This window comes from Embiotoca jacksoni, unplaced genomic scaffold, assembly GCF_022577435.1.
Source record: "Embiotoca jacksoni isolate LCO1_2020_lvr unplaced genomic scaffold, fEmbJac1.0.p SCAF_47, whole genome shotgun sequence".
In the NCBI taxonomy this organism is placed as follows: Eukaryota; Metazoa; Chordata; class Actinopteri; family Embiotocidae; genus Embiotoca; species Embiotoca jacksoni.
This window is the reverse complement of record NW_027185400.1, coordinates 155,090-412,891: the sequence shown is the minus strand read 5'-3', so window position 1 is coordinate 412,891 and position 257,802 is coordinate 155,090. Positions and strand designations below refer to the sequence as shown.

Below are 257,802 nucleotides of genomic sequence, written 5' to 3'. Positions count from 1 at the left end.
GGCCAACACTTTTTCACACAGGGCCATGTGGGTTTGGATTTTTTTTCTCCCTTAATAATAAAAACCTTCATTTAAAAACTGAGTTTTGTGTTTTCTTGTTATCTTTGACTAATATTTAAATTTGTTTGATGATCTGAAACATTTCAGTGTAACAAACATGCAAAAAAAATAAGAAATCAGGAAGGGGGCAAACACTTTTTCACACCACTGTATTTAATAATAAGTTAGTGAATAATTCACTCTGCAGGGGGGCCACCGGTCAGAGTCGAGAGATCCATCTGATCCGCTGACCAAACAGCCCCACCAGCTCATGTCAGGAGTAACTTTTATAATGTGAAAATGTGTTCGTAATGATTAAAATCCTGCCACGTTATCATTTGCTGCCATACAGTCGGAACCAGAGTGAAGAACGATTGCTGTTTGATCAATCACATGAACAACTTGCTCGCCCAACTCGTTTAGGTTTAATGTCACCATTTATCAGTTGTTGCCGTTAGTCTGCAGAACTGTAAGATCATCTTATGAAGGTAATGTTACTTTACTGGTGAATCTGAAGGGCTGGAAACAGTTCTCGATAGTATTCATGCTCCAAGACAAGAAGTTCTACAGAAAGTCCACAGAAAGTGCTATTTTTTTTTTCTTTTACACGAAACTTAGTCTTTGTGCAAACTAGATAAAAAAAAAATGTTCAATATTGTACAGAAGTATTTGGCTCTTTAAATTCTCATCCATCACACAATACTTTATGGAGACATCAGACTTGGTACAAATTCATTCGGCAGCATGAAAACTAAGTTTAGAGACGAGAAGAACAAGGAGTCCTGCAACAGATTAAAAGCCCCCTCTTGATCTCAACATCACGTAAGTCTCCAGTAAGTGGTAAATAGGGAATCTAACTCTCAATAAACTCTGTCTGGTTGGAAACGATACATTTAAAGGCCTGATAGAAAGTTGAAAGGTCTCGTGTGACGTCACCACAAACAGGCGCCATAGCACAAGAAAATGGCGACACAAAAGTGAATTTCAATTTATTTATTTTTTCTAAAACCTCGTGGATCAGTCAGTTTAGTGCACTTAATATATTATGGACCTTTTTGCTTCTCTCAAACTTACCAGTGCATCCGATCAGCCTACTGACCTCAATAGTGTAGAAGAGCCTTTCTAACTCGTGTCTATGTAGATGATGATTTAAGCCAGTTGCTGCCTGGTTATTACGCGGTGTTGCAATATACTATCTTATTAATAAATGTGTATGAGGGTCAATGACTGTGAGAACACCTTCAATACCTGTTTCATGAACAGCCTTTATGAATATTACATCAGAAATCGTACATTTGTATGATTCATTTGACAGGAAGTAAAGTTTTTTTATTCAATTATTACAATTATGTTAACACCAAACTTGTTTAATTCGACTGTTTTGAAATTTCCCCTCGGGGATTAATAAAGTGTATAAAATAAAAAAATAAAAATAAAAATAAATAATCGTTGGCTGTTGTAAGTCATTTTTCAAGCAGAAACAAAATATTCACTTTTCGTGCCACAACATATGAAAGTTTGGTGCTTTTCTTCGTTTATTATGTCAGCAAATTAAATATATATATCTGGATTGCTTGGAAAATAAGCAATCAGTCATTTTAGGTTATAAGAAATTGGGCTATAATTTAGCTATTTCCTGTGAGTTTATAAACCATTAACCAGAATATTGTTATATAAATGGGCATATTAAAAAACATACTCTGTCTGCGTGTTAACATTTAAAAACATTCATAATCAGCTGCATTAATGATGCAGTAAACATTTATGAAATAGGGCTCCCGTCTGACCAAATCCTCTTAGTCTGCCTTGTAAAATTCGACTGCTGGAAATTTACTGGTTCAATTAGCTGTTGACCCCCCCCCCCCCCCCCCCCCCACACACACACACACAGTCATCGCTCATATTAACTGAACCACAATTCTTCTCCATTGAATTTCAAGAAGCAGTGTGACGCATGACTGGAGACACACGGACACATGACATGGATTTTTGTCCTCTCTCATTTATTGCATCTGTAACAGACAACAGATGCGACGTGCCGGTAGAGTCAAGTCAAATTCACGTCAGTTTTCAGGGGCAGCGGCTGCAGCGACTGTCAACACGTCTTCATCAGATTTTCTGATCCAGGAGGACACTCAGATGTTACACTATTCATTTAAAAGTGTAACATCTGAAATTAGATTCAGGTATGTGCTTCATGGTTCCAGGAAAAAGTGCAAACCATGTTGGTGTTTGAAGGAAGCGTCCTTTATTTTTTTGTCACTTTGATTGTCGTCTGGAAACCCCGTTCACACCAAGGTTCGCTCAGCCACCTAGAAGGCCGGACTAATCTGCGACCAGTTGGGGGTCTAAAGTTGATGATGTTGAAGTTAAGCCTTGTTTCTAAATGTAGGTGCGGTGGCAGTGGTAGAGCCAATACTGGCAAATATCAAAGAATACTAGTACCGTCCACCCTGTATCTCCAATGGCTATGTATTATTTTTTCTTTTTTGTGTCTTTTCAGAAACCTCTAAATTGCACCTTAAGGAAAAACAGTAGTATTGGGAAATTACTAAAATGGCATAAAAGTTCAAACACAAGCTCTGATACACACACACAACTACTACACATATTTGAATTGACTTACTTCCTCCGGCAGAGAGATATTCCTCACCACCACCATCTCCCCGAGGAAGCGGACTTTTACTTATTTATCTCTGATGTCAAATATTATTCTAGTTTATAAAGAGCATCAATAATTTAGAGCTGACTATGAGTACATTGTGCCATGTTTCAGTAATGAACCCAGTCATAATGATCAACGAGCTGCCTGCCTAGCAGCCCATAAAACTAATAAGCAGCGAGCAATTTAATGCATCATTGCAGTGTATTCAGCGTTGCTCTGTACTTTGATGGGTGTTTAATGAGACTAGTGGCAATATGGGTCACTGATGGTCCAGAATAACATTGATGCCTTGTTCCCAACTGTTGCTTGTTCCAAGAGAAGTCCCAAACTTTCCCAGCATTAACTCTTGTTTCATGGTGAACTCCATTTCATGTTGGGTGCCGGCCTGACCGGATCCGGTGATCTGGTAATCTGGTAATAACTGGTTGGGTGATTGGCGTTTTGGTGAAACTTTGTAGGGAATTTGCACCATTAACAACATAGTTCTTGCATTATTACTTTCGGGTTATTTATCATATTTGTTCTCCTTTTTTTTAATGACGTATTGGCCCTTTTGCAACTATTAGAATATTGGGATGTGTATACACTACTTTTTGGCTTTAGTTTTTTCATTGCACAACAACAAAAGTTGTGTTAGATTTGATTAACATAAAATAACCTGACTTTTTCGATAAAAAATGATCACATTCTCAGCTTTCCGTGTTGTTTCGTGACCACCAGATCTTGTACGAGACAGCATTATTCATTTTAGCAAACCTAAACAAAACATTACCATTTGAACTGATACTAACTGTAGCATATCTTGTGCCACTAATACACTCGTATGTGTCATATCAGCAGGTAGGGGCTTATGAGATCTATGAGGTTGACTTGTTGATTTAAAATAGAGAAGTTGCCGTTTGGTAGAGAGTGTTGGCTGTTAGGGATTAACATTCAATGTCGAGCTTTTCTGAGTCATAAAACCCTAAATGGCTCGTGATGTATGTGGGAAAAATCTAAATTATTCACTCAACTAATGCACAGCTGCAATGATTAGCTGGTGAAGCAATTAGTTGACTGATAGGAAATGAATTAGCGACTTTTTGATAAACAACCAGTCGTTTGTCATTTATGCTTTAAATAAAGTTCAGTTACATGACAGCAAACTGAGTATTGTTGCCTGTTGGACTGTTTGTCTGATTAAACAAGACATGAAGCCACAGTGGAGTCGAGAATATTGACATGCTAACTTTTCATTTATTTACTAATGTTTTATAAATCGCCATGTAGTCTGAATTTAATGGTACTTTAGAGGTGACGGGATACATATGTAAACAGTAGAATGTGTGCCGCAACAGCAGGGCCCCTACTGACCTTCTCCTTCTGCACACTCCTGGGCCTTGTAACAGGTTATCTGAGCATGAGTCTGATTCAGAAAGTTTGGGAATAGTCCGGCACTCAGGTGAAGCTGTGGTCAGGATGTGCAGGTCCGAATGAGTCACCTGCAGATTCTGGTCGCATCTTGCAAGCAAATAGTAGTGCTTTTATAGAGGCTGAAAGTCCTGATATATACTTATGTTGGAGATTGTGGGAAGTCAGGAGCTTTCTGAACAAACTACGTATGTCAGAGTGGACTCTGGGAAGATTGTGAAGAGAAGAGCACCTTTATTTTGTCGTCACTGCACTAAATAGAGTTTCCGAACCCAGCAGAGAATTACGGTGGAATACAACTCAAATTTTCAGCTGTAATGTTAGATCGCTAACATATAGTAGATCGCTCACATAATCTATCCACTTTTTTGAAGCATTTCAGCTGGTTCTCTGCTTCATTGTGATTCTTGACATAACAAACATGTTCTTTTTTTTTCTTCCTTTTATGAGCTTTTTTTTTTATATATATATATAAATAGAAAATGCGAATAGCTCCCAATTTTCTATCATGTGATTCTGGCGAGGCTCTTTGGCTGCACAGAACGAGCCGTGCCCTCATTAGTAGTGTCATCTTTATGGATTCGTGTCTGATTTAGAGAAGTGGCAGCCTGTAAGTGCCCCGCTTAGTGCAGCTCTGTGCTCTCTCAAACAATGTCAGTCACGAAGTCTCTCAAGATGGATAACTTCACAGAAAGCATTCATCCATCATGCCACCAAGGTTGACGTTAGACACCAATCTCGTGAACTGATTTTATTTCAAGCACAAAACAGGCTAATGAGAATGAGAGCATGCGGGCACTCGAGCAGAAATGCAGGAGATGAACTTCACGTGTCCTGTGAAATTTTAAGAGACAGTTTGAGCAGATAACAGAACGCTGTTAAAGCCGCAGGAACAAATACTATTCAGACTTATGTGCAATTAGTTTTCACAAGGCCAAGAGTCATATTCAGTGTTATTAATCCTGTCATTAATCCCAATGCTCCTCTATGTTCAAGTATGTTTACTGCACTGTGATACTCTGAAGTCTTTTCAGATTACTAAACTCAGACAAAATGAGCAGCTCACAGTCATGAGATGTAGCCCATGATCTGAGTTGGTTTGGATCAGTTTGAGCCTGTCTCCCTCTCAGCCTTCGCTAAAACTGTTGATCAACTGAAACTCACAAAGTGCAGCTCAGACATCATTCCCTTTGGTCTTTTTCAAGAGGTTATTGGTCTAATTTGGAAGGTGAAGCCAATCTAATATAATAATATATAAAGTTTTAAAGTGCAATACAGCTGATGGCCACTAGGGGTTAGCTCCAAACATCCTCTGACTCCAATAGACTCTCATTCAAAAAGCGAGTTATTAATTTTGTCCTTCACTGAATTCCCTCCTTTCTGATCAGTGTTCTGTTGGTCCTTCTGAAAATACTTCCATAATTTATTAGATATTAGGCCTCGAAGAGAGGTCTGTTTGGGGGCATTTCTGGTTTGACTGACAGGCCTGGGATGCAGTCAGGTTTCCGGTATAGGTGGGCGGGGCATAGTGTCCTCGGGTCCTCAGTCAGATCTGACCCTCGCTCCTCCCAAGCTCATCCAAACGTGGTCACTTCTGGCTCCCAAAAAAACAAGATGGCGACAGGCAAAATGCTTGGCAGTTCACAAACCGATCACGTCATCCATGGCCACTTGTTCCTCTCGTAAATTTAAGACCCATTTTCTATTTACACGGCATGATAATGAAGATAGTCTTCCAGCAACTGCAGTCTTGTATAGATCAAATTTTATCTTCAGTGTTCAATCTGGTTTAAGAAACGTCACAGTACTGAATCTACCCTTTTAAGAGTTTTCAATCATGTTTTACTTGGTGCTGATGCCGGTGATCCTGCCGTCCTTGATTTCACTGCTGTGTTGGAATATCAATGATGTGTACTTTCTGCGTTGCCCTGTGCTGAAATGTAAAGCAAAGAATTGAGTGAAATATGTTTGGTTAGATTATTTGATTTGCATGAATCAAATAAATCATTCACTTTGTGAATGAGTCAATGCTTTTTTTAAATTTTTTATTTTATTTGTCTAATATGTTCATACAAAACACTTAATCAGGGAAATGCGTATCACATTGGATCCTCGCCGCTTTGTTATGGTAAATGTCATCATATTTGTTCAAGGACTAGCATGCAAATGAAATGTCAATAGCTTTCTTGTTTAGATGCCCATTAGCTAACAGATGTTTATGCTCACGATTTCCTCCCATTGTTTTGAAGTGCCAAGCTTCAAGCCAGCTGAGAGTTGATCAATTTATTCATGAGTTTTTTTTTTTTCTTTCTTAATTTCTTTTCTATTTTCTTTGTTTTGTTCGTGTGGTTATTCAAAAGATTAAGCCGGCCGTAATTATGTGCGTGTTACGCATGTCTTTCCTAATTCAATCAAACAGATACAAAATGTCCTTTTCGCAGAGTGACTCATGATGTGTGCGTAACAGAGTAAATGTAGGAGCTTCGGGGACCCCTCGGGCGTCAGTGTTCGGCAGCGACACGACACTTTCATGTACCCTTTCTGTATTTTCTCCATAATTCTCTCTATATCACATGTTCCTAATTAGAACCAACACTGATGCCTCACTGACCCTCAGCACGAGTGATATTTGCAAATCAGATTTGCAAGTATCTGCTCTGGTTAAGTGTCTTTGCGCAAGACTGACCTCACTGCAGACAGTGATGCTAATGGAGATTTTATAAATTATTTCATGACTATGCTTTGGGGGATTGATAAATCCTTGCATTATAGTTTATTTGTCAACTTAAATATACAAACACAGCAGCATGTAGGCTAAAGCCAGACACTTTTTTAATTTTTCTTCCACCTTGGTATTTTTCTATTAAATCATAACACGATGAATAAATGATCAGGTGTAGACGGACACTTACCAGATGCCGTGTCTGCTTCGCCGTCATGACCTTCGGAAACGTTCACGTCCGTCATCCTAAGCTGCGCACAGCATGACACCCGAGGATGAGAGGTGCTTGTTGAATAACTGCCTTTGTGACAGAGTAAGCGAAGAGAATGACAATGTGTATTATTTACAGCATATAAAAAAACAACAACAATCAACTCAAGTCACTTATTGTTGTGACCTAAAATCCACTTTGCCAAACAATAAAGATTTTGCTCCGGTGCAAATTAGTTAATTTAGTTCATTTGTTGTTACTTTCTTGTTTCAAGACACATACAAAAAAATTCTTACAGCTGTACTAATCAATATTTGTTTTATTGTTGATGGATCGAATGACTATATATATATAATGTGAAATGTGTCACATCTACAGAGAAAGTTATCACTCCAACCTTCAGCTCATTATCTTGATTTTCATTCGTGCAACTTTATTTGACATCCTGTAACTGCTCTCATAAATCGACTGTATTCTGCCTACCCAGCACCAAACGGCAAACAATACAGAAGATTTAGCAGCCCAATAAGACCAAAACACAACAGAAATTAGTTTGTCAAATTGCCAGAAACATGACTGCAAACGGAAGTTAATGTTGCTGCTCGATGTATAAATAGGCAACTGTTGGATTACTCACCATGCGCTCTACTCCAATTAAAATCAATTAATAAAGAATTAATATTAAGAACCTGAACAAATGACCTTAATAATGCTCAATTTGAACACACCAGTAACCCGGAGTCTTGCTTATAAATAATCACTTTAATAGCCTGTTTTCTGCCCTCAGCTTCATAATTCATCATACGTGTGTCCCCATTAATTTCTGCTGGCAAGCAGAAAAGTCATTAAAGAGGGACGGCGTTTAAAATCCACTCTGTGTTTACTATGCGAAATAGATATGAACCCCGGTGAGAGTCTGATCTGTGGACAGTCTGGACACGAGGCCGACGTTTGTGAAATCCAACTACAGAATTATGGACCAATAACCGTAAACCTAGACTGGACTTCCAGTTCTTGCGGCATCAAAGCACCTCATCATTTCAATCCACTGGGCATGAAATGAGATCTAAAAAATATTATAATCCCTGAACGTCATCATTAGATTATCTACAAGTATGGTAAAGTGAACGAAATGGAGATGGTGCGAGTGCAGTTCAGCGTGTGGTCAGATGGTTTCTAGACGCCTCATTAACATCAATTATCTGAAAAACAGCAACAGGCGGTGGTGGTGATGGAGGAGATATATTTCAATAAATACATATTAAAGTGTTGTAATTTGAAGACAGATGTTGTCTGGATATCTTTTGTGCTTTTTACAAAAAACATGATTTTAGGTGTATTTACTCGAGGTTGACCGTAGGTAAGTCTGCAGTTTTCTCAATTTATCATTAAGGGAAAAAAAAGTAAGTGTTTTACTGTCATATTTTTTAGCAACCGTGTGTAGTTAAAGCAACAATAGGCCTGTAAAGATCACCTGCAATCACAGCTCTTCTCTCTGATTAAGTCCACCAGTAGATTCCAGCACCGCACACACACAATGAAGATGAAGTCACTACACAGCACACTGGGTTTTCCCTGCAGCCCACAGCAGATAACAGATTAATATTAATGCACTTGTCTGTGATTATGGTCTGACTGCTTCAAACGCTCTGCTCACAGGCTTCGGAGGATGAGGTTTGTCAGCAGTTTAGGAGAAGAACTGTATCGGCAAAAAGAGACATGAACAGTTTTCAAAAGACAAAACACGACCCCGTGGTGAAGGTTCATGTTGCTGTTATTGTTTACTGAAAGAGAACATTGAAGTAAAAAGAAAAGGGATGTAATTTGGAAGGCTTCCTTTTAATGCCTACAAATTATTTATATCTGAAGAGTTCCACTGAAGAGACCTTACAGGAGGTTTTTCAACATTATTTACACATCTGAGCTTTTACAACAAAGCTGTTTGTTCAAGAAAGTCGCTTTTCTCTTTAAAGTCTTAAACTCTTCTGGCTTTCAGAGTCCTTAAGTTTTCATGACAGGGAAAGGGTTATGTTTTCTGAAGAAACAATAGGACAATTTTCATAAAGTCATTGAGGATTTTGTGGAAGGGGAGAGGAGGGGAGGGGAAGGGGTGCCGGTGGTGTACTATGCACTCTTTCCTCTGCAGCCAGGAACAGAGGCTAATGCAAACAAGGCTGACGGCTTTGTAGCACCACTTATCAGTTCATTGAGCTGTGAGCGGCTCAGCCAGACCATACGTCAGTGAATCTCCTGAACCATCTGTGCAAATAATGTCTGGCTGCGTGAAAATGAAATATTGAACCGCTGCAATCCCTCTGATGTCTCACAACTCCGTCCGCTCACTCGCAGTAAGCCGCTTTCTTGAATCACTTCAGCGCATGTGCGGACCGACGTGCTCCCCATCGCCGTTCCTGAAAGGCATCGGAGTCGCTCCACAAATTGAGTTGGCCATGCAACAATAGCTCACTCCGGTAATAACGAAACGCTCAGAAAGTGAAGGCTAATGGATCTTTGACGCGGTTGCCTGGTGCCTGCATTAGTAACGCTGCTCCTTTGCGCTAGCAGGATAAGGCCTAAATTAAACGTTGATTGCTGTTGCGTCACTAAAAAATGTGCCAGTGCAGATTGGATTAAAATGTCTCTTAATTGTCTGCAGAAGGCCAATAAATTCATGATTAGGGCCATCGAGACCTGCCATGAATCATATTTATTGGTAATCACATCAGCAACCATTTAAGAAGGAAAAACCAACATGAAGGCAGCAAATATAGGACCCTGGCTTTCAAATCAGACAAACATCAGTTTTGTCTTCCCTGAAGTCAGTGCATAAGTCATCTATTCAGTCACTTGTTCTATAGCTTTATTCCATAGGTTTTGTTGTGTGTTACGGCCCTTTAGCTAAACTCAAAAAAGGAAGGACGGGAAAGAAGAAAAAAAACCCACAAGGTGCAGAAAGGTAGGTAGGTAGGTAGGTAGGTATATATATACTTTATTAATCCCCGAGGGGAAATTTTTTTCGCCACAGCAGCATACATACAGAAGCAATAATAGAAACAATAGAATAAGATAATAGAATAGAATAATATAATAGAAAAGCAATAAAATAAAATAGCAGTAATAGCAGTAAAAAATATAAATATAAAATATAAAATGCACAGCATATACAGTATATATACAGTACATTATATATCTATATATATTATATACAACAAACCAATAAACACAGTCAACATATATATATATATGTATATATATACATAGAAAATCACTAATTAGAGTCTAGATGGCCCTGGACTATCAACCTGTACAGTGGAAAAAAAATTGTATCAACAAAAGTAATTTGCGTCACAGAATATATATTTTAATAAAACGTGTTGTGCTGCTTTGAGCTTAATGCTAACGTCACCATGCTGACATGCACAGTGACAAATGTTCCCATGGTAAAGTTACGCAGGCATGATGTTTGACCTCAGTTAAACATTTTAGCATCCAAGTACATCTAAAGCTGATGGGAATGTCATTACTTTATCATGCATTGGGGAAAAAAATAAGATCGAGAAAAGCCTTTGGGATTCATCATCTGGGGATAATGAATGTTTGTACAAAATGAAATGAAATGGTGAACCATATAGTTGATTGAGATTGCTCAGTCTGGCCTGACTAATGCTTCAGGCCCTAGAGCTGCATGTCTGCGGGTACAAATACTATTTTAGTCTGCTGATAGTTTTCTTTGTATCGATTTAATAGCAAATTGCAGCCACATCAGTGTCATGTGGGATATGACAGTTAGATCATACCACAAAGAACTGCAACCTCAGAGTTGTGTATCAGTAAATATTGGTCAATTTACTGTCCATTTTTCTACTCATCATCCAACCACTGCATTTAACTAAACTATCTATAGGATCGATAGCATCTAAATGTACAACCAGATATTTAGGATATTGCATTTGTGTGTTCATGTTGGTGAACATTGTTTCCTCCTGTACTTTTACATATTGCTCATTCAAAAAGCCCTTACTGTAGAAAGTAAGCTGTGAGAAATGGGCTGATGTCTTTTCCATCTTTCCATAAAAACTCCTTGATAGAAAATTTATTCCAAATGCCGCAGGACTGATAAGAGAGAAACACTCTGTTGATTATTAGTTGATTAGGCCTGTTATGAATCATCACACATTGTGCACAGAATACATTTCATCTCCGAATTTAATTAAAATCAAACACACTGATGAGTTTCGATATGAAATTCTGTATACATCATTTCCAACCTTTGCTTTTTGCTGCACACAGTGTTTTGTGAGTCCCTTATTAGTGTTGTACGCTCCGCTGGATTTGCCCAAACAACATGTAGCTGCGTGTTAAAGGCTGCTCATGTCGGTAGAAATGCCATGAATTCAAAATTAGTGCCCTTTGTGAAGCCACGCAAGATGCTTTAAAGCCTTCGAGCGCTTTCGAGGCGGCCCTCTGGGCAGCCCCTAATTGAAAGAGACAAGGAGAACAAGGGATAGGTAACGAGAGCATAAGAGTACTTCCTCTCCTTCAACCAATAGGATGTGGGATAAATGTCAAGCCGTGGAAAGGCCAGGTTCAGAAATGAAGTCGCTGTTGACTTCCTGAAATGTCAGCGAATATTTGAACTATATATATATATATTTAAAGAATACACGAGGAAGACTCCAGTAAACGCAAATAAATACGTACGACTGTACATAATCTACTGTAGTTCAGTCTGTTGGAGTTTTTCAGGAAATAAATATTCCTACTTTTCTCCTACTTTTTACATCACAAAATCTAAATTGCTTTCAACTCGCCTCTTCGAGAAACGGACTTTCTTACTTTGTCAGACATACAGGAGGCGATGAACGGATGAAAGTTCCCCGTGCAGCACAACAAGCTCACGCTGGAAATGAAATCCAGGCGGTTTCACGTGGCGTTGCTACAGTAACACCGCTGCCTTGTTGTTGGTACTATCTGCAGTGGGAAACAAAATTCAGAAACCAAAAGCTAATAGTTTTGAGTGGAGCCGGTTCCAGTTAGTTAAGTTAATTTATTTCAACCAAACCATGTCGTCAAAGTTAAAAACATTTATTATTGTTCCTATTATGGAAAAAAATCCATTACACCTGTTGCTGCTTCTCCACTGTAACATACAGCATGCAGATGACCAGTATTTAATAGTTTGGTAAATAAGCTATTCTGTCGTTCAGGTTTCAGGATGTGTGTGTCCTACGGAGGATGCCGCAAACGTTTTGTGTCCATTGGAAAATAGACCTTTTATATTGTTTGCGTTTGAGAACGTGTTTTTCCTCCGACAGCTTCAAATGGTGAGAACCAACAGGTCTCACCAGTCGAACACTTTTATGCAGCAGGAAATGTTTGGTGAACATTAGCTGTAGCATAATACAGCTTAATAAAGAAAAAAAGGAAATAAACAGTGAGGCCCCCTTCAATGTCACACAATACAAACAGTAGCACAGATTACTGGGATATATGTTTTCCTGTGAATCCCTATCATGCATACGAAGGCGTTTTAAATCCAGCACTAGGATGGTAGAGAGGTTGGTAGTGTGACAGTTTCTGTAAAATGACCCTGGAGCTGCCTGCTGATCGTTCTTATAGAAACACATTGAGGCATTTGAGCCAGCATTTCATTTTAAACACCCAACTCACGATCTAAAATCTGTTTTTCTGTCACTGCTTCACCCTGTGAGAAAGATAGATTTAGCTTCATGTGTTATTTCCCTTTGAATATTCTGTAAACCCTCCCCAGTCCAAACAGTAGTTAGATTTTAGTGCTAAATCATGTCTGGCCAGTGATAAGTCACACCACTAAGTCTGAGAACCAGCAGTCGAGAGCTTTTGTTGCTCTCCTGCAGAAGTGTCCATCTGCTCTTCGCTGGCTTTGGGTGGAGTCGCCACTTTTTCTCCAAAGATTAAAAACATCAAAGGTTTTCACAGACGACCGCAATATTTTCGAGAACTTTTCGCATTTGCTGTAAGCTCACCCATGCTAAATATTTAGTCCATTATATACAGGCATATATACAGTGTCTATTTTGCATATAAATGAATATCTCTCAGGGTTGGAGCCACTGAATGCCCAGCATGCAAATATTCTCTCTTTCTAACACTACTGCGACTTCCTAATAAGTTTCAGATTTTCGCTCACTTGAGAATTATACCGAATCTTTCCGAGCTGCAGCAGATACAGATCTCTCCGTGATGTCCCTTGTCTTGACTCGGCTGCTTTGTTTTGCCTCAAGGACTCTTGAGAGACGGGTCGGGATGAAAAGGGGGTCGGGGGTCATTCATTGCAGAGCCGGTACATCTGCGCCCGTCAACAGACGCTCCTCCAACCTGCCACGCTGATTTGTTGTCTTGAAGGCTCTCCTGCTGTTTCATGCTCATATCGCTACCTGCTAAACAAAGGACAAGCAGAGGATACATCATTTGCATCCTGAACACACGGGAATCTCCATGCACTGAAGTACTACTAATTTCTATCATGTGGCCAGTGTATACATTTAAAAAAGGGCAAACCAGCTTGTTGCGAGCTACCGGTTTCCCTCACAGCAAATTCACATAATATCCTTGCTTTCTTCCTGATATGCGCCCTCTTAACAGTTGTGGGTTTTTTTTATAAAGTGGAAAAGCAGAGTTCAGATAAAGTCAGAGGAAAACAAATGAATTGTCTCTAATTTAATGAGACTGTACATATTTACTCCGCAGTATTTAGCTAAATAAAAAATATTCATCCTCTTGAGATAAAAAAAAGTCTTAGTCGGCATTCGTAGTTTTGAAAATGACCCATGAATTATTTAACTCGTGAAACAGTTTTACCTGATAATTAGTTTAAAAAAATGTGCTGAGAGGAAAAGGAAAAGAAACACTGAATGAGGTTTTTATCTGTACATTATACACAATGAAGGACTAATGAAAGTAAATTAAGATGAAGTGGTTGGTGTAATTTATGTCGCAAAGACAATTAACACAAAATCTGTGCAGGAGCGCTTTATTTTAATTGTTGCTTTCAACGGAGCTTAAAGGTTCGCGGTTGGAATTTATTTCCCGAACACAAGGCACTTTGCATCCTTCCTCAGATATAGAAAAAGGCTGAGCTTATAGTATGATGCGTTCTGATGTTTTTGACCGCTACGCCAACGTTGGCCTGTCATAGTCACGGCTGCGACACAGTTGGCAGCAGGTGTGACGGCGGCTGCAGGTTGTGCATGGCCGCGCTGGCTGAGTGTTTGCACAATATTCCCAAACTCCTCGTGTTTTGGTAACACGTCTGTCATCGATGATGAAAGAACAGTTGGGTTCAGACCTCGTGTGTTTCTCGCGACGCTCGCCGCGAGTCACAGCGTCTAGTCTGAGCAGTGATGGTGTCCAGCCATCACAGCAGAGCGGCTGCAGCTGTGCTCACAGCCAGCGACTGTGCACTGTTTGAGTAATGAGCAATGAATGCACCCTCTCTCCTTTCTGTAGTATCTGCAGAGCGTTTTTTTTTTTTTTCCCTAAACGTGGTGGTGTGTCATATCTGGCCCGGACTAACACGGCAACTGTTCGTGGATGAGGGACGTTGTAAAAATACAATGAGGGAACACAAAAGAAGAAAAACTGACCCCTCGTGGGCGCTAATATTAATCTATTTTTCTGTGAGTATTCAATAATTTGCCGTAGAAAATAAAAATTAAGAATAAATATCTGTTTCTCCTTTTGAGGCCTTTGTGCTTTTCTGCACATTTTCAGTTTATACAGCAAGTTTTGCTAATTGTGTGTACACATATCTTTGAATTAGCCTTGCTAGAAGCACCATTTAAAGTGTTATCTGTTGCGTGGAGAGCAGAGGAGATGCTGGGGCGAAACAATCTGCATCAGCAGAGAAAAAAAACAATGTCAAAATGTTCTATTGTTCCATTGATTTCCAGTTACAAAGTTGAGTGGAACGGAGACGGGACCCCTGGTCAGATGTTACACGGCATTTTGCAAAAATGGAAAAAGATTTACGTCCCACTGTTTCTCACTGTTGCAAATGGCTGCTGATTGATGTTGACAGATTGCTTGCATCCGTCTAGCGTCGGTGTTTCTGGGAGGAGCGTTCTCGTTGAGCTACTGTCTGCTCTCCAGTGATGGTTTCCCGGCCCAGAGTGGGGATAGCCGTATCGATTCTTCGTCAAACCATTATCAAGCCTCTATCAAGACAGCCAGGAAGCCTGCGGTTATCTGATTTTCCATTTTATAAGCAGATTGCAAAATAGCTCCCAATCTTTGCAATTATAATGTCACACACACACACACACACACACACACACACACACACACACACCTGTGGGCTGGGATTGTTCTCGTATTGTTGCAGAGCAGTACTCCTACACCTGCAGCCTTGAGTCTTAATTACCTTGAAAAATCTAATAATTACTTTATAATGACTTTTCTTTGCCTTTCCTTTCTTTGTAGTCGTGTTTTTCTGACGCGGCACTTTTCATAGCTCGGCGTGTCTCACTGAGTCTGACTGAGACTGCTAACTGTAGCTTCTTGGAAAGCATTTGTTATTTGGGGGGCTGCTTTGTTCCCAGAAAAAAAAAAAAAAAAACTATTAAAATGGATATTCTTACAGTTAAAGGAGGAGTACAAAATATTATGAAATGTACTTATTTTGCATTGTCCTTGAGACAATGGACAACTTTTAGTCTGGCTGTCTCCACAGTTAAAAAAAAAACGCTGATAACATCTATAAAGCTGCCAAATTAACGTGTATTGTTTTTGTTTAATCTGTACACAAACAAGAAATGTAAAAATATCCATTTGAAGTTCAAGGGGGCGTTAGACAAATTGATTTCTCAGGTGTAATTCTGCTAGTATGTTTGCGATCAACTTTATTACTCACTTCATCAACTTGTATTTTTTCCCTTTATCAGGTCCTTCTGCCCGTCTTTGTTTGGACGCCTCATATATTACAGACTTCAAGAATACATGAGTAAAATAGTAAAACAGAAATCATAAAAACGATAAACATCCCAAAACAATTTCCAAATCAAGGAAGCACATTTAAAGAAACACATAATCCAATATGAGAGTTTCCATCACCTACAAAATTGTATAAAGCGTTAAGCGTATACTGCGTTAAGTTGATTCAGACCTCTGGTTGTGAGACACTGCAGAGTTAAATATAAAAACGTTCTCTTTGGAGTAGGCAAATATTTAAATCGCCTCTTCTCTGAGATCTAACGTGTTCAATGCTCGTGTATATAGATATAGTGCCTCTTGCACCCACCCAAACACAGGAAAATCAATGAAAGTATGTAGTACACTTATGTCTAAAACGGCCTCATGTACCACTGTGACATTATATAGGTTGGAAAAAACACTCTCACATACGTACACACTTGTGTATCCTAATTTATAAGCTTTGCAATGCTGTCGTTAAAACAATGCCATGAGATGTGGATCCAATGTGACATATCAGCTGATACTTGTGTTTTTTTTAATTTTTTTTATAAGATATATTCACTATCTCCCTCATGGTTCATCAGATCTGCGAGTCTGCACTGATAGCTAATCAATGTGGAATATGACTGCGGTTTCTGCCTGTCTTTTTTCTTTTCACTATCACCCCTCATCAATATGCCCAACGTAACTAAACACCCATTATCCCTAATCAACGAGCCATGTCCATTTCCCTTCGTGAAGCCCTGCATCAAAGTATATTTGTTCTAATTATTCAGAGGAGCGCTCGTTCCAGACTGCGAGAGGTGCCATCTCGTTGCGTAGGTCCGGCGTGCAAATTGTCTGAGGTGGCATGCTGCGACAACTCCCACTCATCCTCGTGTGTGCAAATGAAAACAAAATGGAGAAAAGTAGAGATCTGATCTCAGCGGCTTTCAAAACACTGCAGTTGGGAAAAGACCCTGCAATTTAGATAAACACAAAACTAAGCTGCTATGTGTCACGCTACACTAAACAATGGCCCTGTGATTGTGAGAAGTGACGATGGGTTTTACACTGTGTTAGTGTGTTACTGTATCTTCTCCTACTTTACCTCCATTCACGCTCACTCGTGCTTTCTTCATTTTTCAGCTAAAGAAACCGTATATTTCAGGTTTCTCTTTCTATTAAGCTACCGAAGCCATTAAAGGAGCCAGCAATTCTTAAAAGAAGATGTTAAATATCTCTATCACAGGCCATTAACTTGTCCATTATTTTCCAAATTTGATAGGTAATGGTGCACTTTCTTATAATGCATCTCCGATGTGTCTTATTGAAAGGATTGAAATAGAAGCAATACCGAGACTGAAATGACTTTACCTTGAGCACCTAACTGCATTCTTGATTTTTATAACTGCGTTAATAGCATTTTTTAATCAAGGCTTTTCAATGTCAAGAAAAAGCCGTTTGTCTTAACAACAGTAAGCGTAAAGTAGTGACGTCTGATGTTATGTAGCGAAGTTTATTTATATACCAACACAATGAAGTCCTCTGAATGAATATGAAACGCTATTCTTCAGCAGCTTTGCTTATTTTCATGAATGTCTGGCTGCATTTTCTGAAAGGTTTCAAATGATGCCATTTTTTGTACATATGTCATAGACTGTATATAAACGTGAACGTAGCTTTTGGGTCTAAAAAATGGTGCAGTCAGATTCCACCATTAATGGGTGGTGGTGGGGGGGGGGGGGGCATAGTGTCCAATCAGATTGTGTCAGATTAACCTCAGACATCTCGGGAAAACTATGGTGACTAAGTTGTGAGGAAATAAAAGCAGTGCCCAGGAACCGGAGACGTATGAGATCAAAAACACGCTGAGTTAATGTTCTACAGTTAGTTCAGCTTTGGTAAATGTAACTGCTGAACAGAGCAGCAGAGCAACTACCGAATGAGATGAGTGAACCTGTCTTGCATGTTAAACAGACAATAGTGCAATAAGACTGTGGGTCTGCGTTAAAGCTTCCCTCCTGGATTACAGGTGTCATCACAACATTGTCAGATTTGCACGAGGGCTTTAAAGTATCTGCACACTGTTCACCGAGTGTGCGGCAGATAATCTTACGGACATTTTGCTGAGCAATGGTTTTCTCCGTTCACAGCCGACATCACTGAAACCTTGTGACTCATTTCCAAAATGTCAAGTCTCTCTGGGTGTGTGATGAGTGTTTCATTTTGTTCTGCCTTGAAGAGCTGAAGAGCTAATCAAAGGCCACGTTTTTCCTCCACAGAGTTGTGCTGGGATCCCTTTCGGTTTAACGGGGAGAAAGAAGAAATTAACCTAAAGGGCTCCCCTGCAAAAAGGTTTTCTCAACTTTTAATCTCATTCACCCCTGTACTTTAGAGTAGCATGAATAAAATAACTACTGTAGCTCTCTCTGTATATATGAATAGTGATATCGGCTAATAATCAGATAATCAGGCATGCCAAAAAGAAGCTTAACTACAGCTGGGGCTATGAAGTTATGATCAGAAAAGCAGAGACTAATTATTATTAGTCTCTGCTTTATACTATGCAATACTATGCAGAGATAATTTAACCATAAAAGCTCAGAAGGGGGCTCCCGGCCTGCCTGGAAAGACGGATGATAGCGTGTTTTCCCGCGTCAGTAAGTGTCAGACATAATGTAGCACCACGATGGGGCCTCCGCTCGGATCCCACTCCTAATGGTGCTGTATAGCATTTTCTGTCACCTCATCGGGCTGTATCTGTCGATGATTACACATATCAGACGGACCAACTGCAGCCAACTCATTTCATGGTGTCAGGGCCTATAAACTCCAGAGGGCACTAAGTACTTCAGTGACCATTACAACATGTCCCACTTTGTAGCAAAAACATTTTCATGTGATCCATTTGGACTAATTATAATGTAATTACAATACCGCTGACATATTACTTTGCAACATATGGGACTAAAGGGATTTCAGGGTGAACGTGCATTTTGTACACAAACTAAACGTTGTTGTCTGTAATAATGTAGTTGTTTGAATTTCCAGGACAATAAACTATAAAGTGACACAAATGAAGTACAAATCGTACTGTTTTCCTAAATAGTCAAAAAGATTTCCATTTCCAACTCAAATGTGTTATTCTTAAGCTCGTGGAAAGTGTAATTTTATGGCAGGAGTCGAGGGTTAAGCCCTTTACACACCGAGAGAGCGTATGCAAAATTACTAAATCCTCACTGGCGAATATTTCGCATTAAAACCTTTTTATACTTGGCTGGGGCCTTTCTGTGCAGAGTGTCCATGTTCTCCACGTGGCTGCGTGGGTTCTCTCCAGATACTCCGGCTTCCTCCCGCCGTCCAATGACATGCATGTCAGGTTAACTGGTGATTCTAAATTGCTCGTAGGTGTGAAAGTGAGCGTGAATTTTGTGTTTCAGTCTGTCCTTCTGTGTTGGTCCTGTGATGGACTGACCTGTCCAGGGTGTTTCCCGCCTTCGCCCAAAGTCAGCTGGGATAGGTTCCAGCACCCCCGTGACTCTGTTCAGGATAAAACGGGTATAGATGACGATGGACGGCTCGACCTTTTTGTACCGGCTGCGATGCAAATCTGCAATAGCTGCTCAAGACATGGTTTAATTAGATTGCCATCTGCTCATTCTTCAGAAAAAATGATGGATTTAACATCATCCAGTGATAATGATCTTGTTTTGATCTTTCTCACTCAACAAATGATGAGATTTTGGTTCGCCAGCAAAATTTGCTGTGACACGGTTGCCTGGTTACAACCAAGTCTACTACGTCCAAGAGTAAACTACATAAACTCCTCACTATCCTGACAGCCGCGTTGGTCAGCGATGTGGTTCCATACGTTGTCTTTGTAATTTCTGTGCTCTTTGTCATATAAGACCTGGGTGGCTGGAGACACAAACAATCGACATTGTCGTTCGAAGTTGTGATTGGTTGATGTCTTTACTTACAAAAGCTCAGAAAAATCCACCTCCCTTTGCTTCCTTGCCACGTAATATTCTGTGAGAAAGTACTCATGAAAAAAAAAACTGTATGAAACATATTGGCTTATACAAAACGTTAGATTATTCTTTAAAAACATGGTTTTCTTTAGTGTTGTCTGCTAATTCCTGTATCAAACGGCTTCAAATGCTTTTGAAGTTTGTTTATCCAAATGATAGGAAGCAACTCGAAATAAAAAGGGAATCCAAAGAAATGTCAATCAGCAGATAAAGCAAAGCCACAGGACCGAAGAAGGAAGAAGGAATTAGATATTGCGCACAACCTTCATCACTTTTCTGAGTTGGGTACAGCATCTTCCTCTTTTTTGAATAAGTTATAACTTTCCTAAAATCAGCAAGTCATCGAAAAGCTAATTTGACTGCTGGGCTGAGTCACACTGTCACACAGCTACGACTGTGATAATGAATCTGCATCTCAAACAACTTTTCAGAAACATTTCTGTCACCCACAAAAACCCGGAGTCGACTGAGGAGAAGTAATATTATGTGTACAGCCGGCTTCCTTAGACAGCAGCTCAGCATCAGGACCATTACATCTCGCCCTCAGACTGGATGGAAATCAATACATGAAACAAAGGTGAACAAAAACTAAAGATGTACTTCAGTGCTGAGGAAATTATGTCACTAAGTGGATTGTTGTTTTTCTCTGAGCCATTCGACCCTTTTTGTTGTTTTCTCTCTTCTTAGGAACAGTCATCGGATGAGCATCAATTTGTTAGGCTCATGTGTTTCTGCTCGCCTCGGCGTTCATCGTTGTTAGCGGCTGACATAAATAACAGTCCTCCATTTGGCCCATTACGTAACTCACACCCAAACAAAGCGTACTACAGACACACAGCTCACTGAATGAGAGGTCAGAAATGGAGAGATTTTACGAAAGTATTTTCCAAATTTCTTTTGCACATAGCAAAGATGCAGCAGCTGTTGGTTAAGCTCCGCACGACTCGCAGTGTTATCACGAAGTTTAAAAGCTCAAATATGTGACATAGAATGTGAGTGTATAATAAGTGGCACCATGACCATCGCTCCTAAAGCTATAAGGGAGTGATTCATGGCCACTAATTTGAATTGCAGCCTGCGGACGATTAACTGATGATGTGAGATTGAGAAATCAGAGATCAGATTGGTTGGCTGGAGTGGTTACATCATACAAATGTGCTTTATGTTGCAGCGTTATCAGAACATTTAGCCCCTAGAAAATCTTCCCATACACCGTTACTATCTGCTATTTATTCATTTCTACTGGTCTATCTGTGTGGGCTTAAGGAGGGGTAGTTGGTTGAAAAAAACTTTTAAATGAACCTTTATCAAGATTTAACTGACCTATCCACTTTTAGACAAACTGATCCTTTCATGTTGCGGAGACAGTTAAAAATAGAAACTTGAACACTCGGTACTCAGTAAGAAGAGAAATACTAATCGTGGTGCGTGAATAAACACAACAGCAGAGCTACTGTACCATCACTGATGTAGGGTTCGGCGTGTATGCATGTGTGTGAGTGTGTGTCTGCAGTCTACACAGTGTTCGGCAGCAAGGTCCTGCGGCGATAGTGATGACGTTTCTATCCTTAGCTGCCCTTAAACCAAGCTGAACGCCTGGACTATTACAGTGTTATTAAACAATAATGTAATTATTTGCAATTATCACGCACTACTAATCAGCATATGAGCTCATTTAAAGGTGAAGACAAATAACGAAGTCATGAAAGCAACAAAACAGCTGCAGTTCAATGAGAATAAAGGCTGCATAGGGAGGGAGTGAAAAAAACTGATTAAGGCATTTTCTCTAGAGATGCCTCGTGGGCAGTGACTGCGAGAGGTTCTTTGTGTGTTTGTGTGAGACATTAGGGGTCATAATTGAGTTGGGCTGAACAAGTCCAATGACCAGGCCCAATGACCAGAGCAAAAAGGTCAGTGGATGGAGTTTATTGGGTTGGCGTTTGGAAATGCTACAAAACCCTGGAGGGTTTGACCATTTGCAACAAATCACTTCCGACAGATAAACCGATCAGCTGCTATTTGTGGATGCATAACATTTACTTAAAAGCTATGAGGTTGTAGGTTCAGACATCAGTGCATTATGAGTTTAGAGACCGTAGTTCAACACTTTGTGGAGCCACGCTCAACACTTTGCGATTCCAGAAACGGAAAACAAGTACTTTGGGGTTTTTCTCAATCTCAAGGGTGTGTCTTAAGTAGGATTTGATGACTTGGCATCCTGGGAATGCAGCCAAACAAGGACCGTTCTGATGTCGGGGATCCTTGACTGGGTGAATGAGTCCTTTGTTTAGAGAAGCATCAGGTGTATCCTCGGTGTCCTCAAAGCACCCACAATCCCATGCGCTTGTACAATATAATAATAGAAGGACTCTATAACAAAGCAATAGGTGGCGACAAGGCTCTGCCTAGTTGAAATTCACCATGAAACGAAGAAAAATAATAGAGCACACCTGCTCGACTGTCCCATTACGTGTTCCCCGAATGATAGGAAGGAGTTTTGCCTTTCTTCTGAAGGACCTGACTTGGGGGGACCCGTCCTACCAAGGACACATCCTTAAGATTAAGAAACACCCATTGTCTGACCTGTGTGAACAATATTCAAGATTGGATAGGCCGTTTTTCTTTCTGCATCATTGGGCAACTTTCCAAAATAATGTTTCAGCATGTTGTATTTCAAGTGGTCTGGGAGAACACTTGGCTCTGTATTCAGGCTTTAGGAAATTAAATTTCTTTAAATCAGGGCAATCATGGGTCATTTCAGAAAGGGTATTTCTAGCGGGTGTTCAAGAAACACATCCATTCAGATATCAAGCCTGAATCAGAAAAATCTGGAAGAAAAAAATTACTATTCTCGCATTGGCAACAACTGCCTACACTGAAGAGCAACCCGAAAAAACGAAGACAAACTTATCAAAAACGAAACTCTGACAGCAATTGCAAGCAGTGGTGTGCTGGGAAGAAATGAAGGTGTGAACTCATTAGCCAGGACCGAACCGCCTGCAACACACTCTCATGCCAGCCACACCAAAAGGGCCATAAAAACGTAATGGATTATTTTGGGTGCGGTGGCCCACCAGGCATTTCCAATAGTCAGTGGAACCCTGAACGCACTACAATGCGCGTCAATACTGGCGAAGCGTTTTAGACATTGAGAACTAAGCAATTGAAGTGTGTGTATGTGTCTGTACTCGTCTGGTGGGAGGTGTTTAGAAAAGAGAGGGGAGGGGGGGGGGTAAGGCTTCTAACATGCTCTGCTCTGACCTTTATTATATTAGTACAGTGTATGTCAAGGTAAATAGTCATTTGACCTGCCAATGAGTAATTTCAGTGTTATTTATGGTCTGCTAGACACCACCTAAAGTACATGTGTGCTCTAATCTAATCTGCACACTACACAGAATGAGAATTGATTGCAACACGAGGGGAAAGAAAGAACACGAATAACAATAATGTAGCTGGAAGGACAATTAGCAGGTCGACGGTCAGAGAGAAATAATGTTTGTCCTAACAGGGATGCTGATAGTTTGAACAAACACAAGTTAGAAAAATTAAATGAACCTTTTTGGTCAGAAAACAATGCTGCAGCAGAACATTCTTGAATTATCGGTGGTGTTGTGGTTGTTGGAATTATGTGCATGACCGGAGTCACATTACTTTAGTTCAACCAGTCATGTTCAAATTGACTGATTTATATTTCATTTGACGTTTTAGCGCTGTAGGGACTCAGTCATCTTTGAATTATTCAACTTTTATTTGAGGACCCCATCCCCAACCACCACACGCACACACAAACACACAAAAAAAGAAACGCAGACTCACTCAAGCCATAAACTCAGGCTCAGAAAATGCCTTCACACTTCCAAAACTCTCGCCTTTGACACAGCTGATGTCTACAGCTAACATCTTCGAGATGAGGGCCGTTGTTTTTTCTTCACGTCCAACATCCAACTTTTGTGGTGACAAAGTTGACCATTGATTGTTAATCTGTGAATTCACCGTCGGCTCAGTATTTTCGCCCTCAAATGACTGCGTATAATTGTGGTCGATTTCTGATATGATAGCTTTACTTGTCAGAGTTTGCACCGTATCTCTTTTTTGTTTATTTTTGAAGGAGTTTCGCGCAGAACTTTTTGACGACTGTTGTACTCTTTGTATGTTTCTGCTCTTTGTACCGTAGCACTTAATCCTACAGTGCAACACACATTTTACCGACACCAGGTAGCAATGTGTTCTTCTTTTCCCCCGTTGTTGTTTAAATACAGTTGGCAAACAGCTTTTAGGCGAATTACCGCCACCGTCTGGCAGTAGTGAGGCATTACTACCAGGCGCTGGTAAAAACAAGGGAAATGACACATGCATAATTCGTCTGGCTTTAAGTAACACAGTACCACTCTGAATACATTAAGATATAGTTTTTCAAGATGGATTTTGTTTTCCCCTATGACATAAAACCTCTCTCATTGACTCTTACAGAAATAAACTAATTTTCCCTCTGTTTGGAATTGAGAAACTGGTTGTTGTGAGTTGTGCCTTTAGACTTGTCTGTGGCTGCAAAAGTTGCACATTTTTGACCAAAGGTGTTTTTACTCTTCAAACTATAAAAACTGTATTTATTTGTCTGAGTGATGTGTAACCAAGGTTTACTGTGGGCGTGAAGTAAAAGATCAAATCATGGTAATTTGACATCAGACGCTGCTCGGTGGACTGGCTGAGGCTCAAGAGTTACTTTTATCTGAACGAGCAATAATGTATTTAATGTTCTTGAAAAATTATTAATGCACTTTGAGGCAGGAATTTCTTATCTGGCCTAAAGGTGCTGTTGCCTGAAACTAACCCTTTCTCACGGACCCTGCATAATTTATGAAATTTAGTCTTTATTACTTCTGAGTCCTGTGAAAGGAGAAGCGACATCAGTGATCAAGTACCAAAAAGAAGAGAGGGAAAAATGACCCTGCATGAATAATTAAACAGACTGAGTCACATGAATTTGTTTTCTGACAAGTAAGTATAAGATTGACAAAACAAAGCAGACAGTTTGATTTGCAAGTACAATTGACTTATTCAGCAGATGTAATTTTCCTCGAGGCGGAGAAGGAGTTTTCAGATAATTAAACCAGTCCAAACAATGTATGCATATAGAGCCTTTGTTCTTTGAACCCAGTGTACAGATTGTACAGACACACATTTGCATGAAGGTGCTGTTTTTTTTTTTGCTTCTTGTACAGTAGGATCCTGAACAGACTGACAGCGTAGAGTCTTTTAATTAAAGTGTTTTGGAGAAGGCTATTTGCTAGGTCAGGACACAGCTGTAACACACGAGAAGGTCCATAGAGAAAAACAAACAAAAGACAGACAAAATAAAACCATTACAAGTCATCATCAAGTCATCACTTTTATATGTAGACACCCTTTATTGCAGAGGCCTCAAAGTTTAGGCCACATGTGGCGAAGCAAGGTCTGCGTGCAGTTGTCTTTTGTTGATATTTTTACCAGGTCAAGACTTGAATATTCTTTCAAGTTTCAAGGGAAGTCTTTCAGGAGGAAAGTCCTAAGTAATTCAAGTCTTCATTTTTATGACTTAAGTGTGACTCTCGGGTCTCCAGTTCTGGCAGACTGATGGAAGTCCTGGGTTAGGCCTCTGGTGTATTCACTGATTGTGGGCACAGTGGGAGAGATTAAAAGTGCGGTTTCTTCCTTGAAAGCAGTCGTTGCAATTTCACACAAGCTGTCTGTAGATTTGCATAGTTCGTTAGACCACTGCCACAAGTTCCTCAATGGCATTAACATTAATTTATTTATATCAATATTTGACCACAGAGACCGTTAATGAATTGGTCCCTCCAGCAGAATTTAATGAGTAAAGGAATTTCCAAGAAACACTTCACTGCACCGTATGGTTTCGTTCCAGGTCAGTGAAGTTAATGTCCATGGTGTGTCAAGTCAAGTTGGATAATGTCGTTCTGAGAGCTGACAGATTATACATCACCACCTTGAAAATATATGGAACAGGAACAATCCCTATTAATAATCCTTCTGTGTGGAAGCTTTCAATTTGGAACTATCGGCAGTGAAAATAATGTGCAAAACCAATTGTTTCTCTTCCAGGGTTTTGGCGCTGCCAAGATGGAGATCCGGCAAAGATGTTTTCACTGCAGATAAAAAGAGAGTCTCTGCTGACCAGCATACAGACACTGCAGCACAGGCACAAACACTGTGAGCAATTTTGTTTCCATCATAGTGTTATTCAAAAGTTGTCAGCAATGATAAGCCTAAATTAAAATGTGTGTTTGATTGTACAGGTTCTCTTGATATGTCCAAATCCTGTGTGCAACAAAGGGGAAGGAACATTTCTGCTGTATCGTAAGTTTTCCTGATAATTCTGCATTACACATAAAGTGCAATACCAATAAGGATTGCTAGGTGTTGGCTTAAATTTAAAAAAAAAAAAAACTACAATAGACATTTAAAAAGCACAAACTTCTCTGATGAAATACCACATCATTATGATGCAGCTTCCGGGTCTGAAAAATGAGGCCAATGCGGAACTGCCATACCACCGAGTGCCACCGGGGGGTTGGCTCCAAAAAGGCTCAGGCTCCATAGACTCCCATTGAACTTCTCTCATCAAATACAAAGTCAGTACATTTATTCCTAGTCACTTGTTCTAATGATTTTTCTGGTGGTACATCTGAAAATAATCCTAATGATAATTAGATATTAGGCCTCAGAAAGCGGCAATGTTTGATTAACAGGCCTGTTTTGCAGTCAGCTTTTTGCTTTTGGTTGGCCAGGTACAGTGTCCTCGGGTTACCATTAAGATTGAGTCATATCCACTGCTCGCTTCTTCCCCATGCTCGTCCACGACCTGGTAACTTCTGCCGATGGTCAAAATCTGAACTCGAGGCTTCAGAAGTGGCGACGTCATTGTTGTTTGCTGCTTTATCATTGACTAAATTCACTCCTTCTGATCAGTGTGGTGGTGGTAATTTTGAAAAAAATGTCATAGTCACGTAGATGTTGGCGCAGTTTATGGCAGGTTAAACCCAATTATAGCAGGTGTTGCAACTTGCAATCGAACAGGAGAAAACTTGATGCGATAGCGCTCAAGGTTTTTATACCGTTTCCCGTGTTAGGAAAGGAGCATCATGGAGTTACCATTTCAGTCCCGAACCAAAAAAATCATTTGGTTTAATGGTCTAGCTCCACAATTCAGTACAACATGGGTTTCAGTCTTTTCCCGGTTTCAGTACCTACTTTATTGTGTTTAGAAGCAAATCTTTGAAGTCATTTTCCATAGAGTTTAAAGAAAAGTATGTTTTTATTCAGTTGTGATATAGTTGCTATTTTGTTGTAATTTGTCAGTGGAGAAGGCAATGCACTTCACATGGACACTTTTCTGTGGGCTTGTTTTAATCAGTTTTTAGTTCCTGTTTTTTAGTTAATTGAACTAACAGATCCTAAAGGGATACCCAGTTCTTGTCGAAGTAGATGTTTATTTTCCTAAAAATGTCCAATTATAATGCGTTTTGTGTGCCATTTTAATAGTGTGTGAACAATGCACCTTCCCCGTTAGCTATGAGCCCTTATCAGGTTTCAAGTGTCGCTCCCATGCTCCCCCCGCTTCATGTATTGATTGAAAACAGACACATCAATGATAAGGCTACTTTATGTAATATTGTACCAAACTGGTTGACAACTGTACATGAGGAAAAAAGGCCCATATAAGATCTATTGTAGTTCTAAAAAAAACACATCAAAGCGGTAATTATAATTATAAATAATTTACAAGAAAAACAGTATGACATGAAAAATTTGTGCCTTAGGAAGCAGGCACTGTCCTTGAACTATTTCCATACATCTCAACTGTACATCCTCACATGTATATTTTATGACAATCCACTTCACCGAAATAGGAATAAAATATATTTACAACAAAGTGGAATAATCCGTGACGAATGAGACAAAAACAATACTGTACCTACTAAGAAGGGTAAGTCTACAAAATACAAACCATTTTTTTTTTATAATTCCAGTAAAATTACACACAATAAGGAATAATAGTAAAATTTCTATTTAACACCATCAGTAAGTCGAACAGGGGAAAAAAAAAAAATTTCAAACATCTTTTTCAAGATATAATGTTGCCAAGAGTGATTTTTTTTTTTTTTAAAGCCCATGAATTTCAGAGAAGGTTTTTCTCAGCTTGGCATTATTTATAAAGACTCTTCTAGGCCAGGCAAACAAAAGTCACTGTGCACAATGTGAAGGTATTATTCAGAACCATTACTTATCCTGCTTTTAAACGTAATTCCTGTCTTATTTTCTAACACGGTGAGCTTGTCTGAATTTTGCAGTATTCTGAGCCAGACTTAATAGAAAGTTACTCCAAATTTGATGACACTGAAAATAGTTTTGTGCAGCTACATGTGGAATTACTGCTCACAGAGGAATAAATGAGAATAAAAACCATCTCTGCTTCCTCTCCTGCCTCCGTCCTACCTCGTGCCACCAAACAAGGACAAAGAAAAAAGGATCTTGCGTGTTATTAGGGATGGCCCGAATGAGCTGTGAAATGCCGCTGCTCTGGGGGTTTATCAGGGCCGGTGACTCAGCTCCGGACTGGCACATCTTCCTCCAAGTCCGCCTGAGGCTCCAGAACTGACATAATGCCATTTAATGGGATGCCCGAGTTTACAAAAGAGGCCATGATTGAAAACCTGCTCCTGATCCGGTGCCAAACCTCTCTGAGGGAGCTCCATCTTCCAGCTGCTTTGTGATTCCGGAGGCGAGTGTCAATCTAAGAAAGTGGCCATGGAAAAGATTTTCTGGGTATTTCTGCTGAAGCAGAAATCTGTATTTAAAAGAGTAAGCAGCACAGAGAAGGAACCCTCCAGTCAGTCCCTCGGAGCCACATCTCTTGCAGACTTTCCATTCTCATGTAGTAGGCCGGTGTTGGACAAAAAACATCCTCCTGCGATCGACATTTCAGCGACAAGTCAATGTGGCGTCCCCTTTCTTCTCAGCTCCAGAGTGTGCAGGCCTTCCTGACGACCCAGGGCGTGCTGCGTGCCGACTTTGTGGGCCGTCTCTGTGGCAGTGATGTCAATCTGGGCGTACTTGGTGGAGCTCTTCCCTGTCAAGACACAGCAGAAGAACCTCATTTAACACTCGAATGCTTCACACCGTCTCTTTTGGCTTGCTACAACAAAACTACAGAATAATCGGCCACCAAAAATTCAAAGAAAAGCTTGTTTGATTGTTTGTCAAGGGTAAGAAGAGACATTTAGTACCACTTTTATGTCGATAACATGAGTAAATATGAAGCTACCACCAGCCTGATTAGCCTAGCTTAGCACAAAAACTGGAAATGGCGGGAAGCAGCAAACCTGACTCTTCTGAGGTAACAAAATCTGCCTACTCGCCCCTCTAAAACTCACTGATTAACATCTTGTTTGTCTTTGTGCTAAGCTAAGCTAACTGATGAAATTATTTTCAGATGGACCACCATAGCTCTGATGAGACGGAGTGAATTTAGTGAATGACAGCAGAATGACTTATAGAAAAAATGTATTGTCTTGGAATTTCATCAGAAGTTGAAGGGAGTCTATGGAGCCGGATCCTTTTTGGAGCCAGCACCTAGTGGCTCTCAGTGGTATTTAAGGCACTTCTGCGCTGGCCTCACTTTTCAGAGCCAGAAGCTTCGTCCACTTTTATATACAGATATACATATCATCTTTAGTTGCAGCAGATTCTGCAAATTCAAAGACATTTCAAAGGTCACAACAAAAACACTGCTGAATCCTCTTTTAGATAAAAATAAATGCAGAAGTTCGAAAAGTGATGAAAACGTCCAAACAAGCATGACACCAGAGTTCACAGTGAAGTGAATCTCTGCCCTTACTGCCAATTTGATTGCTTAAACTATGTGTCTGAGTGTGACAGCTCCAGCCAGAAAAATATGCAAATGATTCAGCTAGAGCCTTTATAATTCCCCTCATGCACTGTCTTCCATATGCACATTATTGACATTACCATAATTTGGTGCCCTTTGTTGTGTGAAAATCCAAAAAGCAAGATGTCAGGCAGGGTCTAATCACAGCCTCGTGCATGACTATCACTAAAATGTATATCGCTGTCTCCTGCTCGAGTTCTGTATTTTACAGTTTCATAAAGTCATGGGACTCCAAATCATTTTCTAACAACTCATCAATAGTCCCAGGAGGAGGATCCCATTAGGTGAATCCACAGCTGTGATCTGAATACCCTGTGACCCCCTTTCAGTGGTGAGATGGGACCCCCTCCTCCCAGGTGACAGATTAATGAGGCCGCATGCCGGGATATAAACTGTATTGCTGACATCAGACATTAACCTCGGTCATGTCAGCGCTCCAGTGGCCATTGTATTCCTGAAGGTAATGATTCTAATAGTCGACTTGTCTGTCAATTACGGCTCGCTGCCACGTCTCCAATGACACAGACTCAACTGAGACGAGAGCGAATCATCTCAATCGTTCAGGATTCCTGTAACTCTGATGAGGTGAAATAGAATTAGACGAATCGTGTACCTACAATGAATTTTCGTCTTCGCTTGAGATTGAAACACCGACTCATTGTAAGTTCTTATGTCTGTCTGCAGGATTTGAACAGAAAGTGTTTTTTCTTTTTAAAATTGCTTTTACACAATGCTGTGCGAATCTGAACATGAGCATAAAATAAGAAAGACTTGTACCCTGAACAAAAACAAGAACATAAGGGCACCACTGAGGTCATTTTACTTGCATTTTAATCAATTCAGGATGTGGGTTTTCTTTCAAATTGAGACTTTTGCATTAAAAATCTGCTGACATCTGATCCCACTTAAAATCCCCAAAAGAAAATCCCATGAACTCCTAATTTGATTAAGCAGTGAAAGGCATTTATGATTTTGTAGTTTACGATGATGGGTAGTTACAGCATGTCCATTTGGTCGGTGCGCGAGTTCACAGATTTATAATTAAAATGTATCTGTGTTTTCTTCCTGTTGTGCACAAATGGAGCGTATAGGGAGCAGAGGGAAGGTCTAACTTCATTGGTGAGTTTTCCAAGTTATGTTGCTTGATCAACATCAGCACCTGTTTTTTTTTTAACCATGAACTTGAGCAATTACCGCACATCACATTTTGTGTTAAATTAAGGAAATCTGCAACAGAGGCCCTTGCAATGTTTCAGAAACCCTACAGCTATGAAGCAATGAGCCAATGAGGTGTTTCTGATTGTACACACAAAATTGTACACAAACTCTGACGTACACTCTCTGGTTTCCGGTGCTGTGCGCCTGAACCAGCTCTCACAAAACACGTCTAACTCGGGTGCTGATGTTGATCAAGCGATGTAACTTGGAATACTTACTCATGAAGGTTATAGCTTCCTTCTACTCCGTGAGCATTACTGTCCTGGAATCCTGGAACTTATTGATTGCACCTCGTACATAAAGAGCAGAACATCGATGCTTTAGACAAACTGTCTGGAGATCGGCCTTTTTACTTATCAGGGGTGATTTAAAGGGCATCCTTACTCTGAGCCGGCAGATGTGTGGCAGTCCCTCTGGCGCCATGCCCTGGTTCCTGCAGCTCCAGCTCCATGTAGTTGAGCTGCTTCTTGGATGTGGGACTAACAGGAATATTCACATATGTCACACCTTCACTCCGAGCTCTTTCAGGAAGTGGCACCTCTGGAGGGAATACGAACACCGGCCCTGAAAATACAAGGATGAGTTATGCTTGAGGGTGATTTATTCATTGGTGAGGTGCTCTTTTTTTCCAAGGTGTAGCTTTTATCAAAATCCCTTGAAAAAAAAACCAAATCAGCAAGTAATTATTCCTGCTGTCAAGATTTGTCTGTGCAGCTGCAGCCTGATAGCTTTTACTACATCTCCATACCTCCATTGTCATCCGAAAACCCTGTTTAAACTCATAAAAGAGACAAGCAATTACATTTGGGTTCTTTACAATGAACGTGGCTGAGTATTTCTGCTTTTTCTTTATTATAGTCACCTCTGTTGTGGTTGTATTTCTTGTAATGAGAAATGTCATCCTTAATACACCCGCGTGACTCATTTTTAAAAGATTTCAGATGACAAGGGAGTTCTATGGCACTGAGAAATAAGCTCTACCAGGCTGTGGCTGCACAGACAAAACACAGCATCAATTAAATAATTCTTGGATTTGTTGTTAATAATGAAAAGAGGAAATAACACTTTGACGTGTCTTTGAAAAAGGCTGTGTTTGTCATTATGACCTTAATTATAAGATCGTGATCAATAGGTCGAGGAGAAGACTGGTGTTATTTCAAACACTTTGTCATTATAATTTCAATGAAAAGCTAGATATCCACTCCAGGCTGAGCCGCTCTGGAGGCTACAGCATGTATCTAATGTTAAGTAGATTAATCCAAAAACAAACATCCACAGTGAAGTGACATACGGTTTTCAGCAGAAAGCACCAATGCAGCAATCTAATGGATTAGCCCCTTTCCTCCGTAGTTAGCCAAGAGGCCCCAGAGATAAATTATGGAGTACATTATTGACGTTTTGTGCTTTGAGAGAGTACACATTTATTGTCACTGTAATTCCACCATCAAACTTTTTTGGCAGAACTGTCATGCGGCTGTATGAGGTGCAATCAAAGAGTTCAGAGACTGTTCCTGTTGTGCATCGACAGAGTACAGCACAGTAATGTGCATGGAGTCGGGGGAAGCAAAAACCCTCCAAGTCCAAAGTATTCCAAGTTATGTTGCTTGATTCCCGTCACCACTTGAGTTACAAACGTTTTTGAGACTACTGGTGCACGATTGCGATGTAACCATGGACCTGAAACTTGAGCACAAAGCGCTACTAACTAGATTTGTCTCTGTCGGACTTCAATGTAGCTCAAGCTGATGGGCCTCCATCTTGACAATGTGGAAGAGATCCAGTGCAAATTGCAGCTGGGGACTATTTTGAAGGGGATGGCAAGCAGCTTTAAATCAGGTACGGTTTTGTTTGTTAAAGACACATTCTCATTTTTCTTCAGCAAAAACCCCTGTTAAATGAAAATGTAATTCACTCTTGTAATAAAGGGTGAACAGGAGCACCCACATCTAAAAACATTTTCGACTGCAAACTTGATAAAGATCAGCTTTAATGAATACTTAAAGTAAATGCAGTTGATCAAACAGTGCAGTCAGCAGAAGAAATGGGGTTAAATAAGACTAACAGGAAATGTCCCCTCAACCCATTTCAGTTGAATAGCCTTTCCTGTCAAACTCACAAATTATAGCCACAATCTTGCCTGAAGTGTTTTGTTCTTGTAATTTATTACGCTCGGTAGATGGTGTTCAATGACAAGAAGCACCTCACGCCACAATCTATCATCAACCTAAAGGCTATGCAGAATAAAGAAGTGCAGAGCCAAGTTCATTGTTGGCTGCAGAAATGCTGTATCGCTCAATGTCCTATTGATACATTTTCCGAACCCACCACATAAAATATGTGCATATTTCAGCTCTGATACATATCATCCAATGTATCTGCAATACTGCGAAGATAACTACAGCCTTCAAAAATGAAGCAAAGCACACTCAAGGATTTCGTGACGTTTTCAAGACTAAAATACTGATGTTCTCTTCTGTGAACAGACACCAGTAAGAAACAAAATAGACTCAATTTCTTTTGAATAGTGAGATATCGAAATGTTCATAATGTGCTACTTTTGGGGAAAGAGACAATTTCACCTGCTATTGACTTCCTGAATGGCAGCAGGCAGTGGCCATTACCCACAGCTCAGAAGCACCAACCCCGAGAGACTCTCATACAATCAGTGAGAAGCCATTAGACGCCAACAGAGTCTCGGGGGGGGGCACAGCCTTTGGCAACATCTAACCTAATGGATGAAACACCAAATAGCTCTTGCCTACGTGTGGTGTTTTATAATGGTTGCCAGTACAACCGTGGGTTTTGCCCACAGCTCTAAGGCTGGGGGGGACTTTTTGATAATACACTTAGCCAAGCCTCCAGGGGAGGTGTTAGAGGCAATGCTTGGTGTAGCCTGGTGACCCAAACTCACAAAGTCAACTGCTTTTGACAGAAAACACAGTTTTAATGACAGCTTCAGGGTGAGCAGGTCTTTCGCCTCTCAGGTTACTGTAGCAGGCAGACATTCAGCTGTTGTATGAAGATGAAAACAGATCTAACTGCAAAAGGGGTAAAGCCTTTAGTCAAAACATTTGAGACAAAAATCACTTACACGAAGCACCTTTAAGTTGGATCCTTTGGGAATGCCAAAATACAATGCTTGTTTTCCCTCTCTTTCTCCTCAGTTTCACCCACCAACCAGGACAATCGTCTTCAGGATCCCACCCTCTCTGCAGGTCCCCGGCCCAAACGGCAACAAAAGCCAGACTCCTTTATTGGTTCCCCACCTGCCACCTTCCCACCTGGTACCCCTCCCTCGGACTGATCCCAGGTCTCTGCGGTAAGAGGTGAGTGTCTTGTTCCCGATCTCCAAATGTTGACTTTTTAAAGATAAATGATAATTTTCTAACCAACAAGTGAGACATTCAGTACAAGACCAATTTCTGAGTGCACCAAAACAAATGAGAAAACTTCCAGACTGAATCAGGCTGATGGGACTAAAGCTTGGAGGTCGATGTGTGACTGAAACAAATTAGTTGAACACGAAGTGTTGTCTGACTCAATCGAAAGGCAAAAACCTCTGTAGCTGTTTCAACAGACTCGGTGGCAGCGTGAAAAGCCGGCTGATGAGTTGTACAAATGCGGATAACTGCTCTGACTTACGGACAATCGGTCCACGAAGGTATTCAACTCGATATTGTACTTGTGTAAAAGAAAAGACAGATTTGGAGAGAAGTTCAAACTCTACCGCACTTTCTTACCTCGTAAAACAGCGGGCGGTAGTTGGAGTGTTATTTTCAGAAGAGTTACATAACCTGGCGGACATAATAATAATTAATCCCTACCTGAACAGGTCCTCTATCACAGGCGTACAAAGAACCATGATAGAAAGACGGACCCTAATAAAAACCAGCCCCCCTTCTAAAAGTGATCCCAAATCAAAGCACATTATGTTTGGTCTTCATTAAAGGTCCATTTTTAGAACATAACAGGATAACACAGCTGACGATGCAAAAATATTGTTTAAACTTCACACAAAACACAGTTTGACTTACAGATGGAAAATCCGCATTTTGAATTTCTCACCTGATCGGAACTGAAACTATCTGTCCGTTACTGCAGTGGCTGTAAATGTTACTAAAGTGAACACTCCTCAAACAGCATCATAAGATATGAAACTGTCAGCCTGTGTATTTAAAGATCTGTCATTCATTTCGAAGCAGGTGCCAATGTTGTTTAGATTTAAATTAGACTCAACTGTTTTTCGGAACTTTCAGAAGAAATATCACCTCATTCCTAGACTTCAATCAGTTTCTCTGTTTTCCTTCTCCTCTTTAAATGTTTAAAGATTGGCACCTTTACTTTCTTCTTTCTTTCGATGTCTCAGTTTGACGCTTCGCCCCAATCAAAGAGGCTCCTGCAACCGTTTACAGTCTGTCTGCTCGGCGCCTGCTGCAGCACAAAGGTTGCATTTGTTTTGTGTTCCGCGTGGGAGTGGGTGGTGGGTTGGTAGTCGTTTTATGTTAATGAGGTATATTGGTGCTGATGTGGAGATCCAATGTTTCAGGGGAAAACAGAGCAAACAATACGAGGATTTGTAGAAGAAACTGAGACACGGAGTCTAGTGTGCGAGAGTTTAGTGAATTAGTCGTCAGGTTTTAGTCATAAAAGTCTGCATAAAAGCTGAGGGGAGGGGGCTTAAATGATACTTCAGAGGTGTGTTTACAGTTTGTAATCTACACTGTCCCCGTTAGACGCAGTTCGGTAATATAACATGTGCTTCGTGTTAAGCATACTGATGCCTTCAATGTTTTTATGTACTGTACAGTTTTGGGATGTCCCAGAATTCACTGAGAAACGTCCACCGATGGCCAATTCATTTACGACTAAATTCTATTACGTGCTATTATGACCCATTTCTACAAACCAACCAATTAGAGTGTGGCGTGAAATGGCCAACACAATACTGCAGGTGCAACAGCCAAAGCACGTTTTGATACAGTGATGCAGTTAATGATGCGAGTTGACGTGTCCCTGCTTGAAATTTATTTTCGTGCAATACATGGTGTTGTGATTTGTTTTAAAATCCGACATGCCTTTCAACTGATATTGTTCAGTCTTGCACAGATTGTGAGCACGATTTTTTTTCATGAACACTTTTCATTCTTCATTTCGGTTTCTGCTGGACTCGGCCCCATCCTGCCAGCCCCAGTCCATTAATTGCCTGCTGAAGCACGATGATGAAACGGGAGCTGAGTCTTGTGTGGAGGTGCATGATTATGACTGATGGGTTTGGTGCCACATTGTGACATCTGCTGGGACTTTGTAGAGCAGGTGTGCATTAGACTGAGGGCATGTTTCTGGGTGTGGGATGCTTTAGTGGCCAAAAATCCCGTGACAACTGTCCTCTCACCTCGCATCAGGGCAGGTAGCCTATCACACATCGCTGCACTCTGTTTGGTTGCACATCTGTGTGTTTTCTCGAGACATAATTGTCTTATGTAACTCAAGTTTAAAGCGTTACATAAAATGCAGATGAAGAAATAAATGGTCACGCTGCAGCAGAGAGCCCTCCGGTAAAAGATGAAACAGAGAGGTTGCTCAACTTAGGATGTGACTCATACCTGTATCGGCTTCAAATGTGATTCATCTACAACAATCACAAATTAATTCCATCGCAAGTTAAAACTATGTTTAGCTGCAGTTTGTGCCTTTTGTGCAAAGGCAGTTCATTTACAAGAACTTTCTTTCAAGAAATGCTTAATTTAAACCCCGGTAAATACAAGGTGCGATGAGTAAGGTCATATTTTCAAAAACAATACACGTCATATATCAGTGAGTGTTTCTGAGTTTTATTTCAGCAGCATCATTGCTATGCGAGGGTGGATCAGGAGTTCTGAGACTGCCCCTGTTGGGCGTGAACAGTAAGTAGTAGCATGATGAGCACGGAGCAGATGGAAGCTATATTCGTCTTGAGTAATCACTCTAGTTTTGTAGTTTAATCTTCATGTGGACCTGAGTTACAAATGCCTTTCCCATTGTTATGTTGGAGAACCAAACTCTGTGTCGACAGTCTGACCCTGGGGAACAAATTCCCCGTGCACGACCCGGCAAATGTCAAAGAAAACCCACCTCTTAGCACTCATAACCTGATGCTCCTTTTTTTTGTTTTAATTTGTGGCTCTTCTGAAGAGTCTCTTTTGCAGATACCTCTGCTCATGTGAAGGTGAAATCGTCGTGTGTAACTTAGGTGCTGATGACGATCGAGCAGAACACTTACTCATGAAAGTTAAAGCTTCCGTGTACTTCTTGCTGTTCACAGGTAGTCTCTGAACTCTTTGATTGGTCTTTATATCGAGTCCTAACAAAGTTCATTTCAATAAAGTAGTTAAATACAGGATACCAATATTTGGGTGAAATGTTTTTTACTTACACTTCACTGTAACAACACAATAGTCACCTTTTCATAAATTACTTATTTCTTTACCCCAAAATGAAGTTAAACTTTTTGATCACAGCTCCTATTAAACACTTAGATTATATCACACATCTGCAAACTCCATGTTAACTTCTTTACTCATAATTCCGATAATGTTGGTAATGTTGTAGCAGGCTAGTTTTGCACAACAGTTACATCTGGCACTCAACAAGTGTAAATATTCAAAAATATGTTTCTACACGAGAACTAGTTTGTACGGTGCAACCAGATGTGCAAATTTACACAGTTCTGACTAGGCTAACAGCTAGTGCATTATGAAACTTAATGCTGCACTGTGTGTTCTCATTAAAAGTAACTCTTCCATGAAAAAAAGCCCTAAATGAAGTCAAGTAAATTACTAAATTACTAATCATCCCTGTGGATGTTATGCCAGGTGCCAGTCTACCTTATTTTATTTATTCATTCGGCTTCATGCACACCAAGCAACAGGTGATGGTTTACAGCGATGCTGATTCAGGTGCATGACTCATTGGTTTAATTCACTTCCTGTAAGTGGCTCCTGGTTATTCTAAGAAACCTGGGTAATGCACAACTAAGTGTTCACAGCACTTACGAAAACTAAAATGGTCCATTGAGGAAAAGAAAATGGAATCCATTTACAGACCTTAGAATCTGCTTAATTATGACTGGCTTGGTAGAGATACTAAACTAAATTCAAAACAACCAGGTTCTGTTGATGACTTGTCAGCCTCACTCACCTTCAGTCTCGTGAAGAAACCTCTGCTGACCACAGCTGCCCATTAGCTCATACTTGCTTTTTTCTTCTGCCTGCAACACACACAGACAGTAAGCACTGCTGGTTAGAATTTGCCGTCAGTGACTATACCGACGCATAAGTTTATTACATAAGAAGTGGGATGATGACTTTCTCCTCAAAAGCTCAGCGGACACATCAGTGATAGTTTTTACACAGAGGCTGATATTCAGGGTTTAGTGAGAACTCAGGGCTCCTTCTTACATGTGGAAACCCTGTCTGCGATGCCTCATATTTATGAAAGGTTAACCATTACTTTCAGATTGCTGCTCCTGCATCTCTGATTCCAGACAGCAACTGTGGTGTGAAAATTGGTAGTAGAGTACAGCCATATTGATTTCAGTCTCAAAAAAAGCCAGTGGCTGCACAGAGCTCTCAGAGGCATTTACTTGATGGGACCATCATCGCAATGAGAAATAAAGTACATAAAAAATTAACATATGGAGTGGACTTACAATATTTCATTTTCCAACACTTGAATTGCAAATGTCTAGCAACAATTTCTTCTTTAATGCTGTAGAATAAAATGTGTCTTGTATTCACGGTTAAATGATACTGTTAGTTTCAAGTTTTAGAGGTACAAGTAGCTAAAGTAGTGTAATCCAATAGATCTAAAACCCCACAATAAGTCGTACTTTCATGAGGAAACCAGTTTTTGGTTTCTAACCTCGAGAACAACAATTTAACATCACAACAAAAAGATGCCTCTGAGTTGAATCAGTACATCTTCAACAACAACTGGCAACTGGGTGTATTTTTGAGGCCATATTGTCCAAGCCTCCTGCAATACTACTCGACTTCCCATTTCTTCTAGATGAACACCTACCTCTGAGAACAATTTGTCGAAACACAAGCAAAACCTACGGTTATGCTTAGCATACCAACCAAAACCATAATACAAGTGTCATCTTATATATTGTCGTCCGAAATGGCATGAAAATGTAACACGAGAGCATTTGGTCAGAAATGGCATTAAAATAGCGTGTGGTTAAAAATGTCATAAAAGTGTCATAGTGTAGCATATGGTCATGAAACAACAGCATGTCGTCTAAAATATGACCAAAAGGTCATACTATAGCATGTCGTCTAAAATATGACCAAAAAGTCATACTATAGCATGTCGTCTAAAATATGACCAAAAAGTCATACTATAGCATGTCGTCTAAAATATGATAAAAAAAAAGTCATACTATAGCATATCTAAAATATGATTAAAAAAAAAAGTCATACTATAGCATGTCGTCCAAAATATGATAAAAAAAAGTCATACTATAGCATGTCGTCTAAAATATGATAAAAAAAAAGTCATACTATAGCATGTCGTCCAAAATATGATTAAAAAAAAGTCATACTATAGCATGTCGTCCAAAATATGATAAAAAAAGTCATACTATAGCATGTCGTCTAAAATATGACAAAAAAGTCATACTATGGCATGTCGTCTAAAATATGACCAAAAAGTCATACTATAGCATGTCGTCTAAAATATGATAAAAAAGTCATACTATAGCATGTCGTCCAAAATATGATAAAAAAAAGTCAGACTATAGCATGTCGTCTATAATATGATAAAAAGTCATACTATAGCATGTCGTCTAAAATATGACCAAAAAGTCATACTATAGCATGTCGTCTAAAATATGATAAAAAAAAAAGTCATACTATAGTATGTCGTCTAAAATATGATAAAAAAGTCATACTATAGCATGTCGTCTAAAATATGACCAAAAAGTCATACTATAGCATGTCGTCTAAAATATCACAAAAAGTCATACTGTAGCATGTCGTCTAAAATATGACCAAAAAGTCATACTATAGTATGTCGTTCAAAATATGATGTCATACTTTGGACGACATGCTATAGTATGACTTTTTATCACATTTTGGACGACATTAAAGAAATATGATATATGTGCTATTTCTGACGACATGCTATAAGTTTGACTTTCGTTAAAGTTATGGTAGCCAGCAGAGTGGTGCAGCTGTCAGCGTTGTTGTCTCAGTCCGAAGGTCATTGTTTCAATTCCGGCCTCTGACAGTCTATGTTGAATTTGCATCTTTCTGCAAAACTAATAACTTAAAAGTCAAGTTTATCGTCCATAACATGGATGACTAATTTATGCATGTAGTCCATAATGTAAAGCATTTCATTCAACAAGAATCCTCCACACACAAAGTTCCAGGCCCCCTGTCAGCGCTGGCTTGGAACTGCACCATTTTGCTGCCTTTATTGTATGCTTGTCTGACTTATATGACTTTTAAACATGTGAGGGAAGAGCGATCAACAGTGCAGTGGTTGGCATTGTTGCCTCCGAGTCAGAAGGTTCCAGGTTCGAGACTCGCTCTGGAAAGGATGACATTAACATCCTAAGTGACAAGTCACGTCAAGGGCAAGAATCGAACCTGGAACCTTCTGACTGGAAGGTAACAAAACAAACCACTACACCACAGTACCTTCTTCCATAAAATGTTTAAAAGTCATATAAGTTATGGAAGTCAGACAAACATGCAATAAAGGCACCACAACCTTGCAGTTGCAAGTGCTGTCATCTCACAGTCAGGAAGTACTGGGTTCGATCAGGGGCTTGGAACTCTGTCTGTGGAGGATTGCATGTTCTTGCCTGGAGTGTGACTTTGTCACATTTACGACTACATGATGTTTGTTTTACATCATGGACTATATGCATGATAACATGCATAAGTTAGTCGTCCATGTTTTGGTCGACATATTTTACTTTAACATTATTACTTATGCAGGAACATGCAAATTCCACATAGAAAGTCCCAGGCGGGGATCGAACCACGGACCTTTAGACTGTGAGACGACGACACTGACAACTGCACCATTGTGTTGCCGAACATATTTTCAACGGAAGTCATACTTGTAGCATGTCGTCCAAAATATGACCAAAAAGTCATACTATAGCATGTCGTCTGAAATATGACCAAAAAGTCATACTATAGCATGTCGTCTAAAATATGACCAAAAAGTCATACTATAGCATGTCGTCTAAAATATGATAAAAAAAAAAAGTCATACTATAGCATGTCGTTTAAAATATGACCAAAAAGTCATACTATAACATGTCGTCTAAAATATGACCAAAAAGTCAAACTATAACATGTCGTCTAAAATATGACCAAAAAGTCATACTATAGCATGTCGTCTAAAATATGATAAAAAAAAAAGTCATACTATAGCATGTCTTCTAAAATATAATCAAAAAGTCATACTATAGCATGTCGTCCAAAATATGATAAAAAAAAGTCATACTATAGCATGTCGTCTAAAATATGACCAAAAAGTCATACTATAGCATGTCGTCCAAAATATGACCAAAAAGTCATACTATAGTATGTCGTCTGAAATATGACCAAAAAGTCATACTATAGCATGTCGTCTAAAATATGACCAAAAAGTCATACTATAGCATGTCGTCTAAAATATGACCAAAAAGTCATACGATAGCATGTCGTCCAAAATATGATAAAAAAAAAGTCATACTATAGCATGTCGTCTAAAATATGACCAAAAAGTCATACTATACTATGTCGTCTAAAATATGACCAAAAAGTCATACTATAGTATGTCGTCTAAAATATGACCAAAAAGTCATACTATAGCATGTCGTCTAAAATATGACCAAAAAGTCATACTATAGCATGTCGTCCAAAATATGATCAAAAAGTCATATTATAGCATGTCGTCTAAAATATGACCAAAAAGTCATACTATAGCATGTCGTCTAAAATATGACCAAAAAGTCATACTATAGCATGTCGTCCAAAATATGATCAAAAAGTCATATTATAGCATGTCGTCTAAAATATGACCAAAAAGTCATACTATAACATGTCGTCTAAAATATGACCAAAAAGTCATACTATAGCATGTCGTCTAAAATATGATCAAAAAGTCATACTATAGCATGTCGTCTAAAATATGACCAAAAAGTCATATTATAGCATGTCGTCCAAAATATGGTAAAAAAAAAGTCATACTATAACATGTCGTCTAAAATATGACCAAAAAGTCATACTATAGCATGTCGTCTAAAATATGACCAAAAAGTCATACTATAGCATGTCGTCTAAAATATGATAAAAAAAAAAGTCATACTATAGCATGTCGTCTAAAATATGACCAAAAAGTCATACTATAGCATGTCGTCTAAAATATGATCAAAAAGTCATACTATAGCATGTCGTCTAAAATATGACCAAAAAGTCATACTATAGCATGTCGTCTAAAATATGATAAAAAAAAAAGTCATACTATAGGTGTCGTCTAAAATATGACCAAAAAGTCATACTATAGCATGTCGTCTAAAATATGATCAAAAAGTCATACTATAACATGTCGTCTAAAATATGACCAAAAAGTCATACTATAGCATGTCGTCTAAAATATGATAAAAAAGTCATACTATAGCATGTCGTCTAAAATATGATCAAAAAGTCATACTATAGCATGTCGTCTAAAATATGATAAAAAAGTCATACTATAGCATGTCGTCTAAAATATGACCAAAAAGTCATACTATAGCATGTCGTCTAAAATATGACCAAAAAGTCATACTATAGCATGTCGTCTAAAATATGATCAAAAAGTCATACTATAGCATGTCGTCTAAAATATGACCAAAAAGTCATACTATAGCATGTCGTCTAAAATATGATCAAAAAGTCATACTATAGCATGTCGTCTAAAATATGACCAAAAAGTCATACTATAGCATGTCGTCTAAAATATGATCAAAAAGTCATACTATAGCATGTCGTCTAAAATATGATTAAAAAGTCATACTATAACATGTCGTCTAAAATATGACCAAAAAGTCATACTATAACATGTCGTCTAAAATATGACCAAAAAGTCATACTATAGCATGTCGTCTAAAATATGACCAAAAAGTCATACTATAGCATGTCGTCTGAAATATGACCAAAAAGTCATACTATAGCATGTCGTCTAAAATATGACTAAAAAGTCATACTATAACATGTCGTCTAAAATATGATCAAAAAGTCATACTATACTATGTCGTCTAAAATATGACCAAAAAGTCATACTATAGCATGTCGTCTAAAATATGATAAAAAAAGTCATACTATAGCATGTCGTCTAAAATATGACCAAAAAGTCATACTATAGCATGTCGTCTAAAATATGACCAAAAAGTCATACTATAGTATGTCGTCTAAAATATGACCAAAAAGTCATACTATAGCATGTCGTCTAAAATATGATCAAAAAGTCATACTATAGCATGTCGTCTAAAATATGACCAAAAAGTCATACTATAGCATGTCGTCTAAAATATGATCAAAAAGTCATACTATAGCATGTCGTCTAAAATATGATTAAAAAGTCATACTATAACATGTCGTCTAAAATATGACCAAAAAGTCATACTATAACATGTCGTCTAAAATATGACCAAAAAGTCATACTATAGCATGTCGTCTAAAATATGATCAAAAAGTCATACTATAGCATGTCGTCTAAAATATGACCAAAAAGTCATACTATAGCATGTCGTCTAAAATATGACTAAAAAGTCATACTATAACATGTCGTCTAAAATATGACCAAAAACTCATACTATAGCATGTCGTCCAAAATATGATAAAAAAGTCATACTATAGCATGTCGTCTAAAATATGACCAAAAAGTCATACTATAGCATGTCGTCTAAAATATGACCAAAAAGTCATACTATAGCATGTCGTCTGAAATATGACCAAAAAGTCATACTATAGCATGTCGTCTAAAATATGATCAAAAAGTCATACTATAGCATGTCGTCTAAAATATGATCAAAAAGTCATACTATAGCATGTCGTCTAAAATATGACCAAAAAGTCATACTATAACATGTCGTCTAAAATATGACCAAAAAGTCATACTATAGCATGTCGTCTAAAATATGACCAAAAAGTCATACTATAACATGTCGTCTAAAATATGATCAAAAAGTCATACTATAGCATGTCGTCTAAAATATGACCAAAAAGTCATACTATAACATGTCGTCTAAAATATGACCAAAAAGTCATACTATAACATGTCGTCTAAAATATGACCAAAAAGTCATACTATAACATGTCGTCTAAAATATGATCAAAAAGTCATACTATAGCATGTCGTCTAAAATATGATCAAAAAGTCATACTATAGCATGTCGTCTAAAATATGATCAAAAAGTCATACTATAGCATGTCGTCTAAAATATGACCAAAAAGTCATACTATAGCATGTCGTCTAAAATATGACCAAAAAGTCATACTATAGCATGTCGTCTAAAATATGACCAAAAAGTCATACTATAGCATGTCGTCTAAAATATGACCAAAAAGTCATACTATAGCATGTCGTCTAAAATATGATCAAAAAGTCATACTATAGCATGTCGTCTAAAATATGACCAAAAAGTCATACTATAACATGTCGTCTAAAATATGACCAAAAAGTCATACTATAGTATGTCGTCTGAAATATGACCAAAAAGTCATACTATAACATGTCGTCTAAAATATGACCAAAAAGTCATACTATAACATGTCGTCTAAAATATGACCAAAAAGTCATACTATAACATGTCGTCTAAAATATGACCAAAAAGTCATACTATAGCATGTCGTCTAAAATAAGACCAAAAAGTCATACTATAGCATGTCGTCTAAAATATGACCAAAAAGTCATACTATAACATGTCGTCTAAAATAAGACCAAAAGGTCATACTATAACATGTCGTCTAAAATATGACCAAAAAGTCATACGATAGCATGTCGTCCAAAATATGATAAAAAAAAGTCATACTATAGCATGTCGTCTAAAATATGACCAAAAAGTCATACTATAGCATGTCGTCTAAAATATGACCAAAAAGTCATACTATAACATGTCGTCTAAAATAAGACCAAAAGGTCATACTATAACATGTCGTCTAAAATATGACCAAAAAGTCATACTATAACATGTCGTCTAAAATATGACCAAAAAGTCATACTATAGCATGTCGTCTAAAATATGACCAAAAAGTCATACTATAGCATGTCGTCTAAAATAAGACCAAAAAGTCATACTATAACATGTCGTCTAAAATATGACCAAAAAGTCATACTATAGCATGTCGTCTAAAATATGACCAAAAAGTCATACTATAACATGTCGTCTAAAATATGACCAAAAAGTCATACTATAGCATGTCGTCTAAAATATGATCAAAAAGTCATACTATAGCATGTCGTCCAAAATATGATAAAAAAGTCATACTATAGCATGTCGTCTAAAATATGACCAAAAAGTCATACTATAACATGTCGTCTAAAATATGACCAAAAAGTCATACTATAACATGTCGTCTAAAATATGACCAAAAAGTCATACTATAGCATGTCGTCTAAAATATGACCAAAAAGTCATACTATAGCATGTCGTCTAAAATATGATCAAAAAGTCATACTATAGCATGTCGTCTAAAATATGACCAAAAAGTCATACTATAACATGTCGTCTAAAATATGACCAAAAAGTCATACTATAGCATGTCGTCTAAAATATGACCAAAAAGTCATACTATAACATGTCGTCTAAAATATGATCAAAAAGTCATACTATAGCATGTCGTCTAAAATATGACCAAAAAGTCATACTATAACATGTCGTCTAAAATATGACCAAAAAGTCATACTATAACATGTCGTCTAAAATATGACCAAAAAGTCATACTATAACATGTCGTCTAAAATATGATCAAAAAGTCATACTATAGCATGTCGTCTAAAATATGATCAAAAAGTCATACTATAGCATGTCGTCTAAAATATGATCAAAAAGTCATACTATAGCATGTCGTCTAAAATATGACCAAAAAGTCATACTATAGCATGTCGTCTAAAATATGACCAAAAAGTCATACTATAGCATGTCGTCTAAAATATGACCAAAAAGTCATACTATAGCATGTCGTCTAAAATATGACCAAAAAGTCATACTATAGCATGTCGTCTAAAATATGACCAAAAAGTCATACTATAGCATGTCGTCTAAAATATGACCAAAAAGTCATACTATAACATGTCGTCTAAAATATGACCAAAAAGTCATACTATAGCATGTCGTCTAAAATATGATCAAAAAGTCATACTATAGCATGTCGTCTAAAATATGACCAAAAAGTCATACTATAACATGTCGTCTAAAATATGACCAAAAAGTCATACTATAGTATGTCGTCTGAAATATGACCAAAAAGTCATACTATAACATGTCGTCTAAAATATGACCAAAAAGTCATACTATAACATGTCGTCTAAAATATGACCAAAAAGTCATACTATAACATGTCGTCTAAAATATGACCAAAAAGTCATACTATAGCATGTCGTCTAAAATAAGACCAAAAAGTCATACTATAACATGTCGTCTAAAATATGACCAAAAAGTCATACGATAGCATGTCGTCCAAAATATGATAAAAAAAAGTCATACTATAGCATGTCGTCTAAAATATGACCAAAAAGTCATACTATAGCATGTCGTCTAAAATATGACCAAAAAGTCATACTATAACATGTCGTCTAAAATAAGACCAAAAGGTCATACTATAACATGTCGTCTAAAATATGACCAAAAAGTCATACTATAACATGTCGTCTAAAATATGACCAAAAAGTCATACTATAGCATGTCGTCTAAAATATGACCAAAAAGTCATACTATAGCATGTCGTCTAAAATATGACCAAAAAGTCATACTATAGCATGTCGTCTAAAATAAGACCAAAAAGTCATACTATAACATGTCGTCTAAAATATGACCAAAAAGTCATACTATAGCATGTCGTCTAAAATATGACCAAAAAGTCATACTATAACATGTCGTCTAAAATATGACCAAAAAGTCATACTATAACATGTCGTCTAAAATATGACCAAAAAGTCATACTATAGCATGTCGTCTAAAATATGACCAAAAAGTCATACTATAGCATGTCGTCTAAAATATGACCAAAAAGTCATACTATAGTATGTCGTCTAAAATATGACCAAAAAGTCATACTATAGCATGTCGTCTAAAATATGACCAAAAAGTCATACTATAACATGTCGTCTAAAATATGACCAAAAAGTCATACTATAGCATGTCGTCTAAAATATGACCAAAAAGTCATACTATAACATGTCGTCTAAAATATGATCAAAAAGTCATACTATAGCATGTCGTCTAAAATATGATCAAAAAGTCATACTATAGCATGTCGTCTAAAATATGACCAAAAAGTCATACTATAGCATGTCGTCTAAAATATGACAAAAAAGTCATACTATAACATGTCGTCTAAAATATGACCAAAAAGTCATACTATAGCATGTCGTCTAAAATATAATAAAAAAGTCATACTATAGCATGTCGTCTAAAATATGATCAAAAAGTCATACTATAGCATGTCGTCTAAAATATGACCAAAAAGTCATACTATAGCATGTCGTCTAAAATATGACAAAAAAGTCATACTATAGCATGTCGTCTAAAATATGATCAAAAAGTCATACTATAGCATGTCGTCTAAAATATAATAAAAAAGTCATACTATAGCATGTCGTCTAAAATATGATCAAAAAGTCATACTATAGCATGTCGTCTAAAATATGACCAAAAAGTCATACTATAACATGTCGTCTAAAATATAATAAAAAAGTCATACTATAGCATGTCGTCTAAAATATGATCAAAAAGTCATACTATAGCATGTCGTCTAAAATATGACCAAAAAGTCATACTATAGCATGTCGTCTAAAATATGACAAAAAAGTCATACTATAACATGTCGTCTAAAATATGACCAAAAAGTCATACTATAGCATGTCGTCTAAAATATGATCAAAAAGTCATACTATAGCATGTCGTCTAAAATATAACAAAAAAGTCATACTATAGCATGTCGTCTAAAATATGACCAAAAAGTCATGCTATAACATGTCGTCTAAAATATAATAAAAAAGTCATACTATAGCATGTCGTCTAAAATATGATCAAAAAGTCATACTATAGCATGTCGTCTAAAATATGATCAAAAAGTCATACTATAGCATGTCGTCTAAAATATGACAAAAAAGTCATACTATAGCATGTCGTCTAAAATATAATCAAAAAGTCATACTATAGCATGTCGTCTAAAATATGACAAAAAAGTCATACTATAGCATGTCGTCTAAAATATGATCAAAAAGTCATACTATAGCATGTCGTCTAAAATATGATCAAAAAGTCATACTATAACATGTCGTCTAAAATATGATAAAAAAGTCATACTATAGCATGTCGTCTAAAATATGACAAAAAAGTCATACTATAGCATGTCGTCTAAAATATGACCAAAAAGTCATACTATAGCATGTCGTCTAAAATATGACAAAAAAGTCATACTATAGCATGTCGTCTAAAATATAATCAAAAAGTCATACTATAGCATGTCGTCTAAAATATGACCAAAAAGTCATACTATAGCATGTCGTCTAAAATATAATCAAAAAGTCATACTATAGCATGTCGTCTAAAATATGACAAAAAAGTCATACTATAGCATGTCGTCTAAAATATGACCAAAAAGTCATACTATAGCATGTCGTCTAAAATATGACAAAAAAGTCATACTATAGCATGTCGTCTAAAATATGACAAAAAAGTCATACTATAACATGTCGTCTAAAATATAATAAAAAAGTCATACTATAGCATGTCGTCTAAAATATGACCAAAAAGTCATACTATAGTATGTCGTCTAAAATATGATCAAAAAGTCATGCTATAGCATGTCGTCTAAAATATGACCAAAAAGTCATACTATAGCATGTCGTCTAAAATATGACCAAAAAGTCATGCTATAGCATGTCGTCTAAAATATGACCAAAAAGTCATACTATAGCATGTCGTCTAAAATGACATCAAAATCTCAATATATTATGGGGTCGAAAACGGAATAAGAGGTTAATAGTTTTTACAGATCTATTTCATGGTAAAATGATACTGTCATTTTACGGTTTCAGAGGTGCAACTAACTAAAATTAATGCAGTCTAATCTAACAGCCCTCCAGTTGTGCAATAAATTTGACTATTATGAGGAAACCACACAGTTGAGTGTAATCAGTGCATGTTTAAGTGTATGTCCAAAGATTCTGTGACGCTGCTTGACTTCCCCTTTTTTCTGGGTCAACGCCTACTTCTGAGAACGATGCGCCTCAACACACAAGCACACTGAGGTTGAAAACAGGTTATGCTCAAGAGACTGCACACACAGGAAGTACAACACTTCACTGCTTTAATTCCAGTTCATCACGTAGTCTGAGAACATCACAGAAACAATCCCCACTCATCAATATATATATATATATTTTTTCTTTCTAATCCACACTAAATAGACAATAAATTCAAAACCGCAAAATGCTGACTGGACCCTTTTTAATGTGCAATTTCAGATATACTACCCAAGCCTCTTTTTATTACATCCTCTAACCGCTGCCATTTCCTCTTTTTAATCCTAATCAATTGCTATTCCCATGATATCAGACATTTTTCCCCCCGAAATGTTGAGCTGAGCTCTGTGCACAATGATTTACACATTTAAAATGTGGGAGCCGTTGATAGCATAAAGCGGATTAGAGTTTTGGATTGGCTTACCTCCGAGTTCCTCTCCGGCAACCGACTCTCCATGATCTCATAAGCGGGATCAGCTCTGCGTCTTTCCTCTTTACTGGTAAGCCTTTTGTCTGGTGGAAGACAAAAATATACAGCGTATTTTAAATATAAGAAACAAAGCAGCTACGTTTTATGGCAGTAGCAAGGGCAGAAAATAATCCCCCATTTTTCCTGTTGTTTTTTTTTTTAATCAATTTTATGAACCAAAACAGACAAAGTGTTCTTTGGGTGTTAAATACAGGAATTCTTGCAGATCCATTGGTGCGAACAAATAACAGCGGAATAATCCATCATCTCACAATACCTTTTGCTTCCTGGAGAAAATAAAAATAAATGAATTGATAATATGCAAAAGACACACATCACACCTGCATGCTGGTGAAGAGAATCAAGATGTAGCAGACAGTTTAGTGTAATTTCCTGTCCTGTTCAAACTTAATATTTATCACTGTCAGTTTCATGATGTAAAAAGCCTTGATGTTACATCTGGATTATTTACGCTTTAAGATGATATATTGCTGATGACGGTAGTTCTGTCGCTGTTACACAGTTTTAACTGAAGATTGGCTTGTTATTTAACAATTTATTTTTTACCAATTAATTTGAAGGAATCCCCTCAAAAATGCATTAAATTTGCATTCATTTCAGTGATGGGTTTTAAAGAAATAAATCATCATTTTCCTGTACAACAGTCTGTTAGAGTTCCTTTCTAAAGAATTAAAACATTTTTGACTAATCCCATTAATAATAGGAATAAAATGCATTTTTAGATTTGAGATCCAACTCTGGTTGTTAAAATAGTGTTGCAGATGGTAATCCAATTATAATTGGTAATTTGTTGGTAACTGGCTTCTGGTCAAGATCCTCAGTACAGTTTTCTACAGCTAACTTCATTTGGTTCAATCAATTAGTGGGCGCTTTTTAGGACTTAGAGATAATATGTCTACAGCAAAGCTTATTAAATGGTTCATTAAATATTATTCAAGCCATTGCCTACAACTTATGAACCCCCTGTAAAATATGCCGTATTAGAAAGTGCTCCCATTTTTTTTCAGCCTTACAGACCATCTCGTCATGCCTTTATATTATTTCAGATTTTTTTAAACGTTTTAGTAACTTTAGTTCAAACAAGGAAACACATCAAAAGGAAACAACACAGAGTGCAGAGATAACTATGGGCCAAAATACGTGTTACTCAACTGAAGTTGAATTATTTATATTTCAATTTTAACCTGAATAATTGCATTAAAAAAAACTGAATTTTAATCACATAATTTGAATTTGTACTATTTGAATAACTGCATTGAAAATGGTCTAAAACAGAGATAGTCTGTCTTCAGGGCGACATTCACACTGTGAATCTGCCTCAAAGAACCACATGTGAGAAACTGAAATTTAATTTCAAGACATGAATTTGAAGCGCGAGAACTGAATGTGGACTCTGAAGTTTCTGTGAGAGTTTCTGGAGAGCTGAAGTATCTGTGAGGATCAAATACAGTTTAAGAGCATACGAATGCAATTTCATAATATTACATTCACTTTCAAGTTAACTGAAATTCAGTTCACACAAACAATTTTTTAATTTAATTTTATTCACTTTATTAATCCCCGAGGGGAAATTTCTTCACTACAGCAGGGGGGGCTCTCAGGGGGGAGCTGCTCCAGCAGGCTGCCACTAGCGCGGCGCCAGGTAACCTGACCTGAGGTCATGTTTTTGGATGATGGGAGGAAGACGGAGAACCCGGAGAGAACCCACGCAAGCACAGGGAGAACATGCAAACTCCGCACAGAAAGGCCCAGGACCGGATTCGAACCCGGAACCTTTTTGCTGTGAGGCGACAGTGCTAACCACTGCACCACCGTGCCTCCCAAGATAAATTACATTTTAAATTATGTTCTTTATGTTTCTCAATGCAATTATTCAAGTTAAATATCATCAATTCAAATTATGAGATTTTTTAATGCAATTATTAAAGCTGGTTCATTCACATTCAAATATAAATGATATGAAATGTAGTCTCTAGTGACACATATTTCTGCCCATACATAACAAGTGCTCAATTAAACGAAACAAGTCAGGAGAAAAGTGCATTTTATTGAGTAAAAAACTGGAAGAAAATGTCAGAAACAAAGAGAAGATCCCCTTCAAAGGACCAGAAGAGAAAAAAAAAAAAAAAAAAAAGACCACCAGAGTGTGACCTGAAGATCAGTTGAAGAGGAAACTGTTGAAGAGGCCTCTTACCTTCACCGGTCACTGTCCGACCATTCATCCCTTCAGACAGACCTGCTCCCTGCGATCCATCCCTGAGAGCTCGATAGAGCAGCTCCTCTTTCGCAGCACGTTCTTGTTCCGCGCTTCTCTTCAGGTGCGGCCCGGTCGGGACATTCCTGTCGCGGTACATTTTAGCAGGTACAACCCGCGGTGGAGGGCGGCAGTGCTCGTTCTGGCACTTCAAACAGTTTTCATAAATGACAGCTCGTTTGTCTCGCTGCGAATCTTGCGATGGTACAGTTGGTGCCAAATTGAGCTCATTTCCAAAAGCAGGGCTCATTGACTCATACAGGTTCAATCTGCGTATGTTTGCTGGCTGCCTGTCTGCGCTTGGAAAGCCGAGCGGATCAACCGAGAGGCAGGCTAATTTCTCTCTTCCTTTTTTGGGCAACTCCTCACTCATCTTTGCTGTGCTGTGGATGCTTGGGGAGCCGGCCCAAGATTTCTCCAGAATTTTCTTCACTGCAACAGCGTATTCATCGGTGCTGGCTCTGCATGGTGATTTGTCAACACTTTGATCTGCTGGATTGAAAATACGATGTTCTGGAGGCAAAAAAAACCCTTCAACAACTCTGATTTTCCTTCCCAGAATCAAATAAGCGAGCTGCGGCTGCTGCATCGGTGGCTCCCCGCCCCCCATCAACATGCTTCAAATCTGTTCATGCATGCAACAGAAGACGCATGCAGTGTGCAAACAAGATTTCAGCTGATTATTCTTACCTGGTATGGCAGGTATCCCTGAAGAATTTGAAGGGGTATACGGTGTCCCCTGTGAAATAATAAAGATAAATATAAATGGGATCACTGGTACTTCAACTGTTCAGAAACAAAAGGAAGCAAAAAGCCTGCTCTGATATTGAAATAATAGACATTTATAAGGACGAGTCGGGCAAAGATCGGTGCTGTGGTTTAGAGCAAATGATACTCAAAAATGCAGTAAATATTTGCATTTGTTGGGGGCTATTATCAATTGTTAGGATGTGCTGGCTGCGAATGCTGTAAATATTAACACACGTACTCCTCTGAGAATCCAGTCAGACCAAACCTGTTGAAGTCTCGTGCCATCTGTGTGACTTCAGTCACAGTGGTTGTGGTTTGAAGTATTCTTCTGAACTATTCCTTTAACTGTGAACCAATAAATACCACAGGGGAGGTTGTGTTGCTCAGGCTGAAGGTGATAAGTGGACTCCCGCAGCATTCAGGCCTGATCCATCAGCTTCTGGCCAATAACTCATGTTTAATTTAAATCACTGTGGACCCACTGGAGGAAAACATAAAGAGCTGATATTTTTATCCAGACACTCATACACAGGTAATCAAAGACTATTTGAATTCTGAAGTTAATGCACTACCAGCAGGTGGAGATCCATATTTAGAGTGAAAAGACCAGTAAAATTATTTTTACTAATTTTGTACCTCAATGTTCAAATAACAAGTTTTCGAAAGATATTTAAATTATATCTCAAACTCAGCACTTGTTCAATTAAATGCAACAGAATCAGGATATTTGATCATTCTCAGCACACTTCTACAGAAAACCATGATGTGACACCACAATGTTTCGCAGCCAATCTAAAAGGCAACGTACTCATCAGCTTGAGCAATTTGTTGAGAAGTTGATGAGTTGTCGGGCAATTGACCTGCAACTTTCTTTTAAAAACACATTCACCATAGAAGTTTCTTTTTTTAAATGGAAAACAGCCAAACATTCTCCATTTCTAGCTTTGGACCAAACTGTGACGGTCATTTAAAAAAAAAAAAAAGAATTCTGCAACAGAAAGGACCAAATAACAAAAAAACAAGTGTAATCGATAAAGAAATCCACATCCACATAGGGTGGCACGGTGGTGCAGTGGTTAGCATTGTCGCCTCACAGCAAAAAGGTTCCGGGTTCGAATCCGGTCCTGGGCCTTTCTGTGCGGAGTTTGCATGTTCTCAGTTTAAGAGTCAGCAGAAAACCTAAAAATGCATGAAATATTAAGAAAAGTGATGCATTTTATCGCACGTGTGCATTAAACAGACGTACACAGAAAACTGCAAGTCACTCCCAACACACAAGGTTTAAATCTGCTGTGTTCAAAGACAGCGTTAACCTCAACTGGGTGCTGAGATGCTAACTTGTTCGACAGATGGGCCGTGGGACTGTTACTTGTTCTGACACTCAGCCGGCACGATACCACAAAGGTCATATTGACAGCGAGCCACAGAACAGATGATACGCTGACGATGAGGCCTGTGCGTGCAAGCTGCCACTGCACCACGGTGAGTTACACAACAGAGCACGCTCACGCGACCATTTGAACGGGAATGATGACATTATTTCTCAGAAAAACAGAAGACTGACAAGGATAGAGCTACATTTGTTTAACCCAAGCTTCAACATAACCTTTTGCCAGACATTTAAAAAAAAAAAAAAAACAAGTAACACAGAGAAAAGAAAGTTCCTACTTACCTTAAATCCACCGCACACTGAGCAGATGGTCACAATGGCTTTGGAGGAAGACGTGAGAGAGCTGCAGATATTGTAGGAGTCACTAGAGGGCGCCACCTTGGTTTTCTTGCTCTCCTCTGAGGGGCCTTGTGTGTGTTCACTGACTGACTGTCTGTCAGTATCTTCCGAGGTTGAGGCACTGCTCGTGTCCCCTTTTCCTGACTCTGTTGGGAGGCCTGACGGGCCAGCATTGTCTTTGTTTGAGGTGGAGGGTTCATTGTCTTTGGGACACCCACCTGCTTCCTGGAGCACACTCCTGGGACTGTCATAGAGATACCTCACTGAAGTTGGCACCTGATACTGGTGTCCAGGAACGGTGGGGCACGAGCAAGGGCTCAGGTCTTGAGCCAAGTGGGGGGGTAGGCTGAAAACAGACCCAAAGTCCTCTCCGGGGGTGATATCCAGGCTGCCCGTGTAGGAGGAGAAGCTGCCCGAGTACGAGGAATGGCTACCGGTGGCGATGCCGCTGTCAGACGAACTCTGACGGCCGATTTCCTGAAGCTGCCGGGGCAGCTTGGCTGCAGGCCGGTTTCCAGCCGCCTGGCCGGCGGAAAGCTTCTCCACGATCTGTAGCGCCACTTTCGCGCCCGCGTGGCTGACATTTTCGGTCGCTTTGGAATCGGGTTCGGTCCAAATGGCCAGCCGGCTGCCAATGCTGCAGTCTGAGTGACTGGTGTCCGAGGTGTCAGAGGAACCGGATATGCTGCGGTCGTCCCCGCCAGCAGACGGGCAGTATGTTGACGAGACTGCAGAGAAGAACAGAACGTTATTAAATCTTAAATAAATCTAATCAACATTGCTTTCATCAATAAAGCATATTAAAGCATCATAATGTAATTATGCACGCACGTCCTCAGCCCTGGTATTCACCACATAATAGGAACAATAAATCACCCGGTGAGTAATGTCAAATCTGCAAATTAAATCCAAGTACAACATTATTAAAAGCCAACGTATCCATTTCACTGTTTTGAGAGGAAGAGGCTTCACTGCACTTTAATAATGGTTTTAGGTACTTTGAAATTTACATATCCCATTTTGAGCATAAGGACAAATGATTTGTACCTGTGCTGCTCCCATGAGAGAGCATGCTCAGTCGCTTCTCCAGCTCTCGGGCCTCATGGTTGAGCTTCTCCTCCGAATTTGTCTGGCTGGTACTGGGGTCTGTAAAAAAAAACAGCATCTGAAACACTAACTTCAGACGTGAACGCTCGTCAATGAGATATGGGATCAAATGTGACGCAGCTGAGCGTTTTTGTGCGACGGTCGCACGGGGCACAGTTGTGAAAACACATCCAACTACTCCAGAGAAAGAAGAAGGGACCCTTTAAACCACATGGGCCTCGCTAGATTTTCTATGGCATCAAGCAAATAGCGTCAAGGTGAAAAGAATAACAGCTAAACAACAAACACCTCGGCCGAAGGGGCGTGCGCTATCATCTGATCTGCGAGAGTGACAGGCGACGGGACGGGGAGAGAAAAAGGGTCACACAGGGGAACACCTTGCAGTATTTGTGCAACACTACAGGGTTTATTAATAGCGCTGCCATGTTGCTCTGTTGGTACGCGCCCTGCTGGCTAAAGATTCTTGGTGCTGTGCGGGGATCTAATGTACCTTGGACCACCAAGGTCAGCTCTAACACTGGATCGATTTTTTTTTTTTTTTTTTTTCTTTTAAACCATCCGATCCAGCACCAGTAATGTGGTAAATGTGCCAGATCTTTGCAAATGGTTTACGCCGCTTCCTACATGTAGCGTATCGACTGTCTGGGTACAGCAGTGTCTTCAAAAGTGAAGAGAAAAAGTACCTGGAGACAAAACCTGCAGGGAGTCGTAGATTCCTTGTGATGATTATGAACTCCTGCATGGAACACAGGTCTGTTCACATATAATTACACATTATTTACCTAATATTTACATTTTGTGTCTCCACATTGTATTTATTATTATCCCTTATGTTTGCTCTGTATGTCAGCCCCACCTTGGAATCTTGGGTTCGCGATAATTAATGCAATATTTGAGGGAGCTTGCAATATTTCCAAAATTTCTAGCACTTTCTCCACAATAAAAAATACCTCATAGAAGGTCTGCTGAAGGAATTACTGCACAAATTAAGCCCTTTCAAATAAAACGCTGCTTTATCAACAAAGATACCTCCTCAATTACGGCCAGCAAAGGTCTTCGACCAATTATCTAAACATCAAAACAAATCACATGCCAGTTGACCGGAAAAAAACTGCAACACCAGAAGTGATGGGGTTTATCGTCTTATCACAAGGTTATCAATTGTCACACTTCTCTGCCTCAGTCTGATTGTGCAGAATATGTTAAATTGCATTAGTTTTATACACCATTCGAGGTGTGAGATTGCACTTAATTTTATGCATACGGTACGTGTTAAATTATTATAATTTACAAAGTATTTAAAGCACTTTTTACAGAAGATGTAGCCTGTGTCACTTTAATGACTCAGGATTTTTTTTTTTTTTTTTTAACTTTCAGTCCCATTGACCTTTAAGTTTAGAAAATAAAAAATAAATATGAGAAGTTATTTCTGTGATGTGCAAATAAAAGATTTTCAAACCCCCCCCCCCCCCCCAAGTTGCATTTGTTTGCCAATTTCAGCAATTTTACTCCCACAAAAAGAATCATATAAAACTCTGCAAATTGCTTGACAAGTTTGGACAGAGGCCGCATTAACATTAAGCATTTTTGATCACAACAATCACAGAAAAAAACTGGATTTAGCAGTGATGACGCTGCTGTTGGTAGAAGTTGCTGATTTAAATCAGACGGCTCATTTAAATAAAGCAGAAATCATGTGTACCTGGCTCCAACCATTAGCGTGCCGGTCTGGTTTGAGAGCACACTTAAGGTGAAGAGTCGTGGGCCATGTTTGCTTGACTGGCAGGCATCTGGGCCAATCAGAGTCAGCAATATTTTTACGGTTTGAAACTAAGAAGCTGGCAAAGATGGCAGCGAGCTGTAAACAGGCTTCAAAAATGTCCTCGCTGCATTTCACTCATACTTATGGCTATGACACAAGGAATCAAAAGTCTATAAATTAAAAATGGTAAATAGAGATGATGAAACGGCACTTGACAAAATGCTTTTGGAAGTTTACGGTAAACTGACAGCATAAACAGACTGTGATATATAGGCAATCATAAAATCAATATTTATAAATGTCTAATACTGGTTTTAAACTAATGGATTGTTCCTCATATGTATGTAGGTAAAGCTTCCTAGATGTCACCTCAAGCATTATCATCAAGTGGTTGTCATGTCCTGTATTTACTGCTTTAAAAAAAAATGTATGTCCTTTATGTTTTATTCATGTTGTCACTACAGACAAAACATCTCAGTGATTAAAAGTAAAACTGTGAATATAGTTCATGTTGAGACTAAACAGAAAGCAGGGAAGTAAAAAGCAGAGAGAGGTGGAAACACGGCACAGAAGGGTGACAAACAGACAAACGAGCCTTGGGACATAAAAGCGATTGATCAAAACAAAGGCCAACAGAGAGATTTAGTGAGAAGCTGCAGACAAGGACTGTGAGGTGAAACCCAAGTGAGAGACTCAGTTCAGAGCTGAGGGGAGGAATAAGAGCAGAACATTAGAAAAAGGGGAGGGGCGAGTCGAGCGCCGGGTGACCGAGAATCATGAGGGGAGGTAGGAGTGGAATCCTGTGGATGAGGTTACATACATGCCCGGAGTGATTAGGAGGCTTTGGCTGCTCTCCTTGCGTGAACTATGACTTTGACCCCGCGACATCCTCCCTGCTATTTATTCTACTACGCACCACAATAATAGGAGTATGAGCTCAACCTGAGATTGGGCGGCAAGATGTGTGAAAACCAGAATATCCCAGAGCCCCCTTCAGCTGCCCGCTGTACATTTCTTGTTAAGTTGCACAGTGAGGTGGGAATTTTTTTTTAGAACTGCCAGCGTGGAAAATCAAAGGTGTTGAAGTGGACAGCAGGGGAGCAGAAAATGTTTAACGGCTTTATAAATATTAGCTCTAACGTCCAAATGTGTTAAAACAAAAACGAGAAATACGAAAAATCGAATATATATATACAGGGGAAAGAGGATGTTCTCTAATGATTTGTCTGTATTCAAGACCATTTATACTATTTTGAACAGTAATGTAGACAGAGATGGGAAACACTTAAAAAAAAAAAAATTACTGTTTGAACATGAATGCTGACTCATGATGGTGACATTGTTACAATTCATTGTTTATCTCAAATTTAAACCTGCATTTAACTTGATCTTTTGACCACCAGGGGGCAGTAAACAAGATGTAAACGACATCAACTCAATAAAAAGTGGTTTGGTGAACAGTCATCATTGTATGTAACAGGCACGGAGCGACCTTCGCAATCATTCAGACTCATGTTTGGGAAATACAAATCCAATATTCGCTCTTCCTTGCAGCTCGGTTTTTCGTCTCCAGCATCCCCTGAGGGAAATGTATTTATTTTCAAGTGTTAACTACTCTGTTCATCAGGTAGTTGCCAATTGTGGCTTCATCACATCTCTGGCTGAACAAGGCTGATAAACCAAACCTCAACAGAGAAGTTGCAGAAAATGAAACCAAAACAACCAGCTGAAAGAGGCTAAAACACTGTGTAGAGCTGCAGGGTGATTCCTCTCTGTGGATTTGTCACTTCATTAAATCCCTGCTACATTACACAGCTATTTGACTACAGGAAAAAGTTCATTCTTAAATAGGGCTAAATCTAATACCTCATCATTATTGATTAATTTGTTAATATCGAGATACCTGGTGAGAATATAAACTAGTAGAAATATATTCTCCCACACTGATATCTTCAAATTGTCTCTTTCTCTGTCTGATCAAGTTCAAACCCCGAAGGTATTTAATTGAAATCACAAAAGACAACTACAAGATACAAATCCCCACAATTGAGAAACTGGAACCAGAAACCGTTTGCAATTTTTGCTCAAGAAACTACTTGTGATTAACCGATCATAAAAAAACTTGAGTATGAATTTTCTTCTGATCCACTTTCAGCACTGAAATAAACAATAGTGATATTGTTTAACAAGAACAAACTCTGCACGGGAAAATATTGAAAGCAAAGAAACTGAGCAGATCCTGTAAAATGGATATGATGGGTGGAAGAACAGCAGGAGAACAGTAGCTCAACCGTGTAGGTATTAAAATAACTTATACAAGCTTATTATTATTACTAACTAATGTGCTCGGCATCTTTGACAAATTGAAATCTTGCCATACAACCTTGTAATAATAGCTGAAAAAAAAAAAAGTGCTATTTGGAACTGGGCTCATCTCCCAGCTCACCAATCAGTAGCCCAACAGCCTCAACTATACATAGACAAGACAAATTGGATTTGATGCCATAATCAGAGTTAGTACAATAGTTATCCTCTTATTGATGTTTAAGGTGACCTGAAGCTTTCCATCCACCACAGTACACTTAAGTCAGGGGTTGGGACGTTTGACTAAAATTATAAATTGCTGCCGAGGATTACCCAATTACATAAAAAACAGCTGTCAGTCATAATTTAGTCAGATCAAAGCAGATCCATCTCCAGAGGAATCCTCTGGCTCATTCTGCTAAAACTGGTTTGGTTGCAGGAAGGCAGCACGCCCCACAGCTATGGTGACTCACTGCCAGCAACAGGGAGGAGATGAGCAGGGTTTGCTACAATTATGATGGTAAATCTTGACATAAGTGCTCATACTTGGCAACGGTGCATATTTTCATTATCCAAATAAGAACAGTTTTTATCCGCAGGTCGTCACTCTGTCAAACACTTAACATGTTCAATATGACTGGACCTTTTTGCACTACACCCAACTCCATCAGCATCATTGGCACTCGGTGCAATTGCACCGTTGTTTTAGGTGTACATGTGTATATACTTCTTTCTTTCTTCTTTTTTTTTTTTAGCTGTATATACGTCTGTTTATGTTTTATATCTGTCTGTTTTTTTGCACACCGAGAGCTCAAGCTACAACCGGAGTCAAATTCCCTGTATGTGTTAACATACCTGGCCAATAAAGCTGATTGTGACTCTGATCCTGATAAGCATCACACTGACACCCATCCTCTTTCTGAAACAAAATCGTTCTTGCTGCTAAACTTTCCCAGTCTGTGTAATTTTCGGAGATGTAGTTGCCTCGCTAGTCCTTTACAGCGAGCTAAGCAGCATGAAAGACCTACTGACCTGGCAAAACGGGCCGCAGTCCAAACGGGCCTCTGGTGGGAGATATGCCTCTGACGATGCAGTCGAATAGAAAGCTGATCTGCTCGCTCTCAGCGGCCGCGAGCAGAAAAACACCGGCCCCTGCAGAAAATAGACTTCATTAGTATAACACTGCTTAACGTAGCACTGAAATATCCACTGCAAGGTCAAGGAGGCTGTGAATTAATTGAATTTTGGTTTACATTTCGTAATTATGAAGAAAAATGTCCGTTTATACGTTTTGTCTGATCAACAGTCCAAAACTCAAACCCACCCCCCACAGGTTTGGATTTAGGACTCAAAGACCATTTACTACCACACACGACAAAGGAAAAACATGTATCTTTTAAATAAGAAAGTCTCGCTTTGTTAGCAGCTCCATGAGGCTGTATTTAGGCAGTCAAATTCACTGCATGAATATATGGGTCTTGATGCAAATTGTTTCCAGTCGTTGCGTCCTAATGGGCATTAGTTGGGTTACTAGTCAAACTACTGCAGCAGCTTTTAACCAATTGGCATTGACCACATGATGAAAAAAAATGCTCGACTTTAACGGCAATCGCACTGAGCCACCCCCCACTGTTCGGTGATTGGTCCACCCACAATTCATCCTGAGGGGACCAGAAATTCGTGTGCTAAAATTCATAACAATTGATATTTGTTTATCAAGTCATTAAAAAAATTTTTTTTTTTAAATTCCTGTTTATGGCTCCCAATCTGTCTCCTTTCAGATCAATTCATAGTCTCATCAAAGAGAGCATATTGATTTAGAGGTCAGGGGTCATACTCTCCAGATGTCCTTTGACCTTCCTCTGATGATACAACTGCTTATCCATTACAAGGTGTCGACAATACAGGGTCCTTGAATTGCCCTGTCCCTCAGACCACCCATGTCAAGACTGGCCTCGATCACATTCCCAACACTTGCCTGGCTGTTAGCGGGGTCAAAGGTCAGCTGTAAAGTCTTCTCAAATGTCTGCAGACATATTGCTTGCTTAGTGAAATATGGATATGATCTGATTAAGTGTCTCATCCAGAGAAGCACCTTCACTACTTCTGCTGGACTCTGAGGCTGAATTGAATCACCTCATACCTTTTCGTTTTGTGAGGACGTCTAACTACACATGCCATCCTTTTCATAGCAGGTGACTGAACATCAGGTGCACTGCCAAATGGTGGAGTACTTAAAAAAAAACACAAAGACAAGCAAAGAACAGGTGGCAGAGCTTATTTAGTTTACTTCATTCTGTGTAGGAACAGAATCAACTGAAGAGGACCCGTCTGCTCCAAGAAGTGATAAAACACAGTGTCCGTACAAAGTAACACAACTTATTAAAATCATCTTCAGTAAGTGGGAAGTGTAAATTAGTTTGAATGTTCATAGGTGCTGAGAGCCAGGCCAGGCATTTTTGTTTTTAGTGCAGCAAAGTCATTGAAGCAGTCAAACATTACAGGGTTTGTTTTTGGCAATCTGAACTCTTGTATTTATGAGATAGCTGTAAATATTCATTGAATGAGGGAAGCAACAATGACTAAGGCATTAAATTACATCATCTTGATTGTGAAATTAGCCACTATTTAAACAACATGCAGTTTAGCAACCCGAGAAAAAACAAGACAAAGGAAACGGACACAGGAAGTCGTGGCTTTCGGCTGACCAGTGGCATCGTTTCATCACTCAGTCCTTCACTCATTTATTCAGTGACAAACATTCGCGAAAGTAAAACTGAAGTACACCTAAAGTATGAGCAACAATAAAAAGAGCACCAAGTTCTGAGAAGTCATTGCAACTTGTTGGCAACTGCGTGGTAGAAGAAGTTGTAAACATAATGCCGACATAATACTGTTACCATACCACCACCAACAATTCCTGAGAAATATATCTGTTTTGTACAAAACCAAAAAGTACTCCATTTACAAAGATGTAAAATCAAGAAAACGGCAAAGTTACACTATAAATATTTGCATTTTTACTTGATAAATGATGAATCATTATTCTGGTCTGAATCTAGTTTTTTTGCTAGTTAAGATTTTAGTTTTCTTCATTCAATTTTCTGAGTGTCCTTGTGTTTTTGTTTTTTTTCTATTTTGTGATTTATGAGTGATTTGACTGCTTTAACAGTACAATTTCTCATTGGGCTTAATAAAATATCAATTGGTTTTCCAGCTTCTTGTTGATTAAATCTTCCGTCGGTCATTTTCCACCTGTCGTGGTAGTGTTTCACAACTCAAATGCTCCACAGAGCCTCCAGACATTTTGGCAACTTGGCTAAAATCTTCCGGGGGAAAAAGCTACCAAGCGAGATGTGAACAAAAACGCAGCTTGCAGTTTTACAGCTGCTGACCAAAAGTCAGAGATGAAACCGAGTCGCAGCTCTTCTCGCTGTGCTGCGGATAAACTGTGCCGAGAGATTCCACGTGACAGGAATGCACGACCTTCAGCGCGCACAAACATCGAGAAGCAGCAGTTCCACACGCGCCTCCTTTTTTTTGTACATGAAAGCAAAAGTGACGTCCGACCTTCTTTATATTGTGTCAGATGCACTGCTGAAGGTTTAGTGGAGCTAAAAAGAAAAAGAAAATCACTCATCGCATTCTTGAGTGTCGTGTTTCCAGCGGGGTCATCGTGCGTCTTTAACGCTCCGATGACCGCGCCGTTCACCTCGTGTCTGTCTGTCCCCTCCAGGTGATGACACGCAGTCCTCTCCACTTTAATGGTTTCGTGTCTATTCCAAGATGTAAACTCTGTTTAGCTCTTCACAGCGACACACCCAGCGACAAGGATAACTCGTGTCTCCTAAAAACACGGTGCACGGTGCTTGTTCACAGCGGGGGGGGATTCTGCACAGACGGATTCATTTCCTCTGGCAAGTCTCTTGTTGTTATGAAGCAGATGCTTTTCTAAAGCTCTGTTTACTGAGTCAGAGAGGGCAAAACACAACAAAGAAAAGTGAGATAATGTTCTGCTTTTCGCATTGTATATTTTCGATTGCACATCTAAACAATCCAATAATAGCTTATTATTGGTATTTTGTGAGAAATATTTGGAATACATGTTATTCATGTGCTGCTTAAACACCCTCCGCTGTGACACCTCGAATCACACCTGTCAATCAACAACCACAGAGCAGACATCAAAGCCTTCTATGAGCCCTCAAAACGTATTAACGCAGCAATAATTTCCAAAATGACCAAAAGAATTCTTTTTTTAAAAGGGCCCAAACTTAACAATTTAAATCAAAATGACTTGGAAAAAAATTAAAAACACTGGCTCAGTATTTCTGGAGAGAAAGTGAAGCTTTTTCAATGGGGGATAAATCGATGTTTAGGTCCCACATCGAGAAGCCACTGGTGGCTTAAAGTAGCCGTCACACATACGCTACGCAGGCAGTGTGTCCCGGGCTTTAGTGACGCCGTTTCATCACCCGGCAGTGGTCGTGCCACCAGATAGAGCAGGCGGAGCGATTGCAACAGGCTCACTGTGAAACTGACATCTAACTAATGTCCCACGGGGGAACACTGTTTGGATCTCTGGGAAGTGCAGTCCAAAAACACATCTGCAGTTCTCTAACTTTTAATATAGAATATATATACGTAAATATAGTTTCCGTTTGGGTTACGTGTCTTCATATACTACGAGCAACTAAGGGAAAAAGTAATTTCAACTTCATATTTTGAAGAGGGGGGAAAAAAATCCAGCAAAATATTACAAAAACTAGAATTGGTGCCTGCCGGTTGTACGCCTCTGCTAACCACTCGAGTTGTAGAGTACATGCACTTCATGGACATGCATGTCTGAGATTTCCTGTGAACTCATAGTGACCTTTGACCACCGCGATCTTATCAGTTCATCCTCGAGTTAAATTGAACAATTTCACATTCCTGAGCGTGGGCCGATTTGATGGGACAGTGACCTTTGACCTTTAACCACCAGAATCAGTTCATCGTTGGTACCAAGAGAATGTTTTTGCCAAGTTTGAAGAAATTCCCTCAAAGCGTTCTTGAGATATCGGACGGACGGACAACCCAAAAACATAATGTCTTCTGCTCGGGCCGTCGCCAGCGACGAGGTATAACAAACACTACGTACGCGTTACAATTATCTTCTATTGTATGACAGCTCCGTCGTTGTACGCGGCAGCATGAAGATATCACTGATGAGTTTAACCCAAATCACAAAATGAATCGCAAGCGTAGCAACACAACAAACTGTGGATATAGGATGTCCACATACTTTTGACGATGTAGGGTTGGAAGTCTTCTATGGCAAAATCAGGGAAATGAGAGCAGGAAACTCAAAATGGATCCAATTTTAGTGAGTAGAACGCTTCCTAAACTCTGAATTGAAATCCAATATTCCAGTACAACAGTACCAATAAAACAGCTGCAGAAGAAGAACTGAGTCACAGGCCATAAGCTGTCTGATAAAAGTTAATATCTCGAGCCCTTTCAGATATAAAAGCAGAGACATGAGGATCTATTGAAATCCTCCAGTTTCTAATGACGACATCTGCACATGTAGAAGCTACGCAACCTTCTGGCAGCGATAAAACACATTTGAAGGCTCCGTTTAGGTTTTTTTTGTTTCATAAAACTCCATTGAGCATCTTTCCTAATGTGTCCGCCTGAGGGAGGCCAGATGTACGAGAAAAGAGAGGGAGAACACTACAGGGACTGAGTTCAGCCCACGAATCCCAATGTTGACGCTGCAGAGAGATGGAAGCTTCAAATGGGAGCATCACACCGGAATCAGCATCAAATCAAATGTACCAAGGAATGCAGTCACTCATAAGAAACTACAGGTAAATAAGCTTAATATGTATACATAGCTCGAGGACATTTGTCCACATTGTGCAACAATCCTCAACTTAAATACAGGGCCTGCAGGTACAAGCACAATTATCCATTTTCTCTGGACTACCGCACCAAAACAATATTTCGGACTACTTACTGTTGCCGTGACGACATTGGTTTATGACCCGTCGTTTCTATTTCCCACAAACCACATTTACAAAAGCAACACTAAACCTCATCAATCATCACTAATAAAGACCCAAACTTTGATTCCCCTGAAAACATGTCGTTTACGAGTTGCCATCGTTGTACCGAGAAGGAGCACTTCAAACAAACTGTTGAATAAAAGCAACAAATGAATGAAATCAGTTTTAGAGAGACTAACAGAAAACACAGCTCACATTAAATCATGATTTAATGAGCTGTTAGCCTCCGATGATGCAACCCAGTTTTACACAAGAGATACTTTTATTAGAAGATGATGAAGATGTTTGATGTGGTTGCACTGAGACTTTAGCAGTCTTTTCTTAAAAGCAAATTGTATAAGATTTTCATCCTCTTGATTTTTGTGCTCTTTTATTCTAACATTGTTTATTAGACTGTCCTCGTTTTGCTGTTGATATTCTGTTTTATATTCCTCCTAGTTTGTCCGGCAGTAACTGATTTGCTTTGGGCAAAACGTACTTGAGGTCCTTTGCACTTTTGTGTGCAGCCAAACAACCAATTATGGCAACGCTGAAGAGAACAACCCGCTAAGTATAAAATACGTGTTATTGTAATTGCTCATTTGTTTTAACTGAGCACATCCAAATGTAGCATGAAAATGGCATTGTACAAGCAGCAATAATAAACTCACAGTAACCACATCTCGTTCCTCCCTCGAACACAAATCCGTTGGGTACAGGTCCATATCTGCGCAGGTCCGGAAGGTTCCAGTGGCCGATGATGACAGGAGGGACGTCCCGGGCCAGAACCAGCAAGTTGTTGCACAAATGAAGAGTTGCAGGTCCGATCTCCAACTTGGTCCCTGGTAAGACTCCAACACTGAATCTGTGAACTGAGCAAACAGAGAAACTAGTAGAACAGTGAAGACGGGGGGAGTGGAGGGGGGGGGTGGACCAAGTGGCAACCGACAGCGACGTCAACCGTTGGTTTGAGAACTGACGATGCGAAGCATCGAGTTCAGATTGTGAGCGTCGCCATCGTGCTATTTTGGGTGACCGTATTTGGACGAGCTGGGGAGGAGCGAGCGGTGGATCTGACTTGAACTGATTGGAAATCCAAAGGGATTATGTCCCGCCCACTGATAGCGAAAACCTTGACTGCGCCACGGGGCTGTCAATCAAACAGACACGCCGCCAAAAACAAAACATCCTTTTGAGGCCTTTTTTCTGATTAATGATGGAATTTCTTTCAGATTGACCACCAGAAAACTAATAAGGAGGGACTTGAGTTAATAACACCATAAGAACTTAATTAATTACGAAATTAATTGGCAGTGTATTTTATGAGAAGTTGAATGGGAGTTTATGCAGCCACACCAGTTTATGGCACTTATGCATTGGTCTCATTTTTCAGACCCAGAAGCTACGTCTACTTGTATATAATCTATGGAAAATAAGCATGTACAAACCAAAATTAAATTGGAATTATTAAACTGTCTGACTGACAACAATAGCACCCCAGTGGACCAATAAAGTCTGCAAAAGATCACTGCGAATCATGTCTTCAACGCTCTTCTGACATTCACGCTGATGCGATGTCCAGGAATGAAAATCAAAGTTTAAAAGATGTGAGAGCAATTGTTAACGTGGTACTGTATCCTGGAAATAGCTGAAGTAACGTGGGAGAGAGAATACAGTCCTCGCACAATGATTACTTCAGCGTGGATTTGATTTCATTCACAAATAAAAAGCAGAAACAGCTGCACACGGAGTGAAATCAGCGAGCCGAGCTCTGAACACAACGGGCTCAGATCTAAAGCCCAACGCAATCAATCAAAGCACATCACAAACATCTGTGTGAGCGAGTTAGTGGGCTCTCGGTAATGAGAAAAACCTGGAAAAAGGAACGCTCGGCGTGAAACGAGAGCGACGAGTGATTTGCGTTGATGCCTGCGAGCTTGTGGCACTTGAAACGAAGCCGCGCGTGGATTTCTGAACCGTCGACTTTTACCGCACGGAACAAACTTCGCCCGGTGAGAGCGATGGAGGCGACGCAGAGGAAACGCTGGCGAGCCGCGTCACTTCATCGCTCAGGTTACGAAGGATTCATACGGCGTCACACAAGACAACAAAAGCTGAGCGCACGGTGGCCCTCGGCCCAGAGGCTGGCAGGTGACATTTCTGCCTGCTTGGACGCCCTCCACTCTGTGGCATTAAGCATTTAGGCCACACACTTTTATCAAGTCTCTCTCTCTCTCTACACGCAGGCGAGCCTGAGCAGACATCCGTACGAGCGCTCGTATATTTTAACATAAATACATGCCAAATTGGAGGGAACAACGGGAATGCAATTTGTCTTGAGGCCCTTTCACTCAATCACGTCCCCGAACACTTTCATTAGTTACTGCTTTAAAATTCAGCGGCCACCTGCTGAACAGTCCAACGCTATTAATAGATCCTATTTGTTCACCACTCATATAACTTATATAATAGATCCACACAGCAGACCGCATACATGTCAGTAATTCTGGTCGGCTGGTACTACGAAATTTAGAAATCAAATCGACATGAACTAAAGTGAATAATCCGTCCCAACAACAAGAAATGTGCAAATAGTTTTAAGTTTTGAAATTTACATCATTGGCAATAAAAATTTTTTTTAAAAAGATCTTTATGCTTAGAGCTTTACCGTCTTTACTCAAATTGATTTGTCTTCATTTAGGAAGGTAAATCAAAAAGAAAAGTTTTTTAGGTGACCACTAATGTGTCAATACTGTAAATTTTTAAATGATTGCACATTTTGATTAAATCAAAGTTAGAAAGTTGGGATAAACACCCCGGCGCCTTATTTTAGAACTACTGTGGGCCTATTAATGTATTTTGTTTCAGATATTTGAAAGACAGATGAAGGTTGTTTTTTTTTATACAATCCCGTTTCCGAAAAAGTTGGGACGCTGTGTAAATGTAAATAAAAACAGAACACAATGATTTGAAAATCCCATAAACCAATATTTAATTGCAAATAGACCAAAGACAACAAATCAAATGCTGAAATGGTGAAATTGTATTCTTTTATGAAAAAAGTATTCTTATTTTGAATTTGATGCCAGTTGTTTACCACTGTTTTGCATCACTTCTTACTTTTACAACACTCTGTAAAAGGTTGGGAGGTGGAGTTTTTCTATTAAAATGGTGTCCCATTCTCGCCTTATGTACGATTTCAGCTGCTCAACAGTTCAGGGTCTCCTTTTGTCGTATTCTTAATCTAATGATTGACAGGTCTGGACTGCAGACCACCCGGACTCTCCTACTACGGAGCCATGCTGTTGGAATATGTGCAGAATGTGGTTTGACATTGTTTTGCTGAAATAAACAAGACCTTCCTAGAAAGAGACGTTGTCTGGATGCCAGCATATGTTGTGATTGGTTTAGGGGAATATAAACCAGATTTGGCAGCCAGAACATTGTCCATCACTGACACAGTTTAGAGGAGATAGTTATGGCCAATGCAAAAGGAGAAAAACCTCGAAGGCCAACAGCATGACGGTACATGAGTCTTAAACAACACTGCATCTTATATCTTATTCTGGTTTGTCCACCTTAAACCATTTCTAAATTACACTTTTGTCTGCCTCACGTTGAGCTACATTAGCATGGTTTAAATTATTCAGCCACCAGGAGCTTTTCCAAAGTGCAGCAGCAAATCTCGTCGTGTGCTCTGCCTCTATTTCACTTGGCTGCAGGTGAAACAGGAGCCAACTAAATATTTTGCTGATCAGCAGTAAGATTTGATTCATGAACCCCTTACTCCTCGAGCAGTAACTCAAAAATGAAGGCTTGAGAGATTTGCTGCTGTTTCAATAGGCATTAGGTCATTCATCAATTTCTGCAGTTTGTACAGGAAATATCTCTGCTGTTGAGGTTTGGTAAATGCCCGTTTTTTGCTTTTATGTAGTTGTGACCTCCTCTACACAGGTGCAAACTCACTTTTCTTAGATTGCAGTGAATTTCAAACACTGCAACCTGCCAGAGGATAAACTAATGCAAAACAGCAGCACAGTGAGGGCAAATGTGATATTATTTTGTCGTATTTAAAGTCCTCGGCACGTCTTGAAAAGTTCTGAGCACGAAGCACCTGAATGTGAAAACTTGTGAGAGCGAAACACAGAAAACGAAGTTCCTCTGATTCTGCTCACCTTCTCCGAGGCTGTATCGGAGCCGGGCGTCCCACGCCTGCAGGACCTCCCTGCTGTCGAAGCCGAGGAAAGCAGCCTGATTTAGGCAGAGGATGGCCAGAGTAAAAGCCACACCCTCATACCACTGTCCGACTTCCAGGCCGCAGATCTCCTCCAAGGTGACACTCGCCCTCTCCTTGTTGCCCTGGGCTTTGTCTGACTTGTCTTTAAAAACCAACAGCACGAGGCAATCTGGAGGAGGCAGACGGGAAGTATGAGAGGCGACAAAGACAGAAAAGCACTTTTTCTTGTGTCTAAGAGCAAGTCTGTCTTAAGTAAACTAAAGTCAACATAATCCACTGGTCATTTTTTTTTTTTTAGATGTAGTAGTTCTCTAAAAATGACTGGAAAGAGTTCAAATCCATAATTATTTCCCCGAGTTACACTGTCAGTCACTAATAAGATATGTTTTGACCCACGGTAGCTGCTGTAGTGTCCTCTAGTTTGTTGGCACCTTTCAAACAATCGGCGTCAACTGACAAAACAAGACTGTGTGTGTGTGTGTGTGTGTGTGTGTGTGTGTGTGTGTGTGTGCGCATCTCTCTCCTTCACACATAACTTAGGCATGAGCGCAGACAGCTGTGACAACACTGTCATCACAGATCTGAGGAGGAGGAGGAGCGGCGCTCAACCTCCGTCCAACCTGGGGGACCATGTTAAGCTGCGTAGCACCAAAATGTCCAAAGACCCTTTTCAGAGGCTAAAATGTAATGCAGAGCGGGCCACGAGATCGATCTCAATGCAGATTATTACTCATAAAATACAAAAAGAAGCAACTTATTATCTGTAAACGTGACTTTTCACACTCGGTGCATCTAAAAATACAGCGAGGATCAGACTATTCGTCTTTAACACGTTAGTTTTGATGATGGGGTCAAATTAAGGTCAATTAGATTTTGAGAAATAATTTGAAAACCCGTCGTTGTGTATTAGCGTTCGTGCTGTTGGAAAAAAATTTAAAAATTGTGCAGAAATCATATTTAACGGTGGAACTGCACAAAGAGAGAAGCGCTTTTGTGAACATCAAACTACAGATTTAAAGCAGGAAGATGAAAATCAGAGCTCCTCCACATTTTGGCAAAATTACAGCTGAAATAAGTAATACAATTTGCACTTGAACGCAACTTCATCAAAATGTACTTCTAATTTGTTTTCCGTCTGTCAGCTCTTCCTCACAACCTCCGTGTAACCCTCACTGTTGATACTCTGCACTGCAGCTGGGCCACATGGACAAAGTCAAATCACAAAACTTTGACCAAATACCAATCCGATGACTGTAGGTGTTTTCACAAAATATTTACACCGTGTTATCTTTGCTAGAGAATGATAATAATCAGTAATGTGGATATAATTATGAAGTTAGTGAAGGGAAATAACAGAACAGTCTTTTTGGAAATGGCATAATTTTACTGCAACAGTTATGCCATATAAGGATATTACCACACTTAGTTCTTATCACAATATCAACATTGATATCAATAAATTGCGTTTTATTTAGACATTTTTAACTTTTTTTTTTTTTTAAAAAGGCAGAACTGTATCCCAGGTTTAAATGGTGACAAAGAGCCGCATTGTTTTAATTTATTTCTGCGCATTATTACACGAGCTGTACGTGTTTTTGTCCCTAATTGGACCCCGCAGGCCGGAGTGAAAACACAAACAAACAAACACCGGGCCCTTCTAAATTGCGTATGCAGCTGCAGAACACATGCAGGGTGGCACCTGATGAATTCAACTTTACTCTCCTCTGCTGTGGCGCAGCTAACCGGGTTTTTATTTTATTTTATTATCTTTTTTTTTTAATTTTTTTTTTATTTATCCACTGCAAAGCTTCAGTTGGATAAAAAAAAATTTTAAAAAAAATGCGCGACCGTGACCAGTAAAACATCGATGTTTCTTTTACCTGCTACAGGCGACGGCTTGCGGAGGACGAGCCACCTAGTTTTCCACTGTGGAACAAAACAAACTTTTAGTAAGCACAGAGAGAAAGAGGGTGGAGGTACTTCTGACTTATCCGGCGGCGAATTAAAGTCAAAATAAGCACCTTTTTCCCGTCTCGGAGTCTGGCATATCCCTCCACGACAACAGAATCCGTCATCTTCAGTCATGGTTCCTGACAGCTGCAGAGTCGCTGCCTGAATGAGGGGTCACTTTCAAAATAGCTGCGCCCTCCGCTTGTGGGGCGCAAACTCGCCCCCCGGCAAGGAAGGCACATGGAAAATGGCATGACCACTGTCTGTCTGTGTGTCTGTGTGTCTGCTACCACCTGGGCTGAGCTACACCACCTGCTGCTGCAGGGAAAACCGCACGAAGAAACTCTCACATGCTCGACATACCACAGACATTTCATTAAGACTTCTGAAGCATTCAAGAAACACCAACAAAGAAAATCATTAAAAAAAAACTAAAAAAAAAAACATTAGCTGGTTGAAACATCTGACATCGTTTATTGTGGCCTATATGTGGAGTCAAAAAGGTAAAAGTTGGCGCAATCCTCATGCACAAAGGCTTAAAGGGCAAAACAAGAGGTGTTACCCTGCTGGTTATTATGACAAAGTAAGTTTATTCAATCCATCCAACTCTCTTTACAGACTTTTATTCAATATATTCATTCCTTAACTGGTATGCACACATTATATCTTCTCCTCTTTGTTATTTTATTTTAGGAATGTTTTTTTTTTTTTGTGGTGAATTTGGTTTCGGTGATTTCATTTTTTTTAAGTACCTGTGAATACACCTGGGAAGTGAATACAAAAGAAAAAAGATAAACTGTGAAACTGGTTTGTGCTAAACTGCACTAAAAATCCAAATAAAAGTCGGGAAAAGTTGGAATTGGAAGTGGCACATCAAATCTGTAAAATCTCCGCATATAATCACAAGTATATGAGAAATATGTATTTATATATATTGGTGTGCAAATGCAGGTTTTCTATTTTAAGCGTCAGCATTAAATTCTTCATTTAACAAGTGAGGGACGGAGACTCTTCATAAAGACAGCATGATGTGAAAAAAAAAAAACTCCTAAAAAAGATTTTAAAAAGCGAACCTTCAGTTGGGTATTTTTTGTCCGACTTCTACGTGCAGGGTCAAAATGAACTTTGATGCCCAATTAAAAAGAGAAAAAAAAGCCCAAGTATGAAATTCGACCATCTTCATGATAACTGAGTAAAGTCCATCTGCAGCTAAAGAGCATGGCATTTAGCTGAATGCTCCTGAAAAAAGCCAGTAAGTTGACCTTGAGCTGGGGTCTTTCTATCAAAGTACTTTAACTGTCTGAAGCTCCTTAATTGGTCTCAAAGACACTCAAAAAGTTTTATCAAGTCAGTAAAGGTTTATTCAGTCACAAAATATTTCACAGTTAGAAAGATAACCAATAAACTTCAACAAACATTACAATAATAAAATAATAAAACAGTTACAAAATAATATTGTGCAACATCTCACATGCTAAACATAATGTACATTCATGAAGCCTTGGGTTGGCGTCCGAGCACTGAATCGATCCAGTCCATATAATTCACCACTTTTGTGTAAACTCCAGGTTTCCCAGAGCGGCCGCAGCCCTCTCCCCAGCTGATGATCCCGTACAGGAAGCTGACATCATTCCTCCCGCAAGCCAGCGGGCCCCCGGAGTCACCCTGGGGGGGGGAAACACATACGGTCCACACGCATAAACATACAAGCACGGATCAAAGTGGAGGCGCACAAACAGCTGACTCACACACTTGAAACCTAATATATTACTAAAAATTGCACTCTGCCCGCGGAGTAAACAGTACAACTGTGACATTTAATCTAAGAGGAAGGAGCTCAAATATTCTACACATCCTGGTCGAGTAGGTAGTCTGGCGCTGCTGATGTCTCTGAAGCTCACCCTCACCAACTTCCCCCCCCACTCAGGAGACCCCCTGCTGCCATGTGAAGGGCTCTTCCATTAGTCCGATACCTCGAGTCGGCCGAGGTAACGGCGGTGTGGGCTCTGAGTTCGTTCTGCACAGAACACTTGTTGATCAGTTATAATTTCCAATATTCCTTCAATAATTTAAAAAATTTTAAAAAAAATTAAAAAAAACTAGCTTGCCCATTTAGGGTTTTACGATTTATCAAAATGAGGTTAAATAACAAAAGAACAACAAAAATAACAAACACAAACTGGAAAATTGTCAAATTACATTTCACAAAACTTACAAAATATACCTCCAATTTAAAAAAAAAAAAAACAGTACGACAACAAGGTCAGACTAATCGAGCAAGCTAAAATGAGCTTTAGGAGGGACTTTACACAAGTTTAATAATGGCTCTATGTTGCGTTTGGGAACATTTCCCATTTGTCCACATGACTTTGATTTCTGTCCGTTACCGTACACAACAAACTACCTACACGATGAAGACAAATTTATGAAAGCAGTTGTGAAGTGTCGTTTAACGTCACAACGCCCTGCTGTAATTAGCCGCGGCCTAAATTAACCACAGAGTGATTTATTTTGATGCTGAGTCAGTATACGTCTTCCTTTCATCCCAAAGGTTGCCATGGCAACGTCAAACCTACTTGACACTACTCAGGTGTGTTTTCCCACATTGTCACGTCCCAGTTGCTTATGAGCGCAGCATCAAAACCCAATCCTGGATCAACAGTCTTCCTCACTGCATGTTTGTACTTTCTGTTCTGTGTCTGTTAAATAATACTAGTAAGTAGATAGTAAAAAAAAAAAACTGAAATCAAAACATTATGACAAAGGTGAACAGATTTGATCCCAGTCTGTCGCACAGCGCCGTTTGAATCAACCTGCAGTAGATTTTTTTTTTTTTTTTTTTAATTTAAGTGACGTCTCCATTTGGATGCTGTTCTGGGATACGAAGCGCCTCACTGGCAGAAGATGATTTAATAATCGCCACCTGCCTGGAAATGTTTTCCTACCTGGCACGCGTCGACGCAGCCGTTGAGCCCCGCGCAAATCATGTCGGCAGTGACGTGGTTGCCGTAAATGTCTGGCTTCTTACAGGTGTCCTGAGGAGTGAGTCTCACTCCCGCCTCCTGCAGGGTGGAGTACCCCTCCGCCTCTGTGCAATGAAACCCATTTTATAACCATTAAAGTACAGGAAAGTGAAACCTCATTCACTTCAACAGGACTGCGGCCAGGATTTAGACAATTCTTCTTTTACATGCATTAAATAAAGTGAAATTCAAAGTGAAATTACCGCTGACACAAATACAGCATGCTCTGCTGTTGTTGTTTTAATGTAAAACGGAGGATTTCTTTCATTAGTGGTGCGCATAAAAGAAATTAAATAAAAATGCTCTCAGTTTCTGTGTACAAATGGAAACAGCTGTTACCGCGACGAAACTGAAACGGTGTCTTCATCACTCACTCTCATCCATATGTCCCCAGCCGCTAATGGTGCAGCAGTAATGATCGGGGAACGTGGTGCTTTTGTCTGGCAGACAGATGGGCCTGATGAATGGGGTCCTCCTCACGCACCGCCCGTCCTGCTTCTTCAGCTTGATCAGAACTGGCGAGCAGAATGTAATGTCATGAAACAGCAAAAAGTTATGGAGCAAGTGGCAGACTTGGAGACTCCGTTGTCGCATGAAAGTGCCACGCCCGACTGTCAGTGAGTGAGTGAGTGTGTGTGTGTGTGTGTGTGTGTGTGTGTGTGTGTGTGTGTGTGTGTGTGCGTGTGCGTGTGTGTGTGCGTGTGTGTGTGCGCGCTCATGCGGGGGAGCGCAGGGACACAGCTGTTCAGTGACGCACAGCTGTGCACACACTGTGTGTTTTGAACTGGGACAGGAGGTCTTCAAGTTTATGAGTCACTGCTATGTGTGTGTGTGTGTGTGTGTGTGTGTGTGTGTGTGTGTGCGTGTGCGTGTGCGTGTGTGTTTACATTTAATGATTACCAATGTCATGCAGCGTTGGATTGAACACTGAGAACTGTTTCGGAAAGACGTACTGCTCCACTCCGAACGTCCGGGTGTTCGGACCGGTGATGTTAAAGTTCTGCTGGCCGAGCACCACACGAATTTGAGACTTCAGCGGGCTGCGGACAGACGTTTTATGTTTTTCATCAATGGTACAACAAAGTATTCGCTCGTGGCACCCCACAATAACGTAACATTTTTTCGAGTCATGAGAAAAGTCTGCTGGGTTGACGTTTCCAGTCCTGAACCAGGTTAACTCAACAACTCCAGAGTGGACGCCTCACCACGATGTTTCTTTCAGCAGCACAATTTAGCCACGTTTTGCCTTTATTGCAAAGTACCAGTAGAGGTTGACAGGAAACGTAGGGAAAGGACGTAATGAGCAGATTGACATAAAAGTGTATCTGAACCGAGCGAAGTGACGTCCCCCATTGGTTTGTGAACGGACGTAATGAAGCCCCCAGTTCAGATTTCGGCCGACGCCATCTTGCTGGTTCATAACAGAACCAGAAGTGCCCATATATGGGCGAGCCGGGGAGGAGCGAGCGGGCGATCAGACTCGATCCGATTGGAAACCCGAGGGCACTACGTCCCGCCCACCGATAGCTGAAACCTGACTGCACCGCAGGCCTGTCAATCAAACAGACACGGCTTTTTGAGGCTTATTTCCGAATTAATAATGACACTATTTTCAGATGGGCCGCTAAAAAACTAATAAGAAGGAGTGACTTCAGCTAACAACACCATAAAGATCAATGGAACAAATTTACTGGCTTTGTTTTTGATGAGAGAAGTTGAATATGAGTCTATGGAGCTGGACACTTTTTGGAGCCGACCCCTAGTGGCACTCGGTGGTGTTGCAGCTTGAAGCACTTCTGGATCAGCCTCATTTTTCAGACCCAGAAGCTACGTTCACATGATCTGAACTGGATTTTGTTGCTCCCATGGCCTTTCTTCAAGCACTAATCTAAAGATAAACCTTAAGCACCACAACTATTATATTTATATTTAAATCCCTAGTGTGTCATTCATTATGTTCAACACTTTTTGAACAGCGGGGTGAAATGAATATCGCTCGCTTCAAACAACCTCATCAAATCCCGGATGGTACTAAAATCCAGTTGAATAGTGAACGTGAAACCTTGCAGAGACAACAAACTGGATCTTCTTCAAACAGCCGGTCTGGTGAAATCTGATACTTCAGTCGAGTGTCATGACTTCAAGCTAAAGACCTCTGAACTTGAACAGAGGCAGCAGCCTGTTCACTGATGTCAGAGTGAAGTGCATGCATCTGCATGTAAACATCATGAGACGTTTTTAGGTTTTCCTCGAACTGGATTCTTGTCTAAATATAGCGCGTTCGTGATGCGGTGATGTTGAGGGGTCACAGCCGTTTGAGTTGGGACCTCTTCTCCAGCTACAGCGGTCAGAAAACAGTTCGACTCCACAGCAGAGAATCACACACGTTTTCTGGAGGATTTTTTTCTTTACTTATCTCACTCTAAATGCTTTCAGCCTTTTATACACAGACCGATAAGGGCTCTCAAGAACAAAACATGTCTTTTAGCTCGCAGAAATTCCCTTAAAAAAGGCCCAATGACTCAAACCTCCGTCTGTTTTTCCAGCGTTCATGCCAAAGTGAATCCACGACATACTTGCGGAAGAAGCAGTGCGCCGCAGAGACGACCCAGCAGGAGGAGATCAGACTGCCGGCGCAGAAGTCCGACTGTCCGATGTAAATAGCCGCCATCCAAGGATGAGTGCCCGGCAGGGCAGCGTTCCCGCCCATTATCCGCCCCCGGGCTATCGATAACCTCTTCTTGTGCTTCGTCCCACACACGGGCTTTCTGGCCAGCTGGGAAGAGTCGGGTTTTTTAATGGGAGGCCGGACGTTGAGCGGGTAAATCCTTCGAGATGAAGCTGAAACAAGTTAAAAAAAAAAAAAAAAGATGTCAAACTTAGAAGTACAGTTGCAACTAGAAACTACAACTTTCTAAAAAAAAAAAAAAAAAGAACTACAACTAAACGACTACGAACTAGTCTAGCATCTACAATGTTTTACTCCTAAATACCTCTTCTGAATTTTGATTTTGCCGCCGGCTGATTTCCCCCTGCAAGAAGCACAAAAAAAAAACCCACCAAAAAGGGCTGTTCTATAGGGTGATAATATTCGGATGACAGAGTGTCCTCTCGCCGCAAATCATACGTTAAGGAGGCCACAGCAGATGGAGAAAAGCTTGTGAAATCTGTGCACAACCCTGGTATCACGACTGTGCCACATCCCACTCACCGCATAAACATTTGGCTCCACCTGACATGACGTGTTGATTCAGGGTGAGTCATGACTTATATCCCCCGCATCTCATCCAGCTCAGGTTTAAAAAAACAAAACAAAAAAAACTCTTTCACTAAACCAGTCAACTTGGCTGAATTCAACTTCAGAGAGCGACGTGACTCAGCGGAGATCAGCCGCGGGGTTTTTTTTAGTTTTTTTTTTTATCACAAACGCTTCATCAAAAACAAACAGGATTTCTAATTAAATGTGGAGGCATTTAATCCAGAGGCATTGACTGTGTCATATAAACAAGGCTGAGAGAGAAAATATTGTTGCACTGGGTGACCTTAATGAATAACTTCTCATACTCTGTAATGATGAATTGAAGAGTTCAGACAGTGGGCCTCAAACAAGGGCCGCTGATTTAAATATGCCATGAAAAAAAGGTCTGGCGTTTGTTGGGCTTTGATTTACCTCAACAATAAGGCCCAAAAAATTGCACAAACAGATCTGAATCAATAATGCGGAGAAGGTGAGAATACAACAATAATAATAATAATAAAAGCAACTGATAAAAGCAAAATCAGGCGGTCTGGTCAAGCTAACGTGTATTTTATAGTAAAGCACCAAAGCGTGCCGAATACACCCCTGCACTGATAGCACCAACTAAATTACTAAATAAATACGGAGTTCTTTAACACGCTAGGATTTCTAATCTGACAAAAATAACAACAACAACAACAGCATAATGAACTGCTTCCCCGTGCCCTGTTTACTCACACACAGCCATCACACAGGACGGGACGTCACAGTACTCCCAGGAGATGGCGCTGTCATTTAGCGTGTAGCACCACGGCTTCTTGTCCCCATCTGGGTTTCTACACACACAGAAACACGGCGGACAGAGAGTGAGTGTGTGTGTGTGTGTGTGTGTGTGTGTGTGTGTGTGTGTGCGTGTGTGTGTGTGATGATTCTCGTAGGTGTTAAAGCTGCAAATATGCAACTTTTCCAGCAATAAACCAGCAGTGAATGTACACGAATCCATCTGAGCCTAAACGTTTGCCTGTAATTGGATTTTTCGTTGACGTTTTCTTTGACACGTCGCGTTTGCAGCGGGTATCTCGCACGGCTGCTGGGTCGTCATAGCAACAACAACAGCTGAGGGAAGCAATAAGAAATTGGAGGAAGAGTGAATGCACCACAGAAAAAAACAAACATGTTTTTTTGTTGTTTTTTTTAATCGTGGGCTACATTCACCATGTGCTTCTTTAAGTGGTGTTTTCTTTGTGGTTGCTGGTGTGCTCGAAGTAGATCGTCCATGAGTGACAAGTGTTGGCACATGAAGTTGACCGATAAGGGGGGCACGCAGCTTTTTTTAGCTCCTGGTGAAAAGTCGGATGTTGCAACTTTAAAATAAATTCAAGGAAGTAGTTTAAGGAAATCTGGTGTTTTCAGATAAGCCCGTTGGTTCTTTAGCTACCAGTGCTGTATTTAAATATTTCCAGCTGGTTGAAAGTCTTTGAAACATTAAGTTGAATCTGTGAGCAACTGCAGGGGTGAGTATATAAACACTTCTGGAAGTACGATTACAACCTAACGTTTCTCTGTCGTGATGCTACTAGAAATCTACATCTGGCAGGATGTTTCAGCACACACACACTCACACACTCACACACACACACCTGCAGTAGGCATGTTCCCCGATGCCCCTGAGGGGTGATGCAACCACCGTGCCCACATGGAGCTCGTCAAACAGCAGGTCCGAGTTCCACCGCAGACACCGGGCGCCCGACACCACGGTGCCCACCACCCCTCTGTAACCTGTGCCCCGGCTGTTATAGCACTCTGTCTCCGGCTCTGCGCACACACACACACACACACACACGCAAAAACATATAACAATAATAATAATAATCTCTACCGTGTCTTGTTTCCACAGTAAATCGCAGGTATGTAAACAATCAGAAAGACAATGCAGTTGAAGGTCTGTGCATTAATGACAACAGCTCCAGTACAATTTTAGCAGCTTGCTTTTGTCTACACCTGCTACCACTAATCAAACGAATTAACACACACACACACATGCATGAACACGCATGCACCGTGTAGACAAAACCTACATAAAGAATGTCCTTCGCCTGCCTGATAAAAGCAGGTAAGAACAACTCTGTCTGGCTGTATGCTGATCGCACTAATCAGAAAATGTGAGTCCTGTTTTTTTTTTTGTTGTTTTTTTTTCATTAGATTATAATGATGCTATTTAGTCAGAGCACGTCGTGTATTTCCTCACAGAGTTGCTGTGACTTACCGAGGCTGCAGTCCGCTCCGCTGTAGCCACGTCTGCAGTTGCACACCTCCCTGCCGGTGGACGTGATCAGCCGGCACGCTCCATCGTTCTGACACGGGTTCGTACGGCACACTGGACACGTCAACACACACACACACACACAGTGTCACATTTTATCATTACCTATAAACGTTTTAAATGTTTGTTTCATGATTCCTACTGCATTGCCATTGTTGGAGATGAAGTGAAGTGTCATGTGAAAAGGGTCACAAAGTCTTGGCTTAAAAATTTAAAAAAAAACACGTGAAATGTTCATTTTTGCAAATCAAAACCACGTTCAGAGGTGATTTTAAGATGTGCTTTCAATCGGTTTTCTACAGATGTGTCTCACTCCAGATCTGATTTCAAAAACAAATCTGATTTACCGGCAGTCTGAACAAAGCTGCAGGGACTCTTCATTTCTACTCAGCAGGGTTTTGTTTTTTTTAACGTCTTATAACTCCCCGCTTTGGTTTTCTGGCCTGCAACTTTACTGTTTAGCTTTCCATTGTTCTCATCAGCAATTGCAGCAGGCAACTGTTTGTTTCTTTTGTTTTTGGTAAAAAAAAACAAACAAAAAAAAGCTCCGCTACATGTCCCACACCAAACGGAGACCGACAGATCAAATTTGTGACTCGCTGCCGAACATGGTGGAAGTGGAGCATTAAGCCGATACAGAGACAGATGCCCAAGATGTGTTAACGTCAAAAAAATGAACGAGAAGAATACTGGAATTAAGTTTGTCGTGTGGCCACAAACATGACACCAAATAAACTCCAAGGCTGCTCTGTCGGCTACATGTGTCAACAGGCAACTGTTTACTGACAGAGAGGAAAAAAAAAAATCTAACTAAATAAATCGCACTCCTGAAATGTGCCTTGCAGCTCTGTGCTCTAATGTAAATCTAATACTGTATATCTGGCCCGGAGGACTCCCTTAAGAAACACTGCAATATCTGAAAAATATGCTGGAGAACAATGTCTCCACATGTGTACTGAGTTCACCTGACGAGCACAGGCGTCTGTGTTTTGGCAGATGAATCCGTCACTTTAATTTGAATTCAGATAAGACGAGAGATAAAACTGATCTCAGCACAAAACCAAAAATACGAACTGAAAACCATATCGAGGAACATTCAGGTTCGATCAGCGGAACGGAAAGATTTGTTTTTTCCATGACAACTGTAAGATAAGCTCCTCGCATCGTGACAAAAGAGTTTGAGCACTGGGAGCATGAAACATCATCTGGGCTTTGTGTCAGGGAATCTGTTAAATGCCCACGAACATCCCCCCATTGAGATAAAAGCACCTTATGGACCCATAGGGTGTGTCCTAAAACACCATTCCTGATTCACAGTGAGTCATATAATCTGTCTTTTCTTCCACGGCGAAGTTACTCTTGTAACTATGGTGCTGTGATCAAAGAAAGGGTAGGGCCCATCTTTCATATCTGCCGCTGAGGGGTGATTTGGATCGAGGAAAAAAAAAAGCACTTTTCATGCCAAGAGGAGAAATCAAGCTCCGCAGAAAGTTTACTCAGGTAGTACTTGTTGCATCTTTAGTTGTATATTTTTATTTGTTGTTTTCAGCAAAAAAAATGTACCTCATTTACCTCAATTTGGCAGTTTGTCTCATGAATAGTGTTTAACTAATCGTAACGGCACCGTATTTGGTTTCACTCTCGTCATCCCAACAAAAGCAAAGACGAGACACAGTTGGAGCGTGACAACGGAAGCAGGTAGTGCGTCTTACTTGTGTAGTGGGCTCTTTCACACTTGATTTCCTCGGCCACACATGTGCACTGTTCCACGTTGCGGAGGTGAATCCGTCCCCAAGACTCTCCGGTGTCATAATAGCGCAGGTGTACGGTTTCGTAGCACTTCTCTGAAAGGCCGACACGACACACAAAAGGTGGCAGGTTGAAACGTGAGCGGAGATTGAAGAGTCCAGCGGAGCGTTCAGAGCACATTTCTTAATGGCTGAGGGTGCATTCAAAGTGGGTAGAGGTTTTTTGGGTTTTTTTTATGTTTGTTTTTGTAGCGAGCAATTTATATTACTTCATATGCGGATAACTGATTTTCTATTGACTTCTCTGACACTGAATATTAAAAGGGAGGGAAGAAAAGGAGTGTTTGAAATTTCAACAGTAGTTTGACAAAAAAAAACAAAAAACAGCCATTTCAAATTCTTCTGAAAGTAATATAAAAACAGTTTTCATCTTTTCTTTTTGAACATAATAATCTCACCCAGGCTTTGAGCAGTGAGATCACTGTCTATATGAGCAAATGGACATTGCTCTGATGTAATTTGTTGGTTTAGTTGTCATGATGTTAAAAAGGGTCGAAACTAATTAAATGCCAATCAAGCACAACTCTATTTGCTGATTAAGACGATGAGTTGAGGTTGAAAGCTCAGGAAAAAAAGCTTGTAAATAGATCCTTGATTAAAGGTACTATTGTAAAATTACTGACACAGTCAGAAAGGAACTTTTCCATCACATCACATCAATAAAGCTAATGTAATGAAATCTAGAGGAGATAAACTCTTTAATCCCGTCAACATATGTTTCTTTTATGCAACATGAATGTGATGAAGGAGTTTGTTGACATGTTTCTGAGGAGATTGTGTTTCCGTCTGTGGCTGTCAGATGATTGACAGTAAGCAGCTTAACGTGCACATTGATATGAAAACACTCAATTCAGGAAGTAGAGAGAAAATAGGATCTGACAAAAGCAGAATTTGAGGCTTTATGTTCAGCAATGGATTTTCTAGTGGGGCAATTGTTAACTATGACACGTCCTGCTAATACTGCACAAACATTGAAATATTAAAAAAAAAAAAAAAAACGCTTTGAATTGACAAAATAGTAATAACAACCAAGGCTACCTACTTTGCTCACACAGTGTGCCGGTGAAGCTCTCGGGACAGGAGCATTCAAACGAGCGTCTGTGTGGGATGCGCGTGCACACGCCTCCATTCTGACACGGATTCACCCGACACGGATTTGTGATTCTACGAGACATGTGGACAGAAACTGAAAGAGACAAAACAGGACAAAACACAATTTACGGGAAGAACAAAAAGCAATTGGGTAGTTTGTCGTTAACTAACCGGTGAACTGACTGTGAGTTTTCTCTGGTGCGCAGAAGCCCCACTGCCTGTCCCGGTCAAAGTTGTGTGTGAGAGAGCACCTGCGACAAAGGAAACAGAAATATAATACAGCCACCAACAAGTCGTCTAGATTATAAACCAAATAAACATCTACAAGGAAATTGGGGCTAGGAAATACATGTATTGTGAGACAATATGAAGATGATCCTGTTGTTCTGAAAAAGGGAGTTCCCCAGGGCTTTATTCTGGTGCCTCCACTTTTTCTAATTAAATATCAATGATATATGTGCCCCTTTGAAACATTCAACGGACCACCTGTTTTGCTGATGGTACAGTCCAACTTGCAGTCTGACTTGAAGTCACTGCAGCATGCCCTCATTGATCTGAAACTACTTGTATATTGCAAACCAAACTAGACCTGTGCTGTTTGCACCTACGAATTCAAAGGTTCCATCCCTGAAAGTCTAATCAAGAAACTCAAGATTACTTTGGGTTACTTTTATAGATAAAAGTCATCCTTCTCTTCATCCTCATGTAAGATATAAATGTCCTATTCTCTACTGGATTACACTAATACAGTTTACAGAGTTGCTTGTCTCGGTCTTTATCACGCTGCTTTCAACTACACGACACTGCACTGTAAATGTTGGTTGAATGGTTTCCACTTGCTTTACGCAGGCTTCAGCACTGGTATTTATTAATGTACAAAGCTATTCTGGACAGATTACCAATGCTCTAAATTTGTTGCGTATGTCCAACGACAGGTTAGGCTTAAAGGTGCTACTTGTGTGACCTGAGACTTAAAAATAGTTTATTGTATTACGGCCCGGTCTAAGAATGAGCAGCAGGCTAGACTCAATCTAACCTCGCTCATCTCTCAAACCTGTTTTAAACCAAATCTAACTGGTGTTACCACAAAATCGACTTGCTTTAATGCAAAATTAATTTTGTTATTGCTCCGTACCTCTAATGTCTTGTTTTGAAACAATTTATTGAGAGTACTTAATTATTAACGTGCACCTTACAAGTAACTTTATGCTTATTTGGACAGGTCACTGTTAAAAAAGAGATTTTATCTCAACATTTTTTTTTACTTTTCATCCTGCATCATTATCTAGTCCCATCATCTCGTTGTTTGTAGTTCAAATTAGCAAATGTTAACATGCTGAAGGGCTAATCTAAAATAGTGAACACAGGAAACATTGTCTGCCAAACATTTCATGCACACGAGCATGTTGATGTATTCATGTTGATGTTAGCTCAAAGAACCAGAGTAGCGAAGTGGAACCTGACAACTCTTCTGTGGACAGTTAGTCCTGTTATTCTGTAGGATTTGTACATATAGATATTGTGACATGAACATTGTTTATACATTATTCTCCACCCGGCTCCATTATTCTCCAACCGACACTCACTAACTCTATCAATCATCCACTAATTTCATCAAACTAACACCGACATACCTCCACCTATTAAACCTGCGGTACATAATGGCAAACCGATTTTGACATCCAGCCAATGAGCACATCACAAAAGCACGCAGGGTCATATTGCTGTAACTTGATGTGTCGGTGGACCAGAGATGTTGGGCCATATATAATTGCAATACACGCTGCTCTGACTTGTTGGCATCCACCCCTCCTGTCTGACTTCCAAATAATGATGAGTCGAAAGCCGTTCAGCGAGTCTTTGGTTGTTTTTTCCAAAATAATATAAAAGAGGATTTTGTTGCTGTGTCACAATCTCAGGCAATACAAAAAAAAAAAAAGCATTATGAGGGTTTTACTGTGGCAGCTGTGTATACAGCCTGAGGATAAACTGTGTGCAGTAGTACATGTACTACAAACCTCAGCTTTAGTCACAACTTCAGTCTTTCTTATACTATGTGACCTTCACGAACAGTTGGTTATGATAACACTGTATTATGATTTAAAAAAAAACCTAAAAAAAACCCATTACAAACCCTTCTGACAAATCAGTAATGAGCCTCTTATTAAAGGATTTTCGCTCATTGCCTCATGAAAAAATGTGTGTTCTGCAGACACCGTTGCATAAATCTCTCATCACTGTGAGCTGTAATTAGTTGTATACACCCAAATTACACAGTGTCCCTTCCAACAAGTCCACAAACTGTACCACTGCAATGCCTGATGGAAAATACCCATGTTTGTGTTCTTTTAGGGAAATGGCAAAAAGCTGTGATGTAACACTTGTCGGAGTGACGTAGAGACGGTCTATGAGTGTGTGTCTGAAGGAATATGACGAGGCAGCACTTCTGCTTGTCACTTGTTGAGCTGTTACACTTGTTAGGGATTGTTCATTGGAACCAAAACAGTAGTTCCAGCTCATAGGGACTCACCAGGGTCTTGTGGCGAGGATGGCGATGCAGTGATGATGGATTCTTCCACCCTGACGAAATGGGAATTTACATTCTTTACCCATTGTAGTAAGAACTGGAAACGGAGCAAGAAAAAAATATATATACATAAGTTAGTGACTTTTGTACCACACAACATGGGGCAAAATACAAAATAGTGAAATGAGAAAGTGTCCAAAACATTTGCTTTTCCCTTCGGACTCATTTCACTGTCTGATGAGGGGATATAAATCCTGGAGCTGCATCCCCTCATCACACAGTTAATTATTTATCATTTAAGGCAGATAACAAACAAACAAACAAACACTAGAGCCCTTATTCTTTATGTAAAGCTCCATCACTGTTTCAGTGACTAAAGCTGATCACCGTTCACTTTTTCAACCCATGTGTTTCCTCTAAATTAAACACAGCACTAAAGTGAAACCTCACCTCTCCGGTTCTCCTTGTATGGCTCGCTGGAGATCACTGCTTCAAATCTAGTCACTGAAATTTGCTGAAATCAAGGAAGAGAAGTTATTGATTTTTACGCAGTCACCAAAAAAAAAAAAAAAAAAAAAAAAAAAAAGCAACAACCCGCGCACAGGTGAAGGTAAAGATGTTCAAAACTTACCGCTCCTGCACTGAAAACACAGCATAGAAAAAGCAGCGCAATGCGAGCCATCGTGGAAGTTTGTGTCTGCTCTTGCCTTGGGTGTCCGGAGAAACTTAATTTCCTGAACTCGGGAAGGGGGTCCGTCACGTTATATCTGTCAGTGTCAGACTCCTCAGCCTGCGTATGGTCATAGGAAACGTGGGAAACCCTGCAAGTATTATCCTGTCCCTTACGATGTCAAGCTGTATTGAGTAAACCCGTTGCGTCATCACGCTCGTCTCACTCCGAGGGATCCTCCGTCCCGGGCTGGTGTTCCCCTCAGCACCTTCTCTGCAGACGCCCACGGTTTATCACCGCAACTTATCCACGGAAGGGGACACATCAAAACTTTCCACAGGCGGAGGTGATGGCGAGGAAACACGGCAGCAGTTGTTAATGTTACTTTCTACGTCACATAACACAATTGTTTATTAGTTGTTGAAACTGTGATGGCATTGGAAAGTTAACTGAACTGCAATTTTGGTCATTCCACCAATGTTACACATAAGTGCCCTGCAGTTCTATCTTTAAGTTCTTTACTTCTCTTTTTTTTATTTTTATTTTTTTTTTATTCTTTGTCTTTTTTAAATCTCATTCTGGGATATGTTGTATTTTTTTCAGCGTGATCGAGACAAAATTCAAGTCATCTTAAATGATCTCCTTTCTTGTTCTACTTATTTGTCTGTCAAAGTTCATCGAAGACAAATGCAGTAATTAACTTTCAAAATAAGAGACCCAATACATTGTGCCACAGCGAAGTAGCCACCTTAAAATAGATTTAAAAAAAAAAAGAAGCAGAGGGGAGAAGTAGTTTAGACAGCAAAACATTCACAGGTGGACCACTGACTTGTATCTCAAGGTGTTTGAGATAAGAAAGCGTCCGACAGGATTGTGACTTTAGGATCTGGAAGCAATTCTGTTCAAATGAAGAACTCGATTAGGAAGGTGCCTTTGAAATAAGGAAGGAATGAAAGTGCTGAGCCCAACTATCAGCTTCAGGAGTTGTCAGCATTCCAGCACCGACATGCTGCGTCAAGACAAACTCTCCAGTCCCATAATCTAAAACCTCTAATTTTCACCAGCTGTAATAATCACTCCCCAGCTAAAAATACAAAGAGGAGGACTGAACAGCACTTCCATATAAGTGACCAACCCACATCTGAAGCTAGAGGGTCTTCAGAGAGGGAACCGTTCGACGAAGACAATGATACCGTTAATCATTGACAATGCTGACTAACTTAGGAAACGTGTTTTTGCTGGCCACATCCTCCAAGTAGGACGATTCAGGTCTGTGAGTTCAAGACTTTGGCTTATAAACTACCAGAGAAATATTTCAAGAATTTGTTGTTGTTTTTTTTTTATTATTATGAAGACGGTGAGAGGTCAGGACGTAATGGCGAAGGATTCCTTCCAATTACCCAGATCAGATCAGATCTAGAGGACAAAAGTCATGAGTGTGACTCTGTTGGATTTACAGCCATCAACGCTTTTTAATCATTCAACAAAATTGGACAACCTCAAAAACCACAAAAGTAGGAAGTACAGGCAATAAAAGTACCGTCATGTATTATCTGGAAAACATAGGAAGACAATATGAAACAAGAAATAATCAGATATCCAAGAACATTGTGGTTTGCCTCCCGTTTGATCCTAGAAACAGAGTCCTGTCTGGCATGTGGTCCTACAGTGGGTACCACTTTCTAATAGGGCAACGGCATTCTGACCAAAACAAAGTACAACTCATGGCTCACTTACTTGTATTTTGGGAGCTTTCAACTGCATAGCACAGCCTTCCCCGGTAAAAGACTTGCAGTAAACAGTCATTTATTATTTTTATTTTGTCAAAATACATATTATGTTAAGAAGCTGTAATAAATAAGCTCAATAAATGGTTAATTCATTATTTAGCACTGCATTTTGTGTATTTATTTTTTTTTACTTTCTGGAGCTTTTAATCACATTTCAGTCTGAGCTACTGGACTCTGTAAACTTTAAGATGTTTCCAGAAGTTTGTTACTTAACAGCTTCATTAATGCACCATCACCTTGCCTATTCATTATCATTTTGATTGCTGATTGGCAAGCAATGACCCTTTAATAAACCCATTCATTTCAAGTTTCAACCCGTGTATAATTTATGCCTTATCAGAAGCTGGTACCCAGAAGTCAGTTTAAGGTTTCTTCTATGGTTGTCTTCGGCCTAACATGGCTCTAAATAGAATGTCTTTGCACTTAGTTATTAAACTATACCAAAACAAAAACATACCACTGTCCCAAAATCACAACCAGTACTAAAACTCAACAAGAAGCCGCCAGAATTTGTAACAAATATACAATATCTATCACGATAATACCGATTTTTTTTTTGTTGTTGTTTTTTTTTGTTTTTGGAGAGGACATTGACAGCTTGTACATGCAGCCCCATCGTTTGATGACTAATTCTCTTTCCGACGACAGCGCCTCGGGCTTAGAAAGTGCAGCAGTGGGGGTTCCCTTCAGACAATTGTGGCCTTGTAAAGGTCTGTCTGGCTGTCCTTGCCCTCTGGTGCGTTCTGGGGCATCTGGGTGTTCCTCATTTTGCTCTGGCACTCTCGCAGCTCCGCGACGTAGCCCTGGAAACTCAGGCTGAGCTCGGAGTCCTCTCCCCGGGATGTTTCCTGCGCGCCCTCCTCCAGATGTACCCCGTCCACATCCATCACCTCCTGAACCGTCTGCCCCTGTCTGGCCGGCGATTTGGTGTCGGGGGTTGTTTCCGTTCTTCCCTCTGTTTGTGGGAGAAAAAAAAAAGTAAGACATGGAAGACTTAAGATGAGTTTGATACGTCAGTCAGCCATATTTGGTTACGTTGGTTAGGTTTCGTCGTGAGGAGTCAGATCCATTGGGAAAGAATATCATCATCATCGCAGCAAATCAGAGGCAACGTATGGACTTGTATTTCCCCCTGGGGCGCACTGATGAGTGCGTAATGGCAGAGACTGACGGAAAATGATTTTATAGTAAACACGTGGTCGCAGATTTTTTTCCATCTCTGGTTTTGCTGGAAACCCGCTCAACTCGCGGAAGAAAATTCGACGAGACTTCAGCGGAGCGCGACGCCCGTACCTGAGGTAGATTGGGTGATTTGCATTCTGGGAAACCAAAACAACGCGCTGAAAGAAGCTAAGACGAAATAAACACGGTAGAGAAATGAGAGCAACCGCAGTTCAACTCCTCTCGCACTTACGCTGTAAGTGGGTCTTTTGTTGAACAGAATTCATTACTGCCACTTTTAATAAGCAAATCAGAACAAACTTAATTTCACATATTATCAAAAAGGACCCTTTTACACAAAAATTACAGCACATTGATAAAAAATAACTCCTACTTTCCCATAATTGCTCTCTTAGTAACTTCTCATTACACTGCATGACAACCAGATGTTAAATGTGATTTCATGTAATTAATTTCAAATCGGCTCGAAGAAACTTTGTCACATATCGCGTGGGTGCACGCGGATTTTAATCCTATATTGCTTGAATAAACACTTCATTTTAATGCGTTTGTATAATTTGACAACCGTGCAGTTGTGTAATCTGGCCAGCTGTTGTCAAGACGAACTTGATGACGTAACTCCTCCGCTCAAACTTGCTGAACTCGGCTGCCAAGTCATGGAAAAGAACTGACTGGAATTGGGACGAAACGTTTAGGTCAGATGTGCTGTAGTAAATATAATAGCGCTGTAATTTCCAACGATGCAGAAATGCACGACCTCATCGGACAGCCCCGATGACACATAATAATCATAATATATAAAACGTCCTCCGACATCCCCCCCACTCAGCGAGCTACAAACCCAAAGTTTCGGGGATTGCGGCTTCGGTGAGCGATGAACTTTCCACTTCTCGTCTGAAACATGTGGCCCCGCAGACTGTAAACACGAGGGCCCAGAGTGACTCCCGGCACTTCAACGCATCGGTGCTGGCGGTGATTCACCGCTGTTCAGGGCAGATGTAAACACAGCCCGAGCAGCTGCCCCTCGCACAGACCCCTCGGCGAAGCACAAGATCAACCGCTGCGTCGCGCTTCCGGAAAGGACAAAATCATGACATTGGTGAAAAAAAAAACATTTCAGGTTTTTTTTTTTTATTTTCTCTGTCACAGAGTTTCCCACAGTATGTGAACAGGATGAATTTATTCATCCGTCCGTCCATCCATACCCAAATTCTGAGGACCGGGACTGAATTGGCTTTGACACGATTAAAAACATTTTGAAAAACTTTTTCCCTTCAAATATAAAATGAGGTTTTTAAATTGCTATGTTTTTTTTGGTGAAATATTGGTTTTACCACCACTGGCTTACAAAATGTATTTGAAAACGTTATTTGGCTTTTTACCCGAGGTGCTACGAGCTCACAAGAAGTGATTATTTTCATGATCAGTTGATCTGCCCATAATATCCTCAAGTAAACACTTTTTGTTTGGTCCTATAAAATGTCAGAGATAAGTGAAAAACCTAAAGAATCCCAGAATCCATATTGACATCTTGAATTAAATGTTTTTATTTTGTCTGACCAACAACACAAAAGCCAAAGATTTTCAAGTTTACGGTCGCATGAGGTCAAGAAAATGTTAAGAGGGAATGTTTTTCAGTTTTGCTGGAAAAATGACAACTACAGCAACGAATCAACTACCGAAATACATGAATTTCCCGTCAATGGACTAATCACCTTGGCAACTGATAAAAAAAGAAGAAGTTTGGGAACCACTGCTCTGTTAACTTGCCTAAACATTAGGGGACCGTCGTCTGCAACAGAGTGATGGGACCGTCCTACTGTGACCACTGAGCCAGCAGCTTGTCTTTATAATAAATGACTTGGGAGATACAGAGTTTTAAATGTGCCCATTTGTCTTTCAAATATTTTGCTTACTCAACGGAAGAGAAACCCGCACAGTCATGACTCTAAAGTTGAAATAATATGGACAAATATGTCCATGCATCTTTCTCCTGCTCATTCTCTCAACCCCTCCAGCTGACTGTGCCGTGACGTGTAAAAAAAAAAAAAAAAAAAAAAAAAGATGTCCTGACACCAGTCGTTTATAACACCGCCCCGCCTCCCGCGGCCGGTCCCGTCAGCAGCGGGGGAGCCGAGACAGGACCAGCCGGACTGGAAGGGACCCAGCTCCGGTCCTCACCGAGGCTCGCTGCCAGAGATCCGCGTCGAGTCCTCCTCCTCTGACCGCCAGATGGACGAGAAGGCTGGCCCGGGGCCAGAGGCTGTCAGCTCTTGAGACAGCGAGACGGGCCTGACGGGGTGAACCGATGCCTCAGGTGCACGCTGAATCGTTACAAAGCACTTTTGGGAGATAAGAGTCCTTTAATCTTCCCTGTATTGATGAAACGTTTCCTCTGAGCAGAACCGACTAATGTCTTGACAGCAGAGAGGAACAGGAAACAATCTCAACAGACACCTGCTGAATTAAATTACCATTCAGGCATATTCTACATCAAAATATTGGTCTTCACTTTGCTCTGTAAAGTGCCCCGAGATCACGTGGTGCTGTATGAGAAATCTAACCGTGGACTTCACTAAATCTACTATGTTAAGAGTGTGAAACCAGTGCCATGTGAATGGAGTTACGCTGTGTGATGTCGCCCCCTAGTGGACATCCTCCTCCTGGCAGAGCAGAGGAGTGATTACAGCCATGATTAGGAGATGATGGCGGGTCTCATTCCTGGTCCCTGTGGGCACAGACCCCGATCCCTGCTGGTTTCGACGTTTACCGTCCAAGCAGCGCTAATTTACACCTGCGGTGCCGAACGAAGGCAGCAAACAACTTGTAAGGCCAGATATCCTCTCATTACCGAAGAACCCTCCAACCTCGGGGGTCACTGTTTCAGCATGCAAAGTTACATTAACGATGTATTTGTTGTTTACTGCGAGAGTAACTGTGTTGTCGTGTGGATCTCCAAGTACCCTGTGATCTTTTGAACACAACGGGGAGTTTGCAGGAGAAAACCTCTTCTATCCACTTCACATGTAAAAGAAAAGATCAGCAACCGGGCTCCATCTCGACTGCGTTATATAATTTCTGGTTATGGGGACGTGACGAGCAATTACCGTCATCTATTCCATCACAACAGCGGAGGGCATCAAGCCTGACAGTACGACACAAACCGCAACGACTGAAATCGAGCAGGAAGACGGTAAAAGAGTTCCTGCACTCTGTGGGCGTTTGTCTCTTAAACTTCTAATTAAGCTTGTGAGCATGAAACTGCATCCAAATTCAAAATGTAACACCTTCGTAAAGTCTCGAAAAAAAATATTTAAAAAAAAAAAAAGTGGGAAAAAGTGGAGGCGTGTTAACTCGCCACAATCTGCAGATCCTCAGCTGCTCCAAAGGTGGCGAGCGGCGTTAAAAATACGGCCGCATTGAATCGTAAGCCGTGTTCCTATTTCAGCAGGTGGGAGAAAGGAAGACAGGGGGAAAGAAATAGGCAGTGGAGATAGATGGAAACCAGCAGTGACAGTTTCTATCTGTAGCTCCGTCAACTGGCGGATAAGGTTACCATGGCGCCCGGCGGTGGGGAAGAATCAGCCTGATGCACTTAGCAACCAGAAAAAGAGGAGTGAAGCTGTATGAGAGCTGAAAGGGCTTCGATTCCTCATTCCATCATCTTGTGTGCATATCGCCTTTCCGTTAAAGGCCAGCTATTAATACAAGGCGGTGAGGTCGAGGTCGCGCTCGCGGCCCTTCGGTGAAGAGCTTTGATGTGCGAGACTCATCAAAACAAAACAAAAAAAAGAGCAGGCTTTGTTGTCGGAAAAAAAAAACACGTCGAGGGTGATTATCTTCTTTCTTTGTCGACTTCACAGCGTTTTCTCTGTAAAACGGCTTCCTGCCAGAGTCAGAAGCGTGTTGTCTCTAATTGGATATCTGAGCACAGGAGAAACTTCAAAGACATTCAGCGTCACACCTACTGCAGGAGAAACCAGCACCATTACAGATCAAGCCAAAGCTCACCAAAAAGATCTCTGACACATCTCAGAGTGGAAAGAGGGGAGGAGGGAAGGGGTGGAAACCGTGACTTTGCACTGCACACACAACGAAACCAACACCGGAGCGAGCTTTGAAAAGTTTCACACACGACACAAGATAAAGCCTGACACGACACAGAGGCGGCCCCGCATTGAAACACCCCCCCTCCCAAAAAAAACAAAAAAAAAAACAACCTAAAACAAAACATGACACAACAAAGCAGGCGGGTCGAGACCGAACAGACACGCCGCGCTGAAAACAAGTCTGAGCGGAGAACACACAGCGAGCGGCGACACCGGGAAACGAGCGCACACCGGCAGGGAAACACAAAACCAGAGGAGGAAGCAACGAGACAGAGTGAGGCGGAGAGAAGGCAATGTGGAGGCGGGAAGGAGAGAGGAGGAGGGGGGGGGATGGATGGATGGATGGATGGATGGATGGATGGATGGATGGATGGATGGGTGGATGGAGGGGAGGGGGGGGACTGATCTCACAAACGTGTAAAAAGACAGACGAGAGTGATTTCCAATTCTAACATTTATTAGATCTATTCAATCACAAGTACAGAGTATATTGGCAGTGATTATCTACAACAGGCACCTAGGGAGGGAGGGAATGAGATCAAAGAACGACGGGCACTTCAACAATGTCACCGGCACTCAGGAGCACTTGTCCACCAAAATTACTAATTATTTTTCCAACGTTAACGATGTTTAATGACTCACCGTGGGTTTTTTTTTTTTTTTTTTTTTAAAGAATTGCATAAGGAAAATAGCTTTTTGACACCGACATTGTTGAATTGCTCTGAACTGGAGGAGGTGGGATGGAGAGGGATACAGCACTTGTCAACATTTAGTGTCTGTCAAATATCGATCGCTAATCTGGTATTCATATTCTCCAATCAGTCACATCTGCATGCACCCAGAACTACTAAAATAAAGGGAATATTTAACGCCAGTCACATGGTAGACTCAATTTGTTTTCGGGGGAAGTGACTTCCATGTAAACTTTACTCACTGAACAAAATATACACATCACTATTTACAAGTTGATCGGCGTGTAATTGTGATCAATCACGCACACACATGCTTTGCTGAGTTTAATAAAAAAAAACAAAAAAACAAATCAGGCGCACTGAGAAAGAGTCATTATCAATTAAAGTGCATCAGAGTCAGTGTAAAGGGAGTTTTATCGTGAGAGTGGTCCGCTTCTGACCACAGAGAGCACGCACATGCACATACCACACACAGACACACACACACACACACACACACACACACACACACACACACACACACACACACACACACACACACACACACATGGTTGTAACGTTTGTTACACTGTGGAAATACCTGAACTGGACTTTGCCTCTCCACCTGCGTCTTGAGGTTGCGAGCAGGGTGGTGGTGGGGTGAAGTTGGCTTCAGGCAGGCTGCTCTCGAAGGACGGCACGGACCACGGCGAAGGAGGCAGCAGAGTGCTGTTGGGGCTGTTGATGTCGCCCTCGCCCACCAGGGTCAGGTCGGCGTGGGCGTCCTCCTCCACGGTGCGGAGGCTCGGCCGGGTGTCGGAGGGCCGGGGGATGGGGGACAGGTGGGTGCCGAAGGTCGGGTGGCGAGGCGGCGGCATCAGGCACCGCCTGGGCGCGGAGTGTCCGTTGGCACTGGAGCTGAGGGAGGAGTCCAGGCTCTCCGAGCGCAGGCCGGAGGTGAGGGGACTCCGCGAGGAGAGGCCGTTCTCCCGGCTCTGTTTCAGGGAGTCGGGGGTGGAGCAGGCCAGGTCGGAGGAGACGGAGCAGGAGGAAGTGGGCGGAGTCAGACGCAGGAAGTCGGGAAGCACCAGGTCGTCTTTGTTCAGGAGGCCACGCTGGTCGTTGGCTCGGGTGCTCTGCGCTCGACTCAGCAGCTCAAAGAATTCTAGAAAACAGGTCAGAGAAGAATTCTCACTTCAACTTCTCCAACTGGACCGCAGGAGAGGATTAGTCGGGTTTAACATGCAGCACAGCAGCCTCACACCTGACTAAGAAAATAACCCGTCAGAGCTGCCAGTTAGTCCTGAGGCAAAGCAAAGCTAAGAAATCCACCACAAGTTGAAAAAAACAAACAAACAAACAAACAAAAAACAGAGAGAAAGAAATAAGGAAAAGAGGGCTTTACCTTCAGCTTCATCTATATTAATCTTTTTCTGTTTTCTCTTTTCTCCTGGGAGTCCTGAGTCTGGTCCACTTGCTCTCACAGAAAAGTCCTTTGGTGTTGACCTCTCATCTCCCTGCAGATGCAACAATAACAATGCACTCTGTTAGGGGGATGGAGGGACGGTGGGGAGGAGGAGGAGGAGGTGGAGGGGTGGGGGGAGGCTAAGCATGAGCTGCTAAGCACCCTACTGAGAAGAGTCCAGATTTACTGAGGCCTTCACGTAAAGATGAGCCTGGTCCATCGGCTTTACCGACCTGGAAGGTATCTCGAACCAAAAGTACTAAGATCTGCCGTCGTTACTCGGAAAGCATGAGTCAGCCGCAGGCGGTGTTAGGGAGAGGAATACAAAAAGACCCATCGGAAATGAACACCAAGTGATAGCTGAAGTGTTAATAGAGCTTAATGTGGGCCGCCGTTAAATGACAGTGAACGATGCAGAAGCAGCACAGCGACAGGAGAGGACACATCTGGATTTTTATAGGAACGCGTATGAGAATCAAAGATGCCACGAGAACTTACTGCCGCAGAGAAGCTCCTGGTGGGAGGGTGGCCTTTCAGGGAGGAAGACTTGGGCTTGTCTGTTTGACAGAGAGAGACAGACGTACGTGAACATAAAAATCAACAGGTCGAGAAAGTGATGAGAAAAGAGATATTTAAGAGAATATGTTCTGGAGACAGTGCCGTGTTTCAAATGGCGTGCTTGCGGACTAACGGTCACTATTTCAAGTGAGTGAAGTGTTTAACATGCAGTGCACTGAAAGTACCAGGATGATGCACTCAAAGCGGTCCAAAAAAAAAAGAAGAAAAAAAGCGTCGCGACCTAAACGGTCGCTATCTCGGCTACGTAGAGGACGGGGGCGGGGCCACCGATGGAAAGAATTTTCAAATTAAGGCGTTTGAGGAAGCTGCAGCTGTTCCTGAACAACGCACAAAAGTGTGTTATTTTCACTTCTGCTGCTGGACAGAAGAACCAGTGTGTTTGTTGAGCGTGTTAAACAGAGGGCATGAAAACACGTTGATTTCCGGGTAAAAATAATTAAAGATGGCAGGCGGTGTGCGATTTGAAAGTCCCACCATATAAAAGCGCCACTTGTCAGTGTACTACGGGAAGTATTTCATTTGGAACACAGCACTGGTGTCCGGTTGACAACTTAGTAAATTCGTATACAGCTTCCAGAGAGGGAAATATGTATTTAAAATCCAGTTATTTCTTTTGTCTGTTTGCAACATTTCACATTAAATGTGTGGTGACAGTATTTTACCTTTCCCTGAGGATGGATCCGCTCGGTCCAACACGACCCGCAGGCCATCCAGACTCGATATGGGGGCACCAAGATCCAAAGACTCGGTCTCTCCGCTCTGAGACAAACAGTTCGATGGTCAACAAGTGTGTATCTCCAGCTGTTGAGCAGAAGTCTAAATATGCTGCTGTATAATCCAGCATAACACATGGCTGACATTGACGTGCACGAGCCTTTGCTTAATTTATAAACCATCTTTCAGCTCTGCTCTACTGTACAATACAGCTGTAATGCCTGGAAAGCCACAGGACTCAAATAAATCTGACAGGGGTTTAGGGGAGGAGTAAAGAGTCGGCATGTTTGAGGGGTGTCGTCATTCTTAATTATAGCCCTGCTGCTGCGTCTTCACCGGCTGGGCTGAGTCAGAGTGCTAACCACCGCATAGAGCTGGAAAAGGATGCGGTCGCTTCCCTCCCCTGACCATGATACTCCACCCTGTTGCACCGTCGCACACTACACAGGCTGCTCTCAGGGGGCCAACGGGAGCTTCAAAAAGAGCAAGCTGGGGACAGACTTACTATTTTGGCAACAAGATCACTGAGGTGAAGGCCGTATTTTGCCACCACGGGACGCAGGACCTCGGTGACTGGTTTGGTAGGTTTGGCTTTCAGCCCCACGGAGCGGTTAATGGGAACTAGGTCCAATCTAAGAACAAACAAAGAGCATTAAGCAAACGTGACGGCATTAAAAGCATAAACAGAAAGTTAGAAATTCAACTTTGGCTGTTCATACCTAAACAAGGTACGCTTCTCCAGCCGAAGGTCTCGTGAGCTGAGGGTCATACAGTCTTGGTCCAACACTAAAGGCTACGGGACACAAAGCATGAAACGTCTCATTAGCAACACGTAAGGCTTCAGAGTGCTGCATACTGTAACATCTAATTTATACAGTAATCAAAAGACACATCTTTGATCCTCTTTTTGATTCGCTTCACAGTTGAATTCAGCTGAAGGTCTAACGAGGACTCCTCACAAAATACAGCATGTTTAAATGTTGAGTGATGCTGTATTGTTTACAGGGTTTCCTGCTCGAAGTCAAATGTCAATTTCCCCGACCTATAATGAACAGAAAAAAACATGCTGCCATTGTGATCAGAAGACAAGAAACAGCGACATTTCTGTAAAAAAAAATAGCAGTATTGAACATTTTTTTATATCTTGCATCTCACAATAACGGGAATTAAATTGAAACCTAATGAGCTACATTTTCAATTTCTGTCAGTGACCACTAATGCTACCAAACATACACATTGACAATAAGTAGCTCACTAACGTTATAGCTACATGCTACTAAATACTACATTTTGATCAATTTCCTGATATCCCCTAATACTCCCTGACCCATGGGAACCCTGTGTTTATAATAAGCACCGGTGACTAAGCCCATTCAGAAGGTTTGCGCGGCAGTGCTCTGCTCTCTGAGATAACGGCAGCCGATGTTCCTCCCTCACCTTCTCTCCTCCCACCAGGAAAAGGTCGACGGCGGCGATGTTGACACTGATGCTCTGACACAGATCCTGGAGGACTTCCCTAATGGAGGCACCGGGCCGAAGGGTGAAGGAGGAGCAGGAACCGTCGGGCAGCAAGACGCTGCAGTGTTTGGGCGTGCGTTCCCACACACCGACTGAGTGGCGATTATCAGACTGAGGGCAGGAGATTAATAAAGACAATCAAAGTTAATCTAACAAGTCATTTTTGAATGAGTGGGCTGACAAGTGAAAGGAAAAAAAAAAAACACAACTCAGGCCTGTTACGATAGCTTCACCAGACACTGGTCTCTGTGTTGCCATGGTGATCTGTCCAGAGGAATCTTACCTCAATCTTGCCAGCAGAGCAGGAAGTGGCCATCTCCAGGCTGGTACCGGACGACAAGGATCCCTGGGACTCCCTCCTCCCGTTGCTGCCCCAGTAGTCTGCGCACAACAACGCAGAGTTTAATGAATTCACAGACAAGAGACATTAGCACACAACTCGCATTAAAATTTCACTTGCTGTGTGTAACGCATGACTAATAACAACGTTTTTGATTTACAATTTGTCACCGGAAAGATTTTGGCAGGCAAAAAGGTGCGTGTCGTCAAACAGGATTATATGTGAGGAAACAATGTTTGAGTCACTTTAAAGTGCAGTTACATTTAGTGAGAGACGTTGATGCCAAAGCATCAGTGTCAGATGTAGAGTAGGTTACATTTAGCGAGGCAGGAAGATCAGTGTTGAATTTTAGACTGAAAATTATATAACGGAGGATGAAGAGCACAAAATACTAATGAGGATTAATCCGTATCAAAGTATTTCACCATAGCATGATGTCATTATAATCAAAATGGAAACAAAAGTTGTATGTCTCCATATTGACACTATGCTGTAATGTTGCCACCTTTAAAACTCTTCGCTGACTCTCCTCTGTGACAAAATGCCAGAGATGCAACAAGTATGTTTCTGCCAATGTGCCAGTGGTGTGTGTGTGTGAGTGAGTGTGTGTGAGTGTGAGTGTGTGAGTGTGTGTGAGTGTGTGTGTGAGTGTGAGTGTGTGTCACTTTATTATTCACTGCAGGGCAGCTGTGTTTCTAGATGCCTCCCCTGCATGTAGCTCATAGCAACCCCGGAGCTGGTAGTGATTTGGTATCTCGTTCAAGGGCACTTGACCACTTTGGAGGTTTGTGCTGCAAAAGCATGAAACAATGTGTATGTGTGTGCTGTTGGGTTGTTGATGAATTTCTCACCGAGGTTAATGTCTCCGATGTCCTTCTTCTTCGGCCCCTTTCCGAAGCTCCTGTTGCGGGACCACGAGAAGAAGATGCCACGTTTCTTGTCTGCGTTGTCGTCTCTGCTCTCCTCATTCAGTGACCTCCCCGACCTCTGCTTTCTGCCCTCCTGTGAAGATAAAAAAAAAAAAAAAAAAAAAAAAAAAAAATCTATTATACCTGTCAACCTGGACAGATGGGCCCAAGACCAGTCCCTTTAATGCAGCCAAAAACTGTACCTTTTTCGGAGTGGAGAGGGTGGAGCGGTCAGAGCTGGCACTGTGCTTCGAGGGTGCGGGACTGCAGGGGATCTGGTAAGGGTCCGGCAAGGGCTGACCGTCCACCTCAGCACGCATACACTCCTGGTAAAGGGAGGACTTGAGGAATCGAGAGTAGCTGTCAAACTTCATCAGGTTGAAGATCTGTAAACGTGGCAAACGAGGGCGGTAAGTAAAAGATGGAGGATAAAGAAAGAAGGGTTTGTGAGAGTTCAGAAAAAGAAAAAAAAACAGAAAAGATTTTAAGATACACAAAGAGGCATTTGGGGACAAATATTTAGGAGGGACAAAGAGAAAATGAAACACAGACAGAAACAAAGGAGAAGGAACTACTAGTGTTAGCATGCAGTTTCCGCTGATGTTATGACAGGAGCCTTAACAGTTAACATTTAAATGATACTCGTTTGCAGGCTGAGAATACACAGATCTCTGCCTGCATGTCCATGGATGTGTGTGCATACAGAGTGTGCTCGCTCCTCTGTGGGTGTATGCCAGTTTGTGTTTATCTCTGGTGAAGCCTCAGAGCCCTTTTATGTAAACAAACCCAGATGGCCACCAGAAAAAAAAAAGACAATATGCTTGTGCAAAGTGACTAAAGGCTGGATGAGGGCAAAACCCCCTGCTGCACACAGAGGCCCTCCTCCACTAATGCTGTCGAGAAAACGTCTCCATCTCCAGCTCGACACCGAACAACTGAATAATTAAAACGTAAATAAATCAAATCAACTAACATATTGTAGAGCTCCCAATAAGGGAAGTCAACAGCTGTCTCATTGCTACCTGTAGCTGCTGGGTCTTGAACATGTCGGGTCGTGGGGAGGTGAGGACATCATCGGCCAGCTGGGCTTGGCTGTCGATGTTGACCGGCATGGTGGCCTTGCTGGACAGGAAGCTGTTGTAGATCTCTCCTGCTCTCTGGGACAGCTGCAGAAAAAGAAGAGGCTTGATGAGAATTGTTTAAATTATGCCGCATTAAATGTTTCTTTTGTGAGTTTTTATTAGTAGGTTTTACACACAATTAAATGAGCATCTGGATGTCATCTGATGTGGACTGACTCATTAGAGGCTATATTACTGTGTGACAGGAAAACGTGGGTGCACCTATTTAGAAGAGGGTTTTGAAGGTCCTGCTCCAAGCAAATATTTGATGTTCTTCGATTAAAAAATATGCTATTTTCAACCATTATTATCAACATGTACATATAAAAATGTTCCAAACATTTGGAAAAGCTATAGCAGATCGTAAAGAATCAACATCCAAAAAGCCTAAAGACAAAATTTGCTTAAGAATGAAAAAGTAATTCAGTTAATTTGATGCTCTGCACAATGATTTGGTTTAGATATTGCTAAATAAAATGGATCGAGAGCTGCAACCTAAGTCTTAAAATAGTAGGGTAACCCCGAATATCTGACTTTTTTTGTAAAAAGGTCAATAGTTTTGTCGGTTCAGGTCTTGAAAAACAATCCAAAAGACAAATTTAATGAATAACATAGACTTTATTTTATTTTGAGGGTATATTCCTCCAATGTATAAATTACTTCCACACAAAACGCTCACTGTCTGCAGTTACTCACTGTGGACTTACCTGCTTTTTATCAGTTGCAGGGACATGACTGAAGTATTCACAGGCCTGCCAGAACAAGATATTCTCCTCACTGAATTCTTTCTTGAGAAATTCCTGAGAAAAAAAAAAAAAACCCACACACAGCACACAAGGTTTTATATCATCTTAACCTGGCGATCACTTTCCCATTGCTCCAGAGCTGTTGCTGTTAAGACGAGTAGTGAGGACAGGAATTATTGGGTGTAATGTAACAAGATTGGTGTAAGTGTAGGCGCAGGATTGTGTGGGCGAGAGCAGCTCTGATCAGTGCGGAGGGAAGGTGAGGAGGGAGGTGGTTCTGGGACGCCAGAACTTGATGCTGAGCTTTCTGAAGTTGTTGAGCAAACTTCAAAAGATACATCTTTTATGTGGGAGGAAATAGTACATGATAAAATGCAGGAGGTGCCGTTACTCCCTGGGATTGAATAACTGGAACTGTGGACTGAACAGCAGACAAACAAAGACACTTACTTGTTAGTGAAAACAGTGAGGCAGCGTAAAAGTCTAATCTTTCCCCTTAGGAGCTGGTGGAGACCAAAATTGAGCAAAAAAAAAAAAAAAAAAAAAAAAAAAAAAAGTGAATATTGGCCTTATATTCATCAGGTGAACAGAAAAAAACAAAACCAAATGAAAGCTAATGTTGTGCAAAATCTTCTCACGAGCAAGTGTTTGCAAACATGTTTGTCATGTTACCGCTATATTTACAGCTTGTTCCCACGACTCCTAAGTGATGAAAAATATCTGACAGTGCATGTTTTATGAGATTTTCTTTCCCCCCTTCTGCTTATTGGTTCCTGAAAAACATCTGTTGGAGACTGCACGTTAACGTACACTGATGATTCAAACCTTGAGGTGATTTTCACAAACAGTGACACATTGAAACGAACGAGAACAATTGTCTTTATAAAGACTGTTTTTCCTCCAAGGCTGCTTTCCTTTCCTACGCTTATCACATGCCAAAAATGAACACAAGGGTTTGATAAGAACCAGAATCAATTAAAACCCTTACGTAGGTGAGCTGACCCACCTTATTTAACTTTCAAATTTGAAGCACAAAGAGCTTCAGGCAAGCTACTTGACAACACTTTTGAAAACCTCAGAATAAAATGAATTAACCCCCCCAGCTTACTGAGAAGTAGCGCACGCCCACGGGATCCTGGAGGAGACGTTCGAAGCAGGCGGCCCAGCTGGCCACGCGTTGCTCTGGAAGCCCTCGATGGCTGCCTGCCCCAGGAAGACTGCCATTGCTGTTCAGGCTGCTCTGGCTGCAGCATCCCTGCAACTGGATTCCACTATAGTCTGCAGGACGGGAGAGCAAAGATGCAAAGGTTAGACATCTCTAATGTTGAAGGGTAATTCCAGCCAGAGGGAACGTCAGAGCAATGGGTCCTCTCGCTACCTCTGGGATATTATATTTTGTCCACATCAAAGATTTAAAGAAAAATACTTTCTATCAATAGACACTTTAAAACAAAAGCCCTCACAGAAGTAAGCATGTCTATGACTCTTTTACTGTAAGAAACTATAGGACTCTGGTGATAATGTTACTGGTGCTAATTCAACCACAACTACAACATGTACAACTATTTCCTGAGGGGCACGCTGTGAGCTTAGCATAATGAGATTGTAGGTACAGGAAAAAAAAATTAAAAGTCTTAATCTTGTCCACAGAGAGAACAACTTGTCCTACATTTGTTTTGGACTCTTATGATCATTTGAAAAGACAAAAGGGGTTTCGAACAGAAAGGGATTAGACTACAAGGTCACGGAAGTTAAAAAGTTGTCTTTTCTCCACCCGCCACCACACCTTTCGCTACTGAATATTACACATGTTGACGTCAGAAGTTCAAAATGTTGAGCGAAGTGTGGAGCGCAGGGCCAGTAGACCTGATTGCATCTCCATACAGAGAAACAGCAGATGCTGCTCACTTTGTAAGAGAGGGGACAGCGAAAGGAGGGAGCAGGATGAAAGGAGGAAAGAAAGGGAAGGGACACGGCTGATTAAAGGGACACGAGGAAGCGGAAGAGCGATACAGGAGCTGCTGATCAACTGAAGTGCTCAGTACCTGCTATCGTGGCAGCAGATGGCCACTTTAGAGCTGTGGGCAGACGAAGCAAGGAGTGCACGGTGTAAAAAAAAAAGAAAAAACACACAAAAGGGGTCACAATAGGATTAGTAACAGACACATGGTCGTTGTCAATTCTGTGGAGAGTCAACTGGTTGGCATGGGCAACTGGTATCAAGAGAATTTCTCTTTGCATCGGAGAACAGAGACGTTAGCGAGGTCGTGTGAGGTACGGTGCTGCATATCTTCATCCTGCCAATTTCGCCCGCGCGAGTGGGATGGATTTACAAACAGGTGTAGTTTGTTTGTAGCCTTGTGAAACACAACCGCTGTAAATAGTGCGTGACATCACGAACAGATTATGAGTAAGGCAGCCTCTAAATGACCTCTCAAACGAATCGTCGTTAAAATAGCACGGGCTTCATCTTCAGTTTGGCAATATAAAAACGTCAGAATATTTTTTTTTTTTTTTTTTTTTTTTACAACGATGCCAAATGATATGCCTCCGTGTGCCTCTGAAAGTTTGCTGACAAGCCACTTGTTTGGACTCGGTTTAAAGTATTAGAACTGAGGCTTCTGGATCCGTGTTTACCGCACTGTTCTCTGCTCAGTTAATGAGACGGCTTTAGAAAAGCAAACAGCCGTGCATGTCTGATCCACATGAACAGTGAAAGCAGCCGAGCTGCTCTCCTCGCCGCCGCAGCCTCGGTCAGCCTGTTAGCCAACGTTGTTAGAACTGCTATGAAAGGGAAGAGCGCACACACGCACACGCACACACATGCACACACACACACACACACACACACACACACACACACACACACGTGCACACGCACATGCACACGCCGCAGCCCCCGACTGTAACCCAAAAAAACACACTCAACAAACATCCTTTGTTAATGAGGCATGCTGCCTACACTGAATACATCATCCGCACTAAAATACTTTTTATTAGAGAGTTTTATTGAGCAACTACAAAGTTGTCTGCAGAGGTTGGACCAGAAAATGAGAAATAAAAAGTAAAAAAAAAAAAAAAAAAAGCTGGACAAAGCACTGGACAAGATGAAAAGGTTTCACTGGGTTAGTAAAAAGGGATGAATAAGGAAAAGCTTCATCAGAACGGTTATTTACTCCAGTTTTAAGATTATAAACATTCGGAAACACAGTTTATAATCGTTTCTAAACTTCACATCAAAGGATCAACTTTGGATTTATACAGTTCCCTTTAAGAAAAGTGTTTTGAAGTGATAATCAAGGAGTAGTACTCACCACCATCTGAGGAAGCAGCAGACTGGAAGAGAAGATGGAGAGACATGAGTGAGAGGCTGCCCTCGTGACCTCTTGTGCTCGGACAAGAGATTGAAGACTGTGTGTGTGTGTGTGTGTGTGTGTGACAGAGAGTGTGTGTGCATGTGTGCTACTGGGGGGGAAAAGGGTTAGATGTTCAGACCCTAAGACAAGACCATCAATTTGTATGTGGGTGGACCCGTGGCCCTTCAGCACACACAGCTGTTCACACCTCCACACCAGGACCTGCCCTTCATTTTATATCATCCTCACACACACACACACACACACACACACACACACACACACACACACACACACACACACACACACACATTCCTGCTAAGTGCAGAACTCATCAGTGCAGGCGGCTTGAAGAGGCCGTCGCTGGCCGTAACGGTCCTCTTTTCGCTTGCTAATTCAGAGAGCGAGTGGCTCATGCGTGCAGGTTCCCCTGAGTGAAAGGCAAAGCACCCGCAGTGGGCACGGAAATCAGAGGGACGACTCTCCATGACTGGGGTGTAGAGCTGCAGAAATTAGTCCCTTCATTTATTGGCTGACTTTTAAGTCATTTCTTTAAGATACAATTAGAAAATTCTCCGGTTCCGGCTTTTTAAAATGTGCAAATTTTCTGGATCTCTCAGTTCTATCTGATAGTAAAGGCAAGATCTTTGTATTTTAGCCTGTCGGTAGGACAAAAGGAGACTTTTAAAGTCTGTTTCATGAATACAATAATTTGTAAATTAATTGATAATAAAAAATGTGTTACATGAAGGAATTACAGCCACCATCAATGTCTGCTCTCATGATGTTTACTTGGCAGCGCTTTCATTTGAAATCACTGTCTGAGCGTTGGGCTTTGGTAAACCATCATTTTGGTAAGGCTTAATAAAGAGGGATTTAATGCCCAAACTGTTGAGCAGTTGTCACAAATATATATTAGATGCAGGGGGAGGAGGGGGAGGAGAGGAGCACATCTTGGGGCTCGGTCCAACAACACTCGAAAAAAAAAATTGGTGCGTTGGAGGATTCGTCTGAAGAAGGGGAGACTATTTCCAGAGGAGTGTTTTCTGAGCCGCCACTTCAAAGTGTGAATATTCGAGGCTGATAATACGTCCAAACAAGGCTCTTACCGACAGAATTGGGCTTGTGCTTTGGTGCAATTACATACTTCTGGATTGTAGATCACAGAATAATAAAAGTCAAGAAAAATACGGGGCTACTTTTTGACATGTTTCCTTTCTACAATCTGACTTGATTTACAGTGTAAATTCTAAATTGCTGTCGTTTATTGTCAGTTTTCAGCTTGATCCTCGGCCAAAAAACAAGCCCGTACATATTATGGACCAGCCTCTTCTTTTTGTGTGTGAACACTGGTCATCTGAAGGGGAGGTGGTGGTGGTGGTGGTGGGGGGGGGGGGGGGGGGGGGGTTTCATGACGTGACGCTTGGTTCCATTTTAAGAGCGACCACATGTAAAAGCTCTATCAGACATCAGACCACTAAACCACTAATTGTCTGTCACAGCCTCTTTACAAACTGTGCTGCTGCTGCTGCTGCTGAGTCCAGCCCTGCATCGTCAACACCCAAAAGCCGCCCCCATTCTGTGGTGGCCAGCATGTGTACAGTAATCATGGGCGGGAAGGGCCCGGGACCGACATGAAGTCGAAACACAAGAGAGAGAGAGGGAGAGAGAACACCCACTCCATCGGTCTCTCCCTTTGGGTCTAAAAACAGCTAAACCTCAAACCTTAAACGCGGAGCGCCGAGACGGGAGTTCATTTTAAAAGACAGACATCATGTCACACCATGTGACGTAAATCTGGCTTTAGAGCCAACAAACGGTTCCCTGGTTAAACACTGAGATTGTGGATCGGTGGCTTAACCATTGTCAATGCTGCTCCTATCACAAAAACTATATGGATGACAAATATGAGAAATATGTACTCTGTGTAAGAGCTTCCACGCATTCAGAAACGTAAAAGAGTGAGTAAATCAGTAAATCAGTAAATCACGTGGTCTTGACACACAACTGATGCAATATCTCATTGTTTAAACCACAGTCATGTTAGACAATTATATGGACGACGGACGTGTTTTAGGTTGCGCAAACACAGTTAAGCAGCTAAATAAAATTGAAATAATGAAAAAAAAAAAAAAATCTAAATAATTTACTGAAATCTAACCAACTACATGATATAAATCATTCGATTTTAGTTGCATTTTCAAACAAGACAACTATCGATGTTCACTGGTGATTGATTTGTGAAGTTTCCAGAGCCCAACACGATGTGTTCAAATGTCTTGTTTTGTGCAACCAACAGTCCAAAACCTAAAGATAGTCATTTTGAATTTCATAAACAGAACAGTAGCAAATTCTCACATTCGAGAGGCTGAAAACAACAAATATTTATCTGCCTAACTTGATAAATTATTATATTAAATAAAAAAATAAAAATTTGGGGGGGGGGGGGGGGGGGGGGGTGATGAGCCTGTACATCAAGTAATCAAATGAGTGACTATTTGTTTAAATGCTTTTCTCAAACAAAAAAGACATCATCACACATGTAAAAGTTGACCAAACACAGAGAAGATGGTGTGTGTGTGTGCATGTTCGTTTGTATGAAGCAGCAGGGGGTCAGACCACACACACACACACACACACACACACACACTCGTTATTGCTTCCTTGCCAACCAGTCCCCCGACAATGCTGCTGAAGTGATGACCCCGGCCGACTGTCACCTCTCGTCCACACACTCCCTTCCTCTGTTGACACCTCTGGTGACAAAATGGCCCAATGTGGGTGGTTCTGCAGCACTGCAGGCCCTCTTTGATCCCTTTTACACAAGGCTAAATCGCAAAAATCCCCTTTCGCAGCTGGAATCCCCCTCCTGAAAAGCGGTCCACTTCAAGGTTGTCAACCAAATGGGACAGAATTAAAGTCACAGGGGGTACGCTGCCTCTGAGGAGAGCACGCTTTGGCTCTCCTGTTGGAAAACGCTCCTCCAGATCCCCCCCCAATGCCATACAGACTGACCTCTCCAGACACCACATGCTGCAGAAATGTAGATGATGACACCGAGACAGATTCATGTGAATGATCGGAGGCGAGACACAACGACTAAAACAAACTTTCAGGGGTGTTAAAATCATATACAGTCACACCAATGTTAACACTGCCCATTTACACCTCCCAAAGAGTGTATTTCTGGTGTTTTAAAGGGGATTTATTTTATCTTCTGGGCTTGCTTAGGCAGGTTCCTGCCATCAAAAACTGGGCTGAGACGTAATCTATTCAGCGCTTCACCGCACAAATAAAGTTTCTTCTAAACTTTTACACAAGGACGGATTGTAGCGACTCGCAAAAACAAACAGGCACGAAAGTCTCCGCCGCTTCCAAACAGCTGTTCTGAGTGGGAGCGAGAGAGACGCGCGACAATGCAGGAGATTAATGAGAAATACAGCTGACTGAACAAAAGGAGTCTCCTGGCTCCGTACAGAGGAGGAAGAGGAGGAAGAGGAGGCTCGGCCCGTCGGCCGCCGGTTACTTACAGCGTTGAAGTTCCAGGTCTTCTTGAAGGAAAGTCTCTTTTTGAGACTCATTGTTCCCTAGTCTGCTACGCTGGCACCACGCAGAGTGTGTGTGTGTGGTTTTTTGTGTGTTTTTGTGTGTGCGTGCGTGTGTGTGTGTGTGTGTGTGTGTGTGTGTGTGTGTGTGTGTGTGTGTGTGTGTGTGTGTGAGAACGCATACCTGAACATTCCCCACCCAAAACTCCGCAAACCATGTCTGTACAAGTTGGAGAAAGGGGAAGAGAGGGAGGGAGAGGGAGCGCAAGACATCTGACAGCGTACTGGACGGAAACGAAGAACGAGTGGAAGGAGGGCGGGGAGGGAGGGGGGGGGGGGGGGGTTTGGAGGAGGAGGAGGAGGAGGAAAGATTTCCTTATGCCGCAGCTGTTGCCACGGCAACCTGCCTGACAATACATACAGCCTCTGCCACAGTGGCATGAAGGAATCAGATGATTTAATTCCCCCCCTTTTATTTTATTCTCCTCACAAAAAAAAAAAAAAAAAAACCACTCACCACACCACAAACCACATCCCTCCCCCCACACCCACCCACCCACCCCCATTTGTTTCCACTCAGGGCACTACTCTCCCTTTACTTGAAACAGAGAAGAAATACCCAGTCAGTTTAAATGGATACCATATGAATTTTGTTTAATCAAAATAAAAGTTTGGTCGCCCACCAGTTGAACTCAGAGCTTCATTACCCGCTGCCACAGAGCGGCATTCTTGCGCTCCAAATGGTCGTCAAATTGGCGTTTTCTGCAAGCAATTTAGCTCATGTACCAGGAAAAGATTTTCTTTTTATTCTGGCATCTCTCCTCTCCGCTGTAGTACTGTGCCTCCACATTTCTGGCAAATCTCTACAATCAGCATGTCGACTTCTTTTAGACCAACTATTATTCTTGAAGCACGGGTGGCTCTTTGTGGGGCTTTCCCGTGACAAACGAGCCGGCATTCTTGGACTTAATTTTGCCGTTAATAATGGATGAGATGCAGTGTTGATTAAAAGCCTAGTTTTCATAGCAGATTTCTCCTGAATCATTACATTTTTACATGGTCTGCCACTTCAGGAATTAGATGTGCATGGCTACACCGACGGTTCGAAGGGTGCAATCTTACGCCGCGGTGCGTGTTCATGTACGTAAACACCTTACGTGTTAAAGAAAGGATATCTGGAGAACGGACTGTAGGCTTCAGATGCACTGGAACTTAAATTGTACAAATGCAGATATTGTACACTCCAAAAAGTCGGCTGGTTGGTTTCATACCTCCACACAACTGCTGTGATTGTCAATCTGTGCATTTTAAACAATTAAAGTCAGGCTTTCCAAATTTGCTGTCCGAAAAGGAGTTTCCAGCACTTTCAATGGAAGTACAGCCTAAAAACTAAAAATAAATGTGTTGATCTATAATCAGCGACTCTTGCGATAACCTGTTGCCCAGAGCTGCTTTATACTATGTGAAAAGCTGTTTCTGCAGTTCATTAAATCTCTGCAGCCATCTGAAGGCAGCGAATGACTCAGGCAACATATGTTGATAAATCTGTGCCCTCTGATTTGAGAGTCCACCAGAGCGGAGGGCGATTCTGCGCAAACTTCTACTCTCTGTAACTTCAGTAAATTAAATGCAAAAGACTCTCGGCTGCACTGAAGTAACCACATTTGATGCTACACACAGAACGATCTGTTATCATCAACTCTGTTCTTCATTTCCAATGAGACGAGTGATTGAATTGGCTTAGAGGGAAATTATTAATCATCGTCCCCAATTCAAACGGCCCTTTTGCACTTTGTACTGCTGCACATTCAGGAACCTAAATAGCAGGGCTCCACATTACTGCCAGCTAATACAAAATTGGGTAAAGATGGTAGAAGATGGTCACAAGGACAGATACAGGAGATCATTCCTGCCCACTGCAATAAGACTTTACAATAACTCACCTCTGGCAAAATCCATCACAGTACAATAACACTGTTGACTGTGTTTCTTGGTTTGTTTGTATATAATATATAATGTACTGTATATACGGTGCATTTTATATTTTTTTACTGCTATTTACTGCTATTTTATTGCTTTTCTATTATTCTATTCTATTCTATTATTTTATTCTATTATTTCTATTGTTATCGTATTGCTTCTGTATGCTGCTGTAGCGAAAAAAAATTTCCCCTCGGGGATTAATAAAGTAAATACCTACCTACCTACCTACCTAGAAATGAGGCGATATGAATGAAGCCTATTTGCTCAGTCCTCCAGGCAGCTCCCCAACTGTAATCACACCTGTCACTAAAAGCAGCCCCGCCTTTTAATATGCATAATTTGAACCCTTAATAAAAATTTAAAGTGGTGAGTTGTGCAAAATACAGTTGTATTGAATGTAAAAAAGAGACCACAACTGTTATTGTACCAGAGGCCGTAAACATGTTTATTTCTGCTGTAAAGTTGGGCATTTTAACATGGTGGTCTATGTGGATTGCTTCAGTTTTGGAGCCGGCCTCAAGTGGCCATTGCAATTTTTAGCACTTTCATCATCATCATCCATTTTTCAGCCCAGGAGGTTGGTGCTTGGTTGATAGAGCTCCACGAACATCTCAAAAATGAAAAATTAATGTTGAGATGTTTGAAAGTGATATTCCCGACCTGTACTTTATGCTATAGCTCAGAAATGCAACACAGAAAGGCGTGGGCTTTCACGTGGAGATAAAATCTGACTTTGAAGCTATTCTTGGTGCCGAGTCACCCATGTGGTCACAAATTCACACAATGCAGATCAGCCCGGTTCAGCCCTTCAGGTCTACTTTCGCCCTTTGACCTCCCCGAGGCAAGAAGCTCACTGCAGCCAGGTGAGCACACGCGCTCATAACAAGAAGCAAAGCATGCTGGAACTCTAAAAAGCAAATACCTGCAAGAGGAGCATCTTCCTGTGTCTTGCCGACCGGAGACACAGAGTGTTCTGCCACAAAGTAATTAGGTTTCACGTGAGCGCTGAGCCTCTTCTTGATTTAATCAATTTGTGAAACATTTCTAGACAGGCTTACGGCAGCAATAAATGCCGCTTGCCACGAGACTAATTGCATGGCAAGTTCTCCACCAGGCAAACTTGACCCGAGACGGAAAATAATCGAGGCCTGCTATCTGTGGCAGACGGCAAACTATTCCCTGAAAATAACATCAAGAAAGAGACTTGCATCGAGACAACTTCCTTTCCAGGGAGGGAGGGTGAGGGTGCGGTAACTGATAAGATGGAAGACACTTTTCTTTCCCAACCACGCAGGGAGTACGAGGGAGTGAGGAAGACGGACTGATTTACAGAGTTATGAAACTGACGTCTTGTCTCGTTTTTGATTTTAGACGCGAAGGAGTGCAATCCAGTGGTTTTTACTGTGGGAAAACCTACACTCCATCACATTAGCAAGGATCTGATGAGGTCAGCATGCTTATGTGATGCTAAGGGAGCAGGAACCATAAACAACATTAACACAATTAGTGTCCCCTTAGATTTGATATCTACAATATGTCCACAGATAAAGGACCATGAAACTCGACTAATACGCGTTTTATCGTCATGCTCCGTTATGAAATCCTATTTTTGTCATCGGAGCTTTAGAAATTATGACAGCAGTCTAATTCCACTTGGCTTATGATGTAAATTTCCGTTGTTTTCCACAATGAGACTAATACTTGAGCTGATTCAAGTTTTGAAACAGTTGATTTTTGTTTTTGTGAAGTTAGAAGACTGGTGGTATTGGAGAAAAAACAACAACAACTCAAATAATAATGAATTTGAATATTAGACAAAGTACAATGTTGTGTTTCGTAACATTTGGAGATATCCGGCTTTACAGAGATAAACGTATCAGAATCATTTTTAGCAAAAACAGCCTTTGTTCTCTCAAAATAGGTGTGTAACGTCTTGATTTGACTAACAAGCAAAGATATTAGATTTAGATGTGTAGATATTTCATGCAGTGCACAAATTTCGATAAAACATTGTTGTGCTATTTATTCATGCATGAAAATGAGAATTCACTTTAGAATTTGAGTGGAAAGCCAATATTTTAATTGCGATATTAATCTGTGATTTTTTTTTTTTAACAGATAAGGATCCTCTATCAGATGCTGTAATGATACTGGGTGAACACATGTCTGTGCTCTTAAATTGTAATCCCTTCGGTGAACAAATGAGTAGTTCAAAGAGTTGTACGAGTGATTTGCATGCGAACAGAGACAATCGTCACGCCGCGTTTCATCTCCTAATCCCTCTGATCGTCAGTAATCTAGTCCCTGTTCCCCGACTCTAACTGGTTAGCCACAGCAGATGGGTGCAGCTCTGCTCCTGTCTGCCTTCAAATGCATTAATATGATTTGTGCAGTGCTGCCAGTGTGTGTGTGTGTGTGTGTGTGTGTGTGTGTGTTAGCTACTTGATACTAAAAAGAAAAAACTTTAAGCGAGTGCAAAAATTCCTCTACATGGATATGTTTACACTTTTCTCTTTGCTGCCCTACTTGTTGAAGCGCCGCCATCGTGCTGCTTTAGCCAATATTAGAATTTCCCAACTTTCACAACAATGTAGGTTTTGCGTTGGTGTTTACCAACCAGGTTTGCCTGAACTTGAACAGCTCATGGTGTCAGACTTACTACCTGTGAATTAACAGTGAAGCCTAAACACACGCAAGAAAACAAAAGTTCGTCGTGATGAGGAAACAAAAAGTAATCATGGCATGTCACAGGCTGGTTGGAGGACGTGCTGTGTACAAAATGAGTAACAAATATATGAAATATTTGATTTACAAGGCACAGCTGAACTCCACAAAAATAGCATAACTTCAGAGGGAGAAACTAGAACCAGCGCTCACGACCCCTCCCACTGCAATTTATTATCATAGAGAAAGGGCTGTGAGGGCCTGGAGGGCTCGAGGTGGATAAACCACATAAGATGCCACCACACCCTTTTACTGCTCTCTTTCTTTTCCACAAAAAACACCAGAAATGGACTTTCCAACCTGAAACCTGACACTTATAATTAGCTCTGCGAGTCCCCCCCCAGTTTTCCACCACACACTCAAACGAAAGCTTAGTGCGCAGTGTTTTGAAAAGGCTGGATGTACGCGTACATTTATTACGCGATGATAAGAGTATGATATGAATTGGACTAATATCTGCATTTTGGAAGTGGACGAGGCCGTACTGTGTTGCAAATGACAAGAACGGCCATCACTGTTCACTTCCTGTCCAAATCCGATTGACCCGACACCCTGCCGTCTAATCTTTCTGGAACCTGAGCCTTATGAGTGCGATAGGAAAGATGTGAAGGCAAATTTGTCTGAGTTCATCCCTCGAGGCTAAGGGCCAAATTATGGTATGTAGTCTTTATGGGGATTTGGCATGATGACCAAATTATGATTAAGCTAAAAAAAATTAATATATAATAACATATTTAAAACTTAAAGTGTGATGCCTTGTTTACATACACCTCCCTCCTGAAAGACATTCAATTATTTCTGATAAATGTAAACTAAGTCTACCAGCCTCTTTTGGCTTGCACAAACATGTATTGATGCGAGTTATCCAGGATTACATAATAGCATTCCAGGGCAACTATTTTATCTGCTGTCCTTGGAAACACGATGCAGGCCATAACATAAACAATATGTGGCATTTTAACTTAAAACAATGACATCACGCATTAACACGCGGCATAACAAGAAATACCCTCCGTTACCCGCAGGATGGAGATGTTATAGAACCAGTACAAGATGTAAAGTTAGTGTTTAGACTGCCTAAGCCAGTTCCTCACAATATCACGGGGGGAGTTAAGTTGGCTTCCCCCGACAATTCATGTTTACGACTTCCACAGGGCGAAGTAGACGAGACCTTGGCCTGGTTGTGCAGCATCTTGCGCCAACACAAGGCCGAAAAGATACCAGCTACATTCACGTTTTCAAGCCTGCCTGGACCCCCTCTCCAGTTCAAACAAGACAGGCTGACTTGCTCAATGTCACGGACGCGAAGCAAACCTTCCCCGGTGTTATCGGAGCTACAGGTGTGGGGTAAAAAGAGAAACACGACGTGCAGCCCGCTGTGAGCCAGACATGTTTAAACTGTTACCCGTGAAGTGATAAAAGACTTTGGCAGCTCTCGAGCCCTTCCTTGTTGGGTAACATCCACACCCTTGGCACTGGCGTTCCTTTCAGTGAAACAGAGACATATAATAATAGTGCAAGAGAGGAAGGTAAACAGTGAGTGGTGAATGAATCATTCACACAAGTTGGTGTCCTGGTATAGACGCAGCCTATCACGGTGACGAGGAGCTGTTTGGTTCACTGAAAAAACAATAATAAAAAAAAAAAAAAAAAAAAAAAATTCTAAAGTTCAATAGATGATGTCATAGCGTTGGTGAGACACCAGCCAAGAGGAGAGCTGCAGTAAGCCTCCGTCCAGAGATGGGGAGGCAGCTGGTATTTTCCGTGGTTTCAGTCTGGTCATACAGCAAACTCAGCAACCACAGCCACATCTGGTCATCTGGTTACTGGCTGCTGCATATTCATACAGCGAGCAGCTGGACAGTTAAATAACTTCTACTCTACTTTTTGCCGTGTTAATGTACTGTTTTTCTAGTTGGTGGGTTGGAGGAGAGAGCAGTCTTTGTAATTGCAATAAAACATTTTGCGGGAGGAAGGAAAGGGAGAAGAGGAATCGTAGTGGAGACATTTGGAAAATGTCAGGCTGCTCATCCTACAATGGTAGCCTAAGGACACATTTGGTGAGCACAACTGTCCACCCACTCCTCCAGAGCTGGCCATGTGATGTCAGGGAGATAAAAGTGCGTCGTGTTCTCTCCTTCCTCTACCGCTAATCGCCAGGAACACACGACTGCTGCTCATCTCAAGTCACAATACACACATAAAAACAGAGCGAAGAATAATTAGAGGAACTCTCACAGTATTAATAATCATCATAACTTCATCTCTGTTGGCATTTACAGTGTATTAGTTCCTTTTTGGACAACTGTAGGAACAGCAAAGCTTAGGCAGTAGTCGAGAGGCAGGCAAAAAAAAAAGAAAAAAAAAAGAATTTGAGCAAAGCTTGCTGAAAGAAAAATGAATAAGAGGGGCAGTGAATCAAATCGGAGACATGCCAGCGCAAAGCAAAAAGGGGGAAGGTGAAACCACGAGCAACCATTTCAAGTCCAAACCAAACTGTGGCTGTCACACGATCACCTCAGAAAACAACGCAACTGAACGTTCACTGAGGATTTAATTCCATCTGACAGCAACAAACCTCCGACCTCAGTGTCCCTCACACTGAATCGAACTTCTCCCTAACGCCGCCAACTGATTGCGACAAAGGGTCATTTTCTCAGGGCAAGTGCAACAGAGTGAACTTCATTCAAATGCCCATGCAGTTTACAAGAATAAACCCGGGTGACTTCACAGAACTCTTTTAGCATAACATCTAATTTAAAGTCAGCGTGCATCCTGATATAGATGCAAGACCACATTTTGCTTTATACAGCGGTGCAGTGTGTGTCATACAGCACATGGGAGTTCAGCTGGCACTGGTCAAAACATTCCTCTGACAGACCACACAAGCTAACCACTGTATGCCTCTCAAAGGCTACAACAGGAGCCACAAAGAGCCCAAAGAAGGAAAAGTAACGGTGGCGGGGACGATATCGCTGGTGCGAAAGATGAAGATGCCATCGCAGGAGAAAAAAAAGAAAAAAAAAAACCCAAAACAAAACAAAACAAAAACGGAGAAGTGAAGCCAGGCAAGATAATGAAGACCTCAAGGTTTCACACGACTTACGGAGTTGAGAGTTAAAGTTTGCTCCATGTGTGGCACTGTGTGCTCGGCTCGTCTTCAGCGCTGCTCCACACGCCTGCTGTGTGTGAGAGAGTCCATCCGCCGGGTCTCCGCGGTGCCTGTGGGAGTCGGTGTTTGCAGCGCAGAGACACGGAGCTGCTGAACGGGGGAGGAGAGAGCGTGCAGACCGGCCGAAAATCCTGACAGCTACTGGGAGTTCAAAAGCTCCCTCTCTCTCTTCCTCTCTCTCTCTCTCTCTCTCTCTCCCTCCCTCCTTCTCTCTCTCTGCTGTGAATTCCTCCTCTTTCCCCTCTCTATTTACCTCCCTCCCCGTCTCTGTGTCTTCATGCCTTCTCTTGGTTTTTTTTTTTTCTTTTCTGCTACGCCCACAGGATGGATCCATTACCCGCAGGCATGCAAACAAGAGCTGCTAATGTCTCCACACCTAAAAGGAGAGGAGAAACTTCACGCATGCATGGAGCTAAAGAGCTGCCCCAAATTTCCCAGCAGGCACCGTGGGTATATGCCCGAATAAAAAAAACAGTGCGCATCGAGTAACGGCTCGCGTTGACAGATGTTTTTATTTGCAGCGATAACCTCAGAAGACAAGAGTCAGTGTAAACACCAGGCACAGCAGCCCGCTCATGGTGTCGTCGCTGCGAAGTTGAGCGCACCGTCATCCGCGGAGCGTCGCGGGCACCAAGCGTCTGTTGGGAGCTGCAAACGAGGAGCGTGTGGTGAGCGAGAGACGGGCTCGTCCTGGTGGTTGGATCTGCGGGGACACTCGCAGGAGGTTCCGCTGACGAGCTCGGCGCGGAAGTAGGACAAGGAGGTACATTCTTCGACGTGCCCGAACATAAGGAGATCTGACATCAAAGAGCTCGGCGCAAACGCACAGAGCTGCGTGGCGGCTTCTCCCTCTGCTGAGCCCGAAAGACACGCGTGGAAAAAGCAGCAGATGAGATGTATGCTCCTCTGGCCGGGGTTATCAACAGGGGTCGACCCGAAGGGGCCGATGGTGAACTGCGAAATAGCCTCACGGTGTCCTTGTGAGTCCAGATGCCTCACTGAGGGAGAGCTTATCGTGCATTTTTTTTTGCAACACTTGCCATGAGAACAGTCCTTCACATCATCCTTCGCAAAACAATACACGGGTCAGAAAAACGATGCCGAACCCAAACGCTTCACTCCGCTGCGCTCCTACCTGCACTAACGAATAAATACGTCATTTAAGGCGAATCATTTTGTGCATCAGCTTGATGGGTTGATCATTTATTCCCCGTGAAGTGGAGCACGGCCTTCAAAAGAGGAAAAACAAAACAAAACCGTTTTCACTTTCTAGTTGGTCTCTTCTGTCTGATGTACAAGGTCTTCAGAGATTCCAGTGTCAAAATTCCCGCTGGGATGTCTCAACAAAAACCAAAAGCCAGACCTTAAGTCTTCATAAGGACATAATTAGTTATGACCTGGATGGGCTTTAAATCACTGAAGCAGCATTTAGAAGTGCTTGACCCGACCTCTGACTATGAACTCAGGATGAAAACCCAGCTCTTGTAATGAGAGCCCACGAGCAAGCGCTAGGTGAGGCTCTAATTGCCTTTGACAACCATAACAATTTCCCTAAAGTGTTATTACATGCAATGTATAGGCATATCATGACTTTAAACTGCACGGATTAAGTGCTGTTCCTGATTAGACGCGGTCTGAGTCGCTGCGAGCCAGATGCACTATTCTTGGATGTTATCCTACGCATGTTTGCAGTGATTTGGAAACAGAGTCACCATTACACATGCGAGGCAATCAAGTCCAGAGACTGCTCCTGCTGCACACAAATGCAGTGCAGCGCCATGACATGCACGGAGGACGGGGAAGCTGCAACCTTCGTGGGAAAGTATTCCAAGTTCCATCGCTAGATCAACATCAGCCCCCGAGTTACACACAACTTTGTGACCACTGATATGTGAGCATCTGCGATTTCGCCGTGGAGAGCGTACATCAAATTTTATGTCAAATCGGCAACAGAGACCCTTGAAATGCTTCGAAAACTACAGCGGGGAAGCAATGAGACGAGCGAGTTGTTTTGAGTGACGTTCCGGTTTCCGAGGGGCAGAACGTTTCCGACCAAAATTGAAGTTCTTCTGTGACGTTCTTTGGAAAAACACTCACTGCAGTACATTTTATTATATTATGGGTTGGTTTCAGTTTGGTTTTTTTCTTTTAGCTCTCAGCGGCGGGCTCAAAAATCCAGGACCAGTTGGGAAATAATGTTGGAAGTGTGGAAGAATAAACAACTTGGGAAATCTGGTACGGGGGAAATGAAATGTCCACCGCTGCTCACTCTTTCAACAACTGGAGTCGATATGACTGAGCAAATACAAACAGAAGAAAGCTTTGTTTGCAGTGGCAGATCCCGGCAGTTTGTATGCTGAACGGTAGGAATTCCTGCTGCTGATAAAAACTGGTGATAATCACTTTTTGGTAGAAAAACAAAACATACCAAGAGGCATTATAGTCCGTCTCGCTAAATGAAGATGGTCAAAACCAGTTAAAAGGACGGACAGTGACAATTTAAGAGACAATTCTGCAAAACGTACACTTATCGATGAACAAAAAAAACAAAAATCGAAAAAAATCGCACCTTAACAATTCCAGCATTCAAACCAAAGTCTTGGCTAATCTAACACAGTCTTTAGAGACATATTTTCCATAACGCTTGACCAGACTTCACCCGTTTACAGCCATGTATTTACCAGCCCACACGTGACAGACTGTCTCTCCTCGTCTGTGCTGCAGCAGGTCCTGATAGAGCAGAAATGTGAAGACCAGGTTATCACGTGCAACAAAGCAAACTCAAGGTGTAACACAGACGTGTGAAAGCATCCAGCTCTCCATCCAACCGATACTATTTTGCACAGCAGAGCATCAGCTCCTTATCAGCTTCTTATTTGAAACTTAACAGAGAGCACGATACGCGTCTCATAGCGCTGCTTAGAAGGTGTGATGGTAACACTCTGGAATAAATTGACTCATGATGGCTGCAGTGATTCATATTTTCAAGTCACCAGACCAATAAAAACACGTTGCAAGAGGATCTCCGTTCGTCAGCCAACTTGGAGCGAAGTAACAGAACAGAAACAGAACTTAAATACATGATTTATTATTTGTTCAAAGTTTGTAACCTCATAAAATATGCCAGAACAAAGCAACCTAACCTGGTTTCTTACAATATGAACACATATCTGAGAATGACCAGGGAGAGCCATTAAGACTGGCGATTAAGACAGTAAATCAGCGATGGCAGAATGAATGTGTGTTGTGCTGTGCCAGCAGAAACTCTGCAACTGTCGTAACCTTTTATAACCATCTTTAATCCAACAGTTGTACATCAGACCTGCTCAGAACCTGAAGCCTTTTTTTTTTTTAGTGTGGGTTGGAACAAACCCGAGGAGCAGGTTCACGGTGTGACTCTTTGAGTACAATGTGTGGTCTGCGGGTGTGTCTGTGACTAATCCGAGTATATACAGTGCAACACGGTAATGCCACTTTTTGGTTTGTTTTTGTGCCCGTTCATGTGCGTGCAGAGCAATTATCAGATGTAGGAACAGTGTGTGTGTGTGTGTTTCTGTGAATATGAATCAGTGTGCAGCGGTAATGCACGCGAGCACAGACCATTGGAGAAAAAGAGTTCCTCTGCGACATTAATATGAGAGAATGTGAGCACGATATGCAGTCGCGCAGCAGTGCTCATTAGGGAGGCCAAACAAACAGGACCTTGCCTCTGGCCCGCACAAAGACCACTTTGTGAGCCACCCCTCGCCACAAGTGCGGCAAACACAGAGTTCAAGGCGACGGAAATGAGAGGTTAAAAAAGAGCCGAAAGGGGTGCAGAGAGAAAAAAAAGTGGGATGGCTCGACTGAATGTCCACATTAAGGAACAAAAACAACGTTTCCACACACAGGCCAAGCAGAATGGGAAGTACAGAAGCCTGTCGGACCGTCAGCATTAAAAAAACAAAACAAAAAAAACCCCACTGCAACTAGTTTAAAGTGCTGATGCATTTTCAGGTGGAAATAAGTGGAACACTCACCAAAACTTTGAAGTAAAAAATGAAAGACAATAGAAATGTATAATATGCATGTGTGTTTTTAAACTTTGTACAAAATCTCCAATGCCAGGAAATGCTCTCATAAGTAAAGGAACTTGGCGCCTACCTCGAGGTCGTCCAGTGACCGTGCCAGGCTGAGACGTTTGGCAGAACGACGTTTGGAGGCGCGGGCAGCACCCATACCCCAAAACCTGGAAACCTATTCCACAAAAAGAGGAGACAGATATTACTACCGGCTTTATGAACCTCTGACTGTACTGTTTGTCATCCTGCAACTCTGTTCCAACCAGTTTGATTGAAATCAACTTTATTATTATTACCAAGAAATAAGAGACATAAACACATGAAACTAGTCATGACAGTGTTTGTGTGCAGTTTTTTGTTTGGAGAGTTGCAGATGATAGAATTGCTCATGGACTCGTCAGAGGAAATGTAACAGTACAATCAGAGTGAGAGGCGACTATGAAGTGAGCCAGTTGAAACAGATGCTCTGCAAATCTTACATTTTCCACTAGATTGGACAGATTTCAATGCTAAAGCTTCTACATTCCCGTATAATGCGAGGTAATTCCACAGTCAAAGATCAAACATACCACTGTAGCTTTCGAATATATAAAAGAGCCACCCCCTATTCATATGATGAGAGGTTGTGGCATGATGTCTAAACGAGAGTTTAAGAATTGCAGATAATGACCACCGCTTGACACGGGCTCTCCCTGTAATTTGCCCGGCTTCCTGTTCGAGATTCTCTTCTTTCTGCTCTAATGCAAGCTGGAGGACAAAGAAGAGACCCGGCTCTGACTTAGAAACACAGGAAAGTACTTTGCTTCAATAAATAATTCGGGGAACTAAAATAAATGCAAATTCAGATAAATGAAGGTTTAAAAAAACAAAAACAACGATATCTTCTGTGGCCAAACTTTATCCAATACACACACCGCATGTATCCTTGATTGCCCAGCCATTGACACACACACACACACACACACACACACACACACACACACACACACACACACACACACACCCGCCTACATGCTGACCAGTTGGAGCCCTCTGTCTGTCTTGAGTGAAACACACCGCTTCAGTATCCACATCACTGTTTTCCTGAGAGAGCTTTGTTTCCTGGACCACATGGATACATGGGGACATCTTGTGGGCAAAGAAGAAACCAACACTAACACCAAACCGCATGCATGACAATGACATCATTGACTTCCAGCAGGTGTTCTCTGAGCTCAGTTCACACTCGGCACCAATTGACGGGTGAAATGGTGGTATGGTGTTTCTTTTTAGGTGCCAGCAAAAACAGACTTACTAACACCCCCTCAGTGCCTGGAAACGCAACTCCCTGTGAACATTTAATACTTCCTGTTTCACTGTGTTAAAAAATACAGAAACAGATGCTCTTGCACTTATAATGGAGCTATTTAATGTTACTGAAAGTAGAGAATTTGTCATTTGCACATTGATGAGAAATCTGAACAAACTAATTTACCAATAATTCCCCCCAAAAAAGAAAAGATTAGTAGCTAGTAGTATTGTAAAATATCTTTACACACATTCAGACTACAGGATGTCAGGCTGAAAAGTGAAAATATGTTTGACTGATGAATTTCTGACAATTAATTTAAACCAGGGTTTCCTAACTTGCGTGTCAAGACCGCTACAAGGGCCGTAGGGTAATTAACAGGACTTTCCTCAAATATTTACCTTTTTCTTGAATTAATTATTGAGAACTTTTGATCTTTACAGACTCCTGAAAGTAAAATGAAATCACTCTTTTGTTGCAAGTTAAATAAGCACAAATGTTTAGAAGTGCTATTTTAAATCACGGTTCACTGACCGACCCGACAAATCTGATCGCCATTTTCAAAAGCTGACTAAAGAAGTGCCTTCAATGATTTATTTTTAAATGTTGCCGACTCCAGCTTTGAAAAATAAAAAAAAATGCGTCTCACTTACATTTTTGTTTCCGCCGTCCTTCCGCTGTTTCTGTCTCTGCTCAACAAATCTTCTGGTCCATTCCTCCCTGGGAGGCAGCATCATGACCTCTGCTGACTGGTACCTGTCACAGGGTATCTGGCTCATTGGAGGGGGCAGGTTGTTTGTGCTGGCACTGAGGCTGACGTTGGAGGACCAGTTGTTGTTGGACGTCTCTTGAGGTTCAGGATCACTACTCACGGCTTTGGGCCACTTTGGCTTTGAGAACCACCTTTGGCTTCCTCGCAGAGGATCTCCGAAGAAGTTCGTTTTTTTACCCAAAGCCAGAGGAGGTGGTGGGGGCTTAAACTGGAACTCCAGCCTAGGTGGGGGACCTCCATAAAAGCTGGTTAGAGAATCTGGGCCAGGTAGTGACTCTGAAAGGGAATGTGTGCTCGCACTGTTCTCTGGATTAAGTTTTTGGCCATTCTTGGAGAGGTTTATTGGGGTGAGGTCGTCAGCCGGAGGATAATCCCACGGACAGCTGGGGAGGTGGGCCCCGGGATGGTTTTGGGTCGTGAGGGGGAAATCCCTGTCCGCTCTCTCTTCAGGGGGAGAAGCATTTCCAATACCACTGTCTCCATTGCTGCTGGCGCTGCCTTGCTTACCAGTGCCGTCATCCTCTTTGGTTTGCTGCTGAGCCTCTGTGTCCAGTTTGACTCTAAGCTTTTCCACGGCCTCCCCCAAGTCACTGTACAGGACTGTTACAAAGTGAAGGACATCTGGGGGAGTCTGAGGGAATTCCAGGCAGCCCAAGGCATCTGGGTCTGAAGTGCAGTCAAAGCCAAAGCGACCAGCAATCCCTATGTGGTCACCGTGGTTTCCCAGATCCGGGTCAATGAAAAAAACATGGCAGGACGCCCGCAGAGGACCGTCCTCTGGTACACGGCCATTGATAATGTGTGCTGTAGTGACCAGGCAAAGAAAACGTGGGTCCTCAGCACACACAGCCCCTAAGACGAGGTTCTCCGCGGGGAAGGCTGCCAAAACAGCTCCCGCATCGTCACATAGTCGAATGCAATCAAACATAATCTTCATCATCACCAGAGTATGGGTACTCTGCTCGGTGCCTAACTGTCGTATCCTCTCCCGAATGGCTTTTAAACAGTGGTCCTCTGATTCACGAGTGTTCAAAATCAGCTCCGTGGAGCTCAGGTAGCCAACCACCAAGGTCATGTTTAACATACCCCAGTCTGGGTTAGCTTCTTCGGTGTCCGTAAAAACAGAGTCTGTGTCCCCCACTGTGGAAGTTTCCTCCCGCGGCTGCTCGGCTGAAACACTCCACTGTTGTGACCACCGCGACATATCGGGCTCCGAAACCGGCCTCTGTTTGGTGGCGACAGCACGACCAGAATTAAAGGAGGAATTGCTTGAATCGTGCGAAATAGTGCGAAGAACACCGGCCTTTTGGAAAATACCACTTTTTTGGCCAAAGCCAAATTTTGCATCATTAAGGATGGGGTTGACCATTAGCCGAGCTTCAGTGTGCACCACCAAACGCAAGGGTTCTTCGCAGCTGCCAATCAGCTGCACCACGGTCTCGTGCAAAGCGGTGGACACGTCAGTTCCATTGACGGCCATGATGCGATCTCCTTGTCTGAGCCCGACCAAGTCGGCGGGGCTCCTTTCCAGGATGCCACTCAAAAGACACGGCCTCTGCCCTGTAATTGTGAAGCCATATCCTGCCCGGCTACGGATGACCTCCACACCCCTCAGCTCACCGATTACATTTAAATCCAGACGCCTCCTCGCGCCCTCGGGCTGTCCCTGTATCCTCATTTTTGTTGAAGCGTGCTGCGAGATTCGGCGTGCGGGAACTGAGACACTTGCAGGTTGCCAACACTATTGCGTTGTTGTCATCCTACACAAAAAGACAAAAGGTGGAGAAAAAGCAAGCAATTTTGTCAAGTAGTTTGACTGGAATAATTATCACGAGTTAATTTCGATTTAATTAAGATTTGAAATATTATTCTAGAAATATAACTAACACTTATTTCCACTGGGGCTGCAACGATTATTTTCATTATTCTGTGAATCATTTTCTGAATTAAACGATGAGCTGTTTGATCCCCAAAATGTCAGATGATGGTGAAAAACATCTCCCGGTGTTTCAAAAACCCCAAGATGCGCCCTAAAATGTTTTGTTTTGTCCCAACAAACAGTCCCCCACTAAAAGATATTCAGTTTATTATTATGGAAGACAAAAGGAAGCAGAAAATTAATCACATTTAAAAAGATACAATCAGAGAATTTTTGCATTTTCTTATTAAAAGGGTAATTAAATTTACCTCGATTAACTAAATGATTTATCAACTCGTTGATGCAGCTCTATTTGTCACTATCAAACAATCTGCCAAATTGCTTGTCAATTCACAACAGCTCAGACCTCAAAGATATTTAGTTTATAACCATCTCAGACGAAATTTAAAAAAAAAAAAAAAATATTCACTATAATCAACCATCAAAAGTGCTGCAGATATATTTTTCAGAAACTAGTCAATTAAATCATCTAATTCTTGCAGCTCTACATTACACAGTGCATTAATAGCAGCTATTCTTACTCTAAAGACCCTTTATTATAAAGGAATTACAAAATACTAAAACAAAACAAAAATAAGCATTTAAAACAAACAAAAAAATAAGAGAGGAGGGTGTTTTTCTGTAATATTACTGCCATCAATCTTATTTGATCAATTATCTGGCATAGATGTGACAGAGACAGCTTTTATGTGCAAACACAGCTTGCATATTAGTCCACCCACCCACCCACCCCTCCATCCACCCCTCCCTCCACCCAACAACAGAGTGCCAGCTGGCTCCCTACTCACAAACACTTTTAATGACAACCACACTGCTTGGTTTCGGTCAACCACTGTTTTTAAATGTTCACTACAGAAGTTACACATTTCCAACACTTTAAACACCTGATAAGAACTATTGCTGGTTTATTTAACCGTTATAAACACATTAAACTACAAAAAAAACACACAAAAAAACCACGCTCGCGTTAAAAGTCCGAAACACGCGACCGTTTGAGAACAAACTTTTCAACATTACCTGTTCCAGCAGGGGAAAAAAAAAAAACGTCCACGGTTTTAACGTCCACGCGTTTACATTTTTCACTTTACACTTTTTAAATTATTCAAAACAACATTTCCCCGCCGTGATTAGGTCGTCCGTACGGCAGAGCCTGCACCGCCTCCCCTCCTCCATTCACACACCGCGGCGATCACAAAGCGTCTTTCACTGTAACCATGACAGCGTAACGTCTCTGGATTCACGTGGCGTCTCCTTCCGACCAATCAGCGGGCCTGTCATGTTCAATATTCAAACGATTGGAGTGACGCCATTGGCTGACACGGACGGCAGTTGGCGGCCTCTAGTTTCCGCTAAAATAAATAAAATGTAAAAAAAAAAACAAAAAAAACCTGCGTGTTTTTCGCCCAACAACGCCTCTTAAATTTGGAAATGCTGGCGTTGAATTATTCTGAAAAATATAAATTATAAGTATTACCCATATGATCCTTCTTCCCTTTGCATCTTGCATGTGGTTCTCCTTCCGTCTCTTCCACACTGATGCAACACTTAACAGCGGATGGTGTGTAAACAATAAGTCTCTGGTCAAAGGGCTGCAACGGCTGCACGCATTATGACAAATGTGCAGTGCAGTTTACACATAAAAAAAAAAAAAAAAGGAGGGGGGGTGGGGGATTACTGATTTGATTAAAAAAAAAAAAAACCGTCACGTGACAGGATTATTGATTGTCTAGGGCTTGACAGGCTGTTGCATTTTCCGTTATTGATGTGAAAGTGACATCCAGAAGGTCGCATAATGTGCATTAAAAAAAAAGGGGGGTTGCTTTCTCATTTTCATTAAAGAGGGACTTCCATTGAGCTGTGAATGATGGAACTAACTTAATCCCTAATTTCTCCAAATCCTCTTAAAATAGGCTGAAAGGCAAGGACCTTAACCTTTTCAGCTCGATCACTCCTTAACCTACTGTGTATTCTGCATTTCAGTAATTGCCCTGCAGAATCACGTATTGGTGCTAAAATGGGTAAAATTAGAAAGAAACAGCCGGTCAGGTTTGCCTTTATTTCTAAACGTAAAACCATAATGCCACCCAAGATATAGATATTATTGTATTTTTAAAAAAAATCTGTAGTTTTGAGGATATAATAAGAAGAACTAGTCAGATTTTAACTTTAATACAGGTACCTGAGCTTCACCTTTATTTCTTTCTCATCTGAAAACCGTGTTCTTCCTTTTACTGCAGCTCCTGTGAGAGGCATCTGTCTTTTCCAGTCAGTTTTCTGTGAAGTTACATTAATATAATGGGGGAAAAAAATCAAGGTTAGCAATCATTCTGTCTCATCACCGTGATCCAGAACTGATTGCTTTGCTATTTTGCACAAAAATAGCTCACGTGTGGGCTGTAAAAATGTATTTTCCCTATAAATCTGAAGCACATTGCGTTGACTCTGTTGTCTTTTTGCAGTCAGTTCCTCTCCAATTACCTAAATTCCTGGTCTGTGATGCTGCAAATGGCCGTATTTTTGGTATCAGACCTCCCGAGTGTAATTATCCTGGCACAATTAAAAAAAAAAAGAAAATTATCTGACAAGATCTTGTAAGGCTGTGGTTCCCACAGTGATTTTAATACGGTATATAGCAAATCGTCAAGAAAGTAATACAACTATACTTAAAATGAAATTGCACATTGGGGCCTGACTTAAGATGTAGATCCTAAAGTGTCATAACAGTTACTAGCATGGTCATCTTCCTTTAACGATATTCAGGCACCTTCAGTCATGGTAATCGCATATTTATGTCTGTCTATACCAGCTTTGCACTGATGACAGCTACTTATATCATGAAAAACCTTAAAAATGTTTGATGTTAAAATGGAATCCTAAATAAAATACTTTTTTTTTTCTTTCTTCTTCTTCTTCTTCTTCTACAAGGCTGGATGTGAAGCAAGCACGATCTCTCCCGGACGACCCATACCAACTTCACGGTTTCCCCGGATCTTTCACCCCACTCTGACCCCGTGACCCCGACGTGGTGGAGGGGAGCTGGACCATCTTCTCCAGGAGGTTCATCATGCGCTCCTGCAGCTGCAGACACTGGACCTGGAGGAGGTTCTGTTGGTGCAGGGCTCGGCGGACCTCCCTGCACGTCTCCTCCATGGCCCGACTCGACCTCTTCTGTTGCTGCAGCATGGCCTGCAATACTCGCAGCTTCTTCCTCTTCATGGACAGGTTCTTGTTGGCGTGCCTCCTCCTGGATGAAACCGGATGGGAGCTGCAGAACAGACGGGGAACCTTTAAGAACAAGCGCCGTCGGGTAAAATCACCTCCAGGTTCACATGACAGCACCGTAATATTCAGCGACAGCCAATTCTCTTGGTCCATCATAAATTTATTAAAAAAAAATCATAAATTATTAAAAGTATTTTAAAACTAATTTAAACTGAAACTAAATGTGTTGCCATTGATGTACAAGCTACAAGTCAAAATGAAGAAAATTTGACCTACTTTTATTTGTTTTAAACCATATCTGGAAAAAAAACCTACGTGTAAACGTTGCTTTTACAATAAAACATTTCTAAAACCAAACCACACAGCCAACGCAAGAGAGACAAATCCAGTTATAGCTGGCAATAGCCATTCCTCTTCAAACGTTCTTGTTTTAAATGTACCACTTTTGATTATCTTTTATCCTACTAATTTTGTTTAATAAAAGTAGCTACATCCAGTACTGTAGATAAAAAAAAATTAAAAAAAAGATGAATTAGAGCTACTAAAAAGATAACTAGCCCAGTTTAGCAGAGCTTTTGATTTGTTTTGGTTAAGTGAGAATAATAAAGATATCCTTGAAGCTCAGCTACTTTTAAATCAAGTTGTTTTTTTTTTATAAATGTTAAAGTAGGCTATTATATTTAGCTCAAGATATTAAAAAAAAAAAAAGCAGAAAAAAAAGCTCTATATTTACTGGAGAGTTAAAGTGCTGTCAGTGATTTTTCTTTTTTTTTCCTCGTGGACTATTATCTTTCATAGCCATGAAAGTGTTTCTCTTCTTAAACAAATATTACCGAGCACAGCCTCTTTGACACGCTCCTTGAAAGTATGGGTTTACAAAACCATTTTTTCTTAGGAAATGTTGCAACAGGAAACCCAAGACATGTAAAACCATTATGTAAGAAAATGTGGCTTTGCTTCCCTGAAACAATACAATACAAAGGTCAGTTCATCAATCACACTTTATGGGTGATGGAAAAACACACACACACACACACACACACACACACACACACACACACACACACACACACAACAGGTGTCTTGTTACCTGGAGCCGTGTGTGTTCTCGCTGTCGGAGCTCAAAGAGTCCAGCTCTTGTTTTATCTCCATCTCATCCGAGGAGCCTGTGTACTCCGGCAGGAACCCCATGATGCCCTCCTCCGACTGGGGCACCAGGTTGTCCGTGGACTGGGAGGACGTGGAGGGGCCCGCCGCAGAGGCCTGAAACTCTAACGAGGTAACCCTGCCGTTCTCCAGCGGCTTGGAGAGGATCTTTTCGATGGGCTTGTAGTACGGCCAATCCGGCATCTCGCCCACTTCGCCGACTGAGGATTTCAGTCGCCTGTTAAGAGACACACACACACACACACACACACACACACACACACACACAAAAAGGATGTTTATAGTCATGCAACAGCTGGAATTTGAAGTCATAAACTTTAGATGCGGTGCACTTGCCTGTACTGAAAGGACATGTTGGTGATTTTCATCTTGATCTCTTCTTTGAAGCGCTGCTCTCCGGTCAGCTGGAAAAACCTCTGGGACATCTTCTCGTAAACCTTGGCGTTCCTCTTGCTCGTTTTCAGTTCGTTGTGGTGTTCCTCCCACACGTACAGGAGGGCCTTCATTTCGCCGTCCGTCCAGTTCGGGGCCCGCCTGTGCTTCTCACTGTGGCCTGGAATTAGGTAGCTGAAACCGTCCTCTGATGCCATGTTTGAACCGGCTCTCTCTCTCGGCCCGTGCTGGACCTGTGTTTGCAGAAACAGGATCTTTAAAGGTTCGATTTGAAAGTCTTTTACTGTGAGGGAGGGATTCGTGCAGGGAGGCTTGCTCAGCGTGCACTCGCACGCGCGCGCACACACACACACACACACACAGACAGACACACACACCACCGTCCTGCCTGCACCCTTCCCCCCTAGCCTAGCTGAAAGAGGACTCAAAATGGGGCCTAAGGCAGGAGAGGAATCCGGTTAAAAGCTTTTAGTGCTGCGTGATGTCACCGTGACATCAAGTTGCCTTGGCAACGGTGTGGGAGGCCCTTCGTTTTCCCTCCCCTCTCCTTTAACCACTCCCATCCTCTCCTCCCCCCCCCCACCCCCCTCACTTCTGCTCCACAAGCAAGCACAAAAAGCTTTTAGCTGAAAGGCAGCAGTGTGAGTGCACAAGATTGCTGACAGTTTTGAAATATGAGCCTGCAAGGAGGAGGAGGAGGAGGAGGAGGAGGGAAGAAGAGGAGGAGGAGGAGGGGGGGGGGGAAGAGGCAGCTGAGACCACGGGTATGTGTTTCCGTGGCAACAAGGCAGTGGATTTGGTAGTCAGCCAACACACTGCTGCATTTAAAAGCTTTTAATAATAGACAAGTCGTTTTGAGACGGTGTGTGTGTGTGTGTGTGTGGGGGGGGGGGGGATGGGGAGGAGGAGGAGGAGGAGGAGAGGGGGGGGGGTGGATTTGCTTTATCTGGCACGATGCAGGAAAGAAGCAAACGCTCCCCAGCCTGCAGTTCAGACCGAGCAAAGAAGCGTCTCGCTGCAAAAAAAAACCCCGAGAAGCACTTAAGATGGAAAACGCAGAGGGAGGGAGGCGTCGGACAAAATGGCAACACGTGGCGATCAAGTGCACGCAACCCTGCACTGCAATGCAACATGCTGTTTCCTGTAATCAGCTTTCTTCTCATAGCCGCGGGTAGCAGACAATCGGACCCCTGCAGGAACGGGATACTCCGGCCAGACCCCTTCCTCCCCTGTTTAGGTATCTGCAAGGGGGCGGCTCTCCGGATGCTCAAAACACCTTGATCTACTCTTTTATGTGCATGGTTTTATTTTTTATTTTCCTCCTGTCTCCTCTCTCTCTCTCTCTCTCTCAGCCTCCCTCTTTGCCCTCACGTTATTTTTTTCAAGAACATTTATATGCACCAAAATCACACCACGTTTTTGCAGAAATGATTCTTTCCCTGCAGCGTTTTTAATCTCCTGCATATTTACTTGGAGAAGAGCAGTACTAGTAATGCAGTAAAAAAAAAAAAAAAAAAAAAACAGTCGTGTATTCTCACCTCATCTATATTAGTGCCACTAGTTGCCGTCAGTTCGGATTAACTCGGTTGTGGCCTGATTAGACCCTTAACCCATCTGCTCCTCGGAAACCTGACAGGCGGCCGGAGCATTTTCATACCGCAAATTGGCAGCTTTGCTCAATCCACAACATCTGTCACCGAAGAGGAACCCTGTCGCCATGGAAACGGAGGAGCAAATGAAAGTTCATGTGAAAGGTTTTACTTTGCAGATTTTTTTTTTTTTTTTTTTTTTTTTTTGCAATAGTTGATGATCTGCTGCCTTGAATGAGTTGAGATAAATCTTGACTGCTCATGTTTAAATAAATACTGCCCACTAACCCCGGTGGACTTCCCCAGGGTGACTGAATCCTCTTGCTGGGGTCCCTTATAATTGTGTTTATTTATCTCATTTTGTCATTCATTAAGGTGGAGATAATCCAGGGCTACTAATCCAGGAACCAGACTAATCTACAGATAAACTGCTCAAGTACTGCTCCTGTCTAGAGGCAGAAATCAGTATTGTGAGTGATCTGCAAAATCCAGCCATGTGGTAAAAAAAACGATATGAGGAGTCGTGGCTGGATCTATTTTCCTGGAATCCTTTTAAAAATTCGTTCTCACGCACAATAGGAATAAAATTTGTCAAAATTGCAATTACAAGATACATTTAAAAAGATTAACCAACAATGGATTAAGGTGTATTATCATTTTATGTAGTGTGAGCCTGCAGAGCAAACTAAACAATTTAGGTAGTAAATTCCAATCACAGCAAAAACAAACACAATAGAGCTGCTCGGGTTTGATTGGATATGTGATTTTTGTCTTTCTTCTGTGGGAGATAATCAACTGAGTACAGTCTGATCGTTGATTACAGTCACAGGAAATAGAATATCAGAGGGTATTACTGCAGAATAACGAGTTAAATAATACCCTAATATAATACAGCGCACGTAAACACATAAGATACACATGAAAAAGTAAGTTTGCATCTCTTTTTTTCACTCGATTAGCCCAAGTGTGCTTTATATGGAATTTATTTTATTTTTTTCATGTACTGTATACAGGAAGTCCTTTTTTTTTTTTTGCAGTTTTTGTCATCAGATTATTTAATGCAACTTGTTCCATATTAAAATGTACACAGCAAACTCAACAGTGCAGTGCTTAAACACTGTTCTTTTAGCTGTGGGTTGCAATATGTTGAACGTTCCTTAAAGTGAGTCCGTGTACCATTTTAGCATTTACTATTATTCTAGTGTCATTTGTTGATCCAGTGACTGTTGCTTATCTGAATACTTACAAAAAAAAAAGAAGCAAATTTGGCACATTTGCAGATCAACATAACGGACATCATACATAATAAAAGAGTAAACCAGAGTAGGGTTCCATTATCTCTTTGAACCTTAGAAAAACATTTAATGCAAATTTGTGCACATAAAACACATACAGTACATACAGTACAGTGCATACACAAAGTATCATAAAGTATAAATGCTTTTAATGTTGGCCTACATTAGTATGTCAACACTAACGTACCTCCTAATAAACCGGTCCACAACAGACTGAATGCGAACTGACTGGACCACTTTGGACCAAAGCTGGGTCCACATCGAGATAAGTCTTTTTGCACCTCGTCGTGGGGAAAACTGAAGACGACAAAAACAACTGATGACCACATTCTGTAGTGTGATAGGAGCATTTGAGGCTGGTGTGTGTGTGTGTGTGTGTGTGTGTTGTCAGTGTGTGTGTCTTGACACAAAAGTACAGTAGATACAAGCTGTCTGTTTCCTGTTGATACTAAGAAGAAAGCGCTGTGCAAATCTGAGCTCAAGCAGGAGGTCCAATCCTAGCTTTTTGGGAATTTACTCCTCCTCTGTGGGGGCGGGGGGGAGGGGGGGGTATAATCCATAATCAGTCTTTAATATTAACGCAGATACAAGAAGACATAGAAAGCTTTTTGATGCACCCATGCTCTGAGGGCCAAACAATTAAGGAATGTCAGTTTGTGAGCTTATCAAATACAAAATACTGAACATGATTTTTTTTTTTTACATTTTTTTTTTAAATAAAGTGGGGGACTGGTAAATGGCATATAAAGTGTCAGGCAAACTCTGGTACACCAGCAGCTTTCTCTTACCATCACCCCATGTCTGAGTCCATCAAGCCACACCCGAAAACAATGCAATTCAACGCACCATATAAAACAAAAATGTAAAATTAAGATATAAAAACGTGACGGAATGGAACCAATATCATATAATATATCAAGTATTCATAATATACAAGAAGACAATTTAAAAATCAAACCTGAAAAGGAATGTAGTTCTGGAAAAGTAACACTAGAGGTCAGCAAATACCCATGCTCAGATATCCAGTTATACACTTGAAAGTCTGCAGTGAAATGCTGCTTCTGCTTGTGGACTAAGTTTTAAAAAAAACTTTTCTTTTCACTTTAACTTCCTTTCACTTCCACATAGCAGCAGGAGTGGTAAACACTTTGTCAATTCAGCAAAAAAAAAAATCAACAACAAAAAAAAAAAAATCAAAAAAAAAAAAAAATCACTTAGTTACATTCTTGATATGAAGTCTCACAGTATAAATGACAGATTTTTTTTTTTTTTTTTCTCAAACTAACAATGACTCGTGTGTGCACAGTGGTCTCAAATGTCTCACTGTATAACATCTGCCATCTCGACACCGTTACTGCATCAGGAAGGTAAACGATCCCCCACGTATCGAAATCGACTCATGCAGTCGTAAGAGAACTTCGAACCTCAGCTGGTTCTGCTGAAACTATTTCCGTGAAGAGTTTTATTTTGAAGTTGTTTTCCATCTCTGGAGTAAAAGTTCATTCAGTCAGATTCTGAACACAATTTGTTCGTCCTGCGTGTCTTCTGTGCCTCGCGCGTCTCCGTCTCAGTCTCTGGGTAGACAGTCTTCCTCGGTGATGCCCTGAGCCTTCAGCTCCTCCAGGACGTTGTCCAAGTGGCCGGGGTCCGGGTAGCCGTGGCCCGTGAGGTTGGAGCCGAACTCTGTCTTGTGGTGCACTTCGTTCCAGATCACCGTGTCGGACTCGCCGGTGGTGCTGGACGTGCCCACGGAGAAAATGAGCCTGCGGTCCCACGCCACCAGGAGCAGCCTCAGAACCTGAACCAAGAGGTTAAGTTAGAAAAGATGTCACTGCGTAATCGTCACAGAAGTCTTGGGGTGAGAAAATAAAGGGATGCGACTCGTCTTACCTTGCGTCCCTTCTCACTGTCAGGGAGGTAGCAGTGCCTGGGGAACCCTCGTGCAGTGAACGGTTTGCCTGGATTCGGGTGCTCTGGGCCCTAAAGTGCAGTAACACAGACATTAATGCATCTTGTATCGGTCATTTAGCTGCATGTGTCACAGAACTACAGATGCCGTGACTCTACCTGGATGCCAGGAGGGATGTTGTATATGATGCGGATGGTTTTGCAGTCGGGATGGCCGGGCAGCGAGTGGGGGATGACGTGGTACTCCATCTTGCCGGGGGGCTGGTTGCCGGTCTTGACTCCGTAGATGGTCTTGCAGGTGGGGCACTGCAGGCTGCCGTCCTTGTTGCCGTTGTTGTACATAGCGACGAGGCACTGGAGGTGGTACTGGTGACCACACTGAGCCAGGCGGCCCACCGACTCGGCCCGGGAGATACCACCCACGCCGGGGCCCTTGTAGCCTGACGGTCCGGCCAGCGCCTCCATGCAGATGGTGCAGTCCTGATACGAGAAGACAAGTACAATCTATGTTGAAACCAACACAAATGATTATGAGGATTTATATTTTCTAACACGAAAATCTTTACATTTTTGTACCAAACAACAGAACAAAAATCAGAATTGTGAACATTCACACCTTGTTTTTTGGTGCAAAGTTTTGGCTCAAATCACTTGGTTTTTTTTCAGGCTTTCAGACACATTCATGGCCTTCATCGCCAGATTGAGCTCCGATTGACTAATTGCACCGGAGTTAGCTCGTAGCTAATTTCCATCTGTTATTTCAGTATGATCATGAAGCTATGGTCATGAACTGGTCCTGAAAAAAACCTTCAGCCTAGTTTGCTTCTGAAACCAACTGACAAAAGTGCAGATGCGGTTCTACCATGAAGATTTACAGAGGCATCAAAAAATGCACGTTTTATCTCCCACTTTTTTCTGTCTTTAAATTTCCCTTTTCCGTTTTGCTTGCCTCTTTTCAAAATAAAATATGTTGCTGAAAGTTCTGGAACCAACCAAGTAGATTGCCTCTTATCGTTTTGCGGTCTCAGTGAGATCACAGAACTAACCAACTAGTCCAAAAACAGACTTTTGACACATGACTTGCCTTCATAACTAATCTGAAACAAGAAAAACTCACCTCTTCTGGGGGATTGCGGACTTTCTGCAGGTACCGCTTCACCACTTCCTCAGGGGTCTTTCCTAAGAGACAACACACAGTTTAGTGATCAGTTCATGGGCACGAAACAGATGTGTACGTGCACCGGTGAGCGGAGTCAGACATCATCGCCAACAAACCCACCTTTCCGGGCCTGCTTCTTTGTGGTCTTGCGGCAGCAGTGGCCCAGTCCGGGCACAGGCTTAATGTCGCTCTTGCTGACAGGTGGAGGATGAAGCACGAGCTTGGGAGGGCGGGTCAGGCAGACAGGAAGTCCTGCTGCACTCATCAGGATGCCGGTAATGCCTGAAAACAGACACACTGTACTGCCCAACGAGCTCTTTATCCTAAGAAGTATTTATTCACCATACAGTTGGATTTAAATGATATACCGGTTAAATACGGGGCTAAATGTCATCTTGAACCAATTTAAAAGTCTTGACTGCTGAATTTTACAAATAATAATCTCATTTAAGTACAATGACAAAGGACGAGGCTATAAATATATGTTTACCTGCCAGTGCAGGATGTACTGGGCTCGATCCATTCAGGTTCTTCACTGGAACTGTTGGCACTCTGAAACACAAGAAAACAAAACAAAAACTTATCTATAGAATCTATCGATGACTGACCCACTAAAAAGCATAAACCCCTTCGGGTCAAGTGACCTCAGCCCAGACTGAATGTGTCAAATCCATTGACTGTACATAAGGTCAAATCTGATGAGTCACCTGTGGAATTACACACACCCGGCCGCGGCATATGCTGGTTTCTAGTTCAGTCCATGTCACCTGGCTAAGGAGCTTTGGTCGAGTCACGTGCACAAACAAACACGTTGCTCATAATGATTTGACACACCGGGCCAAATACAATCTCCTGCTGTCTGAAGGTTAGGATTTTATGGCAGCTATGGACACGTAAAATATTATTGAGAGGCCCATAAATTAGTTGTTTTGCTGTTGATTATTTGGTACAAGTCATAGAAAAGCCCAGAGGCAGCAGTCACTTATGACTGCAAGTACTTTAAACTTAAAACAAGGAGTTAACCTTTGAACCAATTAAAGCAGCTTTGATTTTATCCAGAAATCTGAAAGCACCATCCATTTTCATGTTTAATCTGGTGAGTTAACGCATGCTTTTATTTTGTTGAACGGTTCCGGCATTTCTAACCACTGCTGTAAAGTACTTATGCTCACGAAGAGGTGAGAAACCTTCAGACGTGAAACACACAAGAGCATTTTTTTTTTGATGAGCACAACGACATTCTCAGAGCTACGCAGTCAGATGCGCGCACTTACGGTCTGCCAGTTTTGATAACAGTCATCTTCCTTGCTTGAAAAAGCACCGAAGACGACAAATAAAAGTCCAAATATTCCAGCGACAATATCCAATAATTTGTCTCCTGTCTCGGAAGTTAAACAGCTGGTGTGTCTTCGTCTGTCTCGTCCTCGGCTTGTGCCCTAGTGTCACGTTTCTTTCCTCTTTTATAGGGCTAATCCACCTGTTTCCATCTGTTGACTAAACTTTGGTTGTAGGCCAGAGATTCGTCACAGGAGGGATTACCTGTCAGTTAACGCGTCACACTGCCAGGCTGTCATAAGGCTGACAGACTTAACCATATTTACGTTGATCTATTTAATGAATCAGTTTGATTATGAATAGCCTACCCTTTTACTTTTGTACAAGACTATGTACTGTACGTTCTTCCTTGTCTAGCTTTATCTCTGATTAAAGCTATAAATAGATGCAGCGACCACCAAAGTGTCTGATTGTGTTTTCAAGCCAGAAACATTCAGAAAGCAGGGCGTGAAGGATCTTTCACAACCGAGAGGATGCCGTCGGAGCACAACTGTTAGTGTTGGATTAGTTCATTGAATTTGCTCATCTTGAAATAATACGTGAAAATTGTTTTTGTTTTTCAGGTCGCATCTCATCCCGTGGCTGATTAACCTCACAGCTGATCAGCAATTCTCCAAATAAAATATCTATATAAAATAAAAATGTAAACTTTTTTTCAACTGTGCTCTTATGCTGACACAAAATTCAACAGTTTGTTTGTTTGTTTGTGGAATTATTGGTGACACATCAACAATTATTTTCCCTGTGTAAACAAATCATGTAACAGTGACATGGAAAACCTTACGCTTAGGAGTTACTGTACTGTTCAGTTCCCGTACCGGACAATCAGATTACACTGTACCGTGTATATTTGTGTGTTGACCAACAAACAAAGTGTCCTCCCTGCGGTAACACTGTGACTCGCAAAGTCAGGCAGCCAACTGGGTCGAACCTAAACAGCGCTTAGTAGATTGACATTTGCGAGTCAGGCGGGAAACCTGAGCGACACGATGAAAAGATTTAGAGGAGGTGAGAGAAAAGCAGTGAAAAAGGGTGGCGAAGAAGAGAAGGAGAGGAGCGTCGGTCTGTCACGTTCCTTTGATCCTGGCTAAGCCGGCGGCATTAGAGCAACCTCCATCTGGAGCGCTCGATGTTAATAAACACACAAGCTGCCGTGTGTGTGGCTGCTCTCGCACACTTTCCAGATGCGAGCTCACACCTTGAATCAAACCCGAATGAAAAAGACTCACCCTCGCAGCAGAGAGTAAAACCTCCGATCGGGTACGAGTGACAGAATTGGACGGAGGAGGAAAAAGGACGGGGACAGGTGTGCGGACCAAAGGCGACTCTCGTCCCTGCTGGAGACCCCCTCCGATGCGAACACCTCACTTACAAACCATCTGCTCCTTTTCACAGCAGGCCAAGTCTCTCGACAACAACAAATGATGACAACAAACCCACCGATCCACCTGCTGATCATCCTTCTTGTTTTCATAACACAATCATAATAAGTGTTGTAATTGAGGTGACAATCTTTTCAAAACACGTACATATGCTCAAAATCAAGACCAGAATTCACGCATATCCACTCATATTACTTTAAATATTTAAGTATCTAACCATCCCACCTCCTCTTTAGGTCACATATTTCTTCTGTACATTGCTCACATGTACATTATTGGTGAAGACCAAAACAGAGCTAAAAGGAAACTGAATATTGAAGACACGTTTATCATAGGACCAGAAACATGACTCCAAATTAATGCTAATATTGCTTCGCATCTATTGGATCTGTAATTGGCCAATCGTTTGCTTAGTTTTGTTTTGAGCTAACTTTGCTATTGAATGCAGCTTTAAAGAGACATATGGTGACAAAACAATACTTTTGAATACAGAATATTACATTTTTACCTTAGTCCGCGAGAGAAGGGCCAGCCGTATAAATGCAAAAAACCTGATGAAGTTACACCATTAATCAGCCAAACGTCATAACTTCCTGGAGCCATTTCAAATTAAAAGCCCTGGTTTCAAATTAAAAGCTCTGTAGCGTTTCATACAAGGTCCTGGCAGACACTAGATTTTGACTTTGTCCTGTTTGCTTGCCTGAACAAGCATAATTTTGTTGTTTTTCTGAAAATATCTGAATTTATGTAACAATATACAACATGTCATTCAATGAGAGCGATGCTTCAAGGGGTCATTAATTCACTTTTTTTTTTTCAACCATTTGAGTTTCTGGAATTACTCTCTATGACTCTCTTTTTCAAATGAGCGTGCCTAATTACCTACATGTAATTTGGATAACATTAAAGCTCACCGGGTTGAGCAGCTTTGGAAAATTTCTCCCTTGCGTTGCATCAGTGGCACCGTGAATGAATTTGAGGATAAAGGAGTGAGCTGAAAATGGCAGGCTCCTGGGATCAGAGAGAGATTCCTGATCTGTGACGTCGGCGGTTTTACCGCAGCAGCAGGTGAACCATCTGCTGAACATATGAGAGAACTCTCACCTGATATGTTAAAAGAGCTGCAGAGCTCACCTAACACAAAATACAGAGATCACTGAGGCAGAAATATTAAGCCTGCTGTATTTCTATTAATCTGAGGCTTAGCTGTTGGTAAAGCCGTGTTTTACGGAGATTTTTGGCTAATGTGACGATTCAGAAAGTTGGGTTATTTTGCAGGGCCAATGTTGGATTAGGGCACGTGGTAATTCATGGTAATTACCGTCAGCATGTTGTCATGTCTTAATGTTTGATCACAGCGGAGGCCGCTAAGTTTATTCAGACCTGCTCACAGACTAATGTGGGAAGACTTTTGCATGCATTTTTTTCCTGCATATTGACATTTTCATATGGGAGGAAACTGCATTACAAAAAAAAAGGAAACATTTATTTTAGTGAGACTTAATGATGAAACGCTCCCTACAAAAAATTTTAAAAAAGTGCATTTAACCTGAAACATCAGCGAACCTCTCCTCCTCAACACTGACCACAGACATTTTACTAACCGGCGCCCTCTGGCTACGACACCTGGATACTACAGCTTCCTTCACTCATCACTCACTGATGATGATGACACCCTCAAAGAAAGACACTCAACACCTGAAGACCACGTGGTCACACAGAGAGGCTTTGGATGATAATGACTCCGACAACTCTTACAGTCGCAGCTACTCCAGAACCCATTCAGCAGATCAAAGTGAAAACCGCCTTCAACCATCAAACTGCGCAAACATCTTCCTGCATAGTTTTGAGTGGATGGGGATTTTAATATTACAATGTAAAACTTCCTGCTGAGCCAGATACGTCTGCTGCTGTTTTAGCTGAACCGAAACATTTAAGCTGCAGAACATAATGTAAACAAAACGTAAAAACCCTGTTTTTAAAAGTAGCTCTTCGATATGTCGTTTTCATCTCCAACTTTTCCAGTGCAGCTGACTCTCTGCACTTCCACCATTTCCTTAAACACTATACTTTTTTTAGGTTGCAGATACCCATCTACACACTCGTGTTTTCCTGACTGAAATTTCCAAAATTCTGTCTTGATATGACAAAAGCGTCATAAAGGGAAAAAGAAAAATTCATCCGAGCAAAACTGATGAAAATGTTTGATTGACACAGGCGTGGCTCACACGCCTTCAAAATGTGGTTTACCAGGTAAAACCTGGAGCGCGTCTCTGTATTTGACTCGACATTTAATATTTTATCGAACTCTCTGTTTTATCCAAAGTTATCCGATAACTCTGTAAACTTGATTTATGAAACAAGCCCACAACTGTTGCTAGGGTTACCACCCCAAGTACTTGCAGTGTTATCGCCTCAAAGTGGCTATTATATGGTGGATTATATTTAGAAACAGGAAAACTGATGAAAGTTGTCCAAGTTGTTTGGAACAATTTACCCGCCGAGTACCTTGACAAACTGCCCAGAAGTGGGCACAAGTTGAATTGGTGCCGTTTTAAAAGAATGCTTACACAGAATATTAATTAAGTTTAGTTTGTTTATCTTTTTACTGCATTTTGTACTGAACTTAATGGATAAACAAAAAAAACAAAAACAAAAAAATGGTTGTGGTAAATCCTCGCGTTACTTTCCGGGCCTTAAACTTTTGCACTAGTGTGGGAGCGTGTTGTCGAAGTATTATCGTCATTCAATGTTTGCATGACAAATGTCTGGAATGTGTGAAGCCCCTTGTGAGAGCTCGGCTCGTTTGAATACCCTTCTTTATTTTTCCCACGTAAATGAACGGGCTTTGTGGACTTTGTCTCAAAGATTAAAGGCTCATGAATGCTAATGAGCACCGATGTCAGACGTGGTGTAAAGAGGGCGCACTTTTGAGGTCCTGCTGGGTCGCTGGGCTCATTTATTTGTATCCAGTAAACTGAAATGGGGTTGGATCCCCGGGGAACATTTAATATATCCCAAATCCGTTGTCATCCCGCTAAGAAACTATTCCTCTACGTGCATACTGTCTGCGCTTGGATCTTGATTTATAGATCTTTGTCGTAGTAAACAAGCCGCCGTGAAAGATTCGGGAGTAAACTGAAACACAAATAAAAGGCAGCACTGCTCAGCAAGAGAATTCCCGTCACGGGGCGAGTTCTGTCGGATAGAAGCACGCTCCGTGTACCGCGAAGCAGAGGGCTGTTTAAAAACAGGTGCTGATACGGTGTTTTGTACTCACCCAGAGGCGATAAGGGCACGTGACTGAGCCATGGCGATGCGCTGCAGTGCGGGTCGGCTCAGCCCCGCGAGGCTGGACCGGGGCGGCAGAGGGGCCGCGCAGGCAGCAGCACCGGACGAAGACACTGGACCCAGGACGCGGGCGGAAGGTGAGGGCGCGCACGTGGAGGCCACCGTGGAGATGAGAGGTGGGCCCGGGGCGGGCGGCGCAGGGGCGGAACAGGAATTGGACAGAGCGGAGGAGGTGGAGGGGTGAGGGGGGGAGGTGGCGGCCAACAAGGCCGTGGCGGAGGGCGGAGGAGGAGGCGGCGGCGGCGGGGGAGGCGGGAGAGGAGGAGGAGGCGGGCGAGTGGAGGAGATGGAGAGGGCGGCGGTGGCGGACCCCAGCAGAGAAAGAGAGTGGGGGAAGCCTCCTCCGAAGCCGAGGCTGGTACCGCTGGCACCGACGATACCCAAACCTCCTGCTCCTCCCATACCGCCTATACCGAAGCCACCTGTCGCCCCAACTATGGACGTCCTATGGGGGGAAAAAGATCTTGACAGGGATGGTGGCCGAGGGAGGGTTAGTGAGTACGACCCTCCCGGGATAGGGTGACTGCTTAGTTTGGGGCTGGGCGGCTTGTTCTGTGGCGGCCTCCGACCCAGAGTGTGAGCGGTCGACATGGCGCCTGCTTTGACGCTGAGCACCAACATGCACTGCTGACAGGCGCACGGCTGTCCCAAGGAGGTGATGGCTGAAGCGGGAAGCGCCCCGCTGGGATACGCGCTCCCGTTTCCCGTCCCGCTGTTGCTCATCCTGATCCCCATGCCCACTCCAGACACATCGATGCCCAGAAGCCCCCCGTGTCCGGGCATGGACGCGGGTCCCCAGGCGTGGTGAGACTTGGGTAAAGGCCCGGACACCAGCGGGTAAGCCAAGTCGGAGCGGCGCTGGATGCGCCTGCAGCGCTGCGTCTGCCCGTTGATTTGGGTCATACTTTCGAAGTCAATGAGGTAGCAGAAACCCAACGGCGCCAGGTCCAGCCAGGGCTGCTGACGATCACGTGCCGCCTGGATGGCGATGCCCACCTCGGTGTCGTACGCCGTCCAACTGCCAGCGTCGTTTTCCCACTCCCACAACCAGCCCTGGCCCGGCGCCGACGTGGGGTCGTAGAAGCTGCGTCGTACCGGCCGAAGGGTACCTGAGGCAGGAGTCACAACAGCCAACATCAGGTTTCTTTGAACGGACCGAATTATTGCACATATTGATCGCCTTTCGTCCTTTCCTCGAATCTACCGAACGGCAACCTGATGTTGGGTGACGTGAGGTAGATGCAAGACGAGGAAAGCGACTGCCCTGCTGTCTGCTGCCGACAAGTAGATCACAACTCTCACAAATTCAACATGTCGGTGTTTGCTCGCGAAGAATTTGGGCAAACAGGTTGCCCCTGGAAACAGCACACGGAGTCCTGAATTCTGATTGGCTGGCAGCCTCGATCCGACCCGAGTTTGGCTGTGTTTGCCTTCCCTCGGTGTCCAGAGAAACTTCATCCCGCAAAGCCTCCGCACATCAAATCCCGTCTCGAGGAGAGCGGCGCGCACATTTCCTTTAAAATGGATGAGCTTCAGATGAAATGCTTTATTTCCATCTACGTTTAAAGGAAAAGCCCTTATTCTTTCTGCTTTTCTTTAATCAGCAGACAACAGGGTGAGTTTTAAACCGTCTGAAGAGGAGGAAATTAATGAGATCCCACTTGTCCCGGCAAACACTATTTAATATTCCGAGTCTGGAGTTATATTTAAAAGCACAGAGGACAGGAGAGCGTTTGAAACACACAGCAAACCAGAACTCAACTGGGATTTCCACAATACCTCGTACAGTATAAGTTGCACAGTACGCCTCAACAACAGGGGCTCATTCATAAAACCTGCTCCTGTCACCCCCCCCACCCCCCATTTTCTCAACGCCCCCAGACTCCCCTAAAATCCCTCTCCACCCTTCGCCCTCCCTCTGCTCTCCTATTTAGACCGGGGCACCCTCCCCGTCTCCCTCGTTTCAGCCCGTTTGGAAGAAAAAAAAAAAAAACCCACAAAACCGCACAAAGGCTTTTGTCAGCTAATGCCGGGAGAGAAGGGCAACGTTGGGGTGCCTGCCAAAACCGAGGCGTCCGACCCGGCCCTGCTCGCCTCTTCTCTGGGTGGTCGTGGACTTTTTTTTTTTTTTATTATGTCCAAATTATCCTGTAAAAGATTACTGATGGTAGCGTTGGCAACGAAATGTTGTCTTCGTCTGTGACTGGACACCTCAGCCGCTATTGTGGCCTAGGTGCTACAGGCGCGCACACACACACACACACACACACACACACACACACACACACACACACACAGAGATCACACCAGAATGACTCACGTCAATGCTGACACCTCTCAAAATCACAGATACAGTACAACTCCCTGTCTTCACTGTGCAGAAAACAGTAAAATATGGGAGACTAGATTTGGTTATTTAAAATACAAATAATGCAATTTATGTATTTTTACCTCAAAATATTTTAACCCTATAGTGACAAGACAAACACTTCCAATCAAACCATCAACTTCTTGGTAGGAGAATCATCACCAGGGCTTGAAAAGACAAAAGTAGACACACATGATCAATAAAAAAAAAAAAAAAAAAAATTAAAAAAAAGGCCTCCACCTCACTGAGGCCCCGGCTCCACCGTCCCACCCTCCACCCGTGTGCGTCCGTCCCTCTCCTCCGCTTCTCACCTGTGTCCTGTCGGAACTGGTGCATGGAATGCAAATCGATGATGTAGGGCGAGAGGCGAGAGTCCACCTGGCCGAGGACGACACTACCACACCGCGGGTCGCTCCGGATGACTGCCTCGATGTGGTGACAGACAGCCGGGCTGTAGGGCCGCCAGCGTCCGTGCTCGTTCAGCCATTCCCATACCACCACGGCGGACGCTAGTAACATCCTACTCCTGCAGAGGGTGAAGAACAAAAAAAGACAATATCGAGGCGTAAACGAGAGGCAAACCGCGGGGGTCGATGGGCATTTAAAGATCCCCCCGCCGCCGCTCCGCCGTGCATCCCTGCGCACAGCGGCGCTGCAACCATCTTGGACAGTTTGCAACCCAGATGTGTTTTCTATCTCTGGATTTACCATTTTCGGGATGACAGCGCATGCAAACTGTACCTTCCATGTTTGTAGTTTCGAATATGCAGCAATTAGTAGGTCCTTTTTTTCTTTTTTCTTTTTTTTCTTTTATCGCGGAGGAAAGATAACGAGCGATTCAGGGCGCAGAAAAGCCGCTCGGGATGGTTGCATTTTACTCCCTATGCAGATGAGTGACGTCTGCTGAAATGATTTCTCGGGCACAATCAAGTTTGGGTGAGAGGAGAAAATGCAACTTGGATGCTCACCGTGGTGCGGCACTCGTGAAATTAGGTTACTGTGACAAATCGTGCAATGCAAGATTGCAATTTTTTTTTAATTTTTTTTTTTTTTTTTTTAAAGATAATAATCAGTACTGTCTGCAAGGGAAGATGATATTTAAAAAATAAAATTGCTTAAATATTTTTACCGGGATAGATCAGCTCCAGTGCTGTTGTTTTTTGTTGTTGTTGTTGTTGTTGTTTTTTTATCGAGGTGCTCTCACCCAACACTGTAAATAATTAGGCTGGCGAAAATAAATGTTTGGCAATCGCGTGCGTGGAAAAATCCCCACGCCTCGACGGCGTCCAACGTCCAATCAGTTTCGAGCAAGGGCTCCTCTTGGCCAATCAGGAACGTCTCTCACCTCACGCTGACTGTTCACCGTGTTTTGGTATACAGTGCTATGTTATAACGTATTTCTGTATGTTTTATAGTTAACACTGATGTTGTTGTTGTTGTTGTTGTTTTTATAAATGTATCACTCCTCACCAAATGTTATTTATTTGCGAAGAAAAAAAAACATCTAAAAGAGTGGAGATGCCGGGGATTGAACCCGGGACCTCATACATGCGAAGCATGCGCTCTACCACTGAGCTACATCCCCATTGGTCGACAGAAGCGAGGTAATATATCAATTTATATATTACAACCATCGATTGTAGTCCTTTATTTCAGTATTCTTCTTAAAGTCTTTGCATAATTATCTGGATATTAAGCCTCAAAGACTGCTGTGCTTAGTGCTTGTCTGGTTTGATTGACATGCCTGGGGTGCAGTAAGGTTTCCTCTGCAGATGCGCGGGCGCAGTGTCTTTGGGTTAACAGTCAGCTCAAGACAGATCTACCACTTTGTTTACCCGGTTCGTCCACGCATGGTCACAGTGAGATGCTGCCGGCTGAAATGCCTTCCTCCTTTGTGATATGTAATCTGTGTGGGTCTTTAGGTGCAGAGGAGGGGGCCCAAGAAACAGACTGAAACTTTTGGCAAAGGAGAAGCAAAACAAGAGAAATCCTCGTTGTTGCTTTCCATCGCTGGAGACAGCTGTTTGTGAGTAAAGGAAGTTTAATGTTAAACTCGCTGTTTTTGTCCTTGTGCTGGTAAGAAAATGCAAACGTTGGTTATAAAGCATCATCTTATAAAGGTATCTAATTGCATGATGTTACTGGCAGTTTTAATATGTTGTAGTTTGCTGTTTGGCTCAGAGTTGCACTGACTGACTTGCTGTCACCTCTTAACAAGAGTATTATAAGATGGGACTTAAATCGTACATATTGCACTTTTAAGAGCAGTATAAACAGAGAAAAGTCTGTTTTTTTTCCCCCAGTTTTTAATTTGAAGCAATAAAAAAAAAAGCAATAAAAAAAGAAGCATATATTCAAGTCCACGCCATTAAAGTTTACACAATTGTTACACAAACATTAAAAATACAATTAAGTGTACTTCTGAAAATGTCCAACAGTTTCATTCATCAATCAGCTTTTTATCCCTCAACAGAAAGTGGAATAAAGATCAGACCACTGAGGATAATGAGGTCATTGCCTCCATTTTCTTTTTCTTTTTTCTTTTTTTTTGCAATCTGGGTAGAATTAAAAACATGTGGTGGGTGTTTTATTGGCTGATTCTGGTATTTTTTTTTTGTACATTGCCTGACTACTTGTAGGCTGACATTCATTTTGGGAAAATAAAACAACACTTGGTTTACATGGCTTCTTACAGTTGCGATTAAGATACTAATATGCGATCAACTGTTTCCTAAGTATCTAATGATTTCTGATTCTCTTTTTTTTAAAATGCTGTCACATCACTGCCCCTAAAGTCACCTCCCTCTTCTTCAGACCAGATGGCACTTCCTGAGAACTGCTTCAGGTCTATCGACAACCCAGCCCCTCCGCTTGCTTCCACTTTAACTCGGTCTTCTCCCACTTTTTCCTGCCTTTCCCCGCTTTGCTCCTCCACGTCGTCCTCCTTCTCCTCCTGCTCCTCCGTCAGCCCGGCCCGCTCCGACGCCTGCGAACCCTCCAAACTTGAGTAATTTTCTGAAGAGTCGCCTTTCTCCTTTGCCGCGTCACACTGCTCCTCCGCGTGATCTTCATCCTCGTCCTGCTCATCCTCTCCCTCCGTGTCACTCCCCTGGCTAAGGGAACCGTTCACCTGTCCCTCCTCATCCCCGAATTCCTGCATTTCATCTCCGTCCTCATCTGTACCGAGAGGCCACAGCTGGATGCCAAGGCACGTCCCCACAGATAATGCTGTACCTCTCATCTGGTCCCTGACCCCTCCCTTCTTGTACACCATGCGCCGGATAGTATACTCCCCTTTAGTCTCCTTGTTCAGATGCTTGTACAAGACAAACAGCAATGCAATGAGGCCTACTAAGCAGAACAAAAGGATCCACACAATCAAATTGGATGTTTTATATTTGACGTTTTCATCCATGCCTGCGGTGAGGAGACAGAAGAGATTCAGAGTTTTTGTTATTGTGGCGGTACTTCTTAAAGGAATAGTTTAAGATGTTAGGAAATACATTTATTCACATTTTTTGCAGAGTTAAAGGAGAAAATCGACCCTATTCTGCCATCAGGTAAATACGCCCAACAAAAATATAAACTCAAAACTGTTTATCTGCTCACATTTTTCATGAATCAAAGTAAAATATGTGAGACGTCTTCTATGCCCACAGTTTATTTTTTTTTATATTTTAATTTCTCTAAAATTTTGTTCACAAATTTGTTAAAATCCACATTAATTCCTTCATGTTTGCTAAGATCCACCTGACAGGTGGGGCACATCTACGATTTGAATTAAGCAGCATCATTATTGCACTGCTGCCACTCTAAAATGTGCAGTTTTACTACACAAATGTCACATGTTTTGGGGGACTGAAGGAACGTCCACCAGAGGTGTTGAATGTTCAAACTTTTTCAACTTAGAAATAGCGTGTCACACAACCTCTGTTACACAAAAAAAAGCAATGTTGGGTTCTGTATGAATTCATCTAATGAGATAAATACCATGTTAATACTCAGGTTTTAAAGCTGCCGGTACCCGTTGCCCGTTGTTTTCAGTCGTTATGCTGGGCAAAGCTAACTGGCTGCTTCAGCTACATACTGTATACAATACATGAGCTAACTTTTGGTAAAAAAAAAAAAAAAAAATTCAATAAATATTTGCCAAAATGTCAAACTATTTCCTTGAAAGTGTACAACTTGGATTAGAAAACAGTGTTTCACCACATGTTTTAGCCTGGACATGGCTGCCACATGGGTGTGGTTTTTCATATAAAACAATGTCATATGTGCAAAGGAGATTAGTTAATACATGCAAGTGTAAATGTCATATATTTATCTGTATTTTACAGGTTTCTGTTCTATTGCAATTTCAACTAATGCAACCTAAAAACAAGTTGACACAGGCGCCAAACATGAAGTCGGCTTTTTGAACCAGGTCAACTCTTAACTCTTTCCGGTAGCACGAGAAGTCCAACTCAGTGTTATCAAGCTTTAAATTCAACACCATTCAGTCCGATTTGATTAAGAAATGTACTGTTACCTCCTTCGAATATTTCCCGTCCAGTAGAAAAATACCAAAAATGGCTCGGTGTTTCAGTTGCAGAACTCCTGGTACTTTCAAAGCAGCGGCGATCTTGTCATCAGAAGATACATTGGTCAATTTACATTCAGGATCTGGTGGAAAAAAGGAAATGAATAAAGAAAATAAGGCGACAGTCCTTGCAGCTAAAACTTTAGATCACTTCATGCCAACATTGCCTTTACAATACAACTAAACCATAATCTTAATACATGATAAAAAAGGATCAACTCAACTTAATTTTGCATGTAGAATTAATATTGTAACTGTAGAATTGCTTGCCGATAATATTATTAGGATCATAATAGTAAAATAGGCTGCATACTCACGCTGGAGATGCAACAGGAAGTTTGTATTGCCTTGTCAAACTATAAGCTGCCTGAGCTCACTGGAACAACAGGAAGTCGGTCAGACCGCTTGCAGCTTAGCTGGTTTCCTGTAAAAATTATAATTGAATTGAACAGCATGAGCCATGAAAGGACTGAGATCAGATGTCAAGTTTCTTAGAATGACTAGTAAAAAAAACTTAAAGGAAGGGCACTTGAAGTGTAACTAAATGCTGAAATGCACAAGGGTAACTGACTTTCCCGGTAAATTAATGCCTGCAATTTCACATGTACCGTTTTAAATAAATTAAAAAATCTTTTAGTTCAAATGAAAAATATCAAGGTCATGCTAAGTGTAGGGAAACACAGATAACTAATTCACATTAGAAAATGTGTAGCAAAGCTTGAGTGAGGAAGTGACTGAAAATTTTAAACAAGGGAGGAAATAAACTTTAAAACTAACTTACCAAACTTGCGATGATGTAGTTTGTGCCGCCCGACAACAACGACTAGCAAGTGACTGACTTGTGACATTTAGGGTGAGTTTGAATGGTGCGACGGCATGTGTGTGGAGGGGGAAAGAGAGAAAATGAGAACGGGGGTGATGTATGCATCAAAGAAAAGTGCGCTGAAGCCCTCTGAGGTAGGTGGAGGCTGAAGGGTGGGGGGAGGAGGAGGAGGGGGGGTTGAGATCTGAGATTGAAGACAAGCTGAAGGGTGTGGTGGAAAGCACAGATAAGAAACATGTACAGTGGGAAGCGGAAGACTCGTATTTGAATATTTTCCCTGCAAGCATACAGCTGCATACAGTGTATGAAGCATCAATGTATTTGATTTTTAATTGTACAAATGTCACTTTTTAACGTGAAAGCCATGTTTTGTTTTGTCCTTCTTGAACCCACAAAAAGACAACCCAAGAACTGAACCATATTACATGCTACGGCTATAAGATTCGAACCTCTCAAAAGAGCATGTATGTTTTCACAAGCCCTGCACGGCTTCTAAATGTGAAACTCTTGTCGGCCACATCCTGTTTTCGCTCAGGTGGCCAGGCTTCTTCATCCCCCTCATGCACCCATCAAAGACCGCTGAATCAAATCAGTCATCTTACATGGCACAACTCTGCTCTGCAATCATGATACATGTACAGATGGAGAATTCTCTCACTGTGAAAGGGCTATGTGATGGTTCACCATTTTATGACCACTTAAGATGCTAGAAATTTGTCTTTTGACAATTTCTTTTGCACAACTTCATCCTTATAAGTATTTCCTTTCCTTCTCTCCTTTAAGAAAAAGCTATTTCTCTTATTTTACCGTATTAGTTTCTATCCACATTGTCTTATGTACTTGTTTTATTTTCATTTATCACCTATGTCTGTTCAGAATTTATTTTAAAAACTTGGTTCCCGTTTCGATCAAAGATAGTCTGCAGTTTAGCCATCTTGAATCGTTGCCAGCTTGGACATCTCACTTCTGGTCACACCCAACTGACTTCCATCAGGACTGAGTTTTGTCCTCTAAAACAGTGTTGATTGCATGAGAAAGTGATCTACCATCTCAATCTGAGCTCACATCTGCTCTTAAACCGTTCATCCTTGAAACTTTGGCTCAAAGGTTGGAACTTTCTCCCTCTCGACTACAGATTAGAAAGAATTTGTGTGTTCAGTTTTAAGTTTTTTCAGACCACTGAAACTTCTGCTTTCTAATATGGGTCACATGAAACTGCGTTGTCATTTATTTTTGTCCTCGACTCCAATCAATCTCATGTCAGAGGATTACAAAGAATGACGAATTCAGACAACAGGTGAAAAGCCCATGCATAGGGGAATTTTGCCCAGTTGGTGAAGTCAGTGTTACGAGTGTGCATCTACAACGTATTTACCTGGATAAATTGATAGCACACGGTCAACACACTTAAATAAATACAAATACCACAAATAGATGAACATGATCAGAAGATTTCTTGGTGCAAATTTTTTTTTTTTTTTTTTTAAAGGAGTCTTTTCATACAAAGTAGGAATTAATGTTTATTGAGTTTTCACAATGTAGTCTCATTTAACCTTCTACTGAATTTACAGTCAGTGTTAAGAGGTCAGTGCATTAGGAAATAAAGCAATAAAGGGATAATCTTGATGTGGAATGTACCCTTGTGATAGTATAATTGACTGTAAGTAACAGATTAATGCCTCTAAATGTACAGTATTGGCAGAAACACAAAACTAAAATAATGAAAGAAAAAAAAAAACCCATCTAAAAGTGCTTTCCATCTTTTAACATCAATACAAATTCCATTGCAAACTGTAGAAAATGTTGAACATTTAACTCACTTCCTCTTTCTTGCAGCTGCAAACACAAATATCTCTGCTGAGTAAATATAGTGTTACATCACTCTGATTTCAAGTTATGCTTTTATATTCACCGTTTGTAGCACAAATTAGGCCCTATGTTTACGGGGCATCTTGTTTATTTTGCTTCGGAGAAGTGAAGAGTGTAGTGTTTGCTGCTCTGGAAAATACCGAACAACGGCCATTTTTCTTCAGGGGACACAAAATACGGAAGCCTTTCCACACATGTAAAAAAGAAAAGAAAAGAAAAAGAAAGAAGAAATGAAAAGGCATGTATTTCAGGTATACGTTAGTGATAGTGTGGACGAATATTTTGCCACATGGTGTTGCAGAAAACTTTACATAGCCGCTGTTCTGGCCTGACGACATGAGGTACAAAATCACAAGTGTTAACCTTTTCATCGACTGCAAAGACGACACAGAATTACACTACACGTAGATATTCAACTACATCAGCTTCTCGTTAGCTATCATTCACACGATTCTCACGGTCAAGGTCATGATTTGTGTACCAGACGACTTTTCTACAGTTGACTTGACACACGGCGTCCTCTAATGAAGTCGTAAAACAAAGCACGAGTCACACAATGAGTTGGGAGTCTGATATGACCTCACAGTTTAGCAGCTTCAACTACCTGATTAAATAGCCCTAATGGTTACATTTGTGAGTGCTTCAGAGAAGGAAAAAAAAAACATCGTATTGGAGGTACCTAATCGCTCTGCTGTAGTATGTCAACCTTCACTGGCTTTGATTTAATGCTTTTTGTCGCTACTTTTTGCATTAATTTCGGGCTGCGGTTCCTCTTTCAGAGTCCTTCAAAATGAAAGCAGCGATTTTTGCAAAGCTCAAAGCTGCACGATATGCACCACCAAATCGCGGCAACAACATCTTTCATGTGAAAATCAAAGTATGATCTTGACTGTAAATCTCACTCTATGCAGATGACGCCCCCACTCTCAACCACAAGCTGGATATCCATCTCAAAAGCAAACGGCGGCCTCGCTCTCGATGGTTGACCTGGTCGTAAGCCGCTGCGATTCACGGCTAGTCGCTACACTACATTCTTCCACTCACACAGCTTTAAGGTACTGTTGATTCTAGCAAGGCTATGTTCTATGGGTTTAGTAAGAATGGCGTCCGAATGTAGTGAATCTCCCGCTTCCTCATACATCCCCGTCTTCAATCCGAGCCAGCTGCCTCTCCAGCAGCTCGATCCTCTGGCTCTGAGCGAGCACGACGGCCCGTAGAGCCTTCATTTCCGCCAACAACTCGGTCAACAACTCGTCCTGAAAGAAGAGAAAGAGCAAGTCAGACGACAGATTTTAAAAGATTCTCACTAAGGTCGATATATTTTTGGAGAACCCACCTCTCTCTTTGGCCTCTCGGCGTTTCCGTCCGTCTCCCTCGCGGCTACCCGAGGTTGCGGCGTCTCCTCCTCCGTCTCCCTGGCGGCGGAGGTGGGCGTAGGAGCGGGAGCTGCCGCGCTCCCCGCCGAGGGTGGGGCGGCCCCCCCGCTGCCAGAGTCCTGAGAGACGAGCTTGGGCTTGCTCCGGAGGTTGTCTCTGTGTTTGGACGGAGGAGCCGAGTACCCGCCGCTCAGGGAGACCAACAGTGGCGGCGCATCCTGTCCAGCGATCCATTCGTCAGCCAGCAGAGCCGGCTCCAAGCCGGCTGTGTCTGGGTAAAGGTCGCCCTGGAACAGGTCTGACTGGAGAGGCGAGGTGGAGGTGGAGGTGGGGTGTTATTGTTATTTATAGAGCTTGCAGGGTGTGCAGAGAGCTTGCAATTACTAGTTGAATGAGTCATACAAGATGGTTATCTTTAAAAAAAACAACAACAAAAAAAAACTGTTCATAAGCTACACTTTGAAAGGCTGTTTCTGGCTTACCTTTCGGGGTACAGTCATGGAAATGGGTTCCACCTTCCTTTCGTGCAGTTTATAGAACCTACGGATGATCCAGAAAATATAGCAATCGTGTTCACGGAGAATTCAGAGCTAATTCTATATATATATATACTGGACAGTTTCATTGACTTAAAAGTCTTAGGCAGCGTGTCTACTGAATAGTTGTTTTTTTTTCCAGCTGAAAATCCCCCCCCAGCGCTTCTAAGTATTTTTTCAGCTGTAATGCTTTGGTTGCTATGATACCGAATATCTGCAGAAGCAAAAAAAACAAAACCTCTTCACGTTTCATTTGAAAGAACGCGGTGCTCCAATTGACAAACCATCTATAAAACACACTGCGTTCAGGGAAATACGCTTCGGTGGACACGGGCCTTTCGTTAATTTCCAAAACAGCTGGAGAACTGGAGTTTCAGACAACTTAACTCAAACAGGAGTAAAAAGTGAATTTGTTTGGGGACTGTTTTCCGTGGCAAAAATAATACACATTTAGGGAGTATTTTGAAGCAGCGGTGCAGTTCAAGAAATCTACTCTTAAAAAAAAAAAAAAAAAAAAGTATATAGCTTTGGCTACACAGTCGACACGTGTCACCAGGATCAATTCATTGGATTGTTTTTGGTGAGTTTGGTTGACAATTAGAAAACGTTTAGGTGTGTTAAGGAGAACATTACCAAACATACAGAGCTGTACTCACCTGGCGATTTCACACTTGTTGACATCCACACCTCTTTTACTGAGAAAGCCGGCACCTCTCTGAGGCTCCTTGCTGCTGTATAAGCTGAGGAAGTGAACGTACGGGGATTCGTCTGTCACTTCAAAATATCGGATGGTGCAGTCCCCCTGAAAGTCCGAAGATTTAAAAAAAGATCAAATACAAATCACAGTGACGATGTGAAGCGATGCTGTATATTTCAAGCTGAATGTGCCGTATCGCTCTGAGGCCTCACCTTTCCACAGAGGTAGACCATGTTTGTGTCAGTGTCGTAATAGGGTTGAAGAACTCCATTGCTTGTGTCCATTTCTTGTATGGCCATCGGCTCCGACAGATCTTTCTGCAAGGCAAATTGATTTTCATCGTAACCACTCACAAATGTCCGTTCAACCATATAATGAGCGAATATATGAGACAATTCTGCAAAACGCCGAATGGACGTTTCCACGACTCACAACTGTGGTAAAGTTAAAGTTAGTGAACCATTGCGGTTACAGTTTAGAAAATGAACTGCTGATCTGTGACGCAAAGTCCAGCTCACTCGCATGAAACTCGACACACATATCCAGCGTTCATTCACCTTACATTCAGCCTGCTGAAATAAAACACTCACTACCTCCTGGCGTGAGTCTGAACATTGGACTTGGTTGCGACCTTCCAGTGTGGATGTAATTCCTCAGGATATTTTCTACATAAGAGACTTACTGTATCCCACAAAGCCAGCTGTCTCTCACTCATTCGGCTGAAGCCCGTGGTCAGGATTTTTCCATCAGGGAGGAACACGGCTCTCATCGGCCTGGTACCATCGTGGACCTTCTCTCTGACCTACGACAACAATTACAGGCTGGTAAAGAACGAATGCGATACAACAGTAATGAGGATTCATTCCCGTTAGGGTGCGCAGGACCGATATCCCCCTTTCGTACACGTCTGCGCGCATCGTATAAAATGTGAAACAACCTTGAGGACGGTGCCTCTTCGTGGGTCCACGACGCGCAGGGCCTTGTCCTTGCAGACCGTGCAGACGGCGCTGCCATCCTTGTTCCAGCAGACGCTGTAGATCAGGTCTGGGTGGGCGTCACCGAGCTGGTACACGAGCTCCCCCGTGCCCACGTTCCACACACAAATCACATTGTCGCAACCTTGAAAGAGGGAGACACAACAGCCGATGAGGTGTTGTCGGCCCAAAAGAGAGAGCAAAAGACACGGGGAGGTCGACCGTGCTGCTGCTGAAAGCCCGAAAGCAGCGAGGCCGTTAAAAACGAGGCACCGCAGGACACAATAAAAGATGCGCATTAGTGTAAAGGAGAGAATAGTGTTCGATTGCAAAGCTTTGTCTTAAAAAGTGCAAACGATGGAGTTGCATATTGTCGTGCGCATGAATGCAAATCGTGTAAAGACGGCCACCCTGATAAACAGGAACTGGAGCCGTTTTCTGACCAAACGGTTCTTTCCGAGAGGAACCGTCCCCCAGATCCACGTCCTAGATCCACATGGGTTCCACGCTGCAAATATAACCACCAGAATAAAGTAGAGGTGATGTAAGCTAAGCCGACTGCAGAATCTTTTGTCCGCACATTACCGGCACGCGGCCCAAAATTGTGTCCAGTGTGCCAAACCACGGGCTGGTTTTTACAGCCTGACCCGCTTTTTGGCTATTGTAGTCTTCGGCTTTCTTGTCCCGCTTCAGTTTTTTTGGGGGGATTTTCTCTCGGCACTGCTTCGTTATGCGAAGAAGATTTTTTTTAGATTTCTTCTTGATTATTTGAAACCGTGTTGCGTTTCCTTCGTAGCATATAGGTTCAATAAAGCCTGGACGTCGCTGTCAGTCCATTTGTCCGTGTGTCGCTCCAAGTTTAAGGCCATATCATGGCTGTTGTTTACATAGCTTGTGGTTTACGCGGGCCGTTTCATGCAGTTAGTGCTGTTAAGATTCACAGCTGTAGTCTATTGTGGAGGGGGAGGCGGGGGGACTTTGTGTACTTCTTAATGCACTTCTGTTTGTTATAGCGTTGGACACATTTTCAAATGAATCCAAATCTGGCAGCTTTGCAGCAAAGTGTAATTATTTTTCAGGTTAATCACATTCTCCTTTAAAGTTGGGGGGGGGGGGGGGGATCCTATTCCTTGCTTGTATTATGCAACAGTATTTGAACTGGCTATCACTGAACACCAACACAGCAGGATAAGAGCTGTTCTTCAACTTTCGGATGGGTGCACCGCGTGCCACTTTTCTCCGGGTAATGTAAAATACTACACATGACTTATTTCACAAGGTCTGCCGGTACACACCTTTCTTTTAGATCAACGTTTTATGTAAATATATGTAAATGTATGTAAAACAACGTAATCCACAATAGCGCAGTAACATTCAGAAACCAGGCTCTTTACAGTGTGCGGGTTAAACTGGACCTCGTGGCTGCGTGCCCTCTATCATCCAGTCAACCGTCCAGACTCATATCATACATGCAGGTAATATACGACACATTATATTCTACATGAGAAACTACGGGAGAACCAACGAACCTCTACTGCCTCGAAGTAAAGCTGACCTTTGACCTTCTGGGTATGAAATGCCATCATTTCATCCCGTTAGACATTCGCGTGAAATTTTTGTCACATTTAGTGTATGAATTCTTGAGTTACGGCCACAACTTTGTTTTTTTTAGGGTCACGATGATCTTCGACCGCCAAATTCGAATCAGTTCGTCCTCGAGTCCAAATGAACGTCCGTGTCAAATTAGAAAAAAAAAAAGAAAGAAATTCGCGGTCATGAGTGCGCGAGTATATTATTGGGCATAAAGCCTCCGAGCACGGCCGTCACAGATCGCATTAAGAAAGCAGCGTCCTTTCCAGAGACATCCAGTCATATTTCAAGCAGTACGAGGCAGTCCGGGCGGTTCTTGCAATTGATATGGGGTGCATGGATACGACAAAAGATCTTACCTGCAGTGAGGAGGATGTTGAAGGCAGTTGGATGCCACGCCAGGATTCCCACTCTTTTACTGTGTCCCTCAAGTGTCACGATGGGCTCAGTCATTGGACTCGTCAGCCCTCCGTCTGGGATCTGCCACACCTTCCAACAAAATACGCTAGACGTGAGGTGCAGCAGTCAGATCAACATCTCAAATCCCTTTATAGGGATGAAAATCAACCTATAGTAGTTTCCCGTAAATTTGCCGCTGTAGCTCTTCATGAGGTCCTTTTTTTTTTTAAGACCTCACGAGGAGCTGGTGAGGTCGAACCGGCTGACAAATAAAACAACTATCCGAGAGTAAGTGAAGGTTCACATCAACACGTTCTTGGTTCCCTGAACATTTCTGCTCATTTGCTCCGAATGAAACTAAACGCCTCCAAAACAGCAGCGACATCCCAAAGACAGCTCTTCAAGAAGCGTCGCCGGGGAATTTCGCCCTTTAAGTGACGAATAATTCACGGTACGCGTTAAAAGAGACTTTGCTCGAACACCTGCTGTCAGGGTAACCCGCGCTTTAAACATGACACCGAGAGCTGATAAACGGGCTGTTATGTCGACGTACCTTGACCGTGCAGTCCTCTGAGGCACTTGCAATGATGTTGTCATCGTGAGGAGACCACTGGATGTCCAGCACTGGAGCTGCGTGACCGCAGACTGTGGGACAGGACTGGTCGATTCTGCCACTCTGCGGGAGAAAAGCAAAAGTTTAGAGTCATCTGACTTTTGTCCATTAGTCGGATACGCAGCGAGGCGTCCAAGAGTCGCCGACACACAGCTTTCAGCAGAGTGACTGGCAGACAGGGAAAGAAGATCGAGGCTTTAAAAGTATTGATCCGCTGTCCGTCTGAGGCCCAACGTGACGCAGGAGGCCGAACCTTGCTGATCGGGACGATGAGGAAGCACCCTCCTCCACCGGCTTCGATGATAACGGCGATGAATTTCGGGTTGACTGCACAGAGGGGACTGTCCCACGTGACCCGGGACACTCTGACGTCGTCAATGCAGTGCTCGGCTTTCCACGCCTGGGCGAAGACGTGCCGGAATTTGCTCTGCCTGACCACACCTCGCCGGAAAGACATATCTGTGGGGAAATGAATCGGTTAAGACAGAAAACAAGAAAGCAAAGGGACACTTTTGAGCCCTAAAAACTTGAAATGGGCAAAAGCGACTGGATGAGGACGATTGAAGAATGAAAAAAATGATCATTGGACTATCAGAAGAGTAAACAATTTTGATATTTAATCAATTGTTTTGATAAAGTATCGAGCAAAAGCCTTTTAAAAATTCTTGAATGTGACAGGAAGCTGGTTTTCTTGGTTTAAAATAATTGAAATGAATTATTTTTGATTTCATCTGTGGCCTTTATCTTCTTTAAACGTTAGGTTGATCAATACAAAGCCAGTTTATGACGTCATCTCTGGCTTTGGAAAACTGCGATGGCGATTTTGAACTTTCCTGTGACACTGAAAATAAGCATTAGTTGAAAATTAAATTGTATTTTCTCAATCTCGAGCCTGGCAATTATAGATTTTTTTTTTTTTTTTTTTTAAACATAAATGATGCAGAAATGATGGCTTAATAATTAAGTGTGCCAATTAAAATAATAGTACAATCCACTATTTTACAGTGTATTCAGTGACTCCTCAACATGTTTAGACTGTCAGTGAGAGAGAGAAAGAAAAAAAAAAAAAAGGAGTTGGGGGTTGGGAGGGTCTGTCAAAACAGCAAATTCTTTCATAGTGGGAGTCTGCCCATGAAAAGTACAGTTCAGGCTCCAGTGGACAAAAGGGCATGATCCGCCTGAGACCAAAACACGGGGATGGGGAGGGGGGGAGGATGGAGGGGTCGGGGCAGCCATAGGAGAGCCAGTAACTCTATATGCCATAAAGCACAACAGTTGTCAAAAGCAAATTAAACACTAGCAGGTATGAAGGCTTGCAGTCTGCAGGATAAAAAAAAAAAAGAAAAAGCGCTCCAATCGCTGCGTGTTGCAGAACCCCTCAAACCTCCATCGGTATTTCGGTGTTGCCAAATAGTGCGCCGCCGTTTATAAACTTCATCCTATTATTATTATTATTATTATTTTTTTTATAAACCATTTCTTTCTGGGTTTCTATTGTTGTCTGCTCACAATAAGACGTGCAGAGGCAGTAACTGCAAAGAGTAAACGAGCAACAAAGGACGCGCATTAGTGCGTAGTTAAACCCACAATGAGGCAATTCACGGAAACTGCACACAAAACAACAACAACAACAACAAAAAAAGGTTGTTTTTGTTTTCGAGCAATAACGGCATACCTGGTTTTGGAGCGACCTCTCTTAATTGGAAAAAAAAAAAAAGGATCACCAAAGAATCGGGCGTGACAGGAGGAGGCCAATAAAATAATCCGCCGCCAGCAGCAGTAACTTAATCCTCTCCTGCGTCCGGGCAGGCGTTCACTCCGATTGCGCAGACCTAGAACCACAATATTCATCAGAAAAACAGAAAGATCCGCGTTTTCTTTTTTTTTTTTATTATTTATTTAGCGGCCATCTTCCCGTCGGTTTTGATGGTAATTACACATGTAGTAAAAAAATAAATAAATTAATTAAAAAAAAAAAAAAGTCACCTGATCGAGCATGTCCTGCGCCGATAAACCCCACGTTATAAATGGTGCACGGGCGACGTTGAACGGAGTCCGGTCGGCGTTGACGGTGTTTTTTTTTTTTTTTTTTTTTTGGGGGGGGGGGGGAAGAGATGGATGTCTCCCTTTGCAAACGAACTGCTTCAAAGCGACGGGTCGAGCAGGATCCCAGACACTTCCGCTCACGGCAGGATGTGTCCAAGACACGCTTGCAGTCAAGAGAGATATCTTCCGTTCACTTCCAGAATCTCGTCGTCCGCTGAAAAAAACCGGATGCGAGTGCAAAGTTTCATATTATAGAGTTTAATGGACAGAATAAATAAACATAGACGTAACTGCGGACCTTTTTGTTGTTGTTGTTGTTGTTGTTGTTGTTGTTTACTTATTTGAATGCCAATGGTAAAAAAAAAGAAAAAAAAAAAAGACGTAGCTTTATACGCACTTGATAAAACCCCCCCTAAAAAAAAAAAAAAGTAATTGCTTTTATTTTAATCTATTTTGAAAATACTTCCTAAGTACAGATCAGTGCTTGGTTTATGTTGTCTTCCCTTGATCTTTACGGATGGGGTTAGTTAATTAATTAGTAACTCCAACCCTATGTTATTTTTGAACATGTTAATTTTGAACTACATCATGAATTTCTCCAATTTGATCTTAAATATATCACATAGCCTTGTATAGTAACAATAATAATGCTGGATCCCCTCGGGGATTAATAAAGTAACTACCTAACCTAACCTAACCTAACCTAACCTAGCCTAACCTAACCTAACATTTTACAGCACGTGTGTTTATTCCTTATGTCGCCACCTACTGGAATGATTTTGTAAGTGAAGCTCAAAAATCACCACCAAACATCACCATTAAGATAAATAATTTGCCATTAAGAGTTTGATATACAAATTCTTCCTGCAAACATTTTTTTAATTTTAATTTTTTTTTACCTTTTTACACTGAACGACTGAGGCAACAGGTTTCTAAACGTATTAATGTTTCTTTTTAAGTTACGAACGCCTGATTACGTTTAAAGACGTCCGGTTGCTATATTCTTATTGTTAATCGATGATTATGTGCAACAGGTGGCTCCGTGGCGCAATGGATAGCGCATTGGACTTCTAGGCAAAGATGCAGGCATTCAAAGGTTGTGGGTTCGAGTCCCACCGGAGTCGCATTTTTTTTTAAATTTTGGAAGCTCGAAATTATTTTTTAAAAGATCGGTAACATTAACAATTAATATATTTACAGCAAAGCAGCTGCTGTCGTTTGCTTTTCGTGAGTTTTCTCGTTAAATTAAATTAAAAACGAACGGCGATCAAAACTTAAACATGAAGGGTCGCAGTTTAGTCTGCGCTGATTTTATTAAAACGTTTTGCTTTTCAGCGTTAACGTCAAACATAACGAAGTCTAATGACTGTCTATAATATTTGGCATTATGAGTTTAGTTAAATTTCATGTCGACAAAAGGTTTAGTCAACACTATGCAACTTTAGCTATACGAGGAAGCAGTGAAAAAAAATAAATGTGTAAAATAAGGAAGATATAATCAGAGCGATTTCTTTTTTTTTTTTTTTTTTTTAAAAACCCTTTAAAATAAACAAGAATATTATCGTAAATATATAACATACATTTTAACGTCCTTTATCTGGAGATGACTTGTTTTGTTTTATGGCCAAAACTAAATCAACGTGCTCTTACTTTGAAGGCCAACACGTTGGTTTCCGGTTGTTCAGCGCATAAACCAACCGGCTCCGACGGGCTTTAAAGGGGAAACAATTAGTTTGCGGTGTTTCCACACGAGACGTTTATCGCGTTGCACCGGGTGTAACCAACGAGCTAACGTTAGGCTAGTTAGATGTAGCCACCTAGCTTTAGATAATTGTTCAGCGTACGCAGCTGTAAGAATGAACGCGATTATTGACGGATAGTAACACAATTATTTGGCGTCAGTTACTTTTTACAGTCGTACTTACTGTCGTCGTCGACATCTAATGTTTACTTGTTTTTGTTTTTAAAGTTTTTTGGTTTTTTTTTTTTTTTTTTGAGGGAGCTAGGCTAGTTAGCCTCCTCGGGAGTTAGCCGTGACTTCACCGGGACACGTCAAGGTAAACAGTTAGCCACCGAGCTAACGGGAGCTAACGACCGCGCACGTTTACCGGCTTTTTAAAAAAATCTATTTTAACTTTTTATCACCTTCAAGAACAAAAACAAAAAAACCGTGTCGGTTTGTGTTTCTTATCTTTTTTATTTTTTTATTTTAGCTTTCAAGATTTAGCGTTTTTTTTTAGTTGTTATCATCGCGACTCCCACTTAGCTCCGCTGCTAACGCGGGCTAGCTGCTGGTGTTGATATTATAAAGTTTATATTATTTATATTATTTATATTCTTCTTGGACCTTTTTTTTTTTTAATAATTGCACAGTAATCACATCCCCCCTCCCCCCCTCAAACACGATGACATCATCCAAATATCAAGAGTAACAATCATTAATGATTGGTGCCTTAATTCATATTAATAATTGTCTTTTATTGTCAATTAAAACAATATATTTATATATTTAAGGTTAATAACGGTAAATCTTTAAGCTTCAAGATGAAGTGTGAATTGTTTCAGTCCGACATTAAAAGCCCAAAATCCCCTTTTACACATGTTTAAAGATGTGAATACTAATTTGAGTCTGATATGTTTAATTATTTTATTTTATTGTTTAAAAAAACAAAAAAACATTTCAATTATGTTTCAACATCAATTGAAGTGTTTTTTTGTACAAACACCCCTTTTTTTTTTGGCCTTTTAACTTGTTGTTTTATTCTAGTCACAGATTTGTTTGTTTGTTTGTTTGTTTGTTGATTTGCTTATGTATCCGTATATTATTTGGTTTCACTCGGAGACAGTACTAGTGATGAATTGCATAAATGTTGGCTGTAGAAATGGGTTGAGCTGTATTTATTTACCTGGATCATTTAATTGCTCGGTCACACCCGCCTCATGAAGTGAATGTATTTTTCTTTCGCCCGCTGCTTCGTGACTGAACTGTCTCTTTTCTTTTAGGTGGGGGAGGTCAATAAAAAAATATCTTCACATAAAAAGAAAAACAAGTTTCAACGTCACGCTTATTTGAGTCGAAAATCGCCTTCCAAGCTATTTGTGATGTCACAAATCGTACCCGTCGGCCCACCCCTCTTTAAAAATCTAATTTCCGACGAGCGCAGAGAAACTCTCCTCCTTCGGGGAGATGATTTTTGGTTTCGAGCTCGTAAAGAAAACGGTGTTTTTGAGGCGAGATGAGGCGCTTCGGGTCTCGTCACGTCAAAATTCTGAGATTTCTCACTTTCGTCTTCCCTCCCAGGGTTCGTCAAATCTGTACCTCGAGGTTTTGGGGGGTGTGATGTCGGAACCCAAGAGCCCCACTCCCACCCCTGCCGGCGACACGTACAAAGGATGGGTGTTTAAGTGGACCAATTACATCAAAGGTTATCAGCGGAGGTGGTTTGTCCTGAGCAACGGGCTGCTGTCCTACTACAGGTACGCTTTCCTGCAAAACACAGATTACGTAAAAGCCCCGATTGCGTCACCAGAGAAATCGATCAGCCTTGGTCTGCTGTAATGGCTGATTTATTGCACCTCCTCCCCTCTAACTAACCGTGGGCCGATCAATCGCATGTTATCAGCAGCGCTTTCTTATGTTTAACCGAACCTGCACGTCACGTTAAAGAACGCTCTTGTGTTCTCGTCACTAAATACACAAGTCCTCTACTGATAACATGTGGAGGTGGAAAAGGCCTCTTGTCTTGAGGTTCCTGTTCACAACTAACTTTATAATGCCGGCTTGAATTTCACCTTTTAAAAAAAATTTTTTTTTAATTCTTTTTTTAAAAATTGTGAAATAACCACTGTTGTAGTTTTGGGCGAGTTTTGTCTATTTAAGTTACATTTCTTACAAAAAAAAAAAGTCCAATGAAGCTCCTCTGGTTATTAGGACCCAGGCAGAGATGGGTCACACGTGTCGGGGCACGATCAACCTGGCCACGGCGACCATCACTGTGGATGACGCCTGCAACTTTGTCATCTCCAACGGCGGGGCGCAGACGTATCACCTGAAGGCCAGCTGCGAGGTGGAGCGTCAGCGCTGGATCACGGCCCTGGAGCTGGCCAAAGCCAAGGCGGCCCGCATGCAGGCTGAGTCAGGTAAAACATTTCTCAGGGAGGACACGAAGACAGGCACAGGGAAAAAGCTTTTTTTTTTTTTTTTTTTTTTTTTTTTTAAATCCATAAATTACATATTTTTTTTAATCAGATAGAGGTGATGAGAAAGTCACATTTGCATCCGTGCAACTAATTTTAAGTTTTTTTTTTTTTTTTTTTTTCAACAGATGACTCGGGGGACGACTTCTCTTCATCGTCCCCACCGGCGGCTCACGGACAGGGCGGCGGCTCCCATAATTCAGAAGTCCAGTCCGCTCTCAGAACACTTGGCAGCAAGGTGGAAGATCTGAGCACGTGCAACGACCTCATCTCAAAGCACGGCTCTGCCCTCCAGAGGTCAGGCTTTACCCATTTTTGTCTCCATTCCTGCTTTAGTCCTGAGGCGAAGCTCTGATACATGTCTCATGTCTCTTTTGTTTCAACTTAGAAATTAATCATTTGAAACTCAAAACACGCACACACTGACTTTTGAAATATGCAAAACAGATGACTCAGTTGCCAAACCTTTTTTTTAAAAATTATACTGCAGTTTTGACATTCAGATGGCAACTTTAGGTGTGGTGTTGCACAATTAGCCAAAGGGACTGTTTACAGACTATACAACAGAAGTTACACCTTTTTACACTGTAAATCGATTAAATGTTGTCCAAATTGTTCATCCATGATTTCTTATTTATATCAGGTCGTTGTCAGAGCTGGACAGTTTACGTCTGACCGGAGAGGCGGGGGATAAGATTCGTCAGGTGGCAGAAAGGGCCACACTGTTCCGCATCACCTCTAATGCCATGATTAATGTAAGTATCACTTCCTTCGTCGGTATATTTACTCCTGCTTTGTTATGAATGTGCAATATCAATGAGGACAGGCCTCGTCAATCTATACTCCCGCTTTTCTTTTTTTTTTTTTAAGGCCGAATGAACTTTGTAAATACCAAGTTGGAGCTTGGATTTCATTGCTTCTCCTTTTTTGATGTTTTGGCCCTCAGGCGTGCCGGGACTTCCTCACACTGGCTCAGGGTCACAGCAAGCGATGGCAGAAGGCTTTGCAGGCAGAACGGGACCAGAGAGTGAGACTGGAGGAGACTTTAGAGCAACTGGCCAAACAGCACAATCACCTGGAGCGAGCGTTCAGAGGGGCCGCCCAGTCTAATGCCAACGCAGACAATAAAAGTAAGGCGGTCAGTTGATCCCCACTTGTTCTTTCCACTTCCCTCTTCTGCACATGCACTCTGAAAAGTCCTCCTTTTTTTTTTAATTCTTCCTCTTCATTACACTGATTTCATTTTTTGTGAACCCTTCAGCCTCCAAGTCTGCAGTGATTGGTTGATTAATCCTGTCGTGGATTAATCAAGTGGTTCCCAACCTTAAATCAAAGTCAGTCTCCGAGCAACCTTTTGCCAGCAGACAAAAAACAAAAAGCAGATTTCAATCTCTTTTTTTTTTTTTTTAATTTCATTAGCTTGGTTTCCAGCAGAACTCAAGTTACGTGATACTTCACAAGAAAAGAAAAGGAAAGAGAAACATAACATTACGAAGATGGCATGTGATTATCTTAACTGATTGTTTTTGCCAAGGTGTCACCGGGCCAGGGAAAGGTGAGGCCAGTGACGAGGATGACGAAAACGAGTTTTTTGATGCCATGGAAGAAGCCCCTGAGTTTATCACTGTACCTGCAGACCCCCAGTTCCACAAGTCAGTAGATTCTCTTCCACCCGTCATACACATGTTTACCGCTAATACAGTTAAAAAGACAACAAGTGACTCTTTCACTGTGAATTTCCCCATGACTCAGTTTTTTTAAATTTTTTTTATCTTTGTGCGTTTATTTATTTGACCCGCTTCCTTGTCTGACATTCTGGCACACGGTGTTCTTCTGTCACAGAGGTTTCCTCACATGTCGCTCGGTTGCGGAGTCACTCATTGATTAATATGGTTTGGAGCTGTTAAACAGTTTTTCTTGTGCATTAAAACGGCTGCTCAAATAGACAGAAGCCTTTTAGACACACGCAAACATATGTATATGTTTCAAATGTGGATCCACAACAAGTATACGAGCAAACTACCGTACTTCCCGTCAGCTGTCCTCTTGATGCCATGGTGAGTCTGACTGTGAACCGTATATGTTTATTTTTTTAATCTCTTCCAGGAGGTCGAGCAGTAATGTCAGCGGTTTCAACAGTGAAATGTGTCCCGATGATCAATCGGTAGGTTTCAGTCTGTCCTCCGTTAGAAGACTTGCAGACTTCAAATCTATTCTAACGTTCTATACAATCAGTTATGATCACTAAGTGCACTTAGTTTCAGTGAAAAGCTGCAGCTGGCTGGTGGTTTTATTGGTACTTAAAGTGTGATTATGTTGCTATTGGCATCGTCTCGGCTGTAAAACGTGTTTACACGTTTACACGTCCGTGTTTAAAGCTGTTATTATTTCCAGGAGCTTTTACGCTGTTTATTGACAGAAAAGTCTGCGTTTCAGCTGAACGAGGAGCCTCTGGCGATGAACCAGGAGTCGTCCTGTCAGGAGTTGGTTCCCTTGAAGAAGAGGCGGACGCGCATCTCCGACAAACCCAACTACTCCCTCAACCTTTGGAGCATCATGAAGAACTGTATCGGCAAAGAGCTGTCCAAGATCCCGATGCCTGTGAGCGGTGTTTCCCACTCGTACGCTATATTTAGCCAACCATTTCTGCGGGTTGTTTTTTTTTGTCTATTTATTTATTTTTAAATCTGTCGGAAAGAACGACGCTATTGATTAATGAGTGAGCAATCTCCCCTCGCTCAGAGATCAGAGGACAGAAACTAACGCGACTGTCAATGCCTGCAAAACGCAGCAGAGACTCTCACAATTAGAAAGAAACAGGTGCTCATAAATTAGGTAAATGACATAAATTCAATATTTTTTTTTTAGCCGCACCGCAACAAGGGGGAGAAGCTATAAAGCGAGCATCTGTGACTGAGTGAGAGATCAAAGTCACACTGCTGGTCGAACGTATGCTGCAATTTCCATCCCAATTGAAGGGCAAAGACCGAATATTAAATCTTATTATTCTTATATTCAAACGCTTCATTTGACACTTTTCAAATTAGCTCGGCCGCTTATGCACCGCGGAGAACAATTGTGCAATTGTAGAAAACAAAGCTCGCTCAATGAGTGCTCTGCGCACGCCGTGCCTCCGAGCACCACAAGTACATTGTCTTCCTGAGAAACGCTGCTGTGAGTTATTTTTGCAGAAGTTAATCTGTGCTTAAGAATCCGCCCGCTGGGTTCTCGGCCGTGTTTCACTCGGTCGCATGAGTCACCTGTCAGATGCTCCTCTCGTGTCCCTTGAGTGCGCTCGCAATCAAAACGTGTTAACTTCAAAAAGCTAAAAAGGGCACGTCAATCAGAAGATGGCGGCAGCGTGTTACTGGGATTCTCTTCAAACCAAAACAGTGATCTGTGGCATTTCTACAATATGAGGCGAGCAACATTCTGAGAGCCACTTATCAGATTCACAGCGCTCTGCTGACAGATCGACGAAATAACCTGTCATCGCATTGTAAGCATTGTAATCCCATGATACCGCAGGTGTTTATTCAGAGAATTCAGAGTCCTCGTGCCACGACAACCGCTTGTCTCACAACTCGGACATATATATTTTTTTTTACCAGACCTTTCATCTCGCTTTGTGCAGAGGAAACGACAAGACAATTGATACTAGCAGTTCATATTCGTGGCGTCGTTCTTACGGCATTTTTAGTTGGGATTTGTTCCGTCAGAAACAACCAAAATAAAAGAAGAAAACTAAATTAAACCCAGCGTGCAGAAACAAAAATACAATATAAAATGCAATAAAACAAATTATAAATGGTACCAAATATGAACCTGTTGTTATGCAGAAAGATGAAGCATGACGGGAAAAGTTAACCTTATCAATCTTTCCAGGGAGGCATTCCTAGACTGTTTTCACATTAAAAGTGCCACATATTGTTGTATACATAAATATAAGAGCCAGAGACAGAAATAGCCAAACTGAATGAGTAAATTAATGCGAATGTTAGTGCATTAAAACATTATGTAAAAACATTTTACACCTTATTTTTAAGTTTCTCCCGTCGTCCACATGTTCCAGATGTTTGTGCGTCCCGCACATTAAAGGTTAGAGAACCAGAAGGCTCAACTCTATACATTTTGAGTTCTTGAAATGATATAAATATGAATATATATTCAATAATTCTTCCTCCCAGGTCAACTTCAACGAGCCCATTTCAATGCTGCAGCGGTTGTCCGAGGACCTCGAGTACCACGAGCTGCTAGACAAGGCCGCAAAGAGCCAGAGCTCCCTGGAGCAGATGTGCTACGTGGCCGCCTTCTCCGTGTCCTCCTACTCGACCACCGTCCACCGCACGGGGAAGCCCTTCAACCCTCTGCTGGGGGAAACGTATGAGCTGGACCGCCGGAGAGAGAGCGGCTACCGATCCCTTTGTGAGCAGGTGAGAGGGGGAAAAAATAAATAGAAAGGCAACTTGGGAAAAATAGAAAGCCTTTCAATGAGGAAGTGAAACTGAAAGATGTCAGGAGGGATGAGTTGAAAAATCCCAGACTCAGCATCTGGAGAGAATTTTGCTTCCTGTTTTTTTTTTTTGGGGGGGGGGGGGATGTATTCGAGGTTGCACATGTTTTAAAGAAGTAGAATTCATGAGTCTTAGCCAAATTAAATCCAGAAAAGAAAGGTTTGTTTTAATTCAATTACGGTTTAGAGAAGCGGTGGTGGTCAAATACATAAAATCATAATATTGTTTTCAATTTCTATGCAGTGATTTGAATGTGGTGTGTGTTGAACAGATGATTGTGGAGGACGCAGAATGGAGGCTTAAGGCTGTGTGTGTGTGTGTGTGTGTGTGTGTGTGTGTGTGTGTGTGTGTGTGTGTGTGTGTGTGTGTGTGCGCGCGCGCCTATGTATAATCAGTCACAAAGGCTTTGAATGAGATTGGGCAAGTGGGGGAAACTCTTGAATGCCATTGTACATTGTAGTATACTTGGGTTTGAGATTTAGAGCTGCTTTTTTATTTGTTTGTTCATGTGAACTAGTCTTTATGTGAGTCATTGCTCCGATTGATGACCCAAGCCTCCGAACAATAGCACTCAAGTATCACATTCTAATGCCTGAAGTCATTTTCTTTCATTTAGTGAGCTATTTTTCTTTTTCCCAGGTGAGTCACCACCCTCCTGCAGCGGCTCATCATGCGATCTCAGATCGTGGCTGGACCCTGAGGCAGGAAATCACTGTCGCCAGCAAGTTCAGAGGCAAATACCTCTCCATCATGCCTTTAGGTAAGAGACAACCTGGTGCAGAAGGAAGTAAAGCATGCCCTGCGGTATCACTATGACATTGGAGGAAGGTGTGAATTGTTATTGTTTTTTTATGATAAAAGGGGTCATTGGCCAATCATGCAAAACATTCTTATGACAGATTAATAAGTAAAAGCTTGAGGTGTGTATCGGTCACGCCTTTCTTAACAGAGAGATTACTCGTGCCAAGTAACAAGGTTTTCTTTTGTTACCTTGAATTAATTCATTGTTTGTTCTGTCTGCATTTCCTCGCAGGCACAATTCATGCAATCTTTGAGAAGGGCAACAATCACTACACGTGGAAGAAAGTTACCACCACAGTGCACAACATTATCGTGGGAAAACTCTGGATCGATCAGGTGAGTTTGACAGAGACCCCTCCGCAGGTAGAGAAGAATGTCATTTTAAATTGACCATTACAGTTAACAGGGAAAATAACCACAATAGAAATACATCTACGTCGTCCGTATTTATAGTTGAAACGATACGGGACAGGTTAAAGCTGCTTCGTTCAATCGATGACAAATCTTGTAAAACCAGTAAAACCACGACCAGACTGGCAGCATTTCCTGCATCAAGGTTGATATAATGAGAGACAGTAAATGTCTGTCTCTCACGGTAGGAACAGCACAAACCAAATGTCAGACCATTTAAAAGTTTGACATCGATTTACTGGATTTTTTTTTTTTTGAAGTATCCCAACATCAATTCACAATGTGGACACGAAACAATACTTTACAACAGAACCAAACCCCGGTACAGTGCAGAGAAAACAGGCAAAATTTGCACGTTTGGTGTTTTTTAAACATATTTTTGGAAGTATTTATTTCGATGTTTATATTTTATGTATTTATGCACAGATTTTGCACAGCTCAGCGTAAACTGGGCCACTTCTCAGTTGTAATACTTACTTAATACTACGACATATATTTAAATATTTTTTTCATTATTTTAATTTCATCCTTGTTCATGTTTTTTTTCCTCAATTCTTATTTCGCTCTCACTCTAGTAATAATTATGAATTGTACAGTCGTCTTCGAGCGCGGCCTTGAAAACACACCGTGCTGCATTTTACTGCACATTTCGTTTGCGTACGTGTGACAAATGAAAGATTTGAATTCTGTGAAAACAGCGCACAATAAAAGTATTATCGGATTGTCTGACCGTAAAATTGAAGTTACATTTTTTTTTTTTTGGTACATTTTAAAAGAACAGTCCATTAAAGTCTTTGTGTTTTCCGTGCAGTCTGGAGAGATCGACGTAGTGAACCACACCACCGGAGACCGCTGCCACTTGAAGTTTGCTCCTTACAGCTACTTCTCCAGAGATGTAGCCAGAAAGGTGAGAAAGCTGGAGAACCCTCCAACAGAACCCGAGCTGGAGTCTCAAAAATTAGGTTCAGCAACGACACACAGTAAGCTGCTTCTTGACTCCCTGCACAGCCGAGCACTTCATTTTTAGAGCTGTTCTTAATTTTTTACCGTTTTCTTTGCTTCTTTTCACACACGACAAGTTCAAAGACTGCTTATCGGAGCGCAGAGCAAGGAGAAGCAACAACTTTTGTGACCTAACTATTCCAAGTTTCATCACTTTATCAACATCGGCACCTCTGAGTTACACGTGTTTTTGTGACCACTTGTCCGGCGCATCTGCAATTTTCCGACGCGCATGAAACTAGAGCAGAAGGTGCACATCAAAGTTTGAGTCCATTTTTTGGGGAACAGAAAGAAGTCTTTGGGAGCCAAATCTGACAAGTAGGTGTGTCGGGGAGCAACGGAAGTGTTGTTGTGGACTAGAAACGTACTCACGAAGGTTATAGCTTCTGACTGCTCTGAAAACTTGAAAACTATTTCTGCCCTCTTATTCTCGACGAGTCATGATTCTTTACTCCCGTTTGCTCGTCTCCTCTCAATACCCGCCGTCCCTCCTGTTTTCAGGTGACCGGTGTGGTGATGGACAAAGACGGTAAGGCCCACTACGTGCTGTCGGGGACGTGGGATGAGAAGATGGAGTTCTCCAGGGTGATGCAGAGCAGCCGAGGGGGAGAGAACGGCACCGAGGGCAAGCAGAAGACCGTCTATCAAACCCTCAAAGCCAGAGAGGTGTGGAGGAGAAACCCTCTGCCGTAAGTACGAGTACTGTGCGGCTGGGTGTGTATAAACCTGAGTCACACGCAGAGTCTATAAATAACACCCATTAAGTCTGTTTTCGGCAGGTGAGTCAGCTTGTCGAACTTCTTTTTAATGGGTGGATTTTGTTGGTTCCTGGAAGACAATTCAGATTTTGAAGGAGTAAGAAGAAAAAAAAAAAAGACTTTGTCGATGATCCTCAAATCAAAGGTTTAGGCTGGTTTTTACTTCTGTCTATGTTTAAGGCATTTAAGCGTAAAGCCGGCAAAGTTTTGACACGGTGCCGCTGTCCCTCACCTTTGTTCGCCCACAGTGACGGGGCAGAAACCATGTACTACTTCACCGCCCTGGCTCTGACCCTGAACGAGCCTGAAGACGGCGTGGCGCCCACCGACAGCCGACGCCGACCCGACCAGCGTTTGATGGAGGACGGCCACTGGGAAGAGGCCAACGCCGAGAAGCAGCGGCTGGAGGAGAAGCAGCGCAGCGCCCGGCGCGAGAGGGAGAGGGAGGCCGCCAGCCAGCGCACCTCCAGCCAATCAGAAGAAGGTGAGGGTCAAGTCTGTTACCTATTTGCTTCTTTTTGTAATCGTCTCTACCTTGCATGGGGAAAATCTTGGAATTAAGGGGTAAAAAAAAAAATCTCTGTGATTCCCCCCTCTTCTCTTCCGAACAAGCTGTCGATGAGGACTCTCTTACTGACCCCGCCCTAAAAAGCAAGTATTCATCTTCATCATTAATCTCCTTTACTGCGACTATCTCATGCTTTGATTTGTGTTTGTCTGCTCAGATTTTCTTTCATCATTTTTCTCTTCTCTTTTAGGCGCCCCTCATGACAACTACCAGGCACTTTGGTTCGAGCACTGCGAGGACCAGATCACAGGTGAGCCAGTTCATATCTATAAGGGAGGCTACTGGGAAGCTAAGGACCATGGCACCTGGGAGGGCTGCCAGGACATATTTTGACCTCGGTATTGACTGTAAAAGTGTCCCGAAGAGACTGACCATCAAAGCCGACTGGTGGACAGCTACGCAAAGGCCTGTCTATCCCCTACTTGGACGGCCGCTCCCCTCCAGCGGCTCTCTGTTCTAAGAGATCTCCAGGACGGTCACTGCTGTCTGATCCGGAGGGAGAGCAGGATTTTCCCTCCCTCATCCCACTTTGGTTCCTCGAGTCTAAGCATCTGCCCCCCTTTTTTTTTTTTTTTATTGCCGTCACATTATCGGAGAGGACTGGAAGGAAAATGTCCGCGTTGACTTGCGTCGGCGTGAGCGTAAGGAGGGGAGGAAATGAAACGAGCAGTGCTTCCGAATCTATCGTCGATCGTTCAACCGAGTCTCTCTGCTCGAGTGCGTTCAGTCTGTCGGATCGGGAGCAGAAGAGGTTTCGCGCTGATTCCACCCTGTGTGAGAAGGTCGTGTTCTTATCGTCATCCACAGCATTGTTCGCATTAGTAACAACTCCCCAAAAAAATACAAAATAAAAAGGGGGGTAAAACCTGTTTAATATATACATTTATATATAAATATGATTAAAATAATTTTCATTTTAATTGTCAACTGGTGGCCTTCAAGACGTTAGCAAGGATTTTTTTTTGTTGTTCATCTCTGATTTAGTGTCTTAATGTAATGAAGTGAAGGTTCTAGATTGCTTGTGTGCGACTGCTAATCTGCTCTTCCATCACTATACAACACAGCCACTGTGCAGTGTAGTATGCTAAAAAAAAAGAAGAAGATTGTCCAGAAGTACCGACTGACCCTCCACACTGTCATGTTTTATAGTTTCTTTACCAAGGCCTAATAGAAAATATGACGGTGAAAATTATGGTGTGGCTGTGAGGCCTGAACACTCGTTCTCTTCGCCTTAGAAACGAGCAACCTGCTCTCTCACTTGTATTCACGTCACACCCCAGTGGATACGATGCAGACGTTTATAGCCGGTTTCTTGTACCAATTTCCAAATCTTTAAAAAAAAAAAAAAAAAAAAAAAAGAAAAGTTGGAAACGTGACTACAAAGCTGCAAAATGGCAAAAAAAAAAAAAAAAAAAGCTGGTCCCACTGCTGAGAAAATCTCATTAGTACATTTTTGTTGAATAAAAATGTAGGAAATTACCTTTTTTTCACAGTGTTGGAATTATATTTTGCCATTTTGCCAATAAAGTGAATAATGACCAAGTCAGATGGCAGTACAAATGGATTTTTAAAAAGGGTGTATTTCTGTGTTGACAGTAACACAGAGAAATGAGCAAAAGAAAACAAGTACATGCGGCGGTGAAAACAAACATCACACTACTGCGTATCTGCTGTTTCATACATATGCAAATACACTTTGACACCAAAAACATGAGATATAATGTGTGTGTGCGTGTGTGTGTGTGTGCGCGCACGTGTGTGTGTGCATTTAATAATTTTGTTTGTAAGTGTACTTAAAAATGAAGAATAAAGAAACAAAGAATTTAAAAACATTGCAAATAACTATGATTTTATAAGTGTATAGAAATTCTTATTATAGTATTGATAACTGTAAGGTAGGCTTTTTTTCTTGTATTTTTGGTCCCTCATAATATTGGAAGATGACTGTCTTCATTTTCAGAAAAAAAAAGGGAGTTTAAGTACGTGACATTGTTCAGTATTTTGTATTAACACAGAAAAGAACATCTGTAATAAATGCTGTGATGTCAGACAAAATAGCTTTTCATACTGTTCCTTAATTTTATTTGTTAAAACATTTCCAATTTTAGGAACATTTTCTTTTTTGTTGTTATACGGTCGATCATCTTAAAACGGTGCATACTGTAGTTTTCCGTCAGCGTGCAGACTAACAAAATGAGATTTTTAAGCAAATGACATGCATGGAAATCCCATTTGACGTGTGCCAGAGATCCTTGTTATATTGTAAGAACCAGGCTGGAATACTGACTCTTGGTTAATTGCAGACATGTCAATATTGACAAATATGTCATCTGATAAATAACAAGAAATAAAAAGTTTTAATTATATAGTATTTCTGCAAAAACAATATTCTTGACGATAATTATTTAATTTTCAAATTCAAATATTATTATAATTGCAGCCAAACAAATGTTACACTTTTATATCCATAAAGTCAAAAGCAGCGCCATTATTGGGTCAAACTTTTTTTTTTTTTTTTTAAATGTTTAATACTTTGGTTCATACCAGACACCTACATGACAAACTCCCCATTCCCTTTAGCCACCGCTGGACTTTGTGTGAATTAACAGTTGTTATTACACTGACATGCTAAACTAAAATGGTGGACACGTTGAACGTCACAGCGTCGCACAGGCTATGGTTGCCATGGTGTTGTTAGCATTTAGCTCAAAGCACCACCGTGTCCTAGTACAGCCTCACTGAGCTGCTGCCATGACTTGCCAAACTTCAAATTCCCATCAAAGTACATATCTCCTTCACAGTTAATCAAAACAAACGACAACAACAAATGAATACATCCTTCTTAAAAGTGTTTTTTTTTTTTGGTGTTAAGATACAAAATGTTTGGCTAAAAAAAATATATATATATATGTATATATATAATTGTTAAAATCCACTCTCAGTCAGGCTGCTGTAAAAAAAAAAAAACACCCGACAATTCTGCAACAGAAAACAATTGTACGTGAGGTAGCACACTTCCAATTAAAGAAAGAAAACAACAGAAGGAATTGTAGTTGTCACCTGCTATTTTCACTTTTCCTTTAACAGTCACCTTTAAATCCTAAGCTTTAAAATCTGAGTTCTCTCTGTGGCTCTCTCGTTATTTTCCCGGCGACGAGAGCCGTTTCTTCCCCCGCTCGCATCACGGGCGCCTCTCCTGCTGTGTCATGCCAGCAGATTTATTTTTAGCCAAAAAAAAAAAAAAATTCTGAAAGGCAGACTGGAACCTACCATCCTATACACGGGGCAGAGAGAGAAACGGGGGAGCCGGGGAAAGTTGGGGAGGGGCTTTGGCTTTCGGCTAAACTCCCAGCCGCTGTGACCAAAAGGAAGCGACTGATGCACTGCATCACACTCGGGACACACCCTGGCTACAGTGTAGTGCAGTGGACAAGAGGTGGTTGAGAGCCGGGTTAGAGTTTGCATAACGGGCAGCAAAACAGCCTGTACAGAGGGAGGGATGGGAATGCTGAATCAGTGAAACTGCATGAAAGCCTGAGAGAGGGTGGAAGAGGGTAAACGGCAGGGGGGAGAGGGAAGAGAAAGGTAACAAGCCAGGGTGCGTAGGGTAAGATGCACAGTATGATTCCTTCTCATTCATTTAATCTAGCAATTGTGAATGTGAAGCTGACCCTGACTTACCTCAAGCCTCGTCCCAAGAGACCGTAAACAGACTTTAAGCTGATCCAGGGTTCAGTGTTTTAAGAGGGTTTTAAGCCGGACTTGCCCCTTTACAGTATTCAGCAAGCCAGAAAAGCGAGGTAAGCGTTCACCATCAATATCTCTGCTTTGTGTTGCAGTGTTGTTCCCAGTGACATCAGCACTGGTAGAAGTGAAACCTCCCACTGAGAAAAACAAATTAGGGGAAATTAAATTTGGAGCTTGACATCGTTTGACACCGATGCGTGCTGAATAAAAACAGATACAAGTAGAAGAAACTGCAACCCAAACTGTGCACGTCTTCGGCTCGAAGCTGGATGCGTCATGTACACTTATTTTCTTGCCCTTGTGATTGTGTTTTTTGTTGCAATTTCTTGCACTTTTCCCTGCCGCATCTGTGATCGCTTGCGGGTCAGATGGAGGTGGACGAGGCGGTGTGCTTGCCAAGGTTGTCCCGGGTCGCGGTGTGTGGCGGTACCCATGGCAACGAGCTGTCTGGGGTGTACTTGGTGAGGGAGACGCTGAAGGCGGAGAGGAGAGCGGCGGAGAGAGGCGGGGAGGACGGCGAGGACGGAGAGGACGGAGAGCCCGCGCTGATGGTGCTGTCGAACCCGCGGGCCATGCAGCAGTGCCGCAGATACGTCGACACCGACCTGAACCGCTGCTTCACCCACGCCACCCTCAAGTAAGGCGACGAGAGGAGGTTGATGTCGCACGTGGTTACAGTTCTGATGATGATGTTAAGGTGCCTGTTTCTATCCCCGTCCCACCCCCCACCCCCCAGCGGTCCCTTATCAGACAGGACCCCCTACGAGATCATCAGGTCCCGAGAGCTGAACGCCATGCTGGGTCCCAAAGGCAGCCCGCAGGCAGTGGATCTTGTTTGCGACCTCCACAACACCACCGCCAACATGGGCCTGTGTGTCATCGCATACTCTGACTGTGACTGGATCTGCCTGCACATATTCAAACACTTGCAGGCAAGTAAAACTGGTTCTTATACACACTTAAAATAAATTTCTCCTGCATGTTTGGTTACACTCGCACATAACAAACATTATTACGACACCACACTACCTGTACATGTCAGCTAGCGCAGTAGATGTTTTTTTTTAAAAGAAAGTATATATATGCCTTTATTTGAACCTTTAATTAGCAACTTACCTGCACTTATCTACTAATGCACCTTTTAAAATGCATTTTGCTTCATTTGATATTTTAAACGCTGTTTTATTTTGTTAGTTTTGTTTTTTCTGAAGCATTTTTTTTATTTTCAAATTACATTTCAGATTTTTTTTTTTTTTTTTATGTGAAGCACTTTGAGCTGCATTTCCTGTATGAAAAGTGCTATACAAATGAATTTTGTTATTATTAATATCCAATCTTCCTCAGAGGGAGATGCCAGATACACCAATGAGATTCATCCATTTTGATGTCTCTAATAAAGAATCATATTCCCTTGATTCAGTGGGAAAACACGGCTTTGGTAAGTTTGTCATTTTTACTGTAAAACAAGTTTACCAAAAGCAGTTTGAATGCTGGATTGTGTGTGATGGTTGCTTTTTAAAATCAATTCTCTGAAGCCATGGAGATCGGCCCCCAGCCGCACGGTGTGGTGAGGTCAAACATCTACACAGCGATGAAAGTGGCCGTGCAGCAGACGCTCGACTGGGTCCGCTTCTTCAACTCGGGTACAATCAAACACAGGTCACCAGCTGAGTACTTTCGCTTGGCTCCACAAATACAAAATGGCTTTAAAAAAAAATTGGGCATCTCCTAAACCCTCGTTTGTTTTCATCCTCAGGTACTGTGTTTGAAGGAGGATTTGTGGATATGTTCACCATGGTTAAACACATCGACTACCCGAGAGACGGCGAGACTCACAACATCACGGCAGCCATTCATCCTCATCTCCAGGTACGGCCCGAGACGCGTGGCTTCAGTGGTTAAACACTTACTACTTAATCCCAATTGTTTGAGTTATAAACTATCATAATCACTTAGTAAACAACAAAAACATAAACTACCCGACAATAAAGCACGAGACATATTCAATTCCACAAAGATATGAACAAATGAGAAGAAAGGCCTTAAGTCCGAGGCGTTTTATGCAGGCATGAATCATGTTTAATATCCAGTAAGTGGCCTCACCTGCTGTTATATAAATGTATATTTGTTGGTTAATCCGTGTGTGTCACACTTTCATTGAATATAAATCTTATTGTTAACAACACCGTGTGGGACTTCTACTATAAAAAGGCTTCATACCAGAGAGCAGCCGTGACGAGTGACAAACCCAAAATGCTTCTAATACCATTTCAAATCTTCTGGAATTAATAGTTGGCTGTTTATATGAAGGTGAAGGAGTCCAATACACGTCTTTAACTTCAAAAGCTATTGTTTAGTTTGATTTGATTAGATAAATATGAACCTTTTTTGGGTAATTCTTCATTTTACATGGTAAACGTTAAAGAAAGAAATATATAATTTGGTATTAAGTACAAAAACAAAAGTGTAGAGCTATTGTTAAAATTAAAACAGGACACTTTTAATTGTTTAATGTCACACCACCTATCTCTTCCTGGATTTCCTGTGTATTTCCACTGCAACTAATAAAAAATGACGATAAAAAGAACATCAACCTTCGTGAAATATTGTTTTTGAGAAGATCCAGAAATCCTTCAAACCATTTTGACAGAGCAATAATGTCCAAAGTAACCAAGAGTATGGATTTCAGAGATCAAATTTAGCGATACAGACAGAAGTTGACACTTTTTGGATGGAAATCAAGAGACATTTTGGAGAAAGCATTGAGTATCCATGCAGCAGTGATTCATTCTGAGATATTTGGAGCTTTTAATGAACTATATTCAATACGACAGATTTTCTTGACCTACATGCAGTGGAGAAACTAAAGTTACTTGTTTCTCCCTATTCCAGTCTTGAGCTGTTTTTGCGTCGTCACTTCTGCCTGTTTGATGAACCTCACTGGTAAAAGTGGAGACCGCCTTACAGCCGTTAACCCTCAGCGTGTCGCTCGTTACCAATCAGCCCGTCTGCTTGTCCTCACAGGACCGAGACTTCTGCCTGCTCCACCCCGAAGACCCGCTGTTCCAGACGTTCTCAGGGGAAACGCTGAGGTATAAAGGCAGTGAGCCTCTTTATCCTTTCTTCATCAATGAATGCGCTTACTACGAGAAGGGCATCGCGCTCTCCCTGGCGAGGAAGAGGCGCGTGATGATCCCTGCGGTCCGGGTGCAGACAGAGCAGGAGCAACGAGCTAACGAACAGGGATTTGCATCGGAGGAAGAGGAGTGACGACTGGTGTGACTCTGAAATAAATTTTTAAGAAAGCTTTTATTGAAATGACAGCATGTGTACGCTTGCACACACTCGCACACAATATTTATACAATTATGAACCGTTTCAGCGCACACTTGGGGGAACGAACGTGTGAAATACAGTCCGATTTATCACAAGAACTCAGACCATTAATAGTGCATCATTTCACAGATATTCATGGCATTTATGTAATCTGATGAGCAGTGTTACTCTATATATTTATGAGGACATTTAGCATGGCATCATGTTTATTAATGGTGTTTTTTTTCCAAATGTATATGATTACTTGGCTATTTACAAAGTCAAAAAAATAGAAATTACAGATCGCTATAGCAATATTCAGGATATGTTCAAAATTAATTGAAGTGCAAAGGAATACTGTAGCTTATCATTATATGGCCTTTAAAGTACATTCATAATGCCCAACAAGAAAAAGCAATTTCCCCTTAAATCCTGTTGAATCTGTTAATGTTTTAGTTTTTTCATATTGGTCATAACACAAAAGAATTAATAAATACGAATCAAATAAATAAGAATAAATACCAAATAATAAACCCAAATTCACAAAAAGGATTAATATGAGCGTGTGAGGTGAACAAAACAGTGGGTGTATTCGCACAACGACGTCGAATAAATGATTACTTTTTCATCTTTTCTACAAAATCAGTCAAACCATTAAAAAGATGTGTGAAAATAGCAAACAAAACAACACACTGGGTAAACAAATTATAAACACCTTAATAATCGCCACATATAAATAAATATCACTGAAGTACAAAAAAATGAATCAGAAATGTAAATATAAGGTAATAACAGAAACCTAAATACAGTAATAGTCATGGTCTCCCTTACCTAATTGATGTCACATTCTGTTTCAAAACAGCTGACGTAAAAGACTGATTATAAAACAGCAAACCCCTTTCAAAATAAATGTCTCCTGCCAGGTGTTTTAAAAGCGCAACAAAAGGACAAATGTGACCGCACCCAGCTGTGATTCTGGTCACGTTGCAGGTGATACAGACTTGAAAATTTCAACCACCAGAGGTCACTTAAAGCAATTCATGTTTCCCAGTTCCATACCACAAACTTAACATAATACATAGCATGTACTAATGTGTATATTAATCTATAAAGGTTATTGTTTATTAATACATTATTTGGGTGATTTATTATTATCTTTTTTTTAGTTGAGCTCATCTTTTGCATTGTCGGACAAGTCAGCGACACGATCAAGATTCAATTAAATTTAGCAGGCATACTTGCAATTCGGTTCTTGTTAAGGGAGTTGTGGGTGTCATTTCTTTTGGATGAAGCCCCACGCCACATATTTTTTTCTAAATTGCCCGCGTTGCAGTGCGAATTGCATCTTTTTATGATACTTTTTTTTTTTTTTAAAACCTGTGATGTGCATATCTGCCGTTATGATACCTTTGTACAAGGAACAATAAGAAGCCAGCAACATTCCTACAATCAAATCCGACAGGACTAAAAACAAGCCTTACTTAAGTCAAAGTGAAAGAACACAAGAAATGCCCCTCATTGCAAAGAAAAAGTGTGCGTGCACACTTGTGGTCAATCAAAACTGCACCTTTATGGAGAGTAATTTAATAATTAGCTTCAGTCAGTTTAAAACTTGTCTGACTGCTGCTGTTGCTTCATGTCGGCTGTTAACTAGGAGTTTAATCTTATTATTACCTCTAGAAACGATGGCCAAAATGTCACTTAGTCACTTCCAATGTAAACGCTCTACATGTTCAGAATCTGGATTGGACTTCTGCGTGGTATGAAACCGGGACACAGCTACTACTTTTCTACTCGGTGTTAAGTTACTCTGGATCGCACATATGCGGTTCTCCGTACGTCTTTCTGGTTGACCTTTTCAAATTAATTCCATGACCTCTAGAGAGATGAAAATCAAATCTTTTAATGCAGCAGATAGGGTCCTTACTGGAGAGCATGTGGACTTTAATCCATCAGAGGGCAGATTAACCCACATGTCATTCCTCTGAGATCATTATAAAGAAAAATGCATCTTGGTGTCGGAGTGGGGTATGAAATGAAACGGGGTTTGAGATCAGGAGGCGAGTCGGAGTCTATGCCACCCGGTAGGCGGTCATGCGGTAGTAGTTCTGGCTGTGGCTGCGCGCCGCCCACACCAGCAGCGCCGCAGCCATCATGTGGAGCGGCGAGGAAATGAGGGCCAGGTAAAGGGACCAGCCCAGAGAGCCATCCACCTTGTCGGGGAGCATCGACACCCTGTGGAGCAGGTCCATCCCCGCCAGGTAGCAGCACACTGTGGCTAAGGTGCAGAGACCTGCCGGGCATAAGATGAGGAGAGATATATTCAGCGTTGCCTCAAACCTAGTTTAATTTTTAAAAGCTGGTTGCATGTTTGAAGGCAATAAAGTATTGTTCCCTGGCAGGTGTTGTTTGTGATGTGTGGTGGCACTCCTTGTTAAGAAAATAGTTTTGAATTGATTATCGAAAGGTCATTGAACCTGCTTTAAAAGGTTTAAAAGGGCACAGAGGCAGCACAACAGGTGGTAAATAAAACAAAGTGACCCTACGGAGCCTCTTTATGTTCCAGCTTATGGACTGAACTTATCTTCTTTTCACAGTTTTGATGTACTGCATATTCATGTATGGATTTAATTCAGCTCTGTTTTGAACATTAATTGAATTGTGAAGATGTTTTTGCTACTTTCAGAGACTCGGACTCCAACCTGCGACTCAGACTGAAGGAACAATAGCTTGGACTTAGTTCGAACCACGGTGACATAAAGTTTTTAGATGTAGGTCGGGACATATGGATTCCTCAAGCGTTATTTAACTTATTGCTTAATTGACCACACTGGTGATTCATATGGGGAAATCTGCCAGTTCCCAATTACGTGATGAAATTGAACATGTCTCACCAGCCAGCAGGTGAAGCACGCCTATCCCCAGAGTGGGGGTGAGGCTTCTGCAGAGACAGGCACAGAACCCAGTCAGGCCTGCCAGCACCACAAGACCCAGAGATACCAGCGGCAGCAGAAACTGGCACCTCCACAGGTCTACAGACAAAGGAAGTACAAAGGCATGTCAGTAATTTACATAATTACCCCTTATGCGTGACAGAAGACAGCAACCTGATTGGTGTCAATGTATTATTCAACATCACGTAATGAATGCATCACACAGAGAAGCGGTGTCTTTCAGATATATTAAAAAAAAACAAAAAAAACTTGTGACTGAGCTTACAGGTGCGCAGCATGTCCTCTCCACTGTTGTGGTTCCCCGGTTCTTTGTACTTGGGCGTGAACTGCTGAGGTAGCGTGAAGCTTCGACACTCCAGCACCATCTTGACATCTGAAAGAGATCAGTCACAAGTGTCTGTCAAGCACTTAATACCCCCAATTACTTCTGAATTAACATCTGGATTAATACACTTTTACCCCAAACATGTTTAAGGTTTGTGTGTATTTTCTACTCCTTTGCTGGTTCTTAATTTCAGTAGACATTCAAAGTCAACATGCAGAGAGGGCGGGCACCTCGCCCGAAACATTCACAAAAATCATGAAAAATGAATACAGGTGTGTGGGTCATAACTTTCACTCAAAAAGAACAGCGGCATTATTTCACATAGTTGTAAAAAGATTTGAATGCGTTGTTTTAGGCTACAAACTAAACTGACCGTGAGCATGCTGGGACTCCTGTAAACTGTACCACTAAACGATAATTATTTTTCCAGGCACCCAGAAACCAACCGGTGCTACGGAGCTGAATTAATTAGCTGATTAATCAATAAGTGGGCTGACGGAAAATTCAGCTGCAACAGTGTTGATAAATGATTAGTTGTGTAATTCTGGGTAAACAAAAATGGTTTAGATCATCAGTTTTCTATGATATTAAACTCAAATGTTTTTGACTGTTGGTCAGACAACAGCAACCTGAACAAGTTAGCTTGGGCTTCAATGAATGATGATGGCACTTTCTATATTTTACACTCTAAACAATCAATGAATTATTACAGAGGATGATTGCCAGCCCTTATGATGATGAAAGCCATGCAGCAGACTTCTCATATGATAGAATAATATTATGTGTGTTGGTTACTTGATGCTCAGAAAAATGATAGCAATTTGATAACACGTGACTTTACAATAAATGAGCGCACTTTCAAACTACTGTAAATTTTAACGCAGAGTATTTTCTACAAGACCAGGGCCACAAGATGGATGAGGGAGATCCGGGACCCGTCAGCTGATACATTACTTCAGTAGAGCAGATTTCTAACAGAGGAAACGAGATGGGGAAAATCTGAGACGCTTGGGGGTCTAGTTTGTCCAGCTGGTAATCTAGACTTGATAATGAGACATATCAGGATCTGAGTGTTTTTTTTAATCTCCAGTAAACTGGGGGGAAAAAAAAAAATCCACATTAATTTAATACCAAACTTAAGTGCGATTGGAGGATTTTATGAAATTCAAAAATAACTTGAGTATTTGTTTTTCATAAAATCCAAATTCTGTGGCCTAAATGTGACGGCAGTGCACGGGAGGCACACACTCAATGAAATCAGTGATGAGGAATCCCTTCTTTACAGCCAAGACTAGGGTTTTGGCTGCAAGGCGTTCCTGAGCAACGCATGATGGCATCTACTCGAGACAAGAGGCTCTGCACAGTTAGACAGCAGAGCTGCTGTATAGTTTGAAACTTCTGTATACGAGTGACAGGGAGGCGTCACTGGGCAGGTGAGGTCAGTTACATAAACGTACCTGGCTCTTTGTACCAGTGACCGTTGGCAGGGACGAGCACACACCGCCACCAGAGGCCCACGGTGCCGTTGAGGCGGAACAGGGTATCGCTGTAGGTTTTCTCATCAAACTCCCCGTCCATGAACTCCTCGTACAGGGAGCGCAGCTCGGATATGTTGGCCTCTCCGCGCACGGTGGGGCTGCTGTACTGGTACCAGTGCTGCGTCCCGATGGCCACCGACAGATACACGGTGGCCAGGATGCTCAGCACGCAGGCGATGACCAGAGCTGTGGCGTAGCGGTTGTCAACCATTGTTCACCGAGATAGAGACACGTCAAAAGGGATTAAAGTTGATGCCAGTGGTCGAATCGTCGCGCATGAATTTGTTCAGTACGATGCTTCCTGTCCTCCACTTTTCTCCTAGTCACTCTGGCATGGTGAAGTCTGCAGAAGATAGGCTACTGTGCAACAGCCAACGGCAGGCTTTTTATTTCAATGATTGATACTCATCTTCAGTGGCGTTCTAACGGTCAGCGTCAGCAGCCCTGCAGCCCGGGCTTGGATGCGCCATCTGTTCCCTTGTCCCACTTCCACAGATGGCGGGTGGCCCGACGCTGCGACGGATATCACACAGCTACAATAACAAACTCCTCCACGGCAAAGAAAGCAAAACACCCCACTATTTTAAGACGCGTTTTGTCCCAGGCAGCACCAGCCTGCAAATGCAAATTGCGTGCACCTGTTTTGGATGGCAGGCTGATGCCGGGTGCACCCTGGATGCCAGGAGTTGTAAACACTCTAATCCCCGCGTTTCCGGTTCCGCTGATCAGCAGAAATAAAAATAACCTTTTCTCAGCCAGTAAGGTCTTTACCACTACATTGATGCCAGTGGGAGCAGCAGCGCAGTTTTCATTTTTGGACAAGCGTCACAGCAGCGATTTCAAAATAAAATCCTGACCGTGTTCAAAGAAATAGTTAAACTTCAGGCTCAGTTATTCTGTTAAATGCTGGCCACTGATCAATCTGCTTGATTTTTTTTTTTTTAATTAAATTTTTTTTTTTTTTTTTTTACTATAGTATGTAAAATATAGATAAAAGACCAAAAATACCCAATTTTGGCGTTATTAGACTGCAAGACAAAGAAAAGAGACATGCTCACATAAGAAATCTGAAACTGTTTGCCCCATTAAAAAGAAAAGAAAATGATTGAAAGATGAATGGATTATCAAAACTGTTTCCGATCCCTTGTTAGGTCAATTGGATCTTATACAAGCAAGCAAAAAGGATATATATATATACAGTGCATCCAGAAAGTATTCACAGCGCTTCATTTTTTCCACATTTTGTTATATTACAGCCTTATTCCAAAATGGATTAAATTCATTTTTTCCCTCAAAATTCTACACACAATACCCCATAATGACAATGTGAAATATATTTTTTTGAAATTTTTGCAAATCTATTAAAAATCAAAAACGAAAAAAAAATCACATGTACATAAGTATTCACAGCCTTTGCCATTACACTCAAAATTGAGCTCAGGTGCATCCTGTTTCCACTGATCATCCTTGAGATTTTCTACAACTTGATTGGAGTCCACCTGTGGTAAATTCAGTTGATTGGACATGATTTGGAAAGACACACACCGTCTATATAAGGTCCCACAGTTGACAGTGCATGTCAGAGCACAAACCAAGCCATGAAGTCCAAAGAATTGTCTGTAGACCTCCGAGACAGGATTGTATCGAGGCACAGATCTGGGGAAGGGTACAGAAAAATTTCTGCAGCATTGAAGGTCCTAATGAACACATTGGCCTCCATCATCCGTAAATGGAAGAAGTTTGGAACCACCAGGACTCTTCCTAGAGTCGGCCGCCCGGCCAAACTGAGCGATCGGGGGAGAAGGGCCTTAGTCAGGGAGGTGACCAAGAACCCGATGGTCACTCTGACAGAGCTCCAGCGTTGCTCTGTGAAGAGAGGAGAACCTTCCAGAAGGACAACCATCTCTGCAGCACTCCACCAAGCAGGCCTGTATGGTAGAGTGGCCAGACGGAAACCACTCCTCAGTGAAAGGCACATGACAGCCCGCCTGGAGTTTACCAAAAGGCACCTGAAGGACTGTCAGACCATGAGAAACTAAATTCTCTGGTCTGATGAAACAAAGATTGAACTCTTTGGCCTGAATGCCAAGCATCATGTTTGGAGGAAACCAGGCACCGCTCATCACCTGGCCAACACCATCTCTACGGTGAAGCATGGTGGTGGCAGCATCATGCTGTGGGGATGTTTTTCAGCGGCAGGAACTGGGAGACTAGTCAGGATGGAGGGAAAGATGAATGCAGCAATGTACAGAGACATCCTTGATGAAAACCTTCTCCAGAGCGCTCTGGACCTCAGACTGGGGCGAAGGTTCATCTTCCAACAGGACAACGACCCGAAGCACACAGCCAAGATAACAAAGGAATGGCTTCGGGACAACTCTGTGAATGTCTTTAAGAGGCCCAGCCAGAGCCCAGACTTGAACCCGATTGAATATCTCTGGAGAGATCTGAAAATGGCTGTGCACCGACACTCCCCATCCACCAACCTGATGGAGCTTGAGAGGTCTTGCAAAGAAGAACGGGAGAAACTGCCCAAGAATAGGTGTGCCAAGCTTATAGCATCATACTCAAAAAGACTTGAGGCTGTAATTTCTGCCAAAGGTATACTTTGTGTACTTTATATATATATATTGATGGGGGACATCAGGTCAAAGAGAGAGGTAATGGCATGAGATGTGAAGCAATAATCAGTTTAAAATTGCTTAACTTCAGGATTAGAGATGATTTATTGTGTGAAATACTACATTCACTTGCCTATTGGGAATTCAACAATTGTGTTTGTCTGTTATTTTTGGTGTGGGCCAAGGTCCATCTTGGAATTGATGGAAATGAGGCGGCAAAACAGGCTTTGAAGAGTTGGTGTAGGCTGATTAGTGTAAACATTAATGAACCAGATGCCAAAGTGGTGATTAATGGATAAAGATGTGGCAGAATGAATGGAAATGAGGAAAGTAAAGGAAGATATCTTTAAAAAAAAAAACAACAACAACAAAAAAAACATTTGGAGGTGCATGATCTGAAGGCCAAAATAGGAAAGGAGAGAATTACAACAACATTCAGGAATGGTCATACTGGTTAAAACGGCTGTCTTTATGTGATTGGAAAACATATAAATGGAAATTCAGTGGACCATGTTTTATTGCCAAAAGTAGGCTATTATTCATGGAGAGAAGCATTAAAAATTCATAAAGAAATTTGGGAGAGGAAAATATTAATAGGCTAAGTGGAAACTCCCTCTATAGGCTATTTAGGAGCAGTATGACTAATGAACAAAATTTGAAGAATATTGATATTGTTTATGTATTTTTGTTCTCATCTGGTGGCTTTTTATTTAATTAATAACATCTGTTGTGGTTATTGCTCTGATTATATCTCATTGTTTGGGTAGAAGCAGGCTATGAGAGAAAGTTTAAAACTTCAGTCCAAACTCCAAGGAAGAAGAAGAACGTCAGATGTCGCGGTAAGCGTAATATGTCTCTTCTGGTTTATTTCACTGTGATCATTGAAGTCCAGGCTAGGAAACAGGTTCTAAGTAAATGCAAAAAAAAAAAAAGTACATCAGGTTGTCAGAATTTGGAAAAGATTCCTTCTGTTTCTTTACATCTCACTCACTTATTCTTTTGCCTCCCATATTCCACCAGCAGTTCCTGTCCTTACGAGGCATTTTCTCTGAGATCTTATTCTAGATTAGAAATAGGCTGAAGCAGGATTTGACAAATTTCTAATTCAGTTCAAACCTAATTTACAGATTCAAATAAAAGACAAAACGACACAGAATGACTTGCATACAAAAGCACTACAAAAGAACATGGTTAAATAAAAAACATTTCAATGGATCCACATCATCTAGGCCACTTAAGTAATGCTCTCATGATGTCTCACTCCATCCGTGCTCAATTTAAAGAAATATTCAGAACTTAAATTTGATAATTGCTTATTGTCACTGTGAATATGTAATGACAAATTTAGTGAAGTAGAAATTAAATGTATATGCATGACATTTTACACACACACACACATATATATGAAGTGTGTAAATGTACTTAACCTGAATGAAAAGTTATGAATTCCCCCTCTTTTAAAATCTTGTGTAGTTTTTTTTTTTTTTTTTGTAACTCATTCAGCCTTTTTTTTTTTTTTTGTGTTATTGCCCTTTTTTTTTTTTTTTTTTTTTAAATGTGACAGTCCACATCTATTAAGGCCTTTGTTAGAATGGAGAAAATGCAAATGATGTGACTCAGTGGTTGTTAAAATGGTGAAAGCAGTCATAGAAGATTCTTTCAACTGTCAGTCTGATAGTCCCTGGGCTCAGCTCCAAAGCTCACTCCCTTCTTTTCACCTGAACTTACCTGCTGGTGCAGCTGTGTTGAGTGACGTTTTTCCAGTGAGACACTAAGCAATGCCAAACAAATACAGGAAGAGTACTTTTGAGGTCGAATGGCACCAGAAAAAATGCAAGAAAAGGAACAAAAAAAAGCAACATAGTCACAAAAATCGATATTCAGACATACTGACAAAATATTGTATGTCCTATTTGGAGTTATTAGAATAAATATGAGACAGTTTAGGGATATCGTTGGAATGAAGGCACTTTTACTGCTGTATTGTGAACAACTGGTGTTAAAATAAGTGGGCTCAGTGATGTTCTTTCTATCTAGAGGCTCTGACACAAACCAAGTCATTTGCATATACTGTAGTTCAAATGAAGTTGAATATCCTCTTCCGGTTCACTGGCAGTGCAGCTGATAAAAGTCTAGATTAAGATCTGTTTTTTCTGTTTTATGAATAGTTGATGCTCAAGTGCTGTAAACCGCTTGAATAACCTATTTCTGTTAAATTTGCAGGATGCACACAGTTGGAGTGATGTCTTACGTGCCATGGTCTCTGTGTTGCATTGTTTCCCACAGATCAACAGTCAATCAAACACTGTTGATAATCCAGTGACTTCATGGGAGATTAGTTCTATTTTGTAATTCTAAACCAGCATTTTAACATTTGTTTAACATCCTTTCTATTTAATGTGGCGTTGCTCCTTCCTTGAAGGGTAATATGAGTCACTGCGTGACAGGTTTTTATCATTCAGACACAATGCAACCATTATTGGATTCATACAGTTAAAGCTATAATGTCGCAATTCGGGAACATGAGTTTAAAGTAAAATTAACAACTTCCAACACAATCTACCTAACTGTATTGTGTTGTGAGAACAATCTGTTCACACAATGTACCCCAGTGTATTCTTTGTTATTTCTTTTCTCGCTGACTTCTGAAGAAATGAAATATGTGGAATTGAACAGCTCCACGGAACCATTTTATTTGTTTCAGAGAGACTTAAGAGACAAAAATCAAACACAGGATATTGACAAATTTTGCATTCTGTTTTGAATCATACATTTTTTTTGTAGTTGCAGTCTTGCTGATGATGTTCAGGCATCCCTACTTGTGAAGTATTGCATGAAGAGCCTCTGATTTATTTATTTATTTTTTTAAACAAGTGAAAGTCAGTGACAGACTGAAGCTGGCTTGTTAATTGGAAATTCAAGAGTTATGACATAAGCTTGTCATATTGGTCTTGGGCACTGCTCTTCAACTCCTGCAGCTCATTTTTTCTTAGTTGGTTTATTCCACTGCAACTACAAATTGGCCGCTTCTCAGCCACTGTCACTATCGTTTCCTGCTCACTAAGCGTGGAAGTGATTGGATATTTACTTTTAATATTTCTATCGGAAAATTATTTCACAATACGTTTTGTTACTGCTTCCTTCTACCGCTCTATGTTTTTCTGCATTTTCTCTTTCCATGTTTGCACTTGACGATCTACAAAATGTATTCACTGTAGTGTTTGACTCCCATTTTGCTAAATGGTCATACTCATGGCAACAGTCTGTCTGTGTCCACTTGGTGAGAAAGCTGCTGATTGTGGAGACAAAAACGGGGATGAAGAGTTTATGTTCAAGCTGATGTTGCTTTCGAATTTGGGGGGGCCCATGCAGCAGCTCTGCAGATACAACAACCTGAACTGTTGCTGACAACTTGATATTAACAAGTTATCAGTTTGTACCTCTGTCTCCCAGTTATTCTATATCATACCCCTAAGATGTTCAGCTCCCATCAACTTAATCTTTTTTACAACCTTCACAACACCTCTTCCAATATAGGCCGGTGAATCCATTTCTTCCACACACAAGTAAAACCAGTTTACCCTGAAAGCCAAACCTTCAGGTTAAATGCTGCTACTTCTGCAGCTATGCAGGAAATGTCATTCCTCCCTCTACAGCAATTGGGCTGCTTGTCATACTTACCTTCTTTCATATACCTTACAGCCAAATCGTACGTCATATTCTGTTCAGAAATACAGTGGCGGTTGCTTAATTCCGATTCTTTTTTTTGACATTGGCTTTAAGTCTTTAACTGAAGACTTTTATTCTGTTCTGCTGGCCGTGTCATGCATCATGTTTCAAAACCCATCTGGCCTGCAACGGTCCTTTAGCCTTCATCATGGGTTAGATTGTGATTAGGTATAAACACAAGTTACCAACTAAGTATTTTTGCTTTGCTACACGACTGTATAATGTGACAACTCCTGCAAACTTTGTGCATATTTTAAGCGTTTGTTTGTTTTAAGCCATCTTTTGCTTGCTTTGCTTTTGTCATCAGGTACCATGTTCGAGGGAGGATTTGTAGATATGTTCACCATGGTTAAACACATTGACTACTCGATAGGCAGCGAAACTCACAACATGACCGCAGCCATTATCTGCAACTTCAGGTACAGCCATATTTAATGAAAGAAGTCTTCTTTGGCCGGTTGAAATCCAGAAGTTGCCATAGGAGCTGTCACATTTCAGTGTGTTATTTCTTTGCATAAATTCTGTTTTCCACTTGTCTAAGACCAACTTTAATGAATGAATTGAACGCTGCGATAGCTTCAAGTCATTCAGAGTCTGACAAGTAAATAGCTTGTTATTCATGAAGACCATCATGGAAAATTGTTTTGACAATGGTTGATGCTGACACTGAGACTGGTGGTTAAGGTGATTTCAAATACCATAATTGGGATTAAAAAAAGACAGTCATTGTCAATATAAACTATGCCCCACTCTCTGTCCTCTCTGTCTGACAAACCTGATTCACTGACATAGCTGCACTGGTGTTTTCAGTGGAGGTTCTGACCTTAAATCCAATCTAGTTTCTCTTTTCCCAACTCGAATATAAAAACATCACCAGAGACGATTTGAATTCTTCAGAAATGTTGTATTCTGATCATTGTGAAGTTACCAAAAGATAGTTTACAAACAAGAAATCTCAGAATCAAGCTGTGCATGATTATGTAATTACACCTTTTAGAAATGAGGAAATTCATAGTGCATTCTTTTGATACATGTATATACAAACACGCATATATAAACTATCTGCATTGGATCAGGGTTGGTGTGTGCAACCCTCTATTAGCTGAATGTGAGGTTTCATTTATTTAGGAAGCTTGTTCAATTACAATATGCTCTCTCTGCAGCTGCTGCACTATTTTACACTATATAGCTTATAAAGTGAAACCGAGAGGTGGATTATATATGTACTTAAAGTTGACTGTATTGTTCTGTCCAGCCAAGGGTCCTAGAAGTTCCCACAGAAATGCTTTCAGTTCAACAGAGACAGAATCCACTGTTAATAATGACTATAATCGATGTAAAGTTGCACTTAATAATAAACTCACCTGAAGCCCAACAACACTAAAGATAATCATGAATTTTGGCTATTTACTGACAATGAAGTCCTTTTGCCTGACCAGTGATGACAGTCATGTTCTGCTGGCAATATAAATGGAAATCAGCACAAATTCTATGGCTGACTTGACAGTAGCCATGACAATAGCACCAGGCAGGATGCAGTGACGAGACGAATCTTGTGGCTTACTCCACTTGAAGCTGTGAATGAGAAGAGAAAGGGGAAGATTATTAGTTTAACACATAATGCAGCTTCTGAATTCTTTTGTCAGGTAGTATGAAATATTGCTTACGTGTGCCATCGACAATGATGGAGGTGCCTTCGATGTCGAAGCCATTGACGGTTGGAGCTGCAGTGATCAAAACACTCGCAATCTGAGTGTTATCAGGAACAGATATGCTGACAAATGTGAGGTTCATGGTGTTGATGATCGATCCACTTCTACAAAATGAGAAACAAAATAAAAATGTTTAGACATCTAATTTAGGTTAGTATTCCTAAATTGTAATGCAATTAGTCAAAAATATTTAGATTACCTGAATGCTACAACATCCAAGGAGATGAAGGAAGAAGGAAATGCACTTTGGAACCTTGGTTCAATCTCCAGAAACAGAAAAGACATTTTCTATAAATGCATTGTTCCATTTTTTTTTAGATGAGTTAGACAGTGTATTTTTTTTATTAAAGCTCATCAATAATGCTTCTCTTTCATAAGGACATTTAAAGTTGAGAGGGTGACTTAAGCTCTGATTAAACAATTCACGTATACATGCAGATTTTTTCTCAAAAGGTGAGACTTACCTGTCTCTTTATTGTTAAAGTTCGCTTTGTAAAAGCTGCAGATGATGGATTCAGCAAGTCAGTTGTAAATGTGTCAAGAAGTGATCTGAAAGTCACAACTTTTGTTGTGAGTGTGACAATTGCAGGTGCAGCAGTTGTTGTTTCAGTTGTTACTGGTGTAGTAGTTGCTCGTGTTGTCGTCGAAGTAGTTGCTGGTGTTGTGGTAGGTTTAGTTGTTGGGGTAGTTGTTGGTGTTGTGGTAGGGGTAGTAGTTGGTTTTATGGTAGGGGTAGAAGTCGTGGTTGTTGGTGTTGTCATCGGTGGAGTAGTTGGTGTTGTCGTCGTTGTTGTGGTAGGGGTAGAAATTGGTGTTGTTGTTGGTGTTGTCGGTGTAGTTGTTGAAGTTGTTGTTGGTGTTGTCGTCGGTGTAGTAGTTGGTGTGGTTGTTGGTGTTGTTGTTTGTGTTGTCTGTGTAGTTGTTGGTGTTGTTGTCGGTGTTGTGGTAGGGGTAGAAATTGGTGTGGTTGTTGTTGTTGTTGGTGTTGTCGTCGGTTCAGTAGTTGGTGTGGATGTTGGTGTTGTCATTGGAATAGTTGTTGTTGTCATCAGTGTAGTAATTGGTGTTGTGGTAGGGGTAGTAGTTGGAGAAGTTGTTGGTGAAGTAGTTGGTGTAGTTGTTGGTGTTGTCGTTGGAGTAGTTGGTTGTGTTGTCGTCGGTGTAGTAGTTGGTGTTGTGGTAAGGGTAGCAGTCGGCGTGGTTGTTGGTGTTGTTGCAGTAGTTGGTGTTGTGGTAGGGGTAGTAGTTGAAGTTGTTGGTGTGGTTGTTGGTGTTGTTGTTGGAGTAGTTGTTGGTGTTGTTGTCGGTGTCGTGGTTGATGTTGTGGTAGGGGTAGTAGTTGGTGAGATTATCGGTGTTGCTGTAGTTGTTGGTGTTGACGTTGGAGTAGTTGTTGGTGTTGTCGTCGGTGTAGTAGTTGGTGTTGTGGTAGCGGTAGTAGTTGGAGTAGTTGTGGGTGTTGTCTTCGGTGTAGTCATTGGTGTTGTGGTAGGGGTAGTAGTTGGAGAAGTTTTTGGTGTAGTAGTTGGTGTTGTGGTAGGGGAGGTAGTTGGAGAAGTTGTTGGTGTAGTAGTTGGTGTAGTTGTTGGTGTTGTCGTTGGAGTAGTTGTTGGTGTTGTGGTAGTTGTAGTAGTTGGTGTTGTGGTAGGGGTAGTTGTTGGTGTTGTTTTCGGTGTAGTCGTTGGTGTTGTGGTAGGGGTAGTAGTTGGTGTAGTTGTTGGTGTTGTCGTTGGAGTAGTTGTTGGTGTTGTCGTCGGTGTAGTAGTTGGTGTTGTGGTAGCGGTAGTAGTTGGAGTAGTTGGTGTAGTTGTTGGTGTTGTCGTTGGAGTAGTTGTTGGTGTTGTCGTCGGTGTAGTAGTTGGTGTTGTGGTAGCGGTAGTAGTTGGAGTAGTTGGTGTAGTTGTTGGTTTTGTGGTGGCGGTAGTAGTTGGAGTAGTTGTTGGTGTTGTCTTCGCTGAAGTCGTTGGTGTTGTGGTAGGGGTAGTAGTTGGAGAAGTTGTTGGTGTAGTAGTTGGTGTAGTTGTTGGTGTTGTCGTTGGGGTAGTTGTTGGTGTTGTGGTAGTTGTAGTAGTTGGTGTTGTGGTAGGGGTAGTTGTTGGTGTTGTCTTCGGTGTAGTCGTTGGTGTTGTGGTAGGGGTAGTAGTTGGAGAAGTTGTTGGTGTTGTAGTTGGTGTAGTTGTTGGTGTTGTCATTGGAGTAGTTGTTGGTGTTGTCGTTGGTGTAGTAGTTGGTGTAGTTGTTTGTGTTGTCGTTGGAGTACTTGTTGGTGTTGTGATAGGGGTAGTAGTTGGAGAAGTTGTTGGTGTTGTCGTTGGAGTAGTATTTGGTGTTGTCGTCGGTGTAGTAGTTGGTGTTGTGGTAGATGTAGTAGTTGGTGTTGTGGTAGCGGTAGTAGTTGGAGTAGTTGTTGATGTTGTCTTCGCTGAAGTCGTTGGTGTTGTGGTAGGGGTAGTAGTTGGAGTAGTTGTTGGTGTTGTCGTTGGAGTAGTTGTTGGTGTTGTCGTCGGTGTAGTAGTTGGGGTTGTGGTAGGAGTAGTAGTTGCAGTAGTTGTCGGTGTTGTCTTCGGTGTAGTCATTGGCGTTGTGGAAGGGGTAGTAGTTGGAGAAGTTGTTGGTGTAGTAGTTGGTGTTGTGGTAGGGGTAGTATTTGGAGAAGTTGTTGGTGTTGTCATCGGTGTAGTCGTTGGTGTTGTGGTAGGGGTAGTAGTTGGAGAAGTTGTTGGTGTAGTAGTTGGTGTTGTGGCAGGTGTAGTGGTTGGTGTAGTTGTTGGTGTTGTCGTTGGAGTAGTTGTTGGTGTTGTCGTCGGTGTAGTAGTTGGTGTTGTGGTAGCGGTAGTAGTTGGAGTAGTTGGTGTGGTTGTTGGTGTTGTTGTCGGTGTAGTAGTTGGTGTTGTGGTAGGGGTAGTAGTTGTAGCAGTTGTTGGTGTTGTCTTTTGTGTAGTGGTTGGTGTTGTGGTTGGGGTAGTAGTTTGAGAAGTTCTTGGTGTAGTAGTTGGTGTTGTCGTTGGAGTAGTTGTTGGTGTTGTCGTCGGTGTAGTAGTTGGTGTTGTGGTAGCGGTAGTAGTTGGAGTAGTTGGTGTAGTTGTTGGTGTTGTTGGTGTTGTTGGAGTAGTAGTTGGTGTTGTGGTAGCGGTAGTAGTTGGAGTAGTTGGTGTAGTTGTTGGTGTTGTTGGTGTTGTTGGAGTAGTTGTTGGTGTCGTGGCAGGTGTAGTAGTTGGTGTAGTTGTTGGTGTTGTCGTTGGAGTAGTTGTTGGTGTTGTCGTCGGTGTAGTAGTTGGTGTTGTGGTAGCGGTTGTAGTTGGAGTAGTTGGTGTAGTTGTTGGTGTTGTCGTTGGAGTAGTTGTTGGTGTTGTCGTCGGTGTAGTAGTTGGTGTTGTGGTAGCAGTAGTAGTTGGAGTAGTTGGTGTAGTTGTTGGTTTTGTGGTGGCGGTAGTAGTTGGAGTAGTTGTTGGTGTTGTCTTCGCTGAAGTCGTTGGTGTTGTGGTAGGGGTAGTAGTTGGAGAAGTTGTTGGTGTAGTAGTTGGTGTAGTTGTTGGTGTTGTCGTTGGGGTAGTTGTTGGTGTTGTGGTAGTTGTAGTAGTTGGTGTTGTGGTAGGGGTAGTTGTTGGTGTTGTCTTCGGTGTAGTCGTTGGTGTTGTGGTAGGGGTAGTAGTTGGAGAAGTTGTTGGTGTTGTAGTTGGTGTAGTTGTTGGTGTTGTCATTGGAGTAGTTGTTGGTGTTGTCGTTGGTGTAGTAGTTGGTGTAGTTGTTTGTGTTGTCGTTGGAGTACTTGTTGGTGTTGTGATAGGGGTAGTAGTTGGAGAAGTTGTTGGTGTTGTCGTTGGAGTAGTATTTGGTGTTGTCGTCGGTGTAGTAGTTGGTGTTGTGGTAGATGTAGTAGTTGGTGTTGTGGTAGCGGTAGTAGTTGGAGCAGTTGTTGGTGTTGTCATCGCTGAAGTCATTGGTGTTGTGGTAGGGGTAGTAGTTGGAGTAGTTGTTGGTGTTGTCGTTGGAGTAGTTGTTGGTGTTGTCGTCGGTGTTGTAGTTGGTGTTGTTTGTGTGGTTGTGGTAGTTGTAGTAGTTGGTGTTGTGGTAGGTGTAGTAGTTGGAGTAGTTGTTGATGTTGTCGTCGGTGTAGTAGTTGGTGTTGTGGTAGCGGTAGTAGTTGGAGTAGTTGGTGTGGTTGTTGGTGCTGTTGTCGGTGTAGTAGTTGGTGTTGTGGTAGGGGTAGTAGTTGGACTAGTTGTTGGTGTTGTCCTCGGTGTAGTCGTTGGTGTTGTGGTAGGGGTAGTAGTTGGAGAAGATTTTGGTGTAGTAGTTGTTGTTGTGGTAGGGGTAGTAGTTGGAGTAGTTGGTGTGGTTGTTTGTGTTGTTGTCGGGGTAGTAGTTGGTGTTGTGTTAGGGGTAGTAGCTGGAGTAGTTGTTGGTGTTGTCGTCGGTGTAGTAGTTGGTGTTGTGGTAGCGGTAGTAGTTGGAGTAGTTGGTGTGTATGTTGGTGTTGTTGGTGTTGTTGGAGTAGTTGTTGGTGTTGTGGCAGGTGTAGTAGTTGGTGTAGTTGTTGGTGTTGTCGTTGGAGTAGTTGTTGGTGCTGTCGTTGGTGTAGTAGTTGGTGTTGTGGTAGCGGTAGTAGTTGGAGTAGTTGGTGTGGTTGTTGGTGTTGTTGTCGGTGTAGTAGTTGGTGTTGTGGTAGGGGTAGTAGTTGGAGTAGTTGTTGGTGTAGTTGTTGGTGTAGTTGTTGGTGTTGTCGTTGGAGTAGTTGTTGGTGTTGTCGTCGGTTTAGTAGTTGGTGTTGTGGTAGTTGTAGTAGTTGGAGTAGTTGTTGGTGTTGTCTTCGCTGTAGTAGTTGGTGTTGTGGTAGGGGTAGTTGTTGGTGTTGTCTTCGGTGTTGTAGTTGGTGTTGTGGTAGCGGTAGTAGCTGCTGTAGTTGGTGTGGTTGTTGGTGTTGTGGTAGGGGTAGTAGTTGGAGTAGTTGTTGGTGTTGTCGTCGGTGTAGTCGTTGGTGTTGTAGTAGGGGTAGTCGTTGGAGAAGTTGTTGGTGTTGTAGTTGTTGGTGTTGTCGTCAGTGTAGTAGTTGGTGTTGTGGTAGCGGTAGTAGTTGGAGTAGTTGTGGGTGTTGTCTTCGGTGTAGTCATTGGTGTTGTGGTAGGGGTAGTAGTTGAAGTTTTTGGTGTAGTAGTTGGTGTTGTGGTAGGGGAGGTAGTTGGAGAAGTTGTTGGTGTAGTAGTTGGTGTAGTTTTTGGTGTTGTCGTTGGAGTAGTTGTTGGTGTTGTGGTAGTTGTAGTAGTTGGTGTTGTGGTAGGGGTAGTTGTTGGTGTTGCTTTCGGTGTAGTCGTTGGTGTTGTGGTAGGGGTAGGAGTTGGTGTAGTTGTTGGTGTTGTCGTTGGAGTAGTTGTTGGTGTTGTCGTCGGTGTAGTAGTTGGTGTTGTGGTAGCGGTATTAGTTGGAGTAGTTGGTGTAGTTGTTGGTGTTGTCATTGGAGTAGTTGTTGGTGTTGTTGTTGGTGTAATAGTTGGTGTTGTGGTAGCGGTCGTAGTTGGAGTAGTTGGTGTGGTTGTTGGTGTTGTTGTCGGTGTAGTAGTTGGTGTTGTGGTAGGGGTAGTAGTTGGAGTAGTTGTTGGTGTAGTTGTTGGTGTAGTTGTTGGTGTTGTCGTTGGAGTAGTTGTTGGTGTTGTCGTCGGTTTAGTAGTTGGTGTTGTGGTACTTGTAGTAGTTGGAGTAGTTGGTGTAGTTGTTGGTGTTGTGGTAGCTGTAGTAGTTGGAGTAGTTGTTGGTGTTGTCTTCGCTGTAGTAGTTGGTGTTGTGGTAGGGGTAGTTGTTGGTGTTGTCTTCGGTGTAGTCGTTGGTGTTGTGGTAGGGGTAGTAGTTGGAGAAGTTGTTGGTGTTGTCGTTGGTGTAGTTGTTGGTGTTGTCTTTGGAGTAGTTGTTGGTGTTGTCGTCGGTGTTGTAGTTGGTGTTGTGGTAGCGGTAGTAGCTGCTGTAGTTGGTGTGGTTGTTGGTGTTGTGGTAGGAGTAGTAGTTGGAGTAGTTGTTGGTGTTGTCGTCGGTGTAGTCGTTGGTGTTGTAGTAGGGGTAGTCGTTAGAGAAGTTGTTGGTGTTGTAGTTGTTGGTGTTGTCGTCGGTGTAGTAGTTGGTGTTGTGGTAGCGGTAGTAGTTGGAGTAGTTGTGGGTGTTGTCTTCGGTGTAGTCATTGGTGTTGTGGTAGGGGTAGTAGTTGGAGAATTTTTTGGTGTAGTAGTTGGTGTTGTGGTACGGGAGGTAGTTGGAGAAGTTGTTGGTGTAGTAGTTGGTGTAGTTGTTGGTGTTGTCGTTGGAGTAGTTGTTGGTGTTGTGGTAGTTGTAGTAGTTGGTGTTGTGGTAGGGGTAGTTGTTGGTGTTGTTTTCGGTGTAGTCGTTGGTGTTGTGGTAGGGGTAGTAGTTGGTGTAGTTGTTGGTGTTGTCGTTGGAGTAGTTGTTGGTGTTGTCGTCGGTGTAGTAGTTGGTGTTGTGGTAGCGGTAGTAGTTGGAGTAGTTGTTGGTGTAGTTGTTGGTGTAGTTGGTGTTGTTGGGGTAGTTGTTGGTGTCGTGGCAGGTGTAGTAGTTGGTGTAGTTGTTGGTGTTGTCGTTGGAGTAGTTGTTGGTGTTGTCGTCGGTGTAGTAGTTGGTGTTGTGGTAGCGGTAGTAGTTGGAGTAGTTGGTGTAGTTGTTGGTTTTGTGGTGGCGGTAGTAGTTGGAGTAGTTGTTGGTGTTGTCTTCGCTGAAGTCGTTGGTGTTGTGGTAGGGGTAGTAGTTGGAGAAGTTGTTGGTGTAGTAGTTGGTGTAGTCGTTGGGGTAGTTGTTGGTGTTGTGGTAGTTGTAGTAGTTGGTGTTGTGGTAGGGGTAGTTGTTGGTGTTGTCTTCGGTGTAGTCGTTGGTGTTGTGGTAGGGGTAGTAGTTGGAGAAGTTGTAGTTGGTGTAGTTGTTGGTGTTGTCATTGGAGTAGTTGTTGGTGTTGTCGTCGGTGTAGTAGTTGGTGTAGTTGTTTGTGTTGTCGTTGGAGTACTTGTTGGTGTTGTCTTCTGTGTAGTCGTTGGTGTTGTGGTAGGGGTAGTAGTTGGAGAAGTTGTTGGTGTTGTCGTTGGAATAGTTGTTGGTGTTGTCGTCAGTGTAGTAGTTGGTGTTGTGGTAGATGTAATAGTTGGTGTTGTGGTAGCGGTAGTAGTTGGAGTAGTTGTTGGTGTTGTCTTCGCTGAAGTCGTTGGTGTTGTGGTAGGGGTAGTAGTTGGAGTAGTTGTTGGTGTTGTCGTCGGTGTAGTAGTTGGTGTTGTGGTAGCGGTAGTAGTTGGAGTAGTTGGTGTGGTTGTTGGTGTTGTTGTCGGTGTAGTAGTTGGTGTTGTGGCAGGGGTAGTAGTTGGAGTAGTTGTTGGTGTAGTTGGTGGTGTTGTCATTGGAGTAGTTGTTTGTGTTGTCGTCGGTTTAGTAGTTGGTGTTGTGGTAGTTGTAGTAGTTGGAGTAGTTGGTGTAGTTGTTGGTGTTGTGGTAGCGGTAGTAGATGGAGTAGTTGTTGGTGTTGTCTTCGCTGAAGTCGTTGGTGTTGTGGTAGGGGTAGTAGTTGGAGTAGTTGTTGGTGTTGTGGTAGTTGTAGTAGTTGGTGTTGTGGTAGTTGTAGTAGTTGGTGTTGTGGTAGGGGTAGTTGTTGGTGTTGTCGTCGGTGTTGTAGTTGGTGTTGTGGTAGCGGTAGCTGCTGCTGTAGTTGGTGTGGTTGTTGGTGTTGTGGTAGGGGTAGTAGTTGGAGTAGTTGTTGGTGTTGTCGTCGGTGTAGTCGTTGGTGTTGTAGTAGGGGTAGTCGTTGGAGAAGTTGTTGGTGTTGTAGTTGTTGGTGTAGTAGTTGGTGTTGTGGTAGCGGTAGTAGTTGGAGTAGTTGTGGGTGTTGTCTTCGGTGTAGTCGTTGGTGTTGTGGTAGGGGTAGTAGTTGGAGAAGTTTTTGGTGTAGTAGTTGATGTTGTGGTAGGGGAGGTAGTTGGAGAAGTTGTTGGTGTAGTTGTTGGTGTTGTCGTTGGAGAAGTTGTTGGTGTTGTGATAGATGTAGTAGTTGGTGTTGTGGTAGGTGTAGTTGTTGGTGTTGTTTTCGGTGTAGTCGTTGGTGTTGTGGTAGGGGTAGTAGTTGGTGTAGTTGTTGGTGTTGTCGTTGGAGTAGTTGTTGGTGTTGTCGTCGGTGTAGTAGTTGGGGTTGTGGTAGGGGTAGTAGTTGCAGTAGTTGTCGGTGTTGTCTTCGGTGTAGTCGTTGGTGTTGTGGAAGGGGTAGTAGTTGGAGAAGTTGTTGGTGTAGTAGTTGGTGTTGTGGTAGGGGTAGTAGTTGGAGAAGTTGTTGGTGTTGTAGTTGTTGGTGTTGTCGTTGGAGTAGTTGTTGGTGTTGTCGTCGGTGTAGTAGTTGGTGTTGTGGTAGCGGTAGTAGTTGGAGTAGTTGTGGGTGTTGTCTTCGGTGTAGTCATTGGTGTTGTGGTAGGGGTAGTAGTTGGAGAAGTTTTTGGTGTAGTAGTTGGTGTCGTGGTAGGGGAGGTAGTTGGAGAAGTTGTTGGTGTAGTAGTTGGTGTAGTTGTTGGTGTTGTCGTTGGAGTAGTTGTTGGTGTTGTGGTAGTTGTAGTAGTTGGTGTTGTGGTAGGGGTAGTTGTTGGTGTTGTTTTCGGTGTAGTCGTTGGTGTTGTGGTAGGGGTAGTAGTAGGTGTAGTTGTTGGTGTTGTCGTTGGAGTAGTTGTTGGTGTTGTCGTCGGTGCAGTAGTTGGTGTTGTGGTAGCGGTAGTAGTTGGAGTAGTTGGTGTAGTTGTTGGTGTTATTGGTGTTGTTGGAGTAGTTGTTGGTGTCGTGGCAGGTGTAGTAGTTGGTGTAGTTGTTGGTGTTGTCGTTGGAGTAGTTGTTGGTGTTGTCGTCGGTGTAGTAGTTGGTGTTGTGGTAGCGGTAGTAGTTGGAGTAGTTGGTGCAGTTGTTGGTTTTTTGGTGGCGGTAGTAGTTGGAGTAGTTGTTGGTGTTGTCGTCGGTGTAGTCGTTGGTGTTGTAGTAGGGGTAGTCGTTGGAGAAGTTGTTGGTGTAGTAGTTGGTGTAGTTGTTGGTGTTGCCGTTGGGGTAGTTGTTGGTGTCGTGGTAGTTGTAGTAGTTGGTGTTGTGGTAGCGGTAGTAGTTGGAGTAGTTGGTGTGGTTGTTGATGTTGTTGTCGGTGTAGTAGTTGGTGTTGTGGTAGGGGTATTAGTTGGAGTAGTTGTTGGTGTAGTTGTTGGTGTTGTCGTTGGAGTAGTTGTTGGTGTTGTCGTCGGTTTAGTAGTTGGTGTTGTGGTAGTTGTAGTAGTTGGAGTAGTTGGTGTAGTTGTTGGTATTGTGGTAGCGGTAGTAGTTGGAGAAGTTGTTGGTGTAGTAGTTGGTGTTGTGGTAGGGGTAGTATTTGGAGAAGTTGTTGGTGTTGTAGTTGTTGGTGTTGTCGTTGGAGTAGTTGTTGGTGTTGTGGCAGGTGTAGTAGTTGGTGTAGTTGTTGGTGTTGTCGTTGGAGTAGTTGTTGGTGTTGTCGTCGGTGTAGTAGTTGGTGTTGTGGTAGCGGTAGTAGTTGGAGTAGTTGATGTAGTTGTTGGTGTTGTTGGTGTTGTTGGAGTAGTTGTTGGTGTCGTGGCAGGTGTAGTAGTTGGTGTAGTTGTTGGTGTTGTCGTTGGAGTAGTTGTTGGTGTTGTCGTCGATGTAGTAGTTGGTGTTGTGGTAGCGGTAGTAGTTGGAGTAGTTGGTGTAGTTGTTGGTTTTGTGGTGGCGGTAGTAGTTGGGGTAGTTGGTGTGGTTGTTGGTGTTGTGGTAGGGGTATTAGTTGGAGTAGTTGTTGGTGTAGTTGTTGGTGTTGTCGTTGGAGTAGTTGTTGGTGTTGTCGTCGGTTTAGTAGTTGGTGTAGTGGTAGTTGGAGTAGTTGGTGTAGTTGTTGGTATTGTGGTAGCGGTAGTAGTTGGAGAAGTTGTTGGTGTAGTAGTTGGTGTTGTGGTAGGGGTAGTATTTGGAGAAGTTGTTGGTGTTGTAGTTGTTGGTGTTGTCGTTGGAGTAGTTGTTGGTGTTGTGGCAGGTGTAGTAGTTGGTGTAGTTGTTGGTGTTGTCGTTGGAGTAGTTGTTGGTGTTGTCGTCGGTGTAGTAGTTGGTGTTGTGGTAGCGGTAGTAGTTAGAGTAGTTGGAGTAGTTGTTGGTGTTGTCTTCGCTGAAGTTGTTGGTGTTGTGGTAGGGGTAGTAGTTGGAGACGTTGTTGGTGTAGTAGTTGGTGTTGTGGTAGGGGTAGTATTTGGAGAAGTTGTTGGTGTTGTCATCGGTGTAGTCGTTGGTGTTGTGGTAGGGGTAGTAGTTGGAGAAGTTGGTGGTGTTGTAGTTGTTGGTGTTGTCGTTGGAGTAGTTGTTGGTGTTGTGGCAGGTGTAGTAGTTGGTGTAGTTGTTGGTGTTGTCGTTGGAGTAGTTGTTGGTGTTGTCGTCGGTGAAGTAGTTGGTGTTGAGGTAGCGGTAGTAGTTGGAGTAGTTGGTCTGGTTGTTGGTGTTGTTGTCGGTGTAGTAGTTGGTGTTGTGGTAGGGGTAGTAGTTGTAGTAGTTGTTGGTGTTGTCTTTGGTGTAGTGGTTGGTGTTGTGGTAGGGGTAGTAGTTTGAGAAGTTCTTGGTGTAGTAGTTGGTGTTGTCGTTGGAGTAGTTGTTGGTGTTGTCGTCGGTGTAGTAGTTGGTGTTGTGGTAGCGGTAGTAGTTGGAGTAGTTGGTGTGGTTGTTGGTGTTGTTGTCGGTCTAGTAGTTGGTGTTGTGGTAGGGGTATTAGTTGGTGTAGTTGTTGGTGTAGTTGTTGGTGTTGTCGTTGGAGTAGTTGTTGGTGTTGTCGTCGGTTTAGTAGTTGGTGTTGTGGTAGTTGTAGTAGTTGGAGTAGTTGGTGTAGTTGTTGGTGTTGTTGTAGCGGTAGTAGTTGGAGTAGTTGTTGGTGTTGTCTTCGCTGAAGTCGTTGGTGTTGTGGTAGGGGTAGTAGTTGGAGTAGTTGTTGGTGTAGTTGTTGGTGTAGTTGGTGTTGTTGGGGTAGTTGTTGGTGTCGTGGCAGGTGTAGTAGTTGGTGTAGTTGTTGGTGTTGTCGTTGGAGTAGTTGTTGGTGTTGTCGTCGGTGTAGTAGTTGGTGTTGTGGTAGCGGTAGTAGTTGGAGTAGTTGGTGTAGTTGTTGGTTTTGTGGTGGCGGTAGTAGTTGGAGTAGTTGTTGGTGTTGTCTTCGCTGAAGTCGTTGGTGTTGTGGTAGGGGTAGTAGTTGGAGAAGTTGTTGGTGTAGTAGTTGGTGTAGTCGTTGGGGTAGTTGTTGGTGTTGTGGTAGTTGTAGTAGTTGGTGTTGTGGTAGGGGTAGTTGTTGGTGTTGTCTTCGGTGTAGTCGTTGGTGTTGTGGTAGGGGTAGTAGTTGGAGAAGTTGTAGTTGGTGTAGTTGTTGGTGTTGTCATTGGAGTAGTTGTTGGTGTTGTCGTCGGTGTAGTAGTTGGTGTAGTTGTTTGTGTTGTCGTTGGAGTACTTGTTGGTGTTGTCTTCTGTGTAGTCGTTGGTGTTGTGGTAGGGGTAGTAGTTGGAGAAGTTGTTGGTGTTGTCGTTGGAATAGTTGTTGGTGTTGTCGTCAGTGTAGTAGTTGGTGTTGTGGTAGATGTAATAGTTGGTGTTGTGGTAGCGGTAGTAGTTGGAGTAGTTGTTGGTGTTGTCTTCGCTGAAGTCGTTGGTGTTGTGGTAGGGGTAGTAGTTGGAGTAGTTGTTGGTGTTGTCGTCGGTGTAGTAGTTGGTGTTGTGGTAGCGGTAGTAGTTGGAGTAGTTGGTGTGGTTGTTGGTGTTGTTGTCGGTGTAGTAGTTGGTGTTGTGGCAGGGGTAGTAGTTGGAGTAGTTGTTGGTGTAGTTGGTGGTGTTGTCATTGGAGTAGTTGTTTGTGTTGTCGTCGGTTTAGTAGTTGGTGTTGTGGTAGTTGTAGTAGTTGGAGTAGTTGGTGTAGTTGTTGGTGTTGTGGTAGCGGTAGTAGATGGAGTAGTTGTTGGTGTTGTCTTCGCTGAAGTCGTTGGTGTTGTGGTAGGGGTAGTAGTTGGAGTAGTTGTTGGTGTTGTGGTAGTTGTAGTAGTTGGTGTTGTGGTAGTTGTAGTAGTTGGTGTTGTGGTAGGGGTAGTTGTTGGTGTTGTCGTCGGTGTTGTAGTTGGTGTTGTGGTAGCGGTAGCTGCTGCTGTAGTTGGTGTGGTTGTTGGTGTTGTGGTAGGGGTAGTAGTTGGAGTAGTTGTTGGTGTTGTCGTCGGTGTAGTCGTTGGTGTTGTAGTAGGGGTAGTCGTTGGAGAAGTTGTTGGTGTTGTAGTTGTTGGTGTAGTAGTTGGTGTTGTGGTAGCGGTAGTAGTTGGAGTAGTTGTGGGTGTTGTCTTCGGTGTAGTCGTTGGTGTTGTGGTAGGGGTAGTAGTTGGAGAAGTTTTTGGTGTAGTAGTTGATGTTGTGGTAGGGGAGGTAGTTGGAGAAGTTGTTGGTGTAGTTGTTGGTGTTGTCGTTGGAGAAGTTGTTGGTGTTGTGATAGATGTAGTAGTTGGTGTTGTGGTAGGTGTAGTTGTTGGTGTTGTTTTCGGTGTAGTCGTTGGTGTTGTGGTAGGGGTAGTAGTTGGTGTAGTTGTTGGTGTTGTCGTTGGAGTAGTTGTTGGTGTTGTCGTCGGTGTAGTAGTTGGGGTTGTGGTAGGGGTAGTAGTTGCAGTAGTTGTCGGTGTTGTCTTCGGTGTAGTCGTTGGTGTTGTGGAAGGGGTAGTAGTTGGAGAAGTTGTTGGTGTAGTAGTTGGTGTTGTGGTAGGGGTAGTAGTTGGAGAAGTTGTTGGTGTTGTAGTTGTTGGTGTTGTCGTTGGAGTAGTTGTTGGTGTTGTCGTCGGTGTAGTAGTTGGTGTTGTGGTAGCGGTAGTAGTTGGAGTAGTTGTGGGTGTTGTCTTCGGTGTAGTCATTGGTGTTGTGGTAGGGGTAGTAGTTGGAGAAGTTTTTGGTGTAGTAGTTGGTGTCGTGGTAGGGGAGGTAGTTGGAGAAGTTGTTGGTGTAGTAGTTGGTGTAGTTGTTGGTGTTGTCGTTGGAGTAGTTGTTGGTGTTGTGGTAGTTGTAGTAGTTGGTGTTGTGGTAGGGGTAGTTGTTGGTGTTGTTTTCGGTGTAGTCGTTGGTGTTGTGGTAGGGGTAGTAGTAGGTGTAGTTGTTGGTGTTGTCGTTGGAGTAGTTGTTGGTGTTGTCGTCGGTGCAGTAGTTGGTGTTGTGGTAGCGGTAGTAGTTGGAGTAGTTGGTGTAGTTGTTGGTGTTATTGGTGTTGTTGGAGTAGTTGTTGGTGTCGTGGCAGGTGTAGTAGTTGGTGTAGTTGTTGGTGTTGTCGTTGGAGTAGTTGTTGGTGTTGTCGTCGGTGTAGTAGTTGGTGTTGTGGTAGCGGTAGTAGTTGGAGTAGTTGGTGCAGTTGTTGGTTTTTTGGTGGCGGTAGTAGTTGGAGTAGTTGTTGGTGTTGTCGTCGGTGTAGTCGTTGGTGTTGTAGTAGGGGTAGTCGTTGGAGAAGTTGTTGGTGTAGTAGTTGGTGTAGTTGTTGGTGTTGCCGTTGGGGTAGTTGTTGGTGTCGTGGTAGTTGTAGTAGTTGGTGTTGTGGTAGCGGTAGTAGTTGGAGTAGTTGGTGTGGTTGTTGATGTTGTTGTCGGTGTAGTAGTTGGTGTTGTGGTAGGGGTATTAGTTGGAGTAGTTGTTGGTGTAGTTGTTGGTGTTGTCGTTGGAGTAGTTGTTGGTGTTGTCGTCGGTTTAGTAGTTGGTGTTGTGGTAGTTGTAGTAGTTGGAGTAGTTGGTGTAGTTGTTGGTATTGTGGTAGCGGTAGTAGTTGGAGAAGTTGTTGGTGTAGTAGTTGGTGTTGTGGTAGGGGTAGTATTTGGAGAAGTTGTTGGTGTTGTAGTTGTTGGTGTTGTCGTTGGAGTAGTTGTTGGTGTTGTGGCAGGTGTAGTAGTTGGTGTAGTTGTTGGTGTTGTCGTTGGAGTAGTTGTTGGTGTTGTCGTCGGTGTAGTAGTTGGTGTTGTGGTAGCGGTAGTAGTTGGAGTAGTTGATGTAGTTGTTGGTGTTGTTGGTGTTGTTGGAGTAGTTGTTGGTGTCGTGGCAGGTGTAGTAGTTGGTGTAGTTGTTGGTGTTGTCGTTGGAGTAGTTGTTGGTGTTGTCGTCGATGTAGTAGTTGGTGTTGTGGTAGCGGTAGTAGTTGGAGTAGTTGGTGTAGTTGTTGGTTTTGTGGTGGCGGTAGTAGTTGGGGTAGTTGGTGTGGTTGTTGGTGTTGTTGTCGGTGTAGTTGTTGGTGTTGTGGTAGGGGTATTAGTTGGAGTAGTTGTTGGTGTAGTTGTTGGTGTTGTCGTTGGAGTAGTTGTTGGTGTTGTCGTCGGTTTAGTAGTTGGTGTAGTGGTAGTTGGAGTAGTTGGTGTAGTTGTTGGTATTGTGGTAGCGGTAGTAGTTGGAGAAGTTGTTGGTGTAGTAGTTGGTGTTGTGGTAGGGGTAGTATTTGGAGAAGTTGTTGGTGTTGTAGTTGTTGGTGTTGTCGTTGGAGTAGTTGTTGGTGTTGTGGCAGGTGTAGTAGTTGGTGTAGTTGTTGGTGTTGTCGTTGGAGTAGTTGTTGGTGTTGTCGTCGGTGTAGTAGTTGGTGTTGTGGTAGCGGTAGTAGTTAGAGTAGTTGGAGTAGTTGTTGGTGTTGTCTTCGCTGAAGTTGTTGGTGTTGTGGTAGGGGTAGTAGTTGGAGACGTTGTTGGTGTAGTAGTTGGTGTTGTGGTAGGGGTAGTATTTGGAGAAGTTGTTGGTGTTGTCATCGGTGTAGTCGTTGGTGTTGTGGTAGGGGTAGTAGTTGGAGAAGTTGGTGGTGTTGTAGTTGTTGGTGTTGTCGTTGGAGTAGTTGTTGGTGTTGTGGCAGGTGTAGTAGTTGGTGTAGTTGTTGGTGTTGTCGTTGGAGTAGTTGTTGGTGTTGTCGTCGGTGAAGTAGTTGGTGTTGAGGTAGCGGTAGTAGTTGGAGTAGTTGGTCTGGTTGTTGGTGTTGTTGTCGGTGTAGTAGTTGGTGTTGTGGTAGGGGTAGTAGTTGTAGTAGTTGTTGGTGTTGTCTTTGGTGTAGTGGTTGGTGTTGTGGTAGGGGTAGTAGTTTGAGAAGTTCTTGGTGTAGTAGTTGGTGTTGTCGTTGGAGTAGTTGTTGGTGTTGTCGTCGGTGTAGTAGTTGGTGTTGTGGTAGCGGTAGTAGTTGGAGTAGTTGGTGTGGTTGTTGGTGTTGTTGTCGGTCTAGTAGTTGGTGTTGTGGTAGGGGTATTAGTTGGTGTAGTTGTTGGTGTAGTTGTTGGTGTTGTCGTTGGAGTAGTTGTTGGTGTTGTCGTCGGTTTAGTAGTTGGTGTTGTGGTAGTTGTAGTAGTTGGAGTAGTTGGTGTAGTTGTTGGTGTTGTTGTAGCGGTAGTAGTTGGAGTAGTTGTTGGTGTTGTCTTCGCTGAAGTCGTTGGTGTTGTGGTAGGGGTAGTAGTTGGAGTAGTTGTTGGTGTTGTGGTAGTTGTAGTAGTTGGTGTTGTGGTAGTTGTAGTAGTTGGTGTTGTGGTAGGGGTAGTTGTTGGTGTTGTCGTCGGTGTTGTAGTTGGTGTTGTGGTAGCGGTAGCAGCTGCTGTAGTTGGTGTGGTTGTTGGTGTTGTGGTAGGGGTAGTAGTTGGAGTAGTTGTTGGTGTTGTCGTCGGTGTAGTCTTTGCTGTTGTAGTAGGGGTAGTCGTTGGAGAAGTTGTTGGTGTTGTAGTTGTTGGTGTTGTCGTCGGTGTAGTAGTTGGTGTTGTGGTAGCGGTAGTAGTTGGAGTAGTTGTGGGTGTTGTCTTCGGTGTAGTCGTTGGTGTTGTGGTAGGGGTAGTAGTTGGAGAAGTTTTTGGTGTAGTAGTTGATGTTGTGGTAGGGGAGGTAGTTGGAGAAGTTGTTGGTGTAGTAGTTGGTGTAGTTGTTGGTGTTGTCGTTGGAGTAGTTGTTGGTGTTGTGGTAGTTGTAGTAGTTGGTGTTGTGGTAGGTGTAGTTGTTGGTGTTGTTTTCGGTGTAGTCGTTGGTTTTGTGTTAGGGGTAGTAGTTGGTGTAGTTGTTGGTGTTGTTGTTGGAGTAGTTGTTGGTGTTGTCGTCGGTGTAGTAGTTGGGGTTGTGGTAGGGGTAGTAGTTGCAGTAGTTGTCGGTGTTGTCTTCGGTGTAGTCGTTGGTGTTGTGGAAGGGGTAGTAGTTGGAGAAGTTGTTGGTGTAGTAGTTGGTGTTGTGGTAGGGGTAGTATTTGGAGAAGTTGTTGGTGTTGTCATCGGTGTAGTCGTTGGTGTTGTGGTAGGGGTAGTAGTTGGAGAAGTTGTTGGTGTTGTCGTTGGAGTAGTTGTTGGTGTTGTGGCAGGTGTAGTAGTTGGTGTAGTTGTTGGTGTTGTCGTTGGAGTAGTTGTTGTTGTCGTCGGTGTAGTAGTTGGTGTTGTGGTAGCGGTAGTAGTTGGAGTAGTTGATGTAGTTGTTGGTGTTGTTGGTGTTGTTGGAGTAGTTGTTGGTGTCGTGGCAGGTGTAGTAGTTGTTGTAGTTGTTGGTGTTGTCGTTGGAGTAGTTGTTGGTGTTGTCGTCGGTGTCGTAGTTGGTGTTGTGGTAGCGGTAGTAGTTGGAGTAGTTGGTGTAGTTGTTGGTTTTGTGGTGGCGGTAGTAGTTGGAGTAGTTGTTGGTGTTGTCTTCGCTGAAGTCGTTGGTGTTGTGGTAGGGGTAGTAGTTGGAGAAGTTGTTGGTGTAGTAGTTGGTGTAGTCGTTGGGGTAGTTGTTGGTGTTGTGGTAGTTGTAGTAGTTGGTGTTGTGGTAGGGGTAGTTGTTGGTGTTGTGTTCGGTGTAGTCGTTGGTGTTGTGGTAGGGGTAGTAGTTCGAGAAGTTGTTGGTGTTGTCGTCGGTGTAGTAGTTGGTGTAGTTGTTTGTGTTGTCGTTGGAGTACTTGTTGGTGTTGTCTTCGGTGTAGTCGTTGGTGTTGTGGTAGGGGTAGTAGTTGGAGTAGTTGTTGGTGTTGTCGTCGGTGTAGTAGTTGGTGTTGTGGTAGGGGTAGTAGTTGGAGTAGTTGTTGGTGGTTTTGTCATTGGAGTAGTTGTTTGTGTTGTCGTCGGTTTAGTAGTTGGTGTTGTGGTAGTTGTAGTAGTTGGAGTAGTTGGTGTAGTTGTTGGTGTTGTGGTAGCGGTAGTAGTTGGAGTAGTTGTTGGTGTTGTGGTAGTTGTAGTAGTTGGTGTTGTGGTAGTTGGTGTTGTGGTAGGGGTAGTTGTTGGTGTTGTCGTCGGTGTTGTAGTTGGTGTTGTGGTAGCGGTAGCTGCTGCTGTAGTTGGTGTGGTTGTTGGTGTTGTGGTAGGGGTAGTAGTTGGAGTAGTTGTTGGTGTTGTCGTCGGTGTAGTCGTTGGTGTTGTAGTAGGGGTAGTCGTTGGAGAAGTTGTTGGTGTTGTAGTTGTTGGTGTAGTAGTTGGTGTTGTGGTAGCGGTAGTAGTTGGAGTAGTTGTGGGTGTTGTCTTCGGTGTAGTCGTTGGTGTTGTGGTAGGGGTAGTAGTTGGAGAAGTTTTTGGTGTAGTAGTTGATGTTGTGGTAGGGGAGGTAGTTGGAGAAGTTGTTGGTGTAGTAGTTGGTGTAGTTGTTGGTGTTGTCGTTGGAGTAGTTGTTGGTGTTGTGGTAGTTGTAGTAGTTGGTGTTGTGGTAGGTGTAGTTGTTGGTGTTGTTTTCGGTGTAGTCGTTGGTGTTGTGGTAGGGGTAGTAGTTGGTGTAGTTGTTGGTGTTGTCGTTGGAGTAGTTGTTGGTGTTGTCGTCGGTGTAGTAGTTGGGGTTGTGGTAGGGGTAGTAGTTGCAGTAGTTGTCGGTGTTGTCTTCGGTGTAGTCGTTGGTGTTGTGGAAGGGGTAGTAGTTGGAGAAGTTGTTGGTGTAGTAGTTGGTGTTGTGGTAGGGGTAGTAGTTGGAGAAGTTGTTGGTGTTGTAGTTGTTGGTGTTGTCGTTGGAGTAGTTGTTGGTGTTGTGGCAGGTGTAGTTGTTGGTGTAGTTGTTGGTGTTGTCGTTGGAGTAGTTGTTGTTGTCGTCGTTGTAGTAGTTGGTGTTGTGGTAGCGGTAGTAGTTGGAGTAGTTGATGTTGTTGGTGTTGTTGGAGTAGTTGTTGGTGTCGTGGCAGGTGTAGTAGTTGGTGTAGTTGTTGATGTTGTCGTTGGAGTAGTTGTTGGTGTTGTCGTCGGTGTAGTAGTTGGTGTTGTGGTAGCGGTAGTAGTTGGAGTAGTTGGTGTAGTTGTTGGTTTTGTGGTGGCGGTAGTAGTTGGAGTAGTTGTTGGTGTTGTCGTCGGTGTTGTAGTTGGTGTTGTGGTAGCGGTAGCTGCTGCTGTAGTTGGTGTGGTTGTTGGTGTTGTGGTAGGGGTAGTAGTTGGAGTAGTTGTTGGTGTTGTCGTCGGTGTAGTCGTTGGTGTTGTAGTAGGGGTAGTCGTTGGAGAAGTTGTTGGTGTTGTAGTTGTTGGTGTAGTAGTTGGTGTTGTGGTAGCGGTAGTAGTTGGAGTAGTTGTGGGTGTTGTCTTCGGTGTAGTCGTTGGTGTTGTGGTAGGGGTAGTAGTTGGAGAAGTTTTTGGTGTAGTCGTTGATGTTGTGGTAGGGGAGGTAGTTGGAGAAGTTGTTGGTGTAGTAGTTGGTGTAGTTGTTGGTGTTGTCGTTGGAGTAGTTGTTGGTGTTGTGGTAGTTGTAGTAGTTGGTGTTGTGGTAGGTGTAGTTGTTGGTGTTGTTTTCGGTCTAGTCGTTGGTGTTGTGGTAGGGGTAGTAGTTGGTGTAGTTGTTGGTGTTGTCGTTGGAGTAGTTGTTGGTGTTGTCGTCGGTGTAGTAGTTGGGGTTGTGGTAGGGGTAGTAGTTGCAGTAGTTGTCGGTGTTGTCTTCGGTGTAGTCGTTGGTGTTGTGGAAGGGGTAGTAGTTGGAGAAGTTGTTGGTGTAGTAGTTGGTGTTGTGGTAGGGGTAGTAGTTGGAGAAGTTGTTGGTGTTGTAGTTGTTGGTGTTGTCGTTGGAGTAGTTGTTGTTGTCGTCGGTGTAGTAGTTGGTGTTGTGGTAGCGGTAGTAGTTGGAGTAGTTGATGTAGTTGTTGGTGTTGTTGGAGTAGTTGTTGGTGTCGTGGCAGGTGTAGTAGTTGGTGTAGTTGTTGATGTTGTCGTTGGAGTAGTTGTTGGTGTTGTCGTCGGTGTAGTAGTTGGTGTTGTGGTAGCGGTAGTAGTTGGAGTAGTTGGTGTAGTTGTTGGTTTTGTGGTGGCGGTAGTAGTTGGAGTAGTTGTTGATGTTGTCGTCGGTGTTGTAGTTGGTGTTGTGGTAGCGGTAGCTGCTGCTGTAGTTGGTGTGGTTGTTGGTGTTGTGGTAGGGGTAGTAGTTGGAGTAGTTGTTGGTGTTGTCGTCGATGTAGTAGTTGGTGTTGTGGTAGCGGTAGTAGTTGGAGTAGTTGGTGTAGTTGTTGGTTTTGTGGTGGCGGTAGTAGTTGGGGTAGTTGGTGTGGTTGTTGGTGTTGTTGTCGGTGTAGTTGTTAGTGTTGTGGTAGGGGTATTAGTTGGAGTAGTTGTTGGTGTAGTTGTTGGTGTTGTCGTTGGAGTAGTTGTTGGTGTTGTCGTCGGTGTAGTAGTTGGTGTTGTGGTAGCGGTAGTAGTTGGAGTAGTTGATGTAGTTGTTGGTGTTGTTGGTGTTGTTGGAGTAGTTGTTGGTGTCGTGGCAGGTGTAGTAGTTGGTGTAGTTGTTGATGTTGTCGTTGGAGTAGTTGTTGGTGTTGTCGTCGGTGTAGTAGTTGGTGTTGTGGTAGCGGTAGTAGTTGGAGTAGTTGGTGTAGTTGTTGGTTTTGTGGTGGCGGTAGTAGTTGGAGTAGTTGTTGGTGTTGTCGTCGGTGTTGTAGTTGGTGTTGTGGTAGCGGTAGCTGCTGCTGTAGTTGGTGTGGTTGTTGGTGTTGTGGTAGGGGTAGTAGTTGGAGTAGTTGTTGGTGTTGTCGTCGGTGTAGTCGTTGGTGTTGTAGTAGGGGTAGTCGTTGGAGAAGTTGTTGGTGTTGTAGTTGTTGGTGTAGTAGTTGGTGTTGTGGTAGCGGTAGTAGTTGGTGTAGTTGTGGGTGTTGTCTTCGGTGTAGTCGTTGGTGTTGTGGTAGGGGTAGTAGTTGGAGAAGTTTTTGGTGTAGTAGTTGATGTTGTGGTAGGGGAGGTAGTTGGAGAAGTTGTTGGTGTAGTAGTTGGTGTAGTTGTTGGTGTTGTCGTTGGAGTAGTTGTTGGTGTTGTGGTAGTTGTAGTAGTTGGTGTTGTGGTAGGTGTAGTTGTTGGTGTTGTTTTCGGTCTAGTCGTTGGTGTTGTGGTAGGGGTAGTAGTTGGTGTAGTTGTTGGTGTTGTCGTTGGAGTAGTTGTTGGTGTTGTCGTCGGTGTAGTAGTTGGGGTTGTGGTAGGGGTAGTAGTTGCAGTAGTTGTCGGTGTTGTCTTCGGTGTAGTCGTTGGTGTTGTGGAAGGGGTAGTAGTTGGAGAAGTTGTTGGTGTAGTAGTTGGTGTTGTGGTAGGGGTAGTAGTTGGAGAAGTTGTTGGTGTTGTAGTTGTTGGTGTTGTCGTTGGAGTAGTTGTTGTTGTCGTCGGTGTAGTAGTTGGTGTTGTGGTAGCGGTAGTAGTTGGAGTAGTTGATGTAGTTGTTGGTGTTGTTGGAGTAGTTGTTGGTGTCGTGGCAGGTGTAGTAGTTGGTGTAGTTGTTGATGTTGTCGTTGGAGTAGTTGTTGGTGTTGTCGTCGGTGTAGTAGTTGGTGTTGTGGTAGCGGTAGTAGTTGGAGTAGTTGGTGTAGTTGTTGGTTTTGTGGTGGCGGTAGTAGTTGGAGTAGTTGTTGATGTTGTCGTCGGTGTTGTAGTTGGTGTTGTGGTAGCGGTAGCTGCTGCTGTAGTTGGTGTGGTTGTTGGTGTTGTGGTAGGGGTAGTAGTTGGAGTAGTTGTTGGTGTTGTCGTCGATGTAGTAGTTGGTGTTGTGGTAGCGGTAGTAGTTGGAGTAGTTGGTGTAGTTGTTGGTTTTGTGGTGGCGGTAGTAGTTGGGGTAGTTGGTGTGTTTGTTGGTGTTGTTGTCGGTGTAGTTGTTGGTGTTGTGGTAGGGGTATTAGTTGGAGTAGTTGTTGGTGTAGTTGTTGGTGTTGTCGTTGGAGTAGTTGTTGGTGTTGTCGTCGGTTTAGTAGTTGGTGTTGTGGTAGTTGTAGTAGTTGGTGTAGTTGTTGGTATTGTGGTAGCGGTAGTAGTTGGAGAAGTTGTTGGTGTAGTAGTTGGTGTTGTGGTAGGGGTAGTATTTGGAGAAGTTGTTGGTGTTGTAGTTGTTGGTGTTGTCGTTGGAGTAGTTGTTGGTGTTGTGGCAGGTGTAGTAGTTGGTGTAGTTGTTGGTGTTGTCGTTGGAGTAGTTGTTGGTGTTGTCGTCGGTGTAGTAGTTGGTGTTGTGGTAGCGGTAGTAGTTAGAGTAGTTGGAGTAGTTGTTGGTGTTGTCTTCGCTGAAGTTGTTGGTGTTGTGGTAGGTGTAGTTGTTGGTGTTGTTTTCGGTGTAGTCGTTGGTTTTGTGTTAGGGGTAGTAGTTGGTGTAGTTGTTGGTGTTGTTGTTGGAGTAGTTGTTGGTGTTGTCGTCGGTGTAGTAGTTGGGGTTGTGGTAGGGGTAGTAGTTGCAGTAGTTGTCGGTGTTGTCTTCGGTGTAGTCGTTGGTGTTGTGGAAGGGGTAGTAGTTGGAGAAGTTGTTGGTGTAGTAGTTGGTGTTGTGGTAGGGGTAGTATTTGGAGAAGTTGTTGGTGTTGTCATCGGTGTAGTCGTTGGTGTTGTGGTAGGGGTAGTAGTTGGAGAAGTTGTTGGTGTTGTCGTTGGAGTAGTTGTTGGTGTTGTGGCAGGTGTAGTAGTTGGTGTAGTTGTTGGTGTTGTCGTTGGAGTAGTTGTTGTTGTCGTCGGTGTAGTAGTTGGTGTTGTGGTAGCGGTAGTAGTTGGAGTAGTTGATGTAGTTGTTGGTGTTGTTGGTGTTGTTGGAGTAGTTGTTGGTGTCGTGGCAGGTGTAGTAGTTGTTGTAGTTGTTGGTGTTGTCGTTGGAGTAGTTGTTGGTGTTGTCGTCGGTGTCGTAGTTGGTGTTGTGGTAGCGGTAGTAGTTGGAGTAGTTGGTGTAGTTGTTGGTTTTGTGGTGGCGGTAGTAGTTGGAGTAGTTGTTGGTGTTGTCTTCGCTGAAGTCGTTGGTGTTGTGGTAGGGGTAGTAGTTGGAGAAGTTGTTGGTGTAGTAGTTGGTGTAGTCGTTGGGGTAGTTGTTGGTGTTGTGGTAGTTGTAGTAGTTGGTGTTGTGGTAGGGGTAGTTGTTGGTGTTGTGTTCGGTGTAGTCGTTGGTGTTGTGGTAGGGGTAGTAGTTCGAGAAGTTGTTGGTGTTGTCGTCGGTGTAGTAGTTGGTGTAGTTGTTTGTGTTGTCGTTGGAGTACTTGTTGGTGTTGTCTTCGGTGTAGTCGTTGGTGTTGTGGTAGGGGTAGTAGTTGGAGTAGTTGTTGGTGTTGTCGTCGGTGTAGTAGTTGGTGTTGTGGTAGGGGTAGTAGTTGGAGTAGTTGTTGGTGGTTTTGTCATTGGAGTAGTTGTTTGTGTTGTCGTCGGTTTAGTAGTTGGTGTTGTGGTAGTTGTAGTAGTTGGAGTAGTTGGTGTAGTTGTTGGTGTTGTGGTAGCGGTAGTAGTTGGAGTAGTTGTTGGTGTTGTGGTAGTTGTAGTAGTTGGTGTTGTGGTAGTTGGTGTTGTGGTAGGGGTAGTTGTTGGTGTTGTCGTCGGTGTTGTAGTTGGTGTTGTGGTAGCGGTAGCTGCTGCTGTAGTTGGTGTGGTTGTTGGTGTTGTGGTAGGGGTAGTAGTTGGAGTAGTTGTTGGTGTTGTCGTCGGTGTAGTCGTTGGTGTTGTAGTAGGGGTAGTCGTTGGAGAAGTTGTTGGTGTTGTAGTTGTTGGTGTAGTAGTTGGTGTTGTGGTAGCGGTAGTAGTTGGAGTAGTTGTGGGTGTTGTCTTCGGTGTAGTCGTTGGTGTTGTGGTAGGGGTAGTAGTTGGAGAAGTTTTTGGTGTAGTAGTTGATGTTGTGGTAGGGGAGGTAGTTGGAGAAGTTGTTGGTGTAGTAGTTGGTGTAGTTGTTGGTGTTGTCGTTGGAGTAGTTGTTGGTGTTGTGGTAGTTGTAGTAGTTGGTGTTGTGGTAGGTGTAGTTGTTGGTGTTGTTTTCGGTGTAGTCGTTGGTGTTGTGGTAGGGGTAGTAGTTGGTGTAGTTGTTGGTGTTGTCGTTGGAGTAGTTGTTGGTGTTGTCGTCGGTGTAGTAGTTGGGGTTGTGGTAGGGGTAGTAGTTGCAGTAGTTGTCGGTGTTGTCTTCGGTGTAGTCGTTGGTGTTGTGGAAGGGGTAGTAGTTGGAGAAGTTGTTGGTGTAGTAGTTGGTGTTGTGGTAGGGGTAGTAGTTGGAGAAGTTGTTGGTGTTGTAGTTGTTGGTGTTGTCGTTGGAGTAGTTGTTGGTGTTGTGGCAGGTGTAGTTGTTGGTGTAGTTGTTGGTGTTGTCGTTGGAGTAGTTGTTGTTGTCGTCGTTGTAGTAGTTGGTGTTGTGGTAGCGGTAGTAGTTGGAGTAGTTGATGTTGTTGGTGTTGTTGGAGTAGTTGTTGGTGTCGTGGCAGGTGTAGTAGTTGGTGTAGTTGTTGATGTTGTCGTTGGAGTAGTTGTTGGTGTTGTCGTCGGTGTAGTAGTTGGTGTTGTGGTAGCGGTAGTAGTTGGAGTAGTTGGTGTAGTTGTTGGTTTTGTGGTGGCGGTAGTAGTTGGAGTAGTTGTTGGTGTTGTCGTCGGTGTTGTAGTTGGTGTTGTGGTAGCGGTAGCTGCTGCTGTAGTTGGTGTGGTTGTTGGTGTTGTGGTAGGGGTAGTAGTTGGAGTAGTTGTTGGTGTTGTCGTCGGTGTAGTCGTTGGTGTTGTAGTAGGGGTAGTCGTTGGAGAAGTTGTTGGTGTTGTAGTTGTTGGTGTAGTAGTTGGTGTTGTGGTAGCGGTAGTAGTTGGAGTAGTTGTGGGTGTTGTCTTCGGTGTAGTCGTTGGTGTTGTGGTAGGGGTAGTAGTTGGAGAAGTTTTTGGTGTAGTAGTTGATGTTGTGGTAGGGGAGGTAGTTGGAGAAGTTGTTGGTGTAGTAGTTGGTGTAGTTGTTGGTGTTGTCGTTGGAGTAGTTGTTGGTGTTGTGGTAGTTGTAGTAGTTGGTGTTGTGGTAGGTGTAGTTGTTGGTGTTGTTTTCGGTCTAGTCGTTGGTGTTGTGGTAGGGGTAGTAGTTGGTGTAGTTGTTGGTGTTGTCGTTGGAGTAGTTGTTGGTGTTGTCGTCGGTGTAGTAGTTGGGGTTGTGGTAGGGGTAGTAGTTGCAGTAGTTGTCGGTGTTGTCTTCGGTGTAGTCGTTGGTGTTGTGGAAGGGGTAGTAGTTGGAGAAGTTGTTGGTGTAGTAGTTGGTGTTGTGGTAGGGGTAGTAGTTGGAGAAGTTGTTGGTGTTGTAGTTGTTGGTGTTGTCGTTGGAGTAGTTGTTGTTGTCGTCGGTGTAGTAGTTGGTGTTGTGGTAGCGGTAGTAGTTGGAGTAGTTGATGTAGTTGTTGGTGTTGTTGGAGTAGTTGTTGGTGTCGTGGCAGGTGTAGTAGTTGGTGTAGTTGTTGATGTTGTCGTTGGAGTAGTTGTTGGTGTTGTCGTCGGTGTAGTAGTTGGTGTTGTGGTAGCGGTAGTAGTTGGAGTAGTTGGTGTAGTTGTTGGTTTTGTGGTGGCGGTAGTAGTTGGAGTAGTTGTTGATGTTGTCGTCGGTGTTGTAGTTGGTGTTGTGGTAGCGGTAGCTGCTGCTGTAGTTGGTGTGGTTGTTGGTGTTGTGGTAGGGGTAGTAGTTGGAGTAGTTGTTGGTGTTGTCGTCGATGTAGTAGTTGGTGTTGTGGTAGCGGTAGTAGTTGGAGTAGTTGGTGTAGTTGTTGGTTTTGTGGTGGCGGTAGTAGTTGGGGTAGTTGGTGTGGTTGTTGGTGTTGTTGTCGGTGTAGTTGTTAGTGTTGTGGTAGGGGTATTAGTTGGAGTAGTTGTTGGTGTAGTTGTTGGTGTTGTCGTTGGAGTAGTTGTTGGTGTTGTCGTCGGTGTAGTAGTTGGTGTTGTGGTAGCGGTAGTAGTTGGAGTAGTTGATGTAGTTGTTGGTGTTGTTGGTGTTGTTGGAGTAGTTGTTGGTGTCGTGGCAGGTGTAGTAGTTGGTGTAGTTGTTGATGTTGTCGTTGGAGTAGTTGTTGGTGTTGTCGTCGGTGTAGTAGTTGGTGTTGTGGTAGCGGTAGTAGTTGGAGTAGTTGGTGTAGTTGTTGGTTTTGTGGTGGCGGTAGTAGTTGGAGTAGTTGTTGGTGTTGTCGTCGGTGTTGTAGTTGGTGTTGTGGTAGCGGTAGCTGCTGCTGTAGTTGGTGTGGTTGTTGGTGTTGTGGTAGGGGTAGTAGTTGGAGTAGTTGTTGGTGTTGTCGTCGGTGTAGTCGTTGGTGTTGTAGTAGGGGTAGTCGTTGGAGAAGTTGTTGGTGTTGTAGTTGTTGGTGTAGTAGTTGGTGTTGTGGTAGCGGTAGTAGTTGGTGTAGTTGTGGGTGTTGTCTTCGGTGTAGTCGTTGGTGTTGTGGTAGGGGTAGTAGTTGGAGAAGTTTTTGGTGTAGTAGTTGATGTTGTGGTAGGGGAGGTAGTTGGAGAAGTTGTTGGTGTAGTAGTTGGTGTAGTTGTTGGTGTTGTCGTTGGAGTAGTTGTTGGTGTTGTGGTAGTTGTAGTAGTTGGTGTTGTGGTAGGTGTAGTTGTTGGTGTTGTTTTCGGTCTAGTCGTTGGTGTTGTGGTAGGGGTAGTAGTTGGTGTAGTTGTTGGTGTTGTCGTTGGAGTAGTTGTTGGTGTTGTCGTCGGTGTAGTAGTTGGGGTTGTGGTAGGGGTAGTAGTTGCAGTAGTTGTCGGTGTTGTCTTCGGTGTAGTCGTTGGTGTTGTGGAAGGGGTAGTAGTTGGAGAAGTTGTTGGTGTAGTAGTTGGTGTTGTGGTAGGGGTAGTAGTTGGAGAAGTTGTTGGTGTTGTAGTTGTTGGTGTTGTCGTTGGAGTAGTTGTTGTTGTCGTCGGTGTAGTAGTTGGTGTTGTGGTAGCGGTAGTAGTTGGAGTAGTTGATGTAGTTGTTGGTGTTGTTGGAGTAGTTGTTGGTGTCGTGGCAGGTGTAGTAGTTGGTGTAGTTGTTGATGTTGTCGTTGGAGTAGTTGTTGGTGTTGTCGTCGGTGTAGTAGTTGGTGTTGTGGTAGCGGTAGAAGTTGGAGTAGTTGGTGTAGTTGTTGGTTTTGTGGTGGCGGTAGTAGTTGGAGTAGTTGTTGATGTTGTCGTCGGTGTTGTAGTTGGTGTTGTGGTAGCGGTAGCTGCTGCTGTAGTTGGTGTGGTTGTTGGTGTTGTGGTAGGGGTAGTAGTTGGAGTAGTTGTTGGTGTTGTCGTCGATGTAGTAGTTGGTGTTGTGGTAGCGGTAGTAGTTGGAGTAGTTGGTGTAGTTGTTGGTTTTGTGGTGGCGGTAGTAGTTGGGGTAGTTGGTGTGTTTGTTGGTGTTGTTGTCGGTGTAGTTGTTGGTGTTGTGGTAGGGGTATTAGTTGGAGTAGTTGTTGGTGTAGTTGTTGGTGTTGTCGTTGGAGTAGTTGTTGGTGTTGTCGTCGGTTTAGTAGTTGGTGTTGTGGTAGTTGTAGTAGTTGGTGTAGTTGTTGGTATTGTGGTAGCGGTAGTAGTTGGAGAAGTTGTTGGTGTAGTAGTTGGTGTTGTGGTAGGGGTAGTATTTGGAGAAGTTGTTGGTGTTGTAGTTGTTGGTGTTGTCGTTGGAGTAGTTGTTGGTGTTGTGGCAGGTGTAGTAGTTGGTGTAGTTGTTGGTGTTGTCGTTGGAGTAGTTGTTGGTGTTGTCGTCGGTGTAGTAGTTGGTGTTGTGGTAGCGGTAGTAGTTAGAGTAGTTGGAGTAGTTGTTGGTGTTGTCTTCGCTGAAGTTGTTGGTGTTGTGGTAGGGGTAGTAGTTGGAGACGTTGTTGGTGTAGTAGTTGGTGTTGTGGTAGGGGTAGTATTTGGAGAAGTTGTTGGTGTTGTCATCGGTGTAGTCGTTGGTGTTGTGGTAGGGGTAGTAGTTGGAGAAGTTGGTGGTGTTGTAGTTGTTGGTGTTGTCGTTGGAGTAGTTGTTGGTGTTGTGGCAGGTGTAGTAGTTGGTGTAGTTGTTGGTGTTGTCGTTGGAGTAGTTGTTTGTGTTGTCGTCGGTGTAGTAGTTGGTGTTGAGGTAGCGGTAGTAGTTGGAGTAGTTGGTCTGGTTTTTGGTGTTGTTGTCGGTGTAGTAGTTGGTGTTGTGGTAGGGGTAGTAGTTGTTGTAGTTGTTGGTGTTGTCTTTGGTGTAGTGGTTGGTGTTGTGGTAGGGGTAGTAGTTTGAGAAGTTCTTGGTGTAGTAGTTGGTGTTGTCGTTGGAGTAGTTGTTGGTGTTGTCGTCGGTGTAGTAGTTGGTGTTGTGGTAGCGGTAGTAGTTGGAGTAGTTGGTGTGGTTGTTGGTGTTGTTGTCGGTCTAGTAGTTGGTGTTGTGGTAGGGGTATTAGTTGGTGTAGTTGTTGGTGTAGTTGTTGGTGTTGTCGTTGGAGTAGTTGTTGGTGTTGTCGTCGGTTTAGTAGTTGGTGTTGTTGTAGTAGTTGGAGTAGTTGGTGTAGTTGTTGGTGTTGTTGTAGCGGTAGTAGTTGGAGTAGTTGTTGGTGTTGTCTTCGCTGAAGTCGTTGGTGTTGTGGTAGGGGTAGTAGTTGGAGTAGCTGTTGGTGTTGTGGTAGTTGTAGTAGTTGGTGTTGTGGTAGGAGTAGTAGTTGGTGTTGTGGTAGGAGTAGTTGTTGGTGTTGTCGTCGGTGTTGTAGTTGGTGTTGTGGTAGCGGTAGCAGCTGCTGTAGTTGGTGTGGTTGTTGGTGTTGTGGTAGGGGTAGTAGTTGGAGTAGTTGTTGGTGTTGTCGTCGGTGTAGTCGTTGGTGTTGTAGTAGGGGTAGTCGTTGGAGAAGTTGTTGGTGTTGTCGTCGGTGTAGTAGTTGGTGTTGTGGTAGCGGTAGTAGTTGGAGTAGTTGTGGGTGTTGTCTTCGGTGTAGTCGTTGGTGTTGTGGTAGGGGTAGTAGTTGGAGAAGTTTTTGGTGTAGTAGTTGATGTTGTGGTAGGGGAGGTAGTTGGAGAAGTTGTTGGTGTAGTAGTTGGTGTAGTTGTTGGTGTTGTCGTTGGAGTAGTTGTTGGTGTTGTGGTAGTTGTAGTAGTTGGTGTTGTGGTAGGTGTAGTTGTTGGTGTTGTTTTCGGTGTAGTCGTTGGTTTTGTGTTAGGGGTAGTAGTTGGTGTAGTTGTTGGTGTTGTTGTTGGAGTAGTTGTTGGTGTTGTCGTCGGTGTAGTAGTTGGGGTTGTGGTAGGGGTAGTAGTTGCAGTAGTTGTTGGTGTTGTCTTCGCTGAAGTCGTTGGTGTTGTGGTAGGGGTAGTAGTTGGAGTAGTTGTTGGTGTAGTTGTTGGTGTAGTTGGTGTTGTTGGGGTAGTTGTTGGTGTCGTGGCAGGTGTAGTAGTTGGTGTAGTTGTTGGTGTTGTCGTTGGAGTAGTTGTTGGTGTTGTCGTCGGTGTAGTAGTTGGTGTTGTGGTAGCGGTAGTAGTTGGAGTAGTTGGTGTAGTTGTTGGTTTTGTGGTGGCGGTAGTAGTTGGAGTAGTTGTTGGTGTTGTCTTCGCTGAAGTCGTTGGTGTTGTGGTAGGGGTAGTAGTTGGAGAAGTTGTTGGTGTAGTAGTTGGTGTAGTCGTTGGGGTAGTTGTTGGTGTTGTGGTAGTTGTAGTAGTTGGTGTTGTGGTAGGGGTAGTTGTTGGTGTTGTCTTCGGTGTAGTCGTTGGTGTTGTGGTAGGGGTAGTAGTTGGAGAAGTTGTAGTTGGTGTAGTTGTTGGTGTTGTCATTGGAGTAGTTGTTGGTGTTGTCGTCGGTGTAGTAGTTGGTGTAGTTGTTTGTGTTGTCGTTGGAGTACTTGTTGGTGTTGTCTTCTGTGTAGTCGTTGGTGTTGTGGTAGGGGTAGTAGTTGGAGAAGTTGTTGGTGTTGTCGTTGGAATAGTTGTTGGTGTTGTCGTCAGTGTAGTAGTTGGTGTTGTGGTAGATGTAATAGTTGGTGTTGTGGTAGCGGTAGTAGTTGGAGTAGTTGTTGGTGTTGTCTTCGCTGAAGTCGTTGGTGTTGTGGTAGGGGTAGTAGTTGGAGTAGTTGTTGGTGTTGTCGTCGGTGTAGTAGTTGGTGTTGTGGTAGCGGTAGTAGTTGGAGTAGTTGGTGTGGTTGTTGGTGTTGTTGTCGGTGTAGTAGTTGGTGTTGTGGCAGGGGTAGTAGTTGGAGTAGTTGTTGGTGTAGTTGGTGGTGTTGTCATTGGAGTAGTTGTTTGTGTTGTCGTCGGTTTAGTAGTTGGTGTTGTGGTAGTTGTAGTAGTTGGAGTAGTTGGTGTAGTTGTTGGTGTTGTGGTAGCGGTAGTAGATGGAGTAGTTGTTGGTGTTGTCTTCGCTGAAGTCGTTGGTGTTGTGGTAGGGGTAGTAGTTGGAGTAGTTGTTGGTGTTGTGGTAGTTGTAGTAGTTGGTGTTGTGGTAGTTGTAGTAGTTGGTGTTGTGGTAGGGGTAGTTGTTGGTGTTGTCGTCGGTGTTGTAGTTGGTGTTGTGGTAGCGGTAGCTGCTGCTGTAGTTGGTGTGGTTGTTGGTGTTGTGGTAGGGGTAGTAGTTGGAGTAGTTGTTGGTGTTGTCGTCGGTGTAGTCGTTGGTGTTGTAGTAGGGGTAGTCGTTGGAGAAGTTGTTGGTGTTGTAGTTGTTGGTGTAGTAGTTGGTGTTGTGGTAGCGGTAGTAGTTGGAGTAGTTGTGGGTGTTGTCTTCGGTGTAGTCGTTGGTGTTGTGGTAGGGGTAGTAGTTGGAGAAGTTTTTGGTGTAGTAGTTGATGTTGTGGTAGGGGAGGTAGTTGGAGAAGTTGTTGGTGTAGTTGTTGGTGTTGTCGTTGGAGAAGTTGTTGGTGTTGTGATAGATGTAGTAGTTGGTGTTGTGGTAGGTGTAGTTGTTGGTGTTGTTTTCGGTGTAGTCGTTGGTGTTGTGGTAGGGGTAGTAGTTGGTGTAGTTGTTGGTGTTGTCGTTGGAGTAGTTGTTGGTGTTGTCGTCGGTGTAGTAGTTGGGGTTGTGGTAGGGGTAGTAGTTGCAGTAGTTGTCGGTGTTGTCTTCGGTGTAGTCGTTGGTGTTGTGGAAGGGGTAGTAGTTGGAGAAGTTGTTGGTGTAGTAGTTGGTGTTGTGGTAGGGGTAGTAGTTGGAGAAGTTGTTGGTGTTGTAGTTGTTGGTGTTGTCGTTGGAGTAGTTGTTGGTGTTGTCGTCGGTGTAGTAGTTGGTGTTGTGGTAGCGGTAGTAGTTGGAGTAGTTGTGGGTGTTGTCTTCGGTGTAGTCATTGGTGTTGTGGTAGGGGTAGTAGTTGGAGAAGTTTTTGGTGTAGTAGTTGGTGTCGTGGTAGGGGAGGTAGTTGGAGAAGTTGTTGGTGTAGTAGTTGGTGTAGTTGTTGGTGTTGTCGTTGGAGTAGTTGTTGGTGTTGTGGTAGTTGTAGTAGTTGGTGTTGTGGTAGGGGTAGTTGTTGGTGTTGTTTTCGGTGTAGTCGTTGGTGTTGTGGTAGGGGTAGTAGTAGGTGTAGTTGTTGGTGTTGTCGTTGGAGTAGTTGTTGGTGTTGTCGTCGGTGCAGTAGTTGGTGTTGTGGTAGCGGTAGTAGTTGGAGTAGTTGGTGTAGTTGTTGGTGTTATTGGTGTTGTTGGAGTAGTTGTTGGTGTCGTGGCAGGTGTAGTAGTTGGTGTAGTTGTTGGTGTTGTCGTTGGAGTAGTTGTTGGTGTTGTCGTCGGTGTAGTAGTTGGTGTTGTGGTAGCGGTAGTAGTTGGAGTAGTTGGTGCAGTTGTTGGTTTTTTGGTGGCGGTAGTAGTTGGAGTAGTTGTTGGTGTTGTCGTCGGTGTAGTCGTTGGTGTTGTAGTAGGGGTAGTCGTTGGAGAAGTTGTTGGTGTAGTAGTTGGTGTAGTTGTTGGTGTTGCCGTTGGGGTAGTTGTTGGTGTCGTGGTAGTTGTAGTAGTTGGTGTTGTGGTAGCGGTAGTAGTTGGAGTAGTTGGTGTGGTTGTTGATGTTGTTGTCGGTGTAGTAGTTGGTGTTGTGGTAGGGGTATTAGTTGGAGTAGTTGTTGGTGTAGTTGTTGGTGTTGTCGTTGGAGTAGTTGTTGGTGTTGTCGTCGGTTTAGTAGTTGGTGTTGTGGTAGTTGTAGTAGTTGGAGTAGTTGGTGTAGTTGTTGGTATTGTGGTAGCGGTAGTAGTTGGAGAAGTTGTTGGTGTAGTAGTTGGTGTTGTGGTAGGGGTAGTATTTGGAGAAGTTGTTGGTGTTGTAGTTGTTGGTGTTGTCGTTGGAGTAGTTGTTGGTGTTGTGGCAGGTGTAGTAGTTGGTGTAGTTGTTGGTGTTGTCGTTGGAGTAGTTGTTGGTGTTGTCGTCGGTGTAGTAGTTGGTGTTGTGGTAGCGGTAGTAGTTGGAGTAGTTGATGTAGTTGTTGGTGTTGTTGGAGTAGTTGTTGGTGTCGTGGCAGGTGTAGTAGTTGGTGTAGTTGTTGGTGTTGTCGTTGGAGTAGTTGTTGGTGTTGTCGTCGATGTAGTAGTTGGTGTTGTGGTAGCGGTAGTAGTTGGAGTAGTTGGTGTAGTTGTTGGTTTTGTGGTGGCGGTAGTAGTTGGGGTAGTTGGTGTGGTTGTTGGTGTTGTTGTCGGTGTAGTTGTTGGTGTTGTGGTAGGGGTATTAGTTGGAGTAGTTGTTGGTGTAGTTGTTGGTGTTGTCGTTGGAGTAGTTGTTGGTGTTGTCGTCGGTTTAGTAGTTGGTGTAGTGGTAGTTGGAGTAGTTGGTGTAGTTGTTGGTATTGTGGTAGCGGTAGTAGTTGGAGAAGTTGTTGGTGTAGTAGTTGGTGTTGTGGTAGGGGTAGTATTTGGAGAAGTTGTTGGTGTTGTAGTTGTTGGTGTTGTCGTTGGAGTAGTTGTTGGTGTTGTGGCAGGTGTAGTAGTTGGTGTAGTTGTTGGTGTTGTCGTTGGAGTAGTTGTTGGTGTTGTCGTCGGTGTAGTAGTTGGTGTTGTGGTAGCGGTAGTAGTTAGAGTAGTTGGAGTAGTTGTTGGTGTTGTCTTCGCTGAAGTTGTTGGTGTTGTGGTAGGGGTAGTAGTTGGAGACGTTGTTGGTGTAGTAGTTGGTGTTGTGGTAGGGGTAGTATTTGGAGAAGTTGTTGGTGTTGTCATCGGTGTAGTCGTTGGTGTTGTGGTAGGGGTAGTAGTTGGAGAAGTTGGTGGTGTTGTAGTTGTTGGTGTTGTCGTTGGAGTAGTTGTTGGTGTTGTGGCAGGTGTAGTAGTTGGTGTAGTTGTTGGTGTTGTCGTTGGAGTAGTTGTTGGTGTTGTCGTCGGTGAAGTAGTTGGTGTTGAGGTAGCGGTAGTAGTTGGAGTAGTTGGTCTGGTTGTTGGTGTTGTTGTCGGTGTAGTAGTTGGTGTTGTGGTAGGGGTAGTAGTTGTAGTAGTTGTTGGTGTTGTCTTTGGTGTAGTGGTTGGTGTTGTGGTAGGGGTAGTAGTTTGAGAAGTTCTTGGTGTAGTAGTTGGTGTTGTCGTTGGAGTAGTTGTTGGTGTTGTCGTCGGTGTAGTAGTTGGTGTTGTGGTAGCGGTAGTAGTTGGAGTAGTTGGTGTGGTTGTTGGTGTTGTTGTCGGTCTAGTAGTTGGTGTTGTGGTAGGGGTATTAGTTGGTGTAGTTGTTGGTGTAGTTGTTGGTGTTGTCGTTGGAGTAGTTGTTGGTGTTGTCGTCGGTTTAGTAGTTGGTGTTGTGGTAGTTGTAGTAGTTGGAGTAGTTGGTGTAGTTGTTGGTGTTGTTGTAGCGGTAGTAGTTGGAGTAGTTGTTGGTGTTGTCTTCGCTGAAGTCGTTGGTGTTGTGGTAGGGGTAGTAGTTGGAGTAGTTGTTGGTGTTGTGGTAGTTGTAGTAGTTGGTGTTGTGGTAGTTGTAGTAGTTGGTGTTGTGGTAGGGGTAGTTGTTGGTGTTGTCGTCGGTGTTGTAGTTGGTGTTGTGGTAGCGGTAGCAGCTGCTGTAGTTGGTGTGGTTGTTGGTGTTGTGGTAGGGGTAGTAGTTGGAGTAGTTGTTGGTGTTGTCGTCGGTGTAGTCTTTGCTGTTGTAGTAGGGGTAGTCGTTGGAGAAGTTGTTGGTGTTGTAGTTGTTGGTGTTGTCGTCGGTGTAGTAGTTGGTGTTGTGGTAGCGGTAGTAGTTGGAGTAGTTGTGGGTGTTGTCTTCGGTGTAGTCGTTGGTGTTGTGGTAGGGGTAGTAGTTGGAGAAGTTTTTGGTGTAGTAGTTGATGTTGTGGTAGGGGAGGTAGTTGGAGAAGTTGTTGGTGTAGTAGTTGGTGTAGTTGTTGGTGTTGTCGTTGGAGTAGTTGTTGGTGTTGTGGTAGTTGTAGTAGTTGGTGTTGTGGTAGGTGTAGTTGTTGGTGTTGTTTTCGGTGTAGTCGTTGGTTTTGTGTTAGGGGTAGTAGTTGGTGTAGTTGTTGGTGTTGTTGTTGGAGTAGTTGTTGGTGTTGTCGTCGGTGTAGTAGTTGGGGTTGTGGTAGGGGTAGTAGTTGCAGTAGTTGTCGGTGTTGTCTTCGGTGTAGTCGTTGGTGTTGTGGAAGGGGTAGTAGTTGGAGAAGTTGTTGGTGTAGTAGTTGGTGTTGTGGTAGGGGTAGTATTTGGAGAAGTTGTTGGTGTTGTCATCGGTGTAGTCGTTGGTGTTGTGGTAGGGGTAGTAGTTGGAGAAGTTGTTGGTGTTGTCGTTGGAGTAGTTGTTGGTGTTGTGGCAGGTGTAGTAGTTGGTGTAGTTGTTGGTGTTGTCGTTGGAGTAGTTGTTGTTGTCGTCGGTGTAGTAGTTGGTGTTGTGGTAGCGGTAGTAGTTGGAGTAGTTGATGTAGTTGTTGGTGTTGTTGGTGTTGTTGGAGTAGTTGTTGGTGTCGTGGCAGGTGTAGTAGTTGTTGTAGTTGTTGGTGTTGTCGTTGGAGTAGTTGTTGGTGTTGTCGTCGGTGTCGTAGTTGGTGTTGTGGTAGCGGTAGTAGTTGGAGTAGTTGGTGTAGTTGTTGGTTTTGTGGTGGCGGTAGTAGTTGGAGTAGTTGTTGGTGTTGTCTTCGCTGAAGTCGTTGGTGTTGTGGTAGGGGTAGTAGTTGGAGAAGTTGTTGGTGTAGTAGTTGGTGTAGTCGTTGGGGTAGTTGTTGGTGTTGTGGTAGTTGTAGTAGTTGGTGTTGTGGTAGGGGTAGTTGTTGGTGTTGTGTTCGGTGTAGTCGTTGGTGTTGTGGTAGGGGTAGTAGTTCGAGAAGTTGTTGGTGTTGTCGTCGGTGTAGTAGTTGGTGTAGTTGTTTGTGTTGTCGTTGGAGTACTTGTTGGTGTTGTCTTCGGTGTAGTCGTTGGTGTTGTGGTAGGGGTAGTAGTTGGAGTAGTTGTTGGTGTTGTCGTCGGTGTAGTAGTTGGTGTTGTGGTAGGGGTAGTAGTTGGAGTAGTTGTTGGTGGTTTTGTCATTGGAGTAGTTGTTTGTGTTGTCGTCGGTTTAGTAGTTGGTGTTGTGGTAGTTGTAGTAGTTGGAGTAGTTGGTGTAGTTGTTGGTGTTGTGGTAGCGGTAGTAGTTGGAGTAGTTGTTGGTGTTGTGGTAGTTGTAGTAGTTGGTGTTGTGGTAGTTGGTGTTGTGGTAGGGGTAGTTGTTGGTGTTGTCGTCGGTGTTGTAGTTGGTGTTGTGGTAGCGGTAGCTGCTGCTGTAGTTGGTGTGGTTGTTGGTGTTGTGGTAGGGGTAGTAGTTGGAGTAGTTGTTGGTGTTGTCGTCGGTGTAGTCGTTGGTGTTGTAGTAGGGGTAGTCGTTGGAGAAGTTGTTGGTGTTGTAGTTGTTGGTGTAGTAGTTGGTGTTGTGGTAGCGGTAGTAGTTGGAGTAGTTGTGGGTGTTGTCTTCGGTGTAGTCGTTGGTGTTGTGGTAGGGGTAGTAGTTGGAGAAGTTTTTGGTGTAGTAGTTGATGTTGTGGTAGGGGAGGTAGTTGGAGAAGTTGTTGGTGTAGTAGTTGGTGTAGTTGTTGGTGTTGTCGTTGGAGTAGTTGTTGGTGTTGTGGTAGTTGTAGTAGTTGGTGTTGTGGTAGGTGTAGTTGTTGGTGTTGTTTTCGGTGTAGTCGTTGGTGTTGTGGTAGGGGTAGTAGTTGGTGTAGTTGTTGGTGTTGTCGTTGGAGTAGTTGTTGGTGTTGTCGTCGGTGTAGTAGTTGGGGTTGTGGTAGGGGTAGTAGTTGCAGTAGTTGTCGGTGTTGTCTTCGGTGTAGTCGTTGGTGTTGTGGAAGGGGTAGTAGTTGGAGAAGTTGTTGGTGTAGTAGTTGGTGTTGTGGTAGGGGTAGTAGTTGGAGAAGTTGTTGGTGTTGTAGTTGTTGGTGTTGTCGTTGGAGTAGTTGTTGGTGTTGTGGCAGGTGTAGTTGTTGGTGTAGTTGTTGGTGTTGTCGTTGGAGTAGTTGTTGTTGTCGTCGTTGTAGTAGTTGGTGTTGTGGTAGCGGTAGTAGTTGGAGTAGTTGATGTTGTTGGTGTTGTTGGAGTAGTTGTTGGTGTCGTGGCAGGTGTAGTAGTTGGTGTAGTTGTTGATGTTGTCGTTGGAGTAGTTGTTGGTGTTGTCGTCGGTGTAGTAGTTGGTGTTGTGGTAGCGGTAGTAGTTGGAGTAGTTGGTGTAGTTGTTGGTTTTGTGGTGGCGGTAGTAGTTGGAGTAGTTGTTGGTGTTGTCGTCGGTGTTGTAGTTGGTGTTGTGGTAGCGGTAGCTGCTGCTGTAGTTGGTGTGGTTGTTGGTGTTGTGGTAGGGGTAGTAGTTGGAGTAGTTGTTGGTGTTGTCGTCGGTGTAGTCGTTGGTGTTGTAGTAGGGGTAGTCGTTGGAGAAGTTGTTGGTGTTGTAGTTGTTGGTGTAGTAGTTGGTGTTGTGGTAGCGGTAGTAGTTGGAGTAGTTGTGGGTGTTGTCTTCGGTGTAGTCGTTGGTGTTGTGGTAGGGGTAGTAGTTGGAGAAGTTTTTGGTGTAGTAGTTGATGTTGTGGTAGGGGAGGTAGTTGGAGAAGTTGTTGGTGTAGTAGTTGGTGTAGTTGTTGGTGTTGTCGTTGGAGTAGTTGTTGGTGTTGTGGTAGTTGTAGTAGTTGGTGTTGTGGTAGGTGTAGTTGTTGGTGTTGTTTTCGGTCTAGTCGTTGGTGTTGTGGTAGGGGTAGTAGTTGGTGTAGTTGTTGGTGTTGTCGTTGGAGTAGTTGTTGGTGTTGTCGTCGGTGTAGTAGTTGGGGTTGTGGTAGGGGTAGTAGTTGCAGTAGTTGTCGGTGTTGTCTTCGGTGTAGTCGTTGGTGTTGTGGAAGGGGTAGTAGTTGGAGAAGTTGTTGGTGTAGTAGTTGGTGTTGTGGTAGGGGTAGTAGTTGGAGAAGTTGTTGGTGTTGTAGTTGTTGGTGTTGTCGTTGGAGTAGTTGTTGTTGTCGTCGGTGTAGTAGTTGGTGTTGTGGTAGCGGTAGTAGTTGGAGTAGTTGATGTAGTTGTTGGTGTTGTTGGAGTAGTTGTTGGTGTCGTGGCAGGTGTAGTAGTTGGTGTAGTTGTTGATGTTGTCGTTGGAGTAGTTGTTGGTGTTGTCGTCGGTGTAGTAGTTGGTGTTGTGGTAGCGGTAGTAGTTGGAGTAGTTGGTGTAGTTGTTGGTTTTGTGGTGGCGGTAGTAGTTGGAGTAGTTGTTGATGTTGTCGTCGGTGTTGTAGTTGGTGTTGTGGTAGCGGTAGCTGCTGCTGTAGTTGGTGTGGTTGTTGGTGTTGTGGTAGGGGTAGTAGTTGGAGTAGTTGTTGGTGTTGTCGTCGATGTAGTAGTTGGTGTTGTGGTAGCGGTAGTAGTTGGAGTAGTTGGTGTAGTTGTTGGTTTTGTGGTGGCGGTAGTAGTTGGGGTAGTTGGTGTGGTTGTTGGTGTTGTTGTCGGTGTAGTTGTTAGTGTTGTGGTAGGGGTATTAGTTGGAGTAGTTGTTGGTGTAGTTGTTGGTGTTGTCGTTGGAGTAGTTGTTGGTGTTGTCGTCGGTGTAGTAGTTGGTGTTGTGGTAGCGGTAGTAGTTGGAGTAGTTGATGTAGTTGTTGGTGTTGTTGGTGTTGTTGGAGTAGTTGTTGGTGTCGTGGCAGGTGTAGTAGTTGGTGTAGTTGTTGATGTTGTCGTTGGAGTAGTTGTTGGTGTTGTCGTCGGTGTAGTAGTTGGTGTTGTGGTAGCGGTAGTAGTTGGAGTAGTTGGTGTAGTTGTTGGTTTTGTGGTGGCGGTAGTAGTTGGAGTAGTTGTTGGTGTTGTCGTCGGTGTTGTAGTTGGTGTTGTGGTAGCGGTAGCTGCTGCTGTAGTTGGTGTGGTTGTTGGTGTTGTGGTAGGGGTAGTAGTTGGAGTAGTTGTTGGTGTTGTCGTCGGTGTAGTCGTTGGTGTTGTAGTAGGGGTAGTCGTTGGAGAAGTTGTTGGTGTTGTAGTTGTTGGTGTAGTAGTTGGTGTTGTGGTAGCGGTAGTAGTTGGTGTAGTTGTGGGTGTTGTCTTCGGTGTAGTCGTTGGTGTTGTGGTAGGGGTAGTAGTTGGAGAAGTTTTTGGTGTAGTAGTTGATGTTGTGGTAGGGGAGGTAGTTGGAGAAGTTGTTGGTGTAGTAGTTGGTGTAGTTGTTGGTGTTGTCGTTGGAGTAGTTGTTGGTGTTGTGGTAGTTGTAGTAGTTGGTGTTGTGGTAGGTGTAGTTGTTGGTGTTGTTTTCGGTCTAGTCGTTGGTGTTGTGGTAGGGGTAGTAGTTGGTGTAGTTGTTGGTGTTGTCGTTGGAGTAGTTGTTGGTGTTGTCGTCGGTGTAGTAGTTGGGGTTGTGGTAGGGGTAGTAGTTGCAGTAGTTGTCGGTGTTGTCTTCGGTGTAGTCGTTGGTGTTGTGGAAGGGGTAGTAGTTGGAGAAGTTGTTGGTGTAGTAGTTGGTGTTGTGGTAGGGGTAGTAGTTGGAGAAGTTGTTGGTGTTGTAGTTGTTGGTGTTGTCGTTGGAGTAGTTGTTGTTGTCGTCGGTGTAGTAGTTGGTGTTGTGGTAGCGGTAGTAGTTGGAGTAGTTGATGTAGTTGTTGGTGTTGTTGGAGTAGTTGTTGGTGTCGTGGCAGGTGTAGTAGTTGGTGTAGTTGTTGATGTTGTCGTTGGAGTAGTTGTTGGTGTTGTCGTCGGTGTAGTAGTTGGTGTTGTGGTAGCGGTAGTAGTTGGAGTAGTTGGTGTAGTTGTTGGTTTTGTGGTGGCGGTAGTAGTTGGAGTAGTTGTTGATGTTGTCGTCGGTGTTGTAGTTGGTGTTGTGGTAGCGGTAGCTGCTGCTGTAGTTGGTGTGGTTGTTGGTGTTGTGGTAGGGGTAGTAGTTGGAGTAGTTGTTGGTGTTGTCGTCGATGTAGTAGTTGGTGTTGTGGTAGCGGTAGTAGTTGGAGTAGTTGGTGTAGTTGTTGGTTTTGTGGTGGCGGTAGTAGTTGGGGTAGTTGGTGTGTTTGTTGGTGTTGTTGTCGGTGTAGTTGTTGGTGTTGTGGTAGGGGTATTAGTTGGAGTAGTTGTTGGTGTAGTTGTTGGTGTTGTCGTTGGAGTAGTTGTTGGTGTTGTCGTCGGTTTAGTAGTTGGTGTTGTGGTAGTTGTAGTAGTTGGTGTAGTTGTTGGTATTGTGGTAGCGGTAGTAGTTGGAGAAGTTGTTGGTGTAGTAGTTGGTGTTGTGGTAGGGGTAGTATTTGGAGAAGTTGTTGGTGTTGTAGTTGTTGGTGTTGTCGTTGGAGTAGTTGTTGGTGTTGTGGCAGGTGTAGTAGTTGGTGTAGTTGTTGGTGTTGTCGTTGGAGTAGTTGTTGGTGTTGTCGTCGGTGTAGTAGTTGGTGTTGTGGTAGCGGTAGTAGTTAGAGTAGTTGGAGTAGTTGTTGGTGTTGTCTTCGCTGAAGTTGTTGGTGTTGTGGTAGGTGTAGTTGTTGGTGTTGTTTTCGGTGTAGTCGTTGGTTTTGTGTTAGGGGTAGTAGTTGGTGTAGTTGTTGGTGTTGTTGTTGGAGTAGTTGTTGGTGTTGTCGTCGGTGTAGTAGTTGGGGTTGTGGTAGGGGTAGTAGTTGCAGTAGTTGTCGGTGTTGTCTTCGGTGTAGTCGTTGGTGTTGTGGAAGGGGTAGTAGTTGGAGAAGTTGTTGGTGTAGTAGTTGGTGTTGTGGTAGGGGTAGTATTTGGAGAAGTTGTTGGTGTTGTCATCGGTGTAGTCGTTGGTGTTGTGGTAGGGGTAGTAGTTGGAGAAGTTGTTGGTGTTGTCGTTGGAGTAGTTGTTGGTGTTGTGGCAGGTGTAGTAGTTGGTGTAGTTGTTGGTGTTGTCGTTGGAGTAGTTGTTGTTGTCGTCGGTGTAGTAGTTGGTGTTGTGGTAGCGGTAGTAGTTGGAGTAGTTGGTGTAGTTGTTGGTTTTGTGGTGGCGGTAGTAGTTGGAGTAGTTGTTGGTGTTGTCTTCGCTGAAGTCGTTGGTGTTGTGGTAGGGGTAGTAGTTGGAGAAGTTGTTGGTGTAGTAGTTGGTGTAGTCGTTGGGGTAGTTGTTGGTGTTGTGGTAGTTGTAGTAGTTGGTGTTGTGGTAGGGGTAGTTGTTGGTGTTGTGTTCGGTGTAGTCGTTGGTGTTGTGGTAGGGGTAGTAGTTCGAGAAGTTGTTGGTGTTGTCGTCGGTGTAGTAGTTGGTGTAGTTGTTTGTGTTGTCGTTGGAGTACTTGTTGGTGTTGTCTTCGGTGTAGTCGTTGGTGTTGTGGTAGGGGTAGTAGTTGGAGTAGTTGTTGGTGTTGTCGTCGGTGTAGTAGTTGGTGTTGTGGTAGGGGTAGTAGTTGGAGTAGTTGTTGGTGGTTTTGTCATTGGAGTAGTTGTTTGTGTTGTCGTCGGTTTAGTAGTTGGTGTTGTGGTAGTTGTAGTAGTTGGAGTAGTTGGTGTAGTTGTTGGTGTTGTGGTAGCGGTAGTAGTTGGAGTAGTTGTTGGTGTTGTGGTAGTTGTAGTAGTTGGTGTTGTGGTAGTTGGTGTTGTGGTAGGGGTAGTTGTTGGTGTTGTCGTCGGTGTTGTAGTTGGTGTTGTGGTAGCGGTAGCTGCTGCTGTAGTTGGTGTGGTTGTTGGTGTTGTGGTAGGGGTAGTAGTTGGAGTAGTTGTTGGTGTTGTCGTCGGTGTAGTCGTTGGTGTTGTAGTAGGGGTAGTCGTTGGAGAAGTTGTTGGTGTTGTAGTTGTTGGTGTAGTAGTTGGTGTTGTGGTAGCGGTAGTAGTTGGAGTAGTTGTGGGTGTTGTCTTCGGTGTAGTCGTTGGTGTTGTGGTAGGGGTAGTAGTTGGAGAAGTTTTTGGTGTAGTAGTTGATGTTGTGGTAGGGGAGGTAGTTGGAGAAGTTGTTGGTGTAGTAGTTGGTGTAGTTGTTGGTGTTGTCGTTGGAGTAGTTGTTGGTGTTGTGGTAGTTGTAGTAGTTGGTGTTGTGGTAGGTGTAGTTGTTGGTGTTGTTTTCGGTGTAGTCGTTGGTGTTGTGGTAGGGGTAGTAGTTGGTGTAGTTGTTGGTGTTGTCGTTGGAGTAGTTGTTGGTGTTGTCGTCGGTGTAGTAGTTGGGGTTGTGGTAGGGGTAGTAGTTGCAGTAGTTGTCGGTGTTGTCTTCGGTGTAGTCGTTGGTGTTGTGGAAGGGGTAGTAGTTGGAGAAGTTGTTGGTGTAGTAGTTGGTGTTGTGGTAGGGGTAGTAGTTGGAGAAGTTGTTGGTGTTGTAGTTGTTGGTGTTGTCGTTGGAGTAGTTGTTGGTGTTGTGGCAGGTGTAGTTGTTGGTGTAGTTGTTGGTGTTGTCGTTGGAGTAGTTGTTGTTGTCGTCGTTGTAGTAGTTGGTGTTGTGGTAGCGGTAGTAGTTGGAGTAGTTGATGTTGTTGGTGTTGTTGGAGTAGTTGTTGGTGTCGTGGCAGGTGTAGTAGTTGGTGTAGTTGTTGATGTTGTCGTTGGAGTAGTTGTTGGTGTTGTCGTCGGTGTAGTAGTTGGTGTTGTGGTAGCGGTAGTAGTTGGAGTAGTTGGTGTAGTTGTTGGTTTTGTGGTGGCGGTAGTAGTTGGAGTAGTTGTTGGTGTTGTCGTCGGTGTTGTAGTTGGTGTTGTGGTAGCGGTAGCTGCTGCTGTAGTTGGTGTGGTTGTTGGTGTTGTGGTAGGGGTAGTAGTTGGAGTAGTTGTTGGTGTTGTCGTCGGTGTAGTCGTTGGTGTTGTAGTAGGGGTAGTCGTTGGAGAAGTTGTTGGTGTTGTAGTTGTTGGTGTAGTAGTTGGTGTTGTGGTAGCGGTAGTAGTTGGAGTAGTTGTGGGTGTTGTCTTCGGTGTAGTCGTTGGTGTTGTGGTAGGGGTAGTAGTTGGAGAAGTTTTTGGTGTAGTAGTTGATGTTGTGGTAGGGGAGGTAGTTGGAGAAGTTGTTGGTGTAGTAGTTGGTGTAGTTGTTGGTGTTGTCGTTGGAGTAGTTGTTGGTGTTGTGGTAGTTGTAGTAGTTGGTGTTGTGGTAGGTGTAGTTGTTGGTGTTGTTTTCGGTCTAGTCGTTGGTGTTGTGGTAGGGGTAGTAGTTGGTGTAGTTGTTGGTGTTGTCGTTGGAGTAGTTGTTGGTGTTGTCGTCGGTGTAGTAGTTGGGGTTGTGGTAGGGGTAGTAGTTGCAGTAGTTGTCGGTGTTGTCTTCGGTGTAGTCGTTGGTGTTGTGGAAGGGGTAGTAGTTGGAGAAGTTGTTGGTGTAGTAGTTGGTGTTGTGGTAGGGGTAGTAGTTGGAGAAGTTGTTGGTGTTGTAGTTGTTGGTGTTGTCGTTGGAGTAGTTGTTGTTGTCGTCGGTGTAGTAGTTGGTGTTGTGGTAGCGGTAGTAGTTGGAGTAGTTGATGTAGTTGTTGGTGTTGTTGGAGTAGTTGTTGGTGTCGTGGCAGGTGTAGTAGTTGGTGTAGTTGTTGATGTTGTCGTTGGAGTAGTTGTTGGTGTTGTCGTCGGTGTAGTAGTTGGTGTTGTGGTAGCGGTAGTAGTTGGAGTAGTTGGTGTAGTTGTTGGTTTTGTGGTGGCGGTAGTAGTTGGAGTAGTTGTTGATGTTGTCGTCGGTGTTGTAGTTGGTGTTGTGGTAGCGGTAGCTGCTGCTGTAGTTGGTGTGGTTGTTGGTGTTGTGGTAGGGGTAGTAGTTGGAGTAGTTGTTGGTGTTGTCGTCGATGTAGTAGTTGGTGTTGTGGTAGCGGTAGTAGTTGGAGTAGTTGGTGTAGTTGTTGGTTTTGTGGTGGCGGTAGTAGTTGGGGTAGTTGGTGTGGTTGTTGGTGTTGTTGTCGGTGTAGTTGTTAGTGTTGTGGTAGGGGTATTAGTTGGAGTAGTTGTTGGTGTAGTTGTTGGTGTTGTCGTTGGAGTAGTTGTTGGTGTTGTCGTCGGTGTAGTAGTTGGTGTTGTGGTAGCGGTAGTAGTTGGAGTAGTTGATGTAGTTGTTGGTGTTGTTGGTGTTGTTGGAGTAGTTGTTGGTGTCGTGGCAGGTGTAGTAGTTGGTGTAGTTGTTGATGTTGTCGTTGGAGTAGTTGTTGGTGTTGTCGTCGGTGTAGTAGTTGGTGTTGTGGTAGCGGTAGTAGTTGGAGTAGTTGGTGTAGTTGTTGGTTTTGTGGTGGCGGTAGTAGTTGGAGTAGTTGTTGGTGTTGTCGTCGGTGTTGTAGTTGGTGTTGTGGTAGCGGTAGCTGCTGCTGTAGTTGGTGTGGTTGTTGGTGTTGTGGTAGGGGTAGTAGTTGGAGTAGTTGTTGGTGTTGTCGTCGGTGTAGTCGTTGGTGTTGTAGTAGGGGTAGTCGTTGGAGAAGTTGTTGGTGTTGTAGTTGTTGGTGTAGTAGTTGGTGTTGTGGTAGCGGTAGTAGTTGGTGTAGTTGTGGGTGTTGTCTTCGGTGTAGTCGTTGGTGTTGTGGTAGGGGTAGTAGTTGGAGAAGTTTTTGGTGTAGTAGTTGATGTTGTGGTAGGGGAGGTAGTTGGAGAAGTTGTTGGTGTAGTAGTTGGTGTAGTTGTTGGTGTTGTCGTTGGAGTAGTTGTTGGTGTTGTGGTAGTTGTAGTAGTTGGTGTTGTGGTAGGTGTAGTTGTTGGTGTTGTTTTCGGTCTAGTCGTTGGTGTTGTGGTAGGGGTAGTAGTTGGTGTAGTTGTTGGTGTTGTCGTTGGAGTAGTTGTTGGTGTTGTCGTCGGTGTAGTAGTTGGGGTTGTGGTAGGGGTAGTAGTTGCAGTAGTTGTCGGTGTTGTCTTCGGTGTAGTCGTTGGTGTTGTGGAAGGGGTAGTAGTTGGAGAAGTTGTTGGTGTAGTAGTTGGTGTTGTGGTAGGGGTAGTAGTTGGAGAAGTTGTTGGTGTTGTAGTTGTTGGTGTTGTCGTTGGAGTAGTTGTTGTTGTCGTCGGTGTAGTAGTTGGTGTTGTGGTAGCGGTAGTAGTTGGAGTAGTTGATGTAGTTGTTGGTGTTGTTGGAGTAGTTGTTGGTGTCGTGGCAGGTGTAGTAGTTGGTGTAGTTGTTGATGTTGTCGTTGGAGTAGTTGTTGGTGTTGTCGTCGGTGTAGTAGTTGGTGTTGTGGTAGCGGTAGAAGTTGGAGTAGTTGGTGTAGTTGTTGGTTTTGTGGTGGCGGTAGTAGTTGGAGTAGTTGTTGATGTTGTCGTCGGTGTTGTAGTTGGTGTTGTGGTAGCGGTAGCTGCTGCTGTAGTTGGTGTGGTTGTTGGTGTTGTGGTAGGGGTAGTAGTTGGAGTAGTTGTTGGTGTTGTCGTCGATGTAGTAGTTGGTGTTGTGGTAGCGGTAGTAGTTGGAGTAGTTGGTGTAGTTGTTGGTTTTGTGGTGGCGGTAGTAGTTGGGGTAGTTGGTGTGTTTGTTGGTGTTGTTGTCGGTGTAGTTGTTGGTGTTGTGGTAGGGGTATTAGTTGGAGTAGTTGATGGTGTAGTTGTTGGTGTTGTCGTTGGAGTAGTTGTTGGTGTTGTCGTCGGTTTAGTAGTTGGTGTTGTGGTAGTTGTAGTAGTTGGTGTAGTTGTTGGTATTGTGGTAGCGGTAGTAGTTGGAGAAGTTGTTGGTGTAGTAGTTGGTGTTGTGGTAGGGGTAGTATTTGGAGAAGTTGTTGGTGTTGTAGTTGTTGGTGTTGTCGTTGGAGTAGTTGTTGGTGTTGTGGCAGGTGTAGTAGTTGGTGTAGTTGTTGGTGTTGTCGTTGGAGTAGTTGTTGGTGTTGTCGTCGGTGTAGTAGTTGGTGTTGTGGTAGCGGTAGTAGTTAGAGTAGTTGGAGTAGTTGTTGGTGTTGTCTTCGCTGAAGTTGTTGGTGTTGTGGTAGGGGTAGTAGTTGGAGACGTTGTTGGTGTAGTAGTTGGTGTTGTGGTAGGGGTAGTATTTGGAGAAGTTGTTGGTGTTGTCATCGGTGTAGTCGTTGGTGTTGTGGTAGGGGTAGTAGTTGGAGAAGTTGGTGGTGTTGTAGTTGTTGGTGTTGTCGTTGGAGTAGTTGTTGGTGTTGTGGCAGGTGTAGTAGTTGGTGTAGTTGTTGGTGTTGTCGTTGGAGTAGTTGTTTGTGTTGTCGTCGGTGTAGTAGTTGGTGTTGAGGTAGCGGTAGTAGTTGGAGTAGTTGGTCTGGTTTTTGGTGTTGTTGTCGGTGTAGTAGTTGGTGTTGTGGTAGGGGTAGTAGTTGTTGTAGTTGTTGGTGTTGTCTTTGGTGTAGTGGTTGGTGTTGTGGTAGGGGTAGTAGTTTGAGAAGTTCTTGGTGTAGTAGTTGGTGTTGTCGTTGGAGTAGTTGTTGGTGTTGTCGTCGGTGTAGTAGTTGGTGTTGTGGTAGCGGTAGTAGTTGGAGTAGTTGGTGTGGTTGTTGGTGTTGTTGTCGGTCTAGTAGTTGGTGTTGTGGTAGGGGTATTAGTTGGTGTAGTTGTTGGTGTAGTTGTTGGTGTTGTCGTTGGAGTAGTTGTTGGTGTTGTCGTCGGTTTAGTAGTTGGTGTTGTTGTAGTAGTTGGAGTAGTTGGTGTAGTTGTTGGTGTTGTTGTAGCGGTAGTAGTTGGAGTAGTTGTTGGTGTTGTCTTCGCTGAAGTCGTTGGTGTTGTGGTAGGGGTAGTAGTTGGAGTAGCTGTTGGTGTTGTGGTAGTTGTAGTAGTTGGTGTTGTGGTAGGAGTAGTAGTTGGTGTTGTGGTAGGAGTAGTTGTTGGTGTTGTCGTCGGTGTTGTAGTTGGTGTTGTGGTAGCGGTAGCAGCTGCTGTAGTTGGTGTGGTTGTTGGTATTGTGGTAGGGGTAGTAGTTGGAGTAGTTGTTGGTGTTGTCGTCGGTGTAGTCGTTGGTGTTGTAGTAGGGGTAGTCGTTGGAGAAGTTGTTGGTGTTGTCGTCGGTGTAGTAGTTGGTGTTGTGGTAGCGGTAGTAGTTGGAGTAGTTGTGGGTGTTGTCTTCGGTGTAGTCGTTGGTGTTGTGGTAGGGGTAGTAGTTGGAGAAGTTTTTGGTGTAGTAGTTGATGTTGTGGTAGGGGAGGTAGTTGGAGAAGTTGTTGGTGTAGTAGTTGGTGTAGTTGTTGGTGTTGTCGTTGGAGTAGTTGTTGGTGTTGTGGTAGTTGTAGTAGTTGGTGTTGTGGTAGGTGTAGTTGTTGGTGTTGTTTTCGGTGTAGTCGTTGGTTTTGTGTTAGGGGTAGTAGTTGGTGTAGTTGTTGGTGTTGTTGTTGGAGTAGTTGTTGGTGTTGTCGTCGGTGTAGTAGTTGGGGTTGTGGTAGGGGTAGTAGTTGCAGTAGTTGTCGGTGTTGTCTTCGGTGTAGTCGTTGGTGTTGTGGAAGGGGTAGTAGTTGGAGAAGTTGTTGGTGTAGTAGTTGGTGTTGTGGTAGGGGTAGTATTTGGAGAAGTTGTTGGTGTTGTCATCGGTGTAGTCGTTGGTGTTGTGGTAGGGGTAGTAGTTGGAGAAGTTGTTGGAGTAGTTGTTGGTGTTGTGGCAGGTGTAGTAGTTGGTGTAGTTGTTGGTGTTGTCGTTGGAGTAGTTGTTGTTGTCGTCGGTGTAGTAGTTGGTGTTGTGGTAGCGGTAGTAGTTGGAGTAGTTGATGTAGTTGTTGGTGTTGTTGGTGTTGTTGGAGTAGTTGTTGGTGTCGTGGCAGGTGTAGTAGTTGGTGTAGTTGTTGGTGTTGTCGTTGGAGTAGTTGTTGGTGTTGTCGTCGGTGTAGTAGTTGGTGTTGTGGTAGCGGTAGTAGTTGGAGTAGTTGGTGTAGTTGTTGGTTTTGTGGTGGCGGTAGTAGTTGGAGTAGTTGTTGGTGTTGTCTTCGCTGAAGTCGTTGGTGTTGTGGTAGGGGTAGTAGTTGGAGAAGTTGTTGGTGTAGTAGTTGGTGTAGTCGTTGGGGTAGTTGTTGGTGTTGTGGTAGTTGTAGTAGTTGGTGTTGTGGTAGGGGTAGTTGTTGGTGTTGTGTTCGGTGTAGTCGTTGGTGTTGTGGTAGGGGTAGTAGTTGGAGAAGTTGTTGGTGTTGTAGTTGGTGTAGTTGTTGGTGTTGTCATTGGAGTAGTTGTTGGTGTTGTCGTCGGTGTAGTAGTTGGTGTAGTTGTTTGTGTTGTCGTTGGAGTACTTGTTGGTGTTGTCTTCGGTGTAGTCGTTGGTGTTGTGGTAGGGGTAGTAGTTGGAGAAGTTGTTGGTGTTGTCGTTGGAATAGTTGTTGGTGTTGTCGTCAGTGTAGTAGTTGGTGTTGTGGTAGATGTAATAGTTGGTGTTGTGGTAGCGGTAGTAGTTGGAGTAGTTGTTGGTGTTGTCTTCGCTGAAGTCATTGGTGTTGTGGTAGGGGTAGTAGTTGGAGTAGTTGTTGGTGTTGTCGTCGGTGTAGTAGTTGGTGTTGTGGTAGGGGTAGTAGTTGGAGTAGTTGTTGGTGTTGTCGTCGGTGTAGTAGTTGGTGTTGTGGTAGGGGTAGTAGTTGGAGTAGTTGTTTGTGTTGTCGTCGGTTTAGTAGTTGGTGTTGTGGTAGTTGTAGTAGTTTGAGTAGTTGGTGTAGTTGTTGGTGTTGTGGTAGCGGTAGTAGATGGAGTAGTTGTTGGTGTTGTCTTCGCTGAAGTCGTTGGTGTTGTGGTAGGGGTAGTAGTTGGAGTAGTTGTTGGTGTTGTGGTAGTTGTAGTAGTTGGTGTTGTGGTAGTTGGTGTTGTGGTAGGGGTAGTTGTTGGTGTTGTCGTCGGTGTTGTAGTTGGTGTTGTGGTAGCGGTAGCTGCTGCTGTAGTTGGTGTGGTTGTTGGTGTTGTGGTAGGGGTAGTAGTTGGAGTAGTTGTTGGTGTTGTCGTCGGTGTAGTCGTTGGTGTTGTAGTAGGGGTAGTCGTTGGAGAAGTTGTTGGTGTTGTAGTTGTTGGTGTAGTAGTTGGTGTTGTGGTAGCGGTAGTAGTTGGAGTAGTTGTGGGTGTTGTCTTCGGTGTAGTCGTTGGTGTTGTGGTAGGGGTAGTAGTTGGAGAAGTTTTTGTTGTAGTAGTTGATGTTGTGGTAGGGGAGGTAGTTGGAGAAGTTGTTGGTGTAGTAGTTGGTGTTGTCGTTGGAGTAGTTGTTGGTGTTGTGGTAGTTGTAGTAGTTGGTGTTGTGGTAGGTGTAGTTGTTGGTGTTGTTTTCGGTGTAGTCGTTGGTGTTGTGGTAGGGGTAGTAGTTGGTGTAGTTGTTGGTGTTGTCGTTGGAGTAGTTGTTGGTGTTGTCGTCGGTGTAGTAGTTGGGGTTGTGGTAGGGGTAGTAGTTGCAGTAGTTGTCGGTGTTGTCTTCGGTGTAGTCGTTGGTGTTGTGGAAGGGGTAGTAGTTGGAGAAGTTGTTGGTGTAGTAGTTGGTGTTGTGGTAGGGGTAGTAGTTGGAGAAGTTGTTGGTGTTGTAGTTGTTGGTGTTGTCGTTGGAGTAGTTGTTGGTGTTGTGGCAGGTGTAGTAGTTGGTGTAGTTGTTGGTGTTGTCGTTGGAGTAGTTGTTGTTGTCGTCGTTGTAGTAGTTGGTGTTGTGGTAGCGGTAGAAGTTGGAGTAGTTGATGTAGTTGTTGGTGTTGTTGGTGTTGTTGGAGTAGTTGTTGGTGTCGTGGCAGGTGTAGTAGTTGGTGTAGTTGTTGATGTTGTCGTTGGAGTAGTTGTTGGTGTTGTCGTCGGTGTTGTAGTTGGTGTTGTGGTAGCGGTAGCTGCTGCTGTAGTTGGTGTGGTTGTTGGTGTTGTGGTAGGGGTAGTAGTTGGAGTAGTTGTTGGTGTTGTCGTCGGTGTAGTCGTTGGTGTTGTAGTAGGGGTAGTCGTTGGAGAAGTTGTTGGTGTTGTAGTTGTTGGTGTAGTAGTTGGTGTTGTGGTAGCGGTAGTAGGTGGAGTAGTTGTGGGTGTTGTCTTCGGTGTAGTCGTTGGTGATGTGGTAGGGGTAGTAGTTGGAGAAGTTTTTGGTGTAGTAGTTGATGTTGTGGTAGGGGAGGTAGTTGGAGAAGTTGTTGGTGTAGTAGTTGGTGTAGTTGTTGGTGTTGTCGTTGGAGTAGTTGTTGGTGTTGTGGTAGTTGTAGTAGTTGGTGTTGTGGTAGGTGTAGTTGTTGGTGTTGTTTTCGGTGTAGTCGTTGGTGTTGTGGTAGGGGTAGTAGTTGGTGTAGTTGTTGGTGTTGTCGTTGGAGTAGTTGTTGGTGTTGTCGTCGGTGTAGTAGTTGGGGTTGTGGTAGGGGTAGTAGTTGCAGTAGTTGTCGGTGTTGTCTTCGGTGTAGTCGTTGGTGTTGTGGAAGGGGTAGTAGTTGGAGAAGTTGTTGGTGTAGTAGTTGGTGTTGTGGTAGGGGTAGTAGTTGGAGAAGTTGTTGGTGTTGTAGTTGTTGGTGTTGTCGTTGGAGTAGTTGTTGGTGTTGTGGCAGGTGTAGTAGTTGGTGTAGTTGTTGGTGTTGTCGTTGGAGTAGTTGTTGTTGTCGTCGTTGTAGTAGTTGGTGTTGTGGTAGCGGTAGTAGTTGGAGTAGTTGATGTAGTTGTTGGTGTTGTTGGAGTAGTTGTTGGTGTCGTGGCAGGTGTAGTAGTTGGTGTAGTTGTTGATGTTGTCGTTGGAGTAGTTGTTGGTGTTGTCGTCGGTGTTGTAGTTGGTGTTGTGGTAGCGGTAGCTGCTGCTGTAGTTGGTGTGGTTGTTGGTGTTGTAGTAGGGGTAGTAGTAGGAGTAGTTGTTGGTGTTGTCGTCGGTGTAGTCATTGGTGTTGTAGTAGGGGTAGTCGTTGGAGAAATTGTTGGTGTTGTAGTTGTTGGTGTAGTAGTTGGTGTTGTGGTAGCGGTAGTAGTTGGAGTAGTTGTGGGTGTTGTCTTCGGTGTAGTCGTTGGTGTTGTGGTAGGGGTAGTAGTTGGAGAAGTTTTTGGTGTAGTAGTTGATGTTGTGGTAGGGGAGGTAGTTGGAGAAGTTGTTGGTGTAGTAGTTGGTGTAGTTGTTGGTGTTGTCGTTGGAGTAGTTGTTGGTGTTGTGGTAGTTGTAGTAGTTGGTGTTGTGGTAGGTGTAGTTGTTGGTGTTGTTTTCGGTGTAGTCGTTGGTGTTGTGGTAGGGGTAGTAGTTGGTGTAGTTGTTGGTGTTGTCGTTGGAGTAGTTGTTGGTGTTGTAGTTGGGGTTGTGGTAGGGGTAGTAGTTGCAGTAGTTGTCGGTTTTGTCTTCGGTGTAGTCGTTGGTGTTGTGGAAGGGGTAGTAGTTGGAGAAGTTGTTGGTGTAGTAGTTGGTGTTGTGGTAGGGGAGGTAGTTGGAGAAGTTGTTGGTGTAGTAGTTGGTGTAGTTGTTGGTGTTGTCGTTGGGGTTGTGGTAGGGGTAGTAGTTGCAGTAGTTGTCTGTGTTGTCGTCGGTGTAGTCGTTGGTGTTGTGGAAGGGGTAGTAGTTGGAGAAGTTGTTGGTGTAGTAGTTGGTGTTGTGGTAGGGGTAGTATTTGGAGAAGTTGTTGGTGTTGTAGTTGTTGGTGTTGTCGTTGGAGTAGTTGTTGGTGTTGTGGCAGGTGTAGTAGTTGGTGTAGTTGTTGGTGTTGTCGTTGGAGTAGTTGTTGGTGTTGTCGTCGTCGGTGTAGTAGTTGGTGTTGTGGTAGCGGTAGTAGTTGGAGTAGTTGATGTAGTTGTTGGTGTTGTTGGAGTAGTTGTTGGTGTCGTGGCAGGTGTAGTAGTTGGTGTAGTTGTTGGTGTTGTCGTTGGAGTAGTTGTTGGTGTTGTCGTCGATGTAGTAGTTGGTGTTGTGGTAGCGGTAGTAGTTGGAGTAGTTGGTGTAGTTGTTGGTTTTGTGGTGGCGGTAGTAGTTGGGGTAGTTGGTGTGGTTGTTGGTGTTGTTGTCGGTGTAGTTGTTGGTGTTGTCGTCGGTTTAGTAGTTGGTGTTGTGGTAGTTGGAGTAGTTGGTGTAGTTGTTGGTATTGTGGTAGCGGTAGTAGTTGGAGAAGTTGTTGGTGTAGTAGTTGGTGTTGTGGTAGGGGTAGTATTTGGAGAATTTGTTGGTGTTGTAGTTGTTGATGTTGTCGTTGGAGTAGTTGTTGGTGTTGTGGCAGGTGTAGTAGTTGGTGTAGTTGTTGGTGTTGTCGTTGGAGTAGTTGTTGGTGTTGTCGTCGGTGTAGTAGTTGGTGTTGTGGTAGCGGTAGTAGTTAGAGTAGTTGGAGTAGTTGTTGGTGTTGTCTTCGCTGAAGTTGTTGGTGTTGTGGTAGGGGTAGTAGTTGGAGACGTTGTTGGTGTAGTAGTTGGTGTTGTGGTAGGGGTAGTATTTGGAGAAGTTGTTGGTGTTGTCATCGGTGTAGTCGTTGGTGTTGTGGTAGGGGTAGTAGTTGGAGAAGTTGGTGGTGTTGTAGTTGTTGGTGTTGTCGTTGGAGTAGTTGTTGGTGTTGTGGCAGGTGTAGTAGTTGGTGTAGTTGTTGGTGTTGTCATTGGAGTAGTTGTTGGTGTTGTCGTCGGTGTAGTAGTTGGTGTTGTGGTAGCGGTAGTAGTTGGAGTAGTTGGTCTGGTTGTTGGTGTTGTTGTCGGTGTAGTAGTTGGTGTTGTGGTAGGGGTAGTAGTTGTAGTAGTTGTTGGTGTTGTCTTTGGTGTAGTGGTTGGTGTTGTGGTAGGGGTAGTAGTTTGAGAAGTTCTTGGTGTAGTAGTTGGTGTTGTCGTTGGAGTAGTTGTTGGTGTTGTCGTCGGTGTAGTAGTTGGTGTTGTGGTAGCGGTAGTAGTTGGAGTAGTTGGTGTGGTTGTTGGTGTTGTTGTCGGTCTAGTAGTTGGTGTTGTGGTAGGGGTATTAGTTGGTGTAGTTGTTGGTGTAGTTGTTGGTGTTGTCGTTGGAGTAGTTGTTGGTGTTGTCGTCGGTTTTGTAGTTGGTGTTGTGGTAGTTGTAGTAGTTGGAGTAGTTGGTGTAGTTGTTGGTGTTGTGGTAGCGGTATTAGTTGGAGTAGTTGTTGGTGTTGTCTTCGCTGAAGTCGTTGTTGTGGTAGGGGTAGTAGTTGGAGTAGTTGTTGGTGTTGTGGTAGTTGTAGTAGTTGGTGTTGTGGTAGTTGTAGTAGTTGGTGTTGTGGTAGGGGTAGTTGTTGGTGTTGTCGTCGGTGTTGTAGTTGGTGTTGTGGTAGCGGTAGCAGCTGCTGTAGTTGGTGTGGTTGTTGTGGTAGGGGTAGTAGTTGGAGTAGTTGTTGGTGTTGTCGTCGGTGTAGTCGTTGGTGTTGTAGTAGGGGTAGTCGTTGGAGAATTTGTTGGTGTTGTAGTTGTTGGTGTTGTCGTCGGTGTAGTAGTTGGTGTTGTGGTAGCGGTAGTAGGTGGAGTAGTTGTGGGTGTTGTCTTCGGTGTAGTCGTTGGTGTTGTGGTAGGGGTAGTAGTTGGAGAAGTTTTTGGTGTAGTAGTTGATGTTGTGGTAGGGGAGGTAGTTGGAGAAGTTGTTGGTGTAGTAGTTGGTGTAGTTGTTGGTGTTGTCGTTGGAGTAGTTGTTGGTGTTGTGGTAGTTGTAGTAGTTGGTGTTGTGGTAGGTGTAGTTGTTGGTGTTGTTTTCGGTGTAGTCGTTGGTTTTGTGTTAGGGGTAGTAGTTGGTGTAGTTGATGTAGTTGTTGGTGTTGTTGCTGTTGTTGGAGTAGTTGTTGGTGTCGTGGCAGGTGTAGTAGTTGGTGTTGTCGTTGGAGTAGTAGTTGGTGTTGTGGTAGCGGTAGTAGTTGGAGTAGTTGGTGTAGTTGTTGGTTTTGTGGTGGCGGTAGTAGTTGGAGTAGTTGTTGGTGTTGTCTTCGCTGAAGTCGTTGGTGTTGTGGTAGGGGTAGTAGTTGGAGAAGTTGTTGGTGGAGTAGTTGGTGTAGTCGTTGGGGTAGTTGTTGGTGTTGTGGTAGTTGTAGTAGTTGGTGTTGTGGTAGGGGTAGTTGTTGGTGTTGTCTTCGGTGTAGTCGTTGGTGTTGTGGTAGGGGTAGTAGTTGGAGAAGTTGTTGGTGTTGTAGTTGGTGTAGTTGTTGGTGTTGTCATTGGAGTAGTTGTTGGTGTTGTCGTCGGTGTAGTAGTTGGTGTAGTTGTTTGTGTTGTCGTTGGCGTACTTGTTGGTGTTGTCTTCGGTGTAGTCGTTGGTGTTGTGGTAGGGGTAGTAGTTGGAGAAGTTGTTGGTGTTGTCGTTGGAATAGTTGTTGGTGTTGTCGTCAGTGTAGTAGGTGGTGTTGTGGTAGATGTAATAGTTGGTGTTGTGGTAGCGGTAGTAGTTGGAGTAGTTGTTGGTGTTGTCTTCGCTGAAGTCGTTGGTGTTGTGGTAGGGGTAGTAGTTGGAGTAGTTGTTGGTGTTGTCGTCGGTGTAGTAGTTGGTGTTGTGGTAGGGGTAGTAGTTGGAGTAGTTGTTGGTGGTGTTGTCATTGGAGTAGTTGTTTGTGTTGTCGTCGGTTTAGTAGTTGGTGTTGTGGTAGTTGTAGTAGTTGGAGTAGTTGGTGTAGTTGTTGGTGTTGTGGTAGCGGTAGTAGATGGAGTAGTTGTTGGTGTTGTCTTCGCTGAAGTCGTTGGTGTTGTGGTAGGGGTAGTAGTTGGAGTAGTTGTTGGTGTTGTGGTAGTTGTAGTAGTTGGTGTTGTGGTAGTTGGTGTTGTGGTAGGGGTAGTTGTTGGTGTTGTCGTCGGTGTTGTATTTGGTGTTGTGGTAGCGGTAGCTGCTGCTGTAGTTGGTGTGGTTGTTGGTGTTGTGGTAGGGGTAGTAGTTGGAGTAGTTGTTGGTGTTGTCGTCGGTGTAGTAGTTGGTGTTGTGGTAGCGGTAGTAGTTGGAGTAGTTGGTGTAGTTGTTGGTGTTGTTTTCGGTGTAGTCGTTGGTGTTGTGGTAGGGGTAGTAGTTGGTGTAGTTGTTGGTGTTGTCGTTGGAATAGTTGTTGGTGTTGTCGTCAGTGTAGTAGTTGGTGTTGTGGTAGATGTAATAGTTGGTGTTGTGGTAGCGGTAGTAGTTGGAGTAGTTGTTGGTGTTGTCTTCGCTGAAGTCATTGGTGTTGTGGTAGGGGTAGTAGTTGGAGTAGTTGTTGGTGTTGTCGTCGGTGTAGTAGTTGGTGTTGTGGTAGGGGTAGTAGTTGGAGTAGTTGTTGGTGTTGTCGTCGGTGTAGTAGTTGGTGTTGTGGTAGGGGTAGTAGTTGGAGTAGTTGTTTGTGTTGTCGTCGGTTTAGTCGTTGGTGTTGTGGTAGTTGTAGTAGTTTGAGTAGTTGGTGTAGTTGTTGGTGTTGTGGTAGCGGTAGTAGATGGAGTAGTTGTTGGTGTTGTCTTCGCTGAAGTCGTTGGTGTTGTGGTAGGGGTAGTAGTTGGAGTAGTTGTTGGTGTTGTGGTAGTTGTAGTAGTTGGTGTTGTGGTAGTTGGTGTTGTGGTAGGGGTAGTTGTTGGTGTTGTCGTCGGTGTTGTAGTTGGTGTTGTGGTAGCGGTAGCTGCTGCTGTAGTTGGTGTGGTTGTTGGTGTTGTGGTAGGGGTAGTAGTTGGAGTAGTTGTTGGTGTTGTCGTCGGTGTAGTCGTTGGTGTTGTAGTAGGGGTAGTCGTTGGAGAAGTTGTTGGTGTTGTAGTTGTTGGTGTAGTAGTTGGTGTTGTGGTAGCGGTAGTAGTTGGAGTAGTTGTGGGTGTTGTCTTCGGTGTAGTCGTTGGTGTTGTGGTAGGGGTAGTAGTTGGAGAAGTTTTTGTTGTAGTAGTTGATGTTGTGGTAGGGGAGGTAGTTGGAGAAGTTGTTGGTGTAGTAGTTGGTGTAGTTGTTGGTGTTGTCGTTGGAGTAGTTGTTGGTGTTGTGGTAGTTGTAGTAGTTGGTGTTGTGGTAGGTGTAGTTGTTGGTGTTGTTTTCGGTGTAGTCGTTGGTGTTGTGGTAGGGGTAGTAGTTGGTGTAGTTGTTGGTGTTGTCGTTGGAGTAGTTGTTGGTGTTGTCGTCGGTGTAGTAGTTGGGGTTGTGGTAGGGGTAGTAGTTGCAGTAGTTGTCGGTGTTGTCTTCGGTGTAGTCGTTGGTGTTGTGGAAGGGGTAGTAGTTGGAGAAGTTGTTGGTGTAGTAGTTGGTGTTGTGGTAGGGGTAGTAGTTGGAGAAGTTGTTGGTGTTGTAGTTGTTGGTGTTGTCGCTGGAGTAGTTGTTGGTGTTGTGGCAGGTGTAGTAGTTGGTGTAGTTGTTGGTGTTGTCGTTGGAGTAGTTGTTGTTGTCGTCGTTGTAGTAGTTGGTGTTGTGGTAGCGGTAGAAGTTGGAGTAGTTGATGTAGTTGTTGGTGTTGTTGGTGTTGTTGGAGTAGTTGTTGGTGTCGTGGCAGGTGTAGTAGTTGGTGTAGTTGTTGATGTTGTCGTTGGAGTAGTTGTTGGTGTTGTCGTCGGTGTTGTAGTTGGTGTTGTGGTAGCGGTAGCTGCTGCTGTAGTTGGTGTGGTTGTTGGTGTTGTGGTAGGGGTAGTAGTTGGAGTAGTTGTTGGTGTTGTCGTCGGTGTAGTCGTTGGTGTTGTAGTAGGGGTAGTCGTTGGAGAAGTTGTTGGTGTTGTAGTTGTTGGTGTAGTAGTTGGTGTTGTGGTAGCGGTAGTAGGTGGAGTAGTTGTGGGTGTTGTCTTCGGTGTAGTCGTTGGTGATGTGGTAGGGGTAGTAGTTGGAGAAGTTTTTGGTGTAGTAGTTGGTGTAGTTGTTGGTGTTGTCGTTGGAGTAGTTGTTGGTGTTGTGGTAGTTGTAGTAGTTGGTGTTGTGGTAGGTGTAGTTGTTGGTGTTGTTTTCGGTGTAGTCGTTGGTGTTGTGGTAGGGGTAGTAGTTGGTGTAGTTGTTGGTGTTGTCGTTGGAGTAGTTGTTGGTGTTGTCGTCGGTGTAGTAGTTGGGGTTGTGGTAGGGGTAGTAGTTGCAGTAGTTGTCGGTGTTGTCTTCGGTGTAGTCGTTGGTGTTGTGGAAGGGGTAGTAGTTGGAGAAGTTGTTGGTGTAGTAGTTGGTGTTGTGGTAGGGGTAGTAGTTGGAGAAGTTGTTGGTGTTGTAGTTGTTGGTGTTGTCGTTGGAGTAGTTGTTGGTGTTGTGGCAGGTGTAGTAGTTGGTGTAGTTGTTGGTGTTGTCGTTGGAGTAGTTGTTGTTGTCGTCGTTGTAGTAGTTGGTGTTGTGGTAGCGGTAGTAGTTGGAGTAGTTGATGTAGTTGTTGGTGTTGTTGGAGTAGTTGTTGGTGTCGTGGCAGGTGTAGTAGTTGGTGTAGTTGTTGATGTTGTCGTTGGAGTAGTTGTTGGTGTTGTCGTCGGTGTAGTAGTTGGTGTTGTGGTAGCGGTAGTAGTTGGAGTAGTTGGTGTAGTTGTTGGTTTTGTGGTGGCGGTAGTAGTTGGAGTAGTTGTTGGTGTTGTCGTCGGTGTTGTAGTTGGTGTTGTGGTAGCGGTAGCTGCTGCTGTAGTTGGTGTGGTTGTTGGTGTTGTAGTAGGGGTAGTAGTAGGAGTAGTTGTTGGTGTTGTCGTCGGTGTAGTCATTGGTGTTGTAGTAGGGGTAGTCGTTGGAGAAATTGTTGGTGTTGTAGTTGTTGGTGTAGTAGTTGGTGTTGTGGTAGCGGTAGTAGTTGGAGTAGTTGTGGGTGTTGTCTTCGGTGTAGTCGTTGGTGTTGTGGTAGGGGTAGTAGTTGGAGAAGTTTTTGGTGTAGTAGTTGATGTTGTGGTAGGGGAGGTAGTTGGAGAAGTTGTTGGTGTAGTAGTTGGTGTAGTTGTTGGTGTTGTCGTTGGAGTAGTTGTTGGTGTTGTGGTAGTTGTAGTAGTTGGTGTTGTGGTAGGTGTAGTTGTTGGTGTTGTTTTCGGTGTAGTCGTTGGTGTTGTGGTAGGGGTAGTAGTTGGTGTAGTTGTTGGTGTTGTCGTTGGAGTAGTTGTTGGTGTTGTAGTTGGGGTTGTGGTAGGGGTAGTAGTTGCAGTAGTTGTCGGTGTTGTCTTCGGTGTAGTCGTTGGTGTTGTGGAAGGGGTAGTAGTTGGAGAAGTTGTTGGTGTAGTAGTTGGTGTAGTTGTTGGTGTTGTCGTTGGGGTTGTGGTAGGGGTAGTAGTTGCAGTAGTTGTCTGTGTTGTCGTCGGTGTAGTCGTTGGTGTTGTGGAAGGGGTAGTAGTTGGAGAAGTTGTTGGTGTAGTAGTTGGTGTTGTGGTAGGGGTAGTATTTGGAGAAGTTGTTGGTGTTGTAGTTGTTGGTGTTGTCGTTGGAGTAGTTGTTGGTGTTGTGGCAGGTGTAGTAGTTGGTGTAGTTGTTGGTGTTGTCGTTGGAGTAGTTGTTGGTGTTGTCGTCGTCGGTGTAGTAGTTGGTGTTGTGGTAGCGGTAGTAGTTGGAGTAGTTGATGTAGTTGTTGGTGTTGTTGGAGTAGTTGTTGGTGTCGTGGCAGGTGTAGTAGTTGGTGTAGTTGTTGGTGTTGTCGTTGGAGTAGTTGTTGGTGTTGTCGTCGATGTAGTAGTTGGTGTTGTGGTAGCGGTAGTAGTTGGAGTAGTTGGTGTAGTTGTTGGTTTTGTGGTGGCGGTAGTAGTTGGGGTAGTTGGTGTGGTTGTTGGTGTTGTTGTCGGTGTAGTTGTTGGTGTTGTCGTCGGTTTAGTAGTTGGTGTTGTGGTAGTTGGAGTAGTTGGTGTAGTTGTTGGTATTGTGGTAGCGGTAGTAGTTGGAGAAGTTGTTGGTGTAGTAGTTGGTGTTGTGGTAGGGGTAGTATTTGGAGAATTTGTTGGTGTTGTAGTTGTTGATGTTGTCGTTGGAGTAGTTGTTGGTGTTGTGGCAGGTGTAGTAGTTGGTGTAGTTGTTGGTGTTGTCGTTGGAGTAGTTGTTGGTGTTGTCGTCGGTGTAGTAGTTGGTGTTGTGGTAGCGGTAGTAGTTAGAGTAGTTGGAGTAGTTGTTGGTGTTGTCTTCGCTGAAGTTGTTGGTGTTGTGGTAGGGGTAGTAGTTGGAGACGTTGTTGGTGTAGTAGTTGGTGTTGTGGTAGGGGTAGTATTTGGAGAAGTTGTTGGTGTTGTCATCGGTGTAGTCGTTGGTGTTGTGGTAGGGGTAGTAGTTGGAGAAGTTGGTGGTGTTGTAGTTGTTGGTGTTGTCGTTGGAGTAGTTGTTGGTGTTGTGGCAGGTGTAGTAGTTGGTGTAGTTGTTGGTGTTGTCATTGGAGTAGTTGTTGGTGTTGTCGTCGGTGTAGTAGTTGGTGTTGTGGTAGCGGTAGTAGTTGGAGTAGTTGGTCTGGTTGTTGGTGTTGTTGTCGGTGTAGTAGTTGGTGTTGTGGTAGGGGTAGTAGTTGTAGTAGTTGTTGGTGTTGTCTTTGGTGTAGTGGTTGGTGTTGTGGTAGGGGTAGTAGTTTGAAAAGTTCTTGGTGTAGTAGTTGGTGTTGTCGTTGGAGTAGTTGTTGGTGTTGTCGTCGGTGTAGTAGTTGGTGTTGTGGTAGCGGTAGTAGTTGGAGTAGTTGGTGTGGTTGTTGGTGTTGTTGTCGGTCTAGTAGTTGGTGTTGTGGTAGGGGTATTAGTTGGTGTAGTTGTTGGTGTAGTTGTTGGTGTTGTCGTTGGAGTAGTTGTTGGTGTTGTCGTCGGTTTTGTAGTTGGTGTTGTGGTAGTTGTAGTAGTTGGAGTAGTTGGTGTAGTTGTTGGTGTTGTGGTAGCGGTATTAGTTGGAGTAGTTGTTGGTGTTGTCTTCGCTGAAGTCGTTGTTGTGGTAGGGGTAGTAGTTGGAGTAGTTGTTGGTGTTGTGGTAGTTGTAGTAGTTGGTGTTGTGGTAGTTGTAGTAGTTGGTGTTGTGGTAGGGGTAGTTGTTGGTGTTGTCGTCGGTGTTGTAGTTGGTGTTGTGGTAGCGGTAGCAGCTGCTGTAGTTGGTGTGGTTGTTGTGGTAGGGGTAATAGTTGGAGTAGTTGTTGGTGTTGTCGTCGGTGTAGTCGTTGGTGTTGTAGTAGGGGTAGTCGTTGGAGAATTTGTTGGTGTTGTAGTTGTTGGTGTTGTCGTCGGTGTAGTAGTTGGTGTTGTGGTAGCGGTAGTAGTTGGAGTAGTTGTGGGTGTTGTCTTCGGTGTAGTCGTTGGTGTTGTGGTAGGGGTAGTAGTTGGAGAAGTTTTTGGTGTAGTAGTTGATGTTGTGGTAGGGGAGGTAGTTGGAGAAGTTGTTGGTGTAGTAGTTGGTGTAGTTGTTGGTGTTGTCGTTGGAGTAGTTGTTGGTGTTGTGGTAGTTGTAGTAGTTGGTGTTGTGGTAGGTGTAGTTGTTGGTGTTGTTTTCGGTGTAGTCGTTGGTTTTGTGTTAGGGGTAGTAGTTGGTGTAGTTGATGTAGTTGTTGGTGTTGTTGCTGTTGTTGGAGTAGTTGTTGGTGTCGTGGCAGGTGTAGTAGTTGGTGTTGTCGTTGGAGTAGTAGTTGGTGTTGTGGTAGCGGTAGTAGTTGGAGTAGTTGGTGTAGTTGTTGGTTTTGTGGTGGCGGTAGTAGTTGGAGTAGTTGTTGGTGTTGTCTTCGCTGAAGTCGTTGGTGTTGTGGTAGGGGTAGTAGTTGGAGAAGTTGTTGGTGGAGTAGTTGGTGTAGTCGTTGGGGTAGTTGTTGGTGTTGTGGTAGTTGTAGTAGTTGGTGTTGTGGTAGGGGTAGTTGTTGGTGTTGTCTTCGGTGTAGTCGTTGGTGTTGTGGTAGGGGTAGTAGTTGGAGAAGTTGTTGGTGTTGTAGTTGGTGTAGTTGTTGGTGTTGTCATTGGAGTAGTTGTTGGTGTTGTCGTCGGTGTAGTAGTTGGTGTAGTTGTTTGTGTTGTCGTTGGCGTACTTGTTGGTGTTGTCTTCGGTGTAGTCGTTGGTGTTGTGGTAGGGGTAGTAGTTGGAGAAGTTGTTGGTGTTGTCGTTGGAATAGTTGTTGGTGTTGTCGTCAGTGTAGTAGGTGGTGTTGTGGTAGATGTAATAGTTGGTGTTGTGGTAGCGGTAGTAGTTGGAGTAGTTGTTGGTGTTGTCTTCGCTGAAGTCGTTGGTGTTGTGGTAGGGGTAGTAGTTGGAGTAGTTGTTGGTGTTGTCGTCGGTGTAGTAGTTGGTGTTGTGGTAGGGGTAGTAGTTGGAGTAGTTGTTGGTGGTGTTGTCATTGGAGTAGTTGTTTGTGTTGTCGTCGGTTTAGTAGTTGGTGTTGTGGTAGTTGTAGTAGTTGGAGTAGTTGGTGTAGTTGTTGGTGTTGTGGTAGCGGTAGTAGATGGAGTAGTTGTTGGTGTTGTCTTCGCTGAAGTCGTTGGTGTTGTGGTAGGGGTAGTAGTTGGAGTAGTTGTTGGTGTTGTGGTAGTTGTAGTAGTTGGTGTTGTGGTAGTTGGTGTTGTGGTAGGGGTAGTTGTTGGTGTTGTCGTCGGTGTTGTATTTGGTGTTGTGGTAGCGGTAGCTGCTGCTGTAGTTGGTGTGGTTGTTGGTGTTGTGGTAGGGGTAGTAGTTGGAGTAGTTGTTGGTGTTGTCGTCGGTGTAGTCGTTGGTGTTGTAGTAGGGGTAGTCGTTGGAGAAGTTGTTGGTGTTGTAGTTGTTGGTGTAGTAGTTGGTGTTGTGGTAGCGGTAGTAGTTGGAGTAGTTGTGGGTGTTGTCTTCGGTGTAGTCGTTGGTGTTGTGGTAGGGGTAGTAGTTGGAGAAGTTTTTGGTGTAGTAGTTGATGTTGTGGTAGGGGAGGTAGTTGGAGAAGTTGTTGGTGTAGTAGTTGGTATAGTTGTTGGTGTTGTCGTTGGAGTAGTTGTTGGTGTTTTGGTAGTTGTAGTAGTTGGTGTTGTGGTAGGTGTAGTTGTTGGTGTTGTTTTCGGTGTAGTCGTTGGTGTTGTGGTAGGGGTAGTAGTTGGTGTAGTTGTTGGTGTTGTCGTTGGAGTAGTTGTTGGTGTTGTCGTCGGTGTAGTAGTTGGGGTTGTGGTAGGGGTAGTAGTTGCAGTAGTTGTCGGTGTTGTCTTCGGTGTAGTCGTTGGTGTTGTGGAAGGGGTAGTAGTTGGAGAAGTTGTTGGTGTAGTAGTTGGTGTTGTGGTAGGGGTAGTATTTGGAGAAGTTGTTGGTGTTGTCATCGGTGTAGTCGTTGGTGTTGTGGTAGGGGTAGTAGTTGGAGAAGTTGTTGGTGTTGTAGTTGTTGGTGTTGTCGTTGGAGTAGTTGTTGGTGTTGTGGCAGGTGTAGTAGTTGGTGTAGTTGTTGGTGTTGTCGTTGGAGTAGTTGTTGTTGTCGTCGGTGTAGTAGTTGGTGTTGTGGTAGCGGTAGTAGTTGGAGTAGTTGATGTAGTTGTTGGTGTTGTTGGTGTTGTTGGAGTAGTTGTTGGTGTCGTGGCAGGTGTAGTAGTTGGTGTAGTTGTTGGTGTTGTCGTTGGAGTAGTTGTTGGTGTTGTCGTCGGTGTAGTAGTTGGTGTTGTGGTAGCGGTAGTAGTTGGAGTAGTTGGTGTAGTTGTTGGTGTTGTTTTCGGTGTAGTCGTTGGTGTTGTGGTAGGGGTAGTAGTTGGTGTAGTTGTTGGTGTTGTCGTTGGAGTAGTTGTTGGTGTTGTCGTCGGTGTAGTAGTTGGGGTTGTGGTAGGGGTAGTAGTTGCAGTAGTTGTCGGTGTTGTCTTCGGTGTAGTCGTTGGTGTTGTGGAAGGGGTAGTAGTTGGAGAAGTTGTTGGTGTAGTTGTTGGTGTTGTGGTAGGGGTAGTTGTTGGTGTTGTCGTCGGTGTTGTAGTTGGTGTTGTGGTAGCGGTAGCTGCTGCTGTAGTTGGTGTGGTTGTTGGTGTTGTGGTAGGGGTAGTAGTTGGAGTAGTTGTTGGTGTTGTCGTCGGTGTAGTCGTTGGTGTTGTAGTAGGGGTAGTCGTTGGAGAAGTTGGTGGTGTTGTAGTTGTTGGTGTAGTAGTTGGTGTTGTGGTAGCGGTAGTAGTTGGAGTAGTTGTGGGTGTTGTCTTCGGTGTAGTCGTTGGTGTTGTGGTAGGGGTAGAAGTTGGAGAAGTTTTTGGTGTAGTAGTTGATGTTGTGGTAGGGGAGGTAGTTGGAGAAGTTGTTGGTGTAGTTGTTGGTGTTGTCGTTGGAGTAGTTGTTGGTGTTGTGGTAGTTGTAGTAGTTGGTGTTGTGGTAGGTGTAGTTGTTGGTGTTGTTTTCGGTGTAGTCGTTGGTGTTGTGGTAGGGGTAGTAGTTGGTGTAGTTGTTGGTGTTGTCGTTGGAGTAGTTGTTGGTGTTGTCGTCGGTGTAGTAGTTGGGGTTGTGGTAGGGGTAGTAGTTGCAGTAGTTGTCGGTGTTGTCTTCGGTGTAGTCGTTGGTGTTGTGGAAGGGGTAGTAGTTGGAGAAGTTGTTGGTGTAGTAGTTGGTGTTGTGGTAGGGGTAGTACTTGGAGAAGTTGTTGGTGTTGTCATCGGTGTAGTCGTTGGTGTTGTGGTAGGGGTAGTAGTTGGAGAAGTTGTTGGTGTTGTAGTTGTTGGTGTTGTCGTTGGAGTAGTTGTTGGTGTTGTGGCAGGTGTAGTAGTTGGTGTAGTTGTTGGTGTTGTCGTTGGAGTAGTTGTTGTTGTCGTCGGTGTAGTAGTTGGTGTTGTGGTAGCGGTAGTAGTTGGAGTAGTTGATGTAGTTGTTGGTGTTGTTGGTGTTGTTGGAGTAGTTGTTGGTGTCGTGGCAGGTGTAGTAGTTGGTGTAGTTGTTGGTGTTGTCGTTGGAGTAGTTGTTGGTGTTGTCGTCGGTGTAGTAGTTGGTGTTGTGGTAGCGGTAGTAGTTGGAGTAGTTGGTGTAGTTGTTGGTTTTGTGGTGGCGGTAGTAGTTGGAGTAGTTGTTGGTGTTGTCTTCGCTGAAGTCGTTGGTGTTGTGGTAGGGGTAGTAGTTGGAGAAGTTGTTGGTGTAGTAGTTGGTGTAGTCGTTGGGGTAGTTGTTGGTGTTGTGGTAGTTGTAGTAGTTGGTGTTGTGGTAGGGGTAGTTGTTGGTGTTGTCTTCGGTGTAGTCGTTGGTGTTGTGGTAGGGGTAGTAGTTGGAGAAGTTGTTGGTGTTGTAGTTGGTGTAGTTGTTGGTGTTGTCATTGGAGTAGTTGTTGGTGTTGTCGTCGGTGTAGTAGTTGGTGTAGTTGTTTGTGTTGTCGTTGGAGTACTTGTTGGTGTTGTCTTCGGTGTAGTCGTTGGTGTTGTGGTACGGGTAGTAGTTGGAGAAGTTGTTGGTGTTGTCGTTGGAATAGTTGTTGGTGTTGTCGTCAGTGTAGTAGTTGGTGTTGTGGTAGATGTAATAGTTGGTGTTGTGGTAGCGGTAGTAGTTGGAGTAGTTGTTGGTGTTGTCTTCGCTGAAGTCGTTGGTGTTGTGGTAGGGGTAGAAGTTGGAGTAGTTGTTGGTGTTGTCGTCGGTGTAGTAGTTGGTGTTGTGGTAGCGGTAGTAGTTGGAGTAGTTGGTGTGGTTGTTGGTGTTGTTGTCGGTGTAGTAGTTGGTGTTGTGGTAGGGGTAGTAGTTGGAGTAGTTGTTGGTGTAGTTGGTGGTGTTGTCATTGGAGTAGTTGTTTGTGTTGTCGTCGGTTTAGTAGTTGGTGTTGTGGTAGTTGTAGTAGTTGGAGTAGTTGGTGTAGTTGTTGGTGTTGTGGTAGCGGTAGTAGATGGAGTAGTTGTTGGTGTTGTCTTCGCTGAAGTCGTTGGTGTTGTGGTAGGGGTAGTAGTTGGAGTAGTTGTTGGTGTTGTGGTAGTTGTAGTAGTTGGTGTTGTGTTAGGGGTAGTAGTTGGAGAAGTTGTTGGTGTTGTAGTTGTTGGTGTTGTCGTTGGAGTAGTTGTTGGTGTTGTGGCAGGTGTAGTAGTTGGTGTAGTTGTTGGTGTTGTCGTTGGAGTAGTTGTTGTTGTCGTCGGTGTAGTAGTTGGTGTTGTGGTAGCGGTAGTAGTTGGAGTAGTTGATGTAGTTGTTGGTGTTGTTGGTGTTGTTGGAGTAGTTGGAGTAGTTGTTGGTGTCGTGGCAGGTGTAGTAGTTGGTGTAGTTGTTGATGTTGTCGTTGGAGTAGTTGTTGGTGTTGTCGTCGGTGTAGTAGTTGGTGTTGTGGTAGCGGTAGTAGTTGGAGTAGTTGGTGTAGTTGTTGGTTTTGTGGTGGCGGTAGTAGTTGGAGTAGTTGTTGGTGTTGTCTTCGCTGAAGTCGTTGGTGTTGTGGTAGGGGTAGTAGTTGGAGAAGTTGCTGGTGTAGTAGTTGGTGTAGTCGTTGGGGTAGTTGTTGGTGTTGTGGTAGTTGTAGTAGTTGGTGTTGTGGTAGGGGTCGTTGTTGGTGTTGTCTTCGGTGTAGTCGTTGGTGTTGTGGTAGGGGTAGTAGTTGGAGAAGTTGTTGGTGTTGTAGTTGGTGTAGTAGTTGGTGTAGTTGTTTGTGTTGTAGTTGGAGTACTTGTTGGTGTTGTCTTCGGTGTAGTCGTTGGTGTTGTGGTAGGGGTAGTAGTTGAAGTTGTTGGTGTTGTCGTTGGAGTAGTTGTTGGTGTTGTCGTCGGTGTAGTAGTTGGTGTTGTGGTAGGGATAGTAGTTGGAGTAGTTGTTGGTGTTGTCGTCGGTGTAGTCGTTGGTGTTGTAGTAGGGGTAGTCGTTGGAGAAGTTGTTGGTGTTGTAGTTGTTGGTGTAGTAGTTGGTGTTGTGGTAGCGGTAGTAGTTGGAGTAGTTGTGGGTGTTGTCTTCGGTGTAGTCGTTGGTGTTGTGGTAGGGGTAGTAGTTGAAGTTTTTGGTGTAGTAGTTGATGTTGTGGTAGGGGAGGTAGTTGGAGAAGTTGTTGGTGTAGTAGTTGGTGTAGTTGTTGGTGTTGTCGTTGGAGTAGTTGTTGTGGTAGTTGTAGTAGTTGGTGTTGTGGTAGGTGTAGTTGTTGGTGTTGTTTTCGGTGTAGTCGTTGGTGTTGTGGTAGGGGTAGTAGTTGGTGTAGTTGTTGGTGTTGTCGTTGGAGTAGTTGTTGGTGTTGTCGTCGGTGTAGTAGTTGGGGTTGTGGTAGGGGTAGTAGTTGCAGTAGTTGTCGGTGTTGTCTTCGGTGTAGTCGTTGGTGTTGTGGAAGGGGTAGTAGTTGGAGAAGTTGTTGGTGTAGTAGTTGGTGTTGTGGTAGGGGTAGTATTTGGAGAAGTTGTTGGTGTTGTCATCGGTGTCGTCGTTGGTGTTGTGGTAGGGGTAGTAGTTGGAGAAGTTGTTGGTGTTGTAGTTGTTGGTGTTGTCGTTGGAGTAGTTGTTGGTGTTGTGGCAGGTGTAGTAGTTGGTGTAGTTGTTGGTGTTGTCGTTGGAGTAGTTGTTGTTGTCGTCGGTGTAGTAGTTGGTGTTGTGGTAGCGGTAGTAGTTGGAGTAGTTGATGTAGTTGTTGGTGTTGTTGGTGTTGTTGGAGTAGTTGTTGGTGTCGTGGCAGGTGTAGTAGTTGGTGTAGTTGTTGGTGTTGTCGTTGGAGTAGTTGTTGGTGTTGTCGTCGGTGTAGTAGTTGGTGTTGTGGTAGCGGTAGTAGTTGGAGTAGTTGGTGTAGTTGTTGGTTTTGTGGTGGCGGTAGTAGTTGGAGTAGTTGTTGGTGTTGTCTTCGCTGAAGTCGTTGGTGTTGTGGTAGGGGTAGTAGTTGGAGAAGTTGTTGGTGTAGTAGTTGGTGTAGTCGTTGGGGTAGTTGTTGGTGTTGTGGTAGTTGTAGTAGTTGGTGTTGTGGTAGGGGTAGTTGTTGGTGTTGTCTTCGGTGTAGTCGTTGGTGTTGTGGTAGGGGTAGTAGTTGGAGAAGTTGTTGGTGTTGTAGTTGGTGTAGTTGTTGGTGTTGTCATTGGAGTAGTTGTTGGTGTTGTCGTCGGTGTAGTAGTTGGTGTAGTGTTTTGTGTTGTCGTTGGAGTACTTGTTGGTGTTGTCTTCGGTGTAGTCGTTGGTGTTGTGGTAGGGGTAGTAGTTGGAGAAGTTGTTGGTGTTGTCGTTGGAATAGTTGTTGGTGTTGTCGTCAGTGTAGTAGTTGGTGTTGTGGTAGATGTAATAGTTGGTGTTGTGGTAGCGGTAGTAGTTGGAGTAGTTGTTGGTGTTGTATTCGCTGAAGTCGTTGGTGTTGTGGTAGGGGTAGTAGTTGGAGTAGTTGTTGGTGTTGTCGTCGGTGTAGTAGTTGGTGTTGTGTTAGCGGTAGTAGTTGGAGTAGTTGGTGTGGTTGTTGGTGTTGTTGTCAGTGTAGTGGTTGGTGTTGTGGTAGGGGTAGTAGTTGGAGTAGTTGTTGGTGTAGTTGGTGGTGTTGTCATTGGAGTAGTTGTTTGTGTTGTCGTCGGTTTAGTAGTTGGTGTTGTGGTAGTAGTAGTAGTTGGAGTAGTTGGTGTAGTTGTTGGTGTTGTGGTAGCGGTAGTAGATGGAGTAGTTGTTGGTGTTGTCTTCGCTGAAGTCGTTGGTGTTGTGGTAGGGGTAGTAGTTGGAGTAGTTGTTGGTGTTGTGGTAGTTGTAGTAGTTGGTGTTGTGGTAGGGGTAGTTGTTGGTGTTGTCGTCGGTGTTGTAGTTGGTGTTGTGGTAGCGGTAGCTGCTGCTGTAGTTGGTGTGGTTGTTGGTGTTGTGGTAGGGGTAGTAGTTGGAGTAGTTGTTGGTGTTGTGGTAGTTGTAGTAGTTGGTGTTGTGGTAGGTTTAGTTGTTGGTGTTGTTTTCGGTGTAGTCGTTGGTGTTGTGGTAGGGGTAGTAGTTGGTGTAGTTGTTGTTGTCGTTGGAGTAGTTGTTGGTGTTGTCGTCGGTGTAGTAGTTGGGGTTGTGGTAGGGGTAGTAGTTGCAGTAGTTGTCGGTGTTGTCTTCGGTGTAGTCGTTGGTGTTGTGGAAGGTGTAGTAGTTGAAGTTGTTGGTGTAGTAGTTGGTGTTGTGGTAGGGGTAGTTGTTGGTGTTGTCGTCGGTGTTGTAGTTGGTGTTGTGGTAGCGGTAGCTGCTGCTGTAGTTGGTGTGGTTGTTGGTGTTGTGGTAGGGGTAGTAGTTGGAGTAGTTGTTGGTGTTGTCGTCGGTGTAGTCGTTGGTGTTGTAGTAGGGGTAGTCGTTGGAGAAGTTGTTGGTGTTGTAGTTGTTGGTGTAGTAGTTGGTGTTGTGG

General features: G+C 42.8%; 13 protein-coding genes and 2 non-coding genes across 23 annotated transcripts; 3 read left to right on the top strand and 12 right to left on the bottom strand.

Annotated features, from left to right (window-relative positions):
* Nucleotides 1-27,662: 27,662 nt before the first annotated feature.
* Nucleotides 27,663-72,459, bottom strand: LOC138210672 (protein Dok-7-like). Its single transcript, XM_069169951.1, has 12 exons — nucleotides 72,361-72,459; nucleotides 72,220-72,265; nucleotides 70,278-70,508; nucleotides 66,774-66,974; nucleotides 61,106-61,225; nucleotides 55,948-56,046; nucleotides 54,844-55,628; nucleotides 53,112-53,160; nucleotides 50,102-50,190; nucleotides 38,359-38,428; nucleotides 31,567-31,746; nucleotides 27,663-29,145 (listed from the first exon to the last, which is right to left on the bottom strand). The coding sequence occupies exons 1-12, from the start codon at nucleotides 72,412-72,414 to the stop codon at nucleotides 29,009-29,011; spliced, it is 2,061 nt and encodes a 686-aa protein (XP_069026052.1). The 5' UTR covers nucleotides 72,415-72,459; the 3' UTR covers nucleotides 27,663-29,008.
* A 1,174-nt stretch (nucleotides 72,460-73,633) lies between these two features.
* On the bottom strand, nucleotides 73,634-87,228 carry LOC138210667 (hepatocyte growth factor activator). Its single transcript, XM_069169947.1, has 14 exons — nucleotides 86,932-87,228; nucleotides 86,751-86,814; nucleotides 86,304-86,397; nucleotides 83,957-84,024; nucleotides 83,724-83,867; nucleotides 82,586-82,717; nucleotides 80,817-80,927; nucleotides 80,191-80,365; nucleotides 79,289-79,386; nucleotides 77,889-78,153; nucleotides 76,213-76,352; nucleotides 75,687-75,827; nucleotides 75,235-75,377; nucleotides 73,634-73,954 (listed from the first exon to the last, which is right to left on the bottom strand). The coding sequence occupies exons 1-14, from the start codon at nucleotides 86,980-86,982 to the stop codon at nucleotides 73,781-73,783; spliced, it is 1,800 nt and encodes a 599-aa protein (XP_069026048.1). The 5' UTR covers nucleotides 86,983-87,228; the 3' UTR covers nucleotides 73,634-73,780.
* Nucleotides 87,229-88,417: 1,189 nt separating this feature from the next.
* rgs12a (regulator of G protein signaling 12a) lies at nucleotides 88,418-124,762 on the bottom strand. Of its 5 annotated transcripts, XM_069169756.1 has the most exons (18): nucleotides 122,896-124,762; nucleotides 121,037-121,129; nucleotides 105,428-105,449; nucleotides 104,159-104,191; nucleotides 103,222-103,391; nucleotides 102,075-102,167; nucleotides 101,269-101,412; nucleotides 100,450-100,632; nucleotides 100,190-100,340; nucleotides 99,282-99,379; nucleotides 98,918-99,109; nucleotides 98,200-98,273; nucleotides 97,986-98,112; nucleotides 97,429-97,525; nucleotides 96,686-96,744; nucleotides 96,128-96,239; nucleotides 95,324-95,887; nucleotides 88,418-89,715 (listed from the first exon to the last, which is right to left on the bottom strand). In XM_069169756.1, exons 1-18 carry the CDS (start codon nucleotides 124,690-124,692, stop codon nucleotides 89,447-89,449), a joined length of 4,278 nt encoding a protein of 1,425 aa, XP_069025857.1. In that variant the 5' UTR covers nucleotides 124,693-124,762; the 3' UTR covers nucleotides 88,418-89,446. The 5 variants fall into 5 exon arrangements, with proteins under 5 accessions (XP_069025857.1, XP_069025858.1, XP_069025860.1 ...); XM_069169757.1 differs by lacking the exon at nucleotides 104,159-104,191 and having other exon boundaries at nucleotides 122,896-124,761; XM_069169759.1 differs by lacking the exons at nucleotides 121,037-121,129; nucleotides 122,896-124,762 and adding an exon at nucleotides 116,828-117,373.
* Nucleotides 124,763-127,540: 2,778 nt separating this feature from the next.
* On the bottom strand, nucleotides 127,541-131,463 carry msantd1 (Myb/SANT-like DNA-binding domain containing 1). Of its 2 annotated transcripts, XM_069169846.1 has the most exons (4): nucleotides 131,274-131,463; nucleotides 129,679-129,968; nucleotides 129,266-129,559; nucleotides 127,541-128,218 (listed from the first exon to the last, which is right to left on the bottom strand). In XM_069169846.1, exons 2-4 carry the CDS (start codon nucleotides 129,930-129,932, stop codon nucleotides 127,927-127,929), a joined length of 840 nt encoding a protein of 279 aa, XP_069025947.1. In that variant the 5' UTR covers nucleotides 129,933-129,968; nucleotides 131,274-131,463; the 3' UTR covers nucleotides 127,541-127,926. The 2 variants fall into 2 exon arrangements, with proteins under 2 accessions (XP_069025947.1, XP_069025946.1); XM_069169845.1 differs by lacking the exon at nucleotides 131,274-131,463 and having other exon boundaries at nucleotides 129,679-130,026.
* Nucleotides 131,464-132,653: 1,190 nt separating this feature from the next.
* On the bottom strand, nucleotides 132,654-145,136 carry dtx4a (deltex 4, E3 ubiquitin ligase a). Of its 3 annotated transcripts, none has more exons than XM_069169842.1 (9): nucleotides 144,864-145,136; nucleotides 144,434-144,648; nucleotides 141,684-142,863; nucleotides 136,177-136,238; nucleotides 135,807-135,968; nucleotides 135,645-135,706; nucleotides 134,687-135,031; nucleotides 134,510-134,599; nucleotides 132,654-134,417 (listed from the first exon to the last, which is right to left on the bottom strand). In XM_069169842.1, exons 2-9 carry the CDS (start codon nucleotides 144,639-144,641, stop codon nucleotides 134,187-134,189), a joined length of 2,340 nt encoding a protein of 779 aa, XP_069025943.1. In that variant the 5' UTR covers nucleotides 144,642-144,648; nucleotides 144,864-145,136; the 3' UTR covers nucleotides 132,654-134,186. The 3 variants fall into 3 exon arrangements, with proteins under 3 accessions (XP_069025943.1, XP_069025944.1, XP_069025945.1); XM_069169843.1 differs by having other exon boundaries at nucleotides 134,687-135,007; nucleotides 144,864-145,134; XM_069169844.1 differs by lacking the exon at nucleotides 144,864-145,136 and having other exon boundaries at nucleotides 134,687-135,007; nucleotides 144,434-144,811.
* A 499-nt stretch (nucleotides 145,137-145,635) lies between these two features.
* Nucleotides 145,636-145,707, bottom strand: trnaa-cgc (transfer RNA alanine (anticodon CGC)). The gene has a single exon. It is a non-coding gene; the product is annotated as a tRNA-Ala (tRNA).
* A 709-nt stretch (nucleotides 145,708-146,416) lies between these two features.
* Nucleotides 146,417-150,956, bottom strand: LOC138210557 (dentin matrix acidic phosphoprotein 1). The gene is made up of 4 exons (XM_069169780.1): nucleotides 149,483-150,956; nucleotides 149,019-149,125; nucleotides 148,651-148,784; nucleotides 146,417-147,539 (listed from the first exon to the last, which is right to left on the bottom strand). The coding sequence occupies exon 4, from the start codon at nucleotides 147,535-147,537 to the stop codon at nucleotides 146,887-146,889; it is 651 nt and encodes a 216-aa protein (XP_069025881.1). The 5' UTR covers nucleotides 147,538-147,539; nucleotides 148,651-148,784; nucleotides 149,019-149,125; nucleotides 149,483-150,956; the 3' UTR covers nucleotides 146,417-146,886.
* A 75-nt stretch (nucleotides 150,957-151,031) lies between these two features.
* Nucleotides 151,032-159,717, bottom strand: coro1b (coronin, actin binding protein, 1B). The gene is made up of 12 exons (XM_069169779.1): nucleotides 159,565-159,717; nucleotides 159,254-159,410; nucleotides 157,832-158,037; nucleotides 157,519-157,641; nucleotides 156,926-157,055; nucleotides 154,940-155,121; nucleotides 154,685-154,804; nucleotides 154,215-154,319; nucleotides 153,962-154,107; nucleotides 153,252-153,309; nucleotides 152,730-153,071; nucleotides 151,032-152,649 (listed from the first exon to the last, which is right to left on the bottom strand). Exons 3-12 carry the CDS (start codon nucleotides 158,033-158,035, stop codon nucleotides 152,527-152,529), a joined length of 1,533 nt encoding a protein of 510 aa, XP_069025880.1. The 5' UTR covers nucleotides 158,036-158,037; nucleotides 159,254-159,410; nucleotides 159,565-159,717; the 3' UTR covers nucleotides 151,032-152,526.
* A 943-nt stretch (nucleotides 159,718-160,660) lies between these two features.
* trnar-ucu (transfer RNA arginine (anticodon UCU)) lies at nucleotides 160,661-160,748 on the top strand. Its single transcript is given in 2 exon segments — nucleotides 160,661-160,697; nucleotides 160,713-160,748. It is a non-coding gene; the product is annotated as a tRNA-Arg (tRNA).
* A 636-nt stretch (nucleotides 160,749-161,384) lies between these two features.
* On the top strand, nucleotides 161,385-174,163 carry LOC138210614 (oxysterol-binding protein 1-like). Of its 2 annotated transcripts, XM_069169867.1 has the most exons (17): nucleotides 161,385-161,681; nucleotides 162,926-163,101; nucleotides 163,556-163,764; nucleotides 163,950-164,118; nucleotides 164,465-164,576; nucleotides 164,768-164,951; nucleotides 165,356-165,473; nucleotides 165,928-165,985; nucleotides 166,258-166,422; nucleotides 168,009-168,254; nucleotides 168,975-169,095; nucleotides 169,369-169,472; nucleotides 170,359-170,454; nucleotides 171,051-171,238; nucleotides 171,556-171,791; nucleotides 171,920-171,958; nucleotides 172,066-174,162. In XM_069169867.1, the coding sequence occupies exons 2-17, from the start codon at nucleotides 162,965-162,967 to the stop codon at nucleotides 172,206-172,208; spliced, it is 2,325 nt and encodes a 774-aa protein (XP_069025968.1). In that variant the 5' UTR covers nucleotides 161,385-161,681; nucleotides 162,926-162,964; the 3' UTR covers nucleotides 172,209-174,162. The 2 variants fall into 2 exon arrangements, with proteins under 2 accessions (XP_069025968.1, XP_069025969.1); XM_069169868.1 differs by lacking the exon at nucleotides 171,920-171,958 and having other exon boundaries at nucleotides 172,066-174,163.
* A 1,077-nt stretch (nucleotides 174,164-175,240) lies between these two features.
* LOC138210585 (N-acyl-aromatic-L-amino acid amidohydrolase (carboxylate-forming) B-like) lies at nucleotides 175,241-180,161 on the top strand. The gene is made up of 7 exons (XM_069169822.1): nucleotides 175,241-175,675; nucleotides 175,991-176,259; nucleotides 176,359-176,554; nucleotides 176,967-177,060; nucleotides 177,158-177,265; nucleotides 177,379-177,491; nucleotides 178,647-180,161. Exons 2-7 carry the CDS (start codon nucleotides 175,991-175,993, stop codon nucleotides 178,890-178,892), a joined length of 1,026 nt encoding a protein of 341 aa, XP_069025923.1. The 5' UTR covers nucleotides 175,241-175,675; the 3' UTR covers nucleotides 178,893-180,161.
* On the bottom strand, nucleotides 178,913-184,529 carry LOC138210586 (claudin domain-containing protein 1-like). The gene is made up of 4 exons (XM_069169824.1): nucleotides 183,674-184,529; nucleotides 182,157-182,264; nucleotides 181,832-181,969; nucleotides 178,913-181,230 (listed from the first exon to the last, which is right to left on the bottom strand). Exons 1-4 carry the CDS (start codon nucleotides 183,963-183,965, stop codon nucleotides 181,010-181,012), a joined length of 759 nt encoding a protein of 252 aa, XP_069025925.1. The 5' UTR covers nucleotides 183,966-184,529; the 3' UTR covers nucleotides 178,913-181,009.
* Nucleotides 184,530-191,028: 6,499 nt separating this feature from the next.
* Nucleotides 191,029-193,372, bottom strand: LOC138210654 (uncharacterized). Its single transcript, XM_069169928.1, has 4 exons — nucleotides 192,281-193,372; nucleotides 192,016-192,080; nucleotides 191,772-191,920; nucleotides 191,029-191,679 (listed from the first exon to the last, which is right to left on the bottom strand). Exons 1-4 carry the CDS (start codon nucleotides 193,292-193,294, stop codon nucleotides 191,594-191,596), a joined length of 1,314 nt encoding a protein of 437 aa, XP_069026029.1. The 5' UTR covers nucleotides 193,295-193,372; the 3' UTR covers nucleotides 191,029-191,593.
* Nucleotides 193,373-239,818: 46,446 nt separating this feature from the next.
* LOC138210663 (mucin-2-like) lies at nucleotides 239,819-241,057 on the bottom strand (the record flags this gene model as incomplete). Its single annotated transcript, XM_069169940.1, has 1 exon — nucleotides 239,819-241,057. A coding segment is annotated over one exon (1,239 nt), but the record flags the coding sequence as incomplete, so codon positions are not given.
* A 5,559-nt stretch (nucleotides 241,058-246,616) lies between these two features.
* On the bottom strand, nucleotides 246,617-247,570 carry LOC138210626 (uncharacterized; the record flags this gene model as incomplete). The annotated part of the gene is made up of 1 exon (XM_069169882.1): nucleotides 246,617-247,570. A coding segment is annotated over exon 1 (795 nt), but the record flags the coding sequence as incomplete, so codon positions are not given.
* Nucleotides 247,571-257,802: the final 10,232 nt, after the last annotated feature.

Coding starts and splice junctions, on each gene's coding strand:
- LOC138210654 (XM_069169928.1), bottom strand. CDS start 193,294: ATGACTACACCGAAGACAACACCCACAACTACTCCAACTACTACCGCT. Junction 192,081..192,280: donor CTTTAACAATAAAGAGACAG/GTAAGTCTCACC, acceptor CTGTTTCTGGAG/ATTGAACCAAGGTTCCAAAG. Junction 191,680..191,771: donor CATCATTGTCGATGGCACAC/GTAAGCAATATT, acceptor TCTCATTCACAG/CTTCAAGTGGAGTAAGCCAC.
- LOC138210585 (XM_069169822.1), top strand. CDS start 175,991: ATGGAGGTGGACGAGGCGGTGTGCTTGCCAAGGTTGTCCCGGGTCGCG. Junction 177,061..177,157: donor AGTGGGAAAACACGGCTTTG/GTAAGTTTGTCA, acceptor AATTCTCTGAAG/CCATGGAGATCGGCCCCCAG. Junction 177,266..177,378: donor GGTCCGCTTCTTCAACTCGG/GTACAATCAAAC, acceptor TTTCATCCTCAG/GTACTGTGTTTGAAGGAGGA.
- msantd1 (XM_069169846.1), bottom strand. CDS start 129,932: ATGGCATCAGAGGACGGTTTCAGCTACCTAATTCCAGGCCACAGTGAG. Junction 129,560..129,678: donor AACATGTCCTTTCAGTACAG/GCAAGTGCACCG, acceptor GTCTCTTAACAG/GCGACTGAAATCCTCAGTCG. Junction 128,219..129,265: donor GAGAACACACACGGCTCCAG/GTAACAAGACAC, acceptor TCTGTTCTGCAG/CTCCCATCCGGTTTCATCCA.
- dtx4a (XM_069169842.1), bottom strand. CDS start 144,641: ATGTTACTAGCGTCCGCCGTGGTGGTATGGGAATGGCTGAACGAGCAC. Junction 135,969..136,176: donor AGTACATCCTGCACTGGCAG/GTAAACATATAT, acceptor GTCTGTTTTCAG/GCATTACCGGCATCCTGATG. Junction 135,032..135,644: donor TCCGCAATCCCCCAGAAGAG/GTGAGTTTTTCT, acceptor GTTTCAACATAG/ATTGTACTTGTCTTCTCGTA.
- LOC138210672 (XM_069169951.1), bottom strand. CDS start 72,414: ATGACGGATTCTGTTGTCGTGGAGGGATATGCCAGACTCCGAGACGGG. Junction 72,266..72,360: donor GACTCCGAGACGGGAAAAAG/GTGCTTATTTTG, acceptor TTTGTTCCACAG/TGGAAAACTAGGTGGCTCGT. Junction 38,429..50,101: donor TGCCGGAGAGGAACTCGGAG/GTAAGCCAATCC, acceptor TGTGTGTTGCAG/GCAGAAGAAAAAAGCAAGTA.
- LOC138210586 (XM_069169824.1), bottom strand. CDS start 183,965: ATGGTTGACAACCGCTACGCCACAGCTCTGGTCATCGCCTGCGTGCTG. Junction 182,265..183,673: donor TCACTGGTACAAAGAGCCAG/GTACGTTTATGT, acceptor GATCTCTTTCAG/ATGTCAAGATGGTGCTGGAG. Junction 181,231..181,831: donor CGTGCTTCACCTGCTGGCTG/GTGAGACATGTT, acceptor TATGCCCGGCAG/GTCTCTGCACCTTAGCCACA.
- LOC138210557 (XM_069169780.1), bottom strand. CDS start 147,537: ATGGATGAAAACGTCAAATATAAAACATCCAATTTGATTGTGTGGATC.
- LOC138210614 (XM_069169867.1), top strand. CDS start 162,965: ATGTCGGAACCCAAGAGCCCCACTCCCACCCCTGCCGGCGACACGTAC. Junction 165,474..165,927: donor GCAGACCCCCAGTTCCACAA/GTCAGTAGATTC, acceptor AATCTCTTCCAG/GAGGTCGAGCAGTAATGTCA. Junction 165,986..166,257: donor TGTGTCCCGATGATCAATCG/GTAGGTTTCAGT, acceptor TCTGCGTTTCAG/CTGAACGAGGAGCCTCTGGC.
- rgs12a (XM_069169756.1), bottom strand. CDS start 124,692: ATGAGGATACAGGGACAGCCCGAGGGCGCGAGGAGGCGTCTGGATTTA. Junction 99,380..100,189: donor CATCGGAGACATTAACCTCG/GTGAGAAATTCA, acceptor TGTTGTGCGCAG/ACTACTGGGGCAGCAACGGG. Junction 89,716..95,323: donor AGAGGCAAAGTCCAGTTCAG/GTATTTCCACAG, acceptor TCCCACAAACAG/AGGGAAGAACGGAAACAACC.
- coro1b (XM_069169779.1), bottom strand. CDS start 158,035: ATGTCTTTCCGGCGAGGTGTGGTCAGGCAGAGCAAATTCCGGCACGTC. Junction 155,122..156,925: donor CAACATCCTCCTCACTGCAG/GTAAGATCTTTT, acceptor CCCTCTTTCAAG/GTTGCGACAATGTGATTTGT. Junction 152,650..152,729: donor CCGAGAGGCCAAAGAGAGAG/GTGGGTTCTCCA, acceptor CTCTTCTTTCAG/GACGAGTTGTTGACCGAGTT.
- LOC138210667 (XM_069169947.1), bottom strand. CDS start 86,982: ATGGCTCGCATTGCGCTGCTTTTTCTATGCTGTGTTTTCAGTGCAGGA. Junction 82,718..83,723: donor CGGCACACTGTGTGAGCAAA/GTAGGTAGCCTT, acceptor TCGGCCTTTCAG/AGAAGTGCTACGAAACCGTA. Junction 75,378..75,686: donor CTGGGGACATATGGATGAGA/GTGAGTGATGAA, acceptor TTCATTGCACAG/AGGCGGAGGGGTACTCCACC.